The following is a 288,358-nucleotide window of genomic DNA, read 5'->3' as shown; positions in this document are numbered from 1 at the left end:
GGTCACCTCCAGAGTCCCTCACCAAGGAACAGAGCATCTTTCTCCACCCACAGATACGCTAGGGAGGAAAAGATCTATGACGATCTCCTTGCAGACTTTTTCCTAGATTATTCTTTTTTTGGCTGGGGGGGAGGGGCAAAGGAGAGGGCAGGGTTTGCTCCCATGAAATAAACAGGGGGTTCTCTGCCAATAACCTGCACATCCCCGGGGTGCAGGTAGATTTCAGGAATCTTCCTCAGTTACAGGACCAGGTGTACAGAATTCCTGTGGTCTACACTAGGTCTGTGCCATGTCCCGTCTCCCTCTCCTCAGCTCTTTGGCAGTATGACTCCATTGGAGCAACACTATCAGGGCTTTCCCTGTTAGTATTTGCCCCTAGGAACATTTAAAATGGGAGTTTCTCCAGCATGGACAGGAAGCTGAGCAGAGCTGAGGTGCAGCAGAATAACATAGCACTATATTATTGCTAGGGTAAAAAGAAAATCCTTGATAAAAACAAGTTTTTTTTTAAATATAAAGGCCAAGCTCCCCTGAAACACTATCATATACACCATGCAAAATATTTTGCTTCTAAATGAATTTTCAAAAACCCTAATAAAAGAACTACCATTTTATTAGAGATGGGCAATTCCTAGCTGCAAAATTTACATCTGGAATTTTGGTTCAGCCCTTTGTAAAGGGCTCACTTGGGGATTGGGAGAAGTGCAGCGTGTCACTGCCTCCTGGGCAGAATGTTCCTGGACAGCCAGAGGCATCATGTATGCTGCTACATCCTTTGGTAGGGTGCACATATAAACAGCTGGTTTCTTGGTCATCATTGATGATTGAACTTGTGGTCTCCAGTACTAAGAACATGAGCATGAGCTAGAAGGATTAAGTCCCTACGTGGGAGCTATAGCAGAGTTCCATTCTCTTGTGGCTTGGCACAGAACATGCAAATGTTTTACACTTGCAATTTACTCCCTCCCTCTGGCTGTACAGCATCCCAAAAAGGGTGGGAAGGAGTTGGGGCCATCATGATATTTGTTTGGCACACTTCGCAACTTTGGACACATTTCTTCCCCATTCTCAATTTCTCATGCTTTTGCTATATCCCATTACCACAAGATGAGATGCCATGTATACTAGTTCTGGCTGCCACCAGCTCTGATGAGCTCCCTCTCCTTTTTTCATGTACTTTAACCACTGGTTACTATGCATTAATTTGTAAAGTCTGGAAACAGAGGTGGAATTGCCATAGAACTGACTGGAACATAGTTTGGGAAGTAAATGAGAGATCCGAGCACACTGGATATGGTAGTATGACAAGTCCCACCACCAAGTGTCATTCTGACCAAGGATGGTGAGTCTTTGGCTGCATCCTCCTGTCTTTTTCTTCCTACAACTCTACAATTACGATCCCACATCCTCCTTGTTTCCTCCTCCATCCTCTCAGTGTGACAGGCGGCACAAGGCGGATGGGATGCTGAGATGGTGTCCCTATCTTTAGGAGCTTCACCTGCCCCCATTGGTAAGACAAGCTGAAAGGAGATGCAGGAAGGGTGGTGGAGCAGAAAGCCAGTGAATGAACTTCCAGGTCCAGTGAGATAAATAGTAATGGGAGTGAGAGCAGGTTGTTGACCTGCTCAGTCACCACCTGAATGAACAGAGAGCCAATCAACAACCACCGGCCCCTGGTGCGAGAAGTAGCTGAGGGGAGGGAAGGGATACCCACTCAATGACCCCTCTGTTCCCCAGCCCCAGTGAGAGAAGTGGCGATGTGTATGGGTAAGAGAACGGAAACATCCTTCACAATTCCTTGTCTGACCTCAGTGGGAGTGAGGCCATGGGTAGAATGGTGAGAGGAGTCCAACCTGAGATGGTCAGTTCTGGTAGCAATTTTTTTCTCCCTTTCCGCTACTGGGTGGAAGAGAAAATTGAACTAAAATAAAATAGAAGTCTTCATGTAAAATGGGGATAATATATCTCCATGTTTCCTAATTTCATGATTATGTCTCCAGAAGAAAGGATGCATTTTTATTTTCCCAATTAACAGGAAATACATGTTATACATGAAATGCAACACAAGAGATATGAATTATGCAGTAAACTTGGTATGTGCTGATCAGCACAATGCCCAAGGCGCATTCAGCAGAGTTTTTACGAAGATCTGTAATGAGTTTCAAGTACATCGTTTCCTGATGGAGGGTAAGAAAACATCCATCAATGCTAATTTTCCTGCAGTTTTTAGCTTTTATGAATACTTTACAGCTTACAGAAAAGATGACTTTCCAAATGCAATTTGAGTAAATTGTATCAGTAATTAGAGATGGGCCTAAGCCAAAACAGAGGTCTGAACTTGAGACATGGGACTGGTTTGGAATCTCTCTCTCTCTCTCTCTCTCCCCCTCCTCTCCCCCCTTCTTCCCCCCCCCCCCCCACACATCTGAATACCCCACACTGGGAAAAGTTGCACTCTGACCAAACGTTGTGGTTCAGCCTATGGGAGAAGTAGGAAATCTGGATTGGGCTCCAGACTTTTAAATCCATGAGTAAAGAGCTACAGAATCAGGCCCTGTAGCTATTTTACAAGTAAAGAGAAGGACATTCAGTCTTACACCTTTCACAAGTCACCTATCTGTATCACTAACTATTTGAGAGTTTAAAATATTCCTTATAAATGCTACTTCTGCCAGAGAAGACGTTTTCCTTTGGACTGTGGCTAGAGCAGTCTAGCTAAATCACGTTATGATTTGTTTTTAAGTCTGTTTTCATTCTGGATTAGTATAGATTTGTAGTGGGAAGAGGATCAAGTCATTGTGTTACTAATTGGGATACAGGTACAATTTACAGTCAGAGATTTATAAGAAATATTTTATTTTAAATTGAATGTTGGATGTATGTCCACTCAATCCAGCATCTTTCACTTGAAATATCCACAGAATAGAAGCAACAGATATATTTTGTAAATCTCAGATAACAGCATCAAAAGACATGATCTAATATGCAATCTACTGTTTGACGAGAATATATTCAAGAAATCACTTCAGATTGAATATGCAGAAAAAAATTCAAAATACAACAGTATTAACTAGAGCTGCTTGTATTCTGCAAGCCAGCATTTACTGACATTTGTTCAAATTCCAAACCAAGGTTTGTTTCAAGCATATTTGTGCTTGTTATTAGTCAAAACTTGTGAATATTCATGAGAACAAGTTTTTGTTTGCAGAAGTGTTAGGGAAAGGCTATTCCTTATACTACTCACCATATCTGTATACAAAAAAGTAACCAGGCATGAGCAAGAGTGTTTGGTATTCACTGTACATTATTCTCCTGCACAAAAAATTTCAGCCATTCAACCAGAAAGCAGAAACAAGTACATGTGACTTAGATGACCAATAACACTACAAGTAATGAACAGGAAACACTCAAACTGAACAGTTCACAAGAAAACCATATACTGAAATCTATTCATCCAAACAATCTGGCAAATAGATATATCTAATATACACACACAAATCAAGCCTAATTCACAAATGTTTTGCCAACAGAAAAAAAAGGGTTAAATTCATACTAAATAATATAGGAAAAAAGTAATTTGGCCAGCACTAGTACTAATAGACAGGTTAATACAAAACTATTTGCAGAATATAAAATAAATATTCATCCTTGAAATAGGATGAGCTCCACAAGAAAGTAGCACTGAATAACAGTCATTTACTGTTCAAGCAAATGAAACTCTTGTAACCTCATAAACAGTGTTACACTATTAAATAGCTACTGTGTAAAGCATTCATTTTTGATCTTGTATTATGCTAAAAAGCTGAAGAGCAGGTCAACATTTTCAGCACAAGTATGTCTACTCTTTGATCGTCCAAGGTTTCTAGCACTATGGGTGGTCTTAACTAATAAGGAACTGTGATCTTCTTTCATGACTTGATTTCAAAAGTTAAGCAACAGACCACATACAATTAAAGCTTATGAATATCAATCATCCTATTAAAACCAAGTATCTCCCGGATACACAAATAATTACAGATTTGTGGTCTACTTTAAAAGTCAGCACCTTTTAACAGTAAGTTTGGTGTACCTTGTCAAAATTCTTATGAGCTTTATATGAACCCAAAATACTGTTTCTCTATTCAGAGTTTAAGAATCCTATAGCTCCCTCATGATACTTATTTTTGAATGCAAAAGATGTACAGGTGCTTGCTGTTTGGGGCACATATCAACAAGTGAAGGGCTCAGTTTGGCCCTTTTGAACACACACAGGAGAGTCAGCCGATCTCAGAGTAGCAGAAAGTACATCACATGCTGACCTTTGATTTTCCGCAGATCTCTGTGTACAATTCTGCGTGAAGGAGGGTTCAGATCTACACTTCTGCCACCTATGGTCAGGTCGTAATCTGGTAATCCATATTTAAATCCATACATGTGTCTATGCTTAAGCATCTTTATCCCTTTAGTGTGCCTTGTTTTGGCTTCTGGGCACTAAATGATAACCCGCCAAGCAATATTCCCTTTAATTTTTGACAGGCTGTGTGCGCAAAAAATTTCTTCTGTGCAAATTGTTGTGCTTCTGTGCAAATTTTTGTGCGTGCAGTGTTTCGCCGTGTGTGTGGGGTTTAGGATCTGTGTGTGCGTGCACATGTGCACAGTTTAGAGGGAACAGTGCCGCCTAGTCACTTCTTCACTGTAGAACATCACATTACAAAACAGGAATCCCATTATCGGAAGTTTATGCATATTTGTCCCGATACACTTTACTCAGGTGGCTAATCTCTGCAATGGCTTGATTAAGGTATAGGATATGGCCTCTTAGTCTTAAAACATAAATGAGTGGGTATGAGAGATTGAAGAGTAAAGGGTAGTTGTACACTTGGGATCATGGTCAGGATTTAACAACTATTTGAAGCAGAGAACTGAGTAGTAACCAGGATCATGCCAACACATGTATATTGTTCCTGTGCTGATTGATACAATATGAATATCTATCTGTCTAGAGTTCTCATTTAATGTACATTCATTTAAAGGGGAGAAGAGAGCGGCTGATGGTAAATTACAGTTGTTAGACCAGTGTTCACAAACTTTTCAAGGCAGAGCTCACCTTCAGGAAACTGAAACCAGCCCTTCCACATGTATTTAACTTAATGGGAGGTATCCTTTATCTATCTTCCATAGTTTTCCTGCCCCACACTCTGGCTAATTTATGGGCATTAAACATCCATTACAAAATGATTCTGAGACAGTAAAGGATGAAGGAGATGCAAAACATAACTCCCTCTGGGCTACACATACACAAACTCACATGCATACACTATTCTGAATGAATTTATTATCATTTCATTGCTTATAGAAGCAACTGTTATTGAGAGCTGAGGGGAAAAATAATGTAATGTCCATGGGTCAAGCTGTACGCCCTTTCAGAGATTTGTGTCCTCATAAACATGGAGGACAGGTGGATGTGAGAATACCTATCAGATGATAATAAACATCTGTGGGTTTGTATTTCAACCACATACGTTGCTGGAAGCCCTTCTGAAGCATAAATTATTCCAATTTTTGGGCTGAATTGTATTATACAACCCGCCCTGAATAAGTGGCAATATGTAGCATGTTGCCACAGAAACAGATCAGGGAATGAATTGTGACTCAGTCACAGTTCAGTCCCTGGTTCACCTTTTGCTATTGCAGGTACATAATCTGTGCCAGTCCTTTACTGGGCATGGATTATTTTCCTATTTGGACCATGTTAGGTACCCAATTTAGGACACTTTACAAGGGCCTGATTATCGGACAGTGCTGCTTATCATGTTCTGAAAAGTAGGCCTCCTTAAGGTACCTTAAGTTGGGCACCAAAAAAATGGAGGTACCTAAAATCACTAGTCACTTTTTAAAAATTTATACCCTTACACTTTCATGGCACTATGGCCCCTTCATTCAACCCGCTCCTTAAAATTTTGGCCAATAATCCCTTGAGACTGTGTGGTAAATGTTATTTCAATTGTCAGTTTTGGGCTTTGATTTCCTTCTATTTTAATATATATGTATTTTTAATAAAGGGAAAAGAAACAGACTCAAAAGAGGGAAAGTATCTGCCCAAAGAGAGTCTCAGGAGATTACATAATGTATTGGTCTGTATTGCCAGGGATCATTTAAAACTGATGAATTTAGGATCAGATAGTCAGTGAGGGCTATAATTTATAGTACTAGAAGTGATAAGGCCTTTGTGTTTTTATTAAAAAAGAAAGCATTAACGACAGTGATTTTTGATTTTTTTCTCCCACCAGGGAGAAATGTGAAACTCTATTTTACCCCTGGTTGAGATGGTGCTAATTTGTCTGACAAGATGTTGGAATCCTAGCATGTATGAGATATCCTTGATGTATCAACACCTTCATGCTGAATGAAGGATGCTTTTAATGTGCAAATGTTTAGTACATATCCTATATCTCATTAGGCAGAACAATATAAACCACACACAGGCAAGAGGGGTCAGAAGCAAGGTCCATTCAAATGAAAATATCTTTTAACCTAATTAAACAAGCAAACATTTGGAATACATTACGTTGCAAAACACTTAAATAAAAATGCAGTTGATCCATAGACTGATTCATGTTCTAAAGGTCTGATGAGTCTAATGCCAAATGATGCTTTATGGATTACAAGACTGCATTTTTATGTTGATGTCCAGTTTTAAAGTTTTGTTATTGGACGCAATCTCAGGAAATATTTATTAAGACGGATCACAAGAGGAGTTGTTGATTGTAAAAACTCAATGGCCTGTTTTTCAAATGGCTTCTACTGCTAGACTTAGAGTTTTAAAAAACAGAGAATTATAGAACTTAATATTAAATGGCTCTGTTGTGGTAAACCTGAACAATTTTCTAACTGGAGTCTCACGTCAGTTAGGCATTGTTAAGGTTCCTTCCCCACTCTGAACTCTAGGGTACAGATGTGGGGACCTGCATGAAAAACCCCCTAAGCTTATTTTTACCAGCTTAGGTTAAAACTTCCCCAAGGTACAAACTATTTTACCTTTTGCCCTTGGACTTTATTGCTGCCACCACCAAGTGTCTAACAAATATATAACAGGGAAAGAGCCCACTTGGAAATGTCTTTCCCCCCAAAATCCTCCCAAACCCTACACCCCATTTCCTGGGGAAGGCTTGATAAAAATCCTCACCAATTTGCACAGGTGAACACAGACCCAAACCCTTGGATCTTAAGAACAATGAAAAAGCAATCAGGTTCTTAAAAGAAGAATTTTAATAGAAGAAAAAGTAAAAGAATCACCTCTGTAAAATCAGGATGGTAAATACCTTACAGGGTAATCAGATTCAAAACATAGAGAATCCCTCTAGGCAAAACCTTAAGTTACAAAAAGACACAAAAACAGGAATATACATTCCATTCAGCACAGCTTATTTTATCAGCCATTTAAACAAAACAGAATCTAACGCATATCTAACTAGATTGCTTATTAACCCTTTACAGGAGTTCTGACCTGCATTCCTGCTCTGGTCCCGGCAAAGGCAACACACAGACAGAGAGAACCTTTGTTTCTCCCCCTCCCCGCCCTCCAGCTTTTAAAGTATCTTGTCTCCTCATTGGTCATTTTGGTCAGGTGCCAGCGAGGTTATCCTAGCTTCTTAACCCTTTACAGGAGAAAGGGTTTTTCCTCTGGCCAGGAGGGATTTAAAGGTGTTTACCCTTCCCTTTATATTTATGACAGGCATGAAAAAGCAAGCTGAAGTCTCCATTTGTATTTTCTATTTTGGAATGTAAACACAAAGTCAGGCCGGTGAAAAACAGCAACACGTTTTTTAAAATTGGCAGAAAATTAAGTGTAATTGTCATGAATTCTGGCTCATAAGCACATGGAAAGCATGGAGGTCAGTGGGGATAGACCCCAGGTCCTAAATCACCCACACCCAAAGTACCCTACCACTTGAGTTAAAGGACTAATTCTGATAGCTGTAAGCAAGCAGCAGGCTTTTATACTTAAGAGGCCAGCCAACAGCGGGAGACATGGTCTTGGTCACACATACACACACAGCTGCATTATAGGATTTCTCCACTTTATACAGAGAGATTTTCTTCTTTCCTCTTTACAAAGCAACTCAAAGCCCTGGGCAAAGGGCCAGGCCCAACTACAATTGGCTTCAAACTAGTTTCTAGCTCATCAGATTCCTGTACCTCTTCTTTTATTTTCCTATAGGCCCCCTGCATTGTAGATATTTGATCATATATTTCTGAAAGGTACAATAGCTGAATACCCACTGGGAACTTTAATAAGTGGCAAATAAATCTGTAATTGAACAGGGGATAAAGGACTGGATTTTGCTGAAGACTAAGACCAGGCTCAGTGCTGCATATACCCCCCTCTACAACCAGCCAGCATCACTGCCTACTGCAGGCTGTGGAGTGAGGCCATACCTCCAATTCCAACATACACCTCCCTGCCACTGCTGGAGCTAGTCTCTCTCAGTCCTTGTTCTTAGGGGAGCACAAAGAATGCCATTGTACTGGGCCACTGCACAGGAACACTAGAGGATGGTCTGTGCTCCCATCACCCCTTGCACACCGGGTTTGGGAAAACTACAATCTAGCCTTTGACATTTTTTGCCTACGTGAAAGGACTAATAACTTCCCCCCTTCCTCAAATCCTCACTGCCACTTAAGGTGTAATATCCTGAAAAGAGGAGGGAAGAGTAGTTCTAGAAGAGGGATGCTGGAATAATTTGCATAGTGGGGGGTACTGAGAGTCATTGAACCAAATTGTAAATCCTGTATATCATGGAAACCACTTCAAGCCAGGGGGTGCAGTAGCACCCCCAGCACCCCTAGTTCCAGCACCCATGATTCTAGATCCCAACCCAGGAATGCGGTGTGACTTACTTGCTGTGTTTAAGTTCCCAGTGTAAAATCCTGGCCCCACTGAAGTCAGCGGCAAAACTCCCATTGACTTCAGTTGGGCTAGGATCTCACATCCCATCAGGGACGTTAGGATAACAATACTTTCCTGTCCCCCAGGACAATTGTGATGATAAATTCATTAATGTTTGCAAGTAATGTGTGTGACTATATTACAGTAAGGGCCATATACATCCCTTTAGAGATTGAGAGCCATTTTTCTTGCATTGATCACACAAAATATATTTATCAAGGGGGCAAAAAGACTTAGAACTATAAACCATGGGCAAGGATTTTCAAAATGGACTAGTTGTTTTGGATGCCCAAGTAGAGACACCCTAAAGCGGCCTGATTTTCAAGGGTGGATGCTCTTCACTTTTTGAAAATCAATTCTCTTTAAGGCATCTCAGATTGAACACCCAAATATTGAGGCATTCAAAACCCACCATATAAAATCTTGTCTCTGGCTTGCTGATGTTAAAGGAAAGTACATTTTTATCTCATATAATTGAGAAATTGTTTAAGAAGAGGTCTTCCATATGCAAAGATCACCCTGTAGTGTTGACAAGATGCATAAAGATTATCTGCACCTAGATGCCAGTTATGCAATTTGCAAAACCAAGTATTTAAAGAGTTATCTAAGTTCTGAGTTTATGAATTTATGCAAGCTGGTTGTTTGGGCTAGACACGTTATTCCCCCTTCTCCATCCCTACCCCCATTCTCTTTTTGAACAGATACCTGTAAACTCTGCATGCCAGGTGTGTGTTCTAATGTGCAGCCAAAACTCTACGTGGCTGAATTCCAGCCGTGCATAAAATAGATGAGGGAGCCACTTTTCATTACTATTCATCCAAATTACACAAAAATCCAACTAATGTGGTATGTCAGTCCAGTTGGATTGCAGCCCCATACTGGTGTGTGAATTCACTCATTCTTTCTGTTTCTTTTTCCAAACACTGACCTCTTTGCACTGTTGAAACTTGATGACTTGTAATCAATAGCCTGTAAAACAATAAGGTCAGCAATGCGAAGATTCAGATTTTCTGCCTCTAAATGTAATAGGATCAAGACGAGTAGGCTGAGCCACTGAGGTGAATCTGATCTTACCTGACTGCCTGATAAAAGAGCAAGACAGAAAGGAAAGATAGAAGAATAACTTGGAACATGTAGAGCTGTGAATACAGGGTCAGCCCACTGTATTTAGCTATGGGAATACTGCTGAATTGGATGAAATTGGTAAATCCCTCATTTTGTCAAATATTACATCACTACCTACTGGAAATCACATATTGCATAAGCCTTGCAAAATGGTCATGAGCTTTAATTGGCCACTCATGAAATCCGTTTGCCAAACCTTTATAACAGTGGAAAAATAATCAATAGAGATTTTGTTTACCAGTAAAATTATATTTATTTGTTCTGGGCAAGTAAAATTTTACCAGGCTTCTATTAATGGTAGAGATAATACAGCTTTCATTTGGAATGGAAGTTTGGATTCAATTGCCAAGAGGTGCTAAATCCAGAGATTTCTGAATTGAATTTCATAATAAAGCAGACAGCAGCAGCTTTCCCAGATTTGACTGACTTCAGTGCCAGGTAAGCATGTTACATAATTACATATAGTACAGAAACTGAAATCGTACTCACCCCATAATCTAACCTTGTCATCTCTGAACAGAACAAGTTTTGCTAATACCCAGCTTTCATTGTGGCTTTTCTGAACCTCAGAAGACTGCACACTGGCTTAATTACACTTGTGTTCTCGTTTCTTTGGCAAAAGAAAACAAGCTTAAGGATCAGTCAGTCAATCAATGAAATGAGGCAAAGGGACAGATTTTTCCCAGATTCTGACAAACTGTTTGGCATATGTCTGACCTAGAGGTGTCCTGAGGTATTCACAAATGATTCATACAGTTGGCAAGCTATTCTGTCTTCTGCTATATAAATGGTACAGAATGTATATAAATATGTGTTTAATCTGCATATCAGGACTGGGACAGGACTGGTGGGGGAGGCCTGGATTGGAGTAGCTGGGGGGGGTGCATAAATTCAGAATTGGATTGGCAGTACTGTGTGGGGAATGTTGCACATTGCCTGCTCCCAGCATGATTCCAGCTAGTGATATTAGCAGAGCAGGGTGAGCTATTCACAGACAACAATTTATGTAGTGAACTTAGCCCCCGTTTAAAAAAAAAAATTGTCCACTGACCGATCATGATTTCTGAAAATGTAGTGTTTGGTCAAAGTTATTTGATTCATGTTTTATGAAAACATCTCTTATTTAACAGATTGCTGGCAAACTGCTCATTGATATGAATCTTCCAAGTTCACAATCAAAATTTTCAATCTGATTGGACACACAGGCCATGTGCTATGTTTCTGTTCCCTGTGTGGATGCGTTAACTCTTAGATTCAGATTACCATGTGAATACTCATGATGATAAAATTGGATATTTGCTTTCCATGGTCATTATGTGATACTCATTCACTGTTTCAGTAAATGGTCCTATCAGTGAACTTCCTTATTATTAAGTATTTGTGTTACAATAGAGTCTAGAGGTCCCAGATGCATAGTGATAGTCACTGTAAAAACATATAATAAGATATGGCCCCAAAGTGAATTCAAGGGACTTGATTCTCCTTCAGTTACAGTACATGAATACACCAAGAGTAACTCCAGTGAAGTTTAACTGATGAAAGTGAGAGGAAAAGCAGACCGATATAAAGTAAACAAAAGAGTGAGGTAGGGAAACAATCAAAGCAAAATTCTGAGCATGTACAAGGTTTTGCAGCATTCATCCGGTAGTAACCACTACTTTATGCTCCTCCGACCCATGTTTACCTAAAAACTACCACAATCGCAACAATATTACTGACAGCAAAATATTTGACTTTCAGCTAACAATTTAGGGACTGATTGTTCCCTTTAAGTACAGCATCCACAGACAAATTCCTGTTTTGTTTGGGTATACTATTGGGTGTAGATAGCAGAATATCTACTTGGGGGCTGAACCTGATCTCAGATGTGTGGGCATTTATTGCCACAGATTTTGGAAAATTTGCAATGGTGCTTGTGTATGAATTGTGAAATTGGAATTGACTCCTTGGAATTGCTCACTTGCCGTTCATGATACATTAAGTGGAACACTGGTGTTTTCCTTTGGCTCAGTTTTAGTCTTGGCTTTCTAGTATGCAATGCTAAATATTAACCTGATCATCAAGAACCTCTCCTACATTCCCATATACAGCTGCATGTTCTAAATGCTATGAAAACAGAATACAGGGCCGATAAAAAGTGGAGCTAGAAGGTCCATGATAAATTTGAGGATGTGCATTCATAAAGGGCAATATATAAAGTTAATATATGTTCATATTACACTAAATCCTGTTCTGCAATAGAAGTAAAAAATCTAAGTACATGATAAGCAGAGCATCAGTATCTTTGCTTCAAGAACTCACCATCTCTGTACCACCACCTTTCACTGAGAGCATCTGCCCTCCCATCATTAGGACAGTCTGTAGTTTATGGGCACGCTCTCCAAGCTCAAGTTCAATGCAGCTGAGATGGGGTAACAAAGGTAGCTCTAAGCCACCTTTATGCTTCTCCTGATTCTCTGCACGTCAATGTGGACCACCACTGAGTGCAAGTTAGTGTAGCCACAGGGCAGATCTAGCTGGGTGGAATGATCCTCTAGGAACTGTTCTGCTGGTGGAGGATTGATGGAATACATCATGTTCCAGCTTTGCCTTCTCCCATACCCAACTAGACCGGACATGCTTCCTGCCCAGGAGGGGTTGGCATAAGGCTATGCCAGTTCCATGCCAGTCCAGAATTTCCCCGCACTGGGACAATACTCATTTTCCCTTTAGGGCAGCATTAAGGTTATTTTGTGCTGCTACAGTGATTCAAAGTGAAGTTAGTGGGGGCGGAACAGCTGAACCTGTTTTCACCCAGACTCCTCATTGTTTTGGGATATCTAACTAGACATTGTTATGAAAAATCCGTTTCTCATCACCAGCCAGTAAGACAAGCGTGTATGTACCCTCCTATCAGATCTTGATTTGTGTATCCAGACAGTCACGACCTCTTGGCTTTTCTATTGTAGTTCACTGTTTCTAAATAAGAAACCACTAACCTTTAAGAAAAGCTTTAGCTGATTGAGAACATGGCTGCAACAAAGATGGCCAGGAACACATCACCTGAGTGCTCAACTCTCTTAGCTGACTCCCCATTGAATACCAAGTCAAAAATCAAGGTTTGCATCAAAGGCCTCCACAGGATTGTCCCAAGTTAGCATAGAAACCACCTCACCCTGTGTGCTCATGACCTCCCAAAACATCTATGTTCTGTTAGAGCAATTAAACAATCTAAGAAGCAAAACTTAAGTGTGCAGGAAACAGAGATTTCTTAGTGACTGGCCCACTAATCTTGAGCTTGCCCTGGGAGAAAATTAGAGTGACCATGAACCTCAGTGCCTTCAGAGCAAAATTGAAACCACACTTATTTGACGTATCCTTCCTGTTAAAACACTGTACCAATGTCCAGTCCTTGTTGCCTGGGGGAAGAGGAGTAGGGAATGAGAAAGAGTGTGAAAGAGAAATCCCTGTCTCTGGGTACACTTCATTAATTTGAGATACTGTGGTGATGGGGGCCATATTTGAGAAAAAGAGAGGAAGTCCTTTTTACCTGTTCTGTTTCTCCAGCAACAACTGATGACTTAACACTTGAGAGAGTGCAAGTAATTGCAACCTTGATTCTGCTTTGGGTGTTTGTGATGTTGTTTTATGGAAAGCACAAAACACTGACTTCAGGTTTTGCCAGTGTTTCAAAAAAAAAAAGAGCTGATTTTCAACTATTTTGATTTAAACATATTTTTATGATTAACGCTGTGATCTTGCAGTGAGTTCTGTATAGATGCAGGGATCATCCACCCTCCAGGAGCTCTTCGCAGGATCAGTTTCTAAGTTTGCACAAAAAAGAAAAGGAGTACTTGTGGCACCTTAGAGACTAACCAGTTTATTTGAGCATGAGCTTTCGTGAGCTACAGCTCACTTCATCGGATGCATAGCTATGCATCCGATGAAGTGAGCTGTAGCTCACGAAAGCTCATGCTCAAATAAACTGGTTAGTCTCTAAGGTGCCACAAGTACTCCTTTTCTTTTTACGAATACAGACTAACACGGCTGTTACTCTGAAACCTAAGTTTGCACAGGTACTTGATTAGAGGCTTAGGGTTTAGTTTCATTTTCTAAAGCATTTCATTTAATCTTTAAATTCAGAGGGATTTAGATCCCTTACTGAGTTGCTTTTATTACATTTTTAAAGTTGCTGAATTGAAAAAAATAAAATCATGCAGAGATTTATTCCTTAACATGGATGGGAACTTGCTATGTTAGTGCCCAATTCAGAAAAGGGTGTGTAACTCTGTGACTAATCAGCAGAGCTGATCAAAAAATCTGAATTCCTGTCTTGTGGGAAATTCCAATATTTTGACATTTGTTTTCATCCTGAATCAGGATTAAAAGCTGAAATATTTTACAGAACAAACAGTTCCAAAATATTTCCATTTGAAAATATCAAAAAATTTTCTTTTGGTTTATCAAAATGACTGGTGGCTCTTGTTGACATGCTCAGGGTTCAACTGATGGCCATATTTGGTGTCGGAGAAATTTCTCCCCACAGCAGATTGGCAGAGACCCTGGGTTTTTGTTGCCTTCCTCTGCAGCATGGGGCATGGGTCACTTGCAGGTTTAAACTAGAGTAAATGGTGGATTCTCTGTAACTTGAAGTCTTGAAATCATGATTTGAAGAGTTCAGTAACTGAGCCAGAGGTTATATGTGTCTGTAGGAGGCAGTGGGTAATGTTCTGTGGTCTGTGGTATGCAGGAGGTCAGACTAGAAGATCAGAATGGTCTCTTCTGGCCTTAGATGAGTCTATTTCAGAAAATGTTCTTTTGGTTTGTCAAACTGAATCAAAACATTTCATTTTGGCTCAGTTCGATGTAGGTCAGTGTCTGCCCGAGCCACCATGATGCCTCATGGGAACTGTAGTTCAGGTAACATATACTCTTAGTTCAGGTAACGTGTACTTTCCTGATTGCTTGGGAGCTTATCAAAATATATTTTTCAACTGAAAATGTGACTTCCACAAAGCTAAGTTTTCCATAGGAAAATATTTAATTTCCATTTTGCTGAAACTTTCAGACTTTCCATCAGGGAGATGGAGTCTAGCCAGGGAATTCAGCCTATAGAAGAGAATGGGGGGCATAAGGCTCCATGAAAACTCAGGCAGACACAGATTAATGACAGACTGACCCAAAATGAAACATTTCAATTCAGTTCAACCAAGCCAACTGTTGCGGTGTGCATTGCCTCTACTCAAACTGGAATATTTTGCTTTTATTTTCCTGATCAAAAAAGGCTGGACACTGGGACAATTGAAATCAAATATTTTACAATGGAAAAAATTGATGTTGTGGAAACTACATTTTTCATTGAAAAACCTCTTCAGAGGAAAATCCCCAAGAAGTTCCACAGGAGAGCAGTTTGGGTGGCATTTTTGAAAATGTCTGAGGCCTCGATCCTCAAAGGTATTTAAGCTCTTAACTTCCATTTATTTCAATGGGATCTAAATACTTAAATACAGTTGAGGATCTGAGCTTAAGTGACTTTAAAGATAACTCCACAACCACCACTGGGGGCAGATTGTCAAAAGATGTTAGCTTCTGTTTAGGCACCCAAATAAGGGCCAGATTTCCCAGAAGAGTTCAACACCCTGCAGCTCCTATGGACAGATTTTTTAAAATGAGCACACCACTATGCTTGCTGAGCGCTTTTGAAAGTCTGGCCACTTACTTTAGTGCCTAAATGGGAGCTGGCCTACATTGATTATTTGCAGTGGGAGGGGAGGAAGGGGGAAGCAAGAAGCATCTAAAAGCCATCTAAACATTCTGTTCTAATGTTTCACCCTGTACAGAACATCTAATGCTTTTTCAATACACGCCACTTCTTTCCACACCACACAGGGGCTTTTCCCTCCTCTTCTCTGTTAGTCTAACTCAAAATGATAGAAAAAACTCCCAACCCCAACACAACCCTCCATTCAATTAAAAAACCCCTCAAAGCTTGAAATTTTTATTTCAAAAGCATAACAGTAGTTTCCCGTCAAGATTTAAGTTTATTAACACTGTTCCATTCGGGGTGTTATACTTAAGAGTGTTTCAGTGTTACTAGCATTTTATGGAGCCAATTGTTTTTATTGCTTTGAAAGCTCTCTGCCCAGGAGTGAATCCTTTTATATATATATATCTTTAAAAAAAACCAATCAGTTCAGCCATTTTCAAGTTCTCTGTTCAGAGCAAAAGAGGCGTTCTAGTACATCAGCCTTTTAATTTTTTTTTAAAAAAGAACATTCTTACCCCTTAATCACTTTTCCTCTCCCTTCATTTCCCTCTGCTATGCTCTCCTCTTCTTCTCTCTATTCTGTAACAGTAGCCACTAGTTATATCACAGGCGTACTACCCTCTTCTAACACACACATCAGGTGATTAGTGCCAGAAAACAAAGACCAGTCTCTTACAACCATGCTGTGTCTCATTTATTTCACCTTCCTTTTATCTCTTCACCACACTTTCTGCTCCTTTCCCTGCTCTTCTAGATTTGTATTCACTGTTTCTTCTTTAACATTTTGCAGTGATGTTATTTGCTATTGGGGCTGTTAATCCTGTGATTAATTACATTCCCAAATTGCCGCAACTGTCAGTGTCTGCTGTCATTGACCACAAACACTGACTATTGTGGTGCCAGTTGTAAGGGTGGATAGCCTGGGATCTGAATTGTGTCAGGACTCCAGCGTCACGAATATGTGCATCAATTCTTCACTTGCACCAGGTGGCTTAGGTTGCATGCAGGTTCTGATATTCATATCAGGGGGTTTAATACCTGGATTCATACTAGAGGCTGCCCCAAGCTATCTAGCCTGGATCTAGATCAAAGCTTACCCAGAGTTCAGGGGTTAAGATGGTTGGATGTGGGGTTTTGGTTTGGCGAGTTACAGAGCTAGTGGACAAGCCCCAATGCCTGGCTCTAAATCTGGATGTGAAGTTAAAAGTTTGAGTTAGTGTGGATCTAGGGTTGGTTCCGGCTCATCTCTAGGTCACATGTGCCTAGTTTTTATGAACTGCAGAGAGAGAGAGAGAGAGAGAGAGACTGTTTTACAAAGATGTAACTAAGCTGAGTTACACCAGCATAACTATGTCCAGACTTAGGCTCAGAGACTTTCAGTTCACCCTCTGTCTAACCACCCAGAATCAATTCAGGAAAACATAAGTGAAGAACCTCTAGCAGATGCAGTATCTGTAGTCAAAGAATTCTTCAGAATGGATGCATGCTTCTGAAGTGTGGAAATGCCACCAGGGCATAAAGCAACATAAGCAAAAATCCAGATATTTGTCAGCTAACTCAGCACCTTTGACATGCATTTCTAAGTAAAAAGGGCTTCACTACATTAGCATACACGATGTTCCCCTGCTATTTAGTTTAGTAATGTGGATGGACAGGAAACAAGTAATGATAGATAACGTAGTGTTGTCACTGTAGTTACCATCACTTCCTTGATTAAATATTTGATGTAGGAAGAAATAAACAAAGAAATCTATTTGATAGATGTTTACCTCCCAGACAAGTTTTTGTATTTTTTTCAGACTGTACAATTTTACCAACTACACTCTTTACAATGAAAGAAAATGTGCAGATATTAGAGAAAGTGTTATTTTATTTACAGCATTCAAAGTTAGTAGAGGTAGAAAGTGTATTCAAAAACTAAATTTAGATGCTGTAGTCTCCATACACAATACTGTCTGTGCTGTACAGAACCAGTTAACCCAAATTTTGTGTATCTAGGAATGTGGATGTATATTTAGGGATAAGATGTGGAAGACTTACCAGTAACTGGTCACACAGCAAACATTTAATCCAAATAAAGTCTGAGACTTGCAGTTGATTGCGGATAAAAAGTAATGTACTTAATGGGCTCATAAATAATTAAAGTATCACACAGCAGATAATAAATGCCTTGCAAACACTGAAAATGGATGACAATTTTCCTTTATTAAACTGAAAGATCTGATGAGGTACATTAATATGTACCTCAGAAAATCTGTTGTGATTATTTCATTAGAAGTGGGAAAGAGTTGAATTAAATCATGATTTGCTTTTGGTGAAATCAGATAGAGGACTTAAAATGGACTTTTTCCCTGATCAGTGAAACAGACTCAATATCCATTTCTAGGCCCAGAATTAGAGAAGTCTGTGCCAACTCCAGGATAACAATAACATGTACACTCATATGACAGAAATGTGCAGCTCAGTTAACTTTATTTAGGTATTGAATCAGACTCCTGGATTTGTCTGAAAAACTAAAGCATATTTATTTGACTTGCAAATTGCTGTTTTCACATAAGTATAAAGGAAAAAAATTGTGGGTGCAAATAATTGTGGATGAAAAATGGCCACAATTTCTCATATGTACAAAAACCGAAGGCCACAGAAATACTGGTATGAACCCAAGGGCTGAACTCATTGTAACCTGCAGCATTTACAGTACTTATCTCACTTTTTAGTAGGGGAGTAAGTTAGAGGTAAACCAGCACTCAAACAATGAATACGAGAGACACCAGAATACATACCTTTGGGTATGTGTGTGTGCACACATGCCTATAGGTACCCCTCAAAATACCTAGCAGCCCAGGGACGAATCGATCCTACAGAGACTGGTGCATTTTAAACCTTTCCCAGAAATATTGTCTCTGAAATGCAATGTTTTATGGGCTAAAAATACAGCTTCAGCTCCTCAGTTTTAGATGTACTTATGTCATTTCCTCAAGTAGTATTTTCTTCAGGCCAGTATTTAATGATGGGACAGCATTGTTGTCCTGACAGTTCCTTAGAGTATAAAGTAAGTGCCAAAATACATGATTTTCTACATCTGGCACCTGTTCATTCACTGGGACATACAGCTATGTCTAAAGGCAGCACCCTGCCTCCCTAAAAAACACCACACTACACCCCTATTGTCATGGGGAAAAAACCCACATAACCAAATTCCTTTGGCAGGGGAAAGAGTTTAGTGTGATAGAAATATCTAATGCTATGTGCCTCTGGCATGTACATGTTGAATTAGGATGCATCACAGGGAATTTTTGTTTACTTTTTCAAATAAAAACTGCTACCCGCCTATTTGTATTCAGAACCAAAATTGATGCTAACTGCATGACTGACATCTAGTGGATGTTTGCCAGTGTTGCTGTTTACAATTATAGGTCCTCTTCCCCCCCCCGCCTGCAGTACACACACAATGGTACTAAAGGTATGAGCTAGACAGTCAAATCAAATTGGAAAGGTTGCTTCTTTATTACAAATAATAAAAGGACATAAAGGAGCAGACTGTGCCTGCCGGGGGTGTGTCACTCCATCCCTTTGCATATTGATTTGGTAGATCTTGTTTCTTCAGGGAAGTCACTGAATCTTTTCAAAGGCAGAGCAGATATTAAACATGGAGAATACAGGCAAACACAAGTATGAAGAACTGCGCTATCACTATCGTAGTTGCTGGAGTGCTACTTTAGGTGATTACCTAGCTGTAGGCAATTCTCAACAGCTAGCAATAAAAATGCTATATGGCCTGCAATCTTGTCAGGAATTAGGCCTAATGGGAGTCCTTGCACTAGGGTGATGCAGGGCTAGTGCCTCCACTGGTGCTAGCCTGTGCACATGCTGTAATGGGAAATGAGAACATGGCTGTTCCCCCTTCTGCAATGGCCAACAGAGCAGGTTCAAATGCTGTCTGTACTCTGTGGGGGCTTCAGAAGGTGTTGTACCTACCTGAGGCAGAAAGTTATGAGGAGTCCTGCTAGGGTGGTACAGCTCTGCAGTGGCTCCAATGCAGGGCTATGGCTTTAATGCCATACATTAGCCCCCAATCTGACATCTGGCAGTATTTCAGTTCCAGGAATGAAAAAGTACATTGTGCAAAGTGATTGTATTCTGATAATTTACCGTCAAGCAATTTAGAATGGGAACATACTTACATTTAATAGCAGAGGTAAATTCAGCTGACAACATTTTTACTTTGTTTATGCAGTGCTCAGAAAGAACCACTTTAGAACAAGTCACAGATAAAACAGCACACTTTTTTAAGATTAATTTTCTATTGAAAAATTTATTACACTACTACTTTACTGGCCTTTTTTTCCCATTATGCCAGTGAAGTTCCTTGTACTCCCTAAGGGCCTGATGTAAAGCTCCCCTTGACTTCCCATTGGCTCACTCTGCCAAACACGTATGCTCATGACTAACTTATTCCCATACATAAGTATACACAGGATCTTCAGGCCCTAGTTTTAATAAGACGTGTAAGAGTACTTTCACCTGCCTTTTAATTTCAATAAAATATTCTCTATTTCTACTTATTATAACATTTAGAGATCATGATATTTACAACCATGAGAAGAGATCATTAAAATGTTAAGTACTCTATTTTAATTTAGCATGTCCTTTTTGTGTTTATTTGATAACTATTTTGAAGTCTTGAAAGAGTGTGGATGAAAACATGCATTTATGAAGATGGGATCTGGTAACTTCACAAAAGTCAGTCTTTTCAAATGAAGAACTGATATTAAGTATGGAGAATACAGACAGACAAGAATGATCACAAAGGGCAGTGCTATTGTAGGTCATTGTACTTCTCAACAGCTAGGAATAAAAAGTGTTTTGACATGCAGTCTTGTAGAGACTTCCCTAAGTTTCCTAATAGAAGTTTTCAGCTAAAGAAATTATATTTATTCCCACTCCCCAAACATGAAAATTTCAAGAAGAGATACAAGTCTGTGTTTTAAAGGGGATCCTGTCAGTGACAGAATATCTCTGTAAATTGCATGTACAGAACAGTCATGTACAGTATAACTGTTATATTTCATAATAAAAACCCTTATCACTGGGGACAGATGGTTTTAGATTCTATTCACAAGTATGATCAGATGAGACAGTACTTACAATGGAACATTTCGGTTCTAACATTCTTGCTTGGCTAGTTAGAGTGGAGGGAACCATGGAATAGTCCTTTCTCCAGCCTTGGCTCTAAGAGGGTTGATCTGGGGACTTGGCCAGTTTCAGAGTTAGCAGTATCTGGAATCTGTGAGAATGAACCCTTACACTTGCACAGAGTCCCACTGAAATGAACAGGGCTTTGCACAGGCAAAAAGATCTGCCTTGCATAGATTCAGGTGCAGGATCAGGCCCTAAGATCCCAACTCAGCAAAGGACCTAAGCACTTGCTTAACTTTAAGGAAGTGCTGAAGTCCATCCATATTCAGCAAGGCAGCTTAAGTCTAAGTGCATGTTTAAGTTCCATTGATCTCAGTCCCTTTGCTGGATTGGGGGTGTTATCATTCCGTGCTACTCTTGCCAATGGTTTTAATAGTCATTCCATTTCTGAATGGAATAAATCTGTAAGTGGTTTCAAGGTTCAGAGTTTGGTTTTGGTTTTGGAAAACATCCTGAATTTTGGGATACTTAAGGGATGGAAATGATTGGTGTACTAGACTTTCTGGATATTTCTGCCATTTCACCTCTTGGCTAGAGTCAGGGAAGCTAACAAAAATAAAAAATGCTGAAAAATAAACCCAAACGCTTTTATAGCTGAAGGACAGCAGTTTTCTTCAGGTTCTTTTCAAGTTTTAGGCAGATGCTCAGGTCAGTTCTCATTTTAGCCAAACCAGTTCACCCATCCCTGTGTAGATTTGCAAATGTTCACTGCACTTTCCTTCACTGCACATAAGTGGCATTAATAGCAGCCTCTGGACTAAGATAACTGACATATTTCAATTTATTTGGAGTGCGGCAATATAACTAACTTCTTGGTTCACTGCTCTCCCTCAGTCCCACTCATGCCCCACCCTCTGGCCAGATCCTAGGCGGGAAGCTGGAGCCAGGCAGCAAGGGGCAGCTGCTCTTCTAGCTGGTGGTGTCATGGAGTGGGCAGCCGTGGCATTCCCCCATCTGCTGCTGCTGGTGCCCAGGGTTGCGGCTGCTCCTCAGCTCCCAGCCCCCTTTGACTGATCACACAGCTGGTCAGAGCTGCCCGGGTGGTGGGACCCGGATCCGGGGCCTGTCAGAGCCCTTGCGGAGCAGCCACCGGCACACAGCGCCTGAAGGGTGGGTGGTCTGCTGAGGTGAGTCAGGGGATGGAGGTGGCGCTCCCTCCCTGGAGCCTGCTGTGCAGAGCTGGCCTGAGCCCTGCCGGCTCTTGCCCCCCCCGAAAATATAAATCAAACTACGTCTATGCCCAAGGGTCCATCCCTGGCCTGGAGCCCTGAGTCCCCCACCGCTGCTGGGCTCTGGAGTTTTTATAGCATGTTGAGGGGGGCCTCAGAAAGAAAAAGCTTGAGAACCCCTGCTATAGAGGGTGATAAGCAGGCATCAGTTTTTGATCAGTGCCAAATTCTGTAGCTGAGGTAAAATTCCATGATGGTTTCCACAGTCAAACTGCAACTGCTATAGGCTGTGATTTCAGTGGCTTCTTTACATGAGGTACTGTAATTCACCTTAACGATACGTGTAGTCACTACTTCAGGATGTATTTAAAGTACCCTCAGTGCTGTGTTGTGGCATATAGGCTTTTCAGTGAAGCTCTGCTGATGCCTTGGAGCCTCCTGCTGGAATGTGGACTGGTCCCTCCTCTTCTCTGTCTGTGACACACAAGAGTTTATGCTCCCCAGGCCTGTAATACGTTGTCCTAATTAGGGTTGTTGGGTTTGGTGTGGAGGGGGCTAGGTGGTGTTTAGTGGCCTGTGATATTCAGGAGGTCAGACTAGATGATCTGGTGGTCCCTTCTGCCCTTACACTCTACGACCCTATATGACCTATGCAGTCTAGGGCACTGGAGACATTGTGTCACATTTAAGAGCCATTTCATTACATTAACAGCAGTAAATGGAGCATAGCATTAGGAAGAAGATGCATTTATTTTATACTGATTTTATCTTATCATTTTTCACACCTTGAGTGGAGCAGTACTCCAGCACCCCTGGTGTTAAAGCCTACTTTACAACTAGATGTCCAGTATTGCCCAGATACATATTTTCAGGATTGCCCAAGAAAATCAGAATTATGTCAAATCTCAGAAGTCAGGGTTCTGGGACATTCCTGGGTCCTGAAATCAGTTTTGGGTTCACAGATTTCATTGCATTATGACTTGATGATGTTTTGACACAGTCTGGTGGTGTCAGGTCAAAAAGCTTTTGCATGACCATGTGTTATCACGAGGTCATGACAGATAGACACTTGAATATCTAGTTCATGAAAATTATGCATTCAATCCAATAGCATTCTCTCACTCACCCTGCATTGATATGTAGAGTATTTTTAAAATATCAAAACTGCCAGGTTTAATCCCTCAGCAAAGGTCCTTTGTCTCATTTCTGTATTTTTCCATGCTCCACAAGAGATCCTTGCTTTTCTGCTGTCTTTGAGGTAAGAAGAGTTGCAGACCGTCTGGTAGCGTACAGAAGAGTTCTTTGGTAAAGAGATGGGATATACTGCGGCCTCTGAGTTGATTAAGACTTGTTCTAATTCAACTGGAGATGGTAGGGTCCGATTCAGGAATCACTGGGTGAAATTCTATGGCCTGAATTATGCAGGAGATCATACTTGATGATTGTGATGGTCTCTTCTGGCTTTAGACTCTGAGAGGCAGGAGACTGGGTGGGTTTTGAAGTTGTCCAAGACAGCTGAGACTCATGAATATTTCCAGGATGTGGAATGAGTTTAGGGTTGGTAATTGAACCTGAATACCAGAGGAGTTTGGTTAGTTTCAGATGGTTATGAAATATTTTCCAGCTTTACTGGAGACACTTGGAGCCAAATTCTGCTTTCAGTTATACTGTAGTAAACCCAGATTATCTCTATGGGTACCAGTGAATCAGGATCTTCAACCCGAGGGTGTTCCCTCATAGAGCATGAAAGGCTGAATTCTGCTGTAAATCATCAACAATTTTCTGGGAAAGGAAGAGGGGGAGCAGAGATATGAGGACCAAGTGAAGAATCCAGTAACCATTGTACCTGCATTGGACCTGATGGTCTAGGAAAACAGGGGTGTGGTAGCTAATGTGTTTTAGCTCTATTTTATTTTCTTCTGAAAAAAGAGAAGTATGTGCCCTTTCCCTCACCCATTTCTTGTAGTAGGTTGAAGCTGGTATGCAGCGCACCTGAGAACATGCTTACACCCCAACTCAACTGACCACATTCCTTTAGGGCTGTGGACCAATACCAGATACATCTGTGACATCAGAGACATTGCCAGGTGCACATCTCTAGCACCCAAGAGGTAACTAGGAGTCTATCCTGATCTGCTCCCATGCTGGTGCACTGGGGGTCAGAGGGTAAGGGGAAAAGGAAAATGCTCCTTGTATCCTCTTCCTCACCTATCTCTCCTTACAATACTATTAAAACTATAGTTAAATCATTTTAAAACAGAATGGAAACAAGTCACAGCCTCGTCCATTGGGCTCTTGTGGCACTAATGTAATAAGTGAAGTCAGATTCCTGCAATAGGGTTAGCAATGCCAACTGCAATCAAAAGTTTTTAAGAAACACCTTTCACAGCCTATTCAACTGCTTTTTAGCATTTCAACTGATGAACTGCAGTTTAACTTCTGCCCTGGTGTTGGAGCACATGTGGTAGTGAGATCACCCAGCATTCCACATTGGGGACTGTCATCTATCATAATCACTGACACACAAATCCAGGAGTTTTCCAGTAAATACAACTGGAATAGTCATAATTCTGAGCTGTATTTTTCTGGGTTTAAATCATGTCTTAATGTTACTTTAATGAAGGTTTTTGAGGCTGAATACACACACATACTTCACTAAGGAATTAAAAAAATATACATTTACACGTTGTAATTCAAGTGGGACTAAATTTATCTCTGGCAGATGATAGCTACATAAAAGTAGAAATTCAGAACACACCTTCCTTTTTACAACAAAAAAACCCCACCAACAACCAGTCACCAAAAAATGCAAAAATGGGCATTCTTTTTCTGTCAAAGTATTGGGCTCTTTAGTCCAGCATCACCTTATTTAAAAGGCCAAAATTGCCCAAGAGGATCTATTCTGTATTGCTTTGAACCGAAAGGAACACATACTGTTGAATTAGGCTATGTTCCACAGAAGTAGGCGCTCTATTTCAAACATATTTTTTATTGTATATATTTGTACTGGGTATGTTGTACTGTTCTGTACAGTATAAGCAGGAGGGAAAGCATAATATTTTATTGGTTATTGGAAAAGACCTCAATGGACTTGATCTTTATCAAGTTTTATACATGGCTAATCACACTTTACTCTGCACCAAATACTTATGCTTTATGATCAGACAAAGTTTTCAACTCATTCTCTGCTATAGTGATCACATCTGTGGATGATTAAGTCTACATTATTCACTACCAAGTTTTGGAGCCACTGAATCAGAAACTGAATCCCAGCCCCGATTTAGACTTAAACCTGAATTGAACCAAAACTAGATCCAAATGCTACATTTTTAGCTTTCTCTAATAAAAATACTGGTTGAAAGGAATATACAAAAGAGGGGGGAATAGGGTGGGTTTGCAAAGCTAACTAAAGGCAAGTGCAAGCTAAAGCCGTTTTAAGTCATGTTGTCCATTCTTGCTCAGCTGCAGTGAGGGTAGATTAGGGATAAATTACGTGGTGGGTAAGTATCTTGTTTTCTATAACTCCACCCCTTTTTGGCACTCTGCCCTACTTTCACCCTATGGACTTGGCTCATGTCTTAATGGCAGAACGCGTGCAGCTGGCAATTTTATGTGTCTGAGAAGGATGATTTACATAGTGCTCTTATGTTAGTTATTCAGAAACTTCAGATACAGTATGTGGTCTGTTTCCAAGAGCACAAACACTGGCTTACAAGTTGCGAATGGTTTTAGAGACTTGGCATGGCAACAAGCGAGATTTTAAACTGTTTAAACAAGAAATTATTTTTCATGCCTTTTACATTACAGTATGTTACTAATGCTGCATCTTCAATATAAACACAAAATGCCTATTTTAATGCAAGAACACAATTAACACTTTGGCAAAACTAGTTCATAATTCTGTCCTGGAAAATGTACTGAGATGAAATACTTACCAAAATCTATTTGATTTAGTTCGGTGTCCAGAGTCATAAACATGAACTGTTAATTTCATATTGCCCATAAGAGAGACACTGGGAATGTTTGCAGAGTTTATAGGATATTAGTTACAAATGTGATTATACCAACCATTCCTCAGGACTGACACCAGTTTCAAATTAGAAACTGACAGGCCTCACCTGCTCCTGAGTTCACCCACAGGTCATCTTCTTGTCACTTCGCCTGTCCACCTATTAAAATGACATCTGTGTTCATAAAGAGACTGAGGGGGACCGTAAGTTGTTAGAATTGTTGAGGAATAAGAATATGGTGTCATCTACTCAGATAATGTAGTGTTCAACTTTGGCCTTTCATATGGCTAGATGCTTGTAACATCTGACTATGTTTCCAAATACAAGAATAGATAGATCTGAGAGGTCACCAGTTGTTCTTCATACAACCTATGTATGTTATGTTTTCAATTTACTGCAAGACAGAGAATATGGGCAATTCCACACAACTGACATAAATACATACAGTAAAGAGCTAGTCAACTGACTTTCCTTTTCTGCATATAGTAGTCCCTTAAATTAAAAAAATCTTCTCCTTACATAGGGCACTGTCACACATTTAGCTTTTAAAACAATCACAGGGATGTAAAAGGTAAAAAATAGCACAAGAAATCCTGCTGGATAAAATAAACTAAAATTTTAATCTAGAACTTCTGAATTCATGATATTCATGTGAAATAAACTAAATGTAAGCCACAGTTCTACATTGCAATACTCTGACTCCTGAAATGCGAATTCATCATATAAATTCATTCATTTCAATCTGATTTATCTAGTACATTTACAATTGAGACAAGCCCGAGCTAAATCCGTAGATCCAAATACCTTTGAACACTGGGAAAGGTTATCTCCATATGCAAATCTGAACTTTGTGACTGGTTCTTATCTCTGTGCCTGGTGAAACCAAAATTCTAGAGCCAAACATCTCCAAACTTTGGAGAAGTTTGGATGTGGATTAAGACTGCATGTTGACTCATCTCTAGTCTATATTTCTGTGGTCAGTCACCATCACCATATTTATTGTGTTACTCACAGAACATTGACATTACTCTTCACTCAGGCTTCCGGTACGCAAGGAACTTCTTTCCTTAACAGATGTAGAGTAAACCTTGTTTCTGACTCAGCCAGTTTAATTATAATGGCTGTGAAATAAAAGTGCATTTATAATTGAGGTTCTAGCTATCATGTTCCATGACCTACATTTCTCTTTCTGCCCCAGGATGTATTATAGGATTGTCATTTCATCTATACTAAAGATACTTAAGGCCAGATTCTTTACTGGTGTAAATTGTGGTTATGCTGATTCATAGCTGCTGAGAGTCTGGCCCTTAATATTAAAGGGAATATGTTACAAGAGAATAAACAAAACTAAATGCTTTTTATAAAATCTCATATGGTTCACACGGAAGATGATTATTGTCCTGTCCCCCCCACCTTTTTTTTTTTTTTTTTTTTTGCAAGTCAGTGTAAAAAAGTGTTTGGTAGAAAAAACCTAAAGTAGATTTACAGAGGCCAACACATTTTTTTTTTAATGATTTGGGTATTGATCACTTTTAATCTTCTGCTCAGAACAACTGGGAGATCTATTATAGTTTGAGCCAGCCACAAAAAGCAGGTCTGTTCTTTAACCTGCCCCAATTCACTTGGACATATTTTATATCTCTGGGGATTCAGCCACAAAGTCCATTAGAGCATCAGAGGCAGTCAGGTCAAATCAATTGTCCATACTGCAGACAAGGTAACTATCATTTACTGTAATTCTCCCCCATCATGGTAGAGGATAGGAAAGGTTAAAAGCTGTATTACCATGAGGATGTCTCATCTATCTTTCAGTATATTGGTAATACCTAAATATCGTACATTCAGTTCTTTAAGCAATCTTAAATCCACATTAAATTGGATTTAAGGGCTAGACTGGCAGATCAAGAAATGTTGCTAATGATCTTTTCTTCAAACCTGCTTATAAGAAGGAATGGAAAAATGTCATCTTCTTTAAAACAAAAACCAACAAAACATGACAAAAAAACCCCCACCCTAAATAATTTGTCATTTCTGACAGGAGATATGAAAAGTCAAACTAAACCCTCAGTGTCAGAATTACCAGAACGACTGATTTTTGACCGTCCTGACAAGTAGATGTATTTATCTATGAAACAATTTGCTGTCATATTTCAGACTAAGTTGGAGATGGTAAGCCAGGTCCCAAACAAGGGTAAAGCAAATTTAGGATGTATGTTATACAAACTCAAAATCAAGTCTTCATAGTTTTGTAGCCCAGATTGGGCTATCCTAACCGACTACAAGAATCACTATTGCGGGAAGTCAAGCAATCCTTGCTGTGTAGTAATGGAGAGTCCATTCTTCTGTTGTATTAACTACCCCAAACTCTATTGAATTCAGTGGGAGCTGTGGGTGCTGATTACCTCACAGCTATGTGTCCTGAGTTCAAAGCCTTTCCAGGACTTGCACTGAGAAGTGAGAGAACAGCAATCAAGCCAGGTCTTACACATGCCTACTTGACTACTAGATTTTCTAGGTTAATATTCCATCTCTCCCTGAATTGTTGTATAATTCTGAGCTGTTTTCTTTAAGGTCTTGATTGACTACAAAAATACCTGGGCCTGCCACACCACAGAAATCTGCACAAACCTAGGAAACACTATTTTCCCCTTCAGCATACAAGCTGAGTTGCTGAGTATATTAAAAAAAAAAGCCCAGAACCTAGTTAATCAGCAAGAGAACTTAGAAAGCCACTCCTTACAACGGCATAAGCACATTAAATCTATCTTCAGCACGGATATGCATTAATGACATGTCTCAGGGAGATAATGGGCCAAATTCAGAGGTGCTATGTAATATGGTATAAGCTGCAGGTAAGTAACTGAATATGGGACAATGGGAGTCTATCTGAACCTGGGACAATTTACACTCAGAGAGCAGAAGACATAGCTAAAGTAATGTGTGAGACTTTAAATTACAACTTCATACACCCTCCTGTTAGCTGCTTTTACTCTTCTGGACTATCCTTGTATTTACACTATCAGACTTCATTAGGTTCCCTTTCACCTATTTACTGATGTGTAACTTGTAACATTTTACAATGACCTCAGAATTTCGCCCAGCACATCCCTAGTCACGTCTCACAGCACTGAGAATGTGCTTGTAGTAATGCAGCCCATCCTAATCTCATAAGGTGTTCTCCTGGGATAATACAGCATGCCCTGAAATTAATATGAAGTCACCACTACAATGATAATATTGAGTTATTCTTTCCAGAGCTGAGCACTTAAATGGCTCAAGGTTTTATTAAATATTCAAATTCCTCAGAACTACACATAATTACACACAAAAAAAGCATCTGCAAAGAAGTCAGGGTCTAAACATTTTTTCTCCTGTAAAATAACTCAAAAGGTGTGTGTGTTTATGTGTGTGTAGGGGTGCACTTTGCATGTTCCAATGCTTTCCTTGCACCTCCCATGCAGCAAGCAGATTAGTAGTACCCTATCTGCTGGTACATCTTCTGCAACACTGATTTGGAAGATGATCTGTTGGGTCATGTAACTGAAACTGGAATCTCAAAAGGGTCAAGTGAGCATAGCTGCTCTCTGGATATGATGGACACTCAGGGCCTAATCCAAAGCCCACTGAAGTCATTAGAAAGGCTGTCATTGATTTCAAGGTGCTTTGGATCAGGAAAAAAATTCTGCTGAAATCAATGGAAGGGAGAGCAGTCCCCTTGCAGCTCCAATTTCCATTGATTTCACCTCACAGGATTGCACATGCACTTGGTAGAAGCTAACATTAGCTCTATAATGTCGGGTCATTTAAAAAAAAAGATATCTTTTATTCTGTTCCACATATTCAATAAAGTAAATCTAAGCTGTCCAGTGGATGTGTGTGTACTGTATGCTGTGCCAACATTACAAAGTCAGAGCAGACTTTTGAAAAATGAGTATTTGATTTTACAATAATTCCAGCCTACACAGCAAAACAAATGCATTTTAAAGGAAATCTGTTTAAGCGGGAAAATCACTAAGGAATTCCTCAAAGAGTTATATATAGCTTTAAATTGACAGACTTCTTAAAGAACTCCTTTTTTTCTGTCTGCAGTAATTAAAATAAAAGTTGCCCTTTCACTATTTGCTGTTGGCAAGATGTATTTAGTTTAATATTCTCCAAATGCTAAAGAGGTTGCTACACTTATGGGGAAGTAGTTAGGTCTCGGGAACATAAGAGAGAGTAATTTTATGAGCTTACCATAAGGTAATACATTCAAGCAGACATTCCTGATGGAATAATGATTGGCTGATTGTTTTGTCCATTGTGGGTGCTCTGGAGAATAAGAGTGAAAGTTGCATCAAGTGGGATACAATGGGATGAAACTCTCCTGTGAGTGTATCAAAGCTCAAAACATTCCTGAAGAGGTGGGCATAGTTATGTAAAATGATGGAAAAATCAGAAGAAACTGTATTGTTCTGCATAGTCTCACCTCTTGAAGCCATATATAAAACCAGCACATGTACAGTACAAAGCTAGGCAAGCCTTATTTCAAATGCTATTTTTGTTGTAGGAGAATGTTTTTATGTTAAAGATGAAACAACAAATATCAAGATGTCAAAAAAATTCATCTTTACTTGTCAAGATGACCTTGCTTTTTTTGAATCGACAAATCATAATAATTACAACTGAGAAGAGTTCTCCATCTATATCAGGCACAAGGTGCTTCCTACAGGGCTATAATATGTTACTTTCCATCAAGAAAGATCTGTGTGACCCACCTCTGCCTTCTTCTGATACAAACTCAAAAGTGAACATTTATACTATACCATATTGAAGGAAAATACAGACATAAACCAAAGAGGTGCAGGCCCATTTCTCTGTGACCATGAGCAACCTTACAGTTATAAATAACAGGGCATGTTTATAGGGGCTGTGTATGATGAAAAACCTGGAGTTTTAAAAAGGTGAATTTAGCTCCTAAAACTCTGGACTGCATTCACCACAGCTAATGCTTCCATTGTGGCAGACCAAAGCTGACAAAGGTTGTACCATCGTATTTTTCCTAATGTTTTTAAAATTCAGTGATTCACTGAAAAGTGGACCAGATACTCATTTTGATGTTATTTTTTAAAATTTATTTTAAAAAGTTCTGGAAGTTCCCAAGTTGAGCTTTTTGACATTGAAAATGTGTTGTATACTGTGAGGTGCTGATTTCCACTGAGCTTAATGAAATTCACAGTTAATGAAAAACAAATGTTAAAACTTTTGGAAGTTCATTTTAGATAAGAATGCACCTATTTGGATACATATTTAGGGATCAATTCCACCCTGTGTTCAAGTTCCATTCCAACCTTCCCCTAGAGCCAGGACTCCCCGCTGCTGGCTTTATGCAAGGGAGCAGTTCCCTTCTGCAAAGGGAATTCTCCATTGGCAATTTCTGTCCTAAATCCATTGACTTTGTGCCAGCTGAGTGGTGCAAAATGAACAGGTAATAGCAGAAATTCTGGACCTGAACGTTTATGTAAATCTCAAATCAGGCTTTTTTTTCCTGTGTGTGTAAAATTGTTCCAGCTTCTTCTGAACATGCTGGAAACATGCCAAGATTATTATTTTGGCACTTGTGCTTATGGCTAGAATCAAGATGTGCCATCACAATCAAAAATTGTTAAAAAGTTAACTGAACTTTTTGAAGATTAAAAATGATTTGGTTAAAAATTGGTATAAATGTTCATCAAGGGTCTGAAGGATAGTGATGGAGATAGGTGGAAGAGGGGTTCTTCCTTTGTTCATTTGAGTCATCCATCCTTATTTACAATTCCCTATTAACCACCTTTCATGCAGAAACATAGCTGGATTTTTTTGTAAACACACACAACCAGAATTTTGGTGGAAAATATATCCAAGTGAAATATCAGCCTTGAAAAGTCTTTCATTTTGCTACATACTCAGTTTAAAGGAATTCAGGAACAAAATTTAGTAGGAGTATACAAAACACAAGTGCAGTAAAGAGGTTTCTGTGTTTCTGTTTGTTCTCACATGCAAATTTGAGTTCAACTTTGAAGAACTGTGCTACTGAATGAGAACCTATAGGTGAAATTGACTAGAAACTAAAGTAAATCTGATGAGTTTATTTTCACTGTCCAAGCAGAGAGAAATGCAAATTGCATCAACAGGAAAAGAAATATATTATTGAAACTGAAAACATTTTTAAAAGCCTAACATATAATTAGTAATAAGGGTAAGGAAATTAGCTGGTTTCAAAACTAGGCAGTTTGTCCCTTAAACATAGCAACAGAGTTAACATTAACCTTATTTTCTGTCATCTACAAAACCCTAAACGTTTTCTCACAATCAGGAGTTTGCCGGCATGATCACATTTTTGCCAGTACAAGCCAAACTCATGGATTTTTGCAAGCTGTCGGTAATAAACTGTGTTCTATGATTAGTTAATTAGTAATCTTGACCATCTCTCCAGTGAACTCATGAATAACTACAGTGTTGAAAAGCACTTAATAAATCAATTACAAAAAAGCTGAAAAGATATTAAGCATTTGTAAATATAAGCTCCCTTTACTGGGTTTGTCTCTCCTCTCACTTTTCTTCCTGAGCCTTTGCTCCAATTATGTCTAATTCTCTTTGGAAGAAACCAAAGGAATGGAAACTCAGATTTGTAGTAATATCAGTTATTGTGCTCATGGATATCCAATAGCTTTTCTTTTTTTCCCTACTTCCTCTTACCTGGCCCTTTCATAACTTACGCAGTCCCTTAAATAGTTAGAGCTTGGAGCCAATAGGTCTTGAAATATACAGTAGTTGATGATTTAAATGGCAACAAACCAAAGCCATACTTTTTTTTAGGTAACTCTATCTGGATGTCATTAATGAAAACTCTTGACTACAGTAGAAGCTCTTTTTAGTAAAATCATTCATTTATTCATGAGATCTACCTTGTCTTTTCCAAAAATACTTTAGAACCATATGGCTACTTAAATGCACAAGTACAACTAGGCTGTGGTTTTATATCTGTTGATTTTTGTTCAATAGATTTCATCTAAATCTCATCAGTGGCAGCATGCTTGAAGATGTCAGCCTGCCAGATGCCATGATGGTCACACTGTTTAGGTAAACAATGCAGAATGAGGTTCCATAATTTATTCATCCCAAGGTACACTGGGGTTATGTATTTGTATTTTTATGTAACTCTGAGCTTGAGAAACATTTAAGTACTCAGTTCTATTTTACCAAAAAAGAAAATGGTTGTAAATTAGAAAGTGTTTGCAAATTAGAGTGACAAGTTGTTTGCTCACTCTTGAGTAACTTGTTGAGTCTTTGCTGAGATACAGGTCTTCTGTCGCTCTGAGTAAGGCAAAGCACAAGTTGTTTGCCCCAACTAGTATCTGAGAAATCTCACAAGGTTAAATAATCTGGTTAAACTAGGTTGCCTCTACTTGGAGACAGTTGAGTCTCTCTCACTATGAGGTATTTGCATGTTACTTTGTGGATAAAACTATTCAGATTCACATTGCCAGACAACCTATTTCTGTAGTTTTAGGACAATATCTCCAGGAGATACAAGGATGTTCCCATGCCCCTTTGCACTTGACTTTTGGCCATTGTCACTCACTGAGGTACTGGAGATGATAGGGGAGTTCAGTGTCTCAACCAACGGCTAGGACCCCATTCTTCCTGGCTTATTAAGGCCCTCACAAAGAGAGTCAATGACAAAGTGAGAGCAGTTCTTAAAGAGGCATTGATGGGGATGTTTACTTTAAAAACATCTCTGGCTCTGACAGGGTTGTGAAATCCACCTGTATCTCCTCTTATTTGGGGGAAGATCACTAAGAAGTTGTGGTGAGGCAAGCCCGGCACTACCTGGAATCCTAAAGTTTCCCTAACCTGATTTGACTAGGTTCAGACCTGCCTGTTGGACATAGACTGCATTGGTGGAATTGGTCAACAATTCCATTTTTGTGATGGATGAAGATATAAACATATTGACCTTTTAGATCTCTTAGCATACTATTGACTATGAGGAATTGTTGACTCCTCTGATGTCACTAGTGGAAGTGGATGGAGTTTCTTTTGATTGGCTCCCCTCTGTTTTTTTTATATGGGATGCACCGGAGGGTAGAATTGGGCAATTGTTCTTCTAATCCAAGGGATCTCACATGAAGGGGGATTTGGGGGCTTATGTGTTTCTTCCCCCTATCACGTTCACCACATTTGAGGCCACTGGAGGTGTTAAGAAAGACAACATAGATGCAGTGTAATTCAACATGTGGATCTTATCCAGCTCTATAGATCTATTTTGCATGGCTGCTGATGCTGTGGAATGAATGACCCAATGTCTCTATGAGATTCATGCCTTGATGAGAACTAGATCTTAATGTCAGTCTAAGTAGGACATTTGCATATTTGACACTGGATGGGGAAGGGAAACATAGCTGGACCAAGAGGGGTCAACACGGGAATGAGTGCTTTCTGTAGCATAATAACCCCAATAAAATTAGCATGGATTTCCCCATGTAACATGGATTTTCCCATCCATTCAGCACAGACTTATGCAGTTTCTTCCTCCATTCTTAGGGTGCGTGTGAGAGAGAGAAAGATCAGGACAGATCCAGCTAAGGGAAACAATAGGTGTACAGGTTTCAGAGTAGTTCCTGTGGGAGTTGCATAGCCAGGAGGGAGGGGTGATCAAACCTGAAGAAGTAAACCTCTCCCACTGGGAGATGATCTCAGCAAATTGAAACTCTCAAAGTTTCCTACCCTGTAAATAGACTTTTCTCTGTACAGCATGATCTGGCCCTATCTTTTGATGAGCTGCTACCATTATGTTATTTGTTTTATGGGAGTTCCTGGAAGCGAGGGCTTCATTGTGCTTGGCATGTGCAAACATAATTTAGTATTAATATCCAAAACAAGGTTCCAGTAAAGACTCCCCAGCCACCTTGTAACAGAGCTCCATTCTCTGTAACACACATAACCCACGTAAATGCTATTGGGAGTTGTGTGTATAAAGGAAAGAGAGGGCCTGACTGCTCTCTTGCAGTGTAATGAACAAGGAATAATTCCGCTGAAATCGGTTTTGTTTCTGTGGTGTAGAACTGCTGTAGTTGAGCGGAGAAGCAGGCATTTTACAGTGCTGTAAAGGATTGGGCCCTAACATATAGCACCCTCCTCCCACCAGACCAGATTTTGCACTTACTGAACCAGCTCACTCCCTGAGGTAATTCTGTCGGACTTCTCTCACAGAATCCAGGGAAGCAATTTCCAGCAAGGTCAGTGGGCTTAGTTTAAGCCTTAACAAAACAAATCAAAACTTCACAGTGTCTTCCCTCAAAAGTCTGTGCAGGCTGAGTAGTCCCTTCCCCAAATCTGTCTCTCACACCAGTAACTTCAGCAACCAAAAAACTTCCCGGCTCTGACCTCAGAACATCAGTAGTAAAGGACTTCCCACAGTCTCCATTAGTCCATTTGCTACTGGAGCAATTCTTTTCTGCAGTAGCTCCAGTAGCAGTCCATTAGGAACATGGCTCCTGGCCCCTTATCTTTCTGAGGGGTGTTGCAATCTCCCCCTCCATTTCTTGCTGCCCTCTTTTAGAAGGATCAGTTAATTAAGTTCCAACTCTTCTCAGGTGCAGCAGGCAGGGCTAATCAGCCAACCAGCCAGCTGCAGGCCTTTGACTGCAAAGGAATGATAGCCCTTATACCTTCAAAAGTACCTCTAGAGCCACCAAGGGATCTCTCACCTCCATGGAACAGTGACATAAGCACATTAGACAAGTCACAGAGGAGGTACATGACGCTATCAGCCAAGTCATAGGGGCCAGGCCTAAAGCATTTTAAGGGCTACGGTTCCTTAAACATATTTTTCACTGAAGACAGATGTTTAACACAAGTCTGTGTTTTATATTCTACTTGCTCAGAGTATGTTACTTGATTTAAAAACCTGGTGAAGGAAAGTATGTTTCCATTCTCTAGGTACTGTGCTAGGAGAATTAAAGATAATTTAGTATACGTCATTTCATTTCATCAGCCAAACCACAGACTTTTTTGGGTGACTGCTACATTTATTGGATACTGACCTAAATACACCCCAGTTATTGACTGATCCACCTTTTTATGAATAAAGCTGGTTTTTTTCCCTTTATGACTCCTTGCTGAGTTCCCTGCCATCCTCTGCACTTGCCTTACAGCACTTTGCTCGCATACTGCTAGTTTATGTACATCTTGGGGTTTGCTTTATGAGATAACAAGATGAGATAATGATATTTGACTAAGCTGTAAAACTAAGGAACAAAACATTAGGAATGATTTGCTTTGCTCTGTTTTACCAAATTAGGGCCACAGAAATAGCTTTGATTTTTAAAATGTATGTGTTAAGGAGAGAGACAAGGTGGGTGAGGTGGTGGCCTTACAGAACTATTTGGGATAAAATCTATTTCTAATAGCCTTATAATGAGAGATACAAAAGCATCGCTGATTGTACTGACAAATGAAGCCTTTCATAATACCAACACTCACCATCTCCTTTGGTATTAAACAGAAAGAATTATTGTAAGAGAACATCATAAACAGACAACTTTTTGTCCTAATCCCACACAGTACCTCTTCATGCTTAGAATATAGCTCAGTGAGTTTTGGGATTGTGACCCTGGAAGCCCCTTGACACCAACTGGCAGAGGGAACAGCATAACATAACACATATCAGGTTTGTCCTGCTCCTTGCCCCAACTCTCTACTGTCATATTCTGTATCTAAAAGGGGGCAGGTAAGGTATCATAATATAAACTGGCTGATCATTAATATTGTGGTGTGGTGTGTTGTATGTGCGGTGATATAAGAAGAAATATGTGCTGGAAATACATTCTTAAAATGAGTTTGACAGGTAAGGCTTAAGTCACACCATTCTAGACACAGGAAGGTGGTTCTGCCTGCTTGAATGTTTCTCCAATATGAACTGAGCAAGGAGACATCATGAAATTACATTTACATGAAGGGTAGACAAAGCTGTCAGGCAAACCAATGTGGAAGATGGTCATTTAACACTCTCAATGGCAGATGGAAGCTGCAGCTCCAGGAAACCTTCATGCCTCCTGAAACAAAGTCATTGAACTTTGGAAGATATAAGCAAGGACAGAAAACCATGCCAGCATCCATTACTGGGCAGATACAAGAGGCCAGAGCTAGTGTACGCCTGAGAAAAGTGGAACCTTTCAACCAAGGGGGTGGAAAGTCCCTGGAAACTGAATATAGGTGAGAAACCTGCTTAGACCAAGAATGTAACTTGCTGCAGTTAAATTTAGCCACTAGAAAGTGTGTGTTGTTTATAACTTTTCATCTCTTTCACTTTTACTGGAAATCATTTAATCCTACGTTCTTTGTTAAGAAACAATTTTAGTTTTACTACAAGCCATCTGAGTGCTATATACTGAAGAGAGTGTGAGTCCTCAGCTAAACAACAGGTTGGTGCTGTACACTGTCCCTTTAAAGGAGCAACAAACTTAATAAGGTTCTGAGAGTGTTACAGTCAGAAGGATTGGACACTATTGGTTTGGGGGAAAACTCAGGTGGGAGGGTGTTGGTGCCTCCCTGCAAGAAGTAACCAGGCTGGTGGAAGGAAGCCAGTGTGAGGTCACTGTGCTGTAAGCAGGCTGCTGGTGTCAGGACTCTGAATCAAAGCTGCACAGAACAGAGGCATCCAAGGTGTCAGGAGAGGTGGTGACACAACACCTTGCCGGTCTGGGTTGAACCTCAAAGTGTCACGGGGGGCCGGGGGGAGGGAATTTAGTTAGACTGTCTAAACATGCTTATTGATCTTTAGGGATTTGTGCTGAATTTATTTAATCTATTTTTTTAATATACTATATGCAGTTAATTAGCCACCAAGTTATTGCAGACCCCAAGGCACCATCTTTGAGTTGTCATTGCTGCTTGCAAAGATCAGCAGTATTTTATCCTTTGCTATACCAAAGTGAATTGTATGTGTTTATTTGTTATTTCATTGTTTCTAGGTTCAAATTTTAAGTTAAAATTTCTCAGACTTTAAAGGAGGCGTAAATCAGGAGGAACTCAGCTGTTGGAATCAGTGGAGTTAAGCTAGTGTAAAACTGGTTTCAGTTGTCAGAGGATTGGGACTGAAGACAATAGAGCTTCTCCAGATTTATATCATTGTAACTGAGAGCAGGATTTGTGTCTGCAACATAAGAAATGTTGAACAAATAGGGTTCAAACAAACTCCTTTGGAGTAGGACAGATCTAAGTTTCTTCATTATTATTGTTTTCTAAGGGAACTGCTGTGTTTGATAACCCTGTTTTCTCAGAAAACATTTACATGTGTTCCAATGCCCCATTAGTGGTAGCAGGGACTTTTTAGTGGTTAAAGAAGTGGCAGAAGGTTAAATCATCTGACTTCAGTGTTATGTTGATCCTTTATCTTCAGTGTACAGTAACTCTTACAAAAAATGAACAGAGAAGTCCATGGATTCATTATTGAACAAACGCAGCTGACAAGCTGTAGGTTCTGTGACTCTTTAAGCTACAACCAAAGTGCTTCATTTATAATGGAGATTACGGTAAGAACAAAATGAAGTTGTCGAAGGGAAAATGATGTCCCATGAGTCTTTATTCTGGTTTGGCCACAAGTTAATAACGTGACCGGCACTTAACAGCAAAATGCAGGACTATATTATCTTTTAGCAGATGCCAGTCATGTGCAATCCAAACAGGTCAATTACTAGCAAATCTCTGAAGATCTCCCTAAATCTCAGAAGAGTTTCAGATGCCAAGAAAATGTCTAGATGCACAGAGACACAAGAACAGAAATAGGGCACAAACCAATTTGTAGAAATGGAACTTAACCCTTAGAGGGAAGAATCCAGCCTGTTACATATTCATTGCCATTTCATTAATTATTTATAGAAGAGGCATGCATGTAACATAAAGCTAAATTATAACAAACCCTAAAAATTCACCACTGCTTCTCTCATGTTTAATTCTTTTATTTCATATCTAACGAGGGGGAGAATAAATATTGTATATATTGGGGTTTCCATTAACTGTATTCAGTAGCATTGAAAGAATTATGCTGCACACTATGTTTCTAGACCAGCAAAAAACCAATATTACAGATGCAATGACAGTTTATTCTATACTCCGTCAATGCGCATGTCTACCTGCCATTAATATTAATGAAAGTTGCATGCAAGCATGTGGGGATAATTGACCCCATTAAATTCCATTTACTCAGGAGCTATTTTATAAAGCTTGCCTTTTGTTACTGTATTTTTCCCAAGGATGAGAGCCTGAATAAGATGTGTGTAACCAGAAGGATTTTGAAAATGTATTTTTAAATAAAGCAAATACCCAATTAAAATATATTTGCACCAAACTTCTATATCAAATTTGACAGCAAATCTACCCATTTATAGAATTCACCTTCTTTTCTGTGCTAATTTATATATGGTGCATTAAACAGAATTGTACCGTTAAGATTTCTTCTCTTGGTTTCTGATCAGCTTTTCTATTCATGGCTGACAGACTGTCAGCAAAGCCTTGTCATATGAAATAGGCTTGAGTTGTAAAGCCCAATTCTTCCCACAGAGTACAATTTAACAATATAAGTTATAGAACACTAATACTCTTCCTAATACTAACTAGTCTCTGGGATGTCCAGAGCCAACTCTCTTCAGCTACCAAAATTCCATTTATATGTTCATTCTAGAAATGATGATGACAGTGATGACACAGTCATCAGACTAGAGATCATGGTAATCAGCATATAAATCATGGTCAAATCTCAAATAAAGTCAATGGGAAACATTCTGTTTACTTTCCTGGGACCAGGATGTGGCCTGAAGAGAAGATTTAGGATCTCAGTCTAGTAAAGTGTAGCAGTAAAAGATAAAACAGCACAGAGTCCTCAGAGCTTAAACCACTGGCCCATGTTGGGAGTACTGCAAAGCGATTCTGCCTCAGTGGGAGGCACTCAGAAAGACGGTGGTGCAGAGAAACAATATACATTCTTCTCTGCTTACTGATGGAGATGGCATGGGGCATCTACTTCCTCTCCACACCCATGACTTTGGGGTGGCTAGGAGTGTGAGCCCCAGTCATTTCTTGCTATGAGGTGAGCTCTAGGACTTCCCATGCACTGGGGATTCAAGGAGAAGGAAACATCCATGCAGTGATGTGAGACAACCTGGCCCTTAGGAAACAAGGTTCCTGATTCTTATAACATACACATTCTTGATGTATGGCTTATTAAGAAATTTTTCATTTTAAACTATGGGGGGAAAAAGAGATTCAAGATTAGTGCATAAATGAACATTATTGATTATACTGTCCTTTTTGCTGTGGCAAGACTGTTGGAAGAGGTGGGAAGTACAAGATGAGTGGCTTCAATGGCACTTTTTATAGCTCAGTGCGGGAAGCTACTTGCAAGGGAGACAGTGAGGGATAAACAGTACCTACTGATGTGCAGCGCTCAGCTGAAATCATCAGGAAGCTCCGCTCTGCCATGAAGTGCTCTTTCTCTGAGGTCCCAGGGCTCCTGTGAGCCAGGTGGGTGGACAGGACCCCATGAATATCCCTGCCCTCTCCAGTTTGTTTGGTTTGTGAGCATATACTGTAGAGGTTTCCTCTCCCATGGTTTCTTCCAGTATGTGCTCTGAGAGTTTGCCCCCTGCACAGATGCAAATTGGAGCTCAGACTTTCAAAGCTGCTTAGGGATATGCATGTCCAGTTCCCATTAATTTTAATGGGGCTAGGCAGCTTTGAAAATCTGAGTCTGGCTGTTTTATGTAGGGGATATGATATCTTATGAAGTGTAATTTTCCACTGCAAGGCCTTTGCTTGAGGCTGCATATACACTGAAAGGATGATTAATGTTTAAAATATGTACCTGGGTGTCCTGTCTTTGTGTCCTTTGTTTTGCTTTCTGGGAATCTTGCCTTTTGTTCCTTTGTTGACTTTTCTTTTCTTCCTTCTTTGTCCTGTGTTTTACGTGTCCAAAGAGCAGAAGTAAACCAAGAATGAAAAAACAACTGTCCCTTTATTGGTTAAACTCTAAGTATATGAGGGTTTCTGATTTAGTTCACTTCACCACAGAGGACACAGCTAAAACTCTCCTCTTACTATGGCTACAAGGTTAATACATAATCATCAAATAGGAATGAAAAGGTTTACATAGAAGGGATCAGATAGTGCCTGACTGCTCTTTGGGTACATAAATGGGAAAGGAAAGAGTTGCCTCATGAACCAGACAAACACAGGTATAGTTCCCACAACCTCTGTAGGGCAGGGATTGCTCCAGATAACCTTACAAAAAGGCATTTCCTAACTTTGGAGTGCGCAATTTAGCCACCTTAATGTTTTTTCAACAGTTTTTGTATGTAATTTCCTATGTTAGTTAAAAAAGCAAATCGAACATCTCCCCCCCTTTGAAATTCTATCATATCTAACCATATCCAGCCCACATGGTTTATCAGCAGGGCTGGGATCTTTAGATCTACGCACAGGCCCTAATTGCTTGAGGTAAGGGAATAACTGATAGCAGTAATAGGTTGCTATCCTCTGTGTAGACCATCCACTAGAGGGAGGTGAGACATTTTGGCAGTGGGTTTCACAGATGTTTGCTGGCAACAGAAGAATGTTGAGACTCAGAAGTGAGAGAAAGTGCTAAAATAAGAAGAGAAAGCAGCCTATACCATCTCAAGATTAAAGGAGCTGGAGCAGAGGCCAGGGTCAGATTAATCTCCAGACATGTATTATTGGCACAGTAAAGCTAGAGCAGCAGACTGTTAACCCACAGAAGAAAAGAAATTTGACAATATGTACAGTGGAAAATTGGATAGAGAAAATTCTCTCTTGGCATTGGCTGTACTCTGGTAAAAGCAGGACATACTAATGATCAGCAAGGTCAGACCCTGCAGACCAAATGCCCAGGGATGAACAATTGCAATAACGGTATGTTATCTCTCTCTCTAAGTCATTCATGGAGTTTAAAATTATGTAATAGTCAAAGGCTATATTAGCCCTCAAATGCTGCTCATGCAGGACACTTGCTCAGCTCACACAGACTTTACAAGCTTTGGCTTACTGTCGTCAACAACATTTCAGAAGTAAAAGTACAGCGAATTCCCTTCAATGCCAAATATGGGCAAAAAGATAAATATTAGTTATAACTTCATAAGACATTCTGTAGCACTAACATTGCAAATTCACCCATCAAGGAAAACAGTACACATCGGACCCTCTGTTAGTGCCTGTTTAAACAGAGAGCTGTTTAGGTTTATTTGTAAACTAGAAACATTCAAGCAATATCTTTGTCCCCATGAGGGTGGTTGAAACTGTTTTGCCCATTCTACAGAAACCATAACATTTCTGGACCTACATCACACATTTCTCAGCATTTTTTAAAACAATAGTTGAAAACTTTTTCACCTTTCTACTCCCCGGGCAGCTACCAAGACTGATCCTAAAACGGCCTGATATTTCCAGCCCCAAAGAACTGTAAAACATAACTTGGTCATTTATTGAAGTCTTGCAAGCCCTGGAACAATAAACTGATATTTCCATACCCTAGAGATTCAAAGCAGAACAACAGTTTCCTGTTAGGAGTATACAGCAGCTTATCTCAGCAAAGTTACTTGACTTAATAGACAGGACACGAGACTGCAACTCAGGAGATTTGGGTTCTTTTCCTAGCCTGCTGCTTTTCCTTACCCCTGTGAGCCTCAGTTTCCCCATCTGGAAAATGAGAGTAATAAAATCTATCTAATTTATAAAGTGCATTGAGATCTGTGGATGAAAAATGTGGTGTAAGAGCTAGATATAATCATCTGTCCTCTCTGTCCAAGTGTACTACCATTTACTACAATCCACTAGCTATCGATCTAGCATCAATAATCTTGGAAATAAACTATATCCTATAAACCTATAATCTAACTTCATCCCACCTGAAGCTGAACTAGTAGTTTAGAGTAGTTCTATGAACTAAAGTGAGATGCAGGAAGAGGGGTGGCCAGGAGAGCGTCATGGACCATACTAATGCATCAAAGATCTGCTTTACCTAGGAGACTGGAAGCTGTAAGTGGTGAAATATCTGTCTTTAATTTGCTGTAACTAAAAGCATCTGGGAGTACCTTTGGTTGCATGGGTAGGGGGCTCCTATTGTTAATTATTCTTTATTATTTGTAGTGTGGTGAAGCCCAAAGACTAGTTTTTGGGATCAGAACTTCGTTAGGTTTGGGGCTGTACACACACACACACACACACACACACACACACAATCCCTACCCCTGCAGGATTTTACAGTCATTGATGTAAGATTTAGTTTTCACTTTTCAAAGGGTTGTTGGAAATAGGATAGTCTTTGCTCTTTGGCAGGACCCAAAAGGGAAGATCTTCTGGACTCAATACTTTTGTATTAAAATTGGTTTGTAACAAACGTATCACATTAACTGAATTATCCAATGACTGTATCAAAATGCCTGCATAATGAAGACATCTGCATTCACTCAGCACAGCTGCAAAGTGTGCCTGATTATTTTATTTCTGCTCATGAAGAAGCCATATTCAGATTATAATCAACTATAACTAAAGAACTCACTGGGGTAACTACATATGAAAAACTAAAATAGCATTATGTTGTTGCTGTAATTTGAGGGAACAGCACATTTCTAAGAAGAGAGGGTCAGATTCTGCTTTCCATTACACCAGTGTAAACCTAGAGGAATTCCATTATCTATAATTGAATTATTCTCTACTAGTGTAACAGATCAAAAATCTATAACAGGTTTTCTTTGTTAGCTTGTTCTGCCATTATACAGCATTATCAAATAAAAGTAATACGGTTATCAATATTGAGTTTGACAACAAATTAATGGATTAAAATAGATTCATATAGTGAAAACACTGGGATTTGAGATTACTTATTTAAAAGGAATCAGTTCAGAGTTCCCATCCTACTGCAAATAAAAAGTATAAAGACTAAAGGTAAGGTCCAAAGTTACCACTGCCTAGGTTTTGGCTTACATTTACTTAGATAATAAAATGCTTCAGCTTCACATTCCGTCCCAAAGCTTGATTACTCAGAGTTCCACCGCAGAACTTCCTCTATCCTACTCTTCATTCCTTCTAGCCAGAGGTCGCACCCAAATTCCTTTATAACCTGGTTGGAGTGAACAAGAGCCACCTGCCAGCATGACTCAGCAATAATTACTCTCCATTCTTATGCACGGTCCTTGCACCTGAGTTTAGGGTGACTCAGAGGCGTATTACATTCTTAGGCTGAGTCTTGGGACCTCCCATCATCTTATGTCCCTTTAAGTAAAAACTTTTCCAAACATTCCTTAGCACTCTACTGAGTCAGTTCAGCACATCTGACATAGGAAACATCTGAAATCAAAGCTCCATCTTATTCCCGTTCAGCTTGGGGTGTGTTTTGATATTAGACCTTGAAATAGCTCTTAATACTGAACAGAGTAGGTTGATGTATTTAACACAGTAAGGGCCAAATTGTGCTCTCAAATGCAACCTGTGCAAGCCTACTGAATTCAATGGAGATGAGGGTCAGGCCAAACTTTGCATCTAAAAGCTCAGTGTTTAGCCTTCATAGAAAGTGGTGTGAATAGAGAGGAAATTATAGCAAAGGAAAATAAAGCTATAAGAGGGTTATTTTAATTAGAGAGGACCTGTACAGGTATTCAGAAGCTGTGATAACATGTAAAATGTGAGAACCATGATGATGAAAATGGGGAACTGCATGTAAAGATATGGAACCATGTGCATCACAGGTGGAATAATGGTCTGGAACCCAAACAAATACATCCAGATCTATATACTGGATCCAAACCTCTTTGAACTCTGGGGGGTTTTAGATCTGAACGTCACGGCTCTGGTTTGAAAAGGAGGTAAAGACTATATGCCGTAGGTTGGACAATCACAGCAGGCAATACACTAGAACAAAATTATTCTAGCTGGAACATATATAAATATGTATTTACCTGGCATACGAGAATAGGTAAATTGAATGTAATGCCATATGTATGTGCATATGTACAAACAAAACTAGGGCAACCTCAGAACACCGGCTGTTAGCTGCTTAACTGCCACTAATGGAAAAAGGGATTTGAATGGCTAAAACCTTGTACATCAGCTGAGATGAAAATATAATTCTAAATATGCATTTCCCAGAGAGACTAGGACTGGAATAAAGAGGAAATGATACCGGTTTCATAACTTGAAGATTTTCTCCCCCCACTTTGACAAAAGGACCCCAAAAAATCAATATAAATTATGCGCATGCACCACACACTTTCTTGTAGTTCAAAAATAGTTGTATTTAATTAAAGAACAATGAATAGTGTAAAAAAGAAGAAACATATAGGAAACAATTGCATCTACAAAACAACACTACATACCATTTCTAAAAGAAATCTATACATCTGTACTATATTTCTAACATTTATATTAATCATGAAGAAGCAAAGAACAAATCCCATCAGAATCTCCAAAATTGAAAGAAATCTTAAAAATGTACTAGTACCCTGTTCCTATCTACCATCTGAGAAATCTTCTAAATTTCTCTCTACGTAATTGCACAAATAATAATATTTTGGACTTCTGCAGTCCCTGCTGCCAGGAACTGAAAGTTCATTTCAAATCTTAATCAGTTTAGCTTTACAGTCCCCTTGGAGTAGTAAATTCATATTATCATTCCCGTTTTACAGCTGGGGAGATTGAGGCAGAACAGTATGACTTGCCTGACATCACAAAGAAAATCTGTGACTCAGATTACAATACAGGTCTCTTGCCTCCCAGTTCTGTGCATTTACCACAAAGCTAGTCAAGAAAGACTGCATATCAGAAAATGAATTTCCTGTCTATTCTATTTTTTTTCCAATCACAAGATAACATAATAATATAATAAAATAATAATAATAAAATATGGTTATTTAGATGTAGAAATGGGAATTTAAAGTTGATATATGTTTGATCTATTTCTTCAGGAGCAAATTCTGCCTGTAGTACACACATGCAGCTCACAGAGGTAACTTCAGAGGTACTTTTTTCTGTAATCTCTTCCGGACTCCGCCAACTCCCTGAGATCCCAGGCCAGTGGCCCTTGCTGGGTGGGGAGCACAGGTTCTCACTGGGATTAGCTGCTCCTGGGACAGCATGGGTCTGACACCCAATGAGCGCCTCCTGGAGTCCCAGGTGAATCCCACGGCAGGTGCCATCTCAGCAGCATCTCCTTCCTGGTGGGTGTGTCAAACAGGTTGTGAGAAAAGGGGTCTTGTCACCCCACAACTTCCACGTCCCTTCCTCCCCAAATGAGTCCCACAGAATATCCCTAGGGGCTTATTGGAGTGTAGGTGGTGGGCTGGGTTCTGTGACTTTCACAGGAGGTGGATCTGTGACCATCACGAAGGATTGATTTCAATCAGCAAACAGAAAATCTGGATTGAAATCTTGTTCTGCCATTATATTTAGTTCTTTTTCTACAATGGGTGATTCTCGTTAGTTGAGAACCATTAAAACATGTTGATTTGTGAAAAAGCTAACAGAATGCTGGGAATCATTAAGAAAGGGATAGATAATAAGACCAAAAATATCATATTGCTTCTATATAAATCCATGGTATGCCCACATCTTGAATACTGTGTGCAGATATGGTTGCCCCATCTCAAAAAAGATATATTGGAATTGGAAAAGGTTCAGAAAAGGGCAACAAAAATGATAGGTGCATAGAACAGCTTCCATATGAGGAGAGACTAATAAGACTGGGACTGTTTAGCTTGGAAAAGGGACAACTAATGGGGGATATGATTGAGGTCCATAAAATCATGACTGGTGTGGACAAAGTAAATAAAGAACTGTTATTTACTCCTCATAACACAAGAAGTAGGGTCACCAAATGAGATTAATTGGCAGCAGGTTTAAAACAAACAAAAGGAAGTATTTTTTTTCACACAACGCACAGTCAACCTGTGGCACTCTTTGCCAGGGGATGTTGTGGTGGCCAAGACTAGAAGTGGGTTCAAAAAAGAACTAGATACATTCATGGAGGATAGGTCCCATCAGTGGCTATCCCACGAGGGCGGGCAGGGATAGCGGCCCTAGCCTCTGTTTGCCGGAAGCTGGGTATGGGCGACGGGGGATGGATCACTTGATGATTACCTGTTCTGTTCATTTCCTCTGAAGCACTTGGCATTGGCCCCTGTTGGAAAACAGGATATTGGGCTAGATGGACCTTTGGTCTGACCCAGTATTTCCATTCCTATATTCTAGTGCAGGTCTGTGGGGTGGGAAGTGAAGAGCGATATATATACACCCCACCCTGGCCTGCCCTCTCACCCAGTGCAGCTCACCCTATTGCATCTCCCTTCCTCTTATGTGACTCCGGACCCCAAGTGGAGCTCTCTGCAGGGTGTTTGATAGAGGAGCACTGTGCCATGAAGGCTGCTGACCCACCCCTCTACACAAGAGAGGTGAAATCTGCTCTCTGGAGGGCAGGCCCTCAGCTGGTGAAAATTGTCATGGCTCCACTGAAATCTGTGGAGGTATGACAATTTACACCAGCTGAGGAGCTGCTCAAGAGGGTCGCATGCTGCATGTGGATTTTGAGGGGATGACCTGGTCTTTTGTTCTCAGTCGGTGTTCCCTTAATAGAAAAAAATGCCTCTTTCCTCACTAAGAAAAGGAGTACTTGTGGCACCTTAGAGACTAACAAATTTATTTGAGCACAAGCTTTCGTGAGCTACAGCTCACTTCATCGGATGCATCCGATGAAGTGAGCTGTAGCTCACGAAAGCTTATGCGCTAATAAATTTGTTAGTCTCTAAGGTGCCACAAGTACTCCTTGTCTTTTTGCGAATACAGACTAACACAGCTGCTACTCTGAAACCTTTCCTCACTGAGGTTTACAAAAAAATGATGCTAAAATGCAGCCTTACACCTTCAGTTTCTGGAAAGCAAGAGCTAACGGAGAATGGCCTTACGCTGTACATAGTCTGTGGCAAAGTCATGCTTAAATACATGTTTCATATGATTTCCTGTCTCTTCGTAGCACAGTGTGGAATTTAATGATACATACGTTAGAGTCCAGCTACAATAATTTTGACAGCTGTGGGGGAGGGGGTGTTGAGCTTTGGAGCTGAACTCTTCACCCGTTCCCAGGGGGGAAAGGGAGCACTGCAACTAGACAGATGGCTCCTAAGGAAGGTCAGCAGAAATGTTCTTGCATATTGGACATTTTTTGCACAACATTCATTAATTCAAACAGATTCTGTGGTTCCCCCCCCTTTTTCTTTGAATAGGAATTTTATCATGTTTTTATATCTTTGCCAGTTTAAATGTGGCCGATTTAATTTCACACAAAGAGGTGCGGGAGCAACGGTTTCAATTCCACTGGATAAACATTGGGCTACGTGCTATTTGTGTTTGACTCTGTCAACCATGAGCTCTGTGAGTATGAAGTCCTGCCAGGCAAGACATAAATCTTTTGTCAATGAAAGGGGCACATTATTTGCTACATATTTGTTTCTTTTCTAAATAGCTACCTAGGGTTTAAGATAAATATTCAACATGGTTATTTAAAATAAAAAATAACATTTTCTCTCATTCTTTGAATATTTATTAGCAGGGGTCAATCCTCTGTACATGTCCCAAATCAATTTAGCAACATAGTAGTACTGTGAAAGGATTTCTAAAGGATGGAAACATACCGTAACTTTAGTTCTACCATACCATGTACATTTTGATTCAGTCACTCACAGTTAAGGGGACAAATTCAGTCATAAAGTAAGTGGGTGCAACCCCACCAAGTCAGTGAAGTTGTATCAACTTATCCAGGATAGCATTTAGCCCAGATGTGGAGTTCTGAAGATGGTCCATGCTAAAATTAGAGCCAAACTCTTTATGGTCAGATATTTTTGTTTCCAAATACTTTCTGACTGAACAGGGAGAAGAAATTTAGTCTGTGACCAGTCAGAGCCCAGTAGCCTAAAGGTTCCTGGGTTTACTGGTTTCTTCATGAATCAATTTCCACCTCATTCGCTCCCAGTTCTGACTTCAAGGTAACTGCATCACAAGGGTGGCCTGACTGTAGGCATAGATAGTACAAAGCCAAAAGTTGCAAATGGATGTCTAGATTTATGTGCCCAAACTGCGTGCGCCAGCACCCTGCTGAGCTATTTGGGGTATGTAAATTTAGAGGCTACTTTGGAAAACATAGATCACAATGTCTAGAAAGTAAAGATGGGTCTGAGTCACAAGTTTTAAATTTGTATCTAAACATCCCCAAAGTTCAGGGGATAGTGACATTCCAGCTTGGCTCTACTTGTGCAGGAGGTGTATCTCACATCTCCCTTCAGGGCAAAATGAAAGTAACCGAGGTGAATAAAGAGCACAATGGGTAAAAGTTATGGGTAGATTGTGATACCCTTCTTCATGTTGAGTATTACCTGACTACTTGTGGAGTAAGGTATTAAGCATGAGTCAGGGGCCCAGAGTCTGGAACATGAAACAGGAAAACTAAACCTCTATGAAATAAGAGAACAGCTTGATGGGGCAAGTAAGTGTTTTTAGTCTGAAGGAGTACACAAAGGCAGAGGTCAAGACCTGAGTGAATTACAGGTTCACAAACGACAAGGCCCAAACTAGAGTTTAAAAAGAGAGAGAGAGAGAGAGAGAGAGAGAGAGATGAGTTTAGGAGAAATTTCTTTGCATAGTGAGGAGTGATTCCTATAAGGAACAGGCCACTAAGAAAACAACTATTGTAGAAGCTGTGGATTAGATTCTTTCAGGCAAAGAAAAACATTTCAGTGTAAAAACACTGGCTACAATAATAAAATGGATGGACTTAGAGTAGATGGGTCTTTTTATTTGCAGTTTCTGAAATGGAGTTATGGATATATGATATGTAGCATTTATGTTATAGAAGGTGTTATACCCTTGTATATGAATTTGGAATTAAGGAACATTAACCAAGTGAATCATAAAGGAAGCAGTGGTACTGGTGGTACCGATTCCGTGTCTTCCTCCTTGTACACTGAAGGAGCTGGTTGGCACGTGGGGAAGGAATGATAAGACCCCTGCAATGGCATTGTACATCTGTGGTATGGGTCCCAGGGGCTCCAGTAGGACCAGAACGAGGGGTCCATCATTCTGGGTGGACCCCACAGGAAGTGGTACCAGGGGTCTCCGGAGGGGGTCATAGCCAGGCTGGTCAGGGTACCTTGGATGTCTGTCCAGGCTCCTGCATGCTGGCAGAGATGTTGGTGGTACTATATCCTGGGACTCCTTTGAGTTCAGAAATGGTGGGACTGTAGATACTGGAGGGCCCCGATCTGACGGACGAGAAAAGGGCTTCTCCTGTAACAGAAGTAATGGTTCATCCTCAGGCATGTAGACATCCCGGAGAATGGACAGGCCTGAGAGAAGCAGAGAAAGTGGGTAAGGCAAGAACCCATCCTCTGGTGCAGGAATGTCTCCATACATCACAGAGTCTGTGGGGTGCCCAGGGAGACTCTGGAGGGACCTGGTTTGGTCATCAGAGCTGGCCGGACTGTGTATTGGTGGGGGGGCACTGACAGGATATCTGGAGCCGAACTCGTAGACTGGTGTGCCATGTGTCCAAGTACCAAGGTCACAGGCGGTACTGATCCTGCTTCTTCTTTGTCGTACCCTCCAGCCCTGGGGCTTTCAGTGCCAGTTCTGTAGGATTCGCACACAACATCTCACCTGACCAGGCACGGCTCGGGGTAGGAATGAGGCTTTTATGAGCAGTCCACTGTAGGGATAAGTGTAGGGATAAGCATAAGTGTTTTTTACTCTTATTTGGTCTTCATTGGGCTTCAGTGCCGGTGGCTCCGCACTATGGCTTGTGCTCAGAGGGGCACTACTGGTCAGCAGAGGCCGCTTTACATGAGGGTCTCCCTGGCCTGGATCAGAGTGAGTCCAGGGTCTCGTAGCCTCTTCCATCAGGAACTTGGGGAGTCAGAGCTCACAGGCCTCTCCAGTTCTGGGCAGGAAGAACTTACAGATGCTGCACTTCACTGAGATGTGTGCCTCACCCAGACAGTAGAGGCACAATTGATGCTTATCACTAATGGAAAAGGAATGAGGGCAAGAGATGCAATTCTTAAAGTCCAGAACCCTGGGCATAGTCCCCAGGTGCAAGGGTTCTGCCACTGAATAGGGAGGTTATATGCTAGCCATACTACACTACACAATACTATACTAAACTATCTTAACTAAGCTATAAAAACTGTGAAAGAACTATTTATATGAGTATGCAACAACTCTTGTTGAGATAAGAGTGAAGGCGGAATAGGGGTTCCAACTCAGGCCATGTGGCAGTAAGAAGAAATTGGAGGGGCATCGACCTGCACCACCCCATATAACTTTGGTCAGGAGCATGACGAGATACACTGTACATGTGTGGGTCAACAGACACTGCTTGGAGAAAACTTCTGGACTCAGATGAATGGTACGCATGTGTACCCATATGTGGAATACGCAAAGGGACCATCACTTGAAGAAGAGTCATTAGAATTTCCCTCCCATTTATCATTTTCTGCTGGGAGCAAGGTTATAGCAATGATTAGGAAACAATATGGCATGAAACTCTTTATTTTAAACACTTGAGTTAAATATCAAAGACTGTACCAAATTCTCTGGAATTTTAGGTTTAAAATCTTTCCAAAGTTTTGTTGAAACTTTTGGCAAGTTCCTGCAAATTTTGTTCAAGAGGGATAAAAGTTAGCTGGGATAAAAGTTTCCTACGTTCTGTTAACATTTACATCTTGGTGTTTAGGTTTTAACTTTCGAGGGAACAATATCACTGTAAATCAAAGTTAAGGTGTTATATGTTTATTTACAGACCCAGGTCCAGTAGTGATGTGCATTTGTCATGGAAATTGATTTGTATTTAATTCTAAATCTTGTTTTGGACAAGGAAAATATGAGTTTCATTTTACTCAGCTCTGCTTTGAATTATAATTTGACAAAAGAAATAACCACATTAGCTATTTGATTTGCCAGAACTTTATCCCAACACCACCTGTTGAGCCCTCGGCACTTGAATCCTGACATATAGCAGAGAACAGAATTATGCAGTTGGCATACTGACTAGTGAGGATGCCAACAAAAGCATAATATAGCCTTTGTACTCAAAATACAACAAAAAATATATTAAGCTACTAACTGTTACCGTTTAAGCAAGCCACATTTAATTATACATCAACATGTCTTTCCAACAAAGAATTCAGCTGAAAAATGGTATGGGATTTTAAAAATATACTTTTTGTATGGTTTGCATTGGTTAATATTACAAGCTTAAAATAAACAAGATTTCACAATAACATAGTAGGTTTATATTGGAGATGGCAAGGAGGTAGCCCATTTGTTTAATACAATTAACTCCTCTGTTTAAAAACAAAATGGACCATGTACTGTTCTAACTAGGATCTGATTAGGGGCCATATCCTGTACAGTGCTGAGCATTCTCCGCAACTAGTGAAGCCAGTGGAAGAGAGGGTGCTCAGAACCATGCAGAACCAAGGCTTTTGATTACACTAATGACCGGGAGACTTGTTACAAAGAAGCAGGGGACCAACTGCATCCATGAGATCCATGTATGGAAAGGACCTTCTATGTGAGAATCTCCACTCTCTGAAAGGAAAAGGGTCTCATGGCTGCCCTCATGGCAACATCTTCATTTGACCCCACAGACAGTACTTTGGAGATCTGGGACATGTGCCATGGAAGGAGCATACAGTGAGGACAGGTGGTTTGAGGCTGTGGGGATCCACAATAGACCCCTCCAGAGGTCAGTGTAGAAGCTAGAGACTGTATTTATCTACAGTACTCCCCTTCAGAGTAGGGAATTCAACCTTTAAGTGGGATCTAGAGGACAGGCACTGCCTGTGAGAGAGGTAGGAGTTGCCAGGATCCAAGTCTGGGGGTCCTAAGCATCATGTAGCTTGCCTTAGCCTGGAAGCTGTGGGGTTTGGGTTTTCTCACAGGAGGAAGCTGTTGGAGACAGAATTTTGTGAATCAGGATTAGATCAGCACTAGGAGGTCCTGAGCATCCTCAATGAAAGTAATGGACAATCCTCACCTCACAATGGCTACTCAGCACCATATGGGATCAGGCCCTCACAAGTAAAAAAATCAGCAGGTTTGCAAAAAAAAAAAAAATAAATAAAAGGAAGAGGAGACGTCGGTTTATCCAGAGTGACCATGGCATCTCTGTATGAAATGTACAAAAAGCCTTTCACAGACAATGACAAAATACACTGACATCTGAATGGGTCCTTCCTAGCTGACCCAATGATGATAGAAGCTATATTACCATTGAATTGCTAAGGAAAGATATTTTTAAAATCTTTAGAAAGGCAGTAATGGCACTTTACAATTCTCTTATTTCCAACCATTGACCCAAGAAAGGAAATTAAATGTCAAAATTTTACTATCAGATGTTAAGTTTCTAACTTGAGTCTGGGAGATCATCCAAAAAAAGAAAAAAGAGTCTATGCATAAAGAGGGAGGAAGAGTAGCAGGTTCCAAGAGTGTGGCATGTGGGGAGGGAAGGACAGGATCTGCACCCGCTCCCATTGAAGTCAATGGGAGCTTTGTCAAGCAGAGCCAGGCATAAGAGATGCCACAAAGGAGAAGTTGGTGACTGGACTATGAAGAAGGAGAGAACAGTTTGGGAAATGTAAAGGAAGGAGAGCTTGTAAGCTCTTCATGGCAGGGACTCTCTCTATGTACAGTATTTGTACAACGCCTAGCACAATGGGGCCCTGAGATTGGGGCAGAGTCCCGAGACACTATTCTAACACAAATAATTAATAAGACATCAAAATATTTTGATAAGTAACCCAAATTCTGGAGGTTAAATGGAAGCTCTTCAGTCAGGGGAGTCTCAGAAACTTGAGAAGATAAGATACAAAGTGTAGCCTGATAGTTTAACTTGTAGGAACTGTTTTGTAATACCAGCTAAATTAAACGAGTGAGCAGCCAAAGGATTCCACGTCATGTGCAAACATCTTGAATCAGCATAACTTGACTGATCAAATACAGAGAAAGGGAGAATCAGGGACAGACCCACGTGCAAAATGTGACCCAATTGCTTAGTTGGAAATTGGCCAAAGGGTCCAAATAAACTTGCAAATAGTGGAAACTGTTGCTTCACAATTTTGTAGAGCTCTTTCTAAAGAAATCCATGGACAAACAACCGCTAGAACTGTGATTGTACAGGACCCAGAACAATGGGGCCCTGCGCCATGACAGGGTCTCCTGGACACTATCACAATACAAACAAATAAATAAATAATAGAACTGCAAAGTCTAGTTATAATTTTTTTTTACTGACTTTAGTGACTTGGTAACCAGTCCTTTTCTTCATTGTGCACATCCCTACAAAGGACGAAGTGTTCTTATACATGAAGATTATAAAGCAAAACTCCAAAATTCTGTGTAATAAAAAAGAATACTGGAACAAATCTTTGATCACTTACACTTCATGACAGTCAGTATCCTGAATACTATGGTTATTATCACTTCATTGTGGTAACCAGGATAGATTTTAAATGAGTTAAAGGAGGATCTCTGATAGTTGTCATAAATATAGGTCCATACCAGCAAAACCTCAAGGAATATCTTCTTACCTTGGCATGATGTTGGAATTAAACCTTGGATAACTGATTCTTGCGTTATTCATGCATAATCCAGGAACTTTCATGAGTGTGATAGACCTCAGACACATATGTGAACAGTTCTAATACCATCCAGTGGAACTGATGGTACTGTCACATATCAAGCAGATCATTACTATATACAACATAAAGTCTGACATTTTGGTACATAATATATTAAAAATACTTCAACAAATCAAAAGTAATTCTGGTATAGTAACATTTTTTTCTGATTTGAATTTTGTTTTACAAACCATACAATAAAATTTATTTTTAAAAAGAGTTTATTTAAAGTGTCTCATTTGAAGAGTGAAGGAATACAGTTATGAAGATACAATGTTCAAATCAGTGTGCTGGGGTTTATCGGTGCAGTTCTCATTAGTCAGAATTGCTTGGCTTAAACACCTCAAACCTATTTGAAACTTTACCCAGTTTCTTTAATATCTATATACAGAAAGCAAACTGACCATTGTTACTGTTAAAGAAGAAAAGTTCAGTTCAAAGTCACAACAGCAACAATATTGAACGCGTCTTTAAATGACGGACTGCCTTTCGGAAAGCCGAATCTAGTTGTTTTCTCTAAGTCAATTCCAAATTCCGTTTGGGGTCTCCTCATTTCATTCAAGAAAATAAGATTGGAAAAAGTGCACACATGGCTGATAGTCTGGCATTTTGCATACTTCCACCCTCACAAGCCACCTCCTATATGTCATCAAGGAAGGAACCTCTGTAGAGCTGGCCTTTGGGGCATGATGGGCCTGGACATCATCCTCATGGAAAAGTCTTACCAGATTTAACGGGTTCTATAGAAATTATTCTAAAGACCTACAGAAGTTGGAAAATGAGACTTTTGTATAGGTTTTGTTTGAACCACTCAATAGAAAGTGAAAGCAGGGATAATATTCTTTGTTAAATCCTATAGAATTTTGATTGGGCTGTTCCAGAAGGGTCATACAGGCCCCAGCAGTCTCTACACATCGTAGATGTTCTCCTGAACATCTTAACTACATAAACTCTGCTGCAGACTGAGCCTTCCACTGGAGTCTTGTTGAGATTTGCCCAATATCGCTTAATAAATAGAAAGTGCCTTTCTGTTGCCAATAGACCTACACTGTTGCATTGAGAAGATAAAGAGCTAAATTTCACCATCACTTCCTGAGCTAACAGTTAATCCATGGGTGTGGCACATGCTTTGGGAGAGGGACTGCACTGAGCAACAATTTCTCTCGGCAGCCATTCATATTTACAGTTTGCATTGGCGCTCATCCATTTAGGAAGCCAGATGAGGGCAGCTTCATGGAATAGGCAACACAGAAAACATGCATGGAATTACTACCATAAATTGCCTTCTGAATATTGTCTTGACCCCTGATTCTTTTAAAATATACAAACGCATTCTACCACAATGATTTCATCCATTCTGAGATTTCTTCTCTTAGGGTGTCAGGAGAAAAAATACTGTGGATCTTGCCAAAACCCTTCAGAGTTTGTGTGTATTTAGCTGGTCAAATGTGGTAGAAAATTATATCCAATGTTTTGAGAACTGGCCCATGCATCCCCTTGCATATTAACACTACCATCCTTACCCCGCCTGAATTTTAATACAGTCTGCTAGTTAGGTTTGTTTTTGTTTGGTTTGTAATATTACAAATATTTCACATGGAGCAAAATGTTACTTTGGACCTGTAAAATGTAGCTCTGACTATCGCTTGCTTTCAGTTGGAAACTGTAGCTAGTGATTTCTGTTCTGCTTTTTTAGGATGCTGCTGCTTTAGGGTTATCTATTACCTGTAAGATCAATTGCTCCTCACATGCTATTAAAATAGATCATCCCATGATGGAGGTAGAGATGACACAATGTTTTACTGGAGGTATTTGGTACAGTGGCAAAAAACAGAAGGCTTGTCCTCTCTCACTACCGACTTCATTAAATTTCTTTGTGGTAGGTGGTTGAATGAAATCAATAAGATATTCTGCTGGGTTTTTTAACTGACTATGACATATGTTATGGTGACTTTCCTGTTTGCCAAAATGAATTATACAGTAAAGATAAGTTTAACATGTACATATATTTTCATTAAGATTCAGTATGTGGTGAGGAGAAGGGGAAGGATCCTGTTTTTCTTTTATAAAAAAAAGCCTTTTAACATGATTATACCTCACAGGTCTACAAACAACAAGATTTAAGTTTTTTCGTCTGCCATTGGAAATAATTTGAATAATAAGCAGACAAGTATTTTGCTACAAAGCAAGTTTGTGCACAAGTAAAGACATTCATTTGTCTCTTTTAGGTCTGTTAGGGCTACTGATACTCAAATCCAGGGTTCCGGGTCTGCAGGTACAAAAGGGACAGCTCACAGGAGTTATAAGCAGAGATCAATTGTAATTCCTACTGCAGGTCACCAGACACATAACTTACAGAAGTGGAAGGCTCATTGCCTTTGACCTCTCTGTTACCTTAATAAATAAATCTACAAATGGGGCAGGCATACCAATGGCTCAAAGGTTAACAGGAAGATTAAAGCTATTCTGGAAATTTCTCCATTACCGAGCCCTCTGTGGATAGAATTATAATTCATTTGCTAATTTCAAAGGTGCAGAATTACTTGCCAAAATGTGTGTACATGAGGTATTTGTATGCGTATGAGACCTTAGGGTTTTTCTTGGTTACATACAGCTGTGCTAAATACCTACAGAGAACCTGAAACCACTTGAACTGAGTCTTGGGTTACAGGTTTGGTGTGTTCTTGAAGATCAGCATTGCTTGTGAAAGTTAAGTAGGTGTGAACTGAGGTGGTACAAACTGCTGGGAAGCTAGCTCCCTCACGCCTCCCCAGTGACAGCCAACTCTCTCCCCAAAAGCTCCACTACCTTTCTGAAGACACATAAAGATAAGAATGGGGAGTGGGCAGTCCTGCTGCTCATTGGAGAAAAGGTAGGATGACTGCCGAGGGTTCCACTGGAGGTGAGAGTTTGACTAAATCAAACCTTCCAGGTAACCCACAGGGATTGGTTCACTGCCAACAATAAGGTTTGTCCACACCTCCCCGTAATTTACATAAGGATTTGGGGTAACCTGTAAGTAGTTTACACCCACATTTTAAAAGCTATTTAGGCATTTCTGTGCCCAGTGCCACATTGCCTAATTGATTTAGGAGCCTAAATCCTATTCGTCAAATGGATTTGGACATTTAATTTTCTAAATTCCATTGACTGTCAAGGGGATTTAGACAGCTAAGTGCCTAAATCCTTTTGAAAATGAGATTTAGGCTCTAAATCATTTAGGCATTGTGAGGCTGAGTGCAGCAAATGCCTAAATACCTTTAAAAATCTGGGCCTTAGTCCTTATCATAGAAATTGACATAACCTTGTAGGTCTGTCATTATAAACCACGTATACTGTCTACAGTGTCACAGACACGTGAGGGAACAGACCATTGTTGTTACAATCATCTTTCTTTCATTTTACAATTATAATTGTTATACTGACCTTTTGTAAAAATAACACAACTGTTCAGCACAATGGGGTCCGGGTCCCTGATTAGGGCTCTTGACGCGTGTTTGGTAATACCAATAAATACATAATAATAATTATGTTTCCTGTTTAAAGGACATTGCACAGTATTTAAAAATATTATTCTTAAAAACATCTTCAGCGCTATAGTGCAGTGCCATCCATTAAACAGTGAAAGGGCTTCTGAGCTGCAACAACAATATTTTAAAAATTCAATCTTTCTATCAGAAACACTGTAGCGTGCTTTGCACCAGGCTATGTGGTGTTCGGATACTTTTTGACTGGCATCTTTGTACTTCTCTCTCTCTTTACTACTACAACCAAGGCTATGATTGCAATCAAATCTACATGTGCAGTCCCATCTGTCCATTCAGAGTTCAATCAAGTCATTGGAGCTCCTCTGCACAGGTGCAAAGGATCACCCACTTGGATCCAGTTGCAGGATCAGGGCCTAATTTGTTACCATAAAGATCACTAAGTTATTGTGAAACAATTTGATAGTCTCTTAAAGGTCTGAAACCTAAACAGCCACCTTCTTGGTAACTTTTAACATGGCGAATATTTAACGGGATAATATTTTATATAACTGTTTAGAGCAAAATGTTTCCACTAACTGAGGCAGTGCTGTTTGATGGAAGAACCACCATGATGATTTCGACTTATGACTGGACAAAGCACAAATCTGAACTTCTCCGTAGGCAACTAATATCCACCCACCATTCAGTTCAAGCTTTCTGGTTTTAACTGATTTCCCTATTCGATCCCCTGATATTTTTTGTCATTTCAGCTATGAATCCAGTAGAGGGCATTGTTAAACCTGCTTTAACAATTATAAGAAAGTTTGGTAATGGAAAGATTCACTCCAATAGAAATGGTTTAATATAAAAAACCCAACACCCTGATAATTAATTATAATGAAAGATATGGAAACTTTTTTTTTTTAAATGGACACAGGGGCAGAATGTTTCCATTGTTAAGGGAATATATTTTATACTGTAAAAGTGGTGGCACGGTATTTATCCATGTAAAACCAACAACATTTATGATAGAGGTTAGTTTGTTCATGCTCAGAATACATGGTAAATGTAAGGAGGCATGCAAGAAACCGAAACCAGCTTCTCAGAAAGAAAACATATTTAAGCAAGTAACGTCTTGTAAAGGCAGATCTAGCTGGCTCTGTAGCTGTAGATTTAGAATGACCTTTGAAACACTTTTCTCTGGGTCACCATTAACTGTTTTCCAGAGTAAAGTGAATTTCCAGTCTTGAATTCCTAACATGACTGTGGCAGAGGGTGGGTTGTTCAAAAGCCATCTTTATGCTTCTATCAGTGCTTTTGTACCCGGTTTTCCTTTGATTTTCCCCTCAGAAATTGAGAGCTTTGGTTTTTATTGAGTGCCGTGGACATAGTGGGCAGAAAGCATAATCAAGGTTTTTCCTTTTCTTATTATTTGTCCCAATTCTCACTTAATTCCTCATTTTCTGTTCTATTTTTGAGACACGTGTGTGTGGGTAGATAGGGGGAAATTTGATCACTATCAAGAACAGGGAAAACAAATACTAATTGGGTTGCCCACTCAAATACATCTCAGAATCTCATTTCCTTCACTTGCATTAAGAGAATAAAACACTTAACCTGTTGCCAGTCTATTGTAATACCAACACTAGACAACTTGATTGTCTAACTTTTTTATTTAATAAGCTACAGCCTGATCCTGAACTCTTTACTCTAACAACTTTCCCACTGATTTGAGAATTAAAGATCCCATAACTTGGAAATAATCCACAACGACAAAAGGAAAGTCCACAGAGTATCCTGCTCATTTTCCCATTGAAGGTTTGCCTCTTATGTGGAAGTAGCCAAGGGTTTCCTTCACCTGCAGATCTCCAGGAATCTACAAGAAATATAGGGAACAGACATGAATACCTTTTGTTTCCACTCTGCTGCTTGACCCCACTGGCTCATACCCACCCTTGGTCCCCACCACAGGTAATCCTGGAATCCCCCATTTAAATAGAATATCCAAGAGTGGAGAGAGGAAAGCAGACCAAGTTTATTAACTTGTGCTGTTTTCTCTCTGGGTCTGTGTACTATACTATTCTCTCTAGTATTACACAGAACTTTGTATCATTAATGCATTCATATAATAAAATAAACCACTGAAACCCCTGGTCAGGTCTATGATCATTTCTCTATTCTTGGATGCCTTAATGTGAAATGATCTGAACCAACCAACTCATTCATTTGGGTTTACCTTTCTGTGGTTAAAACAATAATAGAATATGACACTTTATGGCTATCTGCCTCTGGATGGCAGTAACTCCTGCTTAAATGTTCATGACCCATAACTGCAATATCCTACAGCAAGGGATTTCCTTTTCTTTGTCAGTTTGCTGTCCAAAAGAAACATTTAATTTCATTCACTCCAGTGTTTATTTTAATCCAAATCTGAAAGCTAAGTACAAATAAGGAATCTGTTTAATGTTAAATCCTGATAGCATAAATCCCATGTATAAAAAAAGAAAAGAAACAAAGGAGAAAAGAACTGATGTGAGTATTTCCATACATTTATATCTGATTCTATATTTTATATAAATTAACAAATGTTGCTGAGCAAATCAAATCCCTTGCCTTGGGACAATGAGACAATTTAAAGGATATTGAAACATCCTGGTCTTGGGATGTACTGTATGAATGTCTGCCACTTAAAAGTGTTCTAGTTGTGATGTGCTACATCTGGATTTCTTGACTGTGATTTTCATTGTAATGCAACATTTTCAAATAAATTTAAATAATAAAATACATATGGTAAAAAGTATTTTCTAAAAGTCCACTGTGAAACTAAATAAGCTAATATTGAAATGGTTTGAGGGGAAGATACAACAGGCAATCAGAAAAACAGAAATACATCTCTTTTTTCACCAATAGATCTCAACCCATATTATAAGGGGTCACTATTGTCATCCATGCTTTACTGATAGAGAAACTGAGGCACAGAGTGGTTAAGACCAACATTTTTAAACCTGTGCAGCTACATTTAGGTATCTGATTCCATATTTAGGGCCTGGAACCAAAGCCCACTGAATGACTTCAGTGAGCTTTGAAGCAGACCTTTAGGCATCAAAATAACCAGCTTGAATTTCAGAAATGCTGAGTAATGGGAGCTGTATTACAACTACAATGAGAACTGTAATAAAGCCATGTCACCTAGGTGATCAAACACATAGCCTGAGGAGAGAATATTCAAAGGAATACTGGTAGCAAACTGTTTGTGAGTAATCCACAGGTCGAAATTAGTTTGCATAAAACGTTGTTGAATAACTTTGAATTATGAACCAATTTGTAAAAATGACAGTCTATTTGCACACAATATTGAACAGGAAGTAGGGTTCAATTTGCAATGAACAATTTATTTTACAAATTGCCTTCACAGATGTAGTAAGTCATGCATATTACATATCAAAACCTGTGTTTTCTTATCAAGAAAGTTAGAAAAACAGACAGCAATCAAAAATCCAATTCTTTACTGTAATGTAGCTATTACAGATTTCTTTACTTTACACACTCACTATAGTTAGAGCCTCCTCAGCTTAACTTCCTTTAAAACTCAGTCACATGCCGTCTAGTTGACCAGTGAAAAACTGATTGATCATTTACTAAATTGTGGTTATGCCCAGAAAACAAGTGACTATGTAAAATAGTACCTTCTTACTCAGCATATCTCTATGCCTTTGACTCATGTCTGCTCACTTTATAAATGAAAATCTTCGTTTTTTACAATGATTAACAATGCACATCCAGCATGGTTATGGAATTGCCAGCTGGCTTCTATTGTACACATGGCTTTTCAACAAAAAGTTCGGTTAACTGTAGACTCTTAAGTGTTATTTATTTATTAATATTGTATTGTTCCAATTAAGTCCCCTATCCTGCACTTGCATCAGCACAACCTTTCTCTCCAGGCAGATGTCAGCAATAATTAGTCCCATAATGCTTACCAGCATTTTAATACGACAGTACATGCCCTGTTTCTTCAGTGGTACTAAGATTAAAATGTCCTCCATCCCTGCAGGAAGTTATAATGGCCAAATAGATAAGATTACTATTATAGGAGGAAAGAAGAATTCTAGATTTGGGGGAATGTTGAGGGGGAAGTTTGGGGGAAGCAGTGCCATATAAATTGAGGAACCTCTACACAAATACCAAACAAACGGCAAGTTGTTTTAGCTGATCAAGTGCCTGAAAAAAATTACTGATTGAGGCAGCACTGGTGAAGGACAATGGACAATCAGTCTTATTGTTGGGGTGGAGGGAACCAGTGCAGCCTTTGTATAACACAATTGTAGAATATCATAACTGTAGTTTGGGACTGATGGCACAGAACAAATGTACTATTTCATGCTGCAAGTCCCTCAGATTCATATTTTGGTGTGACTGAGGATATATCATCTAAGGGTTCAAACCAATGCCTACTGAGGTCAATGGGAGTCTCTCTCTGAAATTAATTTTCTATTCAGGTTAAATAATCCCTAGGAAGATTTTTTTTAAACCATGTAATTTAGTACTTATGAAAGATGCCACATGGACAGTCTCAGACACTCAGATCCTTTCGTTATTCATAGTTTGGCGGCAACATGGACAGGGTCAGCACAAATTTCTCTAGTCACCTGGCAATATATCTCAACCCTGTTTTGGTGGGACAGCCTTTTCTGTAAGAAAGGAGTTGATTCTCCATGCTCATTCATTCCTTGGTCCTTCCGTTAAGACCATCAAGAAGGGTGCAAATCAGTATAATTTGGTGGTTTTTGTGATGTTGATGCTTGTCTGCTAAGAATTGATATCACCAGCTCATTTCATGTAGGTCACCAGGGCTGCCAAGTGGTAATAATGATTTTTCACCCCTACTGTCTTGGGCTAGAATATTGTGGGTGATTTAAAAGAGGTAAAAGGTTCTGTCCACTGAGCCAGTCATTCTTCTGAAGATGATTTACTTACAACAATTTAGTGCTGAAACAAGCCAGTCTCATTAAGGGATCTAACTGAGCTTTCAGCCCACTCCTACACTGGTGCAGTGCAGCATCACTTGTCCCAGCAGAGCACTCGAGGCAGTATGTTAGTGACCCAGCCAGGTACGTACCCATGGTCTCTGCTGGGCTTGTACTACCCATTCTGAAGTCTGTGCTCTGCTCTCTTCACTGCTATCTTACACGCATTAGCTGGTTTCAGGCTAACTTGGGTGCAGAGCTTTTGCTGTGTAGACATACACAATGTCTCCTGGAATTCCTAGGCATGTAAGGGAAGGGTGCTAATTTCTGTAGCCTTGGAAGGAGTGGATCTTATGCTCTCCTATGTGCCAAGCAGCTCCCTGGTGCAGACGAAGGGAAAGGAGCAATGGTTCACCATCTCTAACTCCTTTTCACATGATTTGTCCCCAGTATTGCCAGCCAGGGAGTATCCTCTGTACTCAGTAAGGTGTAGGGATTGCAACTGTGGCTAGCCTCTAAGTGAGGGAGTGGAGTAGGAGGAAAGCTCCATGAGACCTTTGTGCACTGGTGCAACATCCAACTCTATATCTTTGTCTATAGTGAAAATAACTCTTTAGAAAAGCGTTACCATCTTCTTTAGCCACTGCCCAGACCAACGTTCTGGAATTCCATGAAACTTGAAAAAATAACAACCCTACTACAGATAAGAGAGAAATCTCCACAACTAACCCCAAAGCTGAGCTTACTTCAGCCTGTCAAAAGAAAAGCGGTAGAGAAGAAATCTTTGTGAATAATCACTTGTTATACTGAGAAGCTGTACACTTGTGAGCACTCTGATTTTCTGCTGCTGTGGTTACCTCTAAGGATTTCATTAATTTATGGACTTGGTACCAGTGGGGAACAGTAGACAAAAGGCTTCTGAAACTTATAAAAATGTTTTCTCTTAAACACACCTCTTGAAGTTGCTTATTGAGCAGATTGCTGCTGATCTCCAAAGAAGTCCACAGAATGTTTTCTGTTATTGTTGCTAGCAGTCTGTAAGGAAGTAGTGTTCTGTCCAAATGAATGGTTTGCCACTTGTGTTGCAAGTTCAGTGGTAGAGCTGGACAAATTTTTTGGATAAAACTTTTTTTGTGGGGGTGGGGAGAATCATGAAAAATGCATATTTGTTGACACCAAAATGCTTTGAAAATTTGCTTCTGTTTTTGCAAATTTGTTTGTGTTGGGAATTCCCTCTGCCCCGCCCCCGAAACGTAAAAATGTTTTGTTTTGACATTTTCTTCAATGGTTTTCAAACTGGGGTATGCATAGCCATAGGGGTATGCGAGCTCTCTTCAGGAGCATTTGAGAAAAATCCTGTAATGGCAGACAACTAAAAATCCACTATCCCCACAGCTCTACTGCAGAATCTTGCAGGCTTAGGTCCCTGGGAGAACAGCTTTCAAATTTTAATATGTGCACTGAAAAACACTATGCACTTGAATTTTTAATTGGCTAGGTTATATCTAGATCTATCTGATCTGACCACATTACCTCAGTTTTGAAGTGAGATTTCAAACAGATTTTAATGTCCTATTAATTGAAATGTCCTCAGTTATGTGGGGTCAGTGATTATGTGAAAGAAGATGCCTTTTCTTTCTGTGATCCCAGTTGTTCCTTAAGTTCTGATTAAAGCATGCAAACATACTGGATTGCTATACCTGTAATTTAGAAAAGCTTGGGCCCTGTTCTTGCAGCATTTACATCACATGGTTATGGAATCAATTGCCATTTGTCATTCAAAAAGCTCAGTCTCTGTTAGTTTTAAATCAAAAGTGAAAAAGAGCTGTGGGGGCCACGCTACACTCCCACACGCTAGCCCCAGATCGGGGTATATTTCACCTCTATGAGTCCAGATGCCAGTACTCCTGCATAAAGCTCTATTACAAAAGCTTTATGCAGGTGCAGGAATTGCTCCCTAAGATCACCTGGGTTATATAGTGCATGTGTTATTTCTCAGGAGTGCTTTGTCTTTCTATTTTGGCTCCAGTCCTGCAACGTGATCTGTACAGGCAAGTCCCTGATTTATGGGATTCTGTTTGGGCGCAGGGGTCTGCTCATACAGATCCAATTGCAGGATTGGGACCTGTTTTTTATTTATTTATTTTTTTATATTCAGACAGTAGGAATTTCACCTAAACAGCCTCCTATTGGTTTCTCTTCATGGGTAGCATCAACATACTTACTCTATTTGCAAGGAATCTGAAGAGGCCTTTCTGCTTGGAACATTTGTTTTTTAAAAAATCTGTCACATTAAAAATTATGTTCTTTGAGTTGCTGAAATTTCCTGAGGCTGACTTGTCATTGTTGATAATGCATTAATCACAATACATCAGCGTGCTACTGTCTCAGTTATTTCTGGGTTGACTGTGCCCTTTTGTATAGCACTAAGCAGGAATGAGGTAAGGCATAAAAGGGCACACAGTGGTGATGTATTGTCTGTGAATGATGAATGCAAGGGCGTAGGAGACACATGCACAAGGCCAACACCTACTATGCAAGCCATGCATGAGTTAACTGGAAAAAAGTTAAATATAAAGGGCCAGGTGATCAAGGTCACATACAAAGAATTTGTACACATACCAAACCTTAACTCAGTGGTCAATCCAAATTTCTGGGTTAGATATTGGGCAAGTGTGTAGGGACCTAGAGGGAGAAATCCTCCGTTCAGGCCATGGAGTGATGGACCACAGAAGGATGTTCAGCCGATTGGCACAACTTCTGTGACTTCTTGCCGAGGCCCAGAAGGGTCCATGGCCCTTCCCTAACCCACCCATGCCCCCTCTCGCCTACCATTGCATGATTTTATTCAAAGAATCCCCACAGAACACCCCATGCGGCCCCCCTAAATCTAGACCTATACAGTTGAACCACACTGTTTGCACAACCAGGAGCTGCAGAAACAGGGACAATGGGTTGGATTTGTCCCCAGTGAGCATATCTACTCAGAGATGTCAAAGCCATACTTGAGGCTGCTTTGAATTGGTTTCTTTGTGCTGTTTAATACAATGCTTTCCCTGCTTTAAGACTCCATACCTGTACTGTGTGTGGTTGTCCTCACAACCCAGCTTCACCTCCACCAGCTCAGGTTACTATAACATGCTGAGGAGACCATACACAATAAAATGTGTCCAAGGCTGCATACCTGTCCTAGAGGACTGAAGCAGTAAAAGTGAGTGGTGCTACTCTACCATGAAGGCCCATTCATCAAATGTACACTCTCATTGGACCCTGCTTGCTACACCTATCTTGTCAGGGTTTAAACACATTCATTTAATTAAACACAAAAGCATGCAAATAAAAATCAGGACTTTGCCATTATGGATTTCACATTGTCCTTTATCTCAAGGGACACAGAAGAAACTAGCTAGTCAAAAAACTATGGAAATGATAAATCTCTCAATTGCCAATACCTCTGAAATTAATCACAGGTCATCAGTCCCACACTTACAAAGCAGGGGCATAATCCTACAAGCCTTTATTGAGGTAAGGAGTCCTACTGACATCAGTGGGGCTAAAGCATATTAGTAAAGCTCCACCAACAGATCCCCAGTTCTAATATGTTAATTTATGTTACAGTAAAATGATTATAAACTAATTCCTGGTGATTTTCCAAAGCAATTTTCTAAATAGTGTATAGGCTTCTTTATACAATTTCTTTAAAGAAGGGAAAGCAAAGTCAGATGATAATTTATTTGAGAGAAAATTAACATATCCTTCCCTCCTTGCCAATCTTTTCTATCCTTGTAAAAAGGTTTATCATATTATCATTCAAATTACTTAAGGAAAATTAAACTATATGGCCGACATCCTTCATTCTCTGGTCCTGGGCACTGGTGTAAGCCTCTGGGCTGTTCTAGCATACATTCAGCTACCAATGGTCTTTAGAGTCTTTTAGAACAGTCAAGCATTGTCAAGGTGTACAATGGACACCTCAGCCACACCTGTTTTGTCCCAGAGAGTCCCCATGCTAAGGGGATTGGGAGCTGATATATCAGCTCTGTGTGACCTGATGATTGCCTTCAGTTGAAATACTTTGGGGGCTAATCTGCCAGCTTTATAGCTGCATTCAGCAAAACAGCTGGATCAAGGGCCAAGGGTTGGCCTTATGAGGCTAAGAAAAAGATCTGCAAAACATTATCGTACCCTATCCTCTTTTTTTTTTTTTTTTTTTTTTTTTTTTTATAAACAGTTCCTAGCTTTTCTCTAAGATTAAGGGCTTTCTTCTGGTAGTCTTTACTGGGGAGACAGAATTAAAACTGTCATTTTGCATAAACTAGACAAATGTGTATTTTTGATTGATAGGAATAGTTTGCCATGACAGGAGCTGAATGAGTGACAAGAGATTTAATTCCTAAGAATTAAAATGGGAGTTTAAAAAATGAAAGGATTGTCTTTGCTTTCAGTTTCTGTAAATGACATTAAGGAAAAGCTATGTCTAGTAGGGAATGAGTATAAAAATCTTGCATGCAACTTCTTGCTGAAACCCAGGATCAAACATACCATCCAAGAAGACAGAATCACAGTTCAGCATTATTGCTAAGTCCTGTCCTCACTCCACTTCTTCTGATGTGATATATTTGCCTGAGTCCATTTGCTCTTCACCCTCAATATCCGGGTGATGTATTTCATTGCAGATAGCATCTGAAAGGCCTTCCAGGACTCTGCCTGTATGTGTGCAGCAAAACAAAGAAGCTCAAAGCACTCTAACTTTACTCATGTCATTGAAGCAGATATAGAGGAAGAAAACATGATACCACCTGGCATTTCCTTTGCTGCATCTGTTCGTCATGGCGAGATGGGCATGAGTAGTGAGGGGTGACAGGCAATATTGCTTTGAAGCTTTAAAACTTAGCTCAGAAAAGATTGCTTCCAACAGGTAATGAAATGAACGGGTCTCTTTTCATATTGATAAAGCTACTCTAATCATGAGTATTCATGTGAGTGTGTGAGCTTCTGATAAGACTTCTATCAAGTGTATATGACATCAACTAGCAACTACATTGCTCTCTAATAAGCTGTTTTTCCTAGCAACAGTATGTAGACAATGACAAGAAATCTCTTTAGCAAGCACGCGACTGTCAGGGGAGATGCTGTTACAACAATTCACCCATGAGATCATCAGTAGTTTGGAGAGAGAGTCAAAGATGGGGCCAAACTAGACCCCAGATTTGAATATCCCTAGATGTCACTGGACTGAAGATGTTAAAAATCCAGATCCAGGTCTGAATTTTGCTGCTTGACCCCACACACCTCTAAGAGAATGGGAACTTTATGAAATAAGTTAATGGGGGAAATAAAGAGATATAACTGAAAATTAAATATAAAAATCTGAGACCGCTCGTTTCCAGACAGTCTTTTCTCGTAACACCTGGGTATATAATTTGGTTTTCACAAAGTTTCTTCAACTCTGTAAGGATCTTGCATAAAATCTCTTTGATAAAACTTTTCTGTCTCTTGAGGAACAGTAGAAAAAACTACTGTTCTTGTAGAAAGAAAAGGCTGATGTACAGATTCTTTTGTTAAAATGAGATCAACCTTCTTCAGCAAGAGTGACTACATTTTTTGGGATCAAACTGGGACAAACTTTGGGAGACAATGGTCTTATGAGACTCCAAACATTCTGTTGTTCATCCCTGCAACAATCTATCAAGTGTCAGATAGATCTTCTCCTTATTAAAGTTCACGGGTCTGATTCTTCTATGATTTACATCAGTGTAATTCAGGATTCCTTCCACTAAATCAGTGAAATTACTTGACTTCAAGTGAATTATTCCAGACTACCATAAATCATAACAGAATCAGGACGCATAGGGTCTGGAACCCAGCACAGACACTGACCCCCTTCAGAGAATATTGGTGTATGCTGCAATCCACATTCGTATACCTCATCTGAAAGAAAGTTGATAATTCTTCCTGGGGTAAATCTGAGACAATTGTATCTTTGTGGCTTCAAGTGGCACACATTTTTACAAGCAAAGCCTGCGTCCCACTGGCATCGTTAGGAATAATCCTTTAAGAGTTTTCCATAGATATCTGTTGCTTAACTGCAACAGGGAGCTAACTAAACACTCTACAGAGATTTTTTTTCCCCCTCATGAACAACAAGAGATGCCTGTAAATTTAAACCAACGGTCATACACAATCAAATACAGTGGCATAAAAGCAGTCATGCTTTCACTGCTATAAAAATAAATGGCGCCAATAAAGACATGCCAACATGTAAGAATAAACCCTTTGTGTTACAACATATATAGCTAAAGAACATTTTATATGTTATTCCTTTTTATTCTTCAAGACTCAGAACTTCACTATTTTGAAAAGCTTTCTCAGTGACTGGATCCCCACCTTATCCCAGATCTTAAAATTCTCTAGGACTCTGTTTTGGCTGAACTTTGCATTTTCATATTTAGGGGTCATAGACCAGTGAAAGGGCTCAGTTTGCTTCAAACGGAGTTGTCATAGCAAGGGAATGGAAATCTCTCTCTCCTGGTCTGTACGTTCGGTGTAATCAAATTACTCCTTTCCAGCTAGTATCAGGGTAGGCTTGCTGCACTAATGTGTTTTTTTTTCCTGTCTTGGGCCCAATTCATATGGGTTAAAGGCCTTAATAAGGCTATTTTAATATTGGAAGCTGCCTTTTTATTGTCCTATATAGATATAGCTTCAGTCTGGTGCTGTGTAGGGTGCTTTTCCCCACCTGCCTCCAATAGATGACCTGAAGTGGGTAAAGGGAGGATAGGACCATGATACCACCTTCCTCCACACCAGCCTATCAGACCTCTGCAATTCACTGTACCTGACTCTCTATTCTTTGTCTTGGACCTTCCTGCTCTCCTTTTCCTGTCCCTTCACTCTTGGAATAAAGTTGTGACATACAGCAGAGCACCTCTTTATATCCTGACCCCAGTCACCTGACATAGGTCATAGTTACCCAGTTGTGACTATCTGGTTCTCTACCCCACTCTTTTGGTTGGGCTCTCAGTCCCCTTCACTTTCCTTTTCTGGGGATCCCAGGCTCCAATTACCAGGGCTTTCTGACCCCTTTTCCCCTGCAGGTGCTCCAGAAGTAGTGGGTCTGATGCTGAGTGACTGGCCTTCCCTCACCACAGCATTTCTTCCAAGTGGGGGAGGTATCACAGCAGCAACAATTTCTCTTCTGTGCCACAGGAAAACGAGGGGCTTCCTGGTAGGGAGGAAATCTGGCAGTGGTGGCCCATGTGGGGCTGGTGAGCATGAGAGGGTTAGAAGGAGGAGCTGCCTGATAGGGAAGTGGAGGAGCAGGAGCAGCAGTAGAGAAGAGCTGCTCTCCAGATGATGCTACCAGATCAAGTCTATGCAGCACAGCAGGAGCTCTAAGCCATTTGTTTATACACAACATGGAGTGGAAAGGGGTGACCCGTTCACAGATGCTGACATCACCATTCACTTGCTATGGGCCCACTGACCCTTAGTGCCTTTGTGAAGCTTTGATTTTAAATGGAGGGGCACGTTAGCTGCAGTTTCTGTGGTGTTTGGGATATGTGCCTTTAAGGGCTGAGCTTCCCAGACAAAGGGGGTGGGGTAGGTGCTGTGACACTCTTGTTATTGTTCTGCACAGTCAGTTGGACAGGACTCAGAATAAAGCAGAGCTCCTGCAAGCATCTTGTGTGATCACTGAACACAGCAGTTTCCACACTAGGAACTGAATCAGACCCAGTTAAGTTTACTCCATTGACTTCAATAAAGCATCTTTCTTCATTCCTTGATGTTCCTTAATGATCAAGTTAACTGGCCACATAGTAAAAACAAAACAAAACAAAAAAACCCTAAGAACCAACCCCTCCACCAAAAAAAAAGAACCAACAACCCTCTCTCTATATTGCATACACAGAAAGTATATGGGAGTGATTGTCTAGGAAATGCAATTCTGAAATAAATCACATTTCTGTTCTATGTATGGTTCATTAAAATTATGTCTAACTACACACCATGTATTTCTAGTGATATGAGACCAGGCCAGTTCTGAATACAGCAGATATGTATGGTTTAATTATTTGTGCAAAACAATTGATGAGATCAATGATAATTTACAGGAACTATAGAACTTCCCTCCAAATAGGGTGAACAAGCTCAGTGGTGTTTCTTATGCTTGATACTTTTCTGGTCTCTTGTATAAGTTTTTTAAGTAGCAGGAGATGTTCTAAATAATTTGCATGAGAACTACAAAATTATCTAGGAAGAAGCAGGATTTCCCCCCATATAGATCATCTTGCACATAATACAAATGTGTCTGTTGGGAAGAATCTGGCTAACCTATTGGCAGCTTTTCGCTGGGCGAGGGGGGGGGGGGGGGAGGATTTTTAGCCTGAAAAGTACATGAAACCTTTCACTGCAGCAGAAAAATGTTATGTAAAAAATTCATCATATCACCTTCTTGCTGCAGTGGAAGTATCCTAGGAATTGCCATACTGGAACACACCGGTGGCCCATCTAATTTGATATCCTTTCTCTCAGAGCAATCAGTCGCACACATTTCAGAAGCAATGAATTAAAACTGAGGCACAATTCTTGGATCCAGAACCAAACTTTTCCACAGAGTGGTTGGATCTGGGTTTTGGGTTGTTCTTAATGCTTAATAATTAGATTAATGTACAATAATATAGGGGAAAAATTTCCTCCTGGTGATTAGCTTATGCCCTAAAGCATAAAGAAGGTTTTCTATACTTTTTAGTTAGACACATTGTATAAGGTAATTGAACTCTAGTGTGGATCCCTCTTACTGTTCTGAAACTTGAATATAAAACTCTTTTCAGGGAAGGAAAATGAGACCCCCAGTTGTTTCAAAGCACTGAAATGTGAAGCTTCACTGTGATAAAATTAATTTTGTTATGGGATACATCCTTGCCCCCTTTCTGCAGAGGACCTCAAATTCAGCAGAGCCAGGGCAATGCATGAGTGTGAGAGATAAGGGGACATACAATCAGCATTTCCCCTACCAAAGTAGGGGGGCAGAAGCAGTGGGGCTGCTGTAACCTTAGGCTTAGGCTACTATTATATAATAGTGATATCAGAGGCTTCCTCCATGATACCCATTTGTGCCAAGCCTAAGAGCTCGGGAGCTGGGGTTAGCCTTGGAACCCCATTCTATTTATCTATACAATAAATATAAATGGAATGGCTCTCTTCACATTTGTATCAATTGCATTTTTTGCCTTTATTATAAAACAAGATAAATCACATATAGTGTGCAATATAGGGATGGGACATGGTGAATCTTTGATTGGTTATTAGCATTTTTACTAAGAGTGGGTGGTTTTTTGCCATTGGATAGTTCATTACGGTCAGGGCTGTGGAAAAAACAGCTGTTTGTTTCAGGGGAAAAAACACAACGCTCCCCAGTGCAGTGATTTATTGCCCCGGTTTTTTGACCATCTGTGTCACTATGAAGTATTTACATGAATGTGACATATTTGAAAAGGTTATTTTTTTATATTGGAAACATTCAGCTCTAATTTCAGTGCGTGAATGAAAACGTCAACACATCTAAAGAAATTAAAAGGGAAGCGATGAGCACATCAAAAGTCCTGTTATGTCTATTAGGGAAGAACAAGAGAGTTATAGAATGCTCTAGAAGCCTGGAGGAAAAGGGGTAATTGAAGAGAAGGGGCTTTTTTCCTAAGATCTGTGCATATCATAGGGATCACGAGTTTGTGAGCCAAACTTCTCTTTATTTTATGGAGGACTGGGGAGCAACCAGTAGCAGTACTGGTAAACCCTGCACCTCCCTGACAATTATTTGGGGAAAATTCCTCCCAGGGTTTTCTTCCTCCCAGGAAGCTTTCATTCAGGTTCTCCTGCAGGAAGGAATGATCTAAGATAATATATCTGATTATAGTTAATAGAAAGATTAATAGCTTGTTTATCCAGGAGTGCATTAATAGCATCAGCTCTCCAACCAAGATGAGTCAGTTTGCAGTTTACTTGTCAGATTTCAGATTAAAAGAAATGAAGAATGAATAATTTTGATAATGCTTTCTTACCTTCATTCCAGTATTTGTTTTTTGCTTGCAGTGATAGTCTCTCTCTCTCTGGTATTAACTGATAGCATGTTAACTGCTTGAGGCTGTGATGATTTCTTGGTGCCCTATGTAACAAAAAGTATAGAAATATATATTAAGTTGGCAGTAATATGTAGTCAATATATGGATAAAATTTGTAGAATTTTTCACGTGAATTTTGTCGGTTTGGTTATAATGCCCCCTCCCCCGCACGTCCTTATGGTGGCGCACAAAAGTAAAAAGAAAGACACATTTTAGGACTTTTTGTATATTTTTTCCTTCTGTGTCTAATTTTGTGAGGTATTTTTTGTTCTGTTAAAATATGTTTACTAAATAGATTTACGTTAACTCTCCAGATGCTCTTTCCTGAAACATTACAATTTAATGACCAGATCCTCAGCTGATGTAAATTGGCCTAGCTCTATTAACATCAATGGAAAAATCCTATGGTAGCTTCTAAGTACTCAAAATATGTACAGGAACAGAGTTACACTAGTTTACGCTAGCTGAAAAACTGGCCCTTAAAATTCAATCCTGCTTTTAGTGGATACAAGATTAAGCCCCATTTTAGTCTAATTATAGCTCATTTGAGAATATTTCTTGCTACCACCCTAGACCAAAAGACATGAAAGAACTAAAGTTTTAAATACATTTTTAAGAACACTTTGAATGAAGCTATCAAAGAATTCTTCCCTTGCAGCAGTTACTTTTGAAAGCCCTCTTTTGTCATTTAGTAGCCTTCATCACAAAGGCATAATGTATCGTTGGTGTACATTGCACGACTTGCTCAATTAACATTAATTTCATTCAGCCTCTATAATCAGAGGCTTCTATCCCCAAGCTCCTCTGCTTGTGTAAGTCAACATATCACCATTGACTTGAATAGAACTATGCTGATTTACATTAGCTGAGCATCTAGTCCACTATTTTAAGATGTTTGAGGTTCCCCAGGAATGAGGAGGAAATAATACTGCTTCTTTTCTTTTTCTTCTTCTGAGGAAGAAATGTTCAACTGAGAAGGTAGAAATTAGGAAAAGTAATAATTATACCTGAAATGTTAATAACTGGATATCTTTTCCAAACACATAAAATTTTTTAAATTCTAAAAGACACACACACACAAAAGATTTAGGGAAAAGGGAACATTGTCTTTTATGTTGTTAGTGCCTAGCTCACTTAGCAGCTCCACCACGTGACAACAAACAACTAAAGAAAACCATTATTATGCAAACCATTTTGGCACAAAAGGGCATTACATATCTCATACAAAAGGGGATTTCTTTAAAAACACAGCACATTCAGTGTTTGGAGTTTGCAGTAGAAATTCATTGCCTTGCTTGCCAATATTATCATGCAGCTGGGTATTATGCTATTGGATTTCTCTGAGGGAAAAAAAATCACAACAGAGAAATTCAAATGGTCTCAGATTAAACTGTTGTATTCAATTTAGCTATGTTGTCATATAACTTTTAATGACTTTTGGCACCTCTTCTCTCAGTACAAAGGTCACTATAAATATTTCTCACAGAGACTTTGGTTGCAAAAAAAGAAAATGTCAAAATTATATTTATTTTGATGAAAACTAGTGTAAGACAATATTAGACATTTTTTCAGTGCTGGAAACCAAGCCACTTTAGTGAGATTGACTGTATTGTACTTGTCTCAGTTGATAAAGAAATAAACCTAGACATTAAACAGAAGTACTCTGTGCACTGTCCACCATTAGCTAAAGAAGAGATTTTGTAATGGTATCTCTTATTTTGGTGCTGTCAACAAAACAAGAGACAGCCATATTTCAGTTTTCAGTTCAAGGTTATATTTTTTTCTTGCCAGAAATCCTCTCCCTATTTTAATAAAACAGAAATCAACCAACCAAAGAGATTTTAGGTGAGTAAAAAAAAGTCAAATGTAGTTTCTCTCAGACAAATTAAATTCTTTAGAATCCAATCTTTCAAATACTGATTTGAATGGGGAAAATACATAATTGTTTGCAGGATTAGGCCTATAACTCCACATATTCCTAACATTTGCTTATTTTGATGTTTATTCCTTACTTTTCATCAATATTTCATTTATTGTTCCAATTCTCTTCATACAGAATGGGATTTAAAAAAGAGAAAAATCAGAACAGCTTAATAGGAAACTGCTTTTAAACGTGTTCATTTAAAAAGAAAAACCTTCTCTCATTTTTCATCTCTCTCTCTCTCCCCCCCCCCCCCCCCTTAATTCCATTTTCAAGAAGCCATTCCTGGGAGGGTTTTTTCCTCTGTTTGTCCATGACTTGCCCCAACATTGGTTCTTCTTTTCATGGCAGATGGTTGAAAGGCATGTGCTATGTGGTGATTTTATCTGCTGGGAAACAAAGGAATGGCACAAAATGAACATTTCTGGAAAAACCCCCACACTTATTAAATGGTTTCTTGGCATGTGTTAGTACAGAAGCCAGACTTTCAGACACTGAACACACTGTGGCATTCAAACAGTAATGCAAACTAGCCCTTGGTGTACAATAAAATTAGAAACAGAAAATGGAGAGCTTTGGAAAGCTGCACAGCAATGAGCAAGTAGCTTGAACATAACTCCAAATTCTTCACATAAATCTAAAGTACAAAAGACACCACATAGCATTGGTCCAAGCTCACTTGTTTATTAGTAAATACTCCGTGTTTTCTATGGAAGGTCATGTACTTGTTTACTATTACATGTTTTCCTGTTTTGATTAGTTAATTATGGCATCTCATGTATCAGTATTAATGGCCAAGTCAATTAGAACAAAAAATAAAGAAGAAAATACATTAATCCAAGACCCTTAATGAATAAAATACATTAGTGTATAGACAGGAACAAAATTGTGAGTGTTAAAAGTGAATTTTGGTTTTAAAATTTGTAAAAACTGGCACTTTATTTGAGCTGATTATGCATAAACAATCATGGAAAAATGTCTCCAAACAAGATACTGTATAAAAATAACACTTTGCAAAAATATAAATGTCAAATACAGATTGCACTCTGATGTGAATGCTTTCTGTCCATCAGTGTGCCCCAAATACTTATAGTCTCATGGGTGCACTGTTGTATGATTCTCTGAAATTCCCATTTCTGGAAAGTGAGACTGAAGGGAATGATTCTCTGAGATCAGTAAATCAGCTTTGTAGAATGTATCAAAATTCTCCAAAGAAATATATACAGGAATGGGACATCTGGGAGAATGTTAACAATGGTAATGTTTGCCGTGCTGTCGTGACCTGAAGAACAGCTCCGTGTAGCGTGAAAGCTTGTCTCTTTCACCAGTAGAAGTTGGTCCAGCAAAAGATATCACCTCACCCACCTTGTCTCTCTAATAATGGTAATGTAGAGATATAACACTGTCTATCTCAGGACTTTAAAAGTAGGCAAATATTATCATCCCCATTTTACTGCTGGAGAAACTGTGCAATGGAAGCTAAAAGAAGCCCAAGGGGACTCAGAATGTCTTTGGAAAAGCAAGAATTTTTGGCTCAGATCCTGATGCAAAGATGTCCTAAAACCAGCTTATCTGCCCATTGAAGGATTCTCCCACTTAGGGGATTCTCAGGTGATGCACAGTCATTATAATAATTTTCTGCAACCCTCCCTGCCCGATGCCATTGCAAGGAGAGTGGTTGGTGGAAAGATGACGTGTAAGTCATCTCTCTGCCCCAGCACGCTGAGGCCCTCCAAGCTGTTCTCAGTTTCACTGTGGGACTGGCCTGGCACAGAGAAGCCTTAGGTATTCTATAGCTACAGCTGGCTGGAAAACAGAGTTTCCGTTCCAGGGGGAAATTCTGACATTTCAGAATTTGTTTTCATTTTAATAAAAAGCTGTTTTGAAATTTCAGCTTTTTATTCAAACTTCCCATGCAATTACAATGCAGAAAAAGATTGATTCGGCATAAATGACATAAATGTTTAATTTTGCTAAGGTCAAACATTTTGTTTCAACAATGTCAACACATTAATATTAAAATACATCATATAATACATATAAACATAATATTTAATTTATGTTTAATATAAAAAATAAAAAAAAATAAATGCATTGAAATGATAGAGTCAAAACAAAGCATAAAATCTGAAGAAGTGGGGTTTTTACCCATGAAAGCTTATGCTCAAATAAATCTGTTAGTCTTTAAGGTGCCACCGGACTCCTTGTTGTTTTTGTGGATACAGACTAACACGGCTACCCTTGGGTACAAAACAAAACAGGTTTATCTTATTGAAACAAAATGTTTTGATGTTATCCACATGGAATAAAAGCATTGAAATGATTAATTTTGACTTTATCCTGACAAAAATGATGTTGAAATTGATGTTTCCACAAACAATTTAGATTTAGAAAAAATCTGTATTTTTGATGGAAAACCATTCAGCCAAAAACAAATTCAACCTGATATTTTTGCACCGCATCCTCCTGAGAGCCACAACTCAGGATCTTGGTCTGTATTCGTGAACTGTATGTCACAATGGTACTTAATTCCACAGCAGCAGCCCCTAAATTCCTCAGATTAATTTATTCCATCACCATGAAATCCTCTCCCCCTCCCCACAGACTCACTGACATATAGTTAATAATAATTTTTGACAGTGATTATTTTCTGCACCCCACTTAATGCTCTCTATTTGGCCTAGCTGTACTTCCTGGGACTCAGCTCCCATGACGGTGTCCAGGTGGCCTTCTTCCCCCATATGTACCAGAAAGGAGGCAAATTTGTAGTCAGCTTCAGATTCTCCTACTCCTAGCCCTCACCTCCCTGCTGCCTGGGTCAGTGAAAGGTGCAGGGAGCATGCACTGCAATCCAATTAACTCTCTCTTATGGGGAAAGCTGAAGATCAACAAAACAAAATGCTAGGCTTCTGCAAAATGACACATTCGGTTGCAAAAATGCTGAATTCTCTGGCATCTTGGAAAAAGTGCCACATCCCACCATTGTGAAGTCACTGAGCAAGTGAAGCACTAATTGAGATGAATGAGGTGGTTCACGTTGCTCGGAGCCCTAGTTTCAGACTTTCTACAGACGTAAGCAGGCATCAGTGCATCAGTTTATACTCATTGCATGTTTTCAAGGTTATCTCCCCCAACGGGAGTTAATTGGATTGCAGTGCAGGGAAGCAATGGGCTAAGAGTACAAACACAATTTTAAAAAAATGAAATGCTGAGATGTTGTTGCGCAATTATGCACAGTCCTTAGGTAAGGGATAAATTCTGTGGCCATGGAATTGCAGAATATATGGTGTCCTGGTGTTATCTGTGTCTACAATAGTCTTTTAAATTCGATTTCTTCTTCTTTGTTATATCTTGAATTAGATTACTTCACTTTTTTCATACATTATGCTATAGTTGAGGAAAGTAAATGATATCAGTAAACAAATGTTTTTTGCATATAGAGAAGTGGTATTTGTAGGAGCTCAGAGAAAATTCTTCAAGGATATAAGCTCTAACCTTCTATTTTGCAAATTAATGAGCTATGTCCAAGGTATTAAAAATCACAAGAGCACTCACAAGATTAAAATTTTGGTAGAGGCACAGCATATGCTCTGCATTCTGGGTATCCAAAATCTTCAGTCCCTTCTGTTTAATTATTCCTACATTATCATTTTCCAAAGAACCCCATATTCGTTTATCTGGAAGACAACCACATTTCTGCTGAAGTATTGCTCATTTTTCCACACTTATTTTTTGTTTAATTCTTGAAATGCTCATATAAATACGAACTGTAAGCAACAATACAAAATGAAGGAGATACTTTAAACAAGACAAAACAATTGTTATCTGTCATTAATTAGTAATTATGAGCCTAAGTGGGTGGGCTTAATTGATGGTGAGTAATTTATTTCAAAATACTTCCAGGTTTGTTGTTTTAATCCATGGGTGAGCTTTTCTAGCATCAAAATTTCCAAAGCTTTGTTAAACCAAGATGTGGTCACTGGAAGACTCTTTTTTCTTAGAGTGATCAGCAACAGAAAAATCTAGTTGTAGTTAATAAGTGAGATTTTATTTTTTATAGACCAAATTCTACTCTAATTTATGCTGGTTTAAAACTCGAGTAATTCAGGAGGACTTTGGTTAAATTACTTTGGATTTACACAGGTGTAACAGGGAACAGAATTTAGCTCTGTGTTTCCAAACATTCCTCATTTCTTGTGACAGGAAATGCATTAGACACTTTAGAAGTTGGGAAAGTTTGTAAAACCATGCTATGACATGCTTTCCTGGGAACCTGGCCTGCTACATTTTCCATCTTAAAGGCCCCTCCACATAAAATCTTCAAACCTCCCAGGCTATGGTATTGTAGTCTTTTTGGTATTATCTTAGGGTTCACTTAACTCTTCATCATTGCAATTCCTCTTGCAATTTTTCCAAGAGTCAATTCTTACAGAAGTATATTTGTACTAAACATTTCACAACCTAAAGCTCACTATAAGACCGGTGAGCACAGGTAAACTATATGATGTCTTCCTCAGTTAACCCACCAGAACTTCTCCAAAATCTTTTCAAGGCTTTAAAACAGAATTATTAAAAAATCCCAGAATATATATAGATCACAAGTGCTTTAAAATGTTTTAGAGGTGGTCACTTTCCTGTTCAAAAACTCTTCGTTTTTGCAATCTAAGTCTCTCAAATGAGAAAGCAATCGTGATTGATTTACATTGGCCAAAAAAGCTTTTTTCCTTTTTCAGTCCAACTTCCTCTGAGATCCCATTGAGCTCTGAAGCTCAATTCTTTCCAAGAAAGTTTTCTTTAGGATTAACAGCCTATAGCATCACATCATGTGCCGTTGACATTGCTATAATTAATGCTGTACCAGCATTTCCATAAACTCTTATTTTCAGAGTTTTATTACTTGGATACAAAAATCTATTTTATTCTGAAACTTGGCAAACAAGAAAACAGTCTGGGAGTGATTTTACTTTATTTCTGAATTTAGAAAAAAAAATCTCCATGTGTATATTTAGGCTGGGATTTTAAAAGGGGCCCTGGCTGTCAATGGGACTTGGGCATCTAACTTTCTCAGGGCCTTTTGAAAAATCCCAGACTTAATTTGTAAGAACACACAAAATGTTTGGTTTCAAATGCTTTAAGCACATCACAATTCATAATCTCCCTCTGTTTTTATGAACTAGAGTGAAAAGGATGATGTAATGCCCATTTCCAAAGATCCCAAATTGGTTCTCCTCATTGCAGCACTAGGAAATATTTTGTTCAGATTCAATGACAAAAATCTTGGAATGCTGTGGTCTCCCACCGTCAGTATGTTTGATGAACCAGTGTACAATACCATATGGAACGGAAATGTATGTTAGAATCCTGATAAAAATTAAATGAAGGGCACATTAGCCCTTCAGCAGTTGGAGATGGCGCTGGGAGGCCATGGAAATGTGAAAGAGCAGTCTTTATGGCATACTTCTCCCTCCCCTCCAACTTCCCCAGGATCCATGGGGGTTTTCTAGGGTGATATGGAGCTACACCTCAGGAGTGGTAGGTCAAAGGTGGGAGTGCACAGAGCTTGAGGAGCAGGCACGTTATCCTCTCATGCACTCCAAAGTAATTCAAACTACCTGAAGCAACAATTACTTAAGCTCTTTCTACCTCTGCACTGTGGAAGCCCCTTTTGAGGGGTTCCGGAAGCACCATCTGGTAGGGAACTATGCCAGAGAAACTCCATGGAGTTTCCAATTCCCTTCATAGGTAATTCCTGCAGCGGGATGATTTGGCTCCGAGTCATTGCCACCAGGGACTGAGAAAATAAACATGACACCACACACAAGTATATTTGGTTCAAGGCAACAGGCTGCAACTTTAATAGCATCAAAGAAAATTGTACTAACCCAAGATGATGATCCAGCTGAATAAACTAGTTTCTGTGGTTACTTGTTCATTCCACAGCAACAGCTTTAGCAGCACAAAAGCAACACCCTTTGCCCAGTTTCCCAAGTGATTTGGCCCCAAAGCTAAAAATAATGAGCCAGTCTTTTCCCCCGGGGGGGGGGGAATAGGGTGCAAAAATGGGGTTGTTTTTAGTCTGTGTCCACCATCAGATCCAACATTTCTCTTTTTATTTAACGTATGCCAGACCTTTTCTTTAGGAAAAAGGCCCAAATCATCCTACACACATAACAAGGGACTCTTGCCATAGAAATTACAGTGATTATCATGATCACTCCTACAATTCACCTCAGGCCTTTAAATCATTATATCCAGAGCCTCATGTCAAGAAGAAAAGTATTGTCCCCAGTAACAGACAGACAACAGCCTCTCAAAAGAGAACCGAGCCACCATACACTATTTGCTTGTGTGATCACAGGCCTGTCCAGTTCACGTATGAATCGTTGATCCTATTTTCCTCAGGAATGCTCCACCCAGTCTGGCTTGGAAAGCATTTGACTAGATGTTTTGTGGGAGCAAATGTAATGCAGACTCTGGCCTCTACAGCTCTCTGCCTCAAACACCATGCGTTTCATAAATAACTGATAACTCTAGGACTGTGCAAGAACGTCTCACATGAGGCTAAAATCACAACTTTTCAAATCTTACTATGAACTTGAAACTCAGCCAAGGTTCATCAGGCCTGACTCAGAATCCCTTTCTGTACCCCCACTAACCACCTTCCACTCTACAGGTCATGCCCCTGCCCACTTACCCTTGAAGTCTTCTGGAGGCTTCAACGCCATTTCTTCTCATGTTTATGAATTAAACTCTGCTGGAGTCTTTCTTAGATCTCTAGGGAGCTTCATCTATCTGTCTTTGGGAGTTGATTGGTAGCTACTGTCACATCAGTCTGTGGTGAAGGTGGCTGAAGGCTACTTAACACCATTGAGGAGAAGAAATACAAGTAGTGGCCTGTTTCTACCACTGCCAGCTGCAGACCAAACCTGGGGCCTGAGAGATTTCCCAGACTCCTTTGCATGACTGCTAGAGAAAAACCCACAAGGTTTGATTGCTACAGTTCAGGATTCCTTTCTTTAAAGTGATATTTCTAAGTAGTTAATACATAAGGCAGACTCATGTTGCTTATTATTTTAAGAAAAAGCAACAGCAAATCTCATTTTGAAGGGATACAGGGGCTTCTTTGGTTATTATTATTAGTGACTATTAATTGTTAGTTCCGGTTGTATCGGCAATATTATTAAATTAATATTAATATTATATTATTATTTAAATTCTAAGCTGGATCCTGCTCTCATTGAAACAAATGGCTGAATACCCCATAGACTTCAATGCAAGCTGCATTCACTCTAATGTGGTTGCCGTGGAAAACCCAGCTAATTCATCAGCTCATTAGTGCATGTTTTATATATAATCATTTGATTCTTGCCATTAAACCTGTGTAACTCATGTAAACACAGTGTGCGTGTTTATCCCACATGAGTGGATACATTTTTGAAAACAAAGCTATCAGAGGATGCTGGAAAGAACAGGCAAGCAAATGAGCAGAAAAAATATACAGACTTTTCATGTCTGGTATCCACATTTTATGATGACACAGAAACAAAGATACAGCATAATCCACTTCTCTTTGGAAGTACACATTTGTTAATAAGGATTGTTTTGTTATATGGGATAGATATAATTCTGGTGCATAAGTAGAGATGGGCCAAAAACAGAACCATTGATCCAAAGTTCACCTCCAGATTGCTCCCTATTCCTCACCCCTCAAAGAAAACCCATCTTGAGATGAGCTGTATTTGCCATTGACAAGTGGTAAACCATTGTGAGGCCTCTAAAATATTAATTAAAAATCTCCTGTGCTTCCACAACCTTGCGGTGCAGAGGACATACATGGTTTTACTACATCTAGTCCTTAATGATTAAGAATAAACTACTTTTTGAAAGTGTCCTAGTGTAAGTTCAGGATGACAAACTATCCCTCCATATGGTTATTCCTAACCACCACTGAATTTGTCAACGGGGGCAGAATTGACAGAACCAACTATATCAGCAATCAGCAGTATTATGTTTATGAATCAAAAAAACAAACAAAAAATAGAAACGTGAAAGTACATAAATTCTTGCATAATAATCATTGACACATAAGTTAGACATCACCTCCTAGACAATCTCTCTTTAGTGACTTTTGGAAATACTTACCAATGTCAATGTCATCATGAAGTAGCCATTTTTGCTGGTTACAGTCCTAATAAGAATCTGACAGGTAAGAAGATTCAGTACAACATTATTGTAAAGTCCTAGATTTGTGAAAGAACAAAACCCAAACTCTTAAACTGAACACCTTTTATACGTAATTTTTTTAAAGCCTTGCATTCATATCCTGTACACCTGGGCCCCTCAGTGCACAAATCCTTTGCATATTATGTAATGAGTTAGTGAGTTGGTGGTCTCACTTCCCTCCTGGTTCTGGGGGCAGGAGAAAGGCTGTCCATTACAACTAGGAATGGGCACCAGAAAGTCAATGTGCTGGATACTATAGATTAATGGTTCTCAATCTGTAGCCTGTGGGCCGCTTGCTGCCCAATCAGCACACAACTGTGGTGCATGTGACATCATCAGGGCCATACAGGTAGTATATATATATCACGTGGATGTGGCCCACATAACACAGAGAGCTGAGAACCACTGTTTGTAGATGTTAGACCACTGAGTATATCACCTCCTAGACATACAGATTTAACCACAATTCTCTCACTTTTTTCAGGACAGCATTAGCTTATAGTAGCTTTGTTTTCAGTACATTACACATTCACTTTATTCCCTATTATATCCTTAGTTTTCCACATGTACAGACTGACATGCACACTCTTCCAGGCAAGGCTCTTTCCTACTAAAAGTCAGTTTGGCTTCCTACACTGAGAAGAATGGGTGGAATTTCTAATTCCTAGCTATTTTAAATGGACTGTATCCTGCAAACCTACAGTATCATACAAGTGGGTAACAGAATGAGGCAAGAATGAGGAAAAACTTTGTGCCACAAGCTGGAGCCGGTCTCTGAAACTCAAATTTTCAAAGGTGCATTTACCTAAGTGTGCTCATTATCTTTGAACATAGGTTCACATATAATGCAGAAAATTACAAGATAGTAACAACAAGGGCAATAGTTAGATACACAGATAGCCAAAAATAAAGATTATGCACCACAAGGTACTCTAGTTGTGATGTATTGTTCTAGAGAAAGAATCTAAGGTGCTATCCTATAAACACTTTTTGCATTCTAAGCACACGGGAACTGGGAAATATTTGCAGGTTTGGGGCCAAAGTATGTATGTGGTGAGTAGAACAGAAAGTTGTACAGTAAGGGGGAAGTAAGAGAGGCTGTCATTTACAGGAATTTATGCAAGAAGTAAAATGAATCTCTCAGGTTTTCCATTTTGAAATATTGAGAGAAATACTTTTTTTCATGTTTCCTATTTTGCTTAATTTGATGAAGATGTAACAGAAGGAGCCATTTTGGCATCACATAGACAAGGTCAGTTGCTTTAGGAGTCTAGTAGGCAGGGCCCTGAAGTTGAACTGCTGAATTTGCTTCAGCTTGTACAACACAAAATAAGAACTGAAAATTGAGGCTCTCTCTGACTCACTGTGTGTTCCCTTTGAAGAAAGAATTGTGATTGTTGGCAGAGGAAGGAAGGAGCTCGGACAAAACAAGGGAAGGAAGAAGTTGTTTTTTCTCTCCACCAGCCAGCTCCTTGGTTCCTGCTGCCAAGAATATAACTTTCATTTACAAGACAAACATAAATCTAATTATATATTATTTTAAATTTAATTTGAATTAGAGAAAATGACAAGTCTTTGGAGTCAAGCTCTGTGACTGTTGTTTTTTGGGAGCAGAGAAGGGAAATATATACACAAGACAAAGGAGAACATTCTGATGTCAACAGCAAGTGTTCCCGCTTCCATGCAAAAAATAAAAATAAAAATATATTTATCTTTAACATACTTTAACTGTATGCAGAATTGTTTTTCTTTGCAGTGTTAATTTTGATTAAAGACTAAAACCCTTACAGTAAAAGGCACTTATTATTTAGCCCTTCTCTAAAAATCTAGATACATTTTGAACATGTGCATACCCAATCGGAAGCAAAGAACTCAGTTAATGATCCTAAGAGAGCTTCAAATTGTTCCTGTTCAGCTCAATGGAATGTTGACTCTGAAGCCTAACAATAATCATTCTAAAGTTGTTAGCTATTTCCTGCTGATCTTCTCAACAGAAATATCTACCTTCTCAACTCCTGAGAGCAGAGCTTGCATATAGTACGAACACTTTCTGAGTCCTAATTGCTAATATGTAAATTCAGCTCCTTCCTACTCGTAACATAAAGCAAAAAGGAGACAAAGTGAACTCTTTGTCTAATATGGAAGAAATGGAAGGAAATGGCTAAAGATAATCTTTGATTTACACTTTTCTGCATTCATACTTTTGGTATCAGTTTGGGTGGATAACAGCAGAGACAAAAATGTTAGACATAAGTGTGGTCTCCAAGACTATTCCATTTCATGAGTAACTGTGGCCTGTTCTTACTAGAACATCAGAAAGAAACCACATTCACAAAATAAGACGTTCATACATTAAAGCTACTATGTTCACAAAGTGTGTGGGTAGCAAGATCTTTCTTGAGATACTATTTAAAAACTTGTAACTATTTAATTTAGAGAGGAACAAAAGGCCTGAATACAGGAAATTATTTTGATCTGTTCCCATGATATAGTTTCTTATTGAAACTACAGTTTAAGAAAAATAGAACTTTCCATTCAGTATATTTAAGTATGTCTTTATCAAGGTATTGGTTACAAAGCAAATCTTCACTCTGCCATTCTGGCAAATGGATGGAGAAATGGGTCCATGCCTAGGAATATTGCTGTGAAATATTAGTAGGAAGAATACAACCTTACACTTACCTAGAGATCACATACCAAAATCTCTCCACTTCACTGAATTTATAAAATAAAGCAACATTTCAAGAAAATACAGGCTCTGTGCCAATCTGTGTCCTCGACATACTGATTTTGGTTATAATACTTAGTTATAATATCTTTAGGATATTACATATTTATCCAGATTTGGAATAAGCAAATAAGATGGAAAATTTTTCACATAAGATAAATATAGAAACGTAGGAGAGCATGTCCCATTCTCACCATCAAAGTGCTAATCAAATTAATGATCATTCAATCACTGCATGGCCTCTGAGGTCTTTGTCACGTTGGATCCAGTCTTGTGAGTCGCCAAATGCTCTCCATTCCCATCAATTTGAATGGGATTGAGGGTGTTAAGCACCTTGCTGGATCAGGCACTTAATTAGGAGTGTGACAGATCTGGCAATCTCCTGCAATATCTTTGGGCGATTTTACTGTATTAAGTTTATGTATCTTTGTAGGCCAGGGAAAGTATGTAATTCCATGGGGGAGGGTGACCACAGCTTCTCCAGGAGCTAAGAACATTGTGGAGCGAATAGGCAAATTCACTCAGGTTGCAACACATATAGAGAAGTGCTGCCACCTGAAGCAGCTCACGTATACTCGTTCAAAATGGATTCTCCAAAGACCAAACAGACAGAGAAAGGACTTTTGGATAAATAGCCCAAGTTTCATCTGACTCAGGGCCTTCTTTCTGATCCAGCAAATGGACAGAACCTTCTATCCAAGTGGGGCCCCCAATCCTTCCTGGGAAGGGTTGGAAGGACTTTGGCCTACAGAGGCCCCGTAGCACTATTGGGTGACTTCTGGTAAGCTTGTAGCATGCATATGGGAACTTTTGTATGTTCTCTGTAATGTACTTTCCCCTTAAGAATAAATGTGCTCTTTTATAAAGAGCTGTGTGGTAGTTTATAACTGCTGGCAATTATATCGTTCATTAGTAAGGACACAATTTAGTCACGGAGGTCATGGATTCCATGACTTTAACGAACCTCTGTGACTTCCTTTGGCTTCAGCCCCCAGCACAGCGGTCAGTCCCTCCCCGCCCCAGTTATTTTTAGTAAAAGTCAGGGATAGGTCACGGGCTTCTGTGAATTTTTGTTTATTGCCCACAACTTGTCCATGACTTTTACTAAAAATAACCATGACAAAACCGTAACCTTATTCATTAGTCTTTGGAGAGAAAGCAAAGCACAGACGCTGGTCTGCTTAGGCAATTGGGCTTGCTGAAAATATGACAAATACGATTGTTGCCATAAATGAGATATTTAATAAAATCCATTTTCTGATACCAATATTAAATAAATATTTTGACACTTTTTGTGTGTGTAATTGCAGGCTACACACCCTACTGAGCAGCCACACTATCCTCAAAACTGTAAAAAGCAAACAGAATCCAGATAAATGACTATTCTGATACATTTCTGAACTTTCTTTTTTCAATAACTATAAACCGTAAGTATTAAATAAGTATCATGTTATTTTCCGTAGGGGGCAGTCCGAACAAAGCTTTTTTTACTGAAAAAAAGCATCAGGCCAAACCAACGTGTACAACGCTAATCGTCAATGTCCAGAATGTTTTCATTGTTGGTTAACTAGAATTATTCTATAATTCATCCAATGGAGGATCCATAGTGAGTCACTTAGAAATGAATATTTATGTTCCCTCTGACCTCAAATATTCAAAGCCCTGTACAGGGTCACATAAGGAAACTATGGAAAACTTCCATGCAATTTATTTGCAGATAATTTCAATCCTTAGTTCAACAAGCCTGGTATGTGATACATGCCATATGGTTACTGGGGAGATTCAGAATCTAATTCAGTACTCAGGCAATAGATTTTATAGTAATTTAATTACGATTTGTGGTAGCTGAAATTATAGAAAAAAGGCTGGGAGAGGGAGACGAATTACAGGAGATGGAATGTTGCTGCTGCTGTTTCGTCCGCTTTTAAATCTGGCTCGGATTCAGTTGCCACCGCATTTTTTGTTTTTCCCAAAACTGTATTTTGAACATGCTGTACAGTACCAAACTACTGTATTCTGGGTACAAGTATTTCAGTGACATGACATGCAAAACCAGTAGCCCCAATCTGTTATGAATTGTATAAGTATTTTTTTCCCCCTAGGACCACTGTGTCATCTAGAAATAATATTTAAAAGCCTCCAAAACTTTATGTTGTATAGAGAGGAGATATCTGAAGAACATATGGGCTGATGAATGTATTTATAGACGGCTCCAGCTACATACATGGCAGTTTGACATCTGTCACAGGCAGAACTTTACTGGCAGCCAAAAATTCCTCAAAATTGTAGTAAGGGAATTTCAGCTCATTCTGAATAAATTGTTGTGCATTGGGAATTGTCATGCTACATAAGAATGTAGAATAGCAAGCAGAACTTAGTAAGTTGAAAGTCCAACATCATAGAACATAGCCAAGTCTGGGATTCTACCTATCAGCAAAGAAAAGACACTACAACAGATCAGAGTTCTCAAGTGTTTCACTATATTCCAAAGGTCAGACTAAAAGTCTTATAGGAATGTTTCCTCATATTGCAGTAGGAATCTTCAAAGACATGACTTTGCCTAAAGTGAGAATAGAAGCATCAGCAGACCAAACATTTATAGAGCAACAAAACAAGATGGGCAGTCCTGAAAATTACAGTAGTCAGACAAGAATAGATGGATATAGAAGGGGCTGGAAAACACTGGCTGACCATATGTTAACTTGGAGCACAACTATAAAAAAACCTTTATTTATTAGGTTCTCATATGATATTTCCTTTGCTCAGTTAACCTGAGACCAGGACAACACACAGGGATATTCCTGTTACTACCCTTGGAGTTGACATTGCCACATATGTTCCAGTAGAAAGAAAAAAAAAAAATCAACATTTTAAATTCTGAGATTATTGGCCAATGGAGCTCTGCCAATTTACACCAGCAGAAAATTTAGTCCATTGTTCCAATAAACAAGTCAATACAGACTCTTTTAGTATTGGAAAGGTAATGAAAATTCAGGCTTCATATAAACCTCTGCTGGAACAACTTAAAAGAGAGAAACATTAGGAATTCAGTGAATGTGCATTTGATATTTTAATGATTACTGTAGGTTACATGTGGCATGAATTTGTCATGTTGCAAAAATCCTTCAAGGGAGAGATGAATAAGGCAATGAAGGCCCAAATCCTATTTCTATTGAAGATACAGGCAAAATTCCCATTGGTTTTAATATCGTCAGGATCAGGCCCAGATCAGTAAATCAAATTTGGGGAAAGTATCTTTAGTCATATAGAAAACAGCAAATAGCAGAAAGATACCTTTGGGTTTTTATTCTTTCATAACATCTGAGAATATCCAATATACAACACCCTGCAGAAATAACTATTTTGTGTCTCTGTGAAGGGGTCACTAACCACAGATGCAGCCTACTAATCAGGCAAGGGCATAGCAGACTCTCTTCTTTTCTGACAGCCCCTGTTCACAACCACTCCAGTCCTGTTGTGGTCTGTCCCTGCCATATCTCAGCCCTATGGCAAGATGTCCATCCCTTTCAGCATATATAAAGAGTCCAATGAAGGATAGTCCCACTGTCAGGCAAGGGGTTGCAGGCCTCATCGGCCAAGGGTCATGACCTTCTAAGTTATAGAGTCTTCCTAGTCTAGATTTTCCTGTATTTGGGGTAGCTTTTTGCCTTCAGCCCTATCCAGGGATTGGTAGGGGAACATGGGCACCCTCTCAAAATGGAACAGGCGCAGAGAAGATCTACTAGGATGATCAGCAAAAAAACCGAGGAGTACTTGTGGCACCCTAGAGACTAACAAATTTATTTGAGCATAAGCTTAGCCCACGAAAGCTTATGCTCAAATAAATTTGTTAGTCTCTAGGGTGCCACAAGTACTCCTCGTTCTTTTTGCTGATCCAGACTAACACGGCTACCACTCTGAAACCTGTTAGGATGATCAGGAGAGTGGAGAACCTATTTTATGAGAGCAGACTAGAAGACACTTGGTTTGTTTAGTTTAGCAGAAAGAATGCTGAGAGGGGCTATGGGTTACTTTCTATGAATACATCAGGGTGGTTAGATACCAGAGCAGTGAAGAGCTACTTAAGCTAAAGGACAATGTTAGCAAAAAAACAAATGAATATAAACAGTCCATGAACAAATTCAGAAGTAGTTTTCTAATCACCAGGGTGATGAGGTTTTGGAACAGCCTCCCACATAGGAGCTGTGGGGCAAACAACTTAGTTTTGAGAGAGAGCTGGACAAATTTATGAGTGCGATTGTATGATGGGTTGCTTATGATGGCAGGGACCAGAGCTCAGCAGCCTTGGGGCTCACTTCTGGTTTTTGTTTTATGTTCCTAAAACCTCAAGCTTCGGGGTTTCAGTCACCTACCTGCAAGGGTCAGGAAGGGATTTTCTCCCCTGCATTGCCCCCAAAGTATACTTGGTTCTTTTGGGTTTTTTCCTCCAATCTCCTTCATCTGAAGCCACAGCTAGAGATGGGTTGGGCCTGTGCTCTGAGGTGGCATCGAGTGTTTTCTTTCTCTCTCAGGTGGTTGGCTGATTGGTTCTTGCTCACATGCTCAGGGTCTCATTGATCACCATATGTGGGGTTGGGAAGGAATTTCCCCCCAGGTCAGATTGGAAGTGACCCTGGGGTTTTTTCACCTTCCTCTGCTGCATGTGGGTGTGTCATAAATATAAAGGGAAGGGTAAACACCTTTAAAATCCCTCCTGGACAGAGGAAAAACCCTTTCACCTGTAAAGGGTTAAGAAGCTAGGATAACCTCGCTGGCACCTGACCAAAATGACCAATGAGGAGACAAGATACTTTCAAAAGCTGCGGGGAGGGAGAAACAAAGCCCCTCTCTCTCTGTCTGTGTGATGCTTTTGCCTGGGACAGAACAGGAACAGAGTCTTAGAACTTAGTAAGTAATCTAGCTAGATATGCATTAGATTCTGATTTCTTTAAATGGCTGAAAAAAATAAGCTGTACTGAATGGGATGTAGATTCCTGTTTTTGTGTCTTTTTGTAACTTAAGGTTTTGCCTAGAGGGATTCTCTATGTTTTGAATCTGATTGCCCTGTAAGGTATTTACCATCCTGATTTTACAGAGGTGATTCTTTTTACTTTTACTTCTATTAAAATTCTTCTTTTAAGACTCTGAATGCTTTTTCATTGTTCTTAAGATCCAAGGGTTTGGGTCTGTGTTCACCTATGCAAATTGGTGAGGATTTTTATCAAACCTTCCCCAGGAAAGGGGTGTAAGGTTTGGGAGGATTTTAGGGGGAAGGACATTTCCAAACAGGCTCTTTCCCAATTATATACCTGTTAGACGTTTGGTAGGGGCAGCGATAAAGTCCAAGGGCCAAAGGCAAAATAGTTTGTACCTCGGGGAAGTTTTAACCTAAGCTGGTAAAAGTAAGCTTAGGAGGTTTTCATGCAGGTCCCCATATCTGTACCCTAGAGTTCAGAGTGGGGAAGGAACCATGACAGGGTGCAAGTCACTTGCCAGGATTATCTGGGTATGTCTCATTTAATCATTTACCTGCCATTTCAGGGACCTTGGGTACTGATCCATCTGTATTCTCTGCCCGTATCTCCTAATAGTCTAACCTCCTCTGGGTTGTAACACTGGGGTCTTATTTCAGTTGCTGGGTTTAGTGGGTGGGTGGGTGATCTCTGATCTACAAGAGGTCAGACTAGATGAGCTGGTGCTCCCTTCTCGCCTTAAACTCTGTGGGTGCATCCACACAGTGGGCAGTGGAGAGTCTCACAGCCCAGATCGATGGACTTGGGTTCACGGGGCTCAGCCAATAGCTCTGAGACTCACTGGCGCTTGCTATGTAGATACACCTGATCAGTCTTACCAGGTTCCAGTTGGGCCCTGTAGTGGGAAGTGAGTTTTTTACACTTGCAAGAGGTACTGCATTGCTGCTCCCCAGACTGCTTCCTACCATTTTCCTTACACAAAAGGGCAAAGCAAAGATATATAAACAAAATAACTCAAGGATAAATCCCAGATCTTGCAAGTGTCCAGAATCCTTTCCCCCTCAGCAGGTTGGGTAGAGTCTCAGTAGTCAGGGCCCCAGGAGGCTAGACCTCCCATAGTGCTCCCTTGGAGGAGGGAAGAGTGTAGGTCGTTTATCTCCATAGGCTGCCTGTTACTGAGCTGTTCTGGTCACCTGTGAAGCTCCTCCTCCAGAACAGGCATGCTTTGCAGGTGTGCTGGGGTAGGGCTGCCTGGACCCAAGGTAGCTTTGTAACCCCTTCTTTTCTAGTGCGGGATTTGTACACCCCATCAGAATCCCTCATTTTGGGCTCGTCACATATTGTGTCCCCTATTTGAGCCTTGGCAGCTTGAAAGGTATGTTTACAGGAATACACAGAACTTCAAGAAAAGTGTGGTATATGGCTAGTTATTAACTTCAATCATCTCATCAGCAATAACAACATGACCCAAGGATCTCTTGGTGCCAACTGGCAGAGAGCACACGGGTTCACAGTGATTACCGGGATTCCCCTGGGTCTGGCATCTACCTCCTAGTAATACAAGAATGTCATATGAGAACCCAACTGAAAGCCTGTGTCACACCGTTCCTCGTAATCTTTGCAAAATGTATGTGCAGATAATGTGTAAGGAGATATGTATGCATATTGGAAATGATCTTCTTAAAAGCCTTGAAGTTAAAGGCAGGGCACCCAGAGGTTCCAGCAGGTCAGAGGTGAGAGATACACAATGGTCAGCCAGGGAGATAAGTATCATCCAATGGAAGTCTATTTTGGTATGGAGTCAAATGCTAATGAAGAGATTGTGGGGACTTCAGAAAAAGAAACTAACAGAAAGAGATAAACGGGATAGAGTATGGGGGAAAAGGGTGCAGAACTCTGTTTACAGATGAACAAAGCATTTGTCTAATATATCTAGGAATGTAGACAGATGCACTGGTATCCTTCATCTGGGGAGACAAGCTGCCCATGGGCTTGTTCTTATGATAGGAGGGTCTCAGCCATCCAAGTTAAAAATGCTGTAAGAAGGACTTTGGGTAGGCAGTATATTATTGGACAAAAGAGCACCCTATTAGTTAAGTTTAGGCTCTAGAATGTGTTATGATATTATTTTATAGGTAACTTTGTTTCCATTAATGCTACTTGGCTCTTCTCAAATCTCTATTCTTTGTCAAATAAACATTCTTGTTTTCACTATAAACATATCTAAGTACTGTGCACTAGGCAGAGTGATGATCCTAAGGTGATACTGATAAGCTGGCATGTACTATTCCTGTGGAAATAGCAGTTCTGTGAATTCTGTAAGCATCCAGTGGAACAGGGCTGGACATTCCAGAGAATGCTCAGAGGACTCGGGGATTGGAGCGTGCCTACCGCTAATCTTCAAAGGGATGGCAGAGCCTGTGTAGGCTAAGAGGAGAGGGCTTGAATTGCCTGTGGCTAGGCAAGTCAGGGAGCTGACCAGTGGCAGACACAGACAAGGTTTCCTCATGCTAAGGACAGATAGCAGCGAGTTGCCTCACAACAGAAAATATTATGTAGCTAAAATCATCCTTTGAAAGCTCAGTTGGGATATTAACATTATTAGCTATAATGGTCAAGTTTATCCCTGATACAATTCTACTTTTTGGAGGCTAAGGCACTACACAAACTTGAATTTTGAAGAAGAATGCTATCAGGTGCTGGCCTTGCCCTAGGACACCTCTTTCATTTCCCATAACTTCTCTCCACTCCCAGCACTACCCAACCTTACATGTCTTCATGGACACAGGACAGAGCTGACGTCAGCCCCCATGTGGGGCCCTCTACTCCTCGCTTTAACATTTGCTGCTCCTTCACATTTGAGTTCTTAGGGACCGCCAGGCAAGTGCCACTGCTTCTCCCATTTCTAGAAACTCTTTTGGAAAAGTCCTATAGATTTAGTAGGAAATAAATCAGTTGGGCTTGACGCAAATGTCTCTAAAAGCCTATCAGAATTAACAGAATATGCGAATCTTTTTATAGAAGTTTTGACCATTCCATAGAATTCTCTCTCAGGCATATGATGGTTTAAAAGAACCTATAGAAACACAGACTGTTTATATTAAATGCTGTAGGATTTTTCCCCACAAAGGAAAGTCTTCAGAAGAAAAGAAAATGTACAGAAAGTGCTGGCCCATCCCAAAACAACCCTTTGAGCTGGAAAACACTTTCTTCCAATAGAAGCTCAACTAGTACAGTCTCTCCTTCAAACAGTTTTCCCAGGACATACATCACAAATGTAAAACAATTCACTGATAACGTGAGGCATTTTCTTGTTTACAAGCTATTTTTATCCTAGGCTAAATGAACTGAGAGACTAAAGGTCAAGACTTCTTTTGTCCAGCATATTCTTAGTAATAAGTTATCAGGTAGCACAAGTGGTTATTATACTACAGATCAGGCCCACTGTGCGCATCTTCCAGGAAAAATGGCCATCAGATCTCAATAACAGCACTGAGTAGATCTATCAAGGCAAGACTTACTCAACATCTATAAACCAAGGAGAGTTGCCCATTCCATCTTGTGAGGAAGGCAATTAAATCATTTGTTACTTCAACTGAGCCACATGCCTTTGTGAGAAACAGTGCCAAATGGGAAACTAAAGACTGGAGTGTACTTAAAGGAAGCTTTAAATCAAAAACAGTGGCACAAAAATCAAACCAAATGGTAAAGTCTTTCAAGACCTGCATATGCCTACTATCAGCAGGGACAGAATTATTATATAGCACAGGCAGGTGAAGAAAGATCTGAAAGACGAGAGGGTAACAATTGTCATCAGAGCCATTGAGTAGATTTTCTCTTCCATTACTTGTGCTTAGCTTCCACTAGTATAAATGAGAACTTGCATGAATGGTAGCAGGGCAGATAAGATGGCAGTGAAAGATGGATAGTAGATCTCTAAATAATAAGAGTGGGTATCACAGGCCACAAGTCCTTTATGAGCAGATGAGATTAATTTGGAAAGGATCTGCCAGTAAACTAGGAGACACACTGATATGTAATGAGAAAATACCCTGTTAGATATAAAGTCATCATTTGATGAAGGGTATTTGGCATAAAATTATAGTTCCATCCATCTCTGTTTACTTCCTTCATCTTTAATTTAGGTGAGATACATTGTCTACATCTCTAGCAATCCAGTTTTTCATGTGTGTTCGTGGGTGTATAACTACTGAAGCAACTGGATATTTGGGAGAAGTAAGTGTTTGTTAATATTTTTGGATTTTAAAAAAAAAGGAATCTTTCACTTCTTATTTGGAATTAGAATTCATGCTAACTGTACTTTCATTAACTGCATACTTTTTAAAAAAAATTGAATGCATGAAGTTTAAATGGGTTTAGTAGCTCACTAATTGAAGTTCATTTCGTTAATTGGAATTTGGTATGTTTATTTACTAAAGGAGCAATTACTAAGGCATTAATTAAATAATTGGAAGTTGACTGCACATGTAAGTTAAGGTCATAGGGACTGCATTCCAACATGGATTTGTGAAGTTTTCAAATGTTTACGTGAAATGTTTTGAATGGTGATCAGAGAGAAGCTGCATCTATTTGCACAGATTTGTTGCAGGGCAGGGGTGGCATTGTCTTACTTTTTACAATGTTTCAAGTAGTTGTGCTATGAACTGCTCTTTTTGGTAAGGAAAAATGCATCTTTTCAGTGAAAACTTGGATTTATTTAGACAGCTGCTGTCTTTGCCTTAGCAGCTCTTTAAACAGTACTGCAGGCTCCAGTTGACCAGGGTGCATAGAAACGTGGAGATATAATGTAAAAATAAAATTGTCATGAGAGGGGCTGAATGGACAGATCATTTGGAAAACTGCTTCTTGTAGACAGATTTTCTAAATGGGAGAGGAAACTTTTAGGTGCTTAAAACCAGAAAGGGAAAAAAACCTATCAGCTCCACATTTTCCATTCTCACTTTTGGGTTTCATTTAGAATATTTGTATCAGACATGTTTAGATGCATCCAGAGTCTGACATTTCTTTGGTTTAGTTATAGCAACAACTGAAAATGCTATATCATTTCATCTACAGGAGGAAAACACATCAATAAATAAGAAACTAGCTGGAAAAGGTCCTTGTAAAAGTTGCCTAATTAACTCTTCCTATCAGAGTAGCTGAATGCATAGCATAAAAGCCTTTAACCCCTTTTCATCTGATTTTCAAAAAATAACCACACAATTTCAGAAAACTTTAAACCTGTGGAAAGTAAGTGAAGACAATACAAATGCAAAGTGCATGACTGCTCCCCAGAGAACAATGTAGCATCCAAAAATAGCTCATTACTTTTAAAAAATGTTTGATTAAATTTTTATATGTTAGCATGCTTAATAAAAAATAGTTTAGACCAGTTCAAATTTCATGCATTAATATCTGCTTCTGGGTTTGTTGCTGGAATTAAACGTTACAACAGGATTAATATTAAATGTAATTCTATATATTATTCAAGATGAGACTTTGTCTCCATTACTCATGGTCTAGTAGCAAAACAACAATCCCTGGGTGCTATTTTCTTTTCCAGGGTTATAGCAGAAACAAGGATCTGGCCACAAGAGTTAAGGAAAAGGATTCTGTGTGTTTCAATACAGACTAATCAGGCTTAATATATTATGTAGGTTGATTCATCATTGGCTTCAGGGGGAGCAGGAGCAGGCCCTTAAAGCAGAAAAATGGTACAGTTATACCAGCAGCTAAACAATAAGGATTCCCAAACATCATTCTTGTTTGTGTTAGGCAGTGCCTAGAGGTCTCAATCAAGACTGGGGCTCCACTCTAAGGGGCTAAGCACTGCATATCTGCATATATGGTAGGGGACTGTTCCTGCCCAGAAGAGCTTACAGTCTAAATAGGCAGAGAGCGGAAGGAAAGAAATATTGCACCCCCCATTCTATAGATGGGGAACTGAGGCAAAGATATACTAAATGGTTTTCCTAAAGCAACACAAGGTATCTGTGGTAGAGATGGGAATTGAACCTAGATATATAGGGTCCAAGTCCAGTGCCTCGACCACAAGACCATCCTTACTCATGCAGGAATCTAGATGTCACAAATGAAGTGTTACTGTAGTAGGCATTCCACAAGGGAATGGGGTGAGAAATGGGTTTGTGCGCCCACAAATGGTAACAAGGCCAGTGGGTCTGCACTCAGAACATATATGGACCAAACCCTACATAGGGGGCTGTGTAAACATCCTCTGTACAGAGCACTAACTGCCACTATGGGTACTGCTACATATTTCTTCCTAACAGGATTTCTTCCCTCTTCCCCACTGGATAGCAGAGCTTTTCCATGGAAGTAAAGTGAATTTGCAGTTTCAAACTACAGGTCCAAATTTAACTTTTTGAGCCAATTTCTATTAAAACTATTATTTTCCTAAAATGTTCAGTAAAAAACATTATTTCTGTGGTGTATTGAAAATTACAGGCTATAATTTTAAATCTTAAGGGGCCCCCTAGTCCTGTTTGCAGGCTATGGGACTCCGAGGGAAGTGTGCAATCTGGGTCCTGTGCAGTCAGTCTTCAAAAGAGCCAGCCTAAAGCAAAATGGGTTGAATTGTACCTCTCTGCCTCAGGGAGGAGTCTACAGTGTCTCTCTGTATTTGGTTGTTGTGTGTTCAGAGTTTTGGATTCTAAGAAATATAGTGGGGTTATGTTAGCAGTCATTCAGGAGGAGTATTTTTAGTTTTTTTTAATACTGTGTGTGTTTGCCGTGAACATAAATTCCCTATTCTGCCATGGCTGTTGCACTGTGTGAAACACCACTATACTCTAACAATGACCTGGAATCACAGCTAATTAGGTCATGACACCAGAAGCCAATTAAAAATGGTATGTGTGAAAGCACCCCTCCCTTAAACGTCTTAGACAATTAATGGTTTGGCTGGTGAAAAAAAAACACAAAAAACAAACTAGGGCTGGGCTCTGCCACCATTAGTAATGTTCACTGAGTGGGGCTACTGGTACAATAAGGTGCTGCTCATGTGAGTAACCATGGCAGAACTAGGTGATGAGTACAGTAGATTTATGACCTGGCATTGATATGAACTCCTGATGAAAAATATCAAAGCATATTTGCATTATATTATGAAGTAATGAGCATGTAGATTTTATTTCACATCTCACTACAAGGCTGGCGTCTGTCAAAGGATACACTCTCTGATTTTTGAATCGGTTTTATACATTTGTGCCATTTAGGCACATAAAAGCCTTCAGAGCTGCTCAGGCAGCTCACAGCCATAGGAGAGGGAACACCTCATCAGGGAGCACATTTACTCTCCACTGCACCAGTCCTAATCCTCAGTGTGATGTAAAAGGGGCCAGAGCCATAGTTCCGCCTCCTCCTTGCCCCCTCTTTGTTGCGTGTTTTCATGGTTGGAGTAGGGAAGGAGTGCTAGGACTTCTATTTTCTCTAGCTTTTATGTATTTTGTGCTAGGGGGCTGGAAGTGGGGTATCAGTCAGTCCAAGAGGTAACATCGATGAGACAAGAGCTATAGGGCCAGAATCAGTTTCCCTGCTTTGGCTGCTTTTTTAATTCCTGCTAAGTAGAAAGAAAAGTTATCTTTACTGCTTACTGGAGATTCTCCCAGCATGGGGGAGTCCACAGGTGGCATAGTGACTCCTACACTACCCTATATTGGCTATCATAAGGGGCGTGGTGGGAGAGCTGCCATATCCAGCTGACCAGCAACTGTTGCCATAGCCCCTTGAAGGCCATTACCAGCCAGTGCAAGTTAGACCAGCCCTGATGTTGCTCTAAACTGAAGCACTGGATCAATCCTTCATGCTCCCTCACTATGCCCTCTTCCCCAAACAGTTCCAGGCACAGAAAACCCAGTCCTGGGGCCTAGCCCATACATTTTATCTTAATTAAATGAAAATTTGTTAATGACACATTACAATTAAAATGAGAAAAATAAGTATGTATGAAATTAATACATTTAGGTTCTTATGGCAATATTAACTCAAATACATTGCATATATGCCAGATTTTCTATTCCTACTTTTCTGGTTAAATGCATAGCTTAATCTTGTTGCTATCACAAAATATGTAGACTGTGCACTAGACAACTTTTTCTACTAGGAATCTTAACTTTTGTATTTGTGGGTTTCTTGGCCTTTTGGCTGAAATCAAATATATTAACTTAGTTATTTCCTAGATTTTTTAAAAAAGAAAAAGTATGCACTTAATACTAGCATTTAAATAGTCCCAATTAGGTTATGAATTCAATGCATCACAGAGAGAGAGAGGGTAGAGGCAGAATTCATACCACTTTTAAGTGACTAGTTTAGAGTGTGCGCTAATGGTGATAGTATTTCTGAACTGTGCTGCTGCTCTGGAGACAGTTTTCACGGGGCTGGATCAAACAGCAGCAGTTCATCTATTTACATTGCAATAGCTGGATCTGGTCAATAGAACAGAACCCTAATTGAAGTAAAAAAAACCTCTGTATTTGCAAAATAATTCAGAAAAAAAGCAAAAATTCTAGAGAGCTGTTAAAAATCGTGGGGTCTGTAATGTTTTTGGGATAGTGACTTTCTCCCTTTTCTAGATAGAAAGGATGGTCTTGTGTTTAAGGCATTGGTGTCAGATGCTGGAGACAGGGCTGGCTCCAGGCACCAGCTTTCCAAACAGATGCTTGGGGTGGCATTCAGAGTGGGGCAGCAGTCCGTGTCCCGCAGCGGCAGCTCCGCTGCTCTCCCCACCGCTGTGGCTTTTGGGCAGCAGCAATTCGGCAGTGACTGCTTTGGTAGAGCCGCACCTGGCTGGAGATGGAGTTATTTTCCTGTTCTGCCACCAGCCTCATGTCTGACCTTGTGCAAGTCACTTAATCTCTCAGCATTTCTTAAATACACACAGCAAAATTTCTGAGCAGACTCAGTAGGCATCTCTCGGAGATTAAGGGCCATATTCTCAAAAGAGCTGAGTGTCCATAAGTGGGGTCACAGTTTCAAACCAGCTCAGATCCCAGTTAGACCAAGGTAAGTGGCAGGATTTCACAAGAGCTCAGCACATTATGCAAATACAGGAGAACACGAATGTATAACAAACTGGGCTGAATCCCTCACTTCAGTGGTCACTACCAGGTAACTCCTCAAATAAAAAAGGTCAAAATAAACAGATTCCTTTAGGTGTGCCCCAGCCATGTAGCATAAACAGAGCTGGATTTTCTATCTGCTTTCCACTAAGCCATACCAAAGAGAGCTACAACTAAACATTGAAGAATTATAAGCAAGTCATGGAAAGGAGCACCAGATAGGCTGGTGGTTTCCTAAAGCAACTGCTGATCACTCCATGTGGATAAGTCATCCCTCATACAGAGTTATTAATTCACTGCACAGTGAACTCCTTGGTGACACTTCTTTTTATAGAGGTCAATAAAATTCTTCAATGTTAGCTTTCCTTGTTGGAAACCAAACAAAGAGGAAGTGCAGATTTGGGCTAGCCCATGACAGAATACACAAGGCAGGATCCACTGCAGGGAGGATGGAAAAACATTTATTCGTTTGCACTTGCCATGCAGGGTCTGTCACAGGTGTCATCCCAGCACTCTGCAGAGCGTGCCCCCCCCAACCCCATTTGGGCGGAGGAGGAATGGGGAGAAAGCAGAGACATAGCACTGCCCCATCTCCTCTTTGCTATCTCAGTGGAGCTATAGAAGGTTATGCATTGTCCTCCTAAAGGTTGGTACATCAAGAATGTTTCCTCATGAATTGTGGAGTTTCAGGAGAAACACCAGGCCACCTAGGGCTCCTGCTGGGGCAATGCAGCTCTGCATGGCTCCCAACACAGCCAGTAATTAAGTGCCATAAATGCCCCTGAATATTTAGTCCAAAGCCAAACCCACAGGAACAATGAAAATAAAATCCTGTAATTCTTCTGCTTACCGAATGCCCATTGAAAGGGCCGCTGTGTGGCCTGAGACTCCCCAGGTTTGTCACTCACCAAGGAAAGAGATTTGTCAGGTAGTCATATTGTCTCTCTCAGCATATTTCTCCCAAATGGCCTGAGGGTCACTACTGAACCTTCAGGGGCTCATCTGCAAAATTGAAAGAAAGCCCATTGAGAGACTGTAGAATTTAGAGGACAGCAGAAAGCAAAGTTGTTTTTCTTTGGTTGGTCATGATAATCCTTGTGTGTTCTCCCAGGAAATGAATTTCATTTCTAAATAGTCAATAGCAATATGAATGTCTCTTTTTGGCCAACTGCAAGCTGATGTAGTGTATGCTTCTAATGTAGTGTACATTTTGATTATTACTGAAAGTCTTAGTACACAGGCCATCCTAATTTTCCCCCTTAAAGCAGAAGAAGCTATTATCTGTAGTAGACATGGTATTTGTTGAAACAGTACAATAGCTACTAAATAAACAAGGCTACAAAATGAGTCTACGAGAACAAGTTGAAATAGCGAGTGAGATACATCATGAAATGTGATTAATGACACCACAGGAAATATAAAATAGCGTGTTGCCCTGGAAATGGGCTGTAAGCGCACAATGTCTGAACAACATTGTGCATCTGCAGTTCTCAGTCTTGCCACCTAATATTCAAATTGCCTGCCAGTATAAACACAGCTGCTAAATGTCTTCTAATGAGTCTCCACTTTCTTCCCAGCTATTGAAGTATATTTTTACAGTGACAAATGCTGTGTACTCTTGTTCAGCAGAAGACAACCTTGATGACCAACGTGTGTGTCTTAACACATGTTCAGATTCAACTACAGATCAAAGTATGAGAACAGCTAATTTGTAGTATCCAAGGACAATTTGGGTTCATGTTCTTGGCTTGAAAGATCTTTCTCTTGATCATGCATAATCATTTACCTACTCAGTCAGCCTAAGGCCACAGATTTTCAGGAATTTCTGCCCATCATTACAAACTTTGCTGGATTGGGAGAGGAGCATATGTGACCTTCTTTATGTAACCACCACATTCACATTGTGGATTGGCCTGTAGACTGTTTTATAAGCATTGTGATCAGTTTTTACCCAGCCTGGAGAGAGATCAGCACCAGCTTGAGGTGTGGGAGACTCCAAGTGACAATTTTCATTTTATTATAATACTAACCTGTGCTTTAAGAAATAATTTAACATCCATTTACTTTAACAGTTATTTCAAAAAAGTTAACCAAGGACAAGCCACATAAAGAGGAAAATGATGGCCAAAATTTTCAAACATTCTACTCTGCTTGATTTTTGCTAAAGAGAGGCCGAGGAGTGAAAAAAAAAAAATCTAAGAGACTTCATAACTTTAGCAAGAGTACCAGTCTATTTATATACTTTCTGGAATGCTCAGAACACTTAGTCTTACTGACCACAAGAAACCACTGTTGTTGCGCAAATGGTTTCACACGTGAACTGAAACTAAACACTGTTTTTTTCTTTTATGTTTGTTTTTAATGACCTGGTGGGAAGGGAAAACAAATTAGAGTACAAAGTTGTGAGCTTTCACATAGTCAAAAAGGAGTTTGTGCCAGCAAACCTGCTTGGTAAAACCTCACTGAATGTGGGGCGGAAAAAAACATCTCCTCCTTCAAATCATTTCCATAAAACACTTACCTTTTCTGTAATGCAGAAAGAAAACTGGCATCTGATAATGGCAAGGTAACAATCAAGTTCCACTTACTGCTCCCGCTTGGCTAAGAATGGTGCACTCCCTATTTCTTTTTCACCCAACCTTGGTCAGCTTGTGTGTCTTCCATCTGTTACATCTTCTCAATCTTAAGTTGTCTGGGGCTTAGGTAAAGCTTTGATTTAGTCACGGGTAGTTTTAGTACAAGTCATGGACAGGTCACAGGTCATAAACAAAAATTCACCAGCCCATGACTTGTACTATAAATATGCCTGACTAAATCTTAGGTGCTCCAGGATGCTGCAGGTACTCTGGGGGAGGAGGTGGGGAGGGATGTGCTCCAGCAGACCCTGCTGCTACTCTTGTGGGGTGTGTGTGTGTTTCTGGCATGCCACCGCTGCTGCTGTGGGGGTTGCCTGGAGCAGCAGCAGTGCCCTAAGTGTGTGTCAGGGGCAGCCTGGGGTGTTGCTACTGTTCCCAGATTGCTGCTCTGGGGCAGCACCTGGGAGCAGTTGCCTGGGGCCACCCAAGCAGTGGCCAGCGTGGCTGGCCCTGGGGCCATCCCAGCTGCTTCGGTTGCCCTGGGGTCAGCTGCATCAGCCGCTGCAGAAGGCATGGAGATCCGGAAAGTCATTGAATCTGTGACTGCCATGACCTCCATGAAAAACTCACAACTTTAGGCATAGGCAGTCATTTTCTATATGTTTGTACAGTCCCTAGAACAATGGGATCCTGGCCTGCCTCTGCATGCTAATATACATTTAAAAGTAATTATAATAAATGAGATTTTTTCATAATGTAAGAAATCTATTGCCCCTTCAATGAAATTACACAAAAAATTTAACCCCTAACTTTTCAATGGTATACTTTGCATACATGTGTTGTAGGCAGATTTGATAGATGGAATAACATGACTCATGAGGATGATGAGCAGGGTGTAATTGCCTTGATATGAACCTCTGATTTTCTTCCTAGTTTCTTTAATCATTTAAAAGGCTGTTTAATTTTAGGGTTATTAATCTGAGGCATTTTTAGGCAGTATATGTCCAGGACATGTCATTTCATCAATAATCATGAGAGTCTGTTACCCAAATTCATGCCTGGTCTCACTCAATGACGTGTAGTCATTGGACTTACACCCGGAGTGAATTTGGAGTTGTTAGAACATATCCATCTACTTTTATTAACATTACAGCATGTGAATATATTACAAGAGAGGTGGGCCTAAAACCAAATCCCTGAACTCTGAGGAACTAGCTCTGAAGATCACTGCAGGGATCTATCTTTATGAGGAGCTGAACTGAAGTCTAGATCCGAGAGCTGTCTTGCCTCCAAACTTTAAAGAAATTCAGGTCTGCATCTGGGCTTTGCAGCTTGAGCTCATCTCTATATCAAACCAGTTAGTGGTCCATTAGGTAAGAACTTAGAGTTCAGATCTCTGTTTCTGTAAACTAGTGTCACATTTTTAAATTCATTTCAACTCTGAAATGTAACTGTTGCGCTTGCTGGGAAGTTCAGATTAACTAGGCCCCTCAATGGTTGTAAGATGCAATCATCTATTGGGCTGTCCCTGAAAAGCATGCTGGACCAGAACAGTCAGTAGGAAATGCGTAGTTTAAGAATAAGATCGAAGGGAGGTAAAATAAAGTCCTGGGGCCAGATCCTGCTGCCAGTTATATTAACTAAATGCAGCATAACACTATGGAAGTCAGTGGAATCACAGAAGTCCACATTTACACTGGTTCATCTGACAATGGGATATGGACCATTGTATCAGGGTGAGGTAAGAAACTAGAAGAATACGGACACACAATGCATTGAGCATTTAAATCCTGAAACACATCCTCCTTTTTAAGTCCCCATTCCCCAAAAGCGTTAGAGCGAGGAATGGAGAATAAATAACTGCCCAAGTCATAATACTGCATGTTAGGCACTTATGAAAAGAATACTTGAGACCATTCAAACATAGTCAGGAGAGAGCAGAATTCATGTCTTTACCTTTTTACCTTCAAGGCATCATATCAAGTGAAGAAAAGAGAAAAAAGGAACGGTCATTAAAATTTAGTGCTATCCACCTCCCTCACCTACTTATCACCCAATTTACTTAAATGAACTCTCTGAGGATCATGGATCTATCAAACATGTAGAACTGCGATGCAAAAAAAATCAAGTATGACCACAAGCAGTCAAGGTAACAAAAGGCTCAGAATAGGATTCGTGTAATTGATAAGGCAGATGGCTTACAGCATCCTCCTATATAGATGGCAGTCCTTTTTTTTTTGAAAAAAGGACTTGAGCGTGCTGAGGCTTGCCAAAAGGTTAGAAACTCGAGGACGCTGACCATCCCAAGAGCTTTGCATATGCAATTCCTCCTGACTTCAATAGGAACTGCTCATATGCCTCTCCTGCAATAGTAGGGCCTAGGGGATTTTAAATAACCAAATACAAAGGGGTGAATTCTACAGTAAGCCTGCCCACACAACTGGTTTAAAAAATGCGTAGGTTTGTAGATGCTGTTGTATGGATCTCAACTGAAAACACGATTAAAGAATTACAATCAGAAGGAACCAGGCCTGTGTTAAGGGTAAACATAATGCTTTCTGAAAGGTGCAGTGTACTCCCCACCGCACAGCAGCTGGCTGGGGATGGGTGGAAGGGATTGGAGATATGACTCTGCCTTTCCAGGGGGTTGCTCTCCAGATGGGGAACAATATGGCATCATCCCTATCCTCCTCCAGGCACAAGGGCAGGATCCTAGACAGCCCTTATGCAGACCATGCAAAGACCAGAAGGCTCCTTCCTTCCTCCCCCATTAGTCCCAATCTAACCTATCATCCTTTTAATAAAGCCACTTACAAGTGCAGAATTGTGGCAAGAACACCTTTCATAACAGTAAATACAAGTAGCAGTGCTTTTGTGAATTTAGGTCAATGCACTACTTTTAGAGCATATTATAAATTCATCACAATCACAGCCTCAAGAAAATTTTATTCTCTGGCATCAGCTGCTCTTAGGCATGCTGCAGACATCTAGCAGAATTTAAATTCCAGATTAAGTATTGATTGAGTTTAAATAAATTATGTTACAGCTGTGTAAGTGGGCACAGACTGCTTTGGATGATTTTCCTTTTTAACCTTTTTTCCTACGTCAAATATTAGCGGATGGATTCATTTTGTTGTGACTAGAATGGACAACCAATTCAGAAAAGCACAACCTTGAAGAAAATAGTAAACAGCACCCTTCATCTCCTCTATTATGTTGGAGACACAAATGTTGTGAAATGGTCACAGAACAAACATGTCTACTTAAAGGGATTAAATGAAAAAAAGAGGGATTCTTAAAGAATTAGCTACAGTAGAAAAAATGGCAAAACTGGAGATATTATCTGATTATATATTAAATGCTTGATTCCTGTTTGTGCAGTTTTTAAAGTTCAAAATATCCCAGTAGTAAGGGCTATTGAAATAAGGTGTAATATAGCCTTGCATTTTTTGTCATGTTTAGTAGCATCAGCTGTTCATGTATCTAGCACATTATTTTTGGATCACTGACAAATGAACACATCATTCTGAACTATATTTAATAGGAAATGAAAACTTGCACATGAGCAGGTATTCAGAATATAAACAAGATATAGTCAGCAAAGGCAATTAAGAAACAGTACAGGATTAAACTTTATGGGGAAAAAACCAACTACGTTCTGTGTTGCTAGAAGAGGACAAAAGGACACTTAAGGACATATAGTTTTGTGTTTGACCTATTTTGGTTGATTTCATTTTCAGGTTTTGTAAGCCAAGCTCCAGTGAGTTCCTGAGGAAAAAAATTCTACCTGGCATTTTACTGCAAGTCAAACCTCACACAAAAAGTGCTTTGTACATCAAGATAACATTAGTAGCTGTCTAGCTGCATAGGCCAATTTGAACAAAGCTAAATAAAACGGTAATGGACTTTGTAATACCCAAATCGAAGGTACAGTAAAAGTGTAAAGTATCTCTAAGTGGTTTTCCAGTTCATGAATTGAGCCTACCAGCTGCCTGGTTAGATAAGAAAATATTATCCCAATTTTACAGATGAAGAAACTGAGGCTCGGAGAGGTTAAGTGACTTGTACAAGGTCAAACAGCAAACAAGTAGCAAAGCTAAGAGCAAAACTTTCAAGTGATGACTTTCAGTCCTCTAATTTAACACGAGGACCAGCTTGTGTGTCATTCAGTTATATGTATGGTTAACTTATATTTTATAATCAATAAAATAGAGAATCTCACCTAAAAATTAACCATTCCTCATTGCAGTCTTTCCAAAACTGAAGACAGGAACTTGTTCCCTTTTAATGTAAGGCAGACAGTTTAAAGTACCATACACATTTGGATCAGACCCAATGCACCCTGAGAGAGTGACTGAAATTACACATACATATGCATGATAATAGCCCTTATTCCAGCGGACATGATGAACAATTACCCATTGTAAGGGGCATTCTTAGGATTTTAGCACACATCTCCTCCCTTCAGGAAGGGTTGTACCATGCGGGAGTCTCCTGACATTGTTTCCCAGTCAAGTGGCTCATTGTGAATGCAAATGCCATGCTTTGAGTTTGACTGGCCTTTCTCACTACCAATGGACAGCTGGCATTTTTGTAATTCCCTTTCCTCTATCCCACAGCACAAAGAGGAAGGATTTGATTTTTTTTTTATTCTGAAAAATAAAAGCCAAAGCAGGTAACTCTGTTTCCCCTCTGTCTTTTGGTCAACTCTGACCCTCAAAGTTGAATAACCCAGCTTCTCTTTAAGGCACGAACAGAAACAAGTATCAGCTGCACCTAATTAGCTGACAGTTTGGAGTGCCCCCCTGTAAGCATTCGTACTCACCCGGCGGCGCCTCCTTCTGGTCATCCTTGATAATTAGCTTGATTTCCAGCCCAGAGCGCCCTCCGCAGGCTGGTGATCCACCTTACCACTGGCCCCTGGTCCCTCCCAGGACCCGGTGCCTTTGCCTTGGGTGCCACCCCACTGGTAGTACCCCCACTCCCTGAGTCTCCCCACCCCAGGGAACCCTTACCCACTATCCCCATGTCACCCCAGTCGTGGCTACTGCCAGTCAGTGTCTAGCCCCACGCCCTGGGGCAACAAGGAGTTTGGACTGACTGCCTTTACCCACTCTCAGGCTACCCCTCTGCAACCCCAATACCTATATGGGCTTGGGACCAGGCCCTGCAGCCTAGGGAGTTGCTGGCCCAGGGCTTCCCAGCTCCTGAGGCCTTTCCCCAGCCCTGCCTCACTCCAGGTCTCCCCCCACCTCCAGCCAGAGGCAGAGGAAGCCTTTAAAAGGGCCAGCTGGGCCCTGATTGGGGCATGGCCCAGCTGCAGCTACTTCCCTACTCAGCCCAGCTTCTAGCCCACAGCCCTCTCCAAGGGCTGGCTTTTCAGCCCTTCAGGGCAAGAGCAGGTGACCACCCCACTGCACTCCCCCAACCCAAGCTGACACTGAAGTATTAACCTGACAAAACCCTGTCTAGGGGTGTCCAGTAGTAGGGGGTGCACAAGACTGTGGAGTCTCTTTTGGGGGCACCAAAAGGGCTGTGCAGCCCAACACAAAGATGCCATGAAGCATAACATTTTGTATCAGCCCCAAAATTGTGCCTGCCTCATGTTGCTCTCTTGTATGAAACAGATGAGCAGTAGCAGAGGTGTGAGGAATGGGGGTGGAGATTGAGCAGTGTGTAAACCTTACAGAGGCTGGCAGGGATCTTCCTTTGGAGCATGTCAGTGAGGGTCACTTGCCAGGATTAACTGGGTATAACTAAGTTAATCATTTCCCTTCCATTGTGGGGGCCTGGGGCATTGGTGCACCTCACTCCCTCCTATTCTCTACCTGTGACACATAATATCTAGTGTGCTATGAGTAATACTTTGGTCTCATTTGGGTTGCCGGGTGGTGTTGATGGCCTGTGATATACAGTACATCAGACTAGGTGATCTATAGTCCCTTTTGGCCTTAAACTGTAAGACCCTAATTCCAGCTCAAAGCAACATTTACCCTCAAATCTGTAAGTTTTTGCTGCAAAGTTTAGTGGTAAACAATAGCACAGAATATGGCAAAGTAACAATTGTGGATACAATGCAATAGTAAAAGAGAGGATCTCTCTATTCACAGAATTATGGAAATGTAGGGCTGGGTGGTGAAGAATGGAGGGAGGCGGCTCTGGCATCAATCCAGGACAATTGCTTATTTTTCTTTAGGACAAGGGGCTATTAAGGATAGTGGATGCAACCACTGAATTTTCCAGGTGAAATGGAATCAAACTCAGGCAGCTATCTAAGAAATTAGGCTCAGATTTTTAAAGGCATTTAGGCATTGCCGTGCTTAGTGTTACAACTCCTATATGACTTAGGAGCCTAAAGCTCATTTTCAAAAGGGATTTAGCTACTTAGGAGTCTAAATCGCAGCTCTTAAATAAATGAATACCTTTTGAAAATGATATATAGGCTTCTAACTCAGGTAGGCATTGCAAGGCTGACTTCAGCAATGCTTAAGTACCTTTAAAAATCTGGGCCCTAGTGTCTAGATTATGTTACCCCTGTGTTGACATACTAGGAGGGTAAGAGAGCACAGGGAGCCATAATATACTTGCTGGCAGTTGAGAATGCAGGGGAAGATGTAGATAATGGTGCTGGCAGCACTAGTAGGGTACAAGCAGCAGATCTGAGGTGGGGTAAGGGCAAAAGCAATGGCTTCCTCCCATCCAGGCTATCATGGCAGAGGGGCTTCTGGCAATACCTCTTGCTTCCCAGTCTGCTCCCCCACTGCCAAGAGGCTTTATGCCTTTGAAAATACCTGTGGAACACTGTCCCCTCTTCCTTTCCCTAGCATGGCTTAGATAACTTCTTTCTTTGGCTTTTAACAGCGAGTGAATGCATATGGTATTCTATGGATATAAGAATTCAGTTCTTAAAAATAATGATGAGATAAGACATGTTCCTATGCCAATCCACATATGGCGTTTATTGGGTAGTTTTATATGTACATCCTTTTATCTGTGTTTTATCTAAACAGTAAGTTAGATTTTAGATTAATAAAAATAATATTGAGACAATGCAGAAAGACTTCTGTAATGTTGTTGGCTAGTTTGAAATGAAAGTTGTCTAGGCTGGAAAGCTGGAGAGGAACTGAGGTAAGGCAACCTGACAGAAATTCCCTGCAGTACTTAAGAGAAAGAAAACAATCCAAACCTTGAAATAAGGTCAATGCACTAAAAGGCCTTTGGAAGAATTTTTTTTACAACTAAATTTCCAAGGGAATTTCTCAGTGCAGTAAGTGTAACAGCCACATCTTTAAATAAATGTGGTTATGAGCATGCAAGCATTTCCATTATATATTGAGGATAAATCACATCAGTCAATGGAAGATGGCATGCAGTTTGCATTTACTGTAGTATTGGGCCACTGCAGAAGGAAAATATTTGTCTCTGGTGATCTGAGCCTTGACAAGTCAAGGTGCTTATGCACTGCTTATTGTTAAACCTGCGAGTAGACTCATCTACCTCAGTGTCCAGGAGTGGCAGATAGGAGGGGCCTATTCAGCTGAAGCCAGTGGGGCTTCATGTCAGAATCCACCCAAGTAGAGCTCGTGGCACGAAAGGGGCCTTGGTTACCATTCTCTTGGCAATATTCTGTTACAATTTCAAATAATCAGAGATTGGATGTATCATGGATAATTTCTACCTCAATGCCCTTTTTACCCATTTGGCCACATATTGTGTCATTGTGTATTGATACTTTTAAAAGAAACTAAGGGGCCAAAACTTCTCACACTGATGACAATGCGAAACTCCCATTAGCTTCAGTGGAAAGAGAATGCGGGGCCTAGAGTAGACAACTCTTCACTGTAAGTCTGACTAAATAAGGATTGTTGGGGCATAACTCCTTCCATCATCCATCTCTTTGCAGGTAGATGGAATTATAGGAAACATAGATGTTTCTGTGCAATATCCAGAGGAGACTTTGACATTGCTCAGAATTTCTTTGCCTTTGTGAATTGATGTTTCCCCCTTAATACTATTTAAATGCAACTCTTCTCCCCCTCCATTTTGATTTTCCTTATAGAGGTTACTTTGTGCTTGTTTGAAGAAAGACAGTACAGCAGAAGTAAGATCACCAAATCACAAACTTGTCTATTTTCACTGGATCTGTGCTGTTTCCCCTTAAGTAGCAGAACTTCCCTAAAGGAATTTCTTTTGGGTTTCTCATAGAAAACATGTACCAATTAAGCCAAAAGATGTAAAACAAACAATCTAAAAATTTCACAACTGCTCACCCACCAATAACACCTTCAATTAAACGAAGAGGACATCAATATCTTGATATTTTGAGGGTCATTTCCTAAGGTTTCAACACAGGTAAAAGGCTTACAATTCTATACAAGCAGAGCCCGACTTTTAGCTTTGCATATCCCTGTCAGCCATGCAACTGGGTTCCTTCCTCTCTTTCTTCGTAAGCTTCAGGCTTTTTACAAGGAAATTATGTTTTGAAAGTACAGTAAAGGAATCTTCATGTTCTACTGCAGTTTTCAGAGACACTACGTGGGACTATTCCACTGAGAAAGAATGAGAGGTGGAGGCATCTGGCCAGTTTACAATGTATTAATAAAAGACTGTGCAACATCTTAATATACATACAAAAGAACTCATCCTGCAAATGAACATGACCTATTGAGATTCTACTACAAAATATAGCAGAATAACACTACTCATCTTATAAAATTACTAGGGTTTTTAACTTATAAAATTCATTAAACCAATAACTTGTGAGCCCACAGGGGCAGGCATATTCACTGCATGTCTACAGCACTTTGCATAATGGGATCCTGATCCTTGACCTCAATGGGAGCTGTTGAGTACTCTGCATTTTTTTTAAAATAGCTATTTATTCAGTTGCCTAATTATGGATTTAGAACCCAAAAGCTAGGCTCAATGTTTTTTGGAAACTCTTGGCCAAATATCATGAAGTAGTTGAATTATGGACCTAAATTAATTGATAATGTTCCTTTAAGTGGAATACACAATTAAGAAATTAATGGTTTCCCATGAATTATCAGTGAATACACCTACTGGCTGAAAGCTGCATATCTTTGTTGTCTAAACTGGAAAATGAATAGCTCCAATCTAGTGACCTAGAGAATGGACAAAGAGGCTTCAGAGACATTTTCAGAATGTAAAATATCATATGGTGCACAGCTTCCCAATTCCCATGCTTGATGCAGTCCCTGGACAGTTTGTCTAAAAGCCACATGACCAGGGATTATAAGCAAATGCCAGGGGAGTGGTTGGGGATGGGGCAGAACAGAGAACCTGACCTGCTATCGTGTATATATTTCCAGACCTGATTAGAGATTAAACTCTGCTTTGGGACCTGTGGAACCATGCCGCCCCCCCCCCCCCCCCCCCCCCAACAATTAAAGTGTACAGACATGTCCCACATATGTCATTGTACTCCTCTCTGAACAAGTTCCCTTTTGAAACAGATATTTCTGATTAAAATACCTTTAGAAGTTTTCAGTTCAGAGGTAAACTATATCAAACCCTTCTTAGTCATACTAAGGGACATTTTACCCATTTCTTTCAAGGTTTTGTTTTTTTACCAGGAACTAGGTCAACATTTTCAATCTTTGAATTAAAAATCATGGATGGGAAAAAGCAAAATTACTTGTCATGTTACAAACTAAACAGTAAATAATTTATAAGAAAGTAAAAAGATTTTCTTTTTGAGATTTTAACAGAGAGCATCCTTAAATTATGAATGATTATTACACTGAAATAGCTTCTCCACCTATGACACTTTTGGGGGTTACCTAGGGCATTTGGGGTGAATCACTACCCCCTGCTTCAGAGTAGCAGCCGTGTTAGTCTGTATCCGCAAAAAGAAAAGGAGTACTTGTGGCACCTTAGAGACTAACAAATTTATTTGAGCATAAGCTTTCGTGAGCTACAGCTCACTTCATCGGATGCATTCAGTGGAAAAAATACAGTGGGGAGATTTATATACATAGAGAACATGAAACAACGGGTGTTACCATACACACTGTAACCAGAGTGTATACACATCATACACATTGTAAGGAGAGTGATCACTTTAGATAAGCTATTACCAGCAGGAGAGTGGGGTGGGGGGAGAGAAAACCTTTTGTAGTGTTAAACACCCATTTTTTCATGCTCTGTGTGTATAAAAACATCTTCTGTATTTTCCACAGTATGCATCCGATGAAGTGAGCTGTAGCTCACGAAAGCTTATGCTCAAATAAATTGGTTAGTCTCTAAGGTGCCACAAGTACTCCTTTTCTTTTTGCGGATACAGACTAACATGACTGTTACTCTGAAACCTGTAACCAGAGTGATCACTTAAGGTGAGCTATTACCAGCAGGAGAGCAATTCAGCAATTCAGCAGTCTCTCGTTGGAGTCTGTTTTTGAAGTTTTTTTTGTTGAAGAATTGCCACTTTTAGGTCTGTAATTGAGTGACCAAAGAGATTGAAGTGAAGTGTTCTCCAACTGGTTTTTGAATGTTATAATTCTTGACGTCCGATTTGTGTCCATTTATTCTTTTATGTAGAGACTGTCTAGTTTGGCCAATGTACATGGCAGAGGAGCATTGCTGGCACATGATGGCATATATCACATTGGTAGATGTGCAGGTGAACGAGCATCTGATAGTGTGGCTGATGTGATTAGGTCCTATGATGGTGTCCCCGAATAGATATGTGGACACAGTTGGCAACGGGCTTTGTTGCAAGGATAGGTTCCTGGGTTAGTGGTTCTGTTGTGTGGTGTCTGGTTGCTGGTGAGTAGTTGCTTCAGGTTGGGGGGCTGTCTGTAAGCAAGGACTGGCCTATCTCCCAAGATCTGTGAGAGTGATGGGTTGTCCTTCAGGATAGGTTGTAGATTCTTGATGATGCTTTGGAGAGGTTTTAGTTGGGGGTTGAATGTGATGGCTAGTGGCATTCTGTTATTTTCTTTGTTGGGCCTGTCCTGTAGTAGGTGACTTCTGGCTCTGTCTATCTATTTCTTCACTTCAGCAGGTGGGTATTGTAGTTGTAAGAATGCTTGATAGAGATGTTGTCGGTGTTTGTCTCTGTCTGAAGGGTTGGAGCAAATGCGGTTGTATTCTAGAGCTTGGCTGTAGACAATGGATCGCGTGGTGTGGTCTGGATGAAAGCTGGAGGCATGTAGGTAGGAATAGCAGTCAGTAGGTTTCCGGTATAGGGTGGTGTTTATGTGACCATTGCTTTTTAGCACCGTAGTGTCCAGGAAGTGGATCTCTTGTGCGGACTGGTCCAGGCTGAGGTTGATGGTGGGATGGAAATTGTTGAAATCATGGTGGAATTCCTCAAGGGCTTCTTTTCCATGGGTCCAGATGATGAAGATGTCATCAATGTAGCGCAAGTAGAGTAGGGACATTAGGGGACAAGAGCTGAGGAAGCGTTGTTCTAAGTCAGCCATAAAAATGTTGGTATACTGTGGGGCCATGCGGGTACCCATAGCAGTGCCGCTGATTTGAAGGTATACATTGTCCCCGAATGGGAAACAGTTATGGGTGAGGACAAAGTCACAAAATTCAGCCACCAAGTTTGCTGTGACATTATTGGGTATACTGTTCCTGACGGCTTGTAGTCCATCTTTGTGTGGAATGTTGGTGTAGAGGGCTTCTACATCCATAGTGGCCAGGATGGTGTTTTCAGGAAGATCACCGACGGATTGTAGTTTCCTCAGGAAGTCAGTGGTGTCTCTAAGATAGCTGGTAGTGCTGGTAGTGTAGGGCCTGAGGAGGGAGTCTACATAGCCAGACAATCCTGCTGTCAGGGTGTTAATGCCTGACATGATGGGGCATCCAGGATTTCCAGGTTTATGGATCTTGGGTAGCAGATAGAATACCCCAGGTCGGGGTTCCAGGGGTGTGTCTGTGCGGATTTGCTCTTGTGCTTTTTCAGGGAGTTTCTTGAGCAAATGCTGCACTTTCTTTTAGTAACCCTCAGTGGGATCAGAGGGTAATGGCTTGTAGAAAGTGGTGTTGGAGAGCTGCCTAGCAGCCTCTTGTTCATATTCCGACCTAGTCATGACGACGACAGCACCTCCCTTGTCGGCCTTTTTGATTATGATGTCAGAGTTGTTTCTGAGGCTGTGGATGGCAGTGTGTTCTGCATGGCTGAGGTTATGGGGCAAGCGATGCTGCTTTTCCACAATTTCAGCCCGTGCACATTGGCGGAAGCACTATGTAGAAGTCCAGTCTGTTGTTTAGACCTTCAGGAGGAGTCCACCTAGAATCCTTTTTTTTTTTTTTTTGGTAGTGTTGGTAGGAAGGTCTCTGTGGGTTAGTATGTTGTTCAGAGGTGTGTTGGAAATATTCCTTGAGTCGGAGACGTCGAAAATAGGATTCTAGGCCACCACAGAACTGTATCATGTTCGTGGGGGTGGAGGGGCAGAAGGAGAGGCCCCGAGATAGGACAATATTGCTGGGTGGGTTAAGGGAACCACTGTTGTGGCCCCTTGTGGCATGTAGTAGTTTAGACGATTTAGTGTCCTTTTTCTTTTGTAGAGAAGCAAAGTGTGTGTTGTAAATGGCTTGTCTCGTTTTTGTAAAGTCCAGCCACGAGGAAGTTTGTATGGAAGGCTGGTTTTTTATGAGAGTATCCAGTATTGAGAGCTCATTCTTAATCTTTCCCCGTTTGCTGTAGAGGATGTTGATCAGGTGGGTCTCCAGTTTCTTTGAGAGCGTGTGGCACAAGCTGTCAGCATAGTCTGTGTGGTATGTAGATTGTAATGGATTTTTTTACCTTCAGTCCTTTTGGTATGATGTCCATCTGTTTGCATTTGGAAAGGAAGATAAGGTGCAATGGTGAGAAGGAAAGTAATAGGGCTGGAAGGGGTTCAGAAGTTGAAATGAGCATGGCTAGAGTATTCCAAGACCAGTAGCCAGGGATTGACATAATCAAGTTTCTGGTGTTGAGCAACAGCCAAAAAAGTGAGTAGGCAAATTCTTGCTCTTTGGTTGGTTATGGATCACTTTTAGCCAATCAGACTACAGCGATTTTTGTACTGTGCAATTTCAGAGGAGCAACTGTATATTCATTAAGCAAATAAGACCTCAGCCAGCCAGAGTACAGAGATCGCATAATTGAGAAATAAGTGTAAAGTTTATGGATCAGTAACTGCAACAGCATCCTGGCACTATAATTGGCTGACAAATTTTATTAATGGTGATGCAGATAAATATTTAATATTCAACTCTGTCCTCCTTTTATAAAACCTTCCTGCAAACCCCTCATATTGTGCCATAAAAATGGCCATATTGGGTCAGACCAACTGGGTCCGTCTAGCCCACTATCTGGTCTTTTGACAGTGGCCAATGCTAGTGGCCATGACTCTACTATACTAGTGCTGACATCTATTGACAAACTTCTTCCCATCATCATCAATAAGAGATGTCTGATCTTTAGGGCCATATTTACTAAAACAAGCAAGCTACATTAAAACACAAAAATGAGTGTTTACCAATTGTCCCTAAAATACATGACATTTGTGTGGGCAAATTAGTACAATTTGTTGCTTTTGCCACTGGATTCAATGGATCTATGCGACTGGTGTGTAAACTGTTATAATCCTGACCCACGTTATGTAACAGGGCCAGGAAAAAAATTCAGCACTCCTCTGTGTCCTGCTTTTATTACACAGTTGCCTGATTTGCATGCATAAATTTCCATCAATGTATTTGGTTTTTTGTTTTTGTTTTTTTTAAAAAGAAGACATTAGGGCCAATTAATACCATGCTGCCAAATTTATACTCACGGGCGCCCCTCAAATCAATAGGGTCTCCACCCAAACAGGGATAGTTTTAAATGTAAGAAGTTTACTGCTCATGCTACAGGGCCATATTGTGTGGTGCATCAGTTGATTCCTGCTGACCCAGAGCTTTGTGGTGATAACTTGAGTCCCTAGGGAATCAGGATGGCTCTCCTGGCTCATCAGCTTTAGTCAAAGCACATCACAAGTTCTCACACTTGTTTTAATACTAAACGTCTATCCACTATTCCCCTAAATCTCTCCATAAATAACCACTTCTGGAATTATTTCCCTATGACCTTCCCCTCATTTCCCACCCAGATGGGATGGCAATGTCGCCTGGGCAAGTTGGGGGAGGAGGTGGTCATATATTGAATTTACACTTTGAAGTGTGGGTCCTGGTTGAATTTTTAACATCAACTTCAGGAAAGGCAGCATCTGTGTATTCCAAATTTCTCAACAGCTTAGGTTTGGAGAAAGATGCAGTGATTAGTCTAAGATTATTATTTTAACATTTTCTATTATTTTTTGTTCCATACACCATCTTATCTTACTACACCATTAAGTATGTGAATATTCTACCAATATAAAATACAGACATCACCAAGTCCCTTCCAGAGTTCAAAGAGTTAGGTATGTCTACACTACAAGTATGACAGTGTCACAGCTGCAGCTTTCTGGTCACTAAAATAAATCTACCCCCTCAAGAGGCAGTAGCAAGGTTGATACAAGAACTCTTCTGTCAACCTAGCTGCATCTGCAGTGGGGGTTAGTTCTACTTAACTATGTCACTTAGGGCATGAAATTTTTCACAGCCCTCAGTGATGTAGCTAAGTCAGCCTAATTTTAAGGTATAGACCAGGCCTCCTTCCCTTTCCCAAGGAACACAACAAAGTTCTTACTTCAATTCCAAATTAATTTTGTATTTATGTTTATGGTGCTTTCCCTTGCAGAATGATGATAACTGGATATCACCTCAAATTGATGTGCTATTAAATGGTGTTCCTTCTTTCCAAGAATTGCCCATTATGCAAGGACTGCACAGTATATGACTGGATTGGCCTTGCTAGGAAAGCAGCAAACACACCATGACATATAGAGTAGGCTCAAAATTACCCTTCATTCGTCTCCTTCACATTGCATGGCAAAAAAAGAATCTTATTTGCTCTGGTCTGCATGCCTTTAGGAGTTCCTACTGATTTGACATTTCCTAAACTGACTTGGTTTTCTAGGTCACCAATTAGATTTCTCGCTGCTTTCTAGTCTTTAGCATTCTCAGTAGAGTTGCATTTCTACATGGGAGAATTCTAGCCCTATCTTCACTTTTTCTGTTACAAACTGGAACCAAAGTTCCCAGAATTTTTATCCAGTTCATTAATGTCTAAAGGTTTGAGTCAAACCCATCCCTCCCAATGCTGTGTAGTTAAAGAAAGATCTCTCTCAAGTTTTCCTTTGGACAAAAATCTGAACCTTTAGAAATTAAAGTTTATTAGCTAAAGGCATTTCTACCAAGAATTAAAAGTAAATAGTCTCCAAGTAGCATGCCTTTAAAAGATATCCAGCATCCTGACTTGACCATACAAATCTTTATAATCAATGATTTCTCTTATATTTTGAGGCCTATATACACCTTCAAGTGGTCCCTTTTACCCATCAGTTAAAAGGAGCTTTATGAGGGTGCTGAATAGGCCTGTTGTGATTTTCAAAGCCACCTAAGTGATTTTAATATTAAGTTTCCATTAACATTAATTGGAGCTATGCATCCAAATCCCCTAGGTGGGATGGAATACAGTAGGCACTGTGCTGGTACTTCAGAGATTAGCATCCTAGTCACACACACCTAGCTGCTATTTTTTCTACAAAAACAGAAGGTAAAAAAAGAGAGGGACACAATGCAAGGCCAGGGCTTAATATGTATTTTACCCTCCTCTCAACAAGGATAATTCTCTCATCTCACAATCAGTCTCTCTGTAATGTCCTGGAGCCTCCAGTATAGATGGTTTAAAAATACACATTTCAGGGGGAGGGAGTAGGATATAAATATAAATATAAAAGAATGATAATTATTATTCTTCTATCTGCATGTCCATTATTGATAGTATTCATTAGAAAGTGTCAGTAACCTATACCACACCATCTTTGGAAGACTGGGGGCCTTGATCAGAAACTTTGCATATCAGTCATCTGGATCAGGGCAGCCATTTCAACCAGAATAAGGATCTGCTATAGACAGACAAGGGGATACATGTTTCATCAACTGAGTCAGCTCAGTGTGGTCAGTTGCTACAGTGAATGCCATTTTGTTTCTTTCTTGAGTGCAGGAGAAATGCCTCTGATCATTAAACAAGCTTCATTTTTTTTTTTTGGTTGTCATCATAGTTGCCATGTGACTCCCAGATCTTAAAAATCTTTTGTTTTTTAAATATCCATTAATTTTGACATTTGGGAACATTTACATAAGGGAAGGTGAATTTTATAGTAAACAGCTGAATCAATTTCACAGAGACCATTGAGAGCTGCAACTTTAAATTAGGGCTGCTTGAGAGACTACAGGAGAGAAGAAGAGGTCCTAAATCATGGCAAATAGTTTGTCACAAAGTCAAAGAATGAGATCACAAAGTCTTTGATTTCTCTGAATTTTCAGCGAGGAAAAGAGATTTTCAATTATACTAAGGCTCCTTTATACTAAGGCAGAGTGCATGCAAGCAGCTTTAGGGGTGATAGAGTTTTCCTTATTCTAATGAAGTTCCTTGTAAAGTAATAGAATAAAGTGATTCTTTTTGCAGTTATCATTTTCACATGACATTCTATGCACTTCATTGACTTCCAGTCTCCTTCTAGACGTACATGAAGGTGTTGGTTACAGAGTTGGTCTATATTGTGCTCTATCGGCCTGTTACAGGATGTGGGAAGCATCACCTTCTCAGGCATTTGTATATTAGTACTTAATGCTGCTGAATGGTCATTATTGTGTGTGACAAAGTTCCTCCTCTGCCTTGATGGATCCAGTGTTTTCTGGAGGATTTGCTCGCTTCAGAGGTTCATGGTAGTCCTCAGTTTGGCTCCTTTTGTTTGTGGCACAAACCTACCTTTCACTCAGCTAACCTCATCATTGGCCAGCATGGGGGAAAAGGGAAAACAATCTCCCCAGTCCCTGTTGTCCCACCTAGTGGGTCAGGGACAGGCCAGATCCCTTTCCAAATTAGACCTTTCCCTCTGAGGTCTCTCACAGACCAGGTCAACTCCTCCTGTGTCAGATAGGGAGTTTTGGGGAAAGGGGGAAACCTGGGCCCGCCGTCTACTTCGGGTTCCAGTCCAGGGCCCTGTGGATAGCAGTTGTCTACAACATCTCCTGTAACTCCCTGGGCTACTTCACCATGGTTTCCCCCAGCACCTTCTTTATCCTCACCGCAGGACCTGATGCCAGATATCGTTTGTACTCCTCAGTCCTCCAGCAGCACACCCTCTCACTCTCAGCTCCTTGCACGCCCCTCACTGACTGAAGTGAGGTCCTTTTTAAACCAGGCGCCCTGATTAGTAGCCTGCCTGTCTTAATTCTAGCAGCAGCTTAATTGGCTCCAGGTGTCTTAATTAGCCTTCCTTAATTGGTTCCAGCAAGTTCTTGATTGTTCTGGAACCACCTGTTACTTTACCCAGGGAAAAGGGACCTGCTTAATCTAGGGCTAATATATCTGCATTCTATCACTCTCTTGTAGCCATCTGGCCTGACCCTGTCACATGTGTTATTGTAAATTTAATTCATTATTTGGGTGCGTAGAGCTTTTTTGTGTGATCATGTTGTATCATTGTTTCAACCTAAAGAAATAAAAACTAAAACAAAACATGTTACCTTTTTTGAAATATTTTAGAAATTTAGACAATTTTACTTGTACTAAATTCTAGTTCTTTTTTAATATGTAATTTAGAAACATGGAAGGATGTTGTAAGAAAATACAGCTCTCAAGCTCACGATGAAGCATGGCCCAAAGTGAAAGTGAGCAGGGATCAGGAGTAGCTCTTGTGATGGTCATTGCAATAAATACTTGGTCTGGAGATGTATACTTGTGTGTAAGGAGAAAAGTTCTGTTTGGTCAAGGTGGCTGGATTATAGTAGGCAGATTCCACAAGCAGTAAACTGGAGGTGCAGTTGACTAACTGGCCTAAAACATGAGAACCCTCACATGACATTCTCCAGCATTGGATTTAAAGGGAAAAAACTGATCATAATTCCAAATGAATGAAGTACCTGAAATGAGATCTGTGAAGCACAATACACAGAGGGGCAGGGAGCTACAAGAGGAGAGAGAAATCTTTCCCCACCAGTAACACTGAGCCATGTGGCTGATCACTCCATGTTCTTTTTGACTCCTCATTGGTGCAGAGTTGAGGTTGCCTTGACAACCAGCTTTCTGAACTTGCTGGCTGCTTCCACCTCCATTTTAGAGAATGGTTTCCATGCTGCAAAAGTCAGGAAAGTGCAACATTCTTAAGAGATACAAAAACACCTTTTCATTGTGTGAACGTTTATGTGGGATCATTTTCTACCAGGCCAGACGGCTGATTCATTGGTCATGAGAGAGATGAGAAGCAGCATTTGGGGAACCGGTTTTGCAGTGTGAAGAATTGCAGTGGTCCCCTCTGGATCTCCAGTGAGGAGTTCTTTGAGTCCATGGTGGTATAGATGTGTGTGCCACTTTCTTTTTAATAGCAGTTTAACAGATGAGAATATGTTTCAACTGCCACAAATTAGAGAACACCTGGCATCAGAAAACAGCAGTAATAATAATGTGTGATTTTTGTCTATTATTAGAGCTATGCACACACATTTGTGTATTGCAGTCATTTAATGTATATCCCATGACTATGATTCCTCTTCCAGCTCAAATATTAATCCCTCAGTGAATCTATGTGCAGGCAAATCCTGTGCAAAACAGCAGCAGCAGGGGACAAAGTGAAGCAAAGAGGATTGTGTTTGACAGAGGTGTTTAAATAAATTGTTAATTTTCTTGGAATACCGGGGAACCTGTCTCTAGATCCAAATCTCTAGAGCTCCTGATCATTTACTCTCACCCATCTGTTTTCATGGATATTGGGGAGGGTTGGAGGCCTGGGGAAGATGGAATATTGAATGGGGTTGGGACATTTGGAGCTTGATCCTGCAGGGTGTTGGGATCCTAAGTCTCTTACTGAAGTCAGTGGGAGCTGAGAGTATTCAGCACCTTGCAGGATTGAGCCCTGGCAGACATATCTGGCAGGTTGGTTCAATTTTATTGTCAGTTGGGCTGATTAGATTTTTTTGTATTTGTGTATTTTTTCCATACAATTTAATATTTTAACTGCTCTGAAGATCAACAAGTGCATAAGCAAATTGCCACGTGTATCAGTAAACCATGAAAAAACTCATCTGTATGGTCACCAAACTGTTGATCTTCCAGGGTATGCTGCAAAAACTCTCTCTTTTTAGACAAGCTTTCGAGAAGGGTCTGGGTGAAAGAGGGTGGTATTTATTAATGGTGTTTATTAATCTTGAGATGGCGGGTCAATCCTGGATGAGGGGAGTTCACATCTGGTTACTGGATTATTTAGTATATTTCATTCATGTGTTAATGTGCATGCACCTAGAGCAAAGAGAGAGGCCTTCTTTTTTAAAGCATTCACAATATATTAAACTAAACTAAATAATCAAGAACAACTGAGGCTGGTCTATGGTTTTTAAATGAGGTTGGCTATATTACTCCTTTCTGAAAAAAACTGAGTTTTGTGACAGATTAATGAATGCCTGTAGTTTAGAAGCTCAGTCTGCTAACCACTGAGAGGCTCAGTAATACAGCAGGCTGCAACTAGTATGGCTTCACATCTTAAGAGAGTCAGCGTGATCTAGTGCTAAGAGATGAGGACTGGGCATCAGGAGATCTGGATTAAATTCCCAGTTTAAAGCCTTGGTATTTACTTGCTTAAACTTAAGTATGAGTGTTCGCAGGTTAAGAGGCTAAATCACTGCATCAGGGGTGGCATTGGGACACTGTCTCATTTTCTCCATCTGTAGTTTGGGGATAACACCTGCCTGTGCTATTGTTATACTGAAATCTATTTTACATATTAATTTAGTATAATATATAGAGTAAGTCTCTCAAGCTCTATAAATTGTTGTAAGTCATTAAAACATAACAAATATCAGAATTCAAACCAGAATACAACTAACATAATGAATTAAAGACAAATAGTTCCTCTCAAACAATAGAGCCCAAGGATAAATCACCCCAAAGCAGTAAGAGAAATCAGTCAATTAATTATCAAGAACCCTAGCCACCCAACATAACCAACTCCTAATGCATTCCTTTGATTGAAAAGCTAAGGGAAAAATACTTCCTATCTTAAGCCAGGCAGGCCTTCACTGAAACAGCTTTATTCCTGGTAATATTGATTTGTCATCGTGGGTTGACTTTTTCCAATGTGCTTCCCACATTTGTCCATCATAATATTTGGCTCATACATTTGTTCCTTCAATTGTTATAGTATGACTGTCAACAGACCTCTAGGTACATGAAAACATCAAAAAACTTTAAGGACACAAGAAATAACCAATTAACATAATATCAAAATGATACAAACAACCTTACTGCAGCTAAAAACTCATCCTTTTAACATAGCCCCTCAAGACAAGCGGCAACGAGAACATGCCCTGCAGTCTGCCTGGAATGTCACTAGACTGACTTATTATTATTTATATTATAGCAATGCACACAACATGCTCCAGGTTGTCCAAACATTTAGGGAGTCCCAGCCCCGTTTAAGTGGCCTTTCCGTTTCACAATGCCAAGTAATACTACTAAACCATCAGGGTGGATTGCCTACAAGAAAGGACAAACTACAACATTTGACTTGTCAGATCAAAAGAAGTCAAAGGGTATTGACAAATTCCACCACTTGGTACGCGATACCCTTGTGCTAATGCTTGCTTCCAGGGCACAAAGCCAAGAATCAGATTTACTGCAGCCTCCACAAATTCAAAACGGAGCGATGCCAACATTTACAAGGAGTAGGTGTCACACTAACATTATATATAGGGCTTGAGTTGTGTGACTGCCATTGGCTAAAATCTTGCATATAGCTTTGAAAAATACAGGAGTAAATACTTGAGTAGCTTCCAGTGGACAGAGTTTCTCTAAAGAAAATTAAAAATGGATTTCAGACATTTGTTAGACCATAAATTTCATGCCAACTACTAAACTGTCTGGTTCCCAAGCACTAGCAAAAACATGACAGCAGACTGCAAATTATTCTACTGTACTTTTAAGAAATCCCCCAACTAAAATATCTATAGGTTACATGAGAGATTAATTTGCACAATCTTTCAATAAATACATTTCTAAATAGGAGATGCCTTCTGTCAGGCTGGACAACATCTTGTGAACATTTATGGAGACAGTGGACCTTCTGACATATTGTAATGAAGTACAGAAGAACAGCGATCAAGGGTCTGTCTTCTCACCTGAATACAAATTATTGGAAAATGTCCTGAATATATATATATTTTTTACTAAAGAAACAAACTGGAGATGGACAGTCCAAACATCCAGTACCCTGACTAAAGAGACTCATTTCCCATTTTGAAAAATCCTATATCTTAATACCCCACTCAGTTGCATGTATGGGGACTACTCTTTCCAGTGGGAAAACAGAAAGATAAATAGATAATTTTTAATCATGGTATGCCAGTCTTGATTAACCAACGCACAGCTCCTAGGCACCCTTCTTAGCCTCAGCCATGTGCTCATTTACAAAAATGCCTGTAAAACTAAACCAGTTGAGATAGGGAATTAAGAACAGAATACACAGCTCCACCTCTTTGTCGCTAGTTCTAATCTGGTCCAGAATTGGCAAATCTAGACTTCTGTAAACTTCCCCTGTGCCTCAGAATCCTCTGCAGATTAAATGAGTCTATTTGCTACTATGAGTGTTTTATGGATGTTAAGCTGCCAACTAACAAGACTGAGAAACAGTTTGCAATTTTTAAAAATATATTCTAAAAAGGAGCAACATATTATTAGCTAATGATGTACTTTCCTTGACCAGAGACAAGAACATAGAGGAATGCCATACTATATATGCAACGATGGTGCCTTTCTGGGATTTGTGCTTTCAGGCAGAACATAGCAAATGTCACAAAGATTTTCTTGGCTTACTTTTCATTTTTTTTGCTCTGCCTATTCTTTATATTAGGCACCCCAGATACCCAAGTGGATGGCTGGCCATATTTTTAATACTCCTATGCTATATTTTTTTTTCTTAATTCTTTCTCATTTTTTCCTTCTCTTTACATTTTATAGGTAATTTGGTTTAACTTTTAACAGGTACATCAGCCAGACATATCATTATCATCTTTCCTTACATCAAAGTTTGGCATACTGGAGCAAGCCAACTTTAAACCTAGGATTTCACACTTAATTGTATTATTGGACCTGAACATTTAAAACCTTTAGGAGCAAATTTTGGCTGAATTTACACAGGTCCATAGGATGGGACAAAGTTCTTGTGCACCTGCACAGGGGCATCCATGATCTGGGGCCTTAATCTAAGACCTATTTCTGCTAAAGTTACCTTTTGGGTTGTCTATTGGAGCAGCAAGAACACGGAGATATTATCCAACAACTGATTTGGTTACTTGAGTCATACCTTTTGTCCTGGTCTGAGAGCTAATAACTCTTGTACCCTGTGACTTTGGTGGAAATGCTGAACTTCAGATGCCTTTAACTCTTGTGACAAAGTTTCTCCTCTGCCTTGGTGGGCCTTGCGCTTATTGGCGGATTTGCTCGCCTCAGAGATTCACGGCAGCGCTCAGTTTGGCCACTTTTGCTAGTGGCTCAAACCTGCTATTCACAGCTAACCTCATCACTGGCCAGCATGGGAAAATGGAAGGAGAACAATCCCTGCACTCTCTGCTGATCCACCAAGTGGGTCAGGGGACAGGCCAGAGACCATCTCCTCTGGTAGGACCCACAGTCCAGGACAACAACTCCTGTATCCAATAGGAAGTTGGGGGGGATGGGGGTAACCCGGGCCCACCCTCTACTCCGGGTTCCAGCCCAGGACCCTGTGGATCACAGCTGTCTACGGTGTTTCTTGTAACAGCTACAACTCCCTGGGCTACTTCCCCATGGCCTCCTCCCAAACACCTTCTTTATCCTCTCCACAGGACCTCCTTCCTGATGCCAGATGGCATTTGTACTCCTCAGTCCTCCAGCAGCACACCCTCTCACTCTCAGCTCCTTGCGTGCCCCTCACTGACTGAAATGAGGTCCTTTTTAAACCAGGTGCCCTGATTAGCCTACCTGTCTGAATTAATTCTAGCAGCTTCTTAATTGGCTCCAGGTGTCTTAATTAGCCTTCCTTAATTGGTTCTAGCAAGTTCCTGATTGTTCTGGAACCACCTGTTACCTTACCCAGGGAAAAGGGACCTGCTTAATCTGGGGCTAATATATCTGCATTCTATCACTTTCCTGTAGCCATCTGGCCTGACCCTGTCACACACTGTTTTATTTCTCTGAAGGCTTTGGGATCTGGCTAGTCACAGTTAATTTAAATGGTGGGATTGTTGAAGGAATGTCTACCCATGAGAAATTGTGCTTGTGCAAGCGTTTACTAACAGAGTATCTCTATATGCTTTCAAAGTCATGAACAGATTTTGTACTCTTTTTAGTAGATCGTTCATTATTCCAGCTGCTCCTTCAGCTTTCCTCTTACCCTGGGTGTAGTGATGAATACTTGACCAGTGGGTAAAATCATATTCCTTAGCAAATTCTGCAAGTGGTATTGAAGCAAACCATGGTCCATTATTCATGACAAGTGTTTCAGAAACCCTTATTTTGCAAATACTTTCCATCTGTTCATCATGTGTGTGGATGAAGGTGGTGGCATATCATCCATTTCCACAAATCATGAATAAAGTTGACTAGTACTATATAGGTGGCATTATAACATTAAAGAAATGAGCAGCTGTCCACTTCCTGGTTCTTCCAACTCTTCTTTTGTCAAAAATGGCTCTGAATGCAGTCTGCTTCTGTTACACAAATTACACCTAGTCTTGAATTGTTTTGACAGTGTTGGCCAACAGATGCCAACAGAGTGACAGGGAATGGATCACTTGATTACCTGTTCTGTTCATTCCCTCTGGGGCACCTGGCATTGGCCACTGTCAGAAGACAGGATACTGGGCTAGATGGATCTTTGGCCGAACGCAGTATGGCCATTCTTATGTTCTTTGAGGTGTTCTTGCTCTGTGCTTTGGTGTCCTATGATAACCTTAGTAGTCATGACCTTGATGATGCCTTTGCAAGCATTTCATCCCTCTAGTTTTGTAGCATAGTGATCTTCTCTTTTGAGAAGGAGACAATCAACTATGTGGATGTCCGATTTGTACTTCCAGAACTGTTGCAGTTGTGCAAGGACTGCTCTGCTCCTGGCCAGGCTGTCTCTGCCAATCTGCTTACCAGCTAGCTAGTCCAAGCACTTTGCTTTGCTTCTGTATCTGTTTGAGTTTTGACTGAGTAGCTGGTAAGCTTTGTATGATCTGGTCCACATACAGCTTAATCTTTGGCTTCTTTAGCTGTCTTCCTTTGCCAGTGGTCTCCATATAGGAGCTGTGAAGACAGCATCTGCCAAGATAAGGGGCCTGAGTCTCATCTACTTCTGTGGCAGTGTAAAGTGGCATTCAAATGGGTGGAGAAGAGTCTATAGAAAAATGCATCAGCAGATAATCATTTCTCTGCTTATATGGTACAGCACTATCATTGTGGGAGAACATGCTTTGTCTTCTGAAGTACCTTTGATTACTGAACATCCCATATCCAGGCATTTTTTTTTTTTTTTTTTTGATACTCATCGGTTCAGTTAGGGGAACTGAAAAGTCAGCCAAGTTGGGAAATAACTTTTTTACCATTCCCGTGAGCTTAGGTACATCCCTACATATTCTGGCTCTGGCGTTGTTAATATGGGCACTAATGCTTAGACCAACCAATTTGACTCTTTCCCCTTTAAAATAGCATTTGTTATAAGTGTTAAACCTGTTTACTGATGTTAAGGACTCCTTTGTGTCAGCTATTGCTCGCATCTGCTGCATCCTCTCAAGCTCTTCTTTTACTTCTGCGTTGGGATCCTGAAAACTCTCCTCGGGTTTGACAGGCATTTGAACACCCTAACACCTTGAGCTTTATTTTACATTTTTGCTGGATTTTGGCTTAGCACACCCTTTCCCCAGGTCCCACAGCTGCTGGGAGGGTCTGGCATACAAACTACTGTGGTAGTCCTATGCTAGCCAAGTGTAACCCTTCTGCCAGGCCGAGTTGATAGCAGCAAGGGCCAGGTTCAGTACATAGAGGTTCCCACTCAACAGTGCAATGCAAAACTGGCTTGAGCCCCCACCCAGTGACCTGAGAAAATCTTACACACACCCCTGGGCGCCTCAAAGAGGCAATACTTCCCCTCTCACAAGCACAGAGTCTCAGTGTAGCAGAAAAATCTTTAACAACATGAGATAAACAACATCAGCATTAAATTGGGAAAACAACACAACTAAGGTTCATAAACCAAACCATGAGCAAAGACCCACCCCAGCAAATTGGGCCATGTCCTTTCCCTTTGGTTCTTGAGTCCAACCCAAAAATCACCCAAAGTCCCAAAAGTCCAACAAACCAAAAGTCTCTGTCCCTGGTCAGTGCAGCCCAAGTTCAAAAGTTTATCTGCAGAGTTTTATCTCCCAGCCTGGGTGGAAATGGAGGCGGGGGGTTTTAAAGGGGCACCTTATGTGGTCCAAGGCCAACTGCCCCACCTCTCCATGGGGTTCTGCACCAGCCTTCACCGCAAGCCACTCTGCCAGCCGCTCCACTCCACTAGCCATCCCATAAATTGCTTCACTCTGGCCAGTCCATGAGCCACTCCAGCTGTCCCATGAACTGCTCTGCCCCACCAGCCGCTCAGCAATATATCTTCAGCCCCTCCCCCCACTACTTAACAGCACTCAGTGATTTCAACTTTTAGTAATTTTAGCTCTTTAGTGATTTCAGCTTGTAGTAGGGGAGCCTCAGTGCTGACAAACCATTGGCCCAGAGTGAATTCAGCTCAGCAGCCTGTAACTAGACTCCTAGTGGAACCAAAATTAGCTCTGATATTCCACAGTGGAGAGAGAAGGAGGTGCAATTGGTGTTTCAGATCCTCAAAAGAATCCCACACCACCACGTACAAATGTTTGTCCCCAGCCTCTCTCAATTCACTGGGTTATGGAACTCACGTCCCTTCTCTAGCAAGTGCTACTTAGTTGATGGCCAGTCCCTCTGTCATAAAACAGTTCCACTGTCCTTGATTCACATAATCAGGATAACACCACTTTATTCTTCCTGCCCCAACAACAGAGAAACTGGGGATCCCACAGCAGCCAAAGTGACCATTTGGGCTGCTGTGGGCTCATGCTAGGCGGGGTGGGTGTGCCTATGTAAACAAGATCAGCCCCTGAAGTTCTTTTCCACAACTTGCCACAATTCACCACCAGATGTCAGGGTAGAGCTCATCCTGACTCTGCTTACACAAGGATTCCTCTATACTGAAGGAGTCTCCAGTGACTGGATCCACTTGCTGCAGAACAGCTTTATCCCATCATTCCACAGCATTGGAACAATAGTTCTTGAATAAAATGGCTTATATATCAAGTTATAACTTTTGCCATCAAATTCAGACCGAGTGTCTATATGTGCAACTCCAACACAAGTCTCTGGCTCAAAGTCAGCAGTGATGTGACTGGTGATACAAGTATTAGTGCAGCATGCACCAATATGCCAAACATTGGGTGTGCCAGATTCCTTGTAATCTGCACCTCTCCAGGGGCAGGAGAAGAATGTAGCCTGAAAAAAAAAAATCTAGAAGAGAGGGTATATTCCCTTACTCATGTAAATGGGTAAGAAAAGGAGTGTAACATATTGCCTGTAACCTATTGCATAGCAAGTAATCAGCCTGGAGTATTATGAAGAAGTCTGGTTTGAAAAGTTGATTATCTTTAGAAAAATGTAGCTATCTTCCTTTACTTCCTCACCATATGTGCTGTAGGTTTTGTTTTTAATACACGTCATTCATCCATTTGGCTTCAATTAGGACATTAACACTGATGTTATAGTGTATACATAGACGACTATACAGACATGTAGGAGTAAAAAAAAAAATTCAATACATTATACATGGCTTCAGCAACGTATCCAGTTGTTTCCTGAATAACCTTCGGTGTCCTTCACCTCAGAAACCATACCCAGAAGGCCATTCCAAACATTATTTGCAGAGTGAAAAAAATGCTTCCTTATGTCCGTTCCAAATTTATTTTTCTTTAACTTTTAATGAAAGTCTCCTTATGCAGCATGTGCTGAGCTAAAACAAGTAACTGACATTATCCACTTATGATTTTGTACACATTAATTAGGTCCTAAGTAGGCTGAATAAATTGGGGATTTTTCCCCGTATCTTTTCTCCTTTAAACTATTGTTATGTTAGCTTTCCAGGTTTTTTTTTTTAAACCGACAATGTGAAACACTATTCTAAATGTGATCTGATCAGAATATTATTTAAGACACACCAAAATGACATTTAAAGGAGGTCAAGAAAATAAAGCCATAGAAATTAAATGCAAAGGGTAAAAATGTGAGTTTATTGGTTAAGCACAATAATGTGAATCAAAGAGATAGACAAGGTAGTGGAGGAGTCACATGTTAGAGGACAAGGGTTTTATTTTACCCAGAGAACTCTGGAGCTTTGATTATTTTTAGGTTTTGTTGACATTCTCTCTCTTATATTGACTTAGTTGATCTTATTTTGAAATATTCCACAAACAACAGTGTGTCAATTAAAATGCACCAGTCAAATCTAGCTTGCAATGTGACAAAATCTCGACGAGTTAAAAATACGATTTACAATAAAAATAGCTGTCCTTAGACATATCAGAACATTTAACACGGATCTGTGAGTCAGTCTAACACAGTAGTTCTCAACCTATTTACCGCTGTGGGCTGCATATGCAGCCCACAACCTGTGGTGTGAATGAGGCCCACATAATATTTATACTACCTGTATTGCCTTGAAGATGTCACTTGGGCTGCAGCTTGTGTGCTGATTGGGCTGCAAGCAGGCCATGGGTCACAGATTGAGAACCTCTGGTCTCATGTAACATACTTAATCAAAGGGTACTGCACACTCAGAATGTCTATTAGCTCAGCACTGAACCTGATACTGACAGGTGCTGATAGTTGTGGGGGCTCTGTCTCTCTCAGATTCAATGCCTAGCATGGTTAGGTTTGCAGAAACCTAATCAGTTGCAGTCTGAGAATGCGCTGAGCCAGTTCCAGTAATTTGTTGCTACATGCAAGTGCAAATGGTATTTTTATCAGACAACCCCATGCACACAATAAAGGGAATAGAACTCATGACCTTCTGTTTCATAAAAGTACTATAGACATATTAAGTATTTTATTACAAAACAGTGAATCTTGTGTAAGACACCACCTTTATTAAACAGCCTCCTATCTTAAGAAACTTGCCCCAAAAGTATCTCCAAATTTCAGAGTAGAATTTAACCCCACCTTCTTTGGAAGATTCTTTGTTATACAAACAATTTTTGTCAACCTTTTTAATGGCAACTCATGGCAAGTGTCTCTGTAAAAGGTAGCAAAGGCCCTAAGGTTGAAACATTTCTGCATGGAAGCTTTGTGCAAACCAACCGAAATATACCAACTGACAACACCAGTCTTAAAAAGGAGCTAAGATAATCTACTTTTTAATTGTGCAGGCTGGCCAGAAGTCAGCTTTGCTGACTGGCTTGCAGTGAGGTTTACAACCTGGGGGAAAAAAAAACAAAACAAAAACCATAATGGAATGTATGGTAGAACACAGGCAACTCTAGTGGCTGGGAAATCATACACCTATATGTGACATGACAATGCTGTGTCATCATTTTGTAAGTATCCAAATTATTATGATTTTAACCTTAATCATGGAAAGATTCTTTTCAACATAGCAAAAAGATCAATTTTCTTTCATTCATAGGTGACAGGGGATGGATCACTTGATGATTACCTATTCTGTTCATTCCCTCTGGGGCATCTTGCATTGGCCTCCATCGGAAGACATGACACTGGGCTAGATGGACCTTTGTTCTGACCCAGTACGGCTGTTCTTATCCTGCCCTTTAAGGCTCGGTCCTGCAGTCCACAGTAAAAACCACCTACTGGCATCAATGTTATGCCTATATAGGGGTTGCAAAAGTAGGTGTTAATCAGGCAATTCCCAGGTATAACCTTGGTGAAAGGCAAATCTAGAACACATGCTTCATCCATCAGGGACTGAACATCCTTTTAACACATGCATTGTTTTGTCCAAACTCCTCAACCCCCTCCTCAGAACAATTAAAAGGTAATTATAGTCTATGATAATAGACTAAAGATCAGGGTAGTTTGTGATTTGGATTACTTGCCCATGCAAGGGAGTAAGAATTTCCCCTTACACGCCTGCTTAGGCTATCTGGAAGATCTTGGGTCAAAATATTTGAGAGTAAATGGGGCACTTACCTGCTTACTCTCTCCTTGGAGCAGGTGAGGAATGGATAGGATGTGGACAGAAGATTGGTTCCATCCCTCTCCATTCAGCAGTAAATGATTACTCTAGCCTGGGAGCAATTTAAACCAGGGGAGGTCCTGTGACTCAAAGGGACTGTCTAAGATATAATGCCTCCCAATGCTTACTTCTGAAGTGGTGCAGCTAACACTATTTGCTCAAGGCTGTGCCTAAAATCAGAGTCTAGCCTTTAATATATTGCTGTGAACAATCAAAAAGCTAATAAAGAGAAAACAGTGAACCTTTGCAAAGCCAAAGAACTGTCTTTTATTAACTTAACACAATAATTCATAAAGGAAAAATTTGAAAAAGTTTTATATGAAAAGCTCAGTAAAAAACAAGAATTTTGGCAGGATCCTTAAGCTGCTGACAAATGCTGTGAAAGCTCTCTAATCATTTTATTCTAATAGGAAGGGTATTTCTGTTTACTTGTCATCATGTTCTAGACACATTGTTTAGTTCATTAGCACATCTCTTTTAAATAAAAAGGTGCCAAATTTTACAGAGAATGCACATTTTTTATTTATCTCTCTGCCCATGGGCAGACACCATTGATCCTGGCTTGTCTTTTGCTCATGATATTTTTATGACAGTTGGGGGATTTGTTTCTAAAAGGAGGCTGAAAAAAAGAAACATTTACTCATCCCTCAGATGTAGCTGACTAAAACCTCCTGGTGTAAATGAGAGGCGGGAGAGAGCAAAAGCACAGATTGACGTGGGGGTAGGTGAGTGATGTGCTGTATTTTTGGTAATTCAGAACCAAAAAAAGACATTTTAAAATGAAAAAAAAAAATGGAAAAATCTTCTGCAATATTAATTGGTTAATTCAAAGCAAGCTGAAATTTAGGAGATCTACTGCTGCTTAACTGAGAACTACTGTACCCTGCAGGCAGTACTCTCTCTTTAGCTCATCTTCCCGGATTAGGAATAAACTACAGCAGATGATATTTTGCATATCCTTGATTCAAGTTATTTCCCCCGATGATAGGGATAATGCTTCATTCTTCTCCTTTTCTACATTTGTAAGGCTTTTAGGTTTCAATACTAATTTGCTCAGAAGTTTCAAAATTCTTTGGTAAAGATTTTTTTTTTTTTTTTTTTTTTTAGAAGCAATCACCATGGCAAATCGAATACCATAGATGTTAATCCTAACAAATTGCATTCAGATAATGTTAATGGTCTGATTTACAAGTAATAAAGCAAGGATGAAACTATTTTTAATTCACCCTGCTGTATACAGATATTATTGCACATATGGCAGGGGAGATTAACAGTGGTTCAAAGACCCCTGCAATTCTTCAGACAAAGGCTGTACTTGAATTGGTTTACTCCAGGGTTGAATTTGGCCTAGAGTTTCATCTTTAGCTCACTGATTTGGGTCAGTGTCTTACTACAATATGTCATGTCTGAGGAAGATGGCAAATTCACAGCCTGGGGGACCAACATTTTCTTTTTAGTGTGTAATATAGGTTCCAGATAATAAGATCCTCACCAATGTGCCTTAACCCTTCTCTTGACAGAGAGGCTGAGCCAAAATCTGCCTTACATTATTCTAGTGTAAATCTGAAGTAGATCCACTCAAGTTAACAGAAAATTACTGGTGTCAGACAAGTGCAGAATCAGACCCCATTTTCTCTAGAAGTGAAGAAGTAGCCTATTCTCTATACCTACACAGTGCTTGGCCTCTCTGCTGACTCAGCATATGAAACTGGAAGAGAATAGCTTGTACTCATGATGTAAAAATTCAAAATAAATCAGAATCATGGAGTCACAATGCAAAAAATAAAGGAGATTGTGTGTATAACATTTCTGCCAAACTCCAAACTGTGTTTGCATGGTACAGGTACGAACAAAAGAGTTAATCCAACTCCTAAAACCGAAGTACAACTCATTGTCTTCATTGTAAGAAAAGTAAAGTACATTCAGAACACAGTGCAAAAAGCCCCCTGAATATCTGATAATGGATTACATAATTATCTACTGCTAATCCCAACTTTTTGAATGAGAGGAAGGTTATTTTCTATTTAACATTACAAAAGCAGCAGGTTATTCATTGGGATGTTTTCACAAAAGTGAATCACCACAGTTGTACTTGTAAACAACAGATGGTTTATGCGCCCTCACCACTGTAGCCAGACATTTTTTGCTGCTCTCTGACTGAAGATAAATTGCCGTTACATTATAATGAACATAGGACTGGAAGGGACCTCCTGGCCTTGAGTCCAGTCCCCTGGTATCACAGGCAACTCTGTCATATAATCCCCTTAATAATCTTGTACAGAGTTTCAATTTCAGTGAATATAATAGAAAGTGAAGGGGACGATCTTTAAAAATCTATGTTACTCACATGGAACAAACATTTGTATTGCCATGTAAAATGGTACCTGGTCTGTATTTGTATATCTAGTTGGATGAGATCTTACAGCTAAAGCATAGGACTTGGGGCTAAGAGATCTGGTTTCTGTTCCTGACTCCACACAGAATTCCTGTGGCACTTTGGGCAAGTTACCTAGTTTCTTTGTGACTTTGTTTACCAATCTGCAAAACACATATAAAAGACTCACTTCACGGGGTAATTGTGAGGCCAAATTCATTAGTGTTAAAATAGTGCTTTCAGATCCTCAGTGCTATGAAAGTTTAAACTATTATTATACTACTTCATAAAAAACCCTTCTTGGTTGGTTTAAAAGCCTCCTTCTCTACCCAGAGCTAAAGAGCATCAGGCGACATTCAAAGAAAAAATACCTAGCTTTAAAGTAATAGTTAAATCAAGAGGGCACAACCTCCATTAACTTCACTAGAACGCAGTGTATTTATACTCGCTGGAGATCTGGCCCAGAGACTGCTGTCACTACTACTCTAGTCTTTCCTCTTGAGACACTCAAGTTCAGATCTGGCTTAGGTGTTCATCTGATAGGGCATAATTCTGGGGTACCCAGTAACTATGGGTTGCTACCACTTCTGGACACTTCTAAATTGCTGGGAGCTGTCATGTTGTGTGTCACTCCCATAAACACAGCACCCAGGAGGCAGCACTCAGAAGAACATCCTAACTGTAGCAAATAAAGTATTATCTGACAGTGAATATCAGTCACCTTGAAGAAGAGCTCTGTGTAACTTGAAATCTTGTCTCTTTCACCAACAGAAGTTGGTCCAATAAAAGCTATTACCCCATCCATCTTGTCGTACTGAATATCACATTCGGGTGTGCTAATTCTGGAAATGGCAGCATCCAGATGGCAAGACCACATCAATTAAAGATACATTATATTAAACAAAATAACCTATATTCAAGAAACAGGGCTGGGCTAGATCCTTGGCTGGTGTCAGCATAGCCCCACTGTAGTCATTGCTGCATAGAAAGATAGCTAGCATGGGCTGATGCACTTGCCTTTCACATTAAGTAAACTATTAACAATCCACAAGTAGACATAGCTTTCAATGGACTCACCCTCATCTCTAGTGATGGATGTACCCACCCCGTTAAAATATTGTTGTTTTCATAACAGAAAAAATGCCCACTGTAGACACATGCTGCATGAAAATATATGATGTACATTGAATAGAGGTCTGCTTGAACAATTCAGGAATGGATCCTGTATGAGCTCATAGTGGTCTATGTATAGAGGGAGATCTCGCTTTGGCTGACAAGGACATGGGGATAGAAAAGATTTCAGGAATGGGAAAGATGTGATAGAGGGAGAAGGTAAGGATGAGGAGGCATGGTGAAGCAGAGTAGTCAGAATCAATGAAATGTCACTGACTGTTTCTTAAGCAGTCAAGAATCTTGGGAATTTAGTGCGGTTCGGGTGAACTGATGTACACGGATATTGGGTTAAGTCTGCAAAGGAGTATGCAGATGACTGGCAGGTGCTGCCGCAGAGGCTTGTGTGTGCACTGGTGGGGCAAGAATGAGCACTCACTCACCATGCTTTGCTGCTGGCGAGAGGCTGCTTTCGAAGCAGGATCTCTGGGAAGATTTTCTTGTCAAAGAAAGGGGGATTTATCAATCCAGGAGATGAGGATTTATGTAAAACTCAAAAATGAATTAATCTTCAATCACAGATGAAGAAAATTCAAATATTTTGGTGCTGTTTTGTGCTGGGATTCACAGGCTCTTTGCCTACAAGATAAGAAGTGTTCTTGGGATGACTAGATCTAAGAATCTTGTCTTTGGGTGGCCCCCAGTACTTACAGTGTCTTATTGTCACTTCATAACCTGCCATAGGTTGAAGGCAGTATTAGAGGGAGGTTGACCTTCAAGAGAAATATACTCTTTTAACTAAGGCTTCTTGACATCCTCTTTAAACAACTGGAAATTAAGAACTGTTCATGGCAATGTACGGATTACATCACTTAAGTTTATCATAGCATTTACCTCAGTGATGACATGCCTCGTAAAAAAATGCATCTGTTCATATCCATTTAAATTTTTGTGAGAACAGGGGGAAAGTTGTTTGATATTTTACTCATCACCAATGGCTTCCAATAGGCATAGGATTGAAACAGGTCATAATGTAAACAGCATATTTTTTTTGCAGAGTGTCAGATTTTCTGGACCAACTATATTAATCATTCTATTCTAAATCTGTATGGTCACTTGCATCTTGACTGCAAATGAATCCCTGGCCAAGAGAAACAAGAAGGGATAAGCTGGGTACCCTGGATGAGTACCTTTCCTAAAGGGAACAAGTGGAGAGCTAATGCCATTTATTAGAACAGAAGCCATAGGGCTACTATAAAATAATTATGTCCATGAAATACATTCATTTTCATATTCAAATTCATGCAGTGCATAGAACATGCATACCATCTTAGGATCAAGTAGAGAGCAACAAAGGAGATGCCCAGAGATTTGAGTAGAGTTAATTAGGAACCTAGAGTAATGAGTTGACATCTGGTTGTTACAAAACCTATTTGCTCAGGATGAATGAGAGAAAACAGCATACAAACCACTTGAAAAAGACTTGGCCCAAGATCTTAAATCATCAACACTGCATATGCCTGTACCATAACATTCTACTATATATATTCCTTTCTTAGATGTTATAAAAAATGAGCAACAGCTTCATCAGTGGTGGTGGAGGGGTGGGGGGCAGTACACCACCTCCACGAAGTTTTCAAGAAGAAATTTCAAAAAGCTATCAGACCAAAATAACCTCAAACTCATTGGAGGACTGGGACCCTAGTGTTGTTATTGCCCTTCATGTGAGCGTGGAGAATTGTAATAGATTATATTGTCTCAGATTAAATATTTTGCAACATGCATTTTGGGATTTGCCTATGAAATAAGGCTATAAAAATATTTTCAAAAAAGGTGCTGGTCTATCATTCATATCTGTATTATAATGGAAGAACCAGAGTATAAGATAGAACATATCAAGCTATGTGTTTATATTGTTTAGATTAACAGCAGTTAGGTGCAAGAAAGGCATGCTGTGAATGTGACTAAAGAAATATTTATACCATATGTTAGTTATTAATAAGTCAGTATCCCTTTTAACAGCTATCCAAATAGCCTAAGAACAGTTTCAAAGTCACGGCCCATGGATATGCAAAAATCTGTATTTATTTAAGTACTGCCCCTCAAAAGAAAGAGAAAAATGCATTATCTAAACACAAAAATATGTTCATATCCTGATGTAAAAGAAAGTTATTCCAACATATGCATTAATAAGTAAATATAGACATTTGGATTACAGGTTTGCATTAGATGCATAAATTGCATTGACTCTCCATGAAATTTAGGCTCAAGTTTCTAAGTCACTTTTCTAAATGGGATTTAGGCTCCTATATCACTTAAGCACTTTTGAAAATTTAACTCTGTCTAAAGGCCTCATATCTGTCACATATTTATAAAGACATGAACAAGAGCTTGCAGAATAGACTAGAAAGTGAACCAGCTCGGATGCAAAATCTACTCATCTCGCCACCTTTGCCATTATGGAAATACTTGTTAGCGAGTTAACCATAAACAGTAATAATCAACTGTCCTGATTGCAGCTCTTGGCCCCCACCATCTTGCAAGCGACTACAGATGGGTGAACACCTGTGCCTGCGAAGACCCTCATTTGCTTTGACGGCGGGAGGGGGAGTCAACATGAGCATAGGGCTGTCCTAGTTCAGAGTAGTTTGTAGGTTCATAGCCAGAGGCTCCAGCACTAAATATAGAAATGTTAGGCTGAACAAACAACCTCCCCTGTCTGAACAGCACATGACTATTTTACATATAAAATCCACATATGTCACTGGTATCGTTAATCACTAAGCACTATTTTTGTTCAAAGCTAGAGTTTGATATTTATTGCATCATGTGCTCACAGGCACTGGCCATGAAAAAAAGGTGGCTTTGTTTCATTCCACTCTCCCCCATCCGGTTATGCTGTACACACTTCTGATGTAATGTTTAAAACATCCTTAAATAATCCAGTGCAGTGGAAATCTATTACCTTTAAACTGAAATCTCACTTTGAAGACATGGGACCAGCTCCTCAGCCTCTTTGTGTCGCTGGAGCAGTATAAAGGGACTGTAAAGCTGCTCTAATTGGCCATCTGAGGATTGTGCCCCCCATGCGTGGTGAAACTGTCAGGTGACACAGAGCCAGTATATGCTAACCTCCTTGCAGACTCCAGTGTAGGAAGTGTATCAGGAACATGGGCAGGGAAGAGGGACATAGCTGGACATCTATTCTGGTAGTCTCCAGCTGGTATAACAGCTATGTAGTGAGGAGAGACTCACTGGTGCGGCGCCTCCTGGTGGTTGTCCTGGGAATTAGCTCTTCCAGCCCAGAGCACCCTCTGCAGGCTGGTGTCTCGCCTGCTGCTGACCCCTACGTCCCTCCCGGACCCCGGTGCCCCTCTACGTCAGGGTTCTGCCCCCAGCAGTAACCCACGATCTGGGTCTCCCCACCCAGGGGAGCTCCCAACCCTCAATCCCCACCTTGCCTCAGTGGCTACTGCCAGTCACCATCTACTCCCTGCTCAGTGGGGCAGACTGCAGTCTGTAAACCACTCATGATTGGCAAGGAGGGTTTGGACCTGCTGCTTCTGCCTGTTCCCAGGCTCCCCTCTGTAGCCTCAGTACCTTTCCTGGCCTTTAGCAAGACCTGCAGCCTGGGGAATTTCCAGGCTGGAGCTCCCCAGCTCCTCTGGCCTTCCCCCAGCCCTGCTCAGCTCCCAGGCACCCTGCTCAGCTCCCAGGCAGCCAGGTCCTTTTCTCTCTACAGCTAGAGTGAGTGTCTAGCTCCTGGCTCACAACCCTTTTATAGGACCAGCTGTGGCCTGACTGGGGCATGGCTCCAGCTGTGGCTGCTTCCCTCAATCAGCCTAGCTGTTCCCAACCACAGCCCTCTCCAGGGCTGCTTTAAACATTTCAGGGCCGGAGCGGGGTGACTGCCCTGCTACAAGCTACCTTTGTACCATTCCTCTAGTCCTGCACTGAATGCCAACTTGGTGTGCCCTAGGACTGGGGCCATGATGTACTTAATAAAACATTTATGTCCATGTTACTATTGTGCTGATTTTATTAAATTACTGATCCCCAAACAGAATATTTCATCATTGTTGCATAGGAAATTTAATTAATGTTTGGCTGACTTTCTCCTTCTTCCTTGCCACTTCCCTATTTGAGGTCAGTGACTTTTATAGCTTACGTTCAAACCTCATGATTGTCTGCCTCGCTGTCATGCAAATTGGACTCTTTAAGGTCCACTGATAGCTGGTCTATGTACTGAGTCTTTGGCCTCCCCCTTGGTCATCTTCCATCCGTGATTATTGGAAGGGCCATCCTTTCATTATAACTCTTGAGTCTCCTTTGGACATATCCATATGAATGTAGCTTGGCCTCCCTCAACTTATCTTCAGTTGGGGCAACCTGCATTAAGCCATTTACCATCTCATTTAATTTCCTATCATGGAGCATCCAACCATTTGACCATCTCAACACCTTCATTTCGTAGCAGAGAACATATTGATTTCTTGTCTTGAGGTGGCCAAGTCTCTTTTCCATACATTAGGATGGGTTGAATTACAGTTTTATGCACTGTAACTTTTTACTTTATTGGCGTCTTTTTAATCACAGAGAACTAGGATCAGGTCTGCCATGTGCCCCAAGCAGTTCTGGTATAATGCTGGACTTCACTCAGGAGGGTACCATTGCCAGCAACCATTGATCCTTTATTGGTTCAAAGTTGGTTTTCGGGGATATATTTTAAGTTTCCACTGTTTGTACTTTTAAATGATTGAAAATCTATTTCCTCCCTATGTATATTTGTCCATTTACGTTTGTTCTAGTCTTTTTCCTCTAATAGTGTAGAAGCCAAGCAAAAGCTGAAATGGACACAGCTCTTGTTTTTTAGTTTATTGCTTGCAGCAGAAGAGCTTACACCTTGCATGTGGTGTAGTGCCAATATGGCAAAACAACTTTTAACATGGCTCAGAGATAGATAAGAGAGACGAAAGCATGAAGGCAATTTTAAGCAAATATTAACAATTTTAAATATAGAATAGATAATACTTTGAACTGTAGTAGCTTGCTAGAGTCCTAGTAAATTGAATTTGAAACCATCTAGTGGAAAATGCTGTAATAAACCGCGATTTAGGAAAACAGCATTTAAACAGATGCTTAACTCTGAGCATGAGCTTAAGTGCAATAGAGTTCAATTAAACTTAAGCACATGCTTAAAGTTAAGGACCTGTTTCAATGGCCTTTCTGAATAGGGTTGTTTTCCTACATCAGGACCATAATTAGCTTTTTCATGTAGTTAGCATTATGTATATTTTCATTTGTTTCTGGTTTTCAACTAAAGTTTTGCACAAAGTTAGGCCTGTCTCCTCATAATGCTGCTGATCTTCAGTGACCGAATTGCAGCAGGCTATGGGAACTTCATGCTGCTACCACTGTTTTTCCTCTGAGACCGAAAGACTTTGAGCCCCAATACCTAAAGCTTTCGTGGTTGTTGTTGCTGTCCCTGAAAATAGCGCCATAGAAGGCTACATTGCACAGTAAAAGAAAGGAGAAGTGACATGAGAAAGCAATTATGTGGGAAACATGAATCAAGCATTTCCAGATGGTATATTTATATTGAGAATAAACTGTAAGAGAGCCAAGCTGGAGGTCTGTGAAACTTCCACCATTGTTAAAGGGACACTGTCAGCTAGTCTGGGGCCCCAAAGCTACAAGGGGGTTAAAAATGTAGTACAAAATTGGATGTGAAATATAAAATGCAATGAAAATAGGTTTTCCTTCCTGTAATATAAACATTCTCTTACAATACCTAGTGCTGAGAACCCAAACAGCAGCATTATGCTGATGCACATAAACCAGAAAATGAAATTGACTAGAGACAATAGTGAAGCTGACCATTCTCTAAGTGAGATCTACTAGCAAGGAGGAACATCTTAATTCAATGCATTCAAAATTAACAATAAATACCCTGTGAACTGTTAATATAAAGTGTAACATTAGACTATTAAGGAACAGTGAGGCTTGTAAAAACTGCCACAAACTTTCCCTCTCACAAAGGCAGGTTAGGTCATTGAAATAAGAGTAGGTTTACGAAAGAGAAGCTAATTTGAAAAATAAGAAATTCCGAGAAAGTGCGACTATTACATTTTATTTTTTAAAGGTGCACTTTAAGAGGTGTAGAAATATCAGTGAGCATCTGCTTCTGTGCAGAGTTAATGTAAACATAAAACTAATGATAAGTATGACCAGATACAATCTCATGGATCATCTCTAAAGATTCTGGAACTATTACACTAACTTACGCAACATAAGGGAGTCAAATCTGGTCTAATTTGCAATATAAGTGAGAAGGAAGTATAAAAAGTTGCAAGATAGAGGCTATCATGAATGCATCAAAATTTGGTTGGGGCTGCATTAATGTACATCTTCTTCTGTCTCTTTGGCATTTAAGCTAGACCAAAATAGAGTCCTTTATAATAAATAGAGTGGGTGTAAAAAGCTAACTGTGGGGGAATGGTAGAAGGGCATCTAAGTGATGTAACTTAGATAGCCTTATGCATCACATCTGAATTTCCCCCTGAATCTTTGTAATTGAATCTGTGTCATTTTGGAAACTACTGTTGGTTGCTCTCTTGTAATGTCTGGTAAAGATCACACATAGTGGAGAACGTTGGTCATATTTTCATTTGAGTATGTCATCTGTGTACCTAACTAACTTTCTGTATTAGTAAATTTAAGCGTAGCGAGAGATCCAGCAACTGTGGACAAGCTACTTGGCAGATGTTATTTTCATTCCTATTCAGTAAAGAGACCTGTTAGAATACCTGGCATATCGGAGCACCTACATATTCTGGTGTAACTGAGTCACATGCCCAACCTGGCAACCAAAAACAGTGACTGAGTGGATGGCATTCAAATTTATAACTCAAAAATTATTGCCCAGGGTCAGACCATCAGCATTCAGAAACATTGCCACAGCATAAGGGATAAATAAACCACAAACACCTGAAAAGCAGAACTAAAAGGAGCACAACATGGTTTTCTTGTTCTCTTACTACTGGGTGAGCTCCCAAGCCACACTAAATCATACAACTGGCACATCTTTTGCCACGTTGAATGTTTACCAATTTTTCCCTACTCTTAGACTGTCTTTTAACCAGTTTAGAATCCATGACAGTAGTTTACTCCTCACCCTTTGATTAGTTTTCTTAACTGCCTCTTTTGAGAGACTTTGTCAAAGGCATTTTAAAAGTTCAAATACATTAAATATACTGGTTCTCTTTTATTCATGATTATGTTGACATGATCAACAAATTCCAGTAGAATGAGAGGGAGTTTTTTCTTTTACAGAAGTTGTTCTGGTTTCTCTTTCATATTTTTCTTTGGGTGTCTCTTATGATGGTTTCCACCAGTTTACCTGGCTCTGAAATAAAGCTCATTGATCTCCAATTGCTAGCATCAACTCTTGTGCCTTTTCAGCAAAATAGGTACAACATTTATTACCCAAGATGGGATAAATTCAGATAATGGGGTAGTTTATCTTACAAACCAAAACATCTCTCTGACACCAGAAAATAATATATGCCAAAGCCAATCCTAATGTAATTCAGATGCAGCTAAGGGTATTGATTGTACTATGGCAGGACAGTCAGCAAGCCAAAATGGTTATAGTGGAATTTATTAACTATAATGATATTGTGATACTATTTAAGATTTATTTCTAATGATTAAATAAAGAATCAATCTATTTTTAACTGTGACCCAATTCAGTCAGGTTGTTGAAGTCAATGAACCGGATTCTCACTTACACTAGGGCCATTTTACAGTGCTGTGGCAGTGGAAAAGTGCCTTAGTTTCCTTGAGTACAAAGCCATTTAGATAAGCATGTGCGCAGCTTAAAGCACGTGCTTAAATACCATGTTGAATGGAGGCCTATGAAACAAAGTAGTACATTGTTTACAAGTACTTCGAGATCTATCATTTCTATAGGAATTTTGGCTCAGCGTCTAGCAAGGAGGCTTAAGCAGCTTCACTTGAATATTGTTGGCTTGAGTTAACATGGGTTCGATAAGGAGCAGCAGCCTCTGACAATGTGTATTAGAACAATTCTCTCATTCCAGTTAAATATATTATATTTATATCAACAGACTTAATGTAAGTTTTTGACTGCGTCAAGTAGGGTTTTCTCTGGATATATTAACCTGAATGGCTGGTATTCATATCGCAGGTTTAGGAGAATATCTGTGATTTCAATTCTGTGGCAGAATTTAAAATAGGAGTAATCTATATATTGAAAGTGACTCTGACAGGCATTAATATAGATCAAGAGAGATTAGTCTAACTATAAGTTTGAGTCGAAATCCAAATTGGCATCAATTTGACTTGCAAAAATTAAAAAAAGAAAAGAAAACCAAGATCCTCAAAATGAATGCATCTATGAACAGAAAGTAATGGACACTTATTTAACTTTGAGTTCCTCCATCCTTATGTCTCGGTATCAATGGGATAAGCAAACAAAGACATGAAACTTAAGGATGGTAGCAACTGCACATATAGTTTGACAGTCATACAAAGTATACTATAACACAGTTAGAATGTACAACTGCTACGTTCACTGTTGTGCCTAAAATATCTTTTGTACGTTGAGAGGTAGCCAAGTTTACTGTATCTGAATGGGAATGAATTAAAGAATTTGATCAAGAAGCCCATAAATATGTGTTAAAAACAACAAATTGACTATGGTATCATCCTAACTCCTACATATATTCTGGCACAGGCACAATAAAAACCAACAATTTTTTCCGGCATAGCTGCCAGCAAGCAAGGAATAGGAACAGTCCTAGACTAAACACAGAAAGCAAAAGAGCATAGAGAATCAGGGTCTGTGCTAAAAGAAACGCGAAACCCCAATGAACAGAACAAAACAAATCACAGCACATTCATAGAGGAGTTATAGGTTCCCACCTGGGTAATAAACTGAGAAGTTCCATGAGGCTTTGGCAACAGTGCAATTCACAGATGACAAAAAAAAGAGCTTAATGAATTATTTAAACATTAAAAACCAAAATAATAAACAAACAAATTAGCACAGCTTGGACAGAAATAGGTAACATATTATCAGATATCATTTCAAAACAAAGCATTGACCTGGAAAGCTAACTGTCTAATATCTCTTGGCAAAACAGTCATTGGAGGGGAATGTTAACGAAGCTTGGAAGCACTGAATTAAAAGCATTAGGAACTACAGATTAGTTATCAACTATGCTACGTCTTGTTTTTTCCTCCCCCAAGAGTACACATATCAGTGAAACAAGGCCATAAAAAAATCAGAGTAGCAGCTAACTTAATGGGGACTCCCAACAACAAAAAGAAGTCATTCATGCTTGAACTAATGTTTTTTCTAAAATACAGATTTGTGAATGATAGGAATGAGAGAAAGAACCTACATTTTATAAAGCCAATGAAATGGAGAACTGGTAGGTGACAGGATGGTACTCATTTGGGGGAACATCTTCAAAAGTACCTGAACGACTTCAGTCTCCTAAGTCCAAGTTTTTCATTTTTCAAAAGGTATTTAGGTGCCTAAGATGCAGATAAGCACCTGGTGGGACATTTAAAAGTTCCTAAACAGATTAAGTCTTCCACTGAATCAATAGGCATTGCTGACAATCTCACTGAATCTACATCTTTAGCACCTAAGCAACTTCAATGAACTGGCCCTTAAGTACTTTGGAGCCTAAGTCTCATTGACTTCCAATGAGATTTAGGCTCCTAAGTAATTTTAAGTAATAGGTACTTTTGGACATTTTACCCCAATCACCCTAAAGTGATATAAATTCCATCTAGGCAGTTCTGCCGGATCGGACCACAAGAACAAACCCCTGCAAAACAAAGCCATGCCTGATAAATGAGGAGAAAGGAAAATTAAGCTCTAGATGACTATGTTGTTGGATGTACTAGTTCCTGAAAACAGAGGCAGGGTCATTAATTTGAGACCAGCTTCTCAGTTGGTGCAAGTCGGTGTAGCTTCACCAACTTCACTGAAGTCCTGGCATAGTTCCAAATTTATACTAGATGAGAATCTGGCCCCAGATTTCTAGTTTCTTTTCCAATCAAATAGATGAACATCAGAAATTATAAGTATTTTGGTACATAACTAAATTGAAATTTACAGAGCTAATTCTTGTTCTTTATAGTTCATGTGCAGTTGTAAAATGAAATCTAAGATTAATGATATATAAATCTCAAAAGTTTTTGGGGTCAGAGTTTGACCTGGATAAGCACTCAAGAACTGAGATGCTTATTTGAAGCTTATCCAAACTTTTGTAACTATTAGAGGTTGAGATACAATACTCTGCTGGAAGTCTCATGAAAGGTATCCTCTCTCATTGTATGTTAGCATTTCCACTGCTAATGACAGCTACAACCAAGTAGTTCAGATGCACTCAGAAGTGAAGGATAGCTCTATAAAGTGCCCTCAGACCTAAATTGATTCAAATCTATTCTGAATTTTGGCAAAGGTTTGAGTTAGGTCTTACTTGATCCAAATCAGGTCAGCCAATATTTAGCTAAGAATATTAATAAAATAAATCAAAGAACATAATGAAGTCCTGGCTTAAGTGAACACAACTCCAGTGAAGCCAAGGTCAACTCAGGAATGGTTTACTGCTGCCTCATTTCCTGCACAGTATTGCAATCTCAGATTTTACTTAGGATAGTGGCCAAGGAAGCAAACTCCACTGGAATGAAAGGATGATTTCCTGGCTGGGGGTGGGGTGGGAGCAGTATTCTGCTCATACCCTTGATGATAATAGGATGCTTTTGAGATGAGGATGTAATAGTAATAGACCAGATTATTCCAAGTGGATCTGTGCCCAGATGGGCCCCACGCATGTTAATCTCTTTCCCCACAGAAAGAGAGTACTACTGCCACCTCTGCAGCTGTGTCTTCCTCCTTTTCACACTTGGATGGAGTGCCAAGGTCATCAGGGGTAAGCATGATGCAGAAGATATGCAATTCACAGAAGTTTTGTCCCTTCCTTGCTACACAAAATTCAGATCAAAGCCGCATTTCCTCCCTACTACTGCTCAACCACAGAGGGACCCAGCGAATGGCAGTGCATATCCAGCTGTAGTTGTCTTGCTAGGGAAGGAGAGAAAAGATACCAGCAGAGCCAGGTGCCATTCCCACAGGGCAGCTCCTGTCTTACCACAAAGTGGCTGTACTTCCCCACGGATCCTAGAGATCTACAGGCTTGGGACGGTCTGCAGTTTCCAAAATCTGTTGTCCTCCAAACCTCTCTCACTAATGGGGACACCTGACCAAAATTCTGCAAGGTGAATTTCCCATCTTCCAAGGTTTATCTGTGGAAGACGGCAATCTAGTCTTTGTTTAAAAACAAAACAACAGTGTCCATTTCTTTCTGTGCAGCATATAGAACTAACATTTCCTTACCTTCAGCTTATAGCAGAGACCCCATGGCACAGTTTGAAATCATAGTGTACATGTGTAAGATAAAATTTTCACAACACAATGGAGCAGTTAGAACTAAGTGTTTCTAATGACAGAATGTTAATGTAGTATACAATTCCAAGATAATACAGGATTAAATAATAATCAAATCACTTTCACTGTCAGATGATCTGGTGGTTCCTTCTGGCCTAAACTCTGTAACTCTGCTTTGAAATAAATGAGTAAAGTAGTTTCTCTTAGACTGATTGTAAAAGGAGAAATATGCGTTTGAGTTTAAAAATATCTCCCTTTTAAAAGTAGATATTAACAATATTTAAATTGTTTGGGCATATCAAGTTACATAACGAGGAAAAGAAAAAATATGGTGTGTTTAAACAAAATGTCCTGTGCAAATATAAAAATTCCTGTCAATCTGACATCAGAAAGTCATATTTCACTGACCTGACAGCAAAACCATGAAAAATGCATTTTTTGAACATTTAGAGAGATCAGTTATAGAACTATTGAAACTGAAGCAGTTTGAGTGTCTTCACATGAGAGAATAACTGCAAAGCAGCAGCCAGACAATTTAATAATAATATGAAAATATGCAGCAGCAAAAGTGCATAAATACTTCCACTTTGTGGATATCAAGATTCTTTCTTGTGGTTTGTTATGTCACCAGAAATCCTAGACAGAAACTCTTATTAAGTATCTCTGCATATTCCGTACGCACACATCATACATTCAGATTTACACAATAAACCCTCGGAGCCTGACTCATTTCCATTAAGGCCAGCTCACACTACTGCAGTTCTGTAAAGGGGCCTTCAAGTGGGAAGGGTTCTTCACATGATTAGAGCAGTATAAAGTGGCCTAGTGGAAATGAAAATCAGGCCCTCACACCATGCTGGAATTTGTTCTCCCATTCTTCCAGCTGCACAAGTCAGTAGGGGTGGGAAATTGCAGACCAAGAGGCAGACAGTGCCACTGCTATTCCTTAGAGTATTAGGAACATTTTGAATTAGGATCACTGTAGTGTGAGCTATCATTTTTCCACAGCTGCTTCCCTGGAAATCCATGAATGCTATTTAACAATGTGGGAGGAGAAGAATATGGAAATAAGCTGGAGGAACCAAGGGCATGAGAAAGGGATCATGCAAGAACATAGTATGTTTTTTTGTTTTGTTTAATTGTGAGTGACCACGTGCTCTCGAGTTCTTAGATAATATACATGCATGGATTTTCAAAGATGCCTAAAGGAGTGACGTGCCTAACTACAATTGCATTTTTAACTCCCTTAGATTCCTTCAAGAATCCAGACTAGGCCTACATTTCTGTTTATGCAGAACAGGTTGCAGGATAAGTGCCTTCATGGGTAATACAGTGCAAAATTGTAAGACGTTGGTCTCATTTCACTGGGAGGTAAAGACCTAATCTTAAAAATCATATTAGGCTACCCTAATATGAACTATAGGCCAATACTTTATGGTGTCCAGTGTAGTTAAACTCCCCTATCATATTAGTACTGCGTCGCTAAGATGTATAACGTGTTTCAGGTCATACAAGTTTTTGCCAGTGTACAATTTTTACAAAATTTTGAATTTGTTTTCAGTTTAAAAGAGCAAATAAAGTAAATACAATTTAAGCAGGATCAGGCATAATTTTGTTTTAATACAGCTCAAAAGTAAATTCTCATACTCAGTTAAGAATCCGGTCTCCCCTTGCTGTATATAAACAATTTACTCTTAGTGTAAGTTAATTGCTTTCAGTAATTTTCACCTTTAATTTCCTTAGCTATCCTTGCATAACCATTCATCCGTTTTCTCTAAGGCAAGCCCACAACAGCCTCTTTCAGCAGCAAGCTCATTCATTATGTTTAGACCTTTCCCCAGCATGCTTTTCTTCTTTCAGCTGGCCCTTTAATATATTAAACAGCAACAGTCAGCTATGGTCAAATGGTAACCATCTTGGAAGTAAGTGATGGTTGTGTAGATTGTATCTCCTCTCACTGTGTACTACATGGAACAGTATTTTGGTCCTCTTTGCCATGGTTTTTCCTTTCTAGTCTCAGTGCACATTTTCAGTGACCTTTAAGTCATGCTTTTAATCTTTTAAATGTAGTTTAGCTGAATGGTATTTGAAGGTTGTGTAACTTGTCTGATGCCATAAAATTTCTTTGCCAAGTACGGAAGTAAGGCGACAGGCATCAATCGTAGTTCCCTCTGACATTTATCTCCCCATACTGTAAAAAAGATGATGAAAAAAGATTTACAGGCGTGTTAGAATACACGCTTTGGTCCCAATCCTGCAAAGGCTTATGCACGTTTAAAGATTATGTATTCTGAGTAGTTACATTGAAGTCAAGGAAAACACAGTGTAAAAATTAAACACAGATGTTAAGTCTTTGCAGAGTCAAGGCCATAGTCAGCACCTTTATGCCACATCACAGATTTATGGGCCTGCTAGATTTGACAACTCACATGGAGTAACACTCCCTTGTTACACATTTAGTGCCACTGAAGTAAAAGGGCGCCCAAAGTGACCACCACATGTTAACATTGAATAGCAATATAAAGAAAAATATCACTGGGCTTAAAATCAAGACAGCCAAAAAAGAAAAAATTACCCTAGGCCAAAATTTTCACACTTGGGAGCCGATAGTTTGATTGACATGGAGTAGGTCACAACTGTAAAACCGTTGGCCCTTCTCTCTAATTTTGCACTTCAATTTGTGAAGCATACAGACACCACCTATAGATTTTATGCTCTTCCATCTTTTTTCAAGGCATTGCACTTATTTGGTAGAAGTTTGTAATCAAGCAGGCTATCCAGAGACATTATCATCATCAGTCATAATTAAGGATAAGATTACGTCACTGAGGTCACAGGTTCTGTGACTTTCAGAGACTGCCATGACATTTTCCACTTCAGCCCCAGGGTGGGAGGCCCACAGAGCTGTCAACCCCCTCCCTGCAATGGGGCTCAGGTTCTCTTTCCCATGCTTGGGCTTCAGTCAGCAACTCCCCCCACCCCCCATTATTTGTAGTAAAAGTCACTGACAGGTCACAGGCTTCCATTAATTTTTGTTTGTTGCCCAGAACATGTCCATGACTTTCTAAAAATAACCACGACAAAAATCTTAACCTTAATCATAAAACAATGCAAGAATCAAGTTTCAGAAAGACAGAATCAGCTTCAATGTTTCACTCCAGCATTGCACTGAGCCTTTTTTTATGAAGATCTGAATTCAATTATTAGCATTCAGACCATGTCAAATAGAGAAAACTTGGGAAAATTTGTCTGGCAAGCAAGGTCTCTTTAGTAGGAAAGCTTTATCCAACTTTCAGTGTCTAACATTAAGAAAAGGGTTATTAAAATAAAAATCAGTGGTACACTTGGGAGTAAAAAGAATTTGGAGCTAGACTGTCATTTACTCACAATCTGTACCGGGGGAAGATATGGAGCTGCATTCTTCTAGGGGAAACACCACAGGCAATATCTCAACACTCTCCTCTCCCCAACCACTCAAGGGCGAGGGACAATCTAGCCCTAAGGTACTATAACCCGAGAAATGTAACAGATGTAAAAATGCTGAACTTCCCAGTGGACCCTAGAGATCTGCAGGCTTGGGACGGTCTGCAGTTTCCAAAATCTGTCGTCCTCCAAACCTCTCTTATTAATGGGGACAGCTGACCAAAACTCTGCAAGGTGAATCTCCCATCTCCCAAGGTTTATCTGTGGAAGATGGCAATCTAGCCTTTGTTTAAAAACAAAATCAACAGTGTCCATTTCTTTCTGTGCAGCATATAGAACTAGCATTTCCTTATCCTCAGCCTATAGCAGAGACCCCATGTCAGTTTGAAATCATAGTGTACATGTGTAAGATAAAAATTTTCACAACACAATGGAGCGGTATAGAACTAAGGTACTAAACCCGAGAAATGTAATAGATTTTAAAGCCAGAAGGCTCACATACTTGTAGAAAGCAATTATTCACACACACACTGCTCTTTCTTTTATGCCCCATAGTTTTCTCCATTTATTATTCCTTTAAATAATTTCCTCCCGATACTTGGAGCTCCATGTGCACACACATTTTCACTAACTCCTTAATCATCCAGTATGGCCGAGTGGTCATTTGGGTTTTTAAGGCCCATATAGGGCCTGAACTTGCATGTCTTCCACACGTGGAGTTCACAGACTTGATTGGGAGTTTACAGGTGGAGAGTTTAATAGGAAATAGCCCTGAGTAATACTACTTGGAACCAGTCAATTCCTTTTCCCTTTAAAATACAGATCTGTGTTACATCACCTAGTTCTTTCTTCTCTGGAAGATACAAACAGAAGGGAGCAGGTGACAGAGTAAGGTCAGGGATAGATTTTCAGCTCTGGACTGTCCCCTATCGGTCCAGGGGAGCCTGAATTTGTTGGACCCTGAGGACTTTTAACATGCCATCTGTTTAAAAGGGCGTTTTCCCTGTGGGGATATTGAGTTGAGGCTCTTTTTATCTCTAAGTTTGGGAAAGTTGGAGTCTTATGTACAATGAGCCAATCTGTAAATTGCTCTTTCAATGACTGTTTAGTAATTATTTTATGTGGACGATAGAGCTGGTTGAAAAAAAACAAAACAAAACAAAACAAAAAAAACAAAACAAAACTGTTCTCTTACCTCCATGAAAAATTTTGAATGAAAAATTCTCATTTGCAATTTTTCATTTTTTGTGGGAAATTTGAAAAATGAAAAAAAGTTTGTTAGTTCTACTCTTTTGCTTTTGTAAACCAAAAATGAAGTGAAAAAGGCAATTTGAGCTGAAAATATTAGTTTTAAATTGCAGTTTGTTTTCAAATTGTGTTTTTAATTTAGTTGAATTTCATATTCCATTTTTGTGTTTCATTTCAGATCATGATAAGCAACCAAGAAAATCAATTAAAAGCAACACTGTGTCTGGAATCTTCCCATAAAAATGGAAAAAATTAATTGTAAATGACATTGTCTCAGGAAGAGTTTCATTTTCCATGAATTTTTTTTTTTTCAGGAAATGTTTTTAATTTGAAAATTTTTGATCAGTTCTAATGGACTAAAAATATTTTTCTCAGCATGTTTTAGAAATCCAAATAGATGATTCAAAGAAATTGATGTAGCCAAAGACATGTTACTATATAAAATAATTTCTTTCTAAGGGAAATGGGTGGCAGTCAACTCCGAAAGGCTGACTCATCACTCTTAGCAATTATACCTTCATAGTACTTCATATTTTAAAAGTGCTGTATAAACCTGATATAATCTTTATAATTTTCATATACCTGAAGGAGAGCTCTGTTTAAGCTTGAAAGCTTGTCTCCCTCACCAAACAGAATTTGGTCCAATAAAAGATACTACCTTACCCACTGTGTCTCTCTAACATTCAACAGGTAAATACTATCTTCCATATTTTACACATGGCGATGTCAAGACAGATCCTGGGTGATTTTCTTGAGGCCACAGAGAAAGTCACTGGCAAAGAAAGAATTAGAATTCAGAATTTTTTGCTCTCAGACAGTCTCAGTCAAGCAGACAACATGGCTTATAACATCCACATCCAAGTGTGCCCATAGAGGTTCAACATCACATTCCCCTCCTTATGCTCTCAGTGATTATTGCCTGATTTTTATTGTTATTTATACATAAAACTATTCTATCCCCTTTTTTGGGGGACAGGAGGATGTTGGTTCTTATTTTTGTTCTTTTACAGCTTTTCTAAAGAGCCTATGGGTTCAAACCTTCAAGGTGCTGAACACAGTAGCGCCAATCCAGCTTGGCACTTAAGCAAAGGAATATTCCCTTTTGACTTCATCCCCAGTTTAGCAGGGTACTTAAGCATGTGCCTATTTTTAAGCATGTGACCAAACCAGAGACATCAATGGACATACCTTGCTAAATTGGGCCAGAGTGCCCAGTGCCTTGCATGATTGAGCCCTAATTTCCCCCTTTCTTTTCTCTACTTCCTTTTCTTCAGCTCATTTCATTATGTGTCTCTGAGCCCTTCCTGTTCTCCCAGTTTAGCAGCTGCAGGCATTCCACTGCATTCCCTGTCTCCTCCTGATGTAGACAAGTATCCCCTCCACTGACATGTACTTAATCCAGTGGGAAAAAATAAAAAAAGAGTACTGTACTTTAAAGGTTTTTTCATCTAACTACTTAGTCAATAATTTAATTGTTACTGTGCCTGTGTTTCAAGTCAGTTGATGTCTGGGCTGCTAAGTGGTGCAAATGTTTCATGGGATTCATTTACAGAGGAATCCTCTTCACTATGATGTAGTTTCTTATCTTCCACTGATGTTCCTTTACTCATCACTAATTCATTGTATCACAAGCTACATCGACATATGCATCTTCTAGATCTGAATTTTCCACATTTCCCCTTTAAGAAGCTCTCTTATTCTGCAATCCCAGTCATAACTCTCTCAGTTGTACTGACAGTGGATTCTAAACAAACATTGGAAGGAAGATAGCTTAAATATTTGACAGTATTTGTAGTCAAGGCAGGTTATTAAGTATTCTGCATTTCAGAAAATGGCATGCAAGGCTATTCTCCAGTGAAGTACTACAAGAGAGGTTCAAAAACATTTTTTGTTATGTAAGCAAGCTTCTACTAAGGAAGAGGCTATTAATAAACTGGAGGTAAGAAAAGGGGAATATTTTTGATTGGGATAACATTTTGCATTTTCTTTTTCATTTAGCTTATGCATATTTCACATATCTGAATTTTGGTTACTTTGAAATCAAGCATATCCAAAAGGGACACAGTAATACATGTTCTACAGCAAGATGAGTGACTTCTTCCGCCCTGAAATTGCAAATGGTTATCCCAAAGCACCAAACTCTAAAACGGATTGGTTATCTAAAATTTAGCTCAGCTGCATTATTCATCATGTGGAAGAGGTTTAGTCTTATGGTGCAATAATATAGGAATTGCTGGAGGAGGAGCCAAAGAAAGAAAAGGTTGGTTTTTCATCAGAAGGACAGTCAGTTCTATGAGGAACTCTGTATATAATGTCCAGATAAGCATCAATAGGACACGAAGCTGCATGTTATTCTTAACCTTTGGATTAAGGTAGTAAAAATATCGCTGGAGGGCTCCCTCTTAGGCATTTATCATTGTTGTCATGTCCATTAAAAATAACAGCCACCTACTTCTCAGCAAAAGCAGCATTACTCTTTTCAACCTCATCTAAAGTTTTATAGTCTCTCTCTTAGCAGGCTGACTAATAGGAATTGTTTGACTCTTAGCCTGTTTTACAGTAACTTCAAATGCGTTCTTTCTCAACCCATTAAAATAGTGCCACAGTCATGAGTAATTCCTCTGGTATTTATTGTATCAACAACATCAGCCAGGATAAACTTTTGCAGTCCTATTTTGTATAACAACTGTATACTATAAATTAACCTATATGATTTCTATGAGAAGGTAGCAGTACTCAACTGGCTTTTAATACAAACTCTTACCGGCCACCTCCTAAAGCTTGCAACATCTAACTCTGATACATTACATCCTTACTTTGGAAGCACTTAGAATCACCTTTGATTCACCATATGGTCACACACCAGCTGTGACTTTCTTTTTTATCAAACATATCAGTCTGCAAAATGACCTCTAACAAGACGACAATTTTAAGAAATTGAGGTTAGTTGGACTTTACAGGCCTAACACTCCAGGTGGATAGATTCCTTTGCAGAATCAGAGTGCTGCACAAACAATTAACTTGTCCTGGGTTCATTGCAAGGACACATGGAATAAGTCACACGGTGTTGTCTAACAAGGCCACTAGCCCCACTTTTGGTGACAATGATCCAGTAAGTCCCATAGGAGCCAGCACACTTGCACATGGTTTTACAACGAAATACACATCAGAACTGGTTTTATCACAAACATTTGAGCAAGAAATTTTGGATTAAATTTGGAAGGATTCACATGATTCTATGGACTGCATTATCTGGTCTGGGTGCACTGAATACAGGTCAGGACAGAAGAAGGGGACTAAAAGAGGCATTAAGCCATTATTACACTTCCTCCCAGGGATCATGAGTCTGGCCAGGAGCTCTGTAAATGAAACAGACCCAAGGGGTTGCTCCAGCAGTCAGGGACACTTAGAGCACAAGGGAACTCTGGGGCCAAATGTTACCTTTTACCCAGGAATGCCTTCTATGCTGGGTGTCATGGATCCCCAGGACATAAGGGAAAGCTGCAGGTAGATGGTAGAGAAAGTATTGTGGCTGGTTGCACCCCAGTAGCGGTCCCAAGGATCTAGCCTTATATATTTCTGTAGTGTAGAAAATGGAACAATGCCTTCTTTCTTGCCTGTGCATAATGTAAGACTTTTGTAACTGGTCTGACAGCCTTTCCAGCATGTAAACAGTAGAATCACATTGAGATGGCACTTCCTTCTTTAATTTTGTATAGGTAGATGACAATGTCACGCAGTTCTCTAAGAATTTCTCTAAGGGCGGGATCCAAATCCCACTTAAGTCAATGGGAATCTTTCCACTGATTTCAGTGGGCTTTGGATCCAGCCCCCAGTGCATAAAAAGATTGCAGATTTGTAAGCATCTGCTGGAATATTTTACTGTCATTCTGAAGAAAATAAAGGAAAATGTGAAATTACCATTGCATACTAACGTCAACACAATCAGCTTTCAGTTATACAAGGGGAGGGTGTTAGAGACCCTGAAAACAAACCTGCAAAATTATTTGGTCTGTAAGCTTTGCAAATCCACTAGAGGTTAGATTCTTTGCTGTTCCTAGCTCCCGCGGAGTATAGCCAAGATGCAGGGCTGCCAGAGAGCCTGTATGGCTCTTAGATTCCCTGTTTGGCTCCAGCCCCATGCATGAGGAAGAGCAGTTTGGGTCCACTCTTAAAAAATAATAAATTAATTCACCAGCTGCCAATAATCCACAAGGGACTGTGACCCAACAGAGGATAACCAGAGTGTGGTGTGCTTTGGCCATGCCTCCTCCCTGCCCCTACCCATTCCTAACTTGCTCCGCCCCCTCTGCTGGAGATTGCAGGAGGGTAGAACCGGAACTGGCTCTATGCCTGCTGAGTAGCATCTGCGCTTTATGTGCAACTTGAGCAACCAAAATAATCTGGAGTGGGGCAGAAAAACTGCCATGAAGTGTGCTAGTTGTTAAACAATAAGTTGATGAGAGCATGTGAATTGTTCCCTAATGGAGCCAGTCAGAAAACTTGTTAAGATGAAGCTGATGAAAACAGGAAAAAGAAAAAAGCAAAAAAAATTTTCTGACCAGCTTTTGTTAACTTGTTTTTTTTAGAAAAAAGTTTTAGGATAAAATTTTCAGAAACAGGGGGATGGAGGCTCCAAAGTCACATGGGGCCCGATTTTTTAAAAGGTATTTTGAAAATCCCACTAGGCACCTGAAGTGGTTAAGCACCTACCTCCCCAATCAAATCATTTAAATAAATGGGATAGTTTACAGTAAAACTAAGGTTTACTGGATGGAAGTTTGGTGCCCGGTATTATACTGATCTAATAGGCATCACGGAAACTTGGTGGGACATGGTAATACCAGGGTACAAAATATACAGGAATGACAGATTAGGTCCTGCTGGTGGGGAAGTGGCCCTGTATGTAACAGAAAGCATAGGGTCATATAGTAAAAATCTTAAATGAATAAAAAACTGTACCATAGAATATCCATGGAAAGAAAAATGTTATGCTTGAATAAGAATATAGCATTAGCAATATACACTATGGACCATCTGACCAGCATGGTGAGGGTGATTGTGAAATGCTTGGGGAGACTAGAAAGGCTACAAAAACAGACAACCCCACAATTATAGGGGATTTCAACTGTCTCCATATTGACTGAATATGTGTCACCTCAGGACAGGATGTAGAGATAAAATTTGTAGACGCCATTTATGACTGCTTCTTGGAGCAGCTAGTCCTGTGACGCACAAGGGGAGAGGCCATTTTTGTTTTAGGCCAAGTGGAGCACAGGGTCTGATCCAAGAGGTGAATATAGTTTAACTGCTTAGTAATAGCGACTGTAATGTAATTAAATTTAACATCCTTGCAGAGGGAAAATACCAAAGAAACCCACTACAGTACCATTAAACTTCAAAAAGGGGAACTACATGAAAATGAGGAAGCTAGTTAAATGGAAATTGAAAGGAACAGTCACAAGAGTGAAATGCCTGCAAGCTTCATGAAAACTATATACCCAAAACTAAAAACAAAATAAAAAACAGTATTGGAGCATGAACTCTGGCAAGTCAAATGTAAAAAAGTGTAATCGGCAGGCCAAAAAAGAACTTGATGAGAAACTAGCAAAAGACACAAAAATTAACAGCATATATTTTTTAAGTACATCAGAAGCAGGAAGACAGCCAAACCATCCGTGGGACCACTGGACAATCAAGGTGCTAAAGGAGCATTCAAGGATGAATTCTTTTCATCAGTAGCTCACATTCTCTGCAATGAAGAGATGCCAATGTCTGACCCATTCTTTGTAGGTGACAAATCTGAGGAACTGTCCCACACTGATGTGTCAATAGAGGTGGTTTGGGAACAAGCTGTTAAACAGTAGTCACCAGAATAGATGGTATTACCAAGAGTTCTGAAGGAAATTAAAATATTAGATTATAGAACTACTAACTATGATACATAATATATTGCTTAAATCAGCCTCTGTACCAGGTGAGTGGAGGATAGCTAATGCGATTCCAATTTTTTGAAAAGGCAGTAGGGGCGATCCTGGCACTTATAGGCTAGTGAGCCTAACTTCAGTATCAGGCAAGATGGTTGAAACTATTGTAAAAGGACAGAATTATCAAATATGAATGAACATGCTGGGGAAAAAAGTCAACAGGGCTTTTCTAAGGGAAATCATGCTTTATCAATCTGTTAGAATTCTTTCAGGGTTTCAAGAAACAGGTGGATAAGGGTGATCCAGTTGGTATAATGTACTCAGACTTTCAGAAAACTTTTGACAAGGTCTCACACCAAAGGCTCTTAAGCAAAGTAAAACACCATGGGATAAGAGGGAAGGTCCTTTAATGGATCACTAATTGATTAAAAGATAGGAAACAAAGGGTAGGAATATATTGTCATTTTTCATAATGGAAAGTGGTAAATAACAGGGTCCCCTAAGAAACAGTACTCGTGCCCGTACACGTTAACATATTCATCAATGATCTGGAAAAAGGGGTAAACAGTAAGATGGAAAAGTTTGCAGATCATACTAAATTATTCAAGATAGTTAAATCCAAAGTGGGTAGTGAAGAGTTACAAAGAGATCTCACAAAACTGGGTGACTGGGCACTAAAATGGCAGACAAAATTCAGTGTTGATAAGTGAAAAGTAATGCATATAGGAAAATATAATCCCAAGTAAATTTAAATGATGGGGTCTAAACTAGCTGTTACCACTCAAGAAAGAGCTCTTGGAGTCATTGTGGATGACGACATCTGCTCAATGTGCAGCAGTCAAAAAAGTTAAGAGAAATGAAGTGTCAGTCTTCAGCTAAACTACCGGCCAGGTGTGTGCTCTGTCTCTTTGGAGGCAGCAAACTTAAATTATATGAGTGTTCAGTGAGACGGACTGGACATTGCAGAGACACATACCTGCACAACTTGGGCTCACTGAATGTTACCTGCAGGGCAGGATTAGACTGGCAGAGTCTCTAGGAGTTTGCTGGTGAGGCAGGGAGCTGACACCCATTCTGACATCCAGCAAAACTGACTCTTGCTGAGGCAGAGGGTGAATACAGTGGCTTATGGTTCTGGGTTGCCCTGAGGAGAGTGTCTCAGCTGTGAAGGGGTGTTCCAGGACAGACTTTTGGGCTGGGTGTATGGTCTGCTTATTATGGTATGCACTGCCACCCATGGCATCTCTGTACCCTCCTCTACTGAGACTTTAGATCTGGCAGGAGTAACCTGTGTGGGGGCTGATGGCTGGCCAGAATAAGGACATAAATTAACATAGCTTTTGCATTTGAAATTGCACTCATTCACCAGGCAAAAACCAAAGAGAGCAAGACATAGGAAGACAGTGACTGTCTTCCAAATAAATTAGAAGACATGGACCTCGCTGTTGCAGAGGAACCTAGAATAGGGTTTGCAGCTGACATTATTTCAAAATTCAAAAGAAATGTAAATAAATTGTGTTCTGAACATGTTATACAGGTAGATTTGCAATTGTTGGAATACATAAAAATTGTGAGAGCTCTTCTAATATGACGTATAGAAGGTTTGGGGCATGTACAGTGGAGACCAATTTAAAATAGTTTGAGTGTTCTCTGTATCATGATCAGTAGAACTGGAGTCAGAGGGCCCATGTTCTCTGGAGGACTTTCATCCAAAAAAAAAAAAAAAATTCTCAACCCAAGATCCACAATATTATAAAATAAGAGCATCTAATATTTAAAGAGGTCATTAAGAAAGCAACACACAAACTCTGGGAAAGTCTGGGGATGGAACCAAATTACACAGTGGGTCCCTCCTTTCACTAACAGGATAAGCCAAAATCCCATATCTGAACGCTCCCTAGACTTCAAGGAAATTGGTGTAATCATTGTGACCCATCTGTACTTTGGTCATTTCTGGAATTCCATGTGCAAGATGAATCATCATTTGTAATCACCAGACAAATCTATTCCAAAGTATTACAAACTGTGTTTATCTGAATGTATAAACAGCTAGCTCTTAGAAACGCTTAGGGTTAGTTTGATACAGTTCCAATCTAGATGCTGAGCAGATCAACAATGACATCTTATCTGCCTGAATTTCTCATTTGTAGGTGTAGCTGCTGCCCACAAATGATACCAATGAAAGCAAACAAAATTTTATGAAGTTCTAAAACATTGCACGCAGGACAGCACAGGTTTATATTGCCAGTGCATTTATGAATAATCAGCCTTCTAATGGAATAAGACTTATCTTATACATTTCAAAAACATGAATTTCTACCCGAGTCTGAACATATATTCCTCTAATTTAATATAGCAGCTATAAGTACAGAGCAATAAAAGATGATCAGGCCTCAGAATTTTCACACAGTTCAGAACAGAGCTGTCTGTTAAGCCCGTCAGGAATGGAAAGAAGACCACCAGATTCTTGTGAATTTCTAAATTCCTTTTAAATACCAATATATAATGCAGAAATATATATTGTAGCTTCAGTTTTATTATTCCATGGGATAATAGACATTCATGCCAGCATTTAAATACAATTTTAGAGAGCAATTTACATCCTAAAATGTCTTGGCATTAGCATTTAAATGCAAACTCTTGACATTTTGAGTGTCACGGTATAGTATGAACTGCCCTCTCAACAAAAAAAAAAAAAAAGAAAAAGGAAAAAAAAGGAAGTAAATTGTCTGTTCTGGGGAGGAAACTGTTAAATTAGTGTGAATACAACTACAGTATGATCTATAGTACAGCAGAACCTCAGAGTTACGAACACCAGAGGCATGAACTGACCCGTCAACCACACACCTCATTTGCAAAAAGAAAAGGAGTACTGGTGGCACCTTAGAGACTAACCAATTTATCTGAGCTCACGAAAGCTTATGCTCAAATAAATTGGTTAGTCTCTAAGGTGCCACTAGTGCTCCTTTTCTTTTTGCGAATACAGACTAACATGGCTGTTACTCTGAAACCTATGTTAAATATGTGCAACTGTTATGGAATAAGCCAGACTCTTATTTACCCCTCGCACAAGCCTATTAAAACCAGTGGCTTTGCAATCCAGTCAGGCCAGGATTTGCCAAGCATTTTCACAGGAAAGGAATAGAAAGCAGAATTCGGAAGGTGTTTCAAACTTGCTAGAAATTTTTAAATGTTTGTGCTTGTAGCTTTTGTAAATCTTTGTGCATGAAACATACTTTGCCTCATCTTAAACAACTGCTGCTAAGTGGTAAGAGCTCATGCTTCCTGATTGTAGGTAAATTTTAATCTAGTTTAGCCTGAAATTTTTGTATATGTATTTTGTTCCCATTTCAGCTTAATCTTTTGAAAGTGTTACTGCAACAAGAGCTCAGAATGTCACATATAGTCAGTATCCCCATTTTGATGAGCAAATTGTGCAGTGATGTCAATTGCATTCTCCCGCTTTGAAACTAAGAACATTATTTCTGTCTAATCCTCTATTTTATAACCAAATCCTTTTGAGGAGCCTTAAAATTCAGAGCAAAGAGGAACATCATTTTATACTTTCAGATGGGTTTTCAAATGGGGACACAAACTGAGAATATCTTTTATTCCCAAGTAGTGGATGGAGACAGATACTGTAGCCATAGCCAATTAATAACAGAATACACTTGCCATAGCTCCACAGCTTGCTGCATATGAAGCATTATTCGAAACTGACTGCTATATGTGGATTATATACTTAGATCTATACATATGACAAATATATATGGGATGAACTCCTGGCTCCCAATTTGCTGCTGCAATGACATTAAAACTGATATGATATGCCATTGTTTCCTTGTACTCCCCAGTCTGTATTAATCTGTTGTCTCTTGTCTTATACTGAGATAGTAAACTGTTTGGGGTAGGCACCATCTTTTTGGTCTGTGTTTCCACAGCATGCAGGACAATGGGGCCCTGGTCCATGACGGATAAGACAGTTTTAATTATAGACCCTGTTTTTACTAGCTCACAGTTTATGCAAAATGTGCAGACAAAACTACTGTTCTTATGCTCTCCTCAACTCAGGAACTTCTCTGGGCCAAAATTCCCAAAGACACAGGGCACTGCCTAATAGCACGACTTCCTTCCATTGCACCTGGCAAGCAGACCTGGCCAGTGCTGGAAGGTAGTACATGCTGCACCCTCTGAGACACGGGGGGAGGGGTGTAATGGCTAGGCACTCTCACAGGCTCCTAGTTCTGACTATATTGATTAGCATTTGCTAGTGTGTTCACTGCATAGTTTCCAGTGCCAATAATAGGCAATGTTGGATCACTGCCACTAGGTGGGACATTACAGTACATTGGTTAGAGGCTTCTCCAAGCACCAGCAAGATTTCTTTGTTTTAAAATCTCATCCAAGACATTTTAATTTCTACTAAGAATATCCAGGATAAATGTTCATAACCTAATGACTTTTTAGAAATACATTTTTAATTTTCGGCGAACACCACAGTTATTGGGTAAAATTCTAACTTCTTTGTCGTCAAAATTCAGTGTTAATTACAATTTAGAAAAAAAAAAAACCCACACAGTTCATGATGTATGGCAAGCTAGAGCTTGGAAACACTAAACAGAAGTCATTAAGTTATCTCTAGATGTTGGTTTGTTGGGTGATTGTTCCACAGCGAAACGTGTTCTAAAGAAAAGGTGAGGACTCATAAAAATAGTTATAATTGCAGGGTTTCCTAAATCTGCTTTATATAAGACATGTTGTATAATGAAATTATTATGCATGGATGGAAGGTTTCAATTAAGTATTTCAAGTAAGGTCAGAGAGTTGTCTGCCACAGCTACACCAGAGACTGAACTCACTCAGAAAATAAAAAGGAGTTTTGTTAGCCCTAGGATTTCTAAACAAAGAACTAGGCAATACAGACATTTTAAGGGAAAGAAATTCTAAGTCTTCAAGAAAACAGCCTGTTTCTAGATGAGAAACCCCACAGCACCAAAATGAAGGTTATGTTCACAATCTAGATCTGAACTGGTTTGTCTAACATAGGAACTGTTTTGAACCTTAGTCCTTTCTCTAAACCAAAGCTATGCCTGGCTTATGGGTCAGGATAGGTTTAGTTATGCACTTCATAAATAAAAAATAAAAATGTACTTTCAGGTTGGATGGTTTTATTTGAGCCTAAAGGGAAACAGCAAGGGAAGAGAGAAGAAATGCATTCATGAGCGAAAGTACATGAGAGACCTCTCTCTAAGATTCTCCATTTCAAACTCATTCGCAGCACTCCCCATAGCAGAACAGTGGGACAGATAACACTAAAAGGTGCAGTACATGTCAATAGCTACACACTCAATGTTAATCTCCTCTCTATGATTATTCTATTGGGAGGACTATGGTTCCACAATGTTTGAAAGGAAAGGCTTTCTGTACCTTCCTCCACCTCCTCATCTATTATTTTGAAATTCACCTTCTTCGGGACAATAAAAAGCATCACATTCTCTGTCTGGGTATTACATTGACATCAGCTTCAGTTTCACTGCCTTTTGCCCCTTCTGAGCTTTTATCTCATAACAGAGGAAGAACAAGAGATAACAAAGACTGGCTATCAGGTACATCACTGGCTCGAATACCTTTGGGAAAAACCCATTGACCTACCCCTTTCTTTACTCGTAACCGGTGCGGTTTTTCATCCTTTTATTTTGTTAAATAAGATCTACCTAAATCAAATTCATGACTGACTATTAAGAATCTGCTGGAGACTTCGGAGTGGTTGATTGTGGTGTAGACCTAAATGGCACCAAAAAAATGTGCAGCACATTGTTGTTCCTCCCCCTCTCCCCAACAACACCCTGGAGGTGTCTGAACAAAGCATTGGGTGAAATACCAGACATAGAATTTGCTGAATTCTTCCTGATGAATATTTAAAAATACTCATTATATTTAACTGTCCTCATAATAATGCCTAGTACCTCTTTTTTCTACTTGAGTACTGGGGTTTGGTTTGGAGAAGAACTGTTCATACCTTAAACAAACTGACTCTCAGTCTTTGATAATTTGTACATATGAAATAACAACCCTCACCCCTTCCCAGAAAGCAGCACTACTAACAGGATTAAAATGCTTCAGTACACTAACTACTCAGTTTTGCTTCGTCAAATGCAACAGTTTCCCACTTGCTCCAAACTATTCAGGGGCAGTTATTGTGTTAATGTTGATAGGTTTTGAAATAGTAGTAGTTCAAACCTGTTAGAGACACCTCAGCTCTGAAACCTTTGGGGGGGTACATCAGAAATCTCAATAGGGCATGCTTTCATTTTCAATGATTATATCCCTTCTGAATCTGCGCTATTGCCAAAATAAGCAGCTTGATTCTGGAAGAAAGCTCTCTTTGGTTTTTAAGACCCACAACTATGTTTTTTGCAATGTTTTCAGAACCTCTTGGTTTGATGGTTCTCAAGTGTTCCTCTGAATCTCTCCCACTTACCAGTAAAAACAGATGGCATTTAGCTCCTTGGGAACTTGAACCATTATTCCCTGAAACACTGCAAGTGCACTGGCTGTGCCATATGTTAACCTTTAGTATCCTCTGTCTGTGTTCATAGTACGGAATGTTTCTTGAATAACTAAGCTACCTGCTCAACACTGGGACAGGTTTGAATTTTGTAAACAGCCCCGTCCCTACCGAACAGTTCCAGAATCAGGGACCTGGGCTCTCTGCTGCATGCAGTCTCTACTGAGCATAGTAAGAGGAGGGAGGCACAAGGGAGCCAGTTTACACCACTCTGGCAGTACAAGGGGCCTTAAAAGGGGGTGTAAATGACAGTTACACCCATTTTAAATGTTTTATCCGTAGCTGTGCTTGGTTATGTACAACAATGCACCGCAACCTCTTTTTAGTCAAGCTTTCTTTCTCACCCTCCCACTCCTCCTATAACTAAAAACAACAAAAAACTCTATGGCCTTCTTGCAAGCTGTCTATTGGGAAATAACTGGGCAAGCATGGAGTTTGGAAGGGAGGATGCTGAAGGTCCGTCACAGACAACGAACCACCTTTGGTGTGAGGAGACAGGTAATCATCAGGCACTTGCCTGGCTATGAGATAGCTACACAAATTTTAGAGATACTGATGTGGGTTGAGTAAGCATCTCAGTTTAAATCTGTTTCATGAAAGAAAGTGTTTACGTTTTCCCATAAGACAGTGTGTGTATAACAAACTCTGAGTCAATGCATCATCGAGGATCTACAACCTATCCTGAAGGATGACCCAATCACTCTCACAGATCTTGGGAGACAGGCCAGTCCTTGCTTACAGACAGCCCCCCAGCCTGAAGCAAATACTCACCAGCAACCACATACCACACAACAGAACCACTGACCCAGGAACCTATCCTTGCAACAAAGCCCGTTGCCAACTGTGTCCACATATCTATTGAGGGGACACCATCATAGGGCCTAATCACATCAGCCACACTATCAGAGGCTCGTTCACCTGCACATCTACCAATGTGATATATGCCATCATGTGCCAGCAATGCCCCTCTGCCATGCACATTGGTCAAACTGGACAGTCTCTACGTAAAAGAATAAATGGACACAAATCAAACGTCAAGAATTATAACATTCAAAAACCAGTCGGAGAACACTTCAATCTCTCTGGTCACTCGATTTGTGACTAAAAAGTGGCAAATCTTCAACAAAAAAAAACTTCAAAAAAAAAAAAAAAAAAACCAACAACAACCCAGACTCCAACGAGAGACTGCTGAATTGGAATTATTTTGCAAACTGGATACAATTAACTTAGGCTTGAATAAAGACTGGGAGTGGATGGGTTATTACACAAAGTAAAACTATCCCCCCCCCCGTTCCTCAGAAGTTCTTGTCAACTGCTGGAAATGGCCCACCTTGATTATCACTACAAAATGTCCCCCCCCCCCCCCCCCCCCGGCTCTCCTGCTGGTAATAGCTCACCTTAAGTGATCACTCTTGTTACAGTGTGTATGGGAACACCCATTGTTTCATGTTCTCTGCGTAGATAAATTCTCCCCACTGTATTTCGACTACATGCATCCGGTGAAGAGAGCTGTAGCTCAAGAAAGCTTATGCTCAAATAAATTTGTTCGTCTCCAAGGTGCCACAAGTCCTCCTTCTCTTTCTGCAGATACAGACTACCACAGCTGCTACTCCGAAACCTGTGAGTCTTTGCTATTTCTTTTGTAAGACAAGCAGAATTAGTATTTACCTACTTCAAAATAATGTTGTGAAGCTTAATTAATATTTGTATGGTGCTTTGAGATCCTTAGATGGAAGGCACAATAAAATGTTAAGGTTCAGTAGAAGTACAATATATTAACTAAACTAATCTTACTCAGCAAGACGTATACTAATGAGCATCCTGCTTTGATTGCAGTTGGTGCTAGACACACCTATACTTTCTTTTCTCAAGCCTACCAACATCTTTGCCATATTTCAGATAACAGTGTAGATTGATGGAACACTATATTTAATGCACATTCTAGAAAGTAACAACAGAATTGGTTTAAATAAAACAGCATGCAAAACTCAAAGGTTCAAAAGAGATGGCTAGCATTTTCTCATAACATTCTGCATTTCCTGGAACACAACGGTAATCTAGTGGAATGAGAACATAACATTGAATCAGAACTAGATTCTATTCCATGACACATCTATAGACTTATTGTCTTCCACAACCTGTCATGTGACCATGGCCTAAGTTTTGTTTCCTTCCAAATCATTGATTAAAAAAAAAAAAAAAATTAAATAGCATAGGGCCAAGAACTAGTCCCTGCAGAACTCCACTGGAAACAGACCCACTCGATGAGGATTCCTCATTTACAATTACATTCTGAAACCTATCAAATAGCCAGTTTAATTTATTTATTGTGTGCCATATTGATTTTTCACTGTTCTAGTTTCTTAATCAAAATGTTGTATGGTACCAAGTCAAATGCCTTACAGAAGTCTACACATTGTCCTTAACGCTGCAGGCCATAGATTACTGCTTGTGTATTTGCTTTCCCTATCAATTTTCTGTGATTTCTAATGGATACTCATTGTTACCAACTCCCCCCCCTCATATTTTTTTTTTAAAAACTAGCATAGCCTTTTTTCCCTCACTGGTGCAGGTCACAGGGTTCACTCACTGCAGGCAGTGCCTCCTCCTGGCCTTTCTTGGGATTAGCTCCTTTCAGGGCAGGGGCCCCTTCCACCGATTGCTGCACTCTGTGATTCTGGGTGCTCCTTCATGACTTGGCCATTCAGCCAGGTCACTACGTGGGTTTCCCCTTCTCGGGGTATCAAAGCCTCTTCTCTAGTGAAGAGCTCAGGTAGTCTTCCCATTCACTGCCCAACTGGTGCCACTTCCCAGCTGGTGCTACTTCTGGTAGGGGATCACCCTCTACTTTGGGTTCCAGCTCAGGGACCCTCTAGTCAGCAGCCAAGGTATGTTCCCTTCTGGCCCTTATTGCCTTTTCCCTAAGCCTGCCCTTACTTTCTTGTTCTCCCCCCTTTTCCACACGTGCCAGCCTCACAACTCACAGGGAGTGACTGCAGACTACTTCCCTGTAGCCCCTTCATCCTATCAGCTCCCTGGCTTTGTAAAAGCCTCACCTGTCCCCACACAGGTGAGCCTCTCCTAATTAGGGCTTTCCTCTCAGCCTTACTTCTCCAAGCTTGTAGCCTAATAGGTTAATTGGCCCAGCTGGCCTCAATTAACCATTTCGGCAGTGGAGGGGGGCGCAACACCCCATCATAGTGGGATTGTGGCTTTTGCAGCATCTAGTAAAGTGTGTGTTAAATAGTTCTCAGATATTGGTCATATTTTTCTGCTTAAATTCTTTCTCCCAGGTGATTTGGCTCATAATTGTTTATGAAGTTGGTCATTTCAAAGCTCCAAGTATATAAATGCTTGGTTGGGATTCTGTTCTGTTTACAGATAGCAAATGTCAACAAATAATGATCACTTGCACCCCATAATCACTAACTTTTAGTTCTGTGATCAGTTCCTCTTCATCTGTCAAGATGTGATCTACTGTAGAATTCCCCCATGTTGGATGCAACACTTTTTGAGTAAGGAAATTGTCATCTTTAATTTTTAAAAATTCATGTATGTCATGTACAGTTTCCCATTCTATTCAGCCAGCTCAATTTTCAGAGTAATTTTCTGCAGTTTCCTCACTGGAAACTTGATAATGATTGGATACTTCTGGCTCTATGGAATCCCTTTTGGTCCTCTTCTTTCCATGGATCACATCCTCATATGCCTTCAACTGTGTAAAATGCTGCCTTTTCCTTTTGCCCCTGGTGATTACAAACTGCCTCCTCTCTAATTTCCACACACTCGGGTTCTTTGGTGGCCATTTCTTTTCTTTCTTTAATCTGCGATGGTGATATTTCCTGAATCTGGTTGTACAAGTACTCCTCAGCCTTACGGTGATTAACAGAATCAATATGTGTCCTTGCAAACCCACAAATCTTTTCTCCAGCACAACCACCATCTTGCACTTCATACAGTGGAAGTCCCTTTTGGCTTCAGACAGGAAAGAAAACTTGGCAGATCCATTGCAAGTCATAACTACCGTTCCATCATTGACCATCACAGTATTGAGCACAGAATTGAACCTAGAATGAAAGCTTCTAACACTCCCTCTCTAATTCCCCTGTTTGCTGCTCCTCTGGAGAAGTTATGTTACTTGCCTAAGGTTACTTAGGAAATCTGGCAGACCTGAGAATAAAATTACTTCATTGGCAGTTGCAGCTGCTTAGGAGCTCAGAAAAATCAGGTCATAAACCTTTCTGTGTTTCAATTACCCCATCTGTGTAATAAAACTTTCCTAGCCTTTGAAAAATGCTTTGAGATCTGTGAATCAGAAAGCCCTGTATGTGCACAACGTATTCGTCTTCTTCTTCCCAGTTTCAACTAAGATAAGAAGTACTGAATTATATATGACAAATCTGTTCTCTCACAGAATTTCCACACAGTCCAAAGCCTGAGAGTACTAGAAATCTCTAGAGAAATTTTGTTCTTCTGAGATTTCAACCCTCATTTTCTGAGCACAAAGACTCGGATAAGCACTTGTACTTTGAAGGGAGGATATTTACCCAAGCTGAACCACTGAACTTTTTGAGCATTGCTCATTTGTAATTGAAATGGTCACTAAGTGGACAACTGGTATCAGACAGCAGTCTACATTGTGTTGGTGTTTGGTCAATGATACAAGTCACTAAGCTATATCTGTATTATTACCACCATCTGCATCTTTCAGCATACCACATGAAGTCTTCTGTTGCATGGAACATGGCATTTCCAGAGCTTGCCAAATAAGTGAGCACATCATTCCTACTCTAGAAACTCATATCTACATTTGAATATTTCACAGAAATGTGCACTTGAAAACTTGTCTGCAGGCTAGTGCTCCCCTATGTAAGTCATCCATTTTTAGAACTAAATATACAATTATGCAGCTCAAGTCATGCTGAAGATCCATGGCATTTGCTAATACATTTCCCTCCCCCAGCATACATGTACATAAATATATCTGAAACCCAGATAAATAACAGTGTTCAAATAATAAAGAATGGCAAGAGAGGTTATGTCAAAAGGCTTTTACCCTGCTTGGTTAAAAGTCAGTAAGGACATAAAATATTAAATTACAGAGGGTTTTTATTCATCACTAAATTGCTGTGTTTCTTCAGTTACCCAATGATTTAGTGAATATATTTTTCACATTATGCAATTAAAATGTTTATAGTGTTGTTGTCTGGCAACTTTGGAAGCACTTAACTTTAAAGTCACAGATTAAAAACATATCTAGAATAAAAAAATATTTTCTATTGCTTTTGATTTTTGCAATTACAGATAGAAATAAGGGATGACTTTTCAGCAGGGAGCCTGGGGGTCATTAAGGGATGTGACTCTGATTAACAATAGCATTCTTGGCACTGTGCAGCCACTCCTTCATTCACCCCAATGAAAGTGTACCCCAGAGCATTTATCAAATTTAAACAAATTGGTGAATTTAAGCAAATTCTCAGCAAGACCTCCTTAACAGTATTTTGAAGGTAAAAAGCTATTTTATAAACCAATGTAAATCAGAGGATATATTAATAGTACTCAAACCCAAATCAAGCCTGAAAAATGCAGCTATTTACAATAGCAGAGATGGTAGCGTAGGATTCCCCCCAACACCACTGTGAATTGTTCAGAACACAAATAGTTAGTTAAATGAAGAGTTTTTTCCTTGTAGCCCTTTATCTATCCCAGGCCTTCGTACAACCTCTAGTCTTGAGCACCTTTCAAGGTTCAGGGTTACTTCTGATAAGTCAATGCCCCTTCTCCTCTCAAGATAACTTTGAAAATCCGTGTCTTGGATAATCTTCTCTGCTGAGTCTTTTGGCCATTCATATATTAGTAATACTTAAGTATTCCTGATTTTCCCTGGAAGCCCCAGAACTTCAGATGGCTTGGATGTTTGGGAAGGATAAGCACCTCAAAAGGTTAGAAACTTATCTGAACTTCTTGATCAAGATTTTTTGACACGAGAGCCAAAATTTAGCCTTCTAAATCCATATTTGGAGACAAAATTAAGTGGCATAATTTTTAAATGTGTTGACCACAGTGGGAGCTATTGGGTGCTCAATACTTCTGAAGATATGAACAGTGATTTTAAGTGCCTAAATATAGAATTTAGGATCTTAACTCTGGGTTCCTATTTTTGAAAATCTTGGCCTGGAGCCTAACTTATGTTGAATCTCTCATGAGAACAGGCTTTCTCACATAATTTCTGCGAGTGCCTTCTGTTCCTTTTTGGGCTGGAACAATAGCAAAAAGCAGCCACCCGCATGGGCTTCAGGCCTTTTACTCTGGATCTCAGTTGGAAACTAAAAATAAAAGCTAAAAAATTATCTATTTTTCCCTAAATCAAAAAGGTTTGGCTCTGGTTTTGGGCAAAAATTCAAGTTGGTTATTTTATCCAAACCTGTCCTTACCCAGAACTAGCCAAATCCTGTGCAGCCTGGGTATATTTTATGCTGCTGCTAATGGGCAATCCCCAGAATGGAGTAAAACTTAAGAACATTTGAAGCGGTATCTGGCAGAGAGAGTCTGCTCTGAACTCTGTGACTAGGTCAGCTGCACTGCAGCTTGTTCCTGAGGGAGGGAATACTGTACAGTCTCCCATCAGAATCCTCCTCTTGTTGCTGTGGGGTTAGGATCTGCATGGAGAAAGTCCCTGATGTGCAGCAATAGGCAGAACTCAAGTCAATTGCTAAACTACCAATAAATAAGCTGCCATTATTAGGAGAATGCATTTCTTCCGTAGCTCGTACATTTCTTCAGCAGCAACATTAGCTCATCAGAGACATCTCTTTGGAGAATTCTCAGTTTTCAGTCTTCAGCTTTTTTCCCCTGCCCCGGTCATCCGGTATACTTTATTTGCTTCCTACTTAGCCTCAGCTCTCACACTCTCTTGCTCCCATGCTACTCAATCTCTCTCAACAAGAGTCTATTGCAGAAGCCTCTCCAATGGCCAGGAACCTTCTCTTTTTTTTTTTTAATGGATTCACTAAAGGTCCTAACCTCAGAATGATTTTTTCCCTCCCTTGTTTTTAGGCCTGCATGATCCCAATATAAGTCTAATGGGTAAACGTAAGACTGGGTCTGAGTTGTTTTTAAGAGAGCATTGAGGGGCTTATTGGCTAGGGTTCAATTCTCTGCACAACAGCTCTAATAAAGACTTGTGTCTGGGTTTCTGTTTATAGGGCTGGAGTAGAACAGAGAGAGTATGCGGTTTCATTTGAAATCAAATATGGGCATGGGGCAGATTCTTTTTTTTTCCCCCTATAGAAACGTGGAGTATAAATTCACAGCTAGTCTGCAGAAACCTATATGTCAGTTCCCTTTTTGGCTACGGGTAACACCCGGTACTGCAGACATGTCTAATTATACAGCTTGTACTGTTTCGGATCTCAAATCATATGCTTCCTTTGGAAAGCCTGAGTCAAACTTGTTCACTCAGCACACCTCCTACTTTGATAGGAATCAAAGCATTGTGGCCACATGATGGTAAAATTCCAATAATGTAAATAAAATCTAAATGACAAAGCATAAATCAATGGCCCAATCCAGTGGCACCATTTGTGGTGACAGAGTGGGCTCTCTCCTCCCCGCCCCTCCAAGTTTCATATCAGAGGTCTACTCACAGCCCACACCTAGCCCCAGACACAGCTCTTAACTGCAGCACAGCTTGAGTGTGATATGTGAGGAGTTCTGTGCTGCTCCAGGCTTCTGCCCTTGGGGCAGGGAGTTTGTTTGTAAAGAGAGGCAGGGTGATTAAGATAACAAAAGGCTTGTCATTAAATTAAATTAAGGATCATTAGATAATCGTAAAAGCGTTGCCAGGCACTCCAAAGGGTAGGAGTAAAGGGTCAATTTTCAGACTGGAGAGAGGTAAATAGTGGTGTCCCCCAGGGGTCTGTACTGGGACTAGTGCTGTTCAACATATTCATAAATGATCTGGAAAAAGAGGTAAACAATGAGGTGGCAAAATTTGCACACAATATAAAATTACTCAAGATAGTTAACTCCAAAGCAGACTGCAAAGAGTTACACAGGGATCTCAGAAAACTGCGTGACTGGGCAACAAAATGGCAGATTAAATTCAATGTTGATAAATACAAAGTAATGCACATGGCAAAATATAATCCCAACTATACATACAAAATGATGGGGTCTAAATTAGCTGTTACCTGTCGAGAGAGAGATCTTGGCGTCTTTGTGGATAGTTCTCTGAAAACATCCATTCAATGTGCAGTGGCAATCAAAAAAGCCAACAGCATATTGGGAATCATTAGGAAAGGGAGAGAGATGACAGAAAGCATCATATTTCCTCTATATAAATTCATGGTTATAAATTCACCTTCATATTGAATACTGGATGCAGATCTGATCACCCCCTTTCAAAAAACATACTGGATTTGGAAAAGGTACAGAGGACGGCAACAGAAATAATTAGGGGTCTGGAAAAGCTTCTGTATGAAGAGAGATTAAAAAGATGGGACATTTCATCTTGGAAAAGAGATGACTAAGGGGGGGTGGGAAATCTGATAGAGGTCTATAAAATCATGACTGGCGAAAGTCATGGAGAAAGTAAATAAAGAATAAGGGATCTACAACCCATCCTGGACAATAATCCCTCACTTTCACAGGCCTTGGGAGGCAGGCCAGTTCTCACCCACAGACAACCCGCCAACCGAAGCATATTCTCACCAGCAACTACACACCGCACCATAGTAACTCTAACTCAGGAACTAACCCATGCAACAAACCTCAATGCCAACTCTGCCCACATATCTACACCAGCAACACCATCACAGGACCTAACCAGACCGGCTACACCATCACTGGTTCATTCACCTACACGTCCACCAATGTAATATACGCCATCATGTGCCAGCAATGCCCCTCTGCTATGTACATTGGCCAAACTGGACACTCCCTACGTAAAAGGATATGTGGACACAAATCAGATATTAGGAATGGCAGTATACAAAAACCTGTAGGAGAACACTTCAATCTCCCTGGACAAACAATAGCAGATGTAAAGGTAGCCATACTGCAGCAAAAAAAAACTTCAGGACCAGACTTCAAAGAGAAACTGCTGAGCATCAGTTCATTTGCAAATTTGACACCATCAGCTCAGGATTAAACAAAGACTGTGAATGGCTAGCCAACTACACAAGCAGTTTCCCCTCCCTTGGTATTCATATCTCAGCTGCTAGAAGAGGGCCTCATCCTCCCAGATTGAACTAACCTCATTATCCCTAGCCTGATTCTTGCTTGCATATTTATACCTGCCTCTGGAAATTTCCACTACATGCATCCGACAAAATGGGTATTCACCCATGAAAACTTATGCTCCAATACGTCTGTTAGTCTATAAGGTGCCACAGGACTCTGCCACTAAATAAGGAAGTGTTATTTACGCCTCAGAACACAGGAAGCAAATTTAAAACAAAAAAGTATTTCTTCACAGTCAACCTGTGGAACTCTTTTCCAGGGGATGTTGTGAAGGCCAAAACTATAACAGGGTTCAAAAAAGAACTAGATAGTTCATGGAGGATAGGTCCATCAAAGGCTTTTAGTCAGGATGGGCAGGGGATGCAACACCATGTTCTGCATATCCCTAGCCTCTGTTTGCCAGAAGCTGGGAATGGACGACAGGGGATGAATCACTTGACGATTGCCTGTTCTACTCTACTCTGAAGGTATTGGGCACTGTTGGAAGACAGGATACTGGGGTAGATGGACCACTGGTCTTACCCAGTATGGCCATTCTGATGTTCTTATATAGAACCCAGATATATCTGAATCCCCTCCCCACACACACACTGTAACCCACTAGATCCCATTCCCCTTCCAAAGCTGAGATAGAACCCAGGAGTCCTGATGGGGATGTCTCTCCACAAAGTTGGTAACAACATAAGAATATACATTAAAATTTTAAACCTAACCAGTGTCCCTTAAGTGACTTGCAACAACATGTCAGAACAAGATAGTTCAGTGGTTTGAGCATTGGCCTGCTAAACCCAGGGTTGTAAGCTCAATCCATGAGGGGGCCATTTAGGGATCTGGGGCAAAAATTGGGGATTGGTCCTGCTTTGAGCAGGGGGTTGGACTAGATGACCTCCTGAGGTCCCTTCCAACCCTGATATTCTATGATTCTATGTTAGAGCTGAGTGGGTCTAATATTTATTTAATTTTCTTTCTGTTATAAAGGAATAGATACACTGCTCCTGTCAACTAATGGCTAAATTATCTGCCAAAAAACTAGAGTTTTCAAATGCCTCAGTAGACCCCAGAATCATGGTTAAAGTTGCCACCCCCCTAACCCAATCTTCCTCTGAGGAGCGTGTGTAACTCCCACCAACTTCAAAAGGAGTTTCACGAATATATCCCTGGGAGAGAGGATGATAGGGCCCAATAAATCTAGGAAAATATAAAATGGGAAAGCTACATTATGTTTTATGCATAAACTCCAGCATATTGCAGTAAACATAAACTCAAAGACCTTTCCAAGAGTTTTGTGTATTTGTTTTTAACCCTATTTGTTTAAGTGTTTGAATTAGAGAGTTATAGGTAATTATACCTGTTGTATTCATTTAGATGGAGTATATAGGCCCAGGAGGTAGAGGTGTTAACATGACCTGTCACTGTCCAACATTAAACAGTGCTAAACAATGTTTGATATATAGAGACCTGAGCCTGCTTAGTACCATGGAGAATATTTTTTTTAAACCTTTTATTAAAGATACAGAAGAGAGGGAAAAACAGGTTAATACTTTACAATTTAAACACTATCAGTAAAGCTTTCATTTTTAACAACATCCCTTAGTCCCTTTCCCTTTTGCTGGAGAGCCTTTACAAGGAAACCTCCTCCCCTCTACCTCGCCATTTGACAGTGTTTTAGGTAGCATTAAAGATGGTAATAACTGTCCTTTTGGGGAAGAGAAAAGTTAGTTGAGAAGGGCTAGAACTCTTGTTATTATTTAAATCGGATCTTGCCTCCTTTAAGGCAAAACAGGACAAACAGCCTGTGACGGTCCTCACTTGGGGGTTGGTTGTTAGGTAGTGTAGCCTAGTGGTCACGGCTAATGCCCTTGACCTTCGGGAGGATTGTTGTTAGGGGAGCCCAGGCCCTCCCATTCCCCCGGGCTCTGACCCAGTCTCCTTTGAGGGCAGTCAGTGATCTGACAGGTGAGGCTGCTTAAGGCTGCTCTCCCTGGGCCACTTCCTATCTCCCACCCCACTCCCGTGATCGTACCAAGGTCACTGTCCAGATTAAGGTGGTGTGAAGGGTGCCTGCTCACAACAAGGCATATTCTGGTAGCAGCATCTGGCATGGTAGCTTTCTTCCTCAGGTGGCAACTGCCTTCGCCCATGGTATGGCCCACCCTCCTGGTCAGCTCAGCCCAACAGCTTTCCACTGCTGGGATAGTCTAAACAAAAAATAAAAGGGGATTACCAAAGTCCAGAGTTCATATGAAGGGGAAAGGAGAATGCTTTCCTCTCCAGCTATTTCTGTGGCAGGTCCTCCTTTCCCTCTGGGAGGGACCTTTGGACAGTTGTCTTAGGGAGAAATTTCTGCCTCCCTGCCACTCTCCTCTGCTGGAGCCACAGGTAGCTCTTCCCTGGGTTGCCACCAAATGAGCTGTCCCCTGGCTGCTTGTTAACTCCTTCTCCAGTCAGGGTGACCTGATAGCAAGGATGAAAAAGTGGGACACTTTTTTGGGTGGGGAGTGTATAGTTGCCTATATAAGACAAAGCCCTTAACATTGGGATGGTCCCAATAACATTGGGACATCTGGTCACCTACCGCCAGTTGGAGCATTTGCTACAGGTGTGGTGAGGCAGGGCTGGCTGATCCCAAAACAGTTCCTTAACCCCTTTTTGCCCAGTGTGGGGTTTATACACCCCATCACACATCCACAAAAAGGGGAGAGAAAAGAACAGCAAAGACAGAATATGCAGCTTCTGTCTCTGGTGTGGACACTCACTTGAAACCCCACTTCTGGAAAAAAAACAGAGTGGCTGATAAGACCTTGTGCTTCTGCCTGAGACCTAGCAAACTTGTACCACCATCAGGTTGTTCAGGGCATTGCTTTTAGCTGTCTCTTTCTGGTCACTGGCTCTCAGCAGTGTTGCAAAAACATACAGTCTTGTCTGGCTAAGCCAGATTCTTATTAGACAGAAGGAAAAAGGAGAAAGATAGGGGAAAAATAAGGTAGGGAAGGAAAAGGACACATTGAGTGCCTGTGTGACAAAGTTTGACATCTTTGGTGGTGTTTGAGATTTAGCCTGAGCTGTTGGAGGTGGCAATGTCATCTCTCTGGCCTAATCTGGTCAGGACATCTTCTCAGGATTAGGCTGAAGAAGGTCTAGAGTCTCAGAAGATGGTGAGAGTGGCAGCCATAATAGTGAAGCTTGCTCCTTCCCTTCTTTCATCTTTCAGTCACCGAGCATCATGGTAGCCAGCTCCTGCCCCCTCCCCAAAGCCTCTTTTTGAGGACATCAAAAGGGAGTGATGGGCAGAATAGCCCTCATTATTTTGCCCACTTATTACGCTTAATTTCCAACACATCCAATTTTGGATCATATTGTTCTTGTTTTCCAGGTATGATCTTAACAATGCTTGAGTAATATCAGTAGGCCTTTTTGTTTGTACTAATTCAGTCTTGGTCTTTCTTTTACACTTCCCCCTTTTACTTTTACACCTACCACCCCCCATCAACATTTACTCTTACAGGTTATTGTGACATTTTATGAGCGTTCACTCACTTATAGTTGAGCTCATAATTAGGGTAAATCTGTAGGCCCCATTATTACAACATACTGTATATCCTTACTTCTCATGGCTGCTGGCTGAAGAAAGGAAAGGTCAGCTGAGAAACTTAGTGTTTACCATCACTTTCCCCTGTAAATAAAACATTGTTTGGTCCTAGCAGCAATATTCTGACTCTAAGTCAAATTTGCTAACTGGGACCCAAAAGGGCCAACTTAGTCCTAACATCAGAAGTGCAGAAAGACATACATATTTTTTAGAACTATTGTCCACTGAATGCATTCGATGAAGTGAGCTGTAGCTCACGAAAGCTTATGCGCAAATAAATTTGTTAGTCTCTAAGGTGCCACAAGTCCTCCTTTTCTTTTTGCGGATACAGAGTAACACGGCTGCTACTCTGAACCTGTCCACATAATAGGGATTTACAACTCAACTTCCCTATTAACAGGTGTATTACTTCAAATCCTGCTCAAACTAGAAACAGAGTCACTGAAAAATGGTATAACTCCATGGTTTCTCCTAATTTTGCTAAAGGATAGCATCACAAATGAATGTTCTTGGCTACAGTGCCATATAGAGACAGGAGATCATTCCGGTTTCCCCAGGGCAGAAATTGCCACCAAGCCCAGTCTGATTTTTCCCCGTGTGCCCTTGGAGGAGGTTATGTGGCAGAATCTTCACATTATTATCTTGACTGAACAAAATTCCCTGACACATACATGTGTGTCCTGAAACTACCCACAATGGGGATTTACAAGATGAACAATTTAACCTCAATTCAAATGTTTCCCCCCTCATAATCCTTCTTAAATCAGGAGCAAAATAAATCACTGAGTGCATTGTTCTCAATGTTTCTGCATGTGACCCTAGGAGACCCCCCTGGAAGTATAAGGAAGCACATAGTTCTGCATTAGTTAAAGGAGTTAATGTATTAATCAGGGTTTGCATGCTTCAGAGATGAAAACCATAATATGTTCACCAAAACTTGGCTGCATCCTCCTAAGAGCTGGCTGAAAAGTCTGCTTTCCTTGGGATAAAAGTAACCACACATCCTGTTTCTCTCCCAGCCAGTATCTAGTAACATTTGAGACACAAATAGTGAAACGTTCTCCTTCTACATTTAATCAGAATTGGGTGTCTACTGGAACACCAGATGCAAAACCACCAAGCTGTGGGGAAGTTTGCAGCCAAACTTCATATCATGGCTCATTTCTAGACTTCATCATAATCATAAATATACTTAAAGAAGGTTTGCTCTTGTCACAAAGTTGGCTGAATAACTTCTATTTATTGTTTACAGTAATAATTGGAACACATTCCACATGGCCACCAAGTAGCAGTATCTTTCTCATATGGCCTAGCTCTCTTTTCCTTTTTCATGACTTGGATTGCAGTAGTACTGAAATGCCTCAATCAGGATCAGGTTTCCCCCTTGTGTTAGGCACTGTACAAACATACAGAAAGATCAGCAGAACCATTTAAGATGTTAGTAATTCAGTAACCTGAAAGATTTGCTACATAACTGGAAAAAGAATCCATTTTCCTCTAACACAACTCAGTAAGCAAAGCCCTTTCACTGAACACAATTGCAGAACAGTCCCTCAATATGATAATATAGCAGTCTTTTCCCATAAAGGTTTGCTAAACTGAAGTTTGCATTTGATAATCCTGGGATGCCTTAGAAGTATATGCTATTTTGTTGAGAGAGCCTTCAGTTTCTCTCTATACTTTCAAAAAATCACCACCTTGTTCCAGTGCCATTGCTGCACACATATACTTTTCATCCTTCAAAATACAAGTTTATAAACACTATCTGCTACTGGCTATCCCTTCCCCAGGGTTTCAATTAAAAAACATAAACCAGTAAATATTAGCACTTCCCTACCTCACAGCACGTTGGGAGGATAAATACATTAAAGTTTATGAGGTGCTCAGCTCCTGTGATAACAGGGGGGCATGCAAATTCCACAGGGAAGGAACGATAGACAACTAGCTAGTCAGTCCACCTGCCGAACCAGCATGGTCAAAAGTGCAATTGGCCTGAATCTTTATGCGCTTCCCCAAATCCAATATGAACTTAGTTTATATTCCAAAAGGCAGAGAGTGAAGTGTGTGGGGGGGGGGAGGAGGGGAGGGAAACCTTCACTTCCCTCTGTCCCATGACTGCTCATCTCTTAACTCATCTCCAATGATATCTAAAGAAGAATCTCATGACCCTCTACATTTGATGGCAGCAAATCCAACTTTGAAGCCACAAAGTTGTCTCTACCCTCTTGTGTCAGCAACTGCTTTTCAAGAAATATCACCTGGTTCTTTCCCTGTCAAAAGCTGGTTGCCAGGGCTGTTGGGCTTTCTTCAGAGCCCACTTGATGTGGAACCTGAAGAGTTTCTCCTCTGAAAATCTAAGCACCAGAGAGAGGAGGGAGTGGCCAGTGCCTATCAGGAGGATGAGATGAAGGGGCGTGGGGTTCAAGAGGTTCAGAGATATTGTTCAATAAGCAGCTGAACTTTTTTTTTAACTGGATTTCCAAAGCTTTTGAGATTTGCCAGCTGTTAATCACAACATTTCTCTTTTTGTATATGCCTGAGGTGGCAGAGATGGATTACATGCTCTTTCATCGGATTCCTTCTCTTACTCTGTGGGAAAGTGGTATTTTTAGAGCACTCATGCAGACAGATACTCAGCCATGAGGATGTTTCACTAAAAGGTGTTTGTACTTGAACAAAATTAGGATCAGCCCATCGTTAACAGTCCTCTCTCTATGCACTTCTGTTGTATTCATTTGAGTTTACTGTGTGAATCAGGCTCTGGCTCAGTCTCTGTAGGTACTTATTCCTTGCCATTAATAGAAATGCATCTTCTCATTAGGGAATCACTGGAATGTTATTCTCTGTTAGAAAGCTATGGCTAAGAAAAAAATCTTTTTCTAAGTCAGGGCCTAATCCCATTATAAGGTTTGATACAGCTGCAGCAGAAATAAACTGGAGAGCCATTAAAAAAAATTAGGTTGGTTATAATAGCCTAAGTTAATCTATTTCTAATTTACTGTATTTCCTAATTCCTATTTTAATACTGTGGCTACAGAATTTCATGCCAGATTTGTGGAAAAAAAAAACAAACCCCAACATATTGGGTGTTAGAGATGGGCTGAAGGGGCAAGGTTCAGATCTGAGCTTTCAGAACATTCAAGGTTGTGTTCAGATCCAGGGACTTTGGTTCAATATATGAGAGAGAGAGAGAGAAGGGCCAGATGCAAAGTTTATATTGAAATCTGAGCTTTGTTCATATACATATTTTCCCCAGAAATTGAATGAGATTTAAGATTTATTTTCTTTATAGTCTCTAGAAGTTGTTAAAAGAAACCCAAACCCAAACTGTCATCACCCCTAAAAGCCCATACTCAGATGGTCTCAGGCAGCACTCTGATCTCGAGTGCTTTACCTTCATGCTGAGGGATGTCAAATGGAAATAAGCATTCATATCACTTCCAGCTAGCTGCAGTCACACAATGGTAGCTGCTTCAAACAGGAATAGAACTGGACAAATTAGGTTCCTAATAAGCCATGGTGACTGAAAACACAAGGGGATGCCCTGTAGTACGAAAGATTGTGATGCAGCAGGACATGCCACATTTCAGGTTCAGGAAAGCAGGATATAGTGGGCCTGATTCTTCAGCACCCTGCACATCGAGTAGTCATGTACACCATCTTTGTAAAAAGCATGTAGAATTCTGCCACTTGGATTCAGTATTGTTTTAGAGCCACTATGCATAGGTGTAAGGGCTGTCTACATGAGTGGTGTTACCTACACTTACACAAGGTGCAGAGCAGTTCAGAACCAAGTTTGTTGTTTTTATCCATGTAACAGTGAAGGGTTTATGGTACAAGTAACTATATTCTATTAATGTACTCTCTAACACAGAATGGAAGTGACTCTTCTGATATAGTTAAGATATCCCTTTGCGTCTACTAATCCATCCTTCCTATGTAATCTTTCATACATGTAAACTTTCATAGAGCTGGTAAAAACAATTCCTCCTTTCAAATTTTGAAAAAAAAAAATTATTTACAATCCAGGAAATTTCAAAACATCATAATGAATATTTTTGTTTCAATTTGATTCAACAATTTTTTTTTGGTTTTCAAAAAAGGAAGCCAAACAAAGATAGTACTTTAAAACAAAAATTCCCCATCATATAAAAATCAAAATTACATTTTCCTGCAAAACATTTTTAGCAAAACCCAATTTTTCAGCAGTAAAAGTTTTCATAAAGAAATGCAACCAGGAATTATATATTTGTAAGGAAAACAAGATATGGGCATCTAAACCTAGAAAGTTCACAAATGGAAATATTGTACAGAAACAGCTCCCAAACTTTTGAAAGATGAACCCCTCCCTTTCAGAAAAATGGAACCAATCATGCCCCTCTTCTACTCCATCACATGTTGTCAAAGACTTCTTAATTTATACATCTTACATGAAGCTAGCAGGAAGACATGGATCACTTCAGAGGGGAGCACCTCACACTTTGACAAACCCTTCTACACCATATGGTAGCAACACAAATTAAATTCAAGTAGTGTTAATAGTAGAAGCATTTGTTCAAATGGAGCAGCATTGTAACAAGAAGAAAAGATAGGTGAGCTTCATTCCATTTGGAGAAAGAAGGTAGAATGAGGATTTCTATGGCTAGAGGATAATCACTAGAAGTAATAAACCTCTAACTTACATTAAGGGGCCAATCCTTGTTTCTGTGCTCAAGGGCTGTACTTACAAGTACCTTCTCAAATTTGGAAGAATTGCTGCAACCCCATATATAAGGATATTTGATAGTCCACTGCGTGTCCAGGTTGACTATTTGTCCTGGCTTTGCTCCTCTCCTTGCATTCAAAACCCAGTTTACACCTGATACTCAGGAAAAAATTGTTAAAGAGCCATTGAAACTTCTGTAAATACTCTCTCCCCTTTGATCCTTCTAGTCTTACAGTTTTAATCCAAATCTTTTACATACAGCACTGATGAAATTGATTTGCAATTGAAATATATTTAATGTCAGAAGCCTTCCATTTAGTTGGAAATGTCCTGCTCGTCAGGAAATCTGTGGCTATTCGTTGTCAATTTCTGTATAAGTGATACAAGAACTAGGGCGGATTGTGGTGAATTATGTGACATTTCTTTGTTCTGTGCTGACACCACTCAACTGCCTGCCTTTCCGTACACACATGCCACTATTATGTGTTTTTCAGTTCATAAAGTGTGCCTCATTAACAGGCTCTAAGCACATGCAGTAAAAATTTAGAGCAATACATAACACTTACTGACAATGTCAAACCAAATAGAGTCCGAATCCTAGAATAGGCTTGATTTCCCTTAGTCGCCTTTCCTCAGGCAAAAACTTGAGTGAATAGATGAGCCCTACTCTGTACCTTGAAGGTCAAAAGACTGGCTTTGACAGATCATCAAGGGAAGCAAATTCCAGATCTGATAGTCTTCCACTGAGAACCCTCTGCCTCCAGCACACAGATGTACAAATCTTCAGAAAAACAACCCATTTATTATAGATTGTCCTGGCACTGCACGACATAAAGGCATAGTTTCCCAAGTCGTCAAAGCCCAGACTACACAGGAGTTTATAGATTATAGGCAACACCTTGAACTACTTTAGTTACGGTTTCAGCATTCCTTGCTTTTTACAATTCTGTGACTTGAATCACCACCAGCCATTACATTTGTTAACCCTTTCTGTATATTTTGGTGCACAACATAGAGCCAACAGAAGTCGCAAACCACAACAAGCTGCGTGCCATAATGTTGCATATACTGTCACTTTGTCTTGTGCTTGTTTTTCAATCCTAATTGAAAGTATTTATCCTTTACCAGCTTTGCAGAAAGCACTTTAAAATTATGCACCAAATTCTCTCTCAAGTAGTTAGGAGATGGGTGAATTTCACTCTAGGTCCCACATACACGGAGTCTGAGCAAATTGGTTTTGTACAAGGGACTATGCAGTTTCGTCGGTGCAGCCCTTTACATCAACTCTTAACAGGGAGGACAAAATCCACCCAACAACTCTTGGGAAGATAGTATAGCAGCTCCACAGCCCCAACCACTGACTGCTAGAATCACACAGTCACAGACCTAGTGGCTTTGCACTTTATCCCTCATCCAAAAGCTCACCTTCATGCTGGGCCAAATGCTATGTAGGTCTGTGGCACATCATATGTTTGGATTTACCTACATGTTAGTTCTATGGCCACCTTTTCCCCCCACACAGTGGACCCACAGAGACTCTGCTGCCTTCTGTGGCCCCTAGACAGTGCAAAGGTTCCATCCTGACAGTGATATCAAGGCAAAAAAGCCAAGACACTGCTGCCCCTACCCAATTGCTATGTTTTCCTGACAATGTGATTTAAAACCTTTAAAAAGGCAGCCCATCCACAATCTCTTGGCTCACAGGTACAAGCTATCAGGGATTCTCTCGCAAAAAGCATTAAAATGATCTTGTTAAAAATATAGTAACATTTAAAGTTTTCTTTTGGAGGCGGGAACCATACCCCACCTCCCTCTCCACTGATCACTCCTTCTCCCTTTAAGATAACATGTGGCCAGATATATCTCAGGACACAGAAATTGACATTTATAAGCCTGTCTTTTCCTTTTTCACATGGAATCATTTCAGTTGTCTCTGTGATCTAGTGGGCTGAGCGTAGGACTAACAGATGATTTCCTGGCTCTAATCCCTTCTCTGGCATTTTCTCAGGGGTCTTGAGCAAGTAAATTCTCTCCCTCAGTTTACCCCAGGAGAGAAACAGGGTTAATTACATAAACTCAAGGGAGTGCTGAGGATTAGTTAATGATTAATTTGGGAGCAGGGACTGTTATCTATTATATGTTTGTACAGTGCCTAGAATAATGCAGCCTAATCTGATTGAGGCCTCTAGCCCCTATAGCAATATAAATGTTAAATGATAATAGCTGCAGAATGCTCTATACAGTAAGTGCCATTCTGGTGCTCAATCCTACTTCCAGTAGACTGAAAAATAATTTGTTTTAAAACAAAAGAATCTGGCCACATTTAGAAAATATTGTTTGCACGTTGCCAGACAGTCTCTGAGGGGGAACACTGGCCTTTGACTAGAAATGTTTGTTAAATTTAGCTGATTTTCTTCCAAATGGACAGATATAGCAAATTAACTTGCTGCAAATTTTCCCAGTTCTGCTGCATCTGCTGGAGTATTCCTCAGCAGCTCTGTGCAGGGTCCCTACTTTTTGCAAACATGATTCAATGAAGAAAGATCTGCTTGCTATTAGCATTCCTTTTCTGTGACTCACATGTCTGTTTCTACATTAGTTGGTTTTGGTCTCCTTGTACAAACAAGACTACGTAATAAAGCTTTATATTTTTGGTTCTTGTGTAATGTTGCTTATTTTGGTGCCTCTTGGAGAAATAAAGGATACTTAATTTAAACTGAAAATGCTGCTAGCCGTGAAGATAGTATCTTCCATAATTAAAAGGGAGCCATGCCCTTGTACATGTCAAACCACTGCTGTAAATTTATATTTATTTGGGGCTTGTAAACCTATATTCATTCTACTTTGTGAATTATCCTGTTCTCGTCTCCCCTTCAAGAAGGGAAAATTATTTTTGAGCTATACAACAGTGTTATGGTTTATTTTCTTTGAAGCAGCCGTAGATGTCACATAAATACCACCACACAGATAAATTGTTTCTTAGCTTGTAATACTAACCAATTACTTGTTGGGTTTTTTTTTTTTAAATATTGTGGTTGAGATATGGAAAGCAGGCTTGAGAATTTAAACACAGGCTGTGTCTACGTCTCCTAGCCTGCTGCTTTGAAATGCATTTCTTTTAATCCTTGAATATTTGGCAATGTCTGTACAGCTCTAATATTGATAGTCAGTCTGGGGTGTGTATGGTTATGGGAATCCCAAACCATAAGTTTTAGGTTGTACCCACTGAGGTTTGGTTCGAGTTTCATATTCCTTCACCTCTGCTCATCAGGAGTTTCATTTTTGGCCTACTTGCTGCCTCCTAAAGATTACAGATGTAGGGAATATGGACTAGCCAGCTGCCTTCAGCAAACCACAGGCTGGATAGTGAAGGCTAGACACATGGGCTTCTAAAAACACTGGAAGGTAGGAGAGAGAAGAACCCAAACTTTTAAGGTTCACACAGATTTATTTGAACCATCTTGCACTCTGAATCTTAATGGGTATGCACAGGGTGTACTGCAATATAAAATTTGCTCCATTCTTTATAAAATCAATTGGTGTTCAAAAATCTATACTCTTCCTAGCTTTCCACACAACAGCAACACAAAGCACAAACAAGGCAATTTATCCTTCATGCCTGAATTTTTTTTTCCCCCCAAAAAGAAAGAAAAAAAAGAAAGTCATCTGCAACACATGGCTGCTGCTCTTGCTTATTTCCTACTTCCAGTCATTCATAGATGAATATATAGGAGGCTGTTCTGTCTTATAAATCTGATGTACTGTACAGCACAACGGTTTTGGAATTTTTCAGTGTTTTTTGGTAAAATGTTTTCAATATATGAAATTCTAAAGCAAAAAATGGGGAGTTTTGCAGTCTTGCTGACTGTACATTTCCACCAGACAAGGAAGAGACATCTCCTTCCTTGCCAACTTATTCCACAAGGTCTCTTTTGCAGATGCACATTTTCCATTGCTAAAACCCCATTGTTAAAACATGCATGAAGACTCCAACAGCAAACCAAAGAAATAAGCTGCTGGAGCTGGCCTTCCTCAGAGAGGGTGGCCTATTGTGTAGCAACTGTCTCAACAACATCTCTGGGTGGGGTCTTGCTCTGCCAAACTAGTGCCAGTTGTAACAGCTAACACCACTTAATAAAAATTATTCTCAGTCCCATATTCAGTCCCCACTGCCTTCCTGTAGCATGTTGCCTGGCTCTTGGAAATACCAGGGTGGGGAATGGTCATATACACATAGCCGTCACACACCATGCTGTTGCTATTTAGTTACCAAATTTCCATTTCAGATAATGTCAGTAATAAGGATACAAGCAATAAAAGGAAGTTTTCCCTGGTTTACCAGCACTAACAGTCAAGTAGTTTGAATTACGCTAAGCCCACAAGATATCTGGCACAAAACCAGCCCGTCATACAGTGACCAGTAACCACTCTGCTGTTTGGTACGGTTAAAGTTACAGATGGGTAGGTGAAAAAAAGCCCAACATTTCCATTCCTCTTTAATGCTGCTTTCAGACAGCTTCGCAAATTTATCGTAATGGGGAAAGGAAGGAGGGTAATGGAATGCAGTCCTTTCACCCCTGCAGGAGGCCAAGGGTTCACTTCTGCCCCCAAAACACTACATCAAGGATTATTAGTTTCACTCCCCTGTGTTATAAAATATCAAGAGTGGTCATCCAGTTCACCTCCCCATGAACTGCTTCACCTCCCTTAACCTCTGTTTTTTGTTCTCAGGCTATGTTTCCCCCTGTAACAGTGTTGATTACTCAGGTAGAAGCCCCTTGGTCAACAACTGAGTGGTAGGAGAAACTGACAAACTCATCTGGATTCCTCAGTTCTAAGGTTTGCTTCCCCCCACATCTGTGTGTGTGTTTGGGTTTTTTAAATATTTTAATGTTGTTGCTTAAATGTTACCAAATTCAAAAGATAATCATGTAATTAAAGCAAAGTTTCATTTAAAGGATAGTAAGTTAGTGAAACTGATATTAGGGGATATTTTGCATTTTTGTTGAAGAAACAAAAATAAATCTTACACAATTCGTATTAATGTCAAGTGCTAATCCTCAGGTGGGGACAGGTAGGGGACCCCTCAGAATAAGGACAGAAATTCAATCTCTCTTACCTAAGTGTGCTTTATTATTCATTATTTATCAAGCTCCAGAATTTTGCCTGGCACTTCACAGAGATATTACCCAGTTCATTTTTCTAGTTATTTTATCAGCACGTTATCTAACTGTCATAATATCTTTCATTTCCAACACTTCAAAAATGTTAATGAATATGCAATACACTGTGTGAACATTTTTATCAACTTTTAATCTAATGCATCTGACACTGAAAATCAAGTCAGACTAAAAGGAAAAGAATTCAGCTTAATAAAATGATTATATTTTTGACTCCCTGCTAAGTGATTGCTAATTTTGGGGTCTCATAGGTCAGCTTCCCATGGGAGAAAAGTCAGTGATACTGAGTTAGGTTTTTTCTTTTCTCTAGTGTAACTCATTTATTTATATGATACACACCAGTCCCTGAAAATAAGTGGTTTGTAGGTAATCTCCCCCTTTAGAAATCTCAGCCAAGCCACCACTGCCTGTTCCAGGGAGCAACTCTGCCCCAAGAATTGATTTTAGATAGAGAGATTAAAGAACAGAGCAAATTTACCTGCTGTTTGCAACAGTTGTCCTGAATGAACTTCCCCCCTCTAACTTTGCAGCATTGCTTCACTTTAAAACACATGAGTAGCCCTAGTGCAATCAATGAAATCAACAGGATGACTCAGATGCTTAACTTTAATCACATGCTTAAGTGCGTCACTGATCAGGGCCAGAGTTTTCAGCCCTCAGGACTCCTAGAGCCCCAACTTAGACCTAATTGTATCTTCGTTACATTTTTAATTTGAAGACTTAATTATGGATTCTATGAGGATGATTCTCATTATGGAAGGGGAGGAGTCACACTGGCAGAGTGGTACTCTCAGGGGCCATTTACACCTTTGAAAGACATCTGGGGTGCTGGAGGAAGGGGTGCAGGGCAGAGCAGATCTCATTTCTCCCAGCCAGTGGTGGAGCAGGATCATGGCACAGCACAAGTCAAAGCCAAATAAATAAATAATGGAGACAGGCTGTACCAAATAAAAATTAGAAAATCTACAGCTCAGATGTGAATGTATATTATGAAATAAATACTACACACACTGATTATCTGAAATAGCTAAAATGTTATTTATACTTGGTGTTTAATGGACAGGTATGATATTTTCATGATACAGGAATCTAACCAAAAATTAAACCTGGCGTCTTTGTGATGGCATTTAGCATAGCCATGGCCTATCAATATTTGGCATGAGTACATGCTAAACTTTTCAGCTCTGGTAGCATCGTATTTTTGCTCCATCATAATTTCCTATAATACGTAGCTCTCAATTTAGATGCACAACTGTTATAATTAACTTATACCAGATAAATTTTTAATTACTCTCAATTTATTAAAAAGAAAAGTATAGATCAGGCAAAATGCATTGCTAATGCCATAAATCACTTCTATGTTTCGAGGAATGTAACAAACCACAAGAGCTTCCTTCTCACAGTGTGTAGCATCAAGAAATCCACTTGAAACTGTTGCATTTGCTCTCCCTGTGCATACGAACCCTGAATTATTAATATTTGTAATAGTATTGCAATAATGTCCAGGGGCCCCATTCAGGGATGAGGGCTACATTGCACTTTATAAACACAGAAGAAAAATATGTGAATATATTTATATAATATAAAATATACTACTGTTGAGAAAATAGAAACCTTTACTTTACAACATTTATATTCAATTGCTGTTGATGATGTTTCACTGCTTCAGAAATGTAATTAACCACTGTTTTAAAACACTGACCTTAAATGGCTTAGAGCCCAACAAAGCAAACTTAACTTCTTCATGGCTACAGCACGTCAAAAATTTCCTTTCCCGCATTCATGCTTAGAGGGCGAAATGAGATATTCTTTTTGCTTCCTATTGGCTAGAGATCTTAGTGCTTGATAAAGAAAAACAGGTGTAGTAACCCCAACCCCAAATCCTAACTAAAACATACACCAAACTACTTAAGAGAAAAGAGCAAAGCAGGGTAATGCATTTGAAATAAGAGTAATCTAAAAAGTAACATGATTTTAAAATGTTTTCTAAGTTAATACACTTTTGTATGAAACTAAACTGTTGTGATGTCGTTTAGAGTCCAAAGACTTGGAATCCTACTTCTGTAAGGGGAAAAAAAAAGCCTATTATTCCAGGCAATACAGTTCAGTAAGGGCTCATTGAAGTCAGTGAGGGCTGAAAGTGCACAGCACCTTGCAGGATTAAGCCTTAAAGTGCGTGATAATGCAGGGTAATGAGCATCCCCAGCTCCCATTGAGAGTTGTCATGTTCAGATCTATCCAGGAAGTGCTCAGCACCTTGCAGGATTGCACCCTTTAGGGAAGGGCTGTTATACTGGACAAAGCTGTACTGCATTTTTTTATTTTAAGCACAGATTATGGGCCAACCTGTGTGACTCCATGGGGCCATAAAAGGGAGATAGGTTCCTTTCTCATTCACATATACACTGTCCTGGTGTGATCTCTGCTGCAGACCTGGAAGCCTAGACAGGGACTCCACCCCTGATACTATCATTCTGCACAGGTGAGCATGGAAGAGAAAACGGGTGGGCTGGGTCTTATCTCCACCTCCACCCCCCAAATATACCAGCCGAGCCATCTGAGAGAGTGGCAGTAATTTATTTTTGGTATGGGCCAGCCACCTTGAAGAGCATGGAAGGAGCTGCGCTTCTCTAACTAGGTGTCACCCCCTCAGTTAGGGCTAATAATGAAAGGGATTATCTAGGCTTTCATTTGTAAGGAATGAGGGGGGAAATGTAACCCCATGTTTCTCTACTGAACATAATGCATGATATAAAGTATTTCTACTGTGATTTTCCTTATCAATATAAAAATGAATACAACAAAAAGGCTGTCTATGAAAAATTAAATTGCTAGACATTTACCTTAAAATAACTACCATGTTAAAAAGAAAGACTCAATGACAAATGTGTCAAAAAGAAAAGCAATTTACCAATTTTCCTAAGCGTTCATGATTGATACAAACTGGAGGGATATATTTTGACAAGAGAAAACTATATGCACTGAATCTTGAGTGAAATTCTTCTATCAGTGTTGATACCATTAACTCACTTCAGTTCTTAACAGACATAACCCTCTGTGATTTACATTAAAGAAATAATCTAAGAGAACCTGTATTCAGTTAACATTCAATATATATAAATAAAGCCAGATCCTGCAGTCTAGAATATCAGCTGATTTCAATGGGAGTTTTGTCTGAGTAAAGACTGCAGGATTGGACCCTAAAACATGGGGAGGACTTCATAGTTAAACACTGCAGCTAACAATCAAACCTATTTCATCAGATGCTTTTATTACATTATGGTCATTGGCAATAAGATAAAAATTACATGCATTTTGTTACCCAACTATTATTTTGTCTACCAGGATTTTAAAAAAAACCCCCAACAACAGTCAGAGTAGTTTCACCCATTTTGACCTGCTAGAGTGAAACCACAGAGCATGAATTGAGCTGTTGGAAAGCAGTAAAAGTACTTTTTTTAAAAAAAATCTTCAGCTTTTCCAGGGGCAGAGAAGGCACAGGCAAAATACTGAGGGCATGACAAGCAACGGCAAACAACTGTGAAAAGGAATCTCTGGCATCTGAGATGATGGAATTAGATAAAGACAAAAGGATGCAGGGGGTCCAGAGAGAGCCTCTTTCACTAAGCCAGTCCCATCCATTCACAACTGAAGTAAATGTTCTTGTGAGAATGTGAAGCAAATCAATATTTTTTGTGTTCAATATTCCTCTCAGGGTCAAAGAAAGGCCTTCTTGTTTCTTGGGCATTAGTCACAGATGTTACTTAAATTATCTTTGTTATTCAAACAATGCCACAATGAGGAATTTTATGAGAAGGAAGTTTTTAAAAATTTCACCTAAAAATTTGTACACTCATCTCTCAATTGAATGTTTAAAGGGGAATTTGGGACGGGAGATGGACAGATGACAGTTGCAATTTAAGTTTTTATGCCTTGGAAATTATTTACAATTTCTGTGAGCTGATTAGAAAGTAAAGCTTTTTAAAGTGGAAAATAAGATGGATGACATCTTGATATGCAGAGGCAACCCCATCTATTTTAGTGCTTCAGAATGTATTGGTTAAAATGGTGTAGCTAATGTGGTTTTAAAAACGGTCTGTTTTCCTAGTCTAGACATACCCAGAATGTTTGCTCAAACAATGAAATATACTTACCCATAATACACTTTCCTCTATACCTGTGTAACTCCAATGAATCCGACAGGGTAAGTGAAGGGCAAGTTTGTCCTAGAATTTTAAACTGTTATAATAACTACATTTGTTTAATATCTACCTTCCCAGACTCATTCACTGTATTTTAATCTGGGCACAGGCAACATTTCCTAAAACCTATTCAAAATTATTAGCATAAAAATGACACTCAGGATGAGAACTGTAAATACACAAATTGACAAATAAGTGTACAAAACAAGTCACAAAGCATGAACAGACAACTCAGCATACTGTCAGAGAAAATCTCTACATACCATACATACATCTTCAGTATTTCAAGGATTCATATGACATAAAGGGATTGTAGCCAAGTGAAGAACAAATGCATAATTCATGAGGAAATGCTTTCTAACATAGTGGTGCTTTTGATTGCCTAAAAATAGAACAATTAAAGGCAATATGCAATAAAGTGGTTTCTAAAACTACATGCACATTTTTTAAAAATTGTGTAAAATTATAAATACTATAATTCACAGGTTATCAATAAGTTTTCATACTATTATATAAAGCAGTCATGCACACATTTTTCTCCTGTTGATTTATGTATCTGTCTGGAAGGCATAGCCCACTTCTTGCCTTTACTTTTGCTCGATGTAAATGAGTCAGGAAAGAGTACATTTACTAATTGGTTTAGAACATGCCTTTCAGTTAATGTATTTTCTAGAACACCGCATATTTGACATGAGATCACAAAATGTGGGCAAAGGCATTTACTTCGATTCCAACCTCTCACTCAGTGGCACATCATGTACCGTAAGTAGCAGTTTGGGAAGTATTTAGGTTGCAGTAAGTTCCCAACAACCTAAACAACCATTCTCTTCTCCTTCTCCCCCTGCCCCCCAACTTAATTTCTATTCAGTATATACATATATCATAAAGGTGAAGTACAATGTTATTGAAGCAAGAAAATCTGTTTCCTTTTAGATTTCTGTAAAACATACCATATGTTACATTCCTTATATATGTGAGAATACCTAATATTTAGCACAGAATTTGTCTCATAAAATGGTTCATAGAATACCCTCAGATATCATGATATCTCATCAATATGCCCAATACATTGATTTTTATGAAGAAATTGGACATGTATTGATGGTGCTAACGTTGAAGAATATAAAAAGTGCAGAAAAAGGGCTAGTATATTAAAAATTATAGCATTTTAAACAGCAGTTATGATTATTCCAATAAAAACCCAATTCTCTTTACTATATTTGTTTTTTGTTACAAGAATATACATTTCAACTACATGAATCAGGTTAGAAAAGAAGTCATAATTGATATTTGAGATTAACATTACCCAGACACTTATACATAATACCACAAACTGCCATTTATACGCTAACATGCAAACTCCAGTGCTATAGCGCTGTGGACACACAGCAGCTTAACCCCAGAACTGTCAGTCTGTATTATTTTCAGTACTGCAATTATTTCACTGACCTACTTTTCCAATGACCACTATCCTACTCTAGGCAAGAATCAAAGCGGAGAGAATTAAAATCTATTATTATAGTTGTAGATTCCCTTCTCCCTCCCCCAAGTTTTAGAATCTGTTATGTTTTAATCAACAATACACTGAAGGGAAAAGTAGTCAGATATGAGTTTCATTTTTAAAGTGGTATTTCCAGTGAACACTGGTAACTAAAAAAGAGAAGCCAACAAAAACTTTATTTTTTTTCCTGTAAGAAATATGCATTTATGGATCATTTGTCCCCGCCAGCTTCTTCCTTTTATTATGTACAGTCCATGTAGGAGCCAGATACTCAGATAGAGTTGGTCAGCATTGATTTCACTGCACTTATGGTAATTTTCACCAACTGAGTATCTGGCCCATATGTTATTAATATGCTTTAACACAGGAAACAATACTGTGTTACCTAATCCAAAGTATTGCATCCATTTAAAATTGGACTTTTCCTTTCAAGAGAAATATAATAATAATTAAAATTAGTCTAATCTTGATTTAATCTTCTGAGGATTCAGAAATGTATCAAGTAATTATTAATGTCGGGCTATGTTGAGACCTGGTTCCTTCCTTGCTTCTGGGGGAAATAAATCTGCTGTTGCTCCATATGAGTAGTAGATTACTTCTCCATGCTGGCTCAGCTCCACTGGCAGGTGCATTGGGAGTCAAAACTCTGTCCATTTTCACGGTAGGGGAGAAATAGAGGTCCCATGAAGCTTGCTTTCCTCCACCTGTATTTAGACTAGCAATGCATAAAATCTACCTAATGGAATAGGGGATCATCATATATCCCCCTCCGTCCCCTTTGTGGGTACAGAGGTCAAGTACTAATCTGCCCATATTTAACTCTTATGTGGTCTAGCATCACTAGCAAGATTATTTCATTACTGTTTATCTTTACATTTCAGAGTGAAGAATTCTGATTAGCAAGAGTTTGCCATTGCTGGTCCAGACCATTTCTCCACCAAAGTTGACACTACTTTTGAACCTGCCAGACACTATCACCCCGACGTAATTTCCCCCAAAATGTCTTTGTTGTGGACTCAACAAATATGAGGTGATGGATCACCTGCTTGAGTGCTTTTGTGCTATCAAGGACAGCCAGAGACACATTTTAGATAAAAAAGGATTTATTAAACAGTCATGAAATAATAGTGAAGGCAGGTAGACACTGACACCATAGATCAAGAAATGGCGAGTCCTGCAAGATGCTGAGTGCATTCTATGAGGTGATGAATATCCACAGGTCCTATTGCAGACAAGGTGCTCACTACCTTTCAGACATGGGCTCTCAGTCCCTAATGATTTGGGGTAAATTAAAAAACAAAGAAACCTAAATGGCTTAGGAGCCCAAGTCTCATTCCTAAATTCCTTTTATAAATGGGACTTAAGCTACTAAGTTAGGCACTTTTCAAAACTATATCCTTAAGGCAAGTCTACACTACAGTCCTGCATCAGTGCAGCAGCACTGCACTGCAACTGCACTGGAGCGCATCTGGTGAAGACGTGCTATGCCAATGGGAGGGTTCTCATCTGTTGGAATAATTCCCTCCTCCCTCCCCCCCCCCCCCGGCAAGAAGCGTAAACTATGTCGGCGGGAGAGCGTCTACCACTGACATAGTGCCAGTGAGGACAGCGCAAAACTTGCATCACTCAGCCGGGGGTGGGGGGAGTAGGGGAACGGTTTTTCATCCCCCCCAAGCATGGTAAATTAGATTGACTTAACCAGTAGCATAGACCTGCCCTTAGTCTTTTTTATAGCATGATGCGAGACATGTCTTTTTGTTCAGACTGTCTATTAATTTGAGGTGTTGGAATCCCTCAGCAATTAGGTTCCTAACTGCTATTCCTCTGATTCACAGATTTTAAGGCCAGAAGGGACCATTATGCCATTTAATCTGGTCTCTGGCATAACACATGTCATAGAATTTCACTATAAAATCCTGCGTGAAGCCTTAATTTTTGGTTAAAAAGTTTAGATGGCTAACACTGGAACTTAACCAAGGATCTCCAGAACTAAAAGCATCAGCCTATACACCTAAAGCTAAAGGTCCAGATTCTGATGATGGCTTTCTTTAAGAAAGTTGGTTTGACCTTTATGAGGGAATGTAGAGTATATCCTCCCTTTTCGAAAGCGTTGTATTGTAGCAGTTCTAATCATGTGAAAAGCACCCAGGTATTATATGGAAGGTACCTGCTCATAAAGCTCATGATGACACCAAGGCCAGAAGTTTCAAACTTGAGTGCCTAAAGCTAATCAGGTAAGTTTTAGGTACCCAAAGATGAAGACCCTGTACCCAGGTCCAAGCACAGTAAACAAATTACTATTGTGACATGAGGCCTATCTGGATGACCAACATCAACTTGGACACCACAGTTCCCTTTATGGGTCCCCAGTCTTTTTCTGAGTCCTCTTTTAGGACTGTCCTTGCTAACAGGGAGACTTTGGTTTCTCATGTTGGAGAGCTAATATTATACAGGATGTAAGCAATCCCCCAGGTTTGCCTCCCAACCATTTTTGAATCATTCTTACTCTAATAACCCCCTGATCTCCAGTCCATGTAAATGTTCATGAGATGAGAGCAACACCTCTCCCATCTTTGTTCTAGTCTCGCTGTCGGGGATTATCAACACAACGAATACATATCTGAGCAGGAGATAACATGCAAAACTCAAGAGGCTTATGCAGCCATCTAGTAAACATGTAGAGCTCTTGAGAAAAAAGGGTATAATGAGGGGAACACTGCCCCAGCTTGTCAATTACAATAAGATTTCAGTATGTAACAGAGTATCTAAGTGGAAAATTCTGGGTACCAGAAATAAAATGTGATGCTATACGTTGGTATTACAAAGTACATTGATGGGGAGAGGGAGAGACTTCCAGGAGGAGAATGGTTGGCTCATGTCTCCTAAAGTAACCTCCTGCTAACGAATAAGTTGTTTCCATTAAGAATTGCCCCTTCAGCCCAAGAACTGCACCAGTTAACAGTCAATGTATCCAGTTCAGAGTGTTTTGATGGAAACAAGTTTTATTGGCAATCTTACAGAGAGACAAGTCTTAAAAAAATAAAGCATAACTAGAAATGCACTTGCCTATATGAATGCAATGGACAGCATCTCTACACTGGCCTTTAGTGAGTTGCAGAATACTGAAATATTACCTAACATACAACATGGTAGGATAACATTCAATTCCAAAGCCTAACTTCAGATTAAAATATTTAGTTCCCACATTGGCTAGTAATGGAAGAACCCCCTGTTTCCTCTTCGCATTCCCCCAGTTCGGCTTTCAAAGTCCAAGCTGCAAATCTCCACTGGGGCATCGAATTTCATCATTTGTCTTAAAGAGGTATTTTATCTGAACATTCATACCAAAAGAGAGCTCCTGAGCTGACATTTGAACAGACCATTAGAAATCTGTGACAAAATTCTGCTCTGTTGAAGTGAACTGGAGTTTTATCGTTGACTTCAATGCAGCCAGAATTTCACCCCTGAAATATAGCACATGAGTTTGTGTAAAATCTAAAACAAAAACTTTTACTTCTTGATACCGTGATCTACCACACTAAAACATTTTTACATGTTTACCCAGTACCATGTGAGAAAAGAGGTTTTCTGTACATTGGGTTTGGAGTTGTAGATTTGTGAAGCTTGAAGCCAGCCTGACCACTACTCTGGTCAACATTAGTGAGGACTGAAATGAGAGATAGGCCTCAACCAAGATATCTGCATCTAAATAATCTCCACTTTTGAGTATTTCTCAAAACCTGAATCCAGATCAATTTTTTGTAAATAGCCACTATCATTACAATGAGCCAAACAAAAACCTCAGGTCCAAAGCCCTTTGGGCTGGCATGTTCAAAATGCAAATATGAATTTTACTTTAACTAGAGATGGGCTCAGATTGCAAAAGGTTGACCATTTAGTATACTGAATATTGTACTGGAATTAATTGTTTGCTTATATAAAGAGTATTTTTGAAAGGCTCAGTGAGGTGTCTTCCCCCCCACCCCACACACAGAATCATCATGGCAGTAGGATAAATGATGGAATTTTATTTCATTGTAATTTCATTTTAAAAATGAAAGTTTGGCCCAGTATACGGCAGTGCCCCTTTCAGAGTTCTTTTGGAATATTGCATTAGACCACAAGACCCTGTACCCACACAGGGCCCCAATGACAATATGAGGGCTGTGTAATGATCAGGTTTATGCTGCACCCTAACAGCATGCTAAAATTGTTAGGGTGCTATTTTGGTCAATAGGATAACAGCCAATGTGGGGTACTGCACACTAAGTCTGAATAGTAAAAATGTTTATAAAATATTATTGAATTATTTTCAGTTTTAAATATATTTCCCATATCATAAGTGTATGCTTCCAATAACTGACCAGAAAGAATTAACCCCATTTTACCACATTATTTTGTTAGAAATCAATAAAATATTGTATAACTTATTTTGGGTGGGGATGTAAGAGATGTGAACGCTGAATGCCAGAAAACTCAGCATCCAAATCTCTTAGGGTATGTCTACACCAGTGTCGGTTGACAGACATAAAAGAGTTTGCTCTGCTTGAGCTAGTGTGCTAGAAATAGCAGTATAGCCAGGGATAACACGGGCGGTAGCCTGGGCTAGCTGCCCCAGTAGGTACACAAGGCATCCAAATAGATTTGTACCCAGGCAGCTAGCCTGAGCTGCTACCTGTGCTACTCCCAGCTACACTACTATTTTTAGCATGCTAGCTTGAGCAGTGCTAGTGTGTGTCTGTCTACCCATACCAGGAAGCATATCCCAACTGCAATGTAGATATTCCCTTAGGCTGCTTTGAAAACCTTCCCAATGTCAGGGGAATCTTGCATTGCCTCTGCTTCTACTGTATAGTAAAAAGAAAAGGAGTACTTGTGGCACCTTAGAGACTAACCAATTTATTCGAGCATAAGCTTTCGTGAGCTACAGCTCCGTTCATCGGATGCATACTGTGGAAAATACCATTGAAATAATTGCAAGACTACAGCCCAACATTGCAAAGACGGTGTGCTCAACTTTAAGCATGAGTAGTCCCATTCAGCTCAACAGGACTGCTTCCACTCTTCAAGTTCTGCATGTCCGTACATCTTTCCAGGATCAGAGCCCTGGCTTGCATGTAATTAATTACAAAGAAAAACAATTTTTTGCCTCAAATAATTGCAGTATCCCTTTTATGGAATCTATGGAATGCAATTTTAATGCTAAATACTTTCATATATAACTGTAAAGCTGTTAATGATGACAAGTTCTGCATAAAAAGGAGGATTTCAGTATGCAGGGCTCTCAGTCCATCTGTTATTGTTTGGATGATACTTTTTTTTTTTTTTTTTTGGGTAGAACCAATGTAGAAGCAAATGTGGCTTTTTTTCTTTTATATAAATCCAAATAAATAACAGCAGTTTTTGTTCAGGTGCAATTTGCAGTTTATTCAGAATTTGTAGAGCCATAACATGCAAATGTATGTTTGTACGTATGCACTTGGAGAATTCATTGTAATTATTCTGAAAGTTTACTATTAAAATGCTATATATGTATATATTTACTCAAGAAAAACATAAGATGATGCCGCATTCTCCAAGATAAAGGTGGAAAATCCCAGCAAAAATACAGACACAAATCTTGCTTGAAATGTTCAAAGAACTGCAATGTCATCCATTCATTTCAATTCTATTGAACTGTACAAATGATATAGTTACATTTACTTACCAGATCAGTGTCTGGGGATATAAATCACCCCTTTTTGTGTTCCAATATATTTGCTGCAGTGGGTTTCCAAATGTTTAAATTCATTGAGAGATTCTATAAATGCCATTTGGAAGGAACACATGAGCAAAATCAATGTTTTAGCTGGATCTATTATTTACAAGTGTTATGATATATTTCACTGTACAAAATGATAGATATTTGGTAATTTTAAAAAGCTTTTGTTTATAAATGTGAATTTGAAGTATGCATCTGCTGTTTCACATAGATCCAGTCTGTCACTCGTAGGAATACACTGTATTGGAAAATGTGTAATTTTTTTTTTAAACCAGAGAACAATAATTTTCTATTCAGTTACAATAATCACTTTCTACCCATCACATGCATCAGACAATGGGTGATGCACTAGAGTAACATATGCAAGAGCTTGCTTGTATATACGCACATTGTCTTCTGCCTGAAAAGAGTTAAATAGAGCGTATAAGTGGCAGAAGCAGAGCATCTTGGGCTATATAACAACTAAAATGGGTTAATTAGTGCAGAACATGCATCTGAAGATAAGATTCAACTGTAAATTTTATTTTTTTAAAACCTATTATGTCTGATGACTGTATTCAGGATTTGGGATACATGTTAAAGTAAAATATGTTAATTTCCCAAGATGAATTAAATAAGAGATTTTATTGCTGATGTTAGAAATATTAATTATCTGTACAATAATTGAAATGTATGCACATTAAGCTTACATTTGTGAGTGCATTTCTTCTTCATGATTGTACATAAAGCACAAAATGTAGCTGACCTAGAAAGCACAGATACTACCTCATAGTCAATGGGAAAAAGTCTGAGAAAACTACCCTGAGAGTGTTAGTCCAATACATAATTTAGTGAATAACAGAAAAATGTCGTTTTGACAAGTGTATTTGAGCTGCTGAAATCTCCAAATAATGCCATCAGACAACTGTCTGTGGCAAGATCATCGTCAGCATTAAGATCAGGGGAAAGGTGTACTCGTAACTAACAGGATTGCATCATCTCCACCCTACTTGGCAAGGATGTATTTACAGGCTTGTCTGAAGAGTTTCAAATAAAATATCCTTGGGCTAGGACTGTAGCTGTCTGGTCATGTTTCCTGTACAGAGCTGACCTCGTTGTCATTTAACAAACAATATTATTTTTTTTTTTTAAATAAAGTTCCCAGAAGGTATAAGCCTCATACTGGCTAGTGAAAGTCTGGTTCTCTCCTCTGTTCAAGCAGTGCAATGAGCCCTTTGAGTCCAGGGATCTTTTTTCTTTCATCTCACTCTTCCTTATTTTAAAGGAGTTAGGTTTGGAAGCCCCATCTCCAGCGCACTTGGGGAACTGCCAGCTCCCACAGTAATGACAAAATACAATATAGGAATAAATACTAAATCTGGCCACTTCTTTTTTTTCTCACAAAATTGCTGGGTGTATAGGTTGAATGAAATAGACATTAATAGCTGTTGGCACTTAATTTACACAACCAAAGTTACAGGGCCTGCTTAAGGATGTTAAGTCCTTTCATTTTCCTTTCTGCTCTTGTCCACAAAGGTGCTATCTGGAAATTAGGTGTTGTGAAGTAAGTGCCTGCAGTCTACTGAGGCAAAAAACCCTTTCCTTAGGGCAAGCAGACTTCAGCAGAAACAATCCTCCTGTCTTTTCCAACGCATAGAGTAGTATTCAAAGGGCCACACAGAGTTTTGGCTGCAATACATCCATGTAAGTCAAAGGAGATTACATGGCTAAATTCCTATCTGGTGCTTAGAAAATTTGTGTAAAATGGTATAAAATGTTTACAAAGTAATGCAACATAATATAAATGTGAGGTTCTCATTGACATCAATAGGGGTCAAACAGCTAAATCTGTCCACATAGTTTTCAAAATGTACCCATATTCTCTATACTCAGGCAGAACCTGAAAAAAGTAGACAGGTGCACTGCTGAGGAATTGTAACCCTGTAGTGTGTAGAACATAGAAGCTGCTACAATTCCTAAAGGTGATCCTGATGTCTGAGTGTGATATAAGTTTGTGTGAGAGCTGGGGAGGGTGGGGGAAAGAGAGAGAATCTGTGCATTAGATTTGGGAGAATTGCAGCCAGGGAATGGGAATCTAAAGGTTGCTTCAGTCCAAATAAAAATATAAGTATTATCTGAGAATTTATAACTCCATTTTGATAGAGTTCAGTCTCAGTTTGTCTTTTTTAATTTCACTACATTAATACAAAGTACCATTGTGAAAGAATCTTATACACTTGAAAAATATTAAAGCCTATTTTCTTGTATGCACCTTTTCAATTCATCTATGGATTCTGGCCAGTGGGAATTCTAAATAATGGTTTGAAAAGGATAAACATCATGATATGAAAGTATTAAGATCTCTTTTTTTTGACTAGGATGGGCTCTGGCAAGAGATTTTAAACCCAGGAAGTTGAAGTAGATTAATCTTTTCCTAAAATATGATCCTGTCATACTTACTTCTTAGACAGGTTAAATATCCACAAATGCACGTCAGACTCCTAGCCTGATATGCATGGGGGGCTTTGGAATAGGAATAAAAGAGAGATGATTAAGCAGGTCTGGCACGAAAAGTAGTGGTCAATGGAGAGTGCAACTTTTATCTGTTTGAAAAATAAGCTCTGATGTTAGTGGGTCTAAGCCATTAGGTTCCTAATAATAAGCAGATTCTGTGTGTAGCTCTTTTCATCTTCCAAGTGCTGCACAAACATTGCACTTGATTCAGCTGTACTAATGCAGTAATGCAAGTTGCACCTTCTGTACCAGCGGAGACCCTGGCACCCCAGGGAAATGTATCTGATGGGGAAGACAGGCAGTGCTTGCACTGCCACAATGCTTTAGGGGCTTCATCACGTGGAGGCAGGATGCAGCTGGGGCTCTGTAAGAGGCTGCTTGATGGGTTGTGCCAAATCAGCACATCCTCTGGTCATGCCGCCTTGCCAGCCATTGCTGCGCTACTGCGGAGTGGGGTTTGCAGGCACCTTTGTGCTACCCAAGCCCCCTTCAGATGGACTTTCTGCCTCAAAAGGTCCTACATCCTGGGGACACTTAGGGCTGAATCAAGCCCATTAATTAATTCTCATTCTGCTCCTGTGAGGTCCATGGGTAGGTATTAGCTTCTCTAGCTATAGGTTGGAGATAATAAGGCAGAGTCTAAAAAAACCCAGTGACCTGCTCAAGACCACACTGAGTGAATAAGTGTCAGGGCAGGGATTACAATTTAGGAGTTGTTGACTGTCAGAGCTGCACTTGGACCACTGAATCATGCCTCTCTGATGGATGGGATGGAGGAGGCGACTGTATTTAAACTAAAAGAAGAAAGAAACCTTGCATTTTCAACCAGTTCATTTCTTTAGTACCAATTAGAGAGTGTTTTTATATTTGTTGGTTAAAATCGATATGGCAAGTTATCACTTAACAGTGACACTAACCAGCACGTAGAAAAAAAAAGAAGTATGGTATTTTCTGTTTGTTCTTTGTAGTCAACTATTCTTCCAAAAAATGGGGAGCTTGGCCATCGTCAGGTATGGTGGGTAGCTCCCCATGCACCAGTACAATCTAGGCTAATTTGGGTAGCAAGTCTGTAATCAACATACTGGAGGAGCTAGCTAACGGATTGTTGTGTGCCTTATACTTGCTTCTCTCAGACTTGATTTATTATATCTGCTAATTGTACCAAAATATATTCGGGAAAAGATGGTGGCAGAAGCAACCTGCCATATTTTCCATGACGCTAACATTTACTATTTACTGGCTTCCTGTAAGATGACTAGTACCCTGCTGATGTATTGGTAGTGGAACACAGGAGCAGCTAATCAGAGGTTAAAGACATAGGGGCAGCACTCCCCATTGTTAGTGGCTTTTGTGTCAGGCTTTGATGTTGCATGAAGATGCAACATTACATTATCTTCTGATCACAGCAGGTACCATGCAAATGAGAAGGGGGGAGCAAGAGAAGAAAGGTATATAAAAGGAATCGATGTCCCTCAAGCAGGCCCATAGTCATGCAAACAAATTTTTGCGTCTGCTCAGCTCTGTGTAGTTATGTACAAAAGCATCCTTGGTGCTATGTGTATCATTTCTATGAATAACATCATTTTCACTTGACCAGGATGCAGAATTTGTACAATAAAACATATAAATGGGGGGGTCTCTTTACCATGGAAAATGTTTAAATTGCCAGTGCAATTTCCTACAGTCCTACGATGCTACAGGAGGAAGAGTTTATGCCAAATAATATAATTGGACCTGACATTTAACTGTAACTTGCTTGAGGCAAGTTATGTTCTATTATAATGTCAACAAATGTGCATCAAGCCACCAGAATCTGTGATCCCCAGCATGTGAAACCAGAGGAAGTTATTCTCTCTTCTATTCATCCACCTCATTTATCCAGCAAGTGAAGAGGGGACTTGAGGGGGAACTGAGCTCCTCAAGCCAGGGAGAGGAAGGGGAGCTTTCCCTCTGCTTTTAGCAGAGGAAGGAGACTTGTGCAGTCCGGGCTTCCTCTTACTTTAATTCCTGTTGCTAATGTCTCACAGTTTGTCTCACACACATTTTCAAGGCACAAACCACTGAATACACAGGGATAAATGCCAACTTGGTGTAAGCAAGGGCAACTCCATCAGTGTCAATGAATCTCCCATTTACCCCAGGTCTCAATGTGACCCTGAGTCTATGTGCATATTGCAGCCTAAGTTTATGCACTATGTTGATATCCCCATGGCCATGCATGTTATTTTTGCCTCTGTAGCATTATAAGAGATTTAAACTCCAAACTGCAAAAGGGAAAATCCTGAGGGATGTACAGATCCCTTACTCCCACACAAGAGAGCTCTAGGGGTTGATGGGGAAACAGGAGGTCAGGGATGGAAAATTCTGACAGAACCTCACAAAACATTTGCTGGCAAGTTGGGATGGCTCCATGGGCTCTTCTATGTCCCTCATCCCCATGTTACTTGGGAGAGGGTATATCTGTCTACCGAAGGTAATTAGCAAAGGTCCCCGATCACAGTAATATTTGAGTGCCTCACAATCTTTAATATGTTTACCCTTATAACAGATAGGGAAATGCGGTCATGTCCATTTTACTGATAGGAAACTGAGGCACCAAGGGGCTAAGTGACATGCCCACTTGAAGTCTGTAGTGGAGGAGGGACTTTGAAGCTATGTCTCCCAAAGTCCTAGGCTAGTGCCAAAACCACCAGGCCATCCTTCCTGTGTGTTTGGGGGCCCAACTGAGCCCTCGTCATCCTTGACTTACAGCCCTATGCAAGAGCAGTCAGTCAGATCTGGCATTTCAGGGAGGGGCAAGAAAGTCTTTCCGCCCCTTCAGTATCTCCACTCCTAAAACATGGCAGCAGGGTGATGGAGGAACATATTCTACTGTCCGAATAGGGGAGAGGGTTGGGTGGCACCAGAATACTTCCACAGCCATTGCTGAAAAGGGAATTTTCCCTTGGGATCTGATTAGTGATCCTTGAGTGCAGAGCCATGCCAGGCTGTGGAGCTCTGTCTAAACTCCGAGCCTATGGAGCAGCAAGGTCAGGATTTGGCTCTTTGTTATTCGTGTTTCAGCTGGCTGGTACAGCGGCTGACACAGTGTAAACTGACATGTAATCCAGAGGCACAAGTGACAAACCAGAAATCTGCTTTTAGCCATGCAATTGCACGGAAGTGGAGATGTCCCACATGAATATAGTAAATTCCCCAGAGGTCTGCAATAAATGTGGTTGCCCTATATAGGCCAATTGCATGTTACAGTGTCCATTGGCTACCATTGTATATATACAGTTTAACAATAGGTTAAACACCAGATAGAGAGGACACTTCTACACAGCAACCCTCCTTCCAAAAATCTCAGCAGTGAGCCTCAAAGCTCAGGTCCGCTCACTCAGGCTTGGGCTGTGAGGCTAAAAATAGTAGTGTAGACATTCAGGCTTGTGCTGGGGCCTGGGCTCCAAGACCCTCCTCCCTCACCAGATCTCAGAGCCCAGGCTCCAGCCTAAGCCCAAGTGTCTACACTGCTATTTTTAGCCCTGCAGTGTGAGCCCAAGTCAGTTGGCCCGGGCTCTGAGTCTCACTGCTGCAGGGGTTTAGGGCTGGGTTGTTTTGGGTTTTTTTTGCGCTAGGTAGACATACCTAGCGTGACCACTGTCAAGGGTGTGGCTATAATGTGACTGATTTCTAAATATGTGGCCAGCTTAAAACCCAAGGGAATGAGGAACATCTGACTTTCTGAATGAATGACTTTTGTATTTTTCTGTCTTCTTGCTCCTTCGATGTGGCTGACCAGCCATCAACTTCCTCTTTGCAGGGTGCCCTTTCCTTCCATCCTGCTCCAGCCGAATTAGTTCAGGCTCTTAGCCACCATAATGCATGTAGAAGGCCCTTCCTTTTCTTGCGACAAGCAGCCACTCCTCTTTCCCCCTGAAGTCACTGAACCTGAACAGGCAACTTAAGTTACAAACTGTCACAGACCCGGTTGACTGCCCCTGGCAGTGGCTGGTGGCCCACCAGACTGGTGTGAGGAGAGTCCAACCGCTGGGTGTGTTAAGCCTCTGGAATATGAGCAGAGCCCTGGCATTATTCCAGTCTAGGGGTCCCTATGCACATGCTTGGAACACAGACCCTCTGTCTAGCAACCTCTCCTAAGAACTAAGACCATGTGGCTCAACTACCATGACCCTGTGCTCAGTGCTTCTGTGACTGGGGTCCCAGTGGGGGCCAGCTATGATCACTCAATTAGAGTGAACTGCAAAGAATGGGGCAGACAATCCCCCCAAAGATGGTGGATATTCCAATATTTAGATTTACCAAGGTTATTCAGAAGTCCAGACAACACAGTTCCCTTAAAGTGATCCAGCCCCAGACCTCCATCCAGGTACCTAAGTCAAATATGATGATTTCTGAAAATCTTATTTCATCATACAAAAGAAAACGTTCTACCAGTCCCAAAGGATCAGACACATTACCTCCCAGGTTAATGAATATTCCAGATCTTACCCAAATACTCGCTACAGCCAATTCTTATTAACTAAACTAAAATTTATTAAAAAACAAAAGAGAGAGAGTATGGTTAAAAGATCAATATACATACAGACATGAGTTCAATTCTTAAGATTCAGACTTGTAGCAGAGATGCAAGTACTCAGGCCCTACGCTACCAGCACTCCCAGCTATCTTAGAGACACACTGACTTCCTGAGGAAACTACAATCCATCGGTGATCTTCCTGAAAACACCCTCCTGGCCACTATGGATGTAGAAGCCCTCTACACCAACATTCCACACAAAGATAGACTACAGGCCGTCAGGAACAGTATCCCCGATAATGTCACAGCAAACCTGGTGGCTGAATTTTGTGACTTTGTCCTCACCCATAACTATTTCACATTTGGGGACAATGTATACCTTCAAATCAGTGGCACTGCTATGAGTACCCACATGGCCCCACAGTATGCCAACATTTTTATGGCTGACTTAGAACAATGCTTCCTCAGCTCTCGTCCCCTAATGCCCCTACTCTACTTGCGCTATATTGATGACATCTTCATCATCTGGACCCATGGAAAAAGAGGCCCTTGAGGAATTCCACCATGATTTCAACAATTTCCATCCCACCATCAACCTCAGCCTGGACCAGTCCACACAAGAGATCCACTTCCTGGACACTATGGTGCTAATAAGCGATGGTCACAAGCACCCTATACCGGAAACCTACTGACTGCTATGCTTACCTACATGCCTCCAGCTTTCATCCAGACCACACCACATGATCCATTGTCTACAGCCAAGCTCTACGATACAACCGCATTTGCTCCAACCCCTCAGACGGAGACAAACACCTACAAGATCTCTATCAAGTGTTCTTACAACTACAATACCCACCTGCTGAAGTGAAGAAACAGATTGACAGAGCCAGAAGAGTACCCAGAAGTCACCTACTACAGGACAGGCCCAACAAAGAAAATAACAGAACACCACTAGCCATCACCTTCAGCCCCCAACTAAAACCTCTCCAACGCATCATCAAGGATCTACAATCTATCCTGAAGGACGACCCATTACTCTCACAGATCTTGGGAGACAGGCCAGTCCTTGCTTAAGACAGCCCCCCAATCTGAAGCAAATACTCACCAGCAACCACACAGAACCACTAACCCAGGAACCTATCCTTGCAACAAAGCCCGTTGCCAACTGTGTCCACATATCTATTCACCATCATGTGATACCAGCCACACTATCAGATGCTCGTTCACCTGCACATCTACCAATGTGATATATGCCATCATGTGCCAGCAATGCCCCTCTGCCATGTACATTGGCCAAACTGGACAGTCTCTACATAAAAGAATAAATGGACACAAATGAGACGCCAAGAATTATAACATTCAAAAACCAGTCGGAGAACACTTCAAACACTTTGGTCACTCGATTACAGGCCTAAAAGTGGCAATTCTTCACCAAAAAACTTCAAAAACAGACTCCAAGGAGCGACTGCTGAATTGGAATTAATTTGCAAACTGGATACAATTAACTTAGGCTTGAATAAAGACGGAGTGGATGTGTCATTACACAAAGTAAAACTATTTCTCCATGTTTATTTCCCTCCCCCCCCCCCCCCCCCCCGCCCACACACACACTGTTCCTCACAGGTTCTTGTCAACTGCTGGAAATGGCCCACCTTGATTATCACTACAAAAGGTTCCCCCCTCCCCAGCTCTCCTGCTGGTAATAGCTCACCTTAGCTGATCACTCTGGTTACAGTGTGCATGGTAAAACCCATTGTTTCAAGTTCTCTGTGTATATAAATCTCCCCACTGTATTTTCCACTGCATGCATCCGATGAAGTGAGCTGTAGCTCATGAAAGCTTATGCTCAAAAAAATTTGTTAGTCTCTAAGGTGCCACAAGTCCTCCTTTTCTTTTTGCGGATACAGACTAACACGGCTGCTACTCTGAAACATAGCAGAGATGGTGAGCTTTATAGTTGCAAAGAGTTTTTTTATAAATAGTTCATAGGTTGTAGTCCAATGTCCAAATATCATAATCAGGGCGTACCAGCATAACAGGGACCTTAGACTTGCGACTCAAACTTTCCCTGATGAAGCCTAAGAAGATCTGAGATAACAGAATCAGAACCCAAGGATCTTTTTATACAGTGTTCTAGCATCCACTTGACCACACAGTCCTGGTTAAACAATAGGCTTTTGATGTAACCTTTTGCTTTCTAAACACCACCACTAATTAGTTACACAAACTAACATAGGGCAATTTATCCATTAGACAGTCTATTACAAACTTCAAAGAGACACATAGACATGACATTATTTTACCCAAGATTCATCCAAATGTTAAATATTCCCTTTTCATCTCTGAATCAGTAGTTATAGTGACTGACAGAACTGTCTGTTTATGGGTAGCATCTAAGATACACACAGTTAGTATTACTTATAACAATATAGGTTTGCATTTCAAAGTTCTAGCCTATTTAGAGTGAATGGCCCTAATTATCATTCACATACCTTTCTAACATGACTTTAAAGGTGGGTTTTGGGTCATTGAGCCTGCAAACTGTTTAACCCTTTCTAGCCATGCATCACAGCTTACTTCTCAGATTCCCCCTCTAGCTTAAACACACCCTCTCCCAGAATCCCACTAAAGGTGTGAGGCGCTAGGCTACTGTTTAATTTTCTCAGCAGGCTAGTGGTAGGTGTAGTATATAACACACAGACACTTTGCAGAGAGTTCTACGGTGCTGTTGCCCTTTACTTAATCACATGAGAAACACACAGATCTTTACAAAAATTACTCCTATGCTTTCCCTGCCTCAGTTTCTTCAACACTCCAGAACATTCTTTGGAGAGGGTCAGATTCCCTTGGGTTATCCAGAGTCCAGCTGCCCATTGCATGGCTTGTCCTGGAACATGAAGCCTTCTTCCCCAGCTTGGCAAACTTTCTGTCTCTCTCTGTGTGGGACATACCCAATCTCTGTGTTCTTTCAAGATTAGCATCACCATCTCAGGCTATGGCTACACTACGGAGCTTACTGCAGCACAGCTGCACCTATGCTGCTACACCACTGTGGTGCTCCTAGTGCAGACACACTAAGCCAACAGGAGAGAGCTTACATCAGTATAAGTTATGTTGCTCAGCAGTGTAAATAAAGCCACCCCCTGAGCGATGTAAGTTACACTGACCTAAGCACTGGTGGGGACAGCGCTATGTCAGCAGGAGAGCTTCTCCCACCTACATAGCTACCACCGCTTGTGGGGGGCTGGAGTAATTAAGCCTTAGTGTCTTCGTTCTGCACCTGGGGATTTTTCACCACTCCAAACACAAGGCCTCTGCAGAGGAAAGGTGGATAAAACTAGTTTTCCTGAAGACAGTTACTCTTTTGCTCTCCCCAGCGATGACTTATTCAGGTGCTGCTAGTTCTTAACAATCATCTATTGTCCCTGGTCTAGCAGACATGTCTTCTGGCTTGTAAAGCCATGGTGGATACACAGAACTTGGCTTTCCATGATACACCAAAATATCAACCAGAATTAATACATTGTGCAGAGTGCCATCACGCATATCATCACGCAAAGGCACACAAAAATGGGACCGCCCTAAAGTAGCTGAAACCCCCACCATCCCAAACTCACAGTGTACTTTCCATAACTCCTTCGGCAGCTCAGCTGGACTCAGGATCAGAGAGAGGACCCATAAGTGGAGACAGGTGAATAGCCAAACTTCATGTTTGGGTGGGGACTTCCCATCGAGCAACCTTGAATAAGAGATGCTATACAAGGATAAAGTACCAGATTAACAAACCATACAAAATAGCCCAAGGTAAGGGTCCATCAAAATATTCTGATTAAAATTGTGACCTGAAATTACCCATACTGTCATTGAAAAATAATAGCGAACTCTCTTTAAAGCTTGGGTGGCAGGGGAGGAGGCTTCTACCCCACAACCACATGATCGTTATCTTAGAGATCTGTTTTTCACCACAAACCTTTTATTCCATTTTAAAAATATTTTACCATTAAAATAAAAGAAATTGATTTACTACCAACAAAAATTCAATGGTATGTAAGTCTTTTGATAAAAGAGAATGCAAGGATCAATTAAATACCACCATAAATATGATAAAAAATAAAAGGAAATGAGATGAAATGTTAGTGGCCATGCTGTACTAGTTCCAGAGTATACAGTAAGTTGTAGATAATCAGTATTCCTGCAATATACAGATTGAAACATTATGTGTCCTGCCACATGTTCCTCAACTATGCTCTCTGCACATGGAGGATGTTGGCAGGAGAAGTCAACTTTTGGGAATCCTATATTTTATAGCCCAATGCAAATGAGAGAAGCATTTTAAGTAGGGATGGATATGTAGTATTTGGTAATTAGTAATGGTTAGCTATAATTAAAAGCATAGTCTTAAGATGTGTGTTTTAATACCCAAAAGAATTATAAATCAGACATTTAGATAAACGATGGTATCCTCAGTTTTTATATTTAGTCAAGATTGTGTATAAACTACAAGTCTAGTAAAACACAATAAAACAAAAAAGTCAACCACTGAGACATACACACTAGCCTCTCAAGTGGCTGTGTAATCGTAGTATTCTTCCTCTGATCCTATTCCTTCATTAGCCAAGGTGCAGTCTGGTGAGAGGCAGAGGTAAAATTCAAGTAAAAGATTTTGCTTCAGCTCATTAGAGAGAGAAATAGGGACCAGCTACAAAAACCAAATTCAGTTTCATGTTCCAATTGCCCTTCAATGTTCAGGTAGGAGAGCTACATCTCAGGTCCTACTGCAGCTTCATCTCTGGTAATTATGGTCACCTTTCTTCAGTCATGATTAAGCCTATGAAGCCAGCAGCGGGAAACCCCCTACAGCAGCCCAGCCTCTGTGGGCAAGCCTCCTGCAGCTGCCCAGGTCCCCCCGCAGGAGCTCAGCCATGTGAGCAGCCCCTCCCCGCCCCCTCGCAGCTCCCAGCTGACAGTGGCAGAGGGACCCTGAAGCTGCTCAGCGGCCGCAGGTGGGGGGGCCCCTGCAGCTCCCCAGCAGATGCTGCTAGCAGCCCCCACCCCCACAGTTCCCCTGCAGCTCCCAGCCACTGGGCAATGGGGACCCTGCAGCTCCCAGACGGGGGGCGGGGTTGCAGGCGGGGGGCAGGGTGCTGGACCAGCCTCCCTTCCCATTTTGTCAGGGACGTTTTTAGCAAAAGTCAGGGACAGGTCACGGCTTCTGTGATTTTTTGTTTATTGCCTGTGACCCGTCCATGACTTTTACTAAAAATAGCCATGACAAAAATCACAGCCTTAGTCATGATCCACAAGTATGGACCCTTGTGTCAATGCAGAGTCCCATTGACTCCAGTGAGTGTCAATGTGGGAGGACATTTACCTCAGCATTTATCTGACTGGAGCCTACGCATTTATCAGGGAGATTACTAGGCATTTCCCTTACTCCATGTGCACGTAACATGCAACAACCATTAGCATTCTTGGAGCATCTGCAACAGCTTCAAAAGGGGCAATACTCTGCAATCTGTTTTGTATTTAATATTCTATATATTTGATATTCTGTGTAACCTGCTTGTTTAAATATGGTTGGTTAATGATAAACCACCTTTCAGAAAGCTATTTATTACATTTGCCATATGAATGAAAATTAAATTAAGAAAAGGAAAGGTCATTGATTGCATTTTAACTTTATGAAGAATGGGAGTTATATAGCTTGACAGTAAATTAGCTGTCTAATTTATTTTTCACTCTTCAAATGAAATTATTTTGCTGCCTAGAACCACGGTTGCCAACTTTCACGTGGTAAATAAGCACCCTGACTTTCACAATAAACCAAAAGTCAAGCTAATCACATTTGAAAACAAGTCCAAAACAAGCCAATCCCTAAGAACCCCAACACTCTATTTGACTAGATCCCCCCAGAGTGCAGTCTTGGACTGTGGTGGGCCGGCTGTACACCCCTGACTCTCTCCCCCCTTGCCGGGAGCCGATCAAAAAAAAAGAAACAAGCTACAACAAGCAACAAGCCAAACAAGCAACAAGCTACAAGCCAAAAACTACCCAACAAGCAACTCACAAGCCAATTAAGCCAAAAACAAGCCTGTTTTCTGCTGTTTGGGTTTTTTTTTTTGCGGGTTTGGCATGTTTGCCTAGAACATTTGTGGGGAAAGCTTGCAGCCCTGACCACAAGCTGCTTGTTGGAGTATCATTTTCTGTTCAACTGGGTGAACCAGCTCAGAGAAGACTGCAACTAGCTTCAGAACAGCTGTTCTACCTGAAACTGACCTCTCTGCAAACTTTTTGTAGAGTTGTTCTAACTGACCCCAAAGTAAGACTCACTGAGGTGACACAGGGAGAGAGAGAAGGTGAAAGAAAGGTGAGTATATTTCTCTCTCACACGCACACAAAATTTATGTCAAACTTACAACTGAAATGGGGGATGGAATCCTGTTGTCTTGGGGCCTGATTCTCTATGGGAGCCAATCCTATCCTGTAAGGAGGGAATTAGGCCTCTGGATTTGTGTGCAGCTTACACTGTTGTAAAGGAAGAAAGAGACTGTAAAACATACTTTGGCAAATTTTGAAGGATTTGAGTGTGTCCTGAGGGTTTCTAATTTTGCCTAGTAATTTCATAATGAACTATGAGAGTCTTTTATCTCTAGTTTTGTGTGCAGTGAATTTACATCAAAGGAAAGAGCAGCTCATTTTCATCCATTTGGAGGTTGCTAGCTATACACTTTGGCAACAGATATTGCAGAATTGCTAAAAAAACCCTTCATTAAGAGTTAAGGTTGTAAACATATATCCATTAAACAAGAAGATCAGCAGGAAATTCACAAACAGTTTGTATCACTGTCCCATATTCCTAACCACTCCATATCTATAACCTCTCAAAGGCCTTTACTCCTACTCACTGCATCACGGTTCTTCTCATACTCCTGTAACTTAAAATTGGATGAATGAATTTTGCTTGTAACTTTAGTTGTGCCTGTGTTTGCTCAAGGGTGCCAGTCAGAGTTCCAAGGACTTAGTGCCTTGAGTTACGGGATGATCTTTACATCAAACCATTGAGACATGATAGTGAAGTACATACCTACGAGAAGTTGATTGATCGTGTTTGCATAAGTATTCACATGGTACCAACTAAACACTCAAAGTCCTCTACTGGGCTTAGTGTACCAGGTAGGATGGGCTTTCTCAGATCTAGTCAAAAGATCTACAAGAAGAGGAAATAAGAGTAGCAATAGTGTACAGCCCAGATTTTTAAATGTATTTAGGTATTGTTCCACTTAATGATGCAAGGCCTAAGTGACTTAGTTGGCTAAGATCCATTTTCAAAAGTGATCTAGGCAGTAAATCTCAACACTAAGAGGAACACCACCTAAACATATTAACAAAACTGTATCTAATACTATTTTTATTGACACAATAAAGCTCTTTGTTCAGTGTTAGAAAATATGTGACTGCTATTATCACATTAGCCTCTCCCTTTCTAAATTAGCACTGATGTGAAAGCCTTGACTGCTAGGGCTGAAACAGCTTCTGCCTCTGTAACTCTAAGGATTTGCAAAACTTAGTACTATATTTGGCACAGAGGAATTCATCACACATGTAGGCATAATTTAAATGTTTGATAAAGTCAGAGGTCAAACTGGGTCAGCTCATAGCAAGCAAGTGCCATTTATTGTTGCCTAGGCCAGTGTCCTTTGTTCCTGTGAGGCTGGACCTGGTTTGTACATACATGCCCTGATGAAGTGTGAACTGCCCCTCTGCTGTTGGAAAGTTTTTGCCTGGGCTTGCTTTAAGCCATGAGGACACGTTCTCAGCCTCATAACTATATACATAAAATTACAACCAATAACATAACTATACCATTACTATAACAATGATTACCATACTATTATAACAACAATGCTCAGTGCATCATGAGCCTTCCAAAGACACCCAACATGACAAACTTTGCATTAGATAACACACAATCATATTATAAGGATGAACATGGGGGTGCTGGGTGTTCCTTCGAGGTACAGAATGTCACAGATTTAAATTAGACAGGTTTTGTATATTAAGAATAGGACAAGACATTACTGGAAGCATGTATTTCAATATTTCATGCAGTTGCAGCTATGTTAAAAACAGAGATCCTGCTTAAAATGATCAATACGTAACCAAAGAGAACACAAACATTAATTCTAGGTTTAGAGACTTTCTAAAAAGGCATTGGACACAGAATCATAGAATGATAGAAGTGTAGGACTGGAAGAGACCTCAATAGGTTATCTAGTCCAGTTCCCTGCACTCAAGGCATGACTAAGTAATAACTAAGACCATCCCTGATAGGTGCTTGTCTAACCTGTTCTTAAAAACATCCAGTGATGAAGATTCCACAACTTCCCTAGGGAATTTGTACAAGTGCTTAACTGTGCTGATAGGAAGTTTTTCCAAATGTCCAACCTAAATCTCACTCGCAGCAATTTAAGTCCATTGTTTCTTGGCCTATCCTCAGAGGTTAACGAAAACAATTTTTCACCTCCTCTTTGTAACAATCTTTTACGTACTTGAAAACTGTTATCATGTCTCCCTTAGTCTTCTCTTCTACAGACTAAACAAACCCAAAACAAAACAAAGATTTTTTTCAATCTTTCCTCGCAGGTCATGTTTTTTAGCTCTTTAATCATTTCTGTTGCTCTCCTCTGGACTTTCTCAAATATGTTCATATCTTTCCTGAAATGTGGCACCCAGAACTGGACACATTACTCCAGCTGAGGCCCTATCAGTGCAGAGTAGAGCGGAAGAATTACTTGTGTCTTGCTTACAACATTCCTGCTAATACAGCCCAGAATGATGTTTGCCTTTTTTTTTTTTTTTGCACAATAGTGTTAGTGACACTGTTGACTCATATTTAACTTGTGATCCACTAACTCCCAGACCCGTTTCCGCAGTACTCCTTTCTAGGCAGTCATTTCCCATTTTGTCTGTGTGCAACTGATTGTTCCTTCCAAAGTGAAGTACTTTGAATATATCCTTATTGAATTTCATCCTATTTATTTCAGACCATTTCTCCAGTTTGTCAAGATCATTTTGACATAAAGGGTCAAATATGTAAAACCAGAAATGTAAGCCATCAACAAAACCAAAAGAAGCTACTCTAAATATCACAGTTTTTAAACTAACTTTCTTTGGCATGGGGCACATGAGCGGTACAGAACTCCTTCCACGTCATCAATGTTAAGTTTTTACAATTTTGGAAAGTAATCATCTGTCCAGCCGAAAAACAGCAAGAGAAGCAGTTTGTGCAGAACAGTGATTGTATTGCACTGGGTATGTATTGACAAATGACTAAATTGGGACTGCTGGAAAGACTGACTGCCTCTGAACAAATCACCTGTATCCAAACTCTCAGAACAAGCTTGTAGAAAGTTAGATAAGAGCACTTGAGTGATTTGTACTAGAGGCACTTGAATTAGAAGTGATGTTTGGTATAGAAATAATGCATTGGGTTGTAGAGCTTTTCTTGCACTGAAGAAATCCTCAGTTTTACTTACAGTGTTTGAGGATGAAACACTAACAAACTGGTGAAATCTTTAAAGAAATAATATGTTCAGCAATGTACTGTCAACTGAAAAATAATATGGAATATTGGAATTTCCTTAACGCATGAGCCTTTTTTTTAATTTTAATTTAATATTCAGTAGTCTGGAATTCAATGTTTCATTAGAATTTTTAAATAAATAACCAACACAAAATCCAAATGCAGTAAATAGTGTTAAAAATAATTGTGACTGCAGCTCTGACTTAAAACAATGGAGCATTGTGGGGCTGCATCCACTTACACCAGCTGGAGGATCTAGTCCTGCAGTGCTTATGTGGAGCTGATAATTACGGATTGGCACTTAACTACTCTTATTTGACAGATGAGATAAACTGAGGCATATGTCTCTCTAAATGTCTGATCCTGAAGGAACTAGGTTTGTGCATAACTGTATGCATGTGAATAGTCTCAGTGATGTCAAACTAGTCTGTTGAATTTCAGGGCATACAAAGCCTGTTTATCCAGGCTTGTGCCGCCCCTCTCCCCAAGAAGAGGTAGTTAGGTAGGTAGTGGTTCTGTTCTTGCCAGTCAGAAGGAAGGTAGGAGTTTTTTAGTATTGTTGAGATATCAGTCTAGATTAATTAATATGCATTTTAAACAGAGATTTTTCAAAGATGTGAAAGTTAGCTAAGAGTCCAAATCCCCACTGAATTTTAATGGAATTTGGGTCTAACGTTCTTTGGTTCCTTTGAAACTACCACTCTAAATGTACATGCACATTATATGAATGAAAACAAGTAAAAACACATTATATGATGACCATGACCAGTCAGTACCATCATAAAAGAATGCTATAATGAATGTGTTTGCATGGCAATACTGAAGCCTAACTGTATACAAATTGAGAAGTTTGCTTGAAAATGAATGAAATTACTCAGTCTTTTCTTTAGTAAAGAGCAATAAAGAAAAATATATATTGTAGTTCTACCTCTAATTATTAAACTTTTGTGGATATGATCCACTGAGTAATTGATACATTAATAGTAATATTTTCATAAACAGGAAAGAAAAGTACAAACTTTCCCCATGTCTCTGCTATCTGATTCAGCAAGATCAGAAAGGACTGAAGGGTGGAGGTGCCAATTTTCATGGTGAGGGCCTGACCCAAAGTCCATTGAAATCAATGGAATTCTTTACTTTCACTTCAAAGTGCTTTGGATCAAGCTGTTAGGTGTGGGTTGTGGGAGAAGAGACGTATAGGTTAGTGTACTCCAGAGACTTAAAGACAATTATTTAAAATAAAAGCATTTGCCTTATTTTTAGTCAGAAACTGAGGAAATACTGCATTTGTCAAAAGAATTCTCTGAAGAGTTTATAACCATTTATGATAGAAGTATCTAATTTTTCTTTGTGTGCCTGTTGGCCGCAGAAGAAAAGTCAGACAGTTACCTGTATATGAAGTGCTTTTACATTTAATATTTGCACTTCTGCATAACTGCCAGCAAACTAGTAAAAATAAACAACATTTTATATGTCTTTTCCCACTTGCTATGTGTAGAGCCCTACTAACCTGAACCAGGCAGTAGATTTTTGGTATTTCCTGTTTAGGTCATGATTGATTGATTTCCTGTGACTGTATCAGACTGTACTAATGCCATGCAGTGGGCGGGAAGTTTGTGAAGTAGGGAGATAGCCACAATCTAAAGTTCTCTTGTCTGCTTTGGGGCAATACTGCAATAACAGAGTCTGAAGAACAAGACAAGAAATGTCTAATACAAAATAATAATATACCTTTTGCTATTTTTCCATCACCACATTGCTTACTCCCTTCTGGTTACATACAGATATCTAATTCTATTCTATATTTTCAGCAGATATTAAATAAATGATCTGATAGTCACCTTTCGATATAACCGTAAATAATTCAAAGTATTTTATGCTAATCATACACATTTAGTGCCAAAAAAGGAACAAATTCATATTTATATTTTTGTGAGTGGTATATTCACCAGTTATTATAATCTAAAAGGGTCACATAATGGCTTTTCAAATAACTCTACCCACAAGCCCGTTTTCCAAATCATCCATATTATAATTTGCTCTTCTATATAAAGAGAGCAAACATAGAATGACCTCATTAAATACATTTATTTCCACAAGTTTATTCCTACATATAATAGGGTAACAGAGCCATAAGGGGTAAAATTTACAGTACAGAGGAGAGTAAATAAATCTACAACTTCAAGGAAGGTCATGGTGTGTTTCACTTTATCACCCCAGCCTAAGAGATAACATCAGAAATTTAGGTATGGGAGTTGGTTTTTTAGTCTCTTGGGGGGCTGTAGTTTTAGTTACTAAGGAACTTTTCCATTGCATAGTAATCCTGGGTAGACTGATGACATAACTGTTAAGAGAACAGCATGGAGAAGGTGATAGCATGCTATTCTCATTATAGCTATTTTCACAGATCTTTAGCTGGATTATTGCATGTATTAAACTTAAAAAATATCGTTCATCTGAATAATTTTATATTCACTGGTGAAGTGTAATTTTATATTCAGTGGCGAGGTATAATTGCTATACAGAAAGCTAATTGTAATAAAGTAAATTGAGATTGGAGCAGGAATCCTAATTTATAAAGTATTTTAAGTGGCTTTTCATTCAGATATAATATCAACATTATATGCTTTTTTGACTCTGGTCCTATGTTTCATGCCAATTCCATTTTGTACCTCTAATTTACTCTTACTGTGGGAATGCAGCAACTGACAATTAATTCATGAATTAAGTCTTATGTACTGTTTGTGACAGCTGTAGACTTGAATCATCCTTTGGTGAACAAAAAGTGAATTTCCTAGACATGCATCAAACTGCATCCAACCTAAATGACAGTCTGAGAGGACTGCTAGAATTGGATCCTCCAAGCCTTGGGAAAATGTTAATGTTCACCATATAAGTTTCAGATCGGTTCTTCAGATCTACTGCATTTGGATTTTATTCTGAACTAGAATTTTGGTAGTAGACAACGTCAGTTTGAAAAAAAAAAGATAACTGCATCAGAGGGAGGGTCAAAGAAAGGAGAGCACAAGAATTAAGCAATTATGCTGAATGAAAACAACTCCCATATATAGAGATTTCCTTTTTTTTAATTAAAAAAAATCTAGGGGCAAATTAATTTCTGCTGTCACTCATTTGACCTCAGTTGCTTCTGAAGCTTTTATTGATGTAACTGAAACTGTTAGCATTACCACTTTTGAAGAATCAGTCCACAGTGGTGTTATACCAGGAGTGAATTTGGTCCTAGTTTGTAAATGACCTGAGTAAACTCAGACAGGAAAACAGAGGCCTGATTTAAGTCACAAGCAGACAAAAATCTCAATGACGTGAAAGATTATTACATAATGGGATGATACAAGAGAATGAGTGATGGCCCACTGAAAAAGGCTTGCCTATTTCTAGATAAACAGTCAAATCTGAAGGAAAGATGTCGTGTCTAGCACCTCTGCTGTTTTGTGGCTATGTGAAATTGCATAAGTTCATTGTTATTAAAGAATATCCATTAAAATGCCATTACCACCTCCATCAGAACAGCACAAGTTCTGTGCTCAAATACTACTCCGGGAACAGCAGTTTTCAAAACTGACCACTAATTTTGGGTGCCCAACTTGAAATACCTAGGGCTTGATTTTCAGAGATGCTGAGAACTCAGAAGTACAACAGCTGATAAAGTACATGTAGGATCTGACGAGAAACAGTAAAATGAAAAAAAGTCCCATTCAATTACATCTCATGAAGGTAGACAAAAAAAACCCTCCCAAATATTGACAAATTTGATAAGTGCTTGTGTATAAATGCTAGGAGTCTAAATACTAAGATGAGTGAACTTGAGTGCCTGGTATTAAATGAGGACATTGATACAATAGGCATCACAGTAACTTGGTAGAATGATGATAATCAATGGGACACAGTAATGCCAGGGTACAAAATATATAGAAATGACAGAGTAGGTCGTGTGGGTGGGGGCACTATATGTGAAAGAAAACAAAGAGTCAAATAGAGTAAAAATCTTAAATACATCAAACAGTACCATAGAATCTCTATGGCTAGAAATTCCATGCTTGAATAATTAGATTAAAGCAGTAGGAATATACTACTGACCACTGACCAGATGGTGATGGTGACTGGGAAATGCTCAGGGAGATTAGAGAGGCTATAAAAAACAGAAAACCGAACAATAATGGGGGATTTCAAATATCCCCATAATGACTGGGAACATGTCACCTCATGATGGGATGCAGAAATAAAATTTCTAGACACCATTAATAACTGCTTCTTGGAGCAGCTAGTCCTGGAACCCACAGGGTGAGAAGCAATTCTTGATTTTGTCCTAAGTGGCACACAGGATCTGGTCCAAGAGGTGAATATAGCTGAGCTGCCTGGTAATAGCAACTATAATGTGATTACCTTTAAAATCAGTAGCATATAACTTAAAAGGGGGGAACTATACAAAAATGAGGAGGGTAGTTAAACAGAAATCATCAAGAATGTTCACAAGAGTGAAATGCCTGCAAGTTGAAGGGAAACCTTTTAAAATCACCATAACAGAGACAAAAAATATGAATACCCCACACAAACAAACAAACAAACAAACAAAGGATAAGACAACAAAACAAACAAACAAAAAACCCCACAACTCCACCATGAGTAAGCACCAGAATAAATGAGGAACTGTCACAGACTAAGGTGTTAATAGACGAGATTTTGGAACAAAACAGGGTGATTGGGCGACAAAATGGCAGATGACATTCCATGTTGATAAGTGCAAAGTAATGCACATTGGAAAACATAATCCCAGCTTTGCATACAAAAAGGATGGGGGCATAAATTAGCTTTTGCTACTCAAGAAAATGATTGTGGATAGTTCTCTGAAAACATCTGCTTAATGTGCAATGGCAGTCAAAAAAGCTAACAAATTATCTATCCATTAGGAAAGGGGTAGATAATAAGACAGAAAATATAATACCACTATATAAATCCATGGTATGCCCACACATTGAATACCATGTGCAGTTCTGGTTGCCCCATCTCACAAAGGATACATTAGAATTGGAAAAGAAATACAAAAAAAGGCAACAAAAATTATTAGGAGTATGGAACAACTTCCAGATTCAGAGAGAGAAAAAACCGGGGACTCTTCAGCTTAGAAAAGAGATGCCTCTGGGGGAATATGACAGAGGTCTATAAAAATCCTGGTGTGGAGAAAGGGACAAAGGAAGTGTTCTTTACCCCTTCACATAACACAAGAACTAGGGGTCACCCAATGAAATTAATAGGCAGCAGGTTTAAAATCAAACATAAGGAAGTACTTTTTCACACAATGCATAGTCAACTTATGGAAATCGTTGCCAGTAGATATTGTGAAGGCCAAAAGTATAACTGGGTTCATAAAAGAACAAGATAATTTCATAGAGGATAGGTTTATCAATGGATATTAGCCAGGTCAGGGATGCAACCCCAAGCTCTGGGTGTTCCTAAACCTCTGATGGCCAGAAGCTGGGACTCAACAACAAGGAATGGATCACTCAATATATTGCTCTGTTCTGTTCATTCCCTCTGAAGCATCTTGTACTGGCTACTCTCAGAAGACAGAATACTGGGCTAGATGGACCATTAGTCTAAGTATGGACACTCCTACGTTCTCAACAGACTTGCTCAGAGCTTTTGAAATTTAAGACCTAGCTGTATCAAAGCTGGGTATACGAGAACTGAGGCATCCAAAATTGGTGGGCAGTTTTGAAAATTTGGGTTTAGTTCCTGTGTGTACAATGTCTTGTAACAAAGTTTTAAAAATATTTTTTAAATACACTTACAGGTTCAATATGATTTGCACCACATTCAACACCTTTACAAACTGCATTAACAAACCATTCCACAGAATTCTTTTGTGGTTGCTTGTGTATTTTTGGGATGGCATAGCTTCAGTTAGGACAGTTTTAAAAATCGTGGTCTTTAATAATTTATCAAACCAAACTACAATTATGCCAGATCCAATTCAGAAAGATTCATGCTTGAGAATTAGTTCTGAACACAGCTGCAAGCTTGCGGTAAGTTTGAACTACAGCGTCAGTCCGAACATCTTGTAAACTTTGGGAAAGCTCAGATCTGAATCCATATCTACCCTTAGCAGCTGGCCCCTGTCTATAATGTGGTGATCCAAAAACTGAACTCAAACATTCTCATGCACTATGTGGAAGTTTGGATACTGAACTGAACTGTGGGGATTGGGCTTGCATAATTTGTTGTGCTAAAATGGATGGGGCCTAATATTATTTAACACTAGTTCCAAGATGATGGTGCCATTGTTCTTTTCTCCACCACCATTAAAATACTAATTGCTTGAGATAGTGGTGAAAATTTTCATGTTTGAATATACAGCCATTGTGCTATGTAACAACTCAAATGTAGGAGTTCATTAGGATTTGAATCCTGGGAACTTCAGTGCTGCATCACAGATCTATATTGCTTAAACCAAACAAAAATCTCCATTTAGTTGACAGTTATAGTAGGCTGTTGTTCTCTAGTGGACAGCACAATATAAATGGATGCAACACACACCTTGCAGTGTATTACACCAACTTCCTGGGCCTGTGAAGGACTGTTTTACTTAAATTCAGCAGTGTCTAACAAATCAGACTAATCTAAGGTTTCCAGGCTGGAAAATTCACCCACAGTTTTTAAGGCTAATCATTAAAAAAGTAGCATCAGGTCTTTTAATTAGAAGTTACACCAATACTGTTCCTGGTAGTTTACAGGGAAGGTTGGAATTGAGGGGATTGAATAACATGTCCACTGAAAATTGAAATTAATCTGAAAAATCAGCACAACAGGAGAAGCCACTCTCAACATCTCAGTGAGGCAGTGAAGGAAGTGGGTCACTGCAAGTCAAAATAACAAGGCATGGACATTCAGCCTTGAATTTATTTCTGCCTATGGCAGCTTCTTTGGACCATCCATAGGAGAGAATCTGGTTAGATACTGGAAGCAATGGAGAATGGGCAGCGAGAGAAAGACATTCGTCCAACATAAATCAATTAATAAACAAATAGACTTCATGGCCCCCAAAGTGTATAACTCATTTTAGGGGCAGATTAGAACTGTATGAGGTTTGAAGGGGAAGGGTTGAAAATCAGTTGAAATGTAACATGATTTTGTTTTTGCTTGGACCAAAGAGGCTAAAAATAATTACATTCAATATAACTTTTATACTAGAATGGACCCTATGAAACAATCTATGAAGGGAACTATATTCGGGAACTGCTTTTTGTGTTCAAGCTTAATAGAAAATTTGAAACAAAATGAAAACAAAAAATGTCAGGTATAAAAAAAGCTTCTGAAGTTTAATGTTAATTCTTCCTAGGTGCAGTTAATATTAGAGAGAAGGTGAACACAATAACCCTACCATTGCATTAAACCTTATTGTGTATTAGTAAAATTAAAGCTGGCCTGGTATGTGATCCAATAATGTCTCAGAAGAAAGCATGGTATCAGTTAAAATAAGACAAGAGTAGTAATATTTGCCAGGTTAATAAACAACTCAATAAGTTTTATCTGCTTTATCAAATATTATTATTTGGAAAGAAGCAGCCTTTAAAAAATCCACAAAGATGAATTAAAAAAAATAGTTGTGAATTGTAGTTAACATTTACCTTTGGCTTTTTACAGGGAGGTTATTCCTGGAAAGGGTACACTGAATGCCCAGCTAAAAGTCATTTAATTATCATCACAATGAAACAAAAATAAAACACCATCAAGTGACTTGTGCACTTTGCTGTAAGCTCTTTGGCAGTTCTCTTGTGTTTCATATTCACAATGGCCAAAACCCAGAGTCCAGCAGCACCTGGCCCAGCTACATAGGCTGGGAATCTTCCTCTCTGGATGCAGAGCAATTCACCAAAGCCTACTCTAGCCAGGTTGCTTTCAACTTTATTCTCCTCCCCAATGTGTCCATTCCTTCTTTCATCCCCTGCTTGCTGTTACATGAGGGAACCCCACAGGGCTAAACTCTATTGTATAAAAGATGCTTGTATGTTCTACATTGTCCCTTCCCCAGATATATACCTTTGTGAAGCAGAACCTTGCTGAGTCCCATTGCCTGGGGACTCTCAACGTCCATGGGCTGGATTAACTCCAATGTATATAGTCCCTCAGACCTTATACGTGTCAGACAGTCATGATCCAAATCTGTGTAAAACCCCAAAGAAAGGACTCTATGAAGATAAAAGAGCTGGGAGCTTCAAGAAGGACACCATCAACTTGTAAATCACACTTCTCTCTGAAAATTATGAACCTACCCTGGTTACTAGATCTGGAAAAGCTAGTAGGAAAATATTCTTCTCTATGTTCTCAGGTTTTTTACTTTTTGCATTCAACAGCAGTTTGTGTACAGTCTGTTCACTTTTCCCCCTAGGTAGTCAGTTTTTCCCTTGCTGAAAAGACAAACAGCAACAGGAACAGAAAAACCCTCAACACATTTTTAAAGGATTTTTAAAAAAGATTTTTGAGGTCATTCTATTTAAAAGGGTGCCCTATCAGAAACTTTATTTAAAAGAAGTTAATCTATTTGGCCCTTTAAATCATAACCTCCTTTTCATAGCCATAGGAATAAGTCATCTAATCTATCACTGTGGCAATGCAGTTCCCCTACAATGTATTCTTCAGTGTTTTGTCTAGGTTTAAATGACATTTATTTTCACTGTTTTCTCAGGGAGATTTCATGATGTGAGAGAGGTCACTGGTACATTTCCCCCTGATATATAGTCTAAGATTTCCTTTGTTCAAATGTAGTTTTTGGTCCCACCAATAACCAGGATTCTGATTTTTTTGCTTTGGTAGTGACACTAATGTACAGTATGTGAAATATCATTAGTTTTGCAGGGGCAGAATTGCACCATGGTCTAAAATGAGGAATAGTTTAGAGAGATGACCTTATTACAGGAGATGGGAAAACAAAAAGCAGACTGCAAACTTTCCTGTTTGTGATAAAAAGACATACATCAGCAGTAGACCAGAGTCACAGTTTCCTGTTTTTTTTCTGTAAGTGGACTAAGTGGTTGATAAATATTTAGAAGTACAATGTCAACCACCTTCTGTCCATTGTGAACTTTCATGTTGAATATTTCCATCACTGCCAGCATTTTAAGCTTGCAAATTTCAGTATTCATCAATAAAAAAGGAGCCTGCTCTGAGCTGGAATTTCAATGCTAGCTGAACACTTTTGTACAAGTATCCATCACATTTCTTCTGTCTCTGTAATGCATACATTTCTATATCGCAAAGATCATTTGCTTAATAAAATTCAAATATCAATTCACTTGAATAATAAAACTATATGACCATGCACTGAGCAATATAGCAGCCACATGAATTCAATTTGTGTAGCACCATTACAAAAGATTAAACAACAGCTGTGTTAGTGGTCTATGAAATTTTATATATAAGAACCTTTCTGAAAATCTCCTGAACTGCAGCCTTTGCAATTGTTTAATAGTAAAGAGTCCTTTTCTACTCTTAAGAACTGGCAATCTGAGAATAAAGAATAATTCACTTTCACTGGAAAAATTTCACTTAGGGGTATATTCTTATATAGATCGAATTAATCTCTGTACGTATGCCATTGATAAACATGTACTGTATGTTCTATTATTTCAGGAAGAGTGATGAATATTATACAATAATGCAGGTTGAATAAAGGTTTTCATTCTAATCCTGTTTTCAATTGTTCACAATTTCACCTTTCAAATTATGCTTTCCAAGTTTGTTCTCTGCATGAAGATGATTTTTACATTGGAGCAAAAGTAGTGCAGATATTTTTAAATACAAGGAAAATAAAAATTCCTACATGTCTTCCCTTTAAAAAAAAATTGAACCCTACTGTATTTTTGAACATATCTACATCTGAACATGCTAAGCATCAGAAATTTAAACATGGTACAGAAAGAGCCCTCATTTGTTGACCTCTTCCACTCATTTCCTGAATAACTCACTTGGATTCCAGTCTCATCACTCAGGATCCTTTGTTTGGCATTCAGCAAAGCCACACTGAGTTGATCAGACTCAACCATAGAGGGTGGATGCAGGGCCAGGCACACATACAAAATTACACAGCAAACCTCTTCCTTTATATACATTTGCACATTACATTGCATTTACTATACTTTGAATTACACATTTTGGGGCTCACTTGGTCACTTTGTAGGAACCAATCCCTGTACAGCATGCTCTGTCTATGCACGACTTACTCATTACCTCATGTTTATGTTGCTGACATATCTTGTCCCTTTTTATCTTGTCTATTGTAAATGGTTCCCTGTGTGTTCCCCCTTATCTTAGCCAGTACATACATACTGTTTCCAGCCTGCTGATTCATTTAATCCTGTTGCCCAAGAAATAAGGCTTCACCCATATCCAATAACTCATGTCAAGCCAGGCCTACATTACTCAGAAGTGTTTTGCTTTCTACAGAGAAATTATCGTTTTGATTTGACTGAGTTACAAACTTTTTAAAATTACATACTGAGCATGTTCAGTAGAATCATTTTTAACTAGGCTTATAAAGTGAACAGCTTTTTGGCTAGCCCTTGTCGTGAAGGGGAGTGCACCTTGCAGAACTGATATAAGGACTAAGAAGAAAATCATTTCCTGTACTCGGAGCTAATTTATGGCTACGTAACATATGTGTGCTAGGGCAGCGAAAAGGGGTACCTTCTCCTACCTGGAGGCAGTCAGGGTCCAATATTTACGTAGTTGGGAGCTGAAGGGCGCTAGCACCTTGTAGACACATTTCCTGAGAAGGTTAGGGCAGGGGCAGCACTTCCTCCACTGCACATTGCCTAAGAAGGTGCAAATCAGGGTATAGCACAAGCATGTCCTTGAGTCCCTCTTCCCCTCCCGTAACATATTGATAGAGCAGTAGTAAGAGGTCTGGATACACCTTTCTATTGGTATAGCTAGTGTCACAGACCAGAGCCCTATAAGCGTTATCCCCTACCCAGGAGCGATACATCCCCCTACACCACTCAAGAACCAAAGGTGCTCTCTTCCCTTTCCCACCTTGCACTTCTCTGGTTCACAGCGGGCGATTGTGCTGTGAATTATCCCTATTTGTCCAGACTCTACGGTTGCAGTATGAAAAGTATAAGTGAAACTGTAAGTATGATATTAGATTATATAGTAGCATTTAGTGTCCTTCACATATTGTTCTCATGATTGTTGTCATGAAATAGAAGCATGAGCTTTCATGAGCTACAGCTCACTTCATCGGATGCATGCAGTAGAAAATACACTGGGGAGATTTTATATACACAGAGAACATGAAACAATGGGTGTTACCATACACACTGTAATGAGAGTGATCAGGTAAGGTGAGCTATTACTAGCAGGAGAGAAAAAAAAACCTTTTGTAGTGATAATCAAGGTGGGCCATCAGCCACACTATCAGAGACTCGTTCACCTGCACATCTACCAATGTGATATATGCCATCATGTGCCAATGCCATACCCCTTTGCCATGTATATTGGCCAAACTGGAGAGTCTCTATGTAAAAGAATAAATGGACACAAATCAGACATCAAGAATTATAACATTCAAAACCAGTCGGAGAACACTTCAAACACTTTGGTCACTCGATTACAGACCTAAAAGTGGCAATTCTTCAACAAAAAGACTTCAAAAACAGACTCCAACGAGAGACTGCTGAATTGGAATTAATTTGCAAACTGGACACAATTAATTTAGGCTTGAATAAAGATGGAGTGGTTGTGTCATTACACAAAGTAAAACTATTTCCCCATGTTTATTTCCCGCCCCACACTGTTCCTCACACGTTCTTGTCAATTGCTGGAAATGGCCCACCTTGATTCTCACTACAAAAGGGTTTTTTTCTCTCCTGCTGGTAATAGCTCACCTTACCTGATCACTCTTGTTACAGTGTGTATGGTAACACCCATTGTTTCATGTTCTCTGTGTATATAAAATCTCCCCGCTGTATTTTCTACTGCACGCATCCGATGAAGTGAGCTGTAGCTCACGAAAGCTTATGCTCAAATACATTTGTTAGTCTCTAAGGTGCCACAAGTACTCCTTTTCTTTTTGCGGATACAGACTAACACAGCTGCTACTCTGAAACATGAAATAGCAGGTAGTATTTGCTGAAGAGAATCTCATGAAGACTACAGAAAGTTACAGGTTAGCTCATGTAACAGATTTGTTTTTAACTACCTTCCCACTGTAATTAATTCACAGCTCCAGTAAGCAAGCTGAAATATCTTTAGTAAGCCTCCATAAACCTATTGCTGGAAAAAAAACCCATCTATTTTACAAGAGGGAATAAACCCTCAACTCAGATTTGGCATTCTAAGGGGATTTATTATTGAAAACTCTTTTCCATATGTATTTCTTTAGGAAGTGTGGCTCTAGTCATATGAAACACAAAGCTTTATCAGAAAAACAAACTATGCTATATAATCTTTGCTCAACTGAGACTAAATTTACCATGCTGAACTGGTTTTATACAGTAAGACAAACTTGTGACCAAATGAGACTAAAGAAAATCCCTTGTGGGGATTCAGCTCTCTGATTAAAGAATTTCCCTTGCCAGAAAGGACAGTTTCATCATGGCAGCTAGGGGTTTTCTGGCTAGAAAAAAAATTGCACAGGACAAACAATTCTGCTAGAATTGTATTGTTATGACAGGGACTTTAATTTATTTTGTGCTAAAGCTATAGCATGTCTCTTCATAACAAAAGAACATATGACGTGCTATATCTATGTTCTAGTGCTAAAAGGAAATGACATCTGTACATGAAAAGCTTTTCAAGTTGAATCCATTATATATTTTGATTGCACTTTGATAATCTAATTCTATAAATTATCCTTTTATTTGAAAAGGCCTTTCATTCCTTAGTGTCGAAATAATGGTTTAAATAGATCCAGACACAAAAACGCATAAAAGTCCAAAGGGATCCACGTTTTGGGGAGGAATGCCTCCTCCCCAAGATTCATGTTAAAATGAAAATATGCAAAGGAAAATATGCAAAGTGTTGAAGGCTCATCATACAAGACTGGAGCAAGTATTTGTAAATATTGTATTAGACTGCTAAAGTTCTCTCTCTCTCTCTCTCTCATTTATTTATTTATTTATTTAGAAACCTCAGCTAGCTCAGCAGGATAACTTTCTCTTTCTAAGTCCACAGGTAGCATTCAGTTGGACCAGAAACTGACACCTGTGTAAAAGTTCACACAATTTTTATTGTAGATCACATAATGCTGCTAAATTCCAAGTCACTGTTTCATTAGACTTCTACATTTTTTCTCATCATGGCATATGATCATGCTGGTCTTGGATCCTATGAAAAATATTTACAGAACACGTGTGAAATGAAATGCACACACAGGTTTTTGATCAAGCTGATTTTAATGGGCCAAATCCTTCTGCTGTCATAAGCAAGAGTCAGAGAGTTATTAGCACCATATATAGTCTTCAATTAATATTCAGTTTAACACAACAATTGAAAATAGTAATACGGTGGTTGTTTTACTAGGTAACCCTTTCCCTCCCTGCATCCGGGTGTATCTTACCCCCAGGAGGCACTGTATGATCAGTGCTTATTTAAGGAGTGAAATTCTAGGCACCTCAGTTCAAGTGGAGATATTTGCGCTTGCAGCCCTTTCAGAAGTGCTGAACGAAAGAGCAGTTCATATTTTGGAGAGAACTGAGAGAGGCAATGAGCCCTTTGTTCTCCTAACCTGCCAGCCAGCACACTCTCTCCTGGGAAAGAAAGTCAAGATGGTGAAGGGTTCTGCAGCACAAGCTACCTGCAATGCCCTGAAAGGGACCAACACACCAAGTCCACAGAAGCATTGCTAGGTTTGTTGAGAGATGGATTCATTGCTCAGACAATGAGCATTGTTAATTCCTATGGGAAGGTTGATGTGCACTGCCCTGCTGTGGTCTGACCAGCATTCTCCTGTTCCTGATACCCCAAGCTGACCTGTATCTGTACTGTGATGACCCCATGGGACGCCCTTGTAACCACTGTAATTAGATCCAGAGAATTCACAGAGGATCCAGACCACAGGCTCTGTCCTTTGATTTGAACAAACCTCAAAGACATCCACAAAGGGGTTAAGAGTCCATGATTAGAAGAATACCTGGCTTAGTGTTACTATTTTATTTGGGTTTGTCTAGTTTTTAAAAAAATTAAGACTGATATCCTACTGATTCCACCTTCCAGCCACAGACATCTGCCAGGATTGGCCCAAAGGGAAGTAGAACTCTCAGTCATTAGTCATACATGCATGTTCAAATAATAAGATTGCTAGGGTCACATGAGACCTCAGGTACTACAGGGAAGGATGGCCTGTGATGTAGGTGGTGATGATTACTTATTCATTTGTTTTATTTTATGCTTTTGTCCTCTCACCAGTAAACTTCTTCCCCTCAGAGAGCAACACTAGGAGTTCTTACTGCTTGAATCCCAACTGCTCCATTGACTCCTTAGAGCACTGTGTATACTGAAGCTGTTCCCTGTGAAAGGGTAACACCCGTTGTGTACACATCCCTTGAGAACTGAAGGCACAGTGCTTCAACACCACTAATGAATTATACCAGATTCAGTTACCACTAAAGAGTCAGCACCACAAAACAGGTGAATATCACCCCAAATACTGAACCCAGGCACCTCACCAGCTAGCATAGCCTATGGTAGCAGGGGTGGCTTTGGCCTAAGCAGATGTTCCCTGCTCTTCCCAATGGCTCCACCTCCTTCCGTCAGGGAGACACATTGGTCCTTGCTGGGGATTTCGTTGCCCACTTGGGGGTGAGTCTCTGCAGAAATACCCTTGGAGGGGGCTACTCTGGAATATACCTCTTAAAACACACAAACTCCATGGGGATTTGAACTCCTAGGGAGCTCAGAAGCACCTTCCCTTGGGATAGGTTGATTGTGTAACATACTGTCTCAGCATGTTGCATCCCCTTCTATTGTCTAGTTGATATATATATAAGAGCCTTCTACTTCTATCAGATAATGGAGTTACTCCTTTAGCTCATGAGGTAGAAATCTGTGCTTTTGAGTTGAAGGTCCAGTGCTTTATCCCGGTTGAAGATTTGGTTGGGAGAGGGGTGCATGTAGGAGAAGAAAAAAGGCCGATTACCAGTACATAATTTACACTTATTAAAAGATGAGAGGAATATAGGTCCTTATTATAGATTTTATTATGACCCACAATTTTTATTCAGTTTATATAAAAAGGGAATTCCCAAGTTAATTACACACTTCTCCCTCTGTAGAATAATGAGCCTATAAAGTGGAACTTCATGTAGTTTTTCAGTGTGTATTTTTCTAAATGATTATGTAGAAGAATGTATAACTGCTAAATCAATGTTTGTTTGTAATGCAAAGAGTTGGGTAGTTTTCAGGAAAAAAACACACCTTAAATTGGATGATACAGTGCTTCATTTTTGTAACAAATAAATTTTGAAAAAGCTTTGTACAGCATGTGTGTTTTTCATTTTTGATAAGTTATTTTTTTAAAAGTCTCTTCTTTGAAAAATACAGTAAAACAGGACCTTTTATACTATCTTACCTCTGTATCATGATAGTCATTTAGGGCTAATCCATGGTGCTATTGAAGTCAATAGGAGTTTTTGTCATTAATATAAATGAAATTTCAATAAAATATATCTCCTTTTGTTATTAAAAGACATGCCAGCTTTGTTATAAATAGATTCTTTCCTTACTGATGAATAAGATTGCTGATATAGGCCCTGATTCAGTAAACTATCCCTCTTCAGCAAAGCATGTAAGCACAAGCTTAACTTTAAGCTTGTATTTAAAGTCCGATTGAAGTCATTGGAACATAAACATATACTTAAGTACTTTGCTGAAGAGGGATAGTCTTTTGGTTTTCAACTGGATAATCTAGGATATAATGGTTTACCATTAATTTCCCCTAGAGATGCCCCTCCCCCCCTTTTGTATTTGTTTGAAATATGCCATGAATCTTCCCTGATTCTGCTTTCCTCCTATCTTACTACCTACTAAGGTGGAAATGTAGGAGATTTCTTACATTTCACTCTTAGCATATGGATCAGCCACCAAAAAGGAAATATATATATATATATATTCATGCTTGTAATTGAAACTCTTCCAATAAGTTGGTGCTAGCTTTGGTATAAACTGGTACATTTTCTTTGCTTACATGCTCTAAAGAACTCAAAACCAGCCTCTTAGTAGATTAGCAAAGATCATATCTACAAAAATAACAGGTTGAGACATTTTCATTTTTAATATTTATTAAAACCTCTCTACACACACACACACACGCACACACCTTTTGCCACAGTTGTTAAAATAAAAGAAGAATAAATTTCATCTTCTGTTAAAAAAAAAATCTAATTACAGAGTGCCTGATTCTCCCAGGAGCTAAACACCTTCAGAGCCCCTTGACTTCAATGAAGGGGGAGTTTTGTTTAATTTTAGCACCTTGCAGGCTTGGGTATGTCTTAACTGCAGAGTTATCCTGGATGGAGCATCCCCATTGCAAAGTCCTACAGGTGCCATACCTGTGAAGATGAATCTACAATGGTGCTGTATTAGCTTCTGTATTGGACTGGATTTCTAGCAGGATATCTTATAGAACTGATTTGCTCCATGCTCTGAGATCCTGTTCATCCAATCTCCTCCACTGATAGCCTCTCAGAGATGATATCATAGAAATGTGGATTTCGGGTACATTCCCTAAAGTATGGAGTTTTACTGATCTCACACCACACCTTTGCCCAGAGGTTAGTGTCAGCTTCTGCCATATGGCAATGATCTAGGACGAGGAAGAGGACAGCACCTCTGTTCAAATGATGTGGAATTCAGCATAAATACAGCAAGCAAATGTGGGGTTAAAATGCTGAGCCAGGGGATTTCCAGTGCAGAAGAAGGGGGGAGAGGGACTGGATAAGCAAATACACTTCCGATAGTTTTCCAATTCAATCCTACAATTCTAACAGCCTAAGTTCTCACTGAAAAGTTGGAAAATTGCCAGCCTGGGATAAAATGAAATTTGAATTTATAGCTCTGCCCTCAGTTGGGTCTGCTAGCCTGGTCCTAAAGGCCCCTCAAGACCGTTAGAGGTTCTTCTATATGGATGGAAGTGGGGCAAGTGGCAATACCTGAGCCATAGCCTGCAGTGAAGACATACCCATAGACTGTTACTGCTGTAGCCACTCCGTCCTCTCAACTTTTAAGACTTGTAGTATGGTGGAGGTGAACAACATTTAACTTCAAGCAAATGCTTGTGTCATTTTCATTGTTATTGCAAGTGTCAGTTTCTATCTTAGGAACATTGATCAATTATTCAGTGAAGTACTTTAAGTAAAGAAAAGTTACTAGTTGCCAGTTTACTAAGCAAGAATTAATATAAGGCAGACAATGGGCACCAGCAAGAGATTTCCTAATATTTTACATATATGGGAGTGGAAGTTCAAGGAAACTATATAAAGCTCTAATGGAACTCCCAAATTCTTCCCTGCGTCCCCCAACTCTGACTGAATGTGAGCATTCAATGGTGCTTTAGTTCAAGAGAGACTCCATATTGTAATAAACTATGGTCATTGTATTATATTATATAATTTTTCAGCATGATTAATAGATTTATATCTAACAGTCTCAGTCTCCTATTGACTGATGTACTGATTTCAGTACACACTGGAGGAAAGAAGCCATAGACTGAAGGAACTAACTGGAAATACAGCCTGAAAAGGACTTTGTTTTTTAACGTGTGCACAAGTTATAAAATTTGGCAGTCATAATTTGATACCCTTACTCATACACTCATGTTGTAGAACACCTTATTCCACAAAGGGTCCCACTGATTTCAGTGTGACCATCTGTGGAGTAAGGTATAATTCAATATGAGTATCAGAATCTGGCCATTAAAATAGGCAGATGGAGAATGGAGCAGAAAGCTAGTGATAAACTGTTATCTGGTGGGTTAGATTATACTGCCATAGTAACAATGTAGCCTAAACAAATGCTGTTTTGGGAAGACCTTGGAATATGAAAGCTGAGGAGAGCTGATCAAATACTGAAAATAAAGATTAATATATTCACAAGAAAATAACTCACGTATGATTCACTGATATTCATGGGGTCATTCTCCAATATTCATGGAACCATCACCAAATCATTAAAATATTCAAAAATGCTAAAAACTTCACAAATTGGTGCTAGAAATACATTATTTACTATCTGTCATTCGGCTCCACTATTCAGCATTTGCTATTCTCCTGTTTCATCCATCCAATCAAGGAGCAGAAAAATATCCATGTAACCAATTTCACTCCAAAAATAGCAAATAGCTTATGAACACTTGACAAGCAACTCAATCTAAAAGCTATTTGCTTGATATATTCAGCAAAAAATCATGAATAAGGAATACATGTGCAGAAGCCACAGACCAACCACACCCCTCCAAAACACTTAAATTATCCATTTTTTTTTTTGGTTCAATGACTATTTGACTAGCTACACTACTGACACCATTTGAAGTAAACTGTTATCAATAGTGGAAATAGAGTCATCTGATTGAGACAAAAACTACTGTGCTGACTTTGAGATCTAAATCGAAGCATGACCTGTTTGATAAAATTAAGCTCCAACTTCTTTTTTTTTTCCCCTTCCAGATGACAAATTAGCGGGAAGGAATTCAAGATAATTACCACATAAGTTAAGCCAGATGGTTTGTGTGGATTGCCAACAAACAAGAGCATCAGATTTCTGATTCAACATGGGTTCAATATAATATGCAGTTACGACAGCAAAAAAAAAAAAAAAACAGCAAGAAACTCTGCATGTTGTTCTTGCTCCTTTTAGCAAGAAACAGTGTCCATATACCTCCACGTACAGTGGCTGGAGTAGGATTTGCAGAAAAACAGTAGCTACAGAAAGATGAACAGAGTGGCCTACTGCCCTTTCAGATACTTCTTTGGCCATTTGGCGTTCTTGTTCTAAGTCCGATATGAACTTTTCCACTGTCATGGGCAAGATTAGGAATTTTAAATCAAGGTTCCAACAAAATGGCAAGATGTGTTTCTAATCCTGAAAGATGAGATCAAGTCTTCTGTGAAGATTTTTCTCCAAATGTTTTGGCAATAAATGAGATTTCTTTTTTTGGATGTCTTCTTTTTTGCTGGAAGTCATCCATCAATCACCACAAAACAGGAACTGGGCCTGTGACTTGGCTCAGCCATACTGTTTCAGCACTTAGCTCTCTAGTGGTCTGTTCAAATGGTCTCAGCACACTCATAAGGCTTTCCATTAGTGTCTGCTCCAGAAGTGAGAACGATCCATCAATTTCATTTTCAGAATGACATACCATGTAATGACTGCCTTTTTTCAAACCAGTTTTTCTAACATAGAGAATGTAGAAATCCATCTGGTAACCTGCATCCTGAATAAGTTTGTCTTGGGGTACAAGTCATTATTCTTGGAAGAGTTTCAGAAGTTTTCCTGCTTTTACAGGCTGACAGAACTGTGGACTGATATAATTTCCCCTTATAAGGATGCACATTTCTACATTATCATCTTTTCTATGGCTAAGGCACAGATGTTCAAGGGTAATTTTGCCAGCAGGCCTTGCCCCACCACCGTTGTGCAAAGGAAAGCAAGAGTCCTGTACTGTTTGAGAAGTGCTATAATTCACCTATATTTCCTAACACGGGATTAAGACACCTTAAATGAAGTGTTGCATGGTGTTGGTGATGAATTTCAGCATCATCTGGCCGTTTGGGAGCAGTGTTAGCACATGCTGCATCCTTCTAAATGGTATAGCAACAGACACCACAATGCATTTCCTCAGCACTCCAGAACACTCTGTTCTCCACAATCACAATGACTGTGCAGTAGAGCAGAAATCGGCAACCTTTGACACGTGGCCCGTCTGCAGGTTTGGCCAATCGCAGCTCCCACTGGTCACAGTTTGCCATTCCAGGCCAATGGGGGTTGCGGGAAGCGGCATGGGCTGAGGGATGTGCTGGCCGCCGCTTCACCCATTGGCCTGGAAAGGCGAACCGCATCCAGTGGGACCTGCGATCGGCCAAACCTGCGGATGCTGCAGGTAAACAAACCGTCCCTGCCTGCCAGCAGATTTCCCTGATGGGCTGAGTGCCAAAGGTTGCCGATCCCTGCAGTAGAGTAGGTATTTATATGAGCACCTCACAACTTTTAATGTATTTATCCTTAGAACACTTCCATGAGGTACGGCAGTGCTCTTCTCCCAGTTTTACAAATGGGGAAATGAGACACAGAGGCTAAATGACTCACCCAAGATCACACAGGAAGTCTGTACTGGAGCAGGAAATTGAATCTGGATCTCCAGAGTCCCAGGCCTAGTGTCCTTACCATAGGAGCACCCCCTCTGTGGAGTTATCAGGATTATCCATAGCAGTTGTTAGTTGCATTGCCCTGACAATCGTTCCCCCTGCAAGTTACTGACATGGATACACACGTTAGTGTGTTGTTATTTATGCTGTCAGAATGTTAACCCACTAGAATCATATGGCATATGAAATTGTTTGCTCTCAGAAGTCATTCTGACTGCTGCATTCTCTACTGGCATGCAATGAAATGATTAGTTTTCAAAAATATGAAACTTAGGAAGCTGCTAGTCCTCATTATATGTATTTCTCACAATAGCATTAGTCCAGCTATTTGTTCTCAACTAATAGCAACCCTTTCTGCACTTGTGGTTTAACTAAAACTAGGATGCATAGTTTTACTGAAATGAGTCTGTGTCATATATACTTCTGTGATATTCTGTTAAGTCAGCCTAAGAGGAGTTACAGAGAAGGGGGAAATTTTAAATGTGCTCATGGGACTTTGGAGCTTATAGCCCATTTTCAAAGTGACTTAGGCATTCATTGACTTTCAATGAGACTTAGACTCCCAAAGTACCCAAGTTATTTTTGAAAATAGTAGGACTTAGGTGCCATGGAAAATTTTCACCACTAGGTTTATCACACGGAGTATCAACGTCACTAGCACAAAAGGTTTTAGCAACTAAGATTGCCACAAAAGGAACGCAGTTGGCACAGGCAGTAACAGCCATAGTGATAATTGTAGACAGTGTACCAGAAGCTTTATATTTAACATAACATTAAGCTCTCTGGATGGGGAACAGGTCTTCTTGGGTACTGGATAAATAAAACAAACAAACAATCAAAAAGATACATCATGTAAAAGTTTTGGTGGTCTGAAATTATCCAACTGGTGCTGATGCCAGTGCACTAGATGAAGATTGCCTGCTCCTAGCATTACTCTTACAGTTAGATACCATGGAAAATAGCTATGAAGTCATTTTGCCCAGCTTGTTAACCCAGGATTGTTTCCTACAGTTCTTGTTCTAGTGTTTTGTATATCCCAGTAGTATAAAGAAGTTCTACAGACTTTTTTTAAACAAATAAAATCTTATAAGGCTCGCTCCACTTAACTTTCAGAAACCATTCCATAGCCTAATACATTTCACTGTCAAAGATTTTCCTGATATGCGTCCTCAATTTTGTCATCCTTAATTACATGCCATAACTCCTGGTTATACCCTTGTGTGTGCCCGAAATAATGATTTTTCCATCTTTGGTATTTGTACCCTTCAGATATATGAATTACTGTCATGTCTCTCCCAACCCCCTTTGTTGTCTTTTAGCATAAAGAAATTATATAGATTACACCTAGATAAAAACAATGTTAAAGCGAGTTTGCGTTGAGAGTACATATGGGCAGAGGATGTTGCAATTATCTCCAAACCAACCATTACAAACCCTGGACATTTAAAGTTAAAGTTAACTTTAAAATAAATTCAAATGTGTTCAGTTATGCAAATGCACAATTAATGCATCCATAAAACCTAAACTGTGCCCTGAAGTGAAATAACCACGCAGTTACGAACAGTTTCCCCTCATGGTGTCACTACAGTCTCAACTTCACAATGGGAGGAGACGGCAATTTTGAAAGAGGAGGCCCCCATCATCCGAGAGAGCAACCTGTGACCTCAGTCTCATTGAAAAGAATGGGCGATGGAAGCCATTTTGGAAAATGGCAATTTTGTGGAATTCTCTATAAAAGAAGAAAACTATTCTTCAGCTTCTGTGGCAGAAGAAACTTTAAATTTTGCAGAACAGTAGGTAAAAATGTGGGCCTGTTAGTCTGTCTCTCTGTTTGTGTATATGGAAAGAGAGATACCAGACTAGCAGCTCCAAATTTTCAGCTGTTATTTTTCAGAATGTAAAGTTTCTTCTGCTCTAGAGGCAGAATACAGATCCATCCATCAACAGAGGTTTAAAGAAAACACCGTTTATTAAATATTGTTACAAGACATACATACAAAAAGTAACAGTTTGTCATTGCCTTTCACTACAAATCAGAATTTTCAGTTTAAACTCTTTCTGCTTATTACTTCTACAGTTTATAGAAATTAATCCTTCACATTTTTCCATCATTTTTATTTTCCAGGAATATGGTATGAACTACCGTGGCATATTTTTACCATTTGTTTTGCGGTTTACTTTTAGAGACCGAACTGGCTTCTATACACTGTGGTAAATATAAGGAAGGCGATAGCCAAAGATTTGTATTGCGGTAGTGCCTAGAGATCTGAGATTTGGGTTCCAATGTGCTAGCACTGGACAGACACAAAGTAAATGACAGTCCCTATCTCAAAGATCTTCTAGTCTAATGAGAAGACAGACAAAGCCTGGGAGGGATAAGAGAGGCATACAGAGGTACGTGTCTTGCCTAAGGTAATAGATCATGTTAGTAACAGAGTTGGGATTAGAATCTTCGTCTACTGACTCTCAGCCCAGTGCCCCATGCACAATGCCACATTGTGTCCCCTAAATCTCAAGCTTGAAACATGCAATGTAATCATTTTGCAATACAGTAGTTACTTGCTTAAATTATCTGCTGATTTGCTTTCTCTCTAATTACTTACTTCGGAGAAAAAAATACAAGCATTTACTCAAAGGTCCTACCGGCAGACTGGTAAAGACCCGGGTGGGGCAGCTACCAAAAGCATGTTATGTGATATAAGTGTTACTCCAGCGGCGGGCTTAGTGGAAGCTCTGGATAGTTGCGTGGGAAAACCAGTCTTTTTAGTTCTTTTGCTGGCAGAGATTGGAAGCATGATCAACTCACAGGTCTGGGAATGAAGTGCCATAAGTCACTCAACCACAACCCTTCCAGACAAAAGAATGACGCAGATCAAAGGAGAATCTTGTCCAGTCCCCAGCCAATAATATGGTAGCTAAAACTCTGAAAGAGAGAGTTAAAGGAGGGAGGAAGAAAATTTACTTAGTGGTCACAAAGGATTTTCAATAGCTATTCTGTGGAGATTTGAATTGCTGTTACTTTTTGGCAAGGGGATTAATAATATGCTGATGCAGTGTGTTCTACTATAAAACCAAACTGAAATGCCCCTATTTTTTTTATCTGAAGGTTTGTAACATTTTATTGTAAAACATGAAGCCCATCCGGTTTATCAGAAGTGCATACGTACACATCACTTATTGTTTCCATGCTCTTAAACCAGCCTTTTCCGTGAAGACACTATGTGCCTTTCTGAGAGCTGTTAAATGACTGCAGCTAGTCAGCCCTTTTTCTGGAAGGACGCTCTCAGCTAGAAATGAAGTATAAGATCTGTGACTTTCAAGTTCTACTGTGTAAATTGTTCTTCCGCCACAGCTGGAGAAAATGCTTTCAAGAGTTTTATGCTGCTTCCTGTGTGGCGCTGCAGCTTTCCCCTAACGACTATTTCCCATCAATACCCACAGACACCTACCTTCTTAACCACTGTTTTAACGGTTTCTTACCACTTCCACCTTTCTGAAAAACACTTCATTTGGAAGGAGGTTTACAAATATTTGTTCACCAAGCTGTTGAGGAAGATAACATCTCAAGGGACTTAGAATTAGGTGTACAATAAGGTCTGAAAAAACAGTTCTTGAACATGTGCAGCCACCAGATGCAACCAGCAAGATTAGTATATAAAGTGAATTTTTGCATATGAAATCTATAATGAAGTAGGTCATTACTGAAAATTTTACTATAGCAAAACCAGAAATGTCTCTTTTCCAAGAAACATAATAATCAAATCTTATGTAATTACACAATTACACACAAAATATTGTTCTAAATGATGGTGTAGTTTTTTTATATATATTATAAGAAATCTAGAACTGTTTTTATGAGGAGTACAGCAGCAAAGCTGGGATTTTCCTGTCAATACACACACACACACACACACAGGGAGCCTTAAAATGTTTGTTTCATTTTCAAAGATCTTCTATGGGTTTAACATCAACAACTTAAATACAATACTTAAAAACTGCCTAAACTGCTTCTACACAAACAAACAATTTATATATATGTATATATATATATATATAATATATATATATATACACACATACACACACACACACACACATATACACACACACATACCCTACAACATTGTTGCCTCTACGTAAACAAAAATTATATAATACAACTTACAACATTAAAAGTTTGTCTGACCAAAAGTTAGAAAAAAGTTTCTTTTAACAGAATTTTCAAATGCTTAAACTCATGTATTCTGAAAGCATAATTTAGTTTGTAGTGTGCTTGCCAAGTCGATCAATAACTACATTTTAAATGTCGCAAGAGCATCTATTTTAATATGTATATTTTACAGACTCATACTTAACATTTATTTATGTTTACTCTCTCCAACCAAACAAATGGAGAAAAAGGGACCAACTGCAGCAAAATGGTCTGCAAGATTTCATGTCATACATTTAACTGTTCAGGAATCATTCAAGGGATTCCTATGATCTGTGTTACACAGGAGGTCAGACTAGATGATCATAGTTGTCCCTTCTGGCCTAAAAACTTATGAATCTATGTAGACCATTATTTTATGTAGGTCTGAAAACAACTTCATTTACAATCTGAACTTCCCACAAAAGATCTGTGGTCACCTGCATGTAGATTCTTGCAGTATTATACATATAATTGCCAAAATGAATAAAAAGTAGTAAATACATTTTATTTAATATGAAACAAGCATGTTGCTAACAATGACAAAAAGGACACCTTACAGAACTAACTGCTTGTTTCTTTAGTTACCAGGGTTGAAGCTATTCATGCTTTCTTTTTAAATTTGATTTTAAACATATGAACACCTTTATTCGGCTTTTAGGCATTTTTAAGCATCGTTAATTTCACCAAATACTTGGCATTCTTTTAATAAATATAGCTTGGCTGGGCTGAAAAGGAACACAGTGCAATATCATGAACTGTGCTTTATTAATTAAAAAACCCAACCTATTAAATTCAAAGGTATTTTATTTATTTTAAATATCTGGCTCTCTGCATCTAAGCTGTGGAAATGTTTTGACTTGGCATTTGTGGAGCATATTCAAAGATGTCTAAACCAAGCATCACCGACTCTGTAGATCTCAGAATACAATCAGATACATTCTGAAGGTTTCTAAAGGAGACCAAGATTTTCAGAACTGATGGATTTTGCCTGGCTGTCTCTGGAAACACTTTAAAGAGACTTGAATCCTGATTGTCAGAAGGTGACAAACACCCAACATTCTGAAAAATCAGGTTCCTTTAAGGTTTCTTATATTGTGCACCTCCCCCCCCCCCCACCCCAAATCACTAGTCAACTCCAAAAATCCTGGCCATATGATATACAGCCATTTCTGACATCCCCTTGATATTCCAGTAAGCAAGCCCAGTTTGTTAATATCTTCATTGGGAGAATGATAGTTATATCACTAAGAAAACAGTCTTAAAGGAGCTTCCCCATTACCAAAGAGATTAAAAAGTAAGTATTGACCAACAGGCATAGAGTTTTAAATTGGGTTTTCCCTTTAATTGCAAACATATTTTACAACATTTTGCTAGGTGAAAATAGTATCCCACTTAATCAAATTAACCATACAGAGAAGTGCATTAATTTCAGTTTATTTATTTATTTATTAAAGTCTTGTTATCCAGAAGGGTCAGTTTGTGGGCATTCATGAGCGAGGCAGCAAGCTGACTACAATTTGGAGAGACGCATTTAACCCATTTTGGGTTGCCTATGTGGCCTAATGCTCACAAATAAAAAGATTTCCACAACCTAGACCCTTGGCTTCTGTGAGTAAGTTAAGCAGGCGCAGAGCTAAGATGTGCCACCTTCTGAGGCCTTTGCAGAGTTGAAGGGGGCAGATCATTTAAAATAAATAAAGCCAAAAGAGGATTATTGGAGTGTCTCATTAACAAAACAGTTCAGTTTTATCATCATCCCGTGGTCACTGAATACTTGTGTCACTGCTAAGCAGAGTTGTCTACGTTTCTCATTTCCCCCTCCCCAAGCACCCCCCCCCCCCAAAGCAATACAATGTTGTTTCCCTAGTGTTGTTTCGCAACTTTGCTTGTGTGAGAAACAGAAGGATAGTTTAAAAGTAATGTATCATGGCAAGGAGAGGAGGAAGATGAAAGTCCAGATTAATCCATCTGCGTCACTTGCTGTCATACTCATAAACCCACAGACTTAGCAGTGCTCACATGCAACAGGGAAACTAGGGAGAGGCCAGGAAAAGAAGTTGCAGAGGAATAGGACTTGCAATAATGCAAAAAAAGACATGAGGGTAGAAAGAAAGATTCAGAACATCCACCAAGCTAAGTGGAAATCATACAAATTTAATTTAATTCTTGGAAGGCTTTTCTGTTGGGAGAAAAACAACATGGGCCAAAGACAACAGGGACTATTGGGGTAGTAGTCACTACGACAGGCCAACATAGTGTTGTGGATCTTGACAGGGAAGTGCTAAGAAGAGATAAAGGGATAATAAACTCACTGCTGGAGAAGAAGAGAACAGCAGCTCTAACAAGTGTCCATAAAATCTGCCCAACCATCTTTTGCTAAAAGGTCAGAGATGGTCAGTAGGCACCAGTAGTAGTTAAGATTATCAGTATTTTTATTTCCCTGTGAGGTTACAAACTTGTCCAATGCTGAAACTGGACAGTTATCATCTTAGGTTCATATTTTTCCAGTAAAATAGTATCTAATAATCCAAAAACACTTGTCAGTGACCTTTTATCCCAACTCTCAATAAAAATGGCTTTTACTCCTACTTCCATTGAATCCTTGCTTAATATGATGTATTATTTCTACCTCCTGGTTTATAGAGCTGGTTGAAACTCAGCATTTTCATTTTGCAGGAAATTTTGGTGTTTTAAAATTTGTTTTTACCTGGATATAAATTAAAACAAATATATATTTTTTATTGCCCACAAAATGGAAAATCTGAAAATTATTTCATTTTTTCCCTTTTCCAGGAAATTGTTAAAAATCTATAGAATTTCATGAAAAAAATCTGTTTAATTGGAACAGCTTTTTGCAACAAAATATATTTCAATGAAAATTTTCTGACCAGCCCAACTTGTTATCTAGATTCTTATACAACACCCACTGCTATGGCATCTGACCTCCTTAAAGTAAACTTAAGGGTTAAGTTTTCTTTTTCTTTTAACATCAAATAATCCTTTGTTTACTACTGAGGGGGCTAACTCATTATTCTTATGCACAAAATTCTCAGATTGAATGGTATACTAAATATATTAGTGAACCTTTCACCCTCAAAAATGAATAATCTGTTCTCCAATATTTGCTGCTCATAAATAGTGAACTAGCCAACCCTACCATTGTTGGCTAATTCACTATTATCCTTAGCTTCACATTAGCCAAAGTTATAGCTGAGATTTGAAGTCAACTTCAGTTTTGAACTGTGCTTTCACTCACTCACCTTTCTGGAATCCTCTGCTTTTTGCGTGAAAATGTCCTGTCCTAGTCTACATTTTTGAACTAGGTGAGAAGCTGTGCCACTTTTTAAAATTTTTTAAAGACTTTTTGCTCACAAAAAGCTCCAGATGGCTAAATTTTAATAAACAAAAAGCTTAGCATGTGGCTAGACCTCAGTGAGGAATAGTCACTTTGTGTGTTTCAGTTCAATTTTTATAATTTTTATAAATTAGAAGCAATTGAAAGTTAGCAATAGTGCATAGTTAGAATCAAATTTGATTGTAGCCACTGTTGGTACTACAGAGTTGCAATGGTGTGGAGAAGCAGGCCCACATGTAATTCAAGCATTGTAGAAAAAAAATGTACATTAAAACTTATATTATCAGAGAAACAGTATGGGACTATGTAATTTACTCTTATGCACATGTTCAAGAACACATAGTTGAAGCTCATCATTTAGCCTTAGTTCTGCATTTCTAGAACTTTATGTGCAATCTAAATATTTTATTTGTTTCTTTAACACACACCATTTCTTTAACATTATATATAGATGTAAAGATTGCAGGAATGCATCTCACCACCTTCCCTATTGTTCCATCACAACAACTGTGGTCAGGTTAGAAGCTTTTGATGATTGTGAATTGGGCCCAGAAAAACGATTTCCCTACACCTTCTATGAGCATTGTAATACCTATATTATATTGGTATAAATATCAGTCTGATAACCTACTGGACCAACACAATCTTAGTTTGATGACAATTGGGACAGTTTGCAAGCCTGATCTGTTTCCTCTGTTTTTTGGCTATGGAAGTGAGCTGAAAGGATGGTTGGATTTTGATTTTCAGCTGCTGCTTTCTTTTGTTGCTCTGTACAAGTGAGATTGAAACAAACAATCTTGATGTTTTATGGTATGTGCTTCCAATGATCACATGACTGTGCCTAGAGGTGAAAGATGCGTTTTGGAAATTGAAAAAACTTGATATATATAAATGATCTCATATCCCAATGCTGAATGTAGTGTTGTAGCTGTGTTGGTCCCAGGATATTAGAGAGACAAGGTGACTGAGATAATATCTTTCACTGGAATAACTTCAGTTGGTGAGACAGATAAGCTTTTGAATCACACAGAGCTCTTCTGCAGGCCTAGGAAATGTACTCAGAGCATCACAGCTAAATTCAAGTTCATCTGGAGTTGCATGTAGTGGTCAGATGGTTATACATGGTGAAACCAATCTTGTATTTAGCTGTGATGCTCTGACTACCTTTCCCAGATCTGAAGAAGAACTCTGCACAGCCCCAGAGCTTGTAACTTGGTCCAAGAAAAAGATATTACCTCACCCACCTTGTCTCTCCCATATCCCAAGTAATTCACCTAATAACTTGTCACTATAAAAGCTCCCTTTCACACTGAGCTGAATACACATGATCTGAATACAGAACCAACTCTTCTGGGATCCAAGCCTTCATCTGTTCCTGGACCTCCAGTAGGGAATGGCTGGTGCCCAGGCTGGTAACCTGTCTTTGTTCCCGCACTGCACAGAAACTTCAATGGCAAAGAGGTCACTAAGGAAAATGGGACAATACCCTAATCATCATCTAATTGCTTGCACTACACAACCTGTAGGTGGCCCCAGATCTCCAAGACCACCATGACGGGCTTGACAGTATGAATGCGACTTTCAGACTCTCAGCCAAACCATGCATAATAGTACTGGGGAGGTTCCACAACAAGGTGCCCCCTGCCCCATGTGAAAGTAAATGAAGTGTGCCATGAGTCCAGCCCCCATTACACACTCAGACTATAGGGTAGAATACAACTCCGATCAGTAAAAGCCTTTTGAAAGCACAACTAGCAGACAAGCAACAGAACCTTTGGCCATGCAAGCTGGCAGATGCAACTCTCAACTCACACTCCATGAAGGAAGCCAGGACAGAGTTGGAATATATTACTGCCTGTTGCTACAACCATAAATTAACTTTCTGTATCAAATCACCGACCCTCAAATCCAGAGACAAATAATCCCTACTAAGGAGGATCACAGTATTTTTTTTACTACATTACTGTATATTTTACATTAAAATTTTAGATCACACAATTTATTAATGTTTGGCAAGACAAGAGGCCACCAGTGATGTTTCTATTAACTGTAATACACACCGGTTACCAAGTTAGCATGCACAGCTGACAAAATGTGTGGAAATCTTTAAAAAAAGAAAAAGCACAAACCAAAAATATTACCTTTGTATTGTATAAGTGGTCCCTTCTCGGCATAATCTAGAGAAGCAGGTCTTCCATCAATCTTTTTCATAACCCTCTTAAAGCCACTTCAACATTAAGGATCTCCATAACTGCCTGGTGCCTGGCTGGCTGCCAACCAGCTGCAAAAAAACCCACCCCTTATATTGACATTGGATGGTTCCTTGATCATGCACAATGAAGTGCCTTTGATGTTATCGCTGCTGGCTGATACCATCTTACTGAGTCTTTAAGGGAAGGCATATTGCATAAATAAGGCTGAATTAAGAGCCAGAAAGGACATTCTATTGTTAGAATAAGGGTATTTTATATCTCCTTATTTCAGATGAGCCTTTATGGGTGGTAAGACACAAACATACAAATGTTCTCTGATTCAGTATTCATAACATGTTCAATGGACCACAGAATTTATCAAGTAAAAATTAAAATATGGGATTTTCTTCTTTTAAACACAAGTTTAAATCCTCATATTGAGTTGTGGTGTTTTTAGCAGCCATATTTAAGTATTCTATGTATCTCATTGTGTCATGATGCATGTTCTCCACATTTGTGTGCAAAGAGAAGCAGATTCAAACCAGGCCTACAAAATTTAAAAGATGATTCGCTCTATCACTTGCTGGAGCACTGAAACTAAGCACCAAAGCCAAATACACATGACTCTGGTATTTTTGTTCTTTATGTAAAAAAATATGCTTGCTTAGGAGTGTATGTGCAAGGGAGCACACCTGTACATCATCTCCCAGCTTGCTAAGGCATGTAACATAATTTAATTGGAGTAATAAGGCAGATACTATAATGTAATAAGGTAGATAAATACAGTTCTTCCCAGCTGTGAGCCATGTATATTATGAAGCTGCATTGATCTGTACCAACATTCAAATGGTCTTGGGAGTGCCAAGTTCCTCAGAGCTACATACACCCAAGGAATCATCTCTTCTGGTTGCCAAGAGCACTTTTCATGTTATTTCTCACTGTTCTGGGCTACATTCTTTATTTTTTGGTTACCGCAAGTTCTTTGACAAAAACCATCAATAATAAGACATTGTTAAACTTCACTCTTTCTATAGAATAGAGAGTAGAGTATACTATAGTAACATAACCAGAAAACAACACAATAAAAATCAAATTCTTCATTAGAACAGATCCATCTTCTTTTCTCAATTAAGTAATGTTTGTAAATTTTGAAAACAATTGATTAACTTTTGTAACTTTATAATAGAATTTATAATGTAAGATCATAGTAATGCCATGGCACTGACTCAAATGCATTGCAAAAATACACATTTAATAAAACATTCAAAACTCTTACTTCACATTAAGATTAGCTCTTTCTATTTGGAGTTGTGTCAATTATTTACTTCTTCTGACAACGGAATGAAATACTGCCAGCATACAAAAATCATGATTCTAGAGGCGGGGGGGTGGGGGGTGGGGGGGGGGAAGGAAGGAAGAAAAATTAAGCTGCAAATATTATAACATCCCATGCACATGAATATATTTTCAGTAATACTACTTCAAAAAACAAAACACCAACTCCTTGCCCTTATTTATAGAAATAACATCATCCTTCCTTTGCCAGTTTGAGGGTGAACACTTGATATAAGTGATTACAACAAGATATTTTCCATGAATTTCTGCTTGAATATTTGAATTAACGAACGTAGGTCATTTTCACATCCCCCTTTACTAATCACCTTCCCATAAATCTGTGTGCAAGTTTTACTGGCATAAATGGAAGCAATTTTCAAAGGCACATGTTGTAGTATTCAAGTAAATCAAATCTGAGATTTGCATGCACAAGCATTTACAAGAGAAATACTTACAATTTCATTCAGTTGGGGAAGAGAAGCTCCACCATCTGGCTTATCTGACTAATCAAGCTAGGGTGACCAGACAGCACATGTGAAAAATCAGGGTGGGGGTTAATAGGCGCCTATATAAGACAAAGCCCCGAATATCAGAACTGTCCCTATAAAATCGGGACATATGGTCACCCTTAATCAAACTGATCATCCTAACTCCAACAGTGAATATCAAATATTTGCAGAGAATTGTTTCGATCAATTCACTGAAATAAGAAATTCCAAGAAAAACAACTGTTTAATACATCAAAATAATGAATATATCCTGGTAAATAATGAGCAGCTCAAGGGCCGGGAAAATAAATAGAAAAGCGTGGGGGCTAACTTCAGATAAATTATCTGATAACAATTATTTACACAGCTCTACTTAATATGAAGATGGGCTTCTATGTGTAGTTTGACAGCATGCATTTGAAAATCCTCATGTTACCACTGCTTGGGTAGGAAGGATAATGATGCTACAATATTAGGTGAAGGTTTTCTTGTAGCTGTGCCATGGTTGAGACAGAGGAGTAAAGCTGATAGTGCTTTCTGTTAGTTTTCTGTTACAGCATCATGCACTATCCTGAGAAGTGGAGAAGGGGCACACAAAAGGGGATCCCTATGACAGCATCAAATTCCCTGTGAAAGCAGGATTCAGCTATGGCTTTATACATAAAACTTTAACATGTACACAATAATGGTAGCTATAACAATGGACTCCCCTTTCTAAATGTAAGCGGGGGAATAGTACCGCTATTGTGGGGAACTTTCTTGGCTTCTGCACTACCCCGGTGAAGTGGGCTAACGAAAGGATCTGAGTCCTCGCTCCCACTTCCTTTACCCAGTGGCCTCCCTGCCCTTGAGGACTCCCCTTCCACTCTCCTGTCTGGCAGAACCCTTGTAACCCCAAGGCTGGGCCCAGGATTCCTGAGGGGGCTCGACCCCCAACCCTGCTGTGGTCACCTAGGACAGGGGCTAGGGTGTCCCCACTCCGGGGTACTCTCTCTGCACTGGGCACTTCTCTGACCCACTGACCATTACATACAAGTTAAAGCAAATGCAAGTTATTTAATCAACAATTAATTTTAAAAAGAATAAGGAAAAATGGAAAAGGTTAAAGGAATCACATCACCCCGCTCAGTGGCAGGGAACATCACAAATAGTGTCTCTGGAATTTCAGGGCCGTTCACAGTCTCTTCCTTGTAAGTCCCAGGCCTTCTTCTCAGGCCCTGGCTGTGCTGCAGGGATGCTGTGGGTTGGACACTTGCTCTGGTGTGGCCACACGCTCTCAGGCTCTAAGTGGTAGGACCTTTCTTCCCAGTGTCGCCCCTGCCCTGTTGGGGTTACGATCCAAGCCTGGCCTGCAGAGCCTCTTGGCTGAGGCGTCTCCCTGTGCTGGGCCCGCTGTCCAGGGTCCCCCTCGCTCTCCCCAGCTGCTCACCGCACCCAGCTCCGGACTGCTCCAGCCCCAGCTCCACCACTCTGTCTCTGCTGCTCTGCCTCCAGCTGCCTGGGCTGCTTCTTTGGCCCCTCTGCCTCTGGTTGCTACAGCTCTGCTCCCAGGACAGGTCTTCTCTTCAGGCTGCTTCTGTGACTCTGCTCCCAGCACTGACCTGCTTCCTGGGCTGCTTCTCTGGCCCCTCTGGCTCTGGTTGCTGCAGCTCTGCTCCCAGGCAAGTCTGCTCTCTCTGGGCTGTGCCTCTGGCTTTGGGGCTGCAGCTCTGCTCCCAGGACAGGGTCTGCTCTCTCTGGGCTGCTTTTCTGATCCCTCTGGATCTGGCACAGCTCTGCTCCCTAGCTTAGCTGGGGCCCCTGCTTTCTCCTTAGCTCTGCCCCACTCTGTCTGACCCAGGCAAATCCAGCTCACACAGAGGACGGGACCTCCCTGGCCCCCTGACTCCCTGATTAGCCTGCCCACCCTGTCATTCAGGCTGGCCTGGAGCATTAGCCTCTCCCCATTGTTCCTGGGGGCTGTCAGTCTCAGGGTCCTGATTCCCCATCGACACTTCCCCCTTTTTAGTACTGGGAGCTAGCAACTAAAACACCCCCACTGAATGTTAGTAAGGGGGCAACAGTCCCCTTACATAAAAGAAGCCAAATGTAAATAAATCACATAGATTAAAGGATAACTTCATGTTACTGGCCTTCCTAGGAAAAGACTATTATACCTGCTAGCAAACAGTAGGTATGAAAGATTAAAAAAAAAAGCACAACCAGTAGATTTCTGAAAGCTGACAGAAAAGGAGTACTTGTGGCATCTTAGAGACTAACCATCACCTTCATCCCCCAACTAAAACCTCTCCAATGCATCATCAAGGATCTACAACCTATCCTGAAGGACGACCCATCACTCTCACAGATCTTCGAAGACAGGCCAGTCCTTGCCTACAGACAGCCCCCCAACCTGAAGCAAATACTCGCCAGCAACCACACACCACACAACAGAACCACTAACCCAGGAACCTATCCTTGCAACAAAGCCCATTGCCAACTGTATCCACATATCTATTCAGGGGACACCATCATAGGGCCTAATCACATCAGTCACACTATCAGAGGCTCGTTCACCTGCACATCTATCAATGTGACATACGCCATCATGTGCCAGCAATGCCCCTCTGCCATGTATATTGGCCAAACTGGACAGTCTCTACGTAAAAGAATAAATGGACAGAAATCAGACGTCAAGAATTATAACATTCAAAAACCAGTCGGAGAACACTTCACTTCAATCTCTTTGGTCACTCGATTACAGACCTAAAAGTGGCAATTCTTCAACAAAAAAACAGACTCCAACGAGAGAGTGCTGAATTGGAATTAATTTGCAAAGTAGATACAATTAGCTTAGGCTTGAATAAAGATTGGGAGTGGATGGGTCATTACACAAAGTAAAACTATTTCCCCATGTTTATTTCCTGCCCCCCCTCCCCCCCCCCCCACACACTGTTCCCTCACAGGTTCTTGTCAACTGCTGGAAATGGCCCACCTTGATTATCACTACAAAAGGTTTCCCCCCCCCCCCCCCCCAGGACCCCGCTCTCCTGCTGGTAACAGCTCACCTTAAGTGATCACTCTTGTTACAGTGTGTATGGTAACACCCATTGTTTCATGTTCTCTTTGTATATAAAACTCCCCTCTGTATATAAAACATCCCACTGAATGCATCTGATGAAGTGAGCTGTAGCTTACAAAAGCTTATCCTCAAATTATTTGTTAGTCTCTAAGGTGCCACAAGTACTCCTTTTCTTTTTGTGAATACAGACTAACACGGCTGCTACTCTGAAACCTGAAAGCTGACGGTTTCCAATGTTGTCGGTATGAAAAAAGAAATTGTAGGAACTGCTTATACTGATAATTGCAAATAAATTAATAGATGTACTTCACACTCTCTTAAAGAAAAAGGAGTACTTGTGGCACCTTAGAGACTAAGCTTATGCTCAAATAAATTTGTTAATCTCTAAGGTGCCACAAGTACTCCTTTTCTTTTTGAGAATACAGACTAACACGGCTGCTACTCTGAAACTTCACATTCTCTGTCATTCATAGTCAAAAGCCAAAGTTAGAACAAATGTACCTGTGTAACTTTACATTAGGGATGGGCGAACTAGTTCTTTAAAAAAAAAAAAAAAAAAAAAAAAAAAACACACCTCCTAGAACCCTTCTGAATCTTGTGCGTTTCTAAACTTAAGCCAGTCCATTCCTAGGACTCCTATGTACTTGGTTATCTTTTTTTTTTCTAATTTCTTTCTAATTCATGCACTTCTCATCTCCAGTGGTTGCTAAGATGCAAATATACTGTGAAGGAAACTGCTCTTGTGATAATGTCTTTGGATCAAGGATAGAAGCAGGAAGTGCTGAGGAGTCCATACTTGTAATATTACTATTTAAACGTTGTTTCAGGAAGTTCAGGTACTTTGGGTGAGCATTACAAAAACAAATATAGCCCAGCTGAACCAGAAGTCAGAACCCTTTGAGACTTGCCTGTCCTTAGACGTACTACTGCACATATTAGGTGTATAAAGTGGCAACTTTCACTTCCCTAAGTCTGTTTTTAACAGGAGATTTTCAAAGATATTGTCATTTTCAATGTGACTCAGTGTTATAAAAGATATATACTGGAACTAAGTACTAATCTGCATAGGGCCACTATTGGTTTGCACTCTGTTTATAACTGATAAGTGTTAACAAGCAGAAAAGAAACTTGGCATTTAATGAAAAGCAGATGAATAAAGTGCACTTTGGTGCACTATATTGAGTCTGATCTCAACAACTAAACAGTAGTATAAGAAGATGGATTCTTTAGCTTCTGTTGCATTTGAAGTTCCCCTTACCAAAAAAAAAAAAAAAAAGTTTAAACTGACAGGTACATTTATGTTTATGGAGTGCTTTGAGAATGTAAAGTGCTAAGTAAGATTACATCTGATTTTGAAGGGTGTCAAACTTGTGTTTATTAACACAACTACTGTACATTAAATACAAGGGTTTAAGCATCTTCAATGCTAGGAGGCCCTTGATTTCACATAATAAACAGTAAAGGCCAAACACTGTGGGCTTTCTTCTTAGTCTACCATATATTTTTCTAAAATAACAAATTTAAAATTTTAAAGATGTGTATGGCATAAAAGAGAGTCAGTCAACTGGTAGTTTGCCTTGCTTTTTATAGCCACATTACTCTATATTTTCACTAAAGGAGGCCACACATGCTATTTTTAAAGTCTGATGACTCGGGCCTTTTTAATGTAGCCCTGAACCCCTCCCTGCCTCCTCCCAAATCCTCAGACTTTCTGGTGACTTGTACAAAGTTGTTGCTTTTTCTGTGTAAGTATCTCTGTCTTAGGTCAACATTTGCAAACTGATCCAACCACCACAGCACAGCCTGTGCTCTGGTGAATGCAGCATGTATTTTCCTGTCACAGGATACCCTGGTAAACTACCTTTCCTTGAAAATTCAACAAATCATGTTTCAAGAAATGAGTATTCTTGTTTCCTTTCTGATTTAAGATGTTAAAAATAATCACCAGCCACTCTTTGCTAAAGCCCAGAATCAGATGGAGGATATAATGTATGATCAAAGACCGACAGAGCAAAATTATTTGTCTCCCATGTGCAACAACTTCAGTCTAATTTTTATCTAGCTATAGATTTTTTCTTTTAAAACAATATCTGATAACAGAAAGACTTTTGTATGGCTATATAGGAGATACAGTCACCCATTTCTCCTATTTTTAAGATGTTCTGTTAGTACACACATTCTTTATTAATAAAAAACAAAGTGGGTTGGGAGAGGAGGTTTACCTGTCCTCTCTATAGAGCAAAAAAATACCCCTAAACCTTGTGGATCCCCCGCCCCAGTATCTGCCTGAAAATCCTATGGAGGCAATCCATATGGATGCCCTGTGCCTCTGCACCATCTCAAAAGAAACCTTTCCACTTGTATCCAACCTCTGCCTCAAGGCATCTGAACAGTTTGGCTTCCTTTAAACCAGCGTTCTCTAAAATGGATTGCGGCAATTAAGTATTTGATAGCTTTATCACTGGTACCCATCTCCTTCCAGCCCTACCATTTCGCATTGCCAAGTGCATGCAGGCCCTTAGACATAAAGGGAGCTGTCTGCAGATCTAGAGACGTAAGGGGTCTGATCTCTTTTCTCTGTGCATGCCTTCCACATATAGATCGAGGGGGCTATGAACCGTCTCAGAGTTACTGCAAAAGAACTTGGAAGCTTGGCCGTAACGTACAGCACTCAACATCACTAGATGGCATGGCAGAGTACTTTTGCATTGGCTTACTGAAAATGTAACTAAGTTTATGCAGTTCAAACAGTTTCATATACATTAGTTAACCTAAAATTATGTGGGTTTTAGTTCTCTATTTAAATATACTTTAAAAAAAAAGTATAATTTGAGCTTTAACTGAATTGAATGGCATTTTCCATGCAATTTGAGGCTGAAGGAAACACATCATAAATTGCAAGGGAGTATTTGAAAGAGGAATATTCAGTACCAGTCAGAATGCATTTAGGGTTTGTGGGGAAAGGAAATGCAGGTTTCAAGAACTGGATGATTCCAGACTTAAGGTAAAATGTTCTAAAGTGCCGAAGTGACTTAAGAGTGGAAGTCTCATTTTCAAAAGTGACTTTGGCAGGCTACCAGACTCATTGGACTGGCCAGTTCCCTGGCTTCCCAGGGAGCCAATCAGCTCCTGGGCTACTTGACTCCCTTGCTGGGCTCCTGGCTCTCAGCGTATGCCTGGGTTTTGAGGGCCAAATACTCTGCTGCTTTCCAACCCAAAATAGAAGGAAACTCAGCATCTCTACTCCCTTTCATGGGAACACAAATCACACTAACTGTTTTTGTGGCACTAACTACTCAGATGGAAAAAAATATGTCCATCATGGAACTATTTAAGTGACTTCCCTGGGAAATGGAGAACATTTCTCATATGGTTCAGGGGATGTTTAAAATCTGGGTTTTGCTTCATTGAAACAGTTCATAATCTAAATGTACCTGTCGATCTGCCACTTAACATCAGGCCTCCTTTAAATATGCACAACAAAAAGCACAATTCTTTACTAAAAATGTTCTGTTCAGTCATGTTTATTTAGGGCCTGAGTAGGGTGACCATATTTCCAAAAGGGAATATGGGACACCACGCAGGACTGGCCAAAGCCCTCCCCCATCCCCGTGCGGGGCTGGCCCGAGCTGCTTGCCCGAGTCCTCCGCCCCGCCCACCGTGGGGCTGGCAATGCCATTTGCTCCCTGCCACATTCCTCCACACTCCACTTTTTTTTGACAAAAGTGGGCATTTGTCCTGTTTGCTCTTGTCAACTTGATCAGTCGGCAAGAGCCAACGAGACAAATGCCCACTTCTGTCAAAAAAGTTGGGATGGCTGGGACAGGGCTTAAAAAAAAAAAAAAGGGACTGTCCTAGCCAAAATGGGAAGTATGGTCAGGCTAGACCTGAGCCAAATGTCCACTGAAGTCAATGGTAAAACTGCGATTAATTTCAAGGATCAGTGTCTGAGCTGACAAAGATCCCTAGTCACAGAAAAGGAGTTTACTTTTTGTTTTTGATTTCTTTGAATAATCTCAGATACATTAAATATAACACTAGAAATTGGGTGCAGGACATTCCTTTTTCTGGATAAAGAGTCCTGTGATGCAAGGTCCATCCACTCCCCACCCACCAGCATGGCAGGGAGAGTAGTGTCCTGTGGAAGCTTCTGTCCTTGTGCTGACCCACAACATGGGTAGTCCATACAGGGAATAAGGGGATGTCCGACATAATTAAACAATTGATTTGCATATCTTGTGTTAGTAGTGTAGAGTTCTTAATCAATTATTATTATTAAACACTGAAGTCAGCCATCCATGGAAAAAATTTTAATTGCCCCTGATTTTATTATGAAGTGAAGTGAAAGGGAAGTATTACAGTAAAATATAGCTTGCCCATTAAGTTTTTTCCAACCAGGAAAAAAATGGTGCTATAAAAATTGCAGCCATCTTCATTAATGCAGTGGCTGCTGATTTACAGTCATATCAAAAGGTGAGAGAACTGCATTACTTGAAAGAAGAGGAAAATAATTGCAGTCTCTTGGAACCAACTTCCCTGACCCTCCCACATCATCCCCTCCAGTGCTCCTACAAGTACTAGTCTTCAGCCCAGGTTTTACAATACAAAAACTCATGACAGGCTAGAACAGGACTTTGGGAGTGTTAGAGCCTGATCCTGAGCTCATTAAAGTCAGTGGAAATACTCCCATTGACTTCAACAGACTTTGAACTAGGCCCTTAGTTGGTGACAGGTAGATGTCTATCCAGAATAGATGTGTTCAATAAAGCCGGTAGCACTTTGGAATGAATACTGGAATGGCTCAATATTAACAAAGACTCCCAGGTATCTGGGACACAATGGTGCATGCAAGAAATGAGCACTAAACGGTTTCATTGATAGATTAATTGCAGGTCAATTGAAGCTCTCAATTGATTTGATTTGGAGAGACGCTATATTTTTAAACTCAGAGAACCCAAACATTTAAAGCTCAATTGCAACTTGTGTTTATAAACACAGAATATTAAAATCAATACAGTTGCAGGTGCAGAGAGATTTTTCCCTCCCCCCACATATTAGTACTCACTTGGAAAACTTGGAGGCTGTGGCTATAGTCTTACCATTAACTTTGCACTGAAACCTAATTCGTTGCACGGCAAGCACATCTGATAATCGATAAATAAACTAATGTTTAGAGCGAAGTTAGTGGTTGGAATATTAATGGCATTTCAAGGCTCCTCCAGTGACAGTTCTGTAAAGGAAACCTGCCTCAGAAATATACTTTGATCCAACAAAACACTTAAGACAGTGCTTAACTTTAGCACATGAATATCCCATTGACTTCAATTGAATTACTCGTGTTTAAAGTTAAGCAAATACAAATATACTTTGCTGGACTGGGGTCATAGTGGTTGATCCAGGAACCATATGCCCAAGTCAAGTCAGAATGGATAACTGAGATGTCAAAGTCACCTCAGGTAATTTCTCTCTGCCCATGGATACAAGTATTTTATAGCCAGAACATCTCTAATTATAAACACTGTACATTCAACACACTTTGCTTATAATTCAAAAGCAGCTTTGTACTCAGTCAGCCCTAATGAAATGTCTGCTGATTTTGCTAAAATAATTTCTAGAATTATGTAAAGTGTATTAACGGTATTGGGTGATTGACATGAAATGGATACAGTAGATAGCTAGAGTAAGCAGAAGTCCATACTGGCACTTCCTATGTGATAAGTCAGGCCCTCAGCCTTAAATGCTGCTAGCCACATACCAATAAAAATCACTAACACTAGTAGCAAGAGTTTCCCCAACCATAAATGCTTTTGCATTAGTGATTATGTAATCCACATTTATGGTGCCAGCAGTCTGGGAAAACAAAAAACCTAGCACCTTACAGTGCTTAATGTTAGTACAATGACCACAACATATTTTTTCTCTCTATTTATAAGTGGTAGGGGTGGGGAAACCAACAGGCAGAAACTAAGAGAGAGAGAGAGAGTGTGTGTGTGTGTTCGTTCCAAAAAGGTCCTGATTCTCCACTGACCTGTACACTGTAATCTACACCAACGTACAGTAAGGCAAAATGCTACAATTCTGTGGTGGTAGCATTTTAGGATTTTTGTACTGGTGTAAATGATTGCATATGTGCAGGGAGATGGAGAGCCAATCCCAGAATGTTATAGAACTTTCCAATAGAAAACTTTGTTCATGGGAAGTTACTTAAAATGTGATCAACCTTTTAAAATGTTATTTAATTTGTTTGCATTTCAAAAATTAACCTTTTCCTTAAAAATATGTCAGAACCAACCAACCTCCCACATCTTAGGCAATATGTATTCAGCTCTAAAGCCTAGACAGATCACTCTAGGTTAGATTGCTTGCTCACAATCTTTTCCCTTGGTTCCCTTTCTTTTCTCCTGATCTCCCTCTCTACCCTTTTGGTCATGTGTATCTCTTACTTTCCCTCTATTTTTCCAGCCTCCCACTTTTCTTCCTGTAATTGTTGTAGATCCTCAGATCTCCAGACTAGCTTCTCCTTTTTCCACTCAATGGCATTCCCATTACCTTTACACCTCACTACTTGCATATATTGCCTTCCAACACTACTTGCATATATTGCCTTCCCCCAATGCCAGTCAACTGTGCTAATTCCATACATTCCAGATGCCATAGATACTTGTCCACTGCATTGTGTTCCTTCGGCCCAGCTGTTAAAATCAAATTTTCTGGATCAGGGACTAAGTGAATTGGTACTCAACCCCTCCCTACCCTGCCCCTGAAAGATCCAGCCAGCGTAGGGTCAGTGACAACAACAGAACTTTGAACTCAGAACGTTTGGTCCTGTCAGGAGTTGGTCAACCCAACAAACTAAAATTAACTCACAATTGATCAAAATGAGTCCTTGTGTCTCTATTAAATATGATCAAGCTGATGAAGAATCTTTCCAAGAACTCATCTTGGAACTATTTTGGGACTTAAGCAGCTGATGTACAAGCCCTAGAATGGAATCAGGATTGGTTAACAAATAAATAGTAGCAGAGGGTATTTACCAATGCCGTCATCTTTAAAGTCCTCACTAACTGCATTTCTATTTTATATACACATACACTGCATACCATCTGCTGATGTTTATTTTAATTTCGCAGGAAAGGCCTGTGTTTAAGTCAGAATTTAAGTGACAGAATCAGAACAAAAGGAAAAGGGCTGAAGAAAAAAACTGAATAAATTCCAAATATGACTTGCAAAGGCAGACAATATAAAAGCTATAATCTTAGCTTAAGACCCACACTTTTTAAACACAGTAATTACTAGACATCTGCTGGTAACACAGCTTTGCTATTGGATAACCTTAATTACCCTGTAATATTTCCTGACACTCCCCAAAATATGCCCCATGGATAATAATTCATTCACCGTTCAGCCCCATTATTAGCTACTAATTCAAACAATCAAGACAAAGACAACGAACAGATGACCTTGAACAATTACCCACTCAGTGAACAGAATTTATTTCATGCCTTTCAAAGACTTTACTGCTTTCCTGGCTTCACGAACAACAATTCAGAATTAGCAAAATCCAGGCAAGAAAAAAGAGCTGCAAAATAAATGCAGAGGTCTGTTTCCCCCTCCCTTTAAATACTGTTTGCTCAGAATTACAGTGATAAAGCCTCCTTCAAAATGTTTCAACTTCTAAGGTTTAAAAAAAAAAAATCTGGAGAGTCTACGTATGAAACCAGAAATTGCTAAATTTGTCATGATAATTAATAGAATGGATTTGGCCATTATTTATTCAGCATTAAAAAAATATCAAGCAGTTGGGATCGGTTTCTTTTTGTTTAATATTTATTTAGGAAGTATTAATAGGTTTACAGATCCTTGCCATGTAAATATCAGAAACAAAACAATCATTAAAACAGTGAGCTTTTGTTTAAAGAGACACAGTAATACAGTAATCAGACCTCTATTTAACAGTGTTACGAGTCAGAAAAAAAAATTAATGCACATAGCTAAAGTGAATGGGCCATATTGAACCGTAGCATAAGCAGAGCTGAATTAGCTTCTTAGAGTGCGGCTGAATGTTCTCTATGGGCTCCCATGCGATATTGTGAAACTACCAGGCCACACTTTGTCCTCTGTTAAACTGATATAACCTCATTACCTTCACTCAGGGCTTGTCTACACTTGAAGAGCTACTATTGCATAGCTGTAGCACTTCAAGGGTAGACTCTACCTACACTGATGGCAGGGGTTCTCACCTTGTAAGGTAACTGTGGTCCTTTGAGACGTATTTTCCTATGGGTGCTCCACTTCAGTGTGCATGCACCTCTTGAGTCCTTTATTGGAGATTTTCCATTAGTAGTTTCCGTTCAGCTCATGCATGCATGCTATGCCTCCTCAGGCTGGACACCAAGGCTAGAGAGGTTTGCAGGCAAATCTCCCTCAGTGTCCCTGTAGGTGCTCTACTTCAAGTGATTCCTGAGCAGTAGCCTCACAGGGAGGAGGGAGCTTTGGAATTAAGTCCAAGACTGAACACAGTACAGCAGAACCATGTGCTGCATCAGATCTGATGTCATGGACCAAGACATACTATTTAGAAAAGGTATGCACTGAAGCCAACATAGCAGCTCTGCATATCTCAGATACTGGGATATTTTTGAGTAAAAGCGGTGAAAGTTTCCTGCAATCTGGTATAGTGTGCTATTGTCCTTGGAGAGTTAAAGTACCAGATATTTTGTAGAAAGCAATAATACAGCGAGAGATCCACTTCAGAAGTCTCTGAAGAAATTGTGGACCCCCTGGGTCTTTCTGTGATGGAGACAAACTGTTTAGGTGATTTTCAAAATTACTTGGTCTTATGTAGGCCACATGTAATACAAGAAAGGAGATCCATGCTGAGATTTATGTGGTGTAGGGAAAAGTGCCAGTAGATGAATACACTGGTTAAGATGGAAATCTGACAGCACCTTAGGTAAGAATCCTGGGTGCAGCCAGAAGGAGACCTTGTCCTTGAAATATACCATAAATGGGAGGTGGGAAGCTTGAATGCTCATTGGACCCACAGGTGAAGCAGGTAACGATACCAAGCTTACCTCAGCCATGTTGATACTGTAAAGATAATCCTAGTTTTGTCCTATCTCATCTTGTTCATCACTGTTAGAATTAGTGGTGTTAGAGGGAATGCTTAGAACAGGCCCTTCATTCAGGGAAGAAAGGTGTCTCCTAAAAAGTGGTGGACTACGCATCCCCTCCAGCAGAATAAGGAGCATATCTTGTTGCTGAATGAAGCAAATACGTCCATTTCTGTTATAGCCCATGAAGAATTTGATAGTCCAACTCCCATTCGTAATCCTGGGAGAACTGCATGTTGAGAATATTGGCTATGGTATTCTGGAGTCCCAGAGGGTAACTGAGATCTGAATTTAATAGGGTATACACCAGTTCAACAACTTCACAGCTTCAGCACACAGGGAAAAGGACAGTGCTTCTCCCTGTTTGCGGATATAAACCATGCAAACCACATTGTCCATCATGCTCCTGATAAGGGGTCAGAACTGAAGGCTGGTGCTCCTGACTGCCCTGAGTTCTAACTGTTTGATGCAGAGACTGGCTTCCTGAGGTGACCATCAGTCCTGTGTTTTGAGGGCATTAATGTGTGCTCCCCACCCTGGCAGTAATGCATCCATTGTCACAGATACTGTTGGAGCTGGACAGATGTAAGTGATGCCCATGCAGACATTGAGTTGAGTTTTCCACCAGTCTATGGAGTTCTTCACCTGGAGGAGAGCTGTGACCTGTTTGTCACAACTGTCTTTGATTGACAAATAAATCCTTCTGAACCAGCCCTGAAAGCAGTGGAGGCATAATCTTGCTTCCTTGGTCACAAAGGTGAAAGCTGACATATGACCATATGCCATATGAACCAGGGGATTTCTTGAATTGTTCATATCAGGTTTGCCAAAGTTACAAATCTCTCTGTGGAAAGGAAGGCCCCAGTTGCCAATGAATCCAAATATGCCCCCATGAATTGTATTCTCTGTATAGGGGCTAATGTGAATTTTATGTTTACTGGAAACTCAATTCCTAGAAGAGAGAGAGGGCTGTCTGGGTGGAAGGTAGTACTGCTTCATAAGATTGGCCCTTGAGTAGCCAGTCATCAAGCCACAGGAAGACTAAAATTGCTTCTCACAGAAGGTAAGCAACTACTACCACTAAAAGCTTTTGAGAACTCCTTTGGGACCAAAGGGAAATACTCGGTATTGAAAATTATCCTGGTCCCTGGTGAAATGGAGGCATTTAGAAGCAAAAGAAAGACCAAAGACAGGATAGACCGAGGAAGAAAGACAATAAAAGAAAACATGACAATGCCGTTGTTTTAATTTTCATTGAAAAAGTTAGTTGTGATCGGACAGCTAACAGAGAACATCAGTGTAAATGGGATAAGATCTAAGCCTCAAATAGGAAAAGAACTAGTTAAGAATTACTTAGGTAAGTTATAGGTCTTCACGTCACAAGGACCTAATGAAATACATCCTAGAAAACTTAAGGAACTGGTTGAAGAGATCTGAGCCATTAGTGATTATCTTTGAGAACTCGTGAAGGAAGGGAGAGATCCCAGAGGACTGAAAAAGGGCAACTATATTACCTATCTATAAAAAGGGAATAAGGACAACACAGGGAATTATAGAGCAGTCAACTTAACTTGGTACCTGGAAAAATAATAGAGCAAACAATCAAAATCAATTTGTAATCAACTAGAAGAAAATAAGGTGATTAATTAAACAGTCAGCATAGATTTGTCAAGAACAAATCATGTCAACTAGCCGAATATCCTTCTTTGATAAGGTAAGAAGTCTTATGGATTGTGGGGAAGCACGAGATGGGATATATCACAACTTTACTAAGTCTTTTGATGCTGTCCCACATGACCTTCTCATAAACAAACTAGAAATATAGCCTATGATAAGCTGGGTGCACAACTGGTTGGAAAAAGCACACTCTGAGAGTAATTATTAATGGTCCACAATCAAGTTGGAAGAATATATTGAGTGGGGTCACACAGGGATCCGTCCTGAGTCTGTTCTCTTCAATTTCTTCATAAATGATTTGGATAATGGCATAGAGAGTGTATACTTATAAAGTTTATGGACAATACCAAGCTGGGAGGGGCTGCAATCGCTTTGGAGGATAGAATTACACATCAAAATTATCTTGACAAACTGGATAAATGGTCTGAAATAAACAGGATGAAACTGAATAAGAAAAAAGTCAATTGCACAAATACAAAATGGGAAGCGACTGCCTAGGAAGGATTACAGCAAAAAAAGGATCTGGGGGTCATAGTGGATCACAAAGTAAATATGAACCAACAATGCAATACTGTTGCAAAACAAGCAAACATCATCTGGGATTTATTAGCAGGAATGCTGTAAGCAAGACACAAGAAGTAATTATTTCACTCTACTCAGCACTGATATGGCCTCAGCTGGAATACTGGTGTCCAGTTCCCGGTATCTCACTTTGGGAACGATGTGGACAAATTGGAGAAAGTCCAGAGGAGAGCAACAAAAATTATTAAAGGTCCAGAAAACATGATGTATGAGGGAAGATTGAAAAAAATTGGTTTGTTTAGTCTGGAGAACAGATGACTGATAGTCTTTAAGAACATAAAAGGTGGTTATAAAGAGGAGGGTGATACATTGTTTAGTTATCCACTGAGAACAGGACAAGAAGTAATGGGCTTAAATTGCAGCAAGGGAGATTTAGGTTAGACATTAGGAAAAAAATTCCTAAGTATCAGGGTAGTTAAGCACTGGAACAAATTACCTAGGGAGGTTGTGGAATTTCCATTACTAGAGGTTTTTAAGAACAGGTTAGACAGACACCTGTCAGGGATGGTCCAATACTTAATCTTGCCTCACTGTAGGGGACTCTACCTGATGACCTATCAAGGTCCCTTCCAGTCCTACATTTCTATGATTCTCTATCCCATATGGAGATAGACGTCGTGCAGGTCAAGAGCTGAAAACCAATCTTCTGCCTCTAGAAAGGGGATTCTAGCTGCTACAGTCGCCATCCTGAATTTCAGAGACTTTACAAATTTGTTCAGTTGTCTTAGATCTCAGACCAGTCCCCACTCTTCATCTTTCTTTGGCATGAAAAGATACGTGGAATAAAATATGTCCTCTGTAAGGGGATGGAACCAGTTCTGTCTCTCCTACATGAAAGGGACAGTGTACCATTTGACTCACAGTCTTCTGAGAGGGGTCCCTGAAGGGGATGGGAAAGGGGAGTGGGAAGGAGGGAGGGACAGAAAATGGATAGTGTAGGCTGATGTTTCTAACTGCCATGACCCACTTGTCTGTTGTAGTATGCCACCAAGCCTGTTGGAAATGGGAAAGATGGTCTCCAAAAGTGGGCAAAAGTTTGCAGCTTACAAACTAGAGGTTAGGAAAGAGTCAAGCTTTTGACCAACCCATCAGAATTGTTGTTTAGATGATGACTGGATACTCGTTGAAGGAGGGGAGAAACTTTTCCTCTGGAATTTTGGTCCTTCTCTAGTGAGTTTGGGGCTTCAGTGAAATCCAGAGAACTGGGCCAGTGTGATCTTTGGCACTGTGAGACCTGCTCAATCCCCTCTTGTTTGTAGGAGTGTATGTACCCAGAGACCTCAATGTGGCCTTGAAATCCTTCAGTGTGTGCAGGGATTCATCTGTAGTCCCCAAAAAGAGCTTCTGATCATCAAATGGAAGATCCTCTACAGTATTCAGAACCTCTCTCAGGAGCCCCAACACCTGGAACCATGACATATGCATGACAACTGCTGTGGAGATGGATTTAGTGACAGATGGGTCTAGCAGCATCACTGATGTGGACAAGGAGCCTTTTCAAAGCATGGACTTCTGTAACAATGTGGTGGGGAACTGCGTACTAAGGAGAATGATTGAATGTCTTCTTCATCCTCCTCAATGTCCTCCAATGGAGGGAGTGGCCATAGAAAAGGGCAAATAATCATGCACTACCAGGAAGCAATGGTAATCCAGAGGGCTCTCTGTAGCAAGAGTTGTTCGGTACCCATAAGCAGTGGAGTCTCTGGCTCATCTAACACTGACAAGTTCCTGGGGCAGAATTCTTGCCCCATTGGTTGGTACCAATGCAACAGTTGAGGTAGACAGTACCATTGATCTGGAGCATGCAGGCACCAGGGCCAAAAGTGTCTGGTGCTTCGATTTTGCAGGTACCGATAGAGCACAGTGTGAAGGTACTGTTCATAAGTCTAACTTAGATGGTGGTGTTCTAGAGTAGAGTACATCCTGGGTCTCCTTGTCCTTCAGAGATGGTACTGGGGGTGTGCTGGAGCCATACTTCTCTGAAGTGCGCTGGATCTCCCCTCCCCACCCATACCAGAGGAAGAGTCTCATCTCCACAGTACTAAGTTGAGAGGCCCCTGAAAGCATAGACTTAGTAGGAGATTGGAGCCTTTTGGGAGCTAGCTCCTTATGGTGGGAGACTGAGATCCTTTTCTTCAGAGCCTTCCCCCATAGTCCTCAAAATTCTTCCCCCAGTTAGGGGAGACAAGGTCGAAGGGGAACTGGATTTGTCCAGAGACGGATGTACCGGAGGTGTGCGGGTCTTCTGACCTGACTCAGAAGTGGATCGAAGGGAGTGTTCTGTCATCAGAAAATTCAATTTGGTCTCCTAATTCTTCTGTGCTCTGGCTTTGAGAGCCAGGCAAAAATTACTTTTTTTGGGAGATATGGGACTCTCCCAAGCTATGGATACATTTACAATAGCCATTCCTGACTGGAATAGGCTCCTGACAAGAGAGGTGACCATTTGAAACCTGGCAAGCCAGGAGTGCCCAATCAGGTCAGACTCCCAGAAGAAAAAAGGGGGGTGGGTGGGAAATCCAAACCTCTCACTACTATCCAGCTAATTCTATACTAACTCACCACCACTAACTACAGAACATCAGCAACACACTGAGGCACTCATAAGGCAGACACACTAAAGCTCTGTCTCTGGCCAAGGCAGTAGAAAAGGAACTGAAGGCAGTTTGCCCACACAATCCTATATATCCTTCGTGTGTGGCATGAGGATGGACAGAGAATGTGCATGGGCCAAACAGACACTGCTAACATAAAATCTCCGATTCAAGGCTTGAGAGGAACATTTACAGCTGAAGAGAAGCCCCCATAGGGACACTATTCGAAGAAGAATTCTTCAGTTGACCCTAGCGCTGTTTACACAGGGACTTAGGTCAACTTAACTACATTGCTCAGAGATGTGGATTTTTCACATCCCTGAGTGATGTAGCTGGGTCAATATAATTTTCTAGTGCAGACCAGTCCTCAGATTACACATGTATAAGTGAGGGTAAGTTTGGAACACAAATGCCAGATAAACCTAAACAAGTCTCCACTGCTCTTGGTTTCTCATCATCATGTTTGTAAATTATAGTTTTAATGAAAAAATCAATATGGGTAACTGCTTTTTCTTTTCCTTTTGTTACCAGGATGGACACTTTTGGATAAGTTTGCCTGTGATTAAGGGTAAACAGAAAAAAATCTAAAGCTGTACACACAAAACATTTCCAAAAATATGGCCAGTGCCCACATTAGAACACCCTCTGCAAAAATTACATTCTCCCTTCACCTCCTACTCACTTCACCCTCCCATGGAAAGCCTAGGAGAATAGCTGTGCCTTACTACATGCCCTGAAGGTCAACATATTCATGTTTTGTTGGAACCAAGCCCAGAATCACTGAACTGGAAGGAAAGTCAAACTGCTCCAAAGCATGGGTGAACCAACAGAATGGAAATGAAAAGTAATTGTGAACATGACATCACTGCTTTGTAAGGTGGTTCTGGAAGATATGCCTTCATTTTAGGAGGGTTTTTGATGCTTATGTAAAGCTGAGCTGATGTACTCCAGTGAGAGCAAGTGGCAGGAAGAGGATAAGAGTAGAGCATATATTAAGCACAAACCCACTGAGAATGGCATTTCCAAAATTTTCTGGTGCCCATATCCTGTGCCACATCCAGAACTGAGAATTCTAAATACTGAGAATTTAACCCCTGAGGAAGTGTGCAGTTCCTAGTAACCCTAGTGCAGTTCCTCATATGCACTGATGATAACAAACCTTCTACCTCAATGTCACTTTCAGTTCTGTAAGAAAATCCCTTTCCTACAAGTGTAAAGCAGGATCCTTGGCTCCACTTCCAACTATACAGCCAGAAATCTGCTCAAAAGGGGACAGCCAGAATTCCCACTCCCCCCAAAATGGAAAAATCCTGGGGAGGCATAGAGCATACAGAAGGGGGGCATGCCAGGAGTAGGTGGAGGCAGGATGACGTTCCATGATGCTCTGCCTGATCCTTGGCAGATATGCATGCTCTACGGGACTGGCATGCGTTACAGCATCCCTTAGGCTGGTCTAAATTATGCTGTGGAATCATCTCCCCTGGCTAACTCAGAATCAGGAGCATGGAAAGATGGCTTAGAACCACTGTTTCCCTTTCTCTCAGCTGTACTGAGTTGCAGAAATGATTGACTCAATCTTCTCACAGAAAAGATCGTTTTAGAAGCTACACCAGACTTCCAGTTTAAGTTGCAGCATCCCAGGGGATTGTAGATCTCATGTACAGTTAATCAAGATAGGCTGGTAAAGACATGCTTAGATTTAACAGTGCACCTCCCAGAATACCTAAGGAAACTAAACATGAGATCCACGGGTTTTTTTGCAAATTATGTGTCACAATTTTAGTAAATTGGAATGTAGTATGCAACTGAAGCATTGGTACAAAACTGTCATTACAGGGATGGAGTTGAGCTCCTGGAACATTTTCCTGTACTTAGTAAACATTTTTGGGATCTAATTATCATAGGGAACTGACATTGCGCATATTTGCATGACATATTAAGCTGAATAGCAGCATAATGCTGATTACCACTACATGATGTGTTTCATCAGAGTTCCTTTGAGGGAGCGCTCAAGAAAACATCTGATACTAGAGAGCTCCAATCTACCAGAAAATGGAACAAAACAAATCTAATGGTTGGAGGTTGGAACTAGGGAAATTCAAATGGGAAATAAGGCACATGTTTTTAATAGTAAGTGCAATTCAACTTTGAAACAACCGGTCAAGGGATGTGGCAGATTCTTCCTCCTTTAAAAGCTTTATATCAAAGATGGATGACTTTCTAAAATGTAGTCTACAGTTCAAATGCAAGTACTGGATTTGAGGCAGGAATTACTGGTTGAAATTATATGGCTTGTACCACACAGGAGGTTCCTGGCTGGCCTCAAAACCTATGAATCACAAAGTTATGCAATAACGTCCTCTCCTCAGTTAGATGCTGATTTATTGATCTGCCATTTTGAATCATCATTGCAGGCTGTGCATTTCTCAATTCTAAACATTCTTCAGGGATAGAAATTGAAAATCTCTAACTCCAGAAGATCATTGCTGTCCCCTGGGACACCAATCCAAACCCACAGAAGTCTACAGATTTCACTTGATTTTGGATCATGCCTTGAAATACTATTGATGTACCAACTCTTAAAAATATATAGTGTCTATTGGTGGGTAAGTAACGGGGAAGACAACAAAATATTTCCCCAGCAATGGGTCCCCTAGCAAACAGTTACTTTTTTCCCATTTCCCAAATGCGTAAGTATTCAAAATTTTATTTCTAATGGAGAGTGTGGAGCACCTATGATATTACTGATTTATCCACAGACCAAATTAACGTACTTGTCTGAAGCTCATGTCCTAGTTCATTCAGAAATGCCATGTACAGCAATATAGTATTTTCTTCTAATTAATGTAGTCAGACAAATATGCAAATAAGGGCTAAGATTATTACTGTCCCTCCAGGAAAAAAAAACCAGTCAAAATAAACTGTTCAGTTTTATCAGTGGTTTTGAAAGGTCCATCTGTTAAAACAAACTATTTTGCTTAAATTCCATCTGGTTATTAACAGATACTATATTTCCATTATTTCAGAGATCTTAGATGATAAAAGATTTGGAGCTAAAGTTCAGGTTCCAGTATGAATTGCATACTTTTCAGTTTTCCCATGCTTTATCTCAGATGCTGAGCCAAACTCAAAATTAGGTTCACATTTTCTGTGTCTCTCAAAGAAAATCTCCAGTGAGTTCAATGTGGATCTAAATAATTTCTGTTTAACAAAATCTCATACAGCCAAAAAAAAAAAAAAGATATGCTATATGACAGGAGCCCTCATGTTTTAACATATTACCCTCGCAAAATGATTGCTACAAAATGAAGTAAGTCTAGTATAAAAAGAAGGAAACTTAGTTACATAATGACCCTTTGCTGTGAAAATATGACTCCAGGCAAGATTACCATTCTACATCAGTGATTCCATTATTGCTGAATATTCAGCATGTTTGACCAAACTGTCAAGAGCACGTAACACAAAGAGAGCCTTGCGTCGTCATTTTATGAAATATTTATTTAAGAAATGAAAGCACAAGTCTGTTTATAATCAGAGCTAAGAAATGATCAGACTCAATTTTAAATCTTCATATTGTGCCATTTCCTTAGAAGACTAGTATGGCAGGAGAATGGTCTCTGATATGAAACTGGACACAGTCAAGACGACAATTAAAACTTCACTGCAAAATGTGGCTCTCTCTTTGAAGTTATTACTAGCTGTTTTGACCACAGAGCCTCAACATGTTTTCCCACTTGGGTTCCACAGGGGCCACCCTGCATTCTGCAGCTCACGAAAGCTTATGCTCAAATAAATTTGTTAGTCTCTAAGGTGCCAAAAGTACTCCTTTTCTTTTTGCGGATACAGACTAAAACGGCTGCTACTCTAAAACCTGCATTCTAGAACCATTACGTATTCATTTCCGCTATCAAGAAAATCAGATGTGGAGCTCTGCCAGCCAAACCACAATACGCACAGATACGGAAAGCATTGTTGTCAAAGGAATACATCTATTAAATTGACTCAATGGGCATGTTAGACAGAACAGAGATAGTCAACCATAGAGAAGATGCTCAGAAAATGACTGACAGAAATATTTCCTCCTTAGACTTGCTGACAAATAATCAGCAGGCTCTGGTTCATAATAGTCGCACAACTCACATCAGCAAAGAGTAGTGGTGGGTGGGTGGAGATTGCTGCTGCTTACGTCTCATCTCCCCCCAGCTTGTTCTTTGTACTCATTCTACCTTTTCCACATTGGTGCCTCTTTTTCTCCTCTTCCCATGTTCTCCTGTTTTTTCCCCACGCTGTGAATGAAATGACATTTCTCTTCCTCAACATGCAGCATTCTTACTGTCTGATTTCCTCCCCAAGCCCTGCTATTTCCCCTCCTTGCTTCCCATTGTTTACATACATTCCTGTGCTGTCTAATCCTCCCCATCTCTCTTTTTAAATATAAGAACTTGTGAGATTCACCTGCTATAGCATAGACCCACAGGGTTAGATTGGACTACAGGAGCCACCTAATCCAACCCTCTGCCAAGACTCAGGATTTGTTGTGTCTAAACCATCCAAGACAGATCGCTATCCAGCCTTTTTGAAAACCTCCAGTGAAGGCGTTTCCATGCCTTCCCAAGCAATTTATTCCATTGTCCTACTGTTCTTACAATAAGAAAGTTTTTCCTGAGATTTAATCTAAATCTGGTATGCTGTAGTTTGAGCCCATTGCCTCTTGTCCTTCCCTCTGTGGCAAGAGAGAACAATTTTCCTCCATTTTTTTTTATGGCAGCCTATCATGTCCACCCTTAATCTCCTGGTTTCCAAACTAAACATACCCAGTTCCTTCAGTCTTTGCTCATATGGCTTGCATTCCATTCCTTTTATCATCTTTGTTGCTATGTTCTGGATCCTTTCCAGTTTCTTTTCATCCTTTCTATATAGTAGTGACCAGAACTGGACATAGTGCTCTAGCTGAGGCCTAAGCAGCACGGAGTAGAGCCATGTAATATGACATTCTATTATTTTTTTAATTTTGTTTGACCCTTGCTTCTCCATCCATCCCTTTGTCTATTGCTTTCATTGCCCATTTTTATCTATCTTAGATTGAAAACACTTTGGGGAAGGGACAGTATTTTTTCTGTGATAATGTTAATTCCCTAGCTCTATAATGAGGTGAAGAATGTTTCTGAGGCTGAATGAAATAAAACAAAGATAAGTATCTTGTGTTATCATAAAACATGGAGGACACTGAGAAGGGCTTTGAACAATTGCTTCTACTTAATCTGGTTGCCAATTTCTTGAAGAATATGTATAGTTTGTACCTGGAGTTTTGGTGCATACCTATTTCGTGTCTTAGTTTATTCTCTGGTATCTTGTCTGAGATGAAATTCTCTGTACAGAGAATGCCCACCATTACATCTGGTTACATACTTTTTGCCTCTTGGGAGTTATTGATGGGTTTCGGTATGCTGATTTCAACACAATCTGTCTTATCAGGGACAGAAGAGGTCATTGAGCACCATATTTTCATTTTTACATTTTTCTAAGCATGAAAGTGCTAAGAGTTATGACCAAGTGTAAGGAGGTATGTGATAATTCCATAATGTTGGTGTAAGGGAGGGACTATGGCTTTCCATGATGCTGTGCATTGAAGCTTAGTCATTGTTTAGCACCTATGCTTTAGGGCAACAATCTGGCCAATTTAGAAATGGGTCTCCTGACATCCTAACAGATGGGCATCAAGTAGCCATAAGATCATAGATGTGCATTAAGTGTGAAAGTTTAGGGCATAATTCCCAGGCTTCATCACCATATGGCTTTCCGTCCTCAGTTTTTAATGCCTATGATTAAGGGATATGCACTGAAAAACTATCTTTGAACATGATTAATGGGAATGAAAAATAAAGAAATAGTTCTCAGTAAGATAACTAGTAATAAGATAAGCACAGGGCAAATTTGGAGCAGTGGGAGGATAGTCAACATAATTAACTCCTCACCCACTTTTTTTTCCTCTCTGGGGGAGTCCTCTATTGATTAACTGAGTTTTGTATAAATAAGTGTTCAAAAGATGCAGAAACCTGCTCTTTGGCTTCTTCCAGGCTCCTGCATGTGGAAGAGGAATGCTTAATTACTAAAGCCAGTTCCTAGGAAAAGCTGGGACTGATGCACTTAGATTCCTAATTGAACTGAATGCCATATTTCATAGTCACCTCACTACTGAACCCTTCCATACATTTTCACAAGGCAAAAGTAGAGAGTGTCATGAAGTCGTTTACATTTTACTTTTCTTGTTCTCATTATAGATTGAAACCATTTTTTTTCTTCTTGGGTGTGCTTTTTCAGACAACTGCCCCTCAGGTTCACTAATCAAACATCCAAGAATAAAACCCATTCCAATTGAGTAAATTACGTTAAAGTCTGTGTCCAAAACCTAGGTTTTATTTTAAGTAATTTCAGAAGTACATATCTCAGTATCTACAAACACTACCTCAGTTACTGTTGCACACATCCTGTCAGTCTGTTGATAGAGAATAATTAAAATGAACAGTAAATACCCATGTGGGTATTTTGAGTGAGTGCTTGTCAGAAATTTAAAGCTTTCCAAAATTCATGCTTTGGCTTCAGATATGTTTGGATGTTACTTCTGGCATTCAATCATCAATAACACAAGGTTTCACTGTAAGATGCTATTTATATACCCTGATCATGAAAATAATGATCTAATTATACAGAGGCTTGAGAGCAGTATTTAAGCTCTGGTTACATGATAATCTTGCTGTTAAGGCTTGAAGTGGCAGGATAAGAAATACTACATAAATGAGGTGGTGTTTATATTTTCTTATTTCAGTATAAGCTAGAAAATATGAGCCAAATTTACATTTGGTCTGACTCAGTATTGGCTTCAATGGAACTATGTCAATTCATGCCAGCCAGTCAAGGAGCTGGCCCAGAATATTTTGCTGGGTTTATATACAAGAACTAGATGGGCAATTCAAACACTTTCCATCAATATTAATTTTATTTGCTTTGCATTTTTTGTGTTTGCTTTCCAACTACATGTGAATGATTGAGATTTGATGGCAAAGTATTTGCAGAAAGTAAATTTCAAAGGTGCATATGTGGGCATTAATGGAAACAGAAAAAAATCAAATCTGCACTTGCAAGAATTTCAACAGAAATGCTGTATGCCCATCCAGGTAAGGAAGAGAAACAGTTGGCAAGAAGAATTTCACCAGAATGCTGAAATAAGTCTTCTACAGAACTCTTGAATTAAATGAGAATGATACTTTTGGTTGATATGTGTTGAGCTTTTTCCCCATCTGAAAAAGGGAGCTAAATCAGAATCCATCCTATTGGTTACTAGGATTACCAATAATCTTTTGCATATATGGATGTGGATGACTAGGGTCCATTGTGATTGGTCAGGATATTTTCCTATGTATTGTGGGAGAGGGGGAGGGATGGTGGTTTATTTGTTGTATTGCTTTTTAAATACTAAATGTTGGCATTTTATATACCAAATCTGAGGCGGAGTATGGTTATTTTTAGAAGTTTGGGGAATCAGACATAAACATTAAATATTCTAGTCTTGCATTTTTACATACATAAGCCAAAATTAGGTGGTGATTCATTACCTATAGAGATGGTTCCTAAACAAATCTTTAGATCCAGACTTACCTCTACTGTCAATAAAATGGACCAAACCAAAAATGGTTGGATTTAAACATTCTAGAATTTAGATAAAATGTGATTCACATAGAGTTTTCCAACTCAGGCACATCTATAAATATTTCATATTGTTACAGCACTTAGAAAAATATTAAATATGATATAGAACTATGTGGTGTTTTTCATTATAATAGGGTGTCCTACTATAGGTGCTTTTATTTACTTTAAGTGTGGATCTTTTCTGAGAAGTGACTCTAAACATGACATTGTGCATGTTTACTGTCTTTCAGTGACTCATGGATCATATCTGCTTAGTTTACAAGAAACATTTTAGCTTCAAATCTGAAAGTCAAAGTGGATTCTTTCCAGCTTGTGCAACGTTAAATGCAGCATAATGCACATTGGAAAGAACAATGGAATTATTCATACATATTTCTGGGTCTAAATTACTAGAATCTCTGTTTAATCTACTGTAGTGGCTTAAAAGCAATCAAATTGCTATGATGCATAGGAAAGGGATAGAAGAAATTTAATTTAGAAAGGAAATGAATAAAACAGGACATGATTGAGGCAAACAAAAAATGAAATGAGTAAATAAGGTACTTATCTTATAATACAAGAAAAGGGGGCATCACATGAAAGGAAAAACTTAAAAGTGATAGAGGAAATACATCTTAAGTGTATAACTGACTTGTGGAACTCACTGCCACAAGATATCAGAGTGTCCAAAAGTTTAGTTGGTTTAAAAAAAAAAACCTGCCTCCCAAGATGCTTCTGGAGAAGCACAACAGCATGCTGGTCCTTATTCTGGGTATGGGTGAAACCACCACTGAGCTCTTGGTCAGCCTTTTGAATGTCAATACTAGTTCCATAAGAAGAAGAGGAGAGTGAGAGGTTTTTATTGATTTTTTGCACCATTTTCAGTTTTAGTACCAAATCATGCCTCATATACAGAGGAATTAGTTGCCTTATGCCCACAGCTATGGAAAATATAAACTAAATATACTTTAAGAGTTTTGGGGGACTGTAGAGAGCGAGACTCACCGGCGCGGCGCTTCCTGCTAGCCATCCTGGGAATTAGCTCTTCCAGCCTCCGGGGCGCCCTCTGCAGGCCGGTGTCCCACTTGCCTCTGGCTCCTGAGTCCCTCCTCGACCCCAGTGCCCCAGTACCTTGGTGTGCTGCCCCCTGGCAGTGCCCCCAGACTCTGGGTCTCCCATCCCTGGGGAACCCCCCAACCCTCTATCCCCACCTTGCCTCAGTGGCTACTGCCAGTCACCATCTAGCCCCCGCACACTGGGGTGGACTGCAGTCTGTAAACCACTCATCATTGGCAAGGGGGGTTTGGACCTGCTGACTTTGCCTACCTTGGGCTACACCTCTGAAACCCCAGTACCCTTCCCGGCCTATAGCCAGTCCTGCAGCCTGGGAGTTTTCCAGGCTGGAGGTCCCCCAGCTCCTCTAGCCTTCCCCCAGCCCTGCTCCACTCTAGGTACCCTGCTCGGCTCCCAGGCAGCCAGGCCCATCTCTGCATCGCTCACAGCCGTTTACAGGGCCAGCTGTGGACTGATTGGGGTGTGGCCCCAGCTGTGGCTGCCTTCTGCATCAGCTTAGCCTCTTGGCTCCCCCAGGGCAGCCCGCAGCCCTCCCCCGGGGCTCTTTGAACCCCTTCAGGGCCGGAGTGGGTGACCACCCCACTACAGGGACTTATGTTTTTAGCACTGTTCTGAATATTTCCTGATCCCCTGTATTACAGCAGATTGGTAATTTCTCAAAATATACAAACACCTGTCTGGCCCAGAATTTTCCCTATTAATTATTGCTGCAAAATGCTAACATTAGATATGCTGAGTATTGAAATTAAGGAGGTAGAAACCCAGACTTTTAAACAGGAATATATTTCCATTTCAACTGATCTTCCCCCTGTACTAATTTTTTTGTCTTCCAGATGTTGGACATTTGTCCTAAATTTGAATGGACCTTGTCCGAAACTGAAAATTGGAAGGTATAATGTGTCCATCTGCTAGATTCAGAAAGTTCCTTTTTTATAATCCTTTGAATCTTTGTGTATAATCTTTTGTTAGGCCCTAAAGTTCTTTGATTGCATGCACATTATTTTCTATTGATTGGTTGTGCTCACTGTCACATGAAAAGGGTGTTAATCCTCTAGTAATTAACATCTTGCTGAGGTCAACAGAGGTCAATACTTTACATTTTTGGTTCTGGTGAATTTGGTTCATTGGAACTCCTTGTTTTCATCAGTTCAGCTATTCTATCATTTTTCCTTGGTGTGCTTTGTTCTCCCTGAACACTGGTATTCCCTCTCTTAATCTGCCTGCTTTTCATTTGGTGAAGGATCCATTTTGCTTTTGTACTGTAGAGTGTCAATGCTGTACACTGTACAGCTGCCTTTATGGCATTGACTGTTGCCTTCTGGCTATTAAGATAGTTTGTCAGTCTGGAAGCTGATTTTGCATTCTTAATGCCTGTGATGTTAGATAATTATACCACAGGGTTCACTCTGTACAGTATTTCACAATATACATAGAATGCAATCACTGTGCAAAATAATTTATAGACAACAGTCCCAGGACAGTACAAAGATCATAATTTTAGCTATTGATGGAAACCCTGCTTCTTTTTAAAGGACCCCATTTATATTTTGTTTCCCTTTCTTGGGGATTTTTATTCCATCAAGAATGTACTGTATATAAATAATTCCTCACTGCCTCGTAATTTGAAAACCCACTTAGCCTCATTAGTCTGAGACAGTTTTCATTTTTTTGTTGCAACAGTGCCTGTACTGAGTGCATTTGTACTATCTGTCTTCACAGTCTCATATGAAAGAGGTATTTTTGACACAGTTGAAATCCCATTAATCAGATTCCAAGCATTAGTCTGTTTGTATCTTTTATGATGTCTTTCTTCTCTCTGTACCTGATATTAAGGATAAACATAATGGTCACTTTCTTTGGGAAATGGATACAATCTGCAAGTGCTCCTACTTAAGCAAAATTAATGAGACAGTTCACTGAATTTCAGCGAGCTACACTTCTGTGTTAAATGACTGTGCAGTAAACTTTCAGAATTGTGCTTAGCTTCACCCTTGCCACCCTATCTCTGTGTATTTCCTTATAAATTTATCAACCACTGCACCGTATATCCTTTGCACCTTACATACAAACATATAAAGAGGACAAGTGTTTTACTGTGTTCAGTTTTCATACAGAGAAAACGTGCAGAGAGGAAACAATTGTGTTTGATGCAATATAAGAATGAGAAGGACAGTGTGGTGTGTGCAATGAAAAACACCTTAGATAATAGGACAGCTTTTATTCTCCCAGCTACAGGAGGAAATACATGCTATAGCTATACTGTATTTGAAACCATTAAAAAAATCCCCCTATACAGCACTTTCCACGACAGTTATTATAGCACAGCTCCATTTGCCTTATTTTCAAACACACATTTATTAAGTGGAGCTTCAAATGGCAAAAATTTGACTTTTTTGTTTTTAAACTATTTTAAACAAGTTTTGCACATGTTTATTACTAGCATCACTAAAGGGCTTAATCCTGCCCTCCCAAAATTCACTCAAAAGTCACGTAAGGCCCCAATACACCAGCGTATTTAAGCACATACTTAACTTTAAACACATGACTGCCACCTATTTACTTCAGTTTACCCTACCTCAATGGGACTACTTAAGTGCTTTGCTGAATTGGGCTGAGGCAGCTGGAATTTTGGCTGTGCAAGGAATAACTATTTCCCCCCACACTGACTTCTTTTTCCAGGTCTCTAAACTATTGATTCTGCCCTACTCAGAACATGCTGTCATGGTGGCCTATCTATGCACTTACACAGCACCATCACCATAGTATCTAGGCACCTCAATTTTTTTTTCACTCTTTATGAAAATGCCTTTGTCCCTTTACTCCTGTGCTGAGCCTAAACTGAACATTTTGCAGTTTTGATGTTTCTGATTTGATAATACCCTGATAAGTGACATGAGCAGCTGGAGCTCATTGCTAGTGCATTGATCTGGCAAGAATACAAGTCAGTTACAGAGGCATTACTTTTACAGTATCATGATTCACATTAGAATACAAGCGTATTTCAAACCATTAAATAAAAGGACTACTGAGGTGCTGGTCACCATGAAGGGAAACATCTGAAAAACAACAACAACAACTAACTGACTTATTTTCAGTTAATTTAGGACTACATGCTAAAATGCATTAATTGCATGGCTACTGTATGGCATCACTATAGATCAGGTTTAAGGTTGTTTATCATGTGTGAATGTCTTAAATTGAACCTTAATTTTCTGAGTTTGTAAATTTTGGGGGGGAGGGATGGTGGGAGGAAATAAGTACAACATAAGGGAAAAAATTACAGGTCAGTTACTGATATACACTCTCTGCTTTAACGCTATCATAACATATGTTCAGTTATCTGGGAATATTTAAAACAAGATAGCTTGATTCTTCTAAAATATTGTTCCTTAGACACTGTTATAATGATATAGTATCTTAGTAAATATGCACTATATTTAAAAAAAACTGGGAGTGTTTTGAAATGAACTCCTGAAAATTCTGAATAACCGGGTATCCACTGTGATGATGGATGAGCGCAATAAATTTGCACTTTGTATTCAGGGCTGAAAACACCTACTCATAACTTTTTCAATAAAGCCCTGGTAAGTAATGTTTAGGAGTCTCTCTCATTGTAAATCTGCAGTAAATGGATAGGTACTATTTATTCAGTTGGGAAGAAATAATTTAGAATCACAGGTCCCCTTTGATCCAGGTTTTGCTTTATGAATAACATTTTTTTTGCAATTCCAGATTTAAATTTCAATCTCCAATATAACTTTTTGCTCCAATCTGTGCTTAATGTAAAGAATAATGATAGAATAATTTAAATTGTGTAATAAATTATTCATACTGAATAAATCTTTTGAGTTAATTTAGTCTCCTTCTTTGGTTTGTGAATTGTCTGCAAAAGGCACACAATCGTCTCACATAGTTTGTTTGAAATTTCTTACCAAATAATTCTTATTAAAATAATTGTGTCTATAGATTGTTTATATCTGATAGACGGAATTTGATGTGTATTGGTTAGTTTTGCAGGCAGATAGGATTCTGAATACATACAGGGAGAAGTGCTGTTAAGAAGGAAGATACTGGGCTAGATGGACCATTGGTCTTACCCAGTATGGACATTCTTATGTTCTTATACCATTTTAGAGGCACTTTTTTAAAAAGAAAAAAAAGAGTAGAACTATACTTTAAGGGTCTAGATGTCCTGCTCTACAAGGCCATTTGCCTGGGAGATGATAGACTGAGGTTCTAACAATTCTGGTTTTTAATAAAAGGCATACCTTTCCTTCCTGAACACTAGCACGAAGAATAATAAGAGAGCTGCCACTTGAGTGATCACCTTTAATAATTCAGATGCAACAGTGACTCTACAAGCTGGTATGAAACATGGCCTGTTGCTCCCTGGAGGATCAGCAGTGTCTTCATCTTGGGATGGAGTTGAAGGCTGATCCTCCCTTCCTCCAATTGCCTGGTTAGTCACTCTACACACACACTCCCTCCCTTTAGCTCCTCCCCTACTTCCTTTTGTATTTTATTCACTGGAGGTGAGGAAGCAGACAAAGAAGCTCAAGGGAGTTAAGTAACTGGCCAGAGAAGAAGCCTCTGCCAGCTCAAAAAACTACTTAGCCTGTAGCTTTCTGTTTTCTGCCTTTGAGACTTAAGTCACAAATGAAGGTTGTGAAGGAAAGAGACGAAACAATAGGGAAAGAAACAGGAAGTGGATCAAATATTATGGTCCCTGTCTACTGTTCTCATGGAAACAAGTGGTTGTAAAGATGACAGATAATCGCACAAGGGAATATCCTTGGCATAGGGTAATCTCAGGTGGTATAGGGCCAGCATAATCAAGCCTTCACCATTGCAGTCCCACGCACAAGGGCCATGTAGAGAGCATTCATGTGGGGCAAAGCACCACTATGCTCTCTATATATCCAGCAACTTGGATGATTTCTTGGTGCCATAGGAACATGGATTTAAGATGTTTCTGATGGCTGTTCTGTCAGGTTCTGGGTGGCCTGTAAACAGGAGAAACACAAAGGAGATTTAAATCCACCTTTGCCTTCATCTGTGCAATCTCTGTGTCTAGTGTAGCTTGGATAGAAGATCGAATCAGAGATAGGTAGTGGGGCATCAAATCAGCCCAAAGAGGAAGCCAAGTTGGAAGGTAAACTAGAGGTGGGTAAAGTGGAGAGAAGGGAAATACAGTAGAGGAAACAAATTAGGGATGGAGACTTCAGAAATATTTGTAGGTAGCAAAACCAGGCTAGAGGATTCATGGCTGGATAAGGGGGGAGGGGAGAACATATTGAAAAGAAGCCTAGCCGAAGAGGGCAGATGTGGTTGGGATGTGCTTCAGAGGAGAGACAGAAGGAAAGAAAATACATTCAGAGGGGCAAAGAGAACTTTAGGGAGGCAAGAAGTAAAGAAACCTCCAAAGGCACTCCTGGCCCCTCCCTCCCCAACGAACAGAGAGAGGCACATAAGAATTGCCATACTGGATCAGACCTGAGATCTATCCAGCCCAGTGTCCTATCTCTGGCAGTGTACAGTACCACAGACTTCAGAGAAAGATGTAAGAACTCCATAGTAGGCAGAAATGGATAATCTGCCCACCAAATTGGTTTCCTGATCTCTAATAGTTCCAGATTGATTAAAGCCTTAAGGTTTAATATCCCTTCCAAAATGCGTACTATCATTAATTCTGATCATTCTGGATATTATCATTATCTATATAAATGTTGAATCTCTTTCTAAATCCTGTTAAGTTCTTGGCCTCAATGACTTCCTGTGGCAAAGAGTTCCACAGTTTTGTCACACATTGTGTGAAAAAAGTATTTTCTTTTGTCAGTTTTGAATTAGCCACCTTTAATTTCATTGAAATGTCCCTGTGTTCTTGTGTTGTACAAGGAGAACAACAGTTCCTGAGTGGACTTCTCTAGACCAGTCATTATTTTAAATACTCTTATCATGTCCCCTCTTATTCATCTCCTTTCTAAGGTGAGCAAAACCAGTCTTTTCAATCTCCCTTCATGAGAGAGTTTTCCCACGTCTTTGATAATTTTCATTGCTCCTTGAACAATATCTTTTTTGAGATGGGTTGACCAGAATGTCATACAATATTCCAGATAAGGCCACAACACTGATTTATCTGAAGATAAATATTCTCTTCATTTTCACCATCCTGTTCCTTATGCATCTTACCACCATGAGATTTTTTTTTTAATTGCAGTTGCACAATAAGCAAATGTCTTCATTAAGCTCTTCACAGTGATGCCTATGTTTCTTTCTAGAGTTGAGATATTTTAATTTAGAATCTTCTGAGGTGTATGAATAATTTAATTTTCCCCCCTCCAGTGTGCATTATTTTACATTTATCAACACTGAATTTCATTTGCCATCCTGTTGCCCATTGACCTAGTTTGTCTTGGTTTCTCTGAAGTTCTTTACAATCCTCTCTGTTCTACCTGCTGAAATAGAATCTACCTCCTAGGTGAAACAATTGACTTTTCTTTACTGGAATACCCCTAACAAAGGGCCTGATTGTGTTCCTACACACAGTGTCTCCCCCACATCTCCAATAAATCTTACACTAGCCTATTTTTTTTCTGTGAAGTATGTCCTGGGCAACAGTTATGTGGTCCAGAAAGCAAAAAGTCAAAAATTCCTAAGGTTTACTATCTGCTGCCTCTTTCTGACAGCCCCAGTAACTTCTTTAAGATCTCCTAATTATAAAGAGTTATAACTCATCAAATTAGGGAACAGAGGCAATACCATGTGACCAACCACAACCAACCAAACTAGCTCAAATTTCAATATCTGCTACTGAGCACTTGCAGCAACTGTTCATAATTATGTTATAGAGGTAGATTAAAAACCGCACAATAATCAGACAATGAAATACATCTGAGGAAATCATCGTTCTCATATTCTGCAAACAGAAAAACAGGAATAATAAGTTGATTAAATGATTTGCTGTAATTATTCATTCAGCTCGACTTATCTATTACTAACCCCAATTTTTCTCTCTGACATATTCTCAGCACACACACCTTTAAAAAATACTGCTATCTGACAACATTGATGCTTGCATTCCTACTTCAAATCACCAATAAGAATATGCCATACCATAAGTAATATCAAATTCTCAATAATGCTGGCAAAATTCCTTTTACTGTTGAGGTATTTAAAATCCCTGCACATTTTACCAAGTTAGCTTCTATCCACTGGCATAACTAAAATCACATGGAAAATTTTACATGGATACTCTGTCAGATTCAAACAGAGGAGAGGAAATAAATGAATGAGTTTATGTAAATCCTTGTTAAAATATTCATTTAGAATTAGTCTCTTCTGTTTTCTATAGTTGAAACATAAGCATTATTATTTTCCCAGAACCAATAGTTCACTGTATTAGGAACCTTATGAAAAGATTAAGACATAAGGTTAAATCCTGTCCCCATAAAGTCAATGACAAACTCCTATTGGCTTCAAAGGGGCCAGGATTTCACCCGAAAGGCACTAACAATCTAGTTCAAACACGTGTAAGACAGAGTACACACAAACAATATATGGAATATAGACTGAACAGAGTCATAATCTGCTGATGTTCATTTGGCAAGGCATTTTTATTGGAGCCACTTGTAACCAAACCTAATTTAAAATTATTATAATATAATATATAATATATTATAATAATTATAAAATTATTATAATATATATACACATATGTACACACACACCCCCACACATACTTACACACATGCACTTAAAATAGCATTAGAACTGATGCTTTATCTCTTCTTTGGGGAGTACATGGAATGAGTAAAATCTTCATGTACGTGATTGCTCTTGATATTGAATACACTAAGTATTTCAAGGGAAGGAGTAAAATATTACTTTCAGTGTTGTTATAATATAAAAACTGGAAACAAGTCACAGTTCCTTAAATAACTTGTAGTTACAATGTATTATTCATATAACACCACAAGTGCACTATGTTTAAAAGCAATACTAGCAGGGATTAAACTACAGTAGACGAGCTTTACATAAAATGATTGATTTTTCCAAAATAATTTTAGCTCACTTTTCACCTGCAGGGGGTAGCAGTCTGACTGATTTTAAAAAAAGGATAAGAGCAAGGCTTCAGAATGGAGACTACATTAGCACTGGAAGAGAGAAGGGACTGTAAATGGAATATTGAGCTGAAGGTCACTGACTCTAATCCAGTCCAGACTGGGAGTGACAAAGTCATCATCACTACTTTCTGATGGTTGTTTGATGGCCTATCAGAAATGAGCTTGTGGTCTCAGCTCATTTCCTAGTGGACAGGTCTTACAATCACAAAATCACTGTCACAATGGACAATCCTGTTGGCAGTTTCAGCAGCAATGTGAAAGCTTCAGTGGAGCTATGCTTGCACCGCTAAAATTCATGTTTAAGCCTGTTGGTGAGGATATATGTGGATGGGAAGTATGCCCTGTTTCCTGGTATGCTATTCTCCCAGGCTATCAAATTTGGTATTTTTCATAAGAACTAAATTTCAACACACACACACACACACACACACTGGAGCCTAAAACTTAAGTTAAATTTGAGTAGAGTTGGTAAAAGACTTGTAAACACTTTTAAAATAACAGAATATTTTTTCTGCAGGTTAACAAAACAAATTTTTTTTGTTAAATTGAAAGTATTGATATTTTTCATCTACTCCCCTTTTCCATCCCCTTTTCCATTTTGCCTATTGGGGGGGAAAGAGTAAGGGGATGGGCTGGAGGAAAATAAATATAAAAATCCTGATTTTTCTAAAATCATTTTCTTTCAGTGACAAAGAAAAGCATTGTATGAAAATTTTCATTTTTGAAAAAAGGACATTTTTAATGAAAAAAAGTCTTTCATTTGAAAAATTTTGACAGTCCAAGAAATTTCTTAGGGTGTGGGAGAGCTTTTAAATTTAAATCCATCTCCTCACTTCCTGATGGGAGATTACTCCACCTAGTTAACAGAAAAGGATTAGACAAGGTCTCTCTCTCATTTAACACTGCCACATGCAGTGTTCTCTCAGGATCTAACGAGTTTCCTGCAGCCTCCACAGTGCACAAAACTTCTGTAAGGATATTTAGCTTGTGTTCATGTAGTCAGGTCCATGCCCTTTTCTGGACCATGTCCTAAGTTTAAAATAAAATTATCCAATTTAAGACAATCACTTTTCTTTAAGCATTTAGTTAGAATTAATTTTAAAATAAGATATTTATGTTTGGTTTGGGACTTTTACAATCCCTGAAGAATAAGTGTAGTTTTAGTGATTCTGTTGCATGTAATAAATCTAAAATAAAATCTCACTCTGAAAATAAGATTTCCAAGTCCAATTGAAAGTTAAAATGGACTATTTTCCACCAAAATCCCCCTTTGGCTGCCATTTGTAATTAAAAATGTCTCAACAATTCTTTTAAAGGAAACTTCTGAAGTTTAAATGCAGACTTGGCAACATACATTTGTAGGCACTGTGATTAATTACACAGTATGTGAATAGTATCTCACAGACAGTACTGCATAGATGAGAGACCATAACACAGTTTACAATAGGAAGTGAGTGATCTAATCCTTTTAAGTCTTGATTAAAGGAAAAATTAATTGTATAAATTGCATGTTTTAAACTGATTTTGTTATCTTGAGCTCAGTAAAATCCTAGCACAGCAGAGGTGATTCTTGATCAAGGAGACGTCTACATATTTTGACAAACTAAAGTACCTCCAGGGTGCTGAAGTTCCATGGCACTTACTTCACATCTCAGCCATTTAGTGATAGCAAGATGAAGGTTTCCCTGAGGGATCACTGCTTTGTTACTGAGAGCACACCTTCAGCTCCAGTTAAAATAAGATATTGATTATCCCCATAATTATTTTTGAATGGGCTATTTTGACTGTTCAGTAAAAGGGATACTTGAACTCTAATTTATGCAAATGTACCCTCAAATCAAAATAGTACATAGATGAAAGAATATATAATTTCTCTTTGGAAGTACCCAGTTTTCATAACTTTAATGAAGCATTTCTAAACATGTACTACCAGATTATCACGATCATCGCAGATTGCTAGTATTATTATGGGTGATAATTTAGGTATGGTTACAGTAAACCAATAATTTACTTGAAATATTTCTTTCTTCTAGTAGCCAAGTGATTGAATTTGATACAAAAATTAAATTTTAAAATGGTGCTAAAATTATAATATCTGAAGCAATTTCATTATATAAATTCTTGCTTTCCTTAAGTAAAGTTAAATTAGGCCAGGAGACAGAAAAAAATGTTTTTAAAAGATGATGCTCTAAATGGTGAATTGTGACAGCAGCCAAGTAAATAACTTAACAAGAAAAAGGCTTTGCAGAATATTGATTTAATGCATCACTTAAGCAACAGAATATCTCAAATCAGCATTATACATGCTCTATTTCCTTGTACCTTGGACAGTTTATCAGATCACTTCTCTCAGAGGAACAAACACATATTTCTCCATGAATTGTTGTCTATGATGCAGAGGTTTTAACAGAAGGATAAAAATGCATCCTCAGTAGAACTCTGCTTCTTTGAGAGAGATGCATTTCCAGAAATTCTAGCAAGCTGGAATGCTATATATAAAAAGCTACTAAAATTAAATTTAGACCAACCTAAGATAACTGGCATTATTATCCTATTGAAAACATATCACAGAAAAAGTAAGCTTTTTCAATATGCACAAAAGACTGTAAATTGCAATTTGACCTCATTGTACAGAATTTCAATAGGCTTCTGAAGCATCAAAAGAATTTAAAAATTCCGTTTAAAAGTTACATTGATTCCAAATTGTGCCTTCAAATGTTGTAAACAGTTCAAAGATAAGTGTAAATAAGGAGAATTGTAGAAAAATAAAAGGCAAAAAGCAGAAATAACTTGTCAGGTTCTTTTTTTTGTTGTTGTTTTAAAGAACAAGCTACCAAATTATACACTTTATATAAAGGTCCATGTTGTCATCAAAACACAGGTTTTCTGTTCAAAATTTAGGCAAAATTGTCCCCCCACCCCCCAACACACTATTGCTGGCCCATGGATAGGGATGGTGTCCCTAGCCTCTGTTTGCCAGAAGCTGAGAATGGGCGACAGGGGATGGATCACTTGATGATTTACCTGTTCCGTTCATCCCCTTTGGGGCACCTGGCATTGGCCCCAGTCGGAAAGCCAAGATACTGGGCTAGATGGACCTTTGGTCTGACCCAGTATGGCCGTTCTTATGTTTGTTCTTATCTTCGAATGACTTAGGCTCCATAGCTACAAAAGGCGTCTCTTATTTGACTGGTGAAAACACTCTGTTCTCCAGCAGCTACAGAAAACAGAACTAAATATACCACCGCTTTCTTTTTCTAGGAGCAGAGTCCGTGACTCCACCTTATGCAATTACTATGTATGGCTCTATGGAACTCACACTGATTCACTCACTGAGTATACTCCAATGGTTACTCAAACTCCCAATTTGGGCAATGAATCTTACGAATGAGGATGAGTTCTTCCCCAAAAGACTGAACATTAGCCAGCCAGGGAAGAATTTTACAGGGTTCATAGCCCAGGTCATTGGGTTTTCCCTGCCTGAACACTCCATGACATACAGAATGGGCTAAGGGCCAGATTCTTTCTTTTAGCACAGCACCGAGACACAGGTAGTATGTAATCTTCACCAAACCAGGAGCAGCCCCAGGAGGTATAATGACTTAGACATACCCCTTGTGCTTTGGAGTATAATCCATTAATGGCAGCACTCTGGGGAGAATGACATCATTTCTAAAGGAACCCAAGATATTTTAATGTCCGTTTACAAAATCTTGAGCAGTTGGAACATCCCCACCATAACTAAAATTGGACAATTTATTTGATCATGCAGCAGGTCTCATCATTGTAGTCCAATCCTCATATAGCTCCAATGGAGCCCACTGAAGTCCAATAAGAGCTTTAGGACCAAATTCTCTGCTACAGTAAAATGGACAAAACCCTATTGAATACAATGCTCCTTCCATTTTTAACAGCAGAGAATTTGGCTGTTAACCTATAGGTCTCCTTCCATCCCAAGAGAAGACAGCATCACACAGCCTTCATTCAATTTAATTTCTTTTTTCCATGCTGTGGTAGAATTGAAATGTTTCCCAATACTTTGTAATATTGGCAAAGCAGATTTAAGGAATTACATAAATTACCTCCTGGGCAGTTTTATCCTTCACAATTAAAGGATGCCTGAAGAGTATCATTTGGGGTCTGCCTGGCCACCCTTTGAGATCTCTCCAGCTGAGTAAGGCAGGGAAGAAGATTCATCTGTTCACCTCATGTTGACTTGTCATTTGAAATCTGTGTCAGAGCAGCACCTCACAAGAGTAGAGAGTTTGATGCCACCGCAGCTTTCCTTCTGTCTAAAGTAGAGCTGGATGAACTATGCATTGTGAATAAATTTAGCCCTTTTTTCGCTGTCTGAATTTTCTCCAAAATTTCACTTGGTAAAAATTGGTTCATTGGTTGACATTTTTCAAATGCTTTAGTCTTAGTAGTAGTAGTTTGTTTTTTTGTTTCATTTTGGGGGGTTTTTTTAGGTGGTCAGAAGCAAAATGGAAAAAGAAGTTCTGGCCCCTCTGAAGTCAATGGGAAAACTCCTGTTGGCTCCATCAGGGCCAGGATTTCAACCAAGCTCTCTGCAGTGTGAAACCTACAATCTAGATTTGACACAAATGAGGCCAATCATCAAACAATAGTGAAGAAAAGGAGAAGTTGGACAAAAAAGTTACAAAAATAAGGATGTGTAGATACTACTGTGGTTGGCTCTGTAGAAAATTGATAGCTAGAGAGATCACAGAGCACTCAGTAAAGGCATAAGTACATTTTTAAGGTTTGGAGGGCAGTTTTGCTTTTGTTTTCTAAACTTCTTGTGGGAAATTGTGTGAATATATTTCACATAATAGTAGTTATGTGAACATGTTTCAGTTTGTGGGTTTTTTCCCCCCCAAGAGCTATGTGTTCAGCTTCTTCCCCCCTCCCCTCCTGCACCCTTTCCCCCCATTCTTTACTCAACCCTGGCATTAGCTTGGAGAAGGAATTCTTTGTTTCTGTATAAGAATCTAGAAATTCCTTGCTAGTTAGCAATCCTATTTTATTATATTCTATGCTATGCTATTTCTTATAACATCCTATCCCAATGGTATTTGTGCAACTAGCAAGGATAGATTCCTTAAAAAGCAGCAGAAAATCCAACTATAATGTTTAAGTGCCCTAGTATTTCACTAGCAATTTCGAAGTCCTCTGGCTTTTAAGATTCAGCCACTAGACTACTCTGCTTAAATTATTAAATAAATTTAATTTAAATTTTCACAAGATACCAAGGAAAATGCATTTCTGTAGACAAGTATTGGGCTTGTTTTCTTTCAATGAAAACTATGGTATCGGTATTGCCTCTTTGGGGTATTAGCTTCCCTTAAGTAAAGCATGAAATAATTTCATTCATTAAAAGGGGAAAATGTGCAAGGCAGATGGTTACAAAAGGAGTTTTAAAGAACTATTACTATTTGAGACCACCCAAAAACTGGAACAATAACTGGGACGAACTACCTAGACTCATCTCCAACACACTGAGACGCCAAAAGAGACTAACAAACCTGATATAGGAGATCTTATTAGAATGCCTGGTTCATCAAAAACCAAACAGAAATAAACTTCAAGTCCAAACTTTACCATATTGGGCATCGATATATAACAAACTATTGAACATTTTAACAGTTTTACTTTACTGAATAAGAAACCACAGTATGTTTACTGACCTGTGGCCTTGCTGTGGATCACACCATTTACGTAGCACGTTTCTAGCAGAGACTGCAGGTGAGTGTGGAAAACTGTAGATAGGGGTCTTATTTACTTTTGTTTAAAAAATACCTCTAATTCATTGTCTGTTTCTTTTGTGAAAAGACAAAGGATTCATCCTGAGTGAAGACTGGAAACCAGCTCAGAGAGATTAAGAACTGGACCAAGTTTCAGTCTAAAAATTAAACCAGTCCCTCTTCCCTCTTTTTTCTCTTTTAGTTTTGAAACTAAAAAACTTGCCACTCCTTTTCCTTAGCCCTTAACGTACTCCCCAGCTCTCAAGATCCTATTTGGCTTAGTAACCCAAACTAGATATCTGCCATCTTCAAATCCACAACCGTAACTGTCGGTTTCCCCTTGGTCAGAAAAGAGGACATTCATTCTGCTGTGCCTCATGCCTAGGAAACACTAGAGCAATTTACAACAGATTGTTTTTGTTTATCATGAAAACCCTGTAATCTCCAGGATATCACTAAGAAAGGGACAGTATAGGCTGGGGATGGGCAGAAAGTCAGGTCTATTGAGATCAAAGAACCTGTTTAGAATCAGGGACAGTTTAGGGGTTAGACCAAATAATTGAGAAAAGAGGAGTCTGCTGATGGTCGGGGACTGGGATTGGGGAAGTAGGGGCCCATTGAGGGATGGAGAGAAGGCAATGTGTGTTGGGGAAAGGACAAGAATATGTTTAGGATGAAAGGAGTAAGGGAAAGGAATGAGCTGGAGAAGAGGGAGAAAGTAGGAAGACTGTCAACAATCAGGTAAGCTTAACAAAAGATTCTCCACTATTTGGAATTTGCAAGTCTATAATATTAAGAAAGCATTTCAATGTCTTTTACTTTTGATATACTTTCAAAAATAGTGGCAAATATAAAATGTAAACCTGAGTTTAGTGATGCTTTAAAGCATCACTAATCACTGAATTGCTGACCAAAGCTTGAATTGGAGATAAACAGCTCAGTGAAGCTCTAGAAAAATACCCAATTCCAAGTATTATTTCATTCAAATCCACCTGACTAAATTCCATGTGAGACAACCTCCACTCTGGTATTGGGAAAGTTTCTCTGCAGATGCAGTTGTTTTTAGCCTATTCTAGTTCTCGCACCTACACACAATTTGTAAAATGTTTTGAACAGAAGCTGACAATATTTTATAATAGATTGATTGGGTCTCCCCACATTTTTCCTAATGTTTAGTGGCATCAGATATTTGAATTAATTCAAATATCCTGTAACCAGAATCATGCTTGGAAAATGTGAAGTAACAACATCTATTAGACATGGATGTTTGGTATTAGAAATGGCACAAATACGAATTTCAACATATGTAGTCATGGCCCATTGAATTCCAAGGCACTTCTGGACTAAGACATCATTCTCCATGTAAGGGCTGGATAAATTCTACCGCAGGAATTGATCAGTGTGGACAGTGAAGGAAAAGATTTTCCAGTTGGCACAAAAAGAAG

At 39.7% G+C, this 288,358-nt stretch overlaps 2 long non-coding RNA genes across 6 annotated transcripts; both read right to left on the bottom strand.

Moving 5' to 3' along the window:
• Window positions 1-60,050: 60,050 nt before the first annotated feature.
• LOC122466826 lies at window positions 60,051-245,522 on the bottom strand. 5 transcript variants are annotated; one of them, XR_006292694.1, is made up of 5 exons: window positions 187,742-187,779; window positions 152,715-152,823; window positions 101,257-101,408; window positions 73,425-73,528; window positions 60,051-60,272 (listed from the first exon to the last, which is right to left on the bottom strand). It is a non-coding gene; the product is annotated as an uncharacterized LOC122466826 (long non-coding RNA). The 5 variants fall into 5 exon arrangements; XR_006292696.1 differs by lacking the exons at window positions 152,715-152,823; window positions 187,742-187,779 and adding an exon at window positions 245,386-245,522; XR_006292695.1 differs by lacking the exon at window positions 152,715-152,823 and having other exon boundaries at window positions 187,742-187,782.
• Window positions 237,648-239,408, bottom strand: LOC122466827. The gene is made up of 2 exons (XR_006292699.1): window positions 239,147-239,408; window positions 237,648-238,620 (listed from the first exon to the last, which is right to left on the bottom strand). It is a non-coding gene; the product is annotated as an uncharacterized LOC122466827 (long non-coding RNA).
• Window positions 245,523-288,358: the final 42,836 nt, after the last annotated feature.

Source organism: Chelonia mydas, chromosome 8 (genome assembly GCF_015237465.2).
Source record: "Chelonia mydas isolate rCheMyd1 chromosome 8, rCheMyd1.pri.v2, whole genome shotgun sequence".
Taxonomy (NCBI): domain Eukaryota; kingdom Metazoa; phylum Chordata; order Testudines; family Cheloniidae; genus Chelonia; species Chelonia mydas.
This window is presented reverse-complemented; position numbering and strand designations above follow the sequence as displayed.